At 34.8% G+C, this 207,398-nt stretch overlaps 1 protein-coding gene across 1 annotated transcript; it reads right to left on the reverse strand.

Moving 5' to 3' along the window:
- Positions 1-87,938: 87,938 nt before the first annotated feature.
- Positions 87,939-202,375, reverse strand: PRRG1 (proline rich and Gla domain 1). Its single transcript, XM_003763473.4, has 4 exons — positions 202,213-202,375; positions 154,616-154,670; positions 119,753-119,913; positions 87,939-90,586 (listed from the first exon to the last, which is right to left on the reverse strand). Exons 2-4 carry the CDS (start codon positions 154,623-154,625, stop codon positions 90,065-90,067), a joined length of 693 nt encoding a protein of 230 aa, XP_003763521.1. The 5' UTR covers positions 154,626-154,670; positions 202,213-202,375; the 3' UTR covers positions 87,939-90,064.
- Between the last annotated feature and the right edge of the window lie 5,023 nt (positions 202,376-207,398).

A 207,398-nucleotide genomic window follows, 5' to 3' on the forward strand; every position in this document is an offset into this window, starting at 1 on the left:
AATCTAGCTTAATTCATTTCCTTTAAGTCAAAAGGAACTGAGATCCAGAAAGATTCAGTGACTTGGCCAGCTCATGCAAGAAATAAATAGCAGAGCTTCGATTTGTATTTGGAGTCTTTTGACTACAAATCCTGTCCTACAACATATAATTTGAATTCAGTCTTGATCAACTGCATAACCACTTTGGAAAATGTCAGTGGGTCGATGTAAAAGAAAATAAAGAAGAGGAGATTTAACAGTGTAACTTTGACCCTTGCTTTATATAATCCAGAGGTGAAACTCAATTTATGATAATTGCTGGCGACATAACTTCCTTCCTTCCACCTGGCATGAATCCTAGTGCACTTACTCTCACAGTGCCCTTCCTCAGTAGATTTTCCCTTTATCTACAATCATATAAAGTGGGTATTTGAGTCAAAGTGGGAAAATAGCAATTAGAATAGAATTTCTTCTCTCTCTACAATGGAAGAAAGGATTGTGTAGAAAGGACAGTGGAAAGGAGAAAAAGGCCACTGAACATTCAGGAGAGATTTTCATCACTCAAAATCAATATGCATTCAAAAGCCTTTTTGAGAAAGAATGCCTCATTCTACTCAATACCACTTCCCAAATCCTGGGTGTTGTGTCATTGCATTTTTCTTTTTTAAAAAAATATTATTTATTGCTTTGTATTTTGCATTTTCTCTTAATCTGCATCTTTTATCTATTTTTTATCTTGTCCAATTAGAAGTTTAGTTCCCTGGCATTAAGGATTGTTTAACTTTTTTCCTTTGCAAAATATTGGACAGTGACTAGGTAGGCATTTAATAAATGTTTGCTGATAGATCTTCTACTCTCAAATTCTATAGGAAAGATTATCAAAAGGGTTTGGTGTTAAAGGTCCCTCCTGGAACCTTTAACTTAACTCCTGCCTCTCTACTTGCTACTTGTGCAGACATGAATAAATTGCTTTTCTTTTCTGGAGCTCAGTTTCCTCAACTGCAAAATGAAAGTGATGGACCAGATGGCCACAAAGACACCTTTCCTCTTATATATACTCTATATGGCAGTGATGGAAAAAACAACAGACATGCAGACATTGGAGCTCAGCAAGGTTTTGAATTCCTAATGGAATTGAAGAAGGAAGGTCTTTGGAATGTAACACACTCTCCAAAGATTCAGGATATAAGCAGCTTCCACAAAGGATATAAGGAGGTGTGGGGACAGGAAATCTGGAGAGCAAAAGAAAGAAAAAGTTCCTCTGAACTTAGGGATCAAAATATTATCAAGGAAATGTTTTATGTATGCTTTATTATTATTTTTGCAACCAACTTTATGTGGTTAGAAATTGTCTAACCCCTTACATGAACTGATGCCAAGTGAAGTGAGCAAAACCAAGAGAACACTCTATCCAGCAAAAGCAAGGTTATATATTGATCAACTGTGATGGACTTGGCTCTTTTCAATAAATAGGTGATTCAAGGCAATTCTAATAGACTTTTGATGGAAAGTGCCATCTGCCTCTAGAGAGAGACTGAATGTGGATCAAAGCAAATTATTTTCATCTTTTGTTGTTGTTTGATTGGATTTCTTTTCTTTCTCTTTTTTCTTGTTTCTATTTCCCTTTTTGATCTAATTTTTCTTGTGCAGCATGATAAACATGGAAATATATTTAGAAGAATTGCACAGGTTTAACCTATCTTGGATTGCTTGTTGCCTGGGGGGAAAGAGGGAAGAGAAGGAGAAAATTTTGGAATACAAGTTTTACAAAGATGAATGTTTGGAAACTTATCTTTGCCATTTGGAAAAATAAAATACTATTGTATTTTACTTTACTTACTGTAAAAGTCAGACAGATTCAGTGATGGTCTAAGGAGTCTGCATGGCTATAAAGAATCCTCAAATTCTACCCAATATTTGTTTGGGATCTCCTTGAGTTTTGTTTAAGTCCACTCGAAGCTTGTGTTTTGGCTTCCCCGAATTTTAATGTGAATGATTATTTATTGATATACATCTCCAATTGCCTTTCTCTGAAGACACTTTGGAGACATTCTACAACTGGTTCCAAACTACCAGGTAGTAAACAATCTTCACGTTGGCAGAAGTTCTGAAATTGGAACTAAAGGTACCTTCAAAAAGCCAGCATCAGCTTCATCATCTGGCTCGCTCTTTATATAGATCTTTTCTCATTGTTGGACTCTGTGGTGCAGTGGTCATTGATGACTAGTGAGAGACAATGCTTTGTCCCTCTCTCTCCAAAGTCTAACATGTGCCCTTGTAAAAACAGAATTTCACTTCTTTTCCTCAGATTTTCTTTTGTTTTATGTGAAGAAAATTAATCAGGAGGGTCTAATCCTGTGTGAAAGAAGGTAACAAGCATTTATTAAGCGCCAAAGTCCCAAGCACTGTGTTGAGCCTTTTACAAATATTCTCTTATTTTGCCTTACAACAACTCCATTTTGTTATTATTATTTCCGTTTTGCAGTTGAGGAAACTGAGGCAGTCATTCAGTGATTTATCCAAAGTCATATAGCTTCTAAGTGTCTGAGGCCAGATTTTTAACTCAGGTCTTCCTCACTCCACGTATATGTAAGACCTGAGGAAGAAAAGTTTAATATCTAATAAAATCATCTGATGAAATTTTATTATATAAATAGCATGCTACCTATTAGGTCAGTTGAATGAGTCTATATAAACCCACGAGTCTGGGGGTCTGATGAGTTAGGAAACTGAGTCCATCCTCATTTTTGCAGCCAACCCAACATCAATGTCATTGAGGGATGATTTTTAGGATCCCACACAGTAGCAGCTGAGGCAAGAATTCACCTGTGAACTTGATAGGGTCAACCTATGTTATTTGAAATTGTGCTCATTCTGAGATCATTCTTCTTATGGACAGAGGTAATACAGGAAAGAATATGCCCCCATGGAATTGGGAAAAAATGTTTTTACTTTTGTTCTCTTTACCTTCAAAGTAAATGTTACTTTGTAAAAGATAATTGATGTTCAATGAAATGAAAACGGGCCACTACTTACTATTGATTAACAATGGAAGGAACAAAATTGAGGAAGTTCAAGATGATAGCATTAGAAAAAGATCCCTTATATGTAGCAGCTTGAGTATAGGATAGGGAGCCCAAGGGATTTTCCTACATTAAAAATGAAAAATATATATATCATTCACAAGATTTGCCTTGACATTTGCTGTTTCTAACAGAATCTGCTGATGTGTGATTCTGAACACATAGTTTCCATACCTAGGCTGAATTGTTTAGTCGCATTCTCTTCCCAAAGCTGTTGTATTATGCAGATTATGCAAAACTATGGTCAGAAAAGAAAATAACTTTGGTAGGTTCATCAAGGAGCTCGAGCCAAATTATGCAAAACTGTCCAGGAATAAAATATTAAAAATCAAATGGGGTTTGTTTATGCAAATTGTGAATATCTGTGCAGATAATTGTAGGTGATTATGCAAAAAAAAATGTAACTCTCAAATTTCAAGATCTATGCTCTGACACATTTTATTAAATCAAGTTATTTGAAATATTTTCTAAAAGTTGATCATATAAAAGTTTGCCTTATCTGTGTACCTACATAGTGATGCTACATAGTTATTGAACCCAAGTGTGCTTAATAATCAGTGCTTAATATATGCAATGATTGAATTATATAGACTCTCTTCAAAATATAACTAAAGATGAAGGTGCAGATGGAACCTGTATCACATTAACATAAAGGTACTATAAACATAAAAACTTTCTTTTGGTTAAAAGAACATATTTCACTGAAAAAATTAGAAATAACTTACATTTGCCAATATGGAAAGAAGACCAGATTTGTAATCAAAAGATTTGGATTGAATCCTAAATCTCAATCCCATGGAGCTCTGGACAGATCATTTAAGTACTGTTACTTCAGTTTTCTCATTTATGGAATGAGGGTTTGGAATTTGAAGATTTCTAGATCCTGTTCTAATTCTAAATCTGTGATTCTGTGATCTTATTTCCTTTAATTCAATTAAAATAATCATTATTTTCTATGTGCCAGGCATTGTATTAGATTCTTACAATACAAAGATAGTAATGAAAATAACATTACATAGTTCCCAACATTTAGTTCCTCAAGTGAAAGGAACTACTCAAAACAGCTCAGTATTATGGTATTATACATTGGGTCTTAGAGAAAAACTGCATGGTGATGTGAATATGTCAAAAGAACAATTATTAGGCATTAATTCAATTTAACAAATTTTTGCAATTTTTTCTACATGCAAAAATACTTTTAGGTCTACAGTCTACAGTCCAACAGTAGGAGGATATGACATGCCCACAATTTTACAATTCTGCAGGAAATGTGATTCAGATGTATCTTAGACATAGTGTAGACCAGTGGTGTCAAATTCAAATAAAAAGGAGGGGGCACTAAACTGTACATCAGATTCCTGAAGCAGCATTTTGATTTAGAAAACCACACATTAAGATTATCTGCGTTCCATTGTATTCTCATTTATTTTGTTCAATATTATATTTTAATCTGGTTCCCGCTGTACTCACCAAAATATTGCAAATGAACAGCATTTTGATATGTCTAGTGTGGACTCCTACTTTTATTCTTTGCACTTATACGTAGAAGTCTAAGATTCCCACAGAGGGATAGACCCACAGTGATACAATTTGAAATTCTCAGAGTTTTTTGGAGATAACTCTGATATGGAGAGATACACTCCTTTATTGTGTTAAAACTCTGAAAATAAATAATCAAAGAGTCACAGAGTTTTTACATTCATTGTTAACTCTTTAAAAAAATAAAACTAGAGAGTTAACAATAATTATAAGCAAAAACAGACAAAAAAATAATTTCTTTATTTCATTGAAGGAGAGAAGAAGAGACCCAAGGAAGCAAAGTCAAGTACTGGCACATAAAGTTGTGGCTAGACAAAGAGCCAGGCAGTAAGGGGTAACAGGAACAACTAGGCAAGTTTGTCTATTTTTTAAAAAGTCTATTCATAACAGGGTTTCATGATAGGAACATGGTTTCTGCAGGTTCTTGAGCTCAGAGACCCTTTGGCTGACTTGAGCCAATTCTGTGATTTAACTGCATCAGAATTCATCCTGAAGGTGAGCACAAATTATTGTTATTATTCCAAGCTCAGGGCATGGCTGAACTGTTGAGCCTTAGCTCTGGAAAACAAGATGTCTCCTAATAGTAAAAAGAGAGGAGTGAAGAGATAGGGGTGGTCGGCGTAATGTATGTAATAAAAACCATTGTGAAAAAAGCAAGACAACACAAGTGGCTCCTGAGAGCTATTCCCATCTATATAGATGGCATTAGAGAGCAATAAGCATTTCCCATAGCACCAATATTTTACTTCTGTCAATAAAGAGCCTTTCTTGGGGTAATCAGAAAAACCTTGCCTTTCTTCCAATCAAAAAGTTCTCATCAAAAGAGCTGAAAAGTTAGTTGTCTCAGCTGAAACTCTGTTATGTCATCTGTTCCTGGTCTCTTTCATTCCTCTTGTATTAGCTTACTCCATTACTCATCAATCTATCTCTTATAACTTCTTTTCAGACTTTTTTTGGCTTCTTAACAACATCACAGATTAGAGTTCCCAATGGTCAATGATTTATATTTACCTTATGAGGTAAAACTTAAGTATAATTACCAAGTATAAACTCAATAGTCCTTACATAATTTCCCCATAGTCCCCCAAGTTATTTATTTGATGAAATTTCAACATCATGATATTAATTCAGCTTTAGACACCTAATACCTTCTCAACTCCCTCTGCCTCCACTCAGCTATAATTAGAAAGCTGGCAGGTGGAGGTAGAACACTAAATTTTCAAGGCTTTCCTTCATAGAGAACAGGGAACTGGACTTTCCAACTAATTCTCCATTTTCCAGCTGTAACTCTACTTGATTTGAATTCCACAGATCATGATCTTCCTGTACCTTGGCAAGACTCCTACCCCAAATTCCAATTTGTGTGTGTGTGTGTGTGTGTGTGTTGTTCTCCCTTATATTTTAAGCTTCTTAAGAGCAGGGCCTGTCTTTCTTTCTCTTATTTGTATTCTAAGCACCTAGCATAGTGTCTGATATATAGTAGGTGTTTTTTAAATGTTTATTATATTGTGTTGTATATTGACTTGAAGAAAAAGGAAGAATCAATGAAGGATTTGGAGGCTAGGGGAAAGTACAGTACTTGAGTCAGGTTTTAAAGAATAGAAAAGACATGTCAAAAGACACATGATTTCCAGAATAAGGGAAGTAAATTTTTTCCTACTGTACTATAGTTTGTCTTAGGCTAACTAAATCTGGAGCATCATATTCAATTCTAGGAGTCAGAAGAGAAATAATATTGGCCAACTGGAGCAGTTCCAAAAGAGAGCAATGAGAATAGTTGAGATGATGCTGTCTTGATATGTGTTGAAGAAAATACAAGTGTTAGTTCAACATAAAACTTATCAGCTTCACAATTACTTTTTGTTATTGTGAAGAGAGTTTATACAAAAGACAGATAAAGGCTTGTATCTGCAAGATACCAGAGACCAAGACTATGGCAATGAGTTGAAGCAACTTCTGGGACTAGAAGTTGCTGATCCATTTAGAAAATTGAGGAAAGGGGAATTTGAGGGGCTAATAAAACAGGTTTGAAAAGAACTATAGAAGTCATTTAGTTGAACCTCACACTAAGAAGATTTAAAGGAGTGAAGTTTAATACCCAAGCTTACCAGCAAAACAAATACAGAGCTTGAACTCAGACCCAGGTCAATCAATCAATCAACATTTTTAAAGTGCCTACTATATGCCAGATCCCTGCTTTCTAGCCCAAAGCATTTTCTGCTCCACAGCTGTCTCTCATGGTTTTTGCTTCATTTCAGTTGGGGAATGGGGAGGACTGAGATGTTTATTCATAGGCACAGCTCTATGGATAAAACATGAATTTTAAATCTCCAGAGAGGGGAGAAAAAAAAAGTTTCCTTGTACCACACAAGGCATGCCTTTTAGTGTCAGAAAACATTATCCTCACTAGATATGCTTTGAGCTGTCCCAAACTGAGCACGAAAATTATTTAGGATGAATAAATACAACACGGTGATTTATATCAGCTTTCATAAATAAATACATTTTATTTGCAATAAAATCGAGGATGTTATATTCCTGGATATATTGCTTTTGTGCATATTTCAATTATTTAGCTTCTGGACCAATTTTAATCTGTGTGAAACTGAATATTATGTATCCTGAGAATTTTGAATCTATTTCTAGTAAATCATTTTTATTTCTTTTTTTGTGTATCTTTTATCCCTAATTAGATTTTAAGCCCCTATAGGGCAGGAATCATGTCTTCTATTTCTTTGCATTTCCCACAATGTTTCTCAATCAATGTTTATAATAATTGATTAAATGATACAACATGGAAGAGTTTTTCTCTTTCTCTCTCCTTTTCTCCCTGCCTTTTTTTTCATTCTTTCTCACTCCCTCTCCTATTTCCTTCAAGCATTTTTGAGCACCTGGTTTAGGAGATTTTAATATGATGAATTTAGATTTATTTTTTCAATCAATCAGTCAATAAACATTTATTAAGTACATACTATGTGCCAAGCACTATGCTAAGCATTATTTTAAAGAAAATAATGTGATGTCTGTATTTCAATATAATTGGTTTCCTTTGTAATCCCATGTATTTTATACATTTAAAAACATTGTTCTGAAGTGGGTCTGTAAGTTTCACCAGTTTGCCAGAAGGGAAATCAACACAAAAAAATTTAAGAATATGTCCATATTCAGGTTGTACTATTTTTCAAGGTATCCAACAAATACAAGACATATTCCTTACCATAAGAGGGAATATAATTGGGATGGAAAGAAGGTAGCATATGCATAAATCTAGAACTGGCAATGACCTCAAGGATCATCTAATTTTATATTTAGAGAAACAGTTTCATGTAGTAGAAGATGTGGAGTTTGTGAAGGTTTTCTTGGAGGCAGCCTTAGTCTCAGTTGAAATAAATAATTACTCCAAAATCACAGCCAGCTGGTTTATTTCTCCTTCCAAATTAGCCCGGTTAGTAACTCCTCAAGTAACTAACTCAAGTAAGTACCTCAAGTAAGTACCTCCAGTCAGTTCCCATGCTCCAAGAGCTCCCTCTATTTATGTGATCTCCCAAAGGTTAACTCTACCTTCTGGAGGGAGAGGGATTCTGGGTTATCTCCCAGAGTGCTCTCTGGTCCTAAGAACTTCAAGGGAGGTGTGAACTCAGACTAAGCCAGCCCTGAATTCTTGTGTGAACTCCATTGAGTACTTAGATACTTATGAGCTCTCTAAACACAAGCATTGTTCTATCAGTTCCACTTAGTACTTTGTTTCAAGTTCTGGCCCAAAATATCTCTTTCTAAGATCAAATCAACTCCAGTGGCTTAACACTTTGTAAAGATTTCAACAGGAGTTAGCAAATTTGGTTTGAAATTTCAGCTCTGCCTCTTACGACCTGTATGATTTTGGGCAAGTTACTTAACTTGACCTCAGTTTTCTCATCTGTAAAATGAGAGGACTATCTTCCAACTCTAAAGCTATGATCCTATAAAAATGAGAACTAGAGAAAGAAATTAACTTGCTTAAACTTACAGAAGTACGATTTTAACCCAAGGCCTTTGACTCCTCTGTACTGGTTTGGTTTGATTTTTGTTTGTTTTTTCATTCTACCACTCTGCTTACAAAACAATTAGAGAATAATGATTTTTTTTTTTGGATCAGACCTGTAATTTCCTTCAATTCCTGATGAAGAAACTAACAATACAAATAAACATCCACTATGCTACTAACTGCCTCAAAGTTGCCTTAGGTTGCTGCCAGTTTGTGTTAGAAATAGTTTTGGAGCCCAGGTTTAGGAAGTGGGACAGGAGGAGGGCAGCTCTCTACAGTGAGAACTGAGAAACTGAGGCAATAGAATCACACAGCTAGTAAAATGTTTGAAACCATATTTCAGCTCAGATTTTTCTCATTCAAAGTTTAGGATTCTGCCCACTGAGCCACCTAGCTGCCTAGTTGATTGCATAATCAATAAAGAGATGATTGATGTGTTTCTTCCACGCTCCCATACCCTGTGATGGCTGGGTTTGGTTAAAAAAATTGGTAAAAATAAAGATACAGGGTTTTGGTTAAAGGTTTTGGTAAAAAAAAAAAAAAAAAAAAAAAAAAGTATATTGTATGTAATATACATACCCTACCCAGTAGACTTTAATAAGCACATTTTCTGTCTCTTCCTCTTCTCTGAAACACTCTGGATTTTCTGTGAGAAAGGAAAAAGGATTTCTTCTTCTCCACCCTCTGATTACTCACACTAACAGCAAGAGAGTATATTTGCCCATGAACCTAAGAATGGATCTTAAGGATGTGATTTCTTCCCAGCCTTAGGCAATCTAAACAAAGATTCTACATCTCCCACCCAAGCCTGAGCAAAAGACTGTAAACCAGGCATTTCCCCTTAGATTTGAAGTCAGATCTAGTTGGGTAGAGTAAAATATCCAGAATGAGGAAAATGTTAATCTTATACTTCATTAATCCAGTCCTAGAGAGATTGGACAAGGAAATAGGACAGGGAAAAAAGCTTGGATTTCCCAAATTTTAATAATTGGCCATTAAAATGAGAAAGAAATAATCATTTCTCTTAGAGAAGATGAAAAGCCTTTTTTTTACCAGTTCTGCAAAATATTACATATTTTAATATCTTAGACATACAATTCCATAGAAAATGTAATAGAAATTATGCATGATTATATCATGCTTTAAGTATTTACCTGTGCATATTTCAGAAGCTTTTGAGATTTAAGAATTTCTGTTGTGGTAGAGAAAATACATCACCCTGATCAGCTTTGCATACTGACTACTTTGCTAGATAAAATTAGACCATATTTGTAAAGGACTTTGCAAACTTTGGAGTGCTATATAAAAACTAACTATTATTGTGAATATTATTACTAGAAGGGAAAACCCAAGTCATGGATGCCTAAAAATAAAGAGAACACAGCTGCTTGGTGGCTCAGGAGAATGGCAGGGGAAAGAGATACCCATAAACCTCTTGGGACACCCAGAATCATGAAAGTCATAAAATTTCCCTAAACATGCTACAATTTTATCCCCATAAGTAAGCATAGTTCCAGGCATATAATAAACATTTAATAGATGCTTCTTGGTTGATTGATTGGTACAATGCTTAAATTCTAACGAGGGAGAAGAAATAATGAGTCTCTTTAGAACCTTAATGTAGTATAGTAAAGAACAAGAAAAATATAAACATGCCCATTAATTGGAGAATAAATACCTAAAATATGGAATATGAATATAATGGATAGTATTGCCCCAGAAGAAATGACAAAAGGATATATTAAGAGAAACAAAAGGAGATTTGTATAAAATGTCATAGAGTGAAATGAACATAGCTAGAATAACAATTTATACATGACACTATATACAATTACAACATTGTAGGAGAAAGCAGAGTGGATAGAAAACAGCCACCCTCAGAGCCTGGAACATCTGGATTCCAATATTACCTTAGATAATTATTAATATTGTGATTCTGGGAAAATCCCTTAATCTCTATGCTGTGTAGTTAAGTCTCTAAATCTGTAAATTGAACAGAAAGTTCCATTGTGGACTAATAGAAGTTTTCTCAGTGAGAGTTTTCCATACTAATAAAATCATGGGTCATAGTCCCTATCCCTATATCTCTTCAGTATTGTTTTAAAAAAATCTATTGTTAAAGTCTTAAGTCTTATCCAAGTACTAAATAATCATAACATTAGAGATTTCATTATAAAACATGTTATTTACCTCCTGACACAGAGAGTGAAGTCAACATACTAATAAGATACACATTTTTCAGATATTGTCAATATATGATTGTTTTGCTTGACTATCTGACACAAAGAGGAGTTGTTTAATTTTTTTTGGGGGGGAGAGGATTTATGTAGGAGAGAAGGAGGAATACTTCTGACATTAAAAAAAGAAAGAAAACAAAATCATTAAAGCTTTTTTAAAACACATAGAAGAGTAGGGGAAAATACCCACACATGCATAAATGTTTGTAGTGGCTCTTTCTGTGGTGGCAAAGAATTGTAAAGTGAGTAGATACTCATCAGTTGGGAATGGCTGAATAAGTTATGGCATATGAAAGTAATAGAATATTATTGTTCTATTAAAAATGATGAACAAAGCTAATTTTAGAAAGGCCTGGAAAGATTTATATAAGGTGATACTGAGCGAAACAAGCAGAACCAAGAATATATTGTACACAGTAGCAGCAAGATTGTGTGGTAATCAGCTATAAAAGACTTTGTTCTTCTCAATAGTTCTCTAGTAGTAATAGTAGTATCCCAATAAACTTTGGATAGAAAACATCATCTGCATCCAAAGAGAGAATTATGGAGACTGAATATAAATCAACATATGCTATGTTCATTTTTCCCCACTTTTTCTTCTGATGTTTTTTCTTTCTCATGTTTTTTTCTTTTTTGTTCTGATTTTTCTCTCCCAACATAATTCATAAAGAAATGTGTATTTTTTAAAAAGCATAATGTACATGCATAACCAAAAAAAAGAAAACAATAAAAAATATTAAAAAAAGAGAAATATCAGGTGGGTCTTCAGGTGTGATAAACAGGACAACTTTGAAATTAAAATGTTTTGCTTTCCTTAACCTTAAACAAAGCATGTTATTCATGGGTTCATATAAAATATTTTTTTCCTATCCTTTGTATACATACATGTTTCTGTACTTAGTGTTTGTCAAATGCAAAGCAACAACAAAAAAATTATTAAAAAAAAAAACCTTGAAAAGTTACAGAGTAAGGGCAGCTAAAGTTTCAGAGTAAGGGGCAGCTAGGTAGCTTGTTCATAGAGTTCAAATTTGACCTCAGACACTTGACACTTACTAGCTGTGTGACTCTAGGTAAGTCACTTAACTCTGCTTGGCAAAAATAAACAAAAAGGGAGAAAAAGAAGTTAGAGAGTAGTTTAGATTTTATGTAAACATATATTAATAATAGGCAATAATTAATATAAATAATTATAATTATTAATACATTATGAAATTATATGAAAAAGAAGTCATTGTATTGAGCATTATTGTGGTGTGATAAATAAAGCTAGGTCCTGATTGGTACAAATAAGAAATCCTATCAAGTGGTCACATTATTTGGATTGGCACTGCATATTTTTATTGCATTACATATACAATTCCATAAATTACCACATTTTACATATTTATAAGTTTGAATACTATGAACTTAAATATAAGTGATCTCTTCACCAGATTCACTAATTGGGACCTAGTTTAAACCAAATGAAACTGAAATTGGTAGACGAAATTAAAGTGATGAGAAGTGAAGAAACCAGGTGAGCTATTGCAATAGTCTAAAAGTAGGGCAGTCAAGATGTGAGGATGTGCAAAAAGAAATAACTGACCAAAGGATGGTAAGAAAGAGCCACAGTGTAGATTTCAGTTATCCAAACATAAATCCTAAGTGCAGTTGAATTTCATTTTCACAGTAGCCATCTCTTTTGCAGTGAACTGAACTCAATTCAGTTTCATTCAACAAACATCTACTAAGCATCTACTGTGAGCAAGTTATTGAATAAGGTGCTGGATAAACAAAAAAAATAATCCTTGTCCTTAAAGGACATATCCCTTAAAGGGATATAAGTAGAAAAATATAAAGAATATAAATATAAAGTAATAGACATATATAGTAAATAGGTAAATATAAAGTATTAGAGTAATTTTTTCTGTAGCAATAAAGTACTTAAAACTGAGGTGAGCCTTGAAAAGAATGAGATTCCAGAAAAGAGACTGATTGTGCCAGATATAAGTCTAATCTATGCAAAAGATCTCCCGAACCTTTCTGCTCCTCCCCTCCCTGCTTTTCACTACTGTTTGCTGTAGATAATTATTATATCCTGAACTTCTTGTTCTTTCTCAATAATACCAAGTCATTTTCATCACTGTTTTGCTGTAGTTATTATATCCTGAACTTCTTGTTCTTTCTCAATAATCCCAAGTCATATGTAATACATTTATAAGCTTAAACTATTTTAAACTTATATCAAGCGTGATGAATCTAACTTCTAATGTGAAAAAAAAAAAGAATCGAGCTTTATTTTCCTGATAAATATTCCTAAAGCTCCAAGTTGAGTTTTCCTGCTGATGCATGAGACAGAGTTAGAATTCATCATTTTTTTTCAAGGCTATGTGGTGCTACAATTGTCACAGAAGGCAGTCAAGTCAGAAGACATAATGAACGGGAAACCATGTGGAGAAAGAAATCCAGGTCAGTGATTTTCAATCCCTTTAAAAACTGAAAGACCTTCCACAATTTCTTCTGACCTTGCAGAGCTCCTACTGAACTTTGGAAATTCCAAGCTGTGCAATTGCAATTTTTAGCTAATACTTTTATTAAGATCTAAGCCATTTTTAATAGACAACAATCAAAACTTATCAAGATTAAATTTAGAAAAGATGTCAGTGTCTTGAGTATCCAATTATATTTAATTTTTAAAGTTTTAATAACCAAAAAGCCTTTGATATAGTACTATTTTTGACATACAAGTGGGTGGTTCATTCATTTACTTGAAATTAATAACTGTGAGCTTTCCCCAGTTACAACTGCAAGCCAGTACTAGCTGTCAGTGAGATGGAGTATGGTAATATTTAGATTGGGTGCAAGGAGGTCATGTTGTGCATTTGGATTTGGGAAAGAGCAGACAAGCATATGAAATCAGAATTTAGTCACCTAATGATAGTGGACATAGGGAAGATGTGTATGTGAGAACTTGGAAATGGTGAGGAAACAAATATGCAAAACATTGGGGCCATCTAAAAAGAGGATAGCAAAGATAAGTCAATGGAACAGAACATTATGACAGTCTAATGCTCTCCTGCTGCCAGATAAATGTCAAGGAAAACAGTGATGGTATTTATCTCATCTCAATATTTATTTTTAAAGCTAGAGCCCATTATCCTGTGGTAACAGACTCCTCTAATAGATTTATTTCACTTTGCCAAGTGATTAGAAATAAATAAAATGAGGCCATCATTTTGATACTAGCTCATTCCAAATTCCAACAAGGTGATAATATCCCTATTAAGCAAGGACGTTGATGGTATTGTGAGCCAAAGGGGCAATAAGCTTTTTTTCTGAAATGACCCCAAAACTGCTCAAGAGCTTTATTTTTGCCACATAATGAAAAGATTCACTCAAAAAAGAAGGCTTTCCTTTTCTAAAAATAAAAAATAAAAATTCAGACAGATCCTTTCATTCGTATTCTAAAACTTTTGCTCCTATAATTTTGAAAAATAAATATTGTAAATTCATAAAATTCCCAAAGGGGAAATACCTTAAAGGTCATCAGATCCAGTTTACTTCCCAAAGTAAGCATCTCTTCTGTCTCTTTGACCAATAATCATCCAAATTATGCTTGAAGACATTCAGTGACAGAAACCTGTGCAAGGCATTAAAGTTCACTTTAAAATGGTGCCTTTTTTTTTAAGTTAATTACTAATTTGAAAATAAAATCTGTTTCCCCTTTCTGTCTACCAATGGATTAAGTTCTTCTTCCTTTTGAAACCATAAAGAATAAGTTTGTGGAAAGTGAAGAGAGCCCATCATTTAGGAAATGGATGACCAAATTGTGGTTTGGGATATTACTGTGATGTAAGAAATGATAAAGAAATGATTTCTGGGAAACCTGAAAATTGTTTGAACTGATGAAGAGTAAAGCAAGTAAAACTATAAGAACAACTTGCATCATAGCAATTATTGTTCTTGTCCTTTTTTGAAGAGAACCAAAATGACATCTCTATGTTAGAGCCAAGTTACAGTGCATCCATCTGTGGGTGATCAGAGCAATACAAACTTGCAGTGCTCTGCCTCAGGTTGGACATAAACAGCCCTTATGTACATTTGGGATATCTTTTCTAATTTTGTGCATTTCATGTTTTCTTTACCAATAATTTTACGAAGATAAATAATTCTGAAATTCTTATTGATCCTAATCAAAACACTGACCAAGAGAAGTAATGATAAAACATGCTATCTCTTTTTTGCAGTTTTTTTTTATTAAAGCTTTTTATTTTCAAAACATTTGCATGGATAATTTAAAAACATTAACCCTTGCAAAATCTTGTGCTCCAGTTTTTCTCCCACTTCTCCCCATTATCTCCCCTAGATGACAAGTAACTCAACATATGTTAAATATAGTAAAAAATATATGTTGAATCCATTATGGATATACATATTTCTACAAATATCTTGCTGCATTAGAAAAATCACAAAGGAAAAAAATTAAAGAAAACAAAATGTAAGGAAACAATAACAAAAAGAATGAAAATGTTATGTTGTGACCCACACTCAGTTCCCCCATTCTTCTCTCTGGGTGTAGATGGCTCTCTTCATCACAAGACCATTGGAACTAGTCTGAATCATCTCATTGTTGACAAGAGTCATGCCCATCAGAATTGATCATTGTATAATCTTGTTGCCATGTACAATGATCTCCTGTTCTGTTCATTTCACTTAGCATCAGATCATGTAAATCTCTCCAGGTCTTTCTGAAATCATCCTGTTGGACATTTCTTACAGAACAATAATATTCCATAATACTCACATACCATACCTTATTTAGCCATTTTCCAACTGATAATCAGCCATTCAGTTTCCAGGTAGTTGCCACTACAAAAAAGGGCTGCCACAAACATTTTTGCACATGTGGGTCCCTTTCCCCTTCTTTATGATCTCTTTGGGATATAATCCCAGTTGAAACACTGCTGGATCAAAGGGTATGCACAATTTGACAGCCCTTTGGGCATTCCAAATTGTTCTCCAGAATAGTTGGATCAGTTCACAACTCCACCAACAATGAATTAGTGTCCCACTTTTCCCGCATCCCTTCCAACATTGCTCATTATATTTTCCTGTCATCTTAGCTAGTCTGAGAGGTGTGTAGTGGTACCTCAGAGATGACTTAATTTGCATTTCTCTGATCAATATAACTAAAGGCAGTTATTGGAACAACCTATCATTTATCTCTTCATCAAACTATACATCTATAATTTATTCAACTCTTCCTCATTAAAAAAAAATAGTTTTCAAATGCTTTTTTCCATCTTAGTCATTCTCTGAATGTGGTTCTGTTTGTCAATATCCCAATTAAGATATAGGTAATGACCCAATTAAATTGAACACAATGCTTTTTGAGTCAGTTTGGCAAAATTTGATCCCTTTTCCCTAGGTGGGTTGATGAACAGAAGTAACTGACAGTGGACACATAAAATAGAGTGATTGCTGAATGCCAAGAATTGTATCAATTTAAATGTCCATCTTTCTCTGCCTTCTTTGTGCTAGACAAGTGGGGTTAAGTGACTTGCCCAAAGTCACAAAGCAAAAAAAAAAAAAAAAGTTAAATGTTTGGGACCCAATTTGAACTCAGGTCCTCCTGATTCCAAGGCCAGTGCTCTATCCACTAAACCATCTAGCTGCCCCTGTACTTGGTTATTCATAAGTATATGAGATTTACTTATACTAGATGAGCATTCATAAAATGCTCCTGAATAGTTTGTTTTCTCTTTAGCACATAAGGCACAAACTACCACAATGATATTTCAGGTACAAGATTGGAATCAACTGTGACACTGGGGCAGCTTAACAGTCAACAAAACGAGGGAAGGAGCAGAGAAAGAATATTCAGCAAGGATACAGCTTTGCTATAATTGAGTGCAGCTTCCCTCCTCGGGGTTGTCCGTGATAACTCATCAGTCAAGTTTGAGAAACTAACTGGAGTTCCTTGTATTCCGTCTTTTTCATGTTTAGGCAATCAGAAAACTACACCGAAGGCCTGAACCCTTAGTCCTCCAAATCAATTAAATCCTCAAAGTGGTTTAAAAACCTTTTATGGAAAAGAACTAATTTAATCAATATGATAGAGAACTATAGTAAATATTTTCCCTACTACCCACTCTTCATGGTACCACAGCCTTGGTAGGTATTCCTCCTACCACAGCCTTCAGATATCCAGTTCATGGAACATACATTGAGCTAACCTGAGGGTCCAGGTCCCCTAGTCATTTCTGGTAACATATGTGACTCATTGTTGAAGAACTCATACTTTTATAGGACAAAAATTCTTACAGATGCCTTGGTCTCTATCCAATGAGTATGGGAATAGCAGTTTATTTAGTAGGTTTAAAATGAGAGACAACTTTTAATATCATCCTCTTTTTTCTCTTTTCTAAATATGTGAACTTCCCTCCTCTCCACAACTCCCCACGCTATAGCTATGTGCTATTCTGAATGAGTCTGGGATTGGACAGCAAATCTTTAGCCAGAGCAGAGCAACAGGGAACTTCTTCATTGTCATTCCTCTCTCCTATAACAATAATGAAGAGAAATTAATTTTTAGGTCTTGATGAGTCTTTGATAGTTAATATCACTCTACTTTAGATTTCAAAGGAGAGGCAAAGGGAACTCTCTTTTTCCACTCTTTCTTCCTAGAAGCCTTGGATGCTATCCAGGTAGTAAGAAGCACCTCACAGTGGGGATAAGACCCAATTTAAGACCTTTAGAGCCCTCAGATTCAAACCTAGCCATCACTCACAGAGACCAATAATAATTGCTGTGTTATCTCAAAGCTCAAGTCTTTCAGCACCGGGTTAGAGCAGATGAGAAACCCATGGAGGCAGAGGGCATATGGCCAGATCCATGAGAGGTGCCCCAGCACTCCCATGAGTGCCCCTGTTTTGCATATTCAAGAATTTTAGAATTTTGATAGGAATCAATAATAAACTTTCTGATGTCTAATTTCCAGAAACTATCTCTTTTAGAAATTAAAACAATCTTCTCCTCTCAGATCTTCTGGAATCTCTCCCAACTTATGTGAATCCTTGAAGATGATTGACAAGCATTCTTTGATCACATCTACACATTATCTTGGTCCTTTAGGGTGGAATTTTCCTGGGCTTAAAGCAAGAGTTCTTTTCTGTGTCATGGAATCTTTTGGCAATCTGGTGATGTAAATGAATTTTTCAGAAAAATATTGTTTTTTTATTCATAATTGAAGAAAATGTTAAATTTCAGTTAGAGGTTAGTGAAAATTAATATGAAATTTTTCTCATCCAATTTAACAACTTCCTAAAATCTGTTTACAGCCTTGGGGTATGTGGATCTTGGGTGAAGAACTTCTGGCTTAGGTACTTGAACTCTGGGCCACTGAGTACTATCTTTTTTGCCTTTTGTCTCTTTTTTTAAATACCATTTTATCCTTGCTTATCCTACCCTCTCCAGTTTGAAGATTATTTCCCTTGACATAGAACACAAGAAGCAAAACAGGTGAATTTGCTTTAGCTCTTTAATCTTTCTGTTGATATTATACTATGATGAAGCATTATTAAACTCTATGAACCAAATACTGCATAAAGTGCTGAGGATATAAAAACAAGCAAGAAGATAGTCTCTGTACTCCAGAAGCTTACAATCTAATGGGGGGAAAGACATAAAGAGAAAATGGAAAAAGGAAAGAAAGGAAGAGATGCATGCAGTTACATGGTATGGAAATTGTCAGAAAGTGACTTGGAATCTTGGTTTTGGGAAATATAAGATGAAAGATAGCTTTCATATAAGATGAAAGCTTATCTATCAAAGCAGAATATCCCAAGAACAATGTCCCTAAGCACTAGGACTATTCCATCTTTGGTCTTCTTGGTTTAAGCAAAATTTTGAAACTCCTTTATGTTCTCTGAATGTTTTACAAGCCCCAGCTGTTTCTAGCTTTTAGTCTTTACCCTATTATCAATCAGTGCAAATATTATATTTGCCCTTGGTTCTCTCCATATCTAAAAACATGCAAGTGCATGTACGCATGCACACACGCACACACACAACTTTCCATCATTCCCATGTGTTCTTTTGGCTAATTGCTAATTTTCCCATGCTGCTTGATGAGTTGCTTTGGAGGCCTGCATCTTCTCACTTTAATTGGGAACAGTTGTAATTATATCATGGGAACTTTTTTTCTTAGAAACTTGTGAGCATTTCTTTTTTTAGAATATCACTGTGGATGATATTTTCTTTTTTTTATTTTATAAAATCTGTTTTCATGAAATCGAGGATTCTGTTCAGAGTTCCCTTTTCTTTTGCTGTTACAAAATCTAAGACGACAAGGTTATTTATTCCCAAGGTTGCCGTCACTTCCACATCCCAACCAACTTTTCCATTTGGGCCCAAATTATTCCAGGGTATGCTAGCCTCATTATTTCTTCTACCTTCTGAGAGATGAGGTTGTAAAGAAGACAGTTTAAGAATTTATCTTATGCTTTGCTTTTATCAAAATGAAACTCCTGGCTGAGACCCAGATAGCTGAAGGACCCTATCACTACTGCTTTTGTCTTTGTGCCAGTTTTATAGTCCTTGTGAGCTACTTTGAAGGTCTCATGATTACAAACATGATGAAGTCACTAACTTCAAACTGTACCCTTTTATCCTCTTCCACTTGGGGGCCAGAGGGTCATGAGGCTGGGAAGTGTTATGAATTCTAGTCTCAATTCTTCCAGTTAATTGTTTGACTTTGGGAAAGGCATTTTATCTCTCTCTGTCTCTGGTTCTCTGTTTAAAATTAATAATATTACCTAGTCGACCTACTTCACAGGTTGTAATGGGCTTAAGATTATTTTTGAGATACCAAGGGAAAAAAGGGGCACCATAGTACATAGAGCACTAAACCTGGAATCAGGAAGACTCATCTTCTTGAATTCAAATTTGACCCTGGACAAGTCACTTAACCTTATTTACCTCAATTCCTTATAGGTAAACTGAACTAGAGAATGAAATGGCAAACCATTCTAGTATATTTGCCAAGAAAACCCCAAATGGGCTCATGAAAAGTTGGATATTACTGAAACAAATAAACAATAACAAAAAAGGGGAGGGGAGCAGCATGGGGGGTAATCATCTGAGAATCCCCAGGATTTCTGAGAACTTTTCAGGGAAATATGAGCTCAAAATTATTTTCATAATTTTACTAAGACATTTTTTACTATTAAAATATTCATTTTTTCCAGTTATTTGTCTGTTTTCAGTTGGATTTTCTGCACACATTTCCAACAAAACAACATATTGCCACAAATTGAATGCCAACTAGATATGAGAATCCAGCTGTCTTCAATTAAGCTGGATTAAAGGGATTTACAAAAAATATATAATATAATGCTACTCTTCTCACTAATTTTTTTTGCTTTGGAACATGGTTTCATAAAAATGTTAATTTTATTAATAGTAGCAGATTTGTTATTGTTATTTTAATGAATTAATTAAATATTTGAAAATTATCCTTTAAACATTTTAATATGATAAATAGCATATATCAATAACATGATAAATATCAAGATATCAAGGTATAGCCCCCATAAAAATTTGAGGGGGTCTTCAATAATTTTAACAGTATAAAGTTGTCTAGAGCCCAAAAAATCCGAGAAGTTCTAGTTCAGAAGACAAAGACTATCAGTCAGAGTATCAGGAAGATCTGAGTTCTCAAGTCTCACTTCTGGCACACATTCAACCTAGGCAAACCTCTGATAGTATAAACTGCTGATCTACATGGAAAATGGGGGTTTCTTAATAAGAATTCCTTAAGTCAATGGAATCACAGGTCCAGATGACATATGTATTCAATGTATTGATTAAGGCAAACTAGCCCTGCTCTCAAGAAACTCACACTATCATTACCATTGGTGGACCACTCCTGGTATTATGATAATTTCTTTCTTCAGTAGGAAAGTGGTCAAAAGCAATGCATGGAACTATACAATTGAAACTATAAATGACCACCATTTCAGTCAGTCAAATTCACAAACTTTATTTCATCTTCAACTCTTTGCTAGGACTCCACACAATATATCCCATCTATTGCTTAGTTGTTTCTACCTTCATAACATACCTTATTTATATTCCTCTCCTTTGGCCCTGCTACTGCCCTGTTCCAGGCTCTCATAACATCATATCTGGACTATTTTCATAGCTTTCTAGTTGGTCTCTCTGCCATAAGTCTCTCCTCATTCTAGTACATCCTTTATTTAGTTCAGGTCTGACCATGTCTCTCCTATTCATCAAACTTTAATGGCTCCCTTTACACTCAAGATCAAATATAAAATCTCTGTTGTGCTTTTAAAACTTTTTATAACCAGTCTCTTTCTAACTTCCCAGTCTTGTATTATGTTATTGAAATGCTTAATTCCACAAATTAAAAATAAAACAAAAAAATTAAGAAATTAAGTAGAAATATATAGACAGAAATTAAACAGATTTAGAAATTCCCCACAGAGTCAAACACAGGGATCATTTTCAATGTAGTGATTAAAGCAAACTATCCCTACTCTCAAGAAATTCACACTGTCATTATCATTGGTGGACCATTCCTGGTACTATGATAATTTTTAAAAATTTCCCTTACATTTTCACAAATTACCTAATAGAGTGTTTAGGACTCAGTTATCCAGTTTGAATGATTCACTACTTTATGCTTCTTTTAAAGAGTTAATTTCCATGCATGGATGTCCTTCAATTGGAGAATGGTTGGGTAAATTGTGGTATATGAATTTTATGGAATATTATTGTTCTGTGAGAAATGACCAGCAGGATGAATACAGAGAGGCTTGGAGAGACTTACATGAATTGATGCTAAGTAAAATGAGCAGAAGCAGGAGATCATTATATATGTCAACAACGAGACTATATGAAGATGTATTCTGATGGATGTGGATTTCTTTGACAAAGAGAAGACCTAACTCAGTTTCAATTGATCAATGATGGACAGAAGCAGTTACACTCAAAGAAAGAACACTGGGAAATGAATGTAAACTGTTTGTATTTTTGTTTTTCATCACAGGTTATTTTTACCTTCTGAATCCAATTCTCCCTGTGCAACAAGAGAACTGTTCAGTTCTGCACACATATATTGTATCTAGGATATACCGCGACCTATTTTACATGTATAGGACTGCTTGCCATCTGGGGGAGGGGGTGGAGGAAGAGAGGGGAAAAATCGGAACAGAAGTGAGTGCAAGGGATAATGTTGTAAAAAATTACCCTGGCATGGGTTCTGTCAATAAAAAGTTATTATAATAAAAAAATAAAATTAAAAAAAGAGTTAATTTCCAATCCCTAATAGACATATAATACCACTCCAGATGAGAAAATTGAGACAAAAGTACAGAGCTAGGATAATAGTACAGTATAAAGAGATAAATGTATATAGAGACAGACAGACAAAAAGGCTAACAGATAGATAACTCTATGTGTATGATGTGTAACTACTGATTCTCTTAATACATTTATATGTATACATGATAAATTTTAAATTTAATGGGCATTATCAATGTTTTTTTAATTATTTTCTTAAAGTTAGACAATAAATAAGATAATAATTGTAGCTTTTGTCAATTTCAGAAATATAAATGTTCAAACTGAAAATTTTAACAATTGGCTCCAGTATATCCTTATATAGATAGATAAAGATAGAAATATATACATTCATACATATCTAATTAATTAATTATATAATTAGATTATATTAATTATACTATATTTATTGATATTATTATAAATAATAATAAAATTATTGCAAGAAATGTCAAAAAATAAGGAAACATAACCAGTGCAAATTACCTGGCACAACAAAAGATGAAAAGAGTCTAGAACGATGGTTATTTAGTCAACACTTGGCAATACACAATGTGATAGATGCTGGATTTAGAGGCAGATGAAGTGGACTCAAATTTACATTCTGCTGCTTAGTACTGTGTGACCTTGAAGCAAGTCACTTAGCTTCTTGGGCCTCAGTTTCCTCTCTGTAAAATCATAATAATCATAAAATCATAAAAATTTGGGTTGTATTAAATGACTACTAAGTTCCCTTCTCTCTCTAAATCTATGATCCTATGATCATTATCAAATGGAAAATTATATCACTCAAGGGCAACACTAGTTTTGAATATAATATCAGGCTATAAAAATATTACAGAGCAATATAATAGAAGATAATGAGCATTGTCATTTCATAAAACAACAAGAAGCAATGGAAAAATAAGTTTGCAGTCAGTTTGGTATGAGACTCAATTCAGTCTTTAAAGCATTTAAAGATGAACAATTTAAAGACAACAAATATGGTTAACACACATTAAAAAATAGAGTTCTGGACATGAGTTCAAAAGCAGCCTTAGATGGTTACTAGCTATATGATTTTGGCAAGTCATTTAACCTATCTGCCTCATCCTCCTAATCTGTAAAATGGGGATAACATCTACCAATCTTTATAGATAGGTAGGATCAAGAGACAATTATAAAGTGCTTTGTAAATCTTGTTTAAAATGGGAAAAGATCAGTCAAGACTATAATATTCCTCCAATCATAAGAGTGGGGCCACCTTCTTTTTCAATTTTCTGTATGAAGAAAGAGAATTGGCTTTAAAGAAAATTAAAATGGACAGAGCAGTAAAACTAGATGAATTATAGGAAAAGCAAGTATGTTCTAGAGACAATACAATATTGAAGACATTGAGAAATTGATAAGATAAAAATATTAAAAATAATATTATTTTGCTTAAGGATAAAAATACATTATAAAAAGATAAAATGTCAAAGAATTTGAAAAGCTCTATAGATCTATTATCATAATCACATATTGGCATACTGATATATATATGCTTATGATATATTTATAATTATTATGAATAATAAAATTATTAAACAAATACAGAAATTGCTATTCACACATTTATTTAGCATGGTTTTCTACACAAAAATCAAACCACCAACTGACTACCACAGACAGACCAAAATTACATCCCCGTACAGGGATCAGTTCTATGATCTTGAGAATTTTAGAATCATGTATTAACCAAGCAAGCTAATCATATTTGTATGCAAATTAATGAGTTAGAGGAATGGCCAGCTAGGGAAATGATGATTTGGGATGATGGAGAGGATGTAATTTACTAAATGGAATATCATACTTACAGAAAAACAGTCTTCCACAAAATGCACATTGTTTCTATGGCAATATCTAAAATGCTTATTAAGGTAGAAATGATGGCTGTAGGTCCTTTAGGGGCAGGGAAACTGTTTGACTTTCTTAATGCCCGAGGCATAAAAGGGCCAGCCTAGATAATAGAGGTTTTACCCAAACCCCAACTACCCTGAGGGCAATGCCTTCTTGACTACAGTTACCATGGTGACTATGGAAGAAAAGGAACTAGTGTTTTTATCTGAGTCAATATTATTTTTAACTTGATAAACTGTATTATTTAAAACTCTTGTTATCAACAAAATTGTTTTTATTGCATTTTATGGTCCATGAGGGGCTCATTCTATTTTAACCCCTAAATCTGATTCATCAAATTGTTTCAGATTAGACTCAGCTCAGAAGAGCAATTAAAAACACAACTATACCCAGTAGCAACATTAAGCTATTAGTAGTGTGGGTTTAAAAGGTTTGCATGCACTTTTACAAAAGCTAGCATTGAATTGGTTGTAGTCCTCCCCATGTTCCCATTTCCATGTCTCAAATATTGTAAGGAAATCCTCCCTAACTCTCCCTCTAACCAGAAAATCTAGAATATGTCAGAAATGGTGTTCTCTAAATATCCGTGTATGAATTATTATAATGCTTAAGTAGTTACCAAATGAAATAAATTTCTGTAGACTGTCAGACTCACTCCATTTCTAAAAGCAAAAACCTACAAGGAAGATTGATTATGGAAAATTGAGAACTCTTTTAAAAAGGACACTAAACATAGTATTGGCCACTCTAAAGTATTTTAGCCTTGTTATTTTTGTTAGTCGAACAAACGCAATTAGGTTTCAAAGCATACTTAGTAATTCTATATCTTTGGTTACTATTCATAAAGTTGCTAATTTGGTCATTGGGCCTTAAGCCAAAAAGAATATATAGAAATTGTCTTAAACCTGACAGTTTCTTAAAATACTTGGAGAGGATGATATAAATAGCATTAGACAGGAAAGTTGCAATCTATCCTGACATAAGGATGATTTAGAAGGGTGTTGCAAATATATACTTCTCAGTCATGCCCATTATAGTGGCTAGAAATAATTAAGCATTAATTCCATTTAGTTTGACAACGTTCCAAAGGTGACCTTTTCAAGTTTGCAGAAGATAAGTTATTGGCTTTCTAACTTCATAAAAATGCCCTGAATACTAAAGCAAAGAGAAAAAAAATTGAAAATCACTCTTGGGAACCAGTTTCCTTTCTGATACTGATCACTTAATGTACCTTACACTGAGGCCTTCCTGTCACCAATTCTAGCTCCTTACCCTCCATGTTATTCTGCTTCTTCTTGATGCACATGAAACATGTTTAGAGCTGGCAATGTAATGACCTTGCAGAAGGAAATGGCAAACCACTTTAGTATCTTTGTCAAGAAAACCCCCAAATAGGGTCATAGTCAGACATGACTCAACAACAACAGCAATAATAACAATAAAAGTGTTTTATATATATTCTCTCATTTGAATGTCATGACAACCCTTGAAGTAGATATTACAGGTGCTGTTATTATATTTTCAGACATGAAGACTAAACTCAGAGAATTTGTGTGAATTTCTACATATAGCTGTTCATTGTGAATGACTGAATTTGAACTTAGATTTTCTTGAATTTTAATCCAATAGTTTATTATACTATTCTCTCTCTCTCTCTCTCTCTCTCTCTCTCTCTCTCTCTCTCTCTCTGTCTCTGTCTCTCTCTGTCTCTGTCTTTCTGTTTCTCTCTGTCTCCTCTCTGTCTCCTCTCTCTCTCTCTCTCTCTGTCTCTCTCTGTCTCTGTTTCTCTTTCTTGCTCTCTGTCTCTCTCTCTGTCTCTGTTTCTCTCTGTCTCTCTCTCTTTCTCTCTCTTTCTCCCTCCTCTCTCTCACTCTCTCTCTCTCTCTCTTTTTCTCTCTATTGGAACACAGCTTGGAGTATTAGATAATTGGTTAGACTGTGAGTCAAGAAGTCCTGGTTTCACATCCGTCTTTAGATATTTAATAATTGCATGACTTGTCCATTGGTTGTGACTTGCTCTTGCTATCTATCCTTTTTTTTTCAAGACATACATTTCATCGACAACATTCTTTTCAACACTCTTGAATAATTCCTTATTTGAAATGTGTTGCAGCCACTTCACATTCACCAGTTGTGTCTCCAATGTTCTAAACATCAGATTTTCCACAGATGGTAGCATTTGATAACTCATAGCCATACAATATTACTGGTATTGGAATGATTTATCTTTTTTGTTTTTTAATGGGGAAGCTCATGTTAATTAAAAAAAAACCTGAACAATATCCCAAAGGCAGTTATAGCATATTCTCTTCTACATATCTAGTTTGAAACTCAGCACAATATTGATTCACATTGTCTCTCAGTTCTATAGGTTGCTTATCCAACAGTGTATCATACTTTGTACAATGTGCATTTTTCATCCACTTGGAGTTTCCTTCTTGGATATTAGGTCAAATTCATTTGATTGAGTATGAATCTTATTTTGGAGGCTCTGCAGCTTTCTAGGGCTTAACACAATCAACACAATGTTATCTTCAATCAGAAACATGTTCAGAACTTCATCCCTTATAAGGAATCCCTTTAAGTAATTTTTGACTTGGATTCTGTATCAAGGGGTGGATAACATGGATAAATGGGAAGAAGGAGGGAGTAGATATTGGGGGAAGGAGAAAATTTTAGAACTAAGAATTCTTTAAAATTCTAGAAGGAATGCATATATGATAGAGAAAAAAAATTTAAGATTAATTCAATAAAACATCACCAATGTACCTTCAAAATAAAACAAATGCAATCTTTCCTTTATTATTATTATTTATCTACAAAACATATACTTGGGTAATTTTTCAACAGTGACCTTGCAAAACCTTCTGTTCCAACTTTTCCCCTCCTTCCCCCCACCCACTCCCCTAGATGGCAGGTAGACCAATACATGTTAAATATGTTAAAGTATATGTTAAATCCAATATATCTGTGCATATTTATACAGTTATCTTGCCACACAAGAAAAATCAGACCTAGAAAGAAAGAAAAAAAAAAAAAGCCTGAGAAGGAAAACAAAAATGCAAGCAAACCACAACAGAGTGGAAATGCTATGTTGTGGTCCACACTCATTTCCCATAGTTCTCTCGCTGGATTTAGCTGATTTTCTTCATCACTGAACAATTGGAACAGGTTTGAATCATTTTATTGTTGAAGAGAGCCATGCCCATCAGAGTTGATTATCATATAATCTTTGTTGCCCTGTATAATGATTTCCTGGTTCTGCTCATTTCACTTAGCATCAGTTCATGTCTCTCCAAGCCTCTCTGTATTCATCCTGTTGGTCATTTCTTACCAAACAATAATATTCCATAATATTCATATACCACAATTTATTCAGCAAATCTCCAATTGATGGGCATCCACTCAGTTTCCACTTTGTGGCCACTACAAACAGGGCTGCCACAAACATTTTTACACATACAGGTCCCTTTCCCTTCTTTAGTATCTCTTTGGGATATAAGCCCAATAGAGATTACTGCTGGATCAATACAATTTGACAGTCCTTTGGACATAGTTCCAAATTGCTCTCCAGAATGATTGGATCGGTTCATAGTTCCATCAACAATATATCAGGGTCCCAGTTTTCCCAAATCTCCTCCAACATTCGTCATTATCTTTTCCTGTCTTGTTAGCCAATCTGAGAAGTGAATGGTATCTCAGAGTTATATTAATTTGTAAATGCAATCATTTCTATAAGTCACCATTCAGTGTTATAATATGATTGGGAAATTTCTACAATCCATGTTTTCTCTTGCTTTGCTTGTTACCTCAGACAATATCACTAACTGCAATCAGTTGTTGAATGTAAAAAGACTTGCCTAAACATATATATGTTACCTTCTCTCCAAAAATAGGATCATGTAACTCTGATTCAAAAAATAGAATTGTTCTTTGTGATTGTTTTTAATTAGCAACCTGGGTCAGATGAGTCCTAGGATTTGTCATTTACATTATGAATGACAGAGAATATCAGATTTATAAGATAGAAACCTGAAAAACCTGAAAAAAAGGTACCTGAGAGAAAAGGAGAGACAAAGCTAAGGTCATCCAAAATATAATTGCATATCTGAAACTAGATCTTAGAAATGAAAATTATCATTTAGATTTTAGAAAACCAATCTTTTGGATTCTTATGCAACTCATAGAATTTGTAGGGAGTAGATTTCTCTTAGGAAATAAATTTGGGTCATAGCCAAGAATGTTTCTCCATCATTTTTTGCTTGCATTCAGTGCTCTTGCAGTAAGAAAGCTGTCAGTCTCCAGATGTATCAGACTGTTATGGCTAGTAGATATTGCCAAAGATTATTGATGGAATCAATCATATTTTGTATAATTGTTCTCTTCACTTATCTGAAAATTGTGTTTTAAAAACTAGGAAAATGGTGGGTACATATCTCTATGCATGTCAATTTATAAGTTATTTATCCTTTCATGGAAATGAAGCGAGGCTGTTTGTTTACAATTAATCTAAAAGAAGGTCACCTAATGAATTAAATCCTGTGAGTTTTTTTTCTTCAAAATGCATCAAATTACATTCCTAGACATTTGAAATAAAACTGATCAATGTGCAGTTCTGCAACTTAGCTCTTAGGAAGAAGAAAGGCTACTATAAATAAATTAATCAATAAATAATAAAAATATAAAAAAATAACTGATATTTTGTTACCACTCAAAGTGAGTATCTGAAAGGCAAATTGATTTTTTCAGTATAAGACATGAAGTACAATAGTCTGATGAGAAGAGAAAGTCTCTTTGCTCTTGTGCAAAGTAAATAATATAACAACAACAAAGGTAAATAATGCTGAAATGATAATGACTCATACCTTTAAAGATTCTACAAAATCTTTCCTTGGCAACATCCCTTTAAGGTAAGTAATATGCACATATTGTCCCAGCAAAGGCAACTTATAGTTTATAGTGGAAGAAACAGGCTTAAAGCATGATCCCAGAGAAGATTTCAAGCAACGCACTCCTTCCTTTCACTGAAGAGATGGGGAATATGGATGCAAGGTGCTATGTGTATTGTCAATTATGTCACAAAATTTTACTTACCTATTTTTCTTAACTATTTTTAATTTTTTTTTGAGAAGAAAAGTCTAATTTGGGTGGGATTGGAAATATACTTGGCAATAACTATGCTATAAAACAATAAAACATTAAATTAATATGAAAATAGGTAAAATGTACTAATAAAAATTCAAGCGAAATTTGAAAAATAAGAAGCAATTTGTATTAGAGAGATTAAAAGATGTGAGCAAGGCAATTTAGTTATCAAGTGACAAATCCCACACTTAGATCATAGGTTTTGTTTTATTCCAAGTATTTTATTTTTAATCTAATATAATACCTTTTTGAATTAATTGAGTGAAAATACTCTCATGTGAATATAGCCTTAAACTATACCTTAATTGTGACTTGAGACTTTATAATAACAAATAGAGCTATAGCTAAAAAAAAAAGTTACAGATGTTGTCCCCTCCCATTTCCCAACACCTCTTAATTAGCATTTCAGTACCTCTTTTATTCTCTTATTTCTGGGTTAGATTTTTTTTTCCTGAGGCAATTGGGGTTAAGTGACTTGTCCAGGGTCGCACAACTAGGAAGTGGTAAATGTCTGAGTTCAGATTTGAACTCATATCCTCCTGACTTCAGGGGCTGGTGCTCTATCCATTGCACCACTTAGATGCTGCCCCCCTTCCCCCCTCCCAAGAGTTAGATTTTCACAATAAGAATGTAAGCCTAGATTCCCCCAAACAATGGAAGAAAAAGTCCAGGGGCTTTAGAAGCTTCTGCATTCAGGCTATTTAATCTTGTGTTTTACAGATTTTACTTTGCACTCTTTTTACTGACAAACACCTTGTCAGTTGGGAGATGCCCCTTCTCCTAAATCGTAACAATCTCCTTTTTGCTTCTTCTGAGAGTCTCTGATTATTTTTATGATCGACACTGTCCCACACAATACCGATTGTGAATAAAACAAAAACATGCTATAGCACTATAAGATTTTCCCCATCCCTGCCAAAAACTTTCACATGGAAGTTTGCCCCTGCAATCTAATTTTGGAGCTATTCACCCCATCCTTCCCTTTCTTCTTCCCTTTTACCCAGTCTAAGGCATGAATGAACATGTAGGTTTCCTCCAAAGTTGAATGGAAGACTATGCGTCCCTTCTTTTCTGGGGGTGCCCAGCTATGATTAGAGATATTTCTGACTATACAAAAATTCACATGATAAATCTCAAAATTAATAAGCTTGAAAATTTTTTCTGGGTTGCCTGAACATTTCGGTCCATGGACATTTGGGGTAATTCATAGTATTAGAGAAAGACTAGCTTCCTACTGCTATGATTGATATATATCAGTTGAATCTTCTATGTCTCTGCCATCCTTTTGATGTCACAAAGCATAACAACCTTCTCTGGCCAATGACGGGGTTGGGCTGGCAGTACCTAATTCAAAATAAACATGTGACAAATTCACAATGGCCGTTCTCTTTGGCAAAAGGTAAATTTATTTAAGGGAAGAGATTACAGACAAAATGAAGGGATACAATAGACACCAGGAATGGTAAATATGAAATAGAGTGGGAGAGCACATAGTTAGACTAACCAGACTTAGTCAGTAAAGGAGAAAAATGTCATTAGAGGGAAGGTACGTGAGGAGGGAGAGAGAATAGTTTATAGTGGGCTTAGTCCTGAAAAGGATTTAGCAAAGATTTTCATTGTAAGCAAATCCCATAGGGAAAATAATAACCCTGGGGTTTCCCAGGGAAATCAGAGAAGTAAAAGTGAGAGTTCAAAGGGAGAGTCAAAGAGAAAGGAAATACTAGGGAACTCAAAGGTAATAGGGATTCAAGGAGCCAGATGGAGTGGACCTGGCAGACTAGGTCCCAAACCTGCCTAAAGATATGCTAATCAATATCTCAAAAGGTTGTTTAAAGATACCCAGAGGTTGGGGGATGGACAACGGGGTTGATAAAGAGTTCCCTACAATCAAAATAGTCTAGGAATTATCAGATAATAGAATTAGCTTTCTTTCTGTCATCTCTCACTACTAAAATGTAAGCTCCTAAAGGACAAGAACTAATTTGCTTTTATTTTTGAATTCCTAGTTCTTATCTGAGTTTAAATATTTAATAAACCCTTCATTCATTCATTCCCTTACTTAGACTAAAATGTGTTACATTGTAATTTCGAAGAAACTGAGGCAAGATAGAAATTAGAGAGTATTTAATAATTTATTTAAAAGGGAGAGATTTACTGGGACCAAATGGATCCATGGTTTGGTCCCAGGGCTGAATGAGACTCTTGTCTCCAAGAATACAGCAAACAATGTGAGTTCTCAATGACATATATACATGTGGCTCAGATGCAGAAGAGTGGACTGAGGCAAAGGCAGAGTCAGGGTGCTGGGAACGGGAACGGGACTCTGACAGGGTAGGGGGAACCTCTGGAGAAGGAGATGACATAATCAGGGGGAGGCATCCCAGAGATGGGGAGAGAGACATCTTGATAAGGAGGTATCTGACATTCTGATAGCTTGGGATGGGGAGAAGCATTCTGATATTTTAAAACATAAGATCTTTTATCCTTATCAAATATTCTGATTAAGAGGAAGGGGTGGTTTCCACAGGACTGAGCATTGAGCTGGTAATTATAAATGGAAGCAGAACAATTAGGGAAACTTGGTCAGGATAATTAGGGAAACGGAGTCAGGCCAATAAAAGAGAACTGTGGCATAACAACATAAAGGGCTGTCAGCATTAACTAACATCTAATTTTCATATGAAATACCTTTAAATTCTAGCAATAGACTCAATAGGGATTAATGAGAAATAACAGAAAACTGCTACTTAACCTATTGTATTTTGGACAAATCTTTGGACAAATCATACTTCCTGTCTTTGGGGCCAAATTGTCTCATCTGTAAAACAAAGTAGTTGTTCTAGATTATCTCCAAAGTCCCTTCCAGTTCTAATATTCCAGGTTCAAAAATATTTATCAAGTACTGTCCAGGGGAAGGAAAAGGCACTCTGATTCTGGGGAGTTAATCTCATTTATGGTTTAGTGGGGGAGAGGTAACCCCAAACATCAGACTTGAAGTCAGTTCAAACCCCAACTTTGTTTATTAACAAATTATTATTATTGTAAGGAATTAGTTCAAACCTCACTTAATCACTGAAAACCAGGGAGGTTAAGTGCACTACATACTGATGTAGTGCATCCCATAGGAAGAATGTAGCAATAACCCCAAGGCCATTTGGTTTGGGAATGATATAAGTTAGAAATCATATATTTCTTCTCTTAGGCTATTCTGCCCCAGTTTATTCTGTTTGACTAGAATGCTTAGACCACAAACGTTGCTGGCTGTTGGATAACAGACTGTTGGTCAGTGATAATGGGTCTTGAAAACTAATGAGCAACAATAATGAAGTAGTTGAAGTTAATGCAGCTGCCAAACAAAATTGGGTATCTGTCACTTGACCTAGTGACATTTCAAGCCAGAAAACACTTCTGGGAGGTTCCCCTTCCCAACTCCTCCATGAGCTCTGTCCAAAGAATTATCAGTACTGCACCTGCACAAAAGTCAGAACCAGAGAATTCCACCTTTAAGCCATAAAATTAGCATATCAGTGACATGAAGCATCTGGTCTCTAATTTTTCTCTATAAATTTACCTTCCTGCTGCTGATTCTTTGCTAACTTCTTCTGGAATTTAGCTCCTTTAGTTGGCAATACAACTACAATAAACTTTGCCCCTTGAATTGGAGATGGGTCCAAACCTGCACTTCACTACATTGGTCTGGAAGCTCAATATTTTGGGGGAACCTCTTAAAACCCAATTATATTAAATATTGTAACTATGGCCAAAACACACAACCAATTTGAATTTCATTTTCATTTGAATTATGGAATTTTTATAACTACCTATTTACATAGTACTTATAAGACAAGCATTATATGATTGCAAATTATTGTTGTTTATACATATATTCCTATAATGGAGTCCATAATAGCTTCCAATAGATAAATCTTAGGATTTTCCCTTTTTCTGTTTTTTTTTGAACAATAAATAATGTTGTTTTGCTGAGGCAATTGGGGTCAAGTGACTTGCCAGGGCACACAGCTAGGAAGTGTCAAGTGCCTCAGGGCAGATTTGAACTCAAGTTGTCCTGACTTCAGGGCTGGTGCTCTAAATAAATAATATTTTAATCTATGATAAGGTCAACTGAGGGTTCACCAGAGCAATGTGCCTTGTGCAGATAACCAATCTTTATTTCCATACCACTAGAAACAAGTGATAAATTGCCTTAATGTGTATTAATAATAATCTCAGTACTGGGATTTGATCACCCCCTGGTAAAAATGTTCAGAACATAGTTTCTAAACCTGCAAAGCAGATGGCCAGACCCCAGATCCATGGCTGCCCCAACTGAAATGCAGCTGCACACATAAGCAACTGAAAAAGAAAAGTCACATATTTTGGGATGATGCTGCTTTCATCTTAAGAACATAATGGAGAAAATTGGTAGGATCTGAGAAGGGAAAGTTGATTAAATGTTTTTTTTAAAAAAGGTCTCCTTGAAAAAGGGAAGATCATCATCATAGATGCTCATCTCCTAAAAGTCTTCTTGCCTTGATTAATCCCACGGGGTACTGATCACCCGTTCTACTCTGTACTCTTTCCACATTTATATGCTTAGTTTGTTCTAATTAATCTGTAATTGTTGTATGGTTTTGTTAAGTGTTAGAATTCCCCCCCCCCACACACACACACACATATGTGACTTTTCTTTCCCCAGTTCATTCATGAAATGCTTCACTTAGAGTTGAAGGAGAATTTACAGATTCTCTCTCTTAATGCCTTGGATTTACAAATGAGGAAACCGTTAAAAAACAAACAAACAAACAAACAAAAAAAAAAAAACAGAAGAATTATGTGAGTTGCCTAAAGTACACAGGTTGTAAATGGCAGAGTCAGAATTTGAATTAAAGGCTTTTGTTTCCAAGTTTGGGGTTTTGCTGTCTCTAAAGTTCCTGCCTCTGTGTTCAGAGTTCATGCTATACTGTCCTTGTCACAGAGGCAATTTTCAATCAACATTTGGCTAAGTGACTTGTGTCATGCATACATATACTCAAACCTATAATTTTATTTTAAAAAGAAATTCAAAATACAGAACATTAGAAATAATTGTCATAGTTTATCAGTGACATATTAAACTGAAGCAGCATTGGTGGATAGAAATTGACCTCACAATCATAAAGACACAGGTTGAAGTCCTTCCACTGATGTATACTGGCTCTGTGATTCTGGGCAAGTCATTTAATTTCTCAAAGCCCTGGGCAACTTTTAACACTCTTAAGTTGTAGAGTAGGAGTTTGTCTGCATTTTCAAGGTAATTCTCTATATCCAGACTTCTTAAACTTTTTCCACTTGTGACTGATCTCATTGTACCTGAGAAATTTTTATACAGCCCCAGGTATATAGGTTTATAAGATTGCCTATAAGCTTATTACTGATGATAAATCATAAAGAAATTTATTTTAAAACAATTCTTTGGTATATATATAATTTTACTATTTATGAAAGCAAATTTGCATACTGATAGATATACTTGTTTATTTTTACACAAAGAATTAAATTTAAGCAGAATATTTGACACATTTTCTTGTTGCTAAATTTTTTGCAACCCCCACATTCAGTTAGGTGGCCCCATACCGAGTTGCATTCCATAGTTTAAGATGTTTGGTCCATAGTAGTGGTGTCCAAATGCAAATAGAAATGGTCCCTGCCAGCTGCATATTGACTTAGAAAACTATGAGTTAATATTATGGGTGTAGTATTTTGCTTTTAAGTATTTCCAAATTATGTTTTATTCTGGTTTTGACCAAAATCTGGAGTTTTTCAGACTAGTGGGCTGGTTGGTTGATACCTCTAGGGTTAAATCAGAGGTCCAGAACAAAATGATCATAATAATGATGAATTATTACAATGTTGTTGTTCAATTGTTTTCCAGCCACATCCAAATCTTTGTGACCTCATTTGGGGTTTTCTTGGCAGAGAAACTGAAAGTGGTTGGTATTTCTTTCTCCAGCTCATTTTACTGGATGAGGAAACTGATGCAAAGAGGATTAAATGGCTTGTTTCAGGATCAAAAAGTAGCAAATGTCTGGGCCCTGATTTAAACTCAGAAATATGAGTCTTCCTGATTTCAGGCCTGGTACTCTGTCCACTGTACCACCTAGCTGCCCTTTATTGCAATGCTCTTTTTATAATAATATGGGATATCTGAAATGAATGAGCAAAAGAAGAAAGGGAATTTGCTTTGAAAATTATGGCAGTCTTCAATAGCACCAAATTTTCCCCTCAGGTGACACAATTGTGTCTATTGATTTTTAGGTAGACAAAACTCTAAAACTGAATACCTTCTTAGTAGGGAATTTCCCAGTGAATGTAGGAAATAAGAAAAAAGTCTGTTGGAAAGACTAGACTGCCGGAGGTTCAGATCTAGTAAGAAACCTTTCTTAGGCAAAATTTTCCAGTTTATCTGTATTATTTCTACAATGAAAGATCTTTTTAATCTTTTAAAAAAATTTAAGGGAAGTTAAAGGAAGACCAATCTCTAGAGGATTCTAATACAGGTTTTTATCTTTAAATATTCAAAATTAAATCATATTTAAATTAGTTTTTAAATGTAATTTAATTGGAGCCTTGAGCTTTCAGTAAATTAATTTTACCAAACAGGTTTTTGAAAAAGAATAGGAGCTATGTAGTCCTCAAAATACCCCATGGAATATTCCATAGGAAGAGAAAATAGAGCACATTTCCTGTTTGCAGGTGGCATAGTTAATGTCATTTGCAATAAATTTTAAGCCAAAAGCAATATTACTGAAAATATGCAATGGAATATGGTTAAAATGGATGGAATCAATTCTTTTATACAAGATAATGGCTTTGCATATTAATGAAATGGAAGTTCCTAGCAGCAAGAAATATGATTGGAATAGATTATAACAACTGAAAAAGGAGAATAATATCTTCTTTGGTAAATCTGGCATTTCAACCAGAGAGTTAGTATGCTCTTATTATTTCACCCTGGTGAATAGGGAAGAGAAGAATAAATGATGGATAATATTTAATTAGTGAAAGAACATTGACAGGCTTCTGTAAAGCAATGAGGGCCATGGAGGTAGAGACAGATGACCTGGATTTGAATCTTTCTTTTTCCATTTGTTGATATAATCTTGATAAATCACTTGACTTTTCTGGACCTCATATTCCCCAACTATAAATGAGCAGTTTGAACTCTTTCAGTTTTAAATCATTATCCTGTGATCCTAAGTAAATGAGGAAAAATGTAATAGCAAAAAGCTCTCTGAAATCTTTGTATTGAGAGAAAGAATTTTCTGAGGTGTCAATCCAGAAAATAAAAAGCACATTTTTGATGGATAGCAAGATTAAGGTCAGGTATAAAGCTTATATGTACTCAGACAATTCTAGATTAAAGCTGATAGTGAGATCAAAATGGAAGAAAATTGCATTTTGAAAGACAAGTTCAATGCATTTGGAGGCTTTGGCTGTCTCTCTGTCTTATCAATTCTGGCAACAACTATTTTTCAATAGCCAAATTCACAAAAATCTGATATTTTCATGTATGACAAGAGAGGATTGAGAGCATAGTCTTCAGTATGAGATACAGCCCAAAAGAATTTGGAGGAAGTCTATCAAAGACTTCAACACTTCACCTTTAAGGCAAGTTCCTTTAATTAAAATAAGTAGCTGTTCTTTTCCTTTTGGAGATATTTCAAGAAGTAGGCAAGGCCAGTTAACATAACCAGATCCAGTTCCTGGGGCAGGAAAATTTTAAAATTAAGAGGAGAAAGAGGTTCTACAAACCTCAAGAGTTGGTGAGAATATGCTGAGGCTGGTGGTGTGCTCATGTGAACTCCTAGAGAGGCTGAGACTAGTGGATTAATTGAGTTTAGAAGCTCTGGGCTATTTTGTTGGTGGAATTGTGAAAAGATCCAACTATTCTGGAGATTAGTTTGAAACTATGCCCAAAATTAAGCTGTGCATACCCTTTGGTCCAGACCCATCTGTGCAAAAATGTTTGTGGCAGCGCTTTTTGTAGTGGCTAGAAACTGGAAATGGAATGGATACCCATCAATTGGAGAATGGCTGAATAATTTATGGTATATGAATGTTATGGAAAATTATTGTTCTGTTAAAAAAAAAAGATGAACAGCTTGACTTCAGAAACAACTTGCATGGACTGATGCTAAGTGAAGTGAACAGAACCAAGAGAACATTGTACACAGTAACAAGATAACAAGATTATGTAATGATCAACTGTGATGAACTTTTTCAACAATGAAAAAGTGCTTCAAGGCAATTCAATAGATTTGGGATGGAAAATGCCATCCACATTCAGAGAATTCAAAACTGAATGTGAATCAAATCATAGTATTTTCAATTTTTTGTTGTTGTTTGTTTGCTTGCTTGTTTGTTTTTCTTTCTCATGTTTTTTCCCTGTTGATTTGATTTTTTTGTGCAGCATAACAAATATAGAATCATGTTTAGAAGAATTGCACATCTTTAGCCTATATCAGATTGTTTGCTCTCTTGGGAAAGCAGATGGGGAGAAAATTTTGGATCACAAGGTTTTACAAAGGTGAATGTTGAAAACTATCTTTGCATTCATTGGTAAAAGTACTATTAAAATAAAAATAATAAAAAAAAGAAGCTCTGAGCTGCAGTAGAGCTCAGGATAATTAGGCATTTCAGCTAAGCTGACTGCCAAAATGGTGAGCCACTAGGAGTAGGAAGGAGGAAGGGGAGGAGGATATTACCAAGCTGCCTAAGGGAGGATGAATCAGTCCAGGTTTGCACCATTAGATCCATGGGACACCACGATACTTCCAAATGGGGCAAGATAAGGAGACCCTGTCTCAAAAAAACAAAATAAGACAAAGGCTAAGTGGGAATTACTGACGTGAGTATACAGAAATATATGAAATAGACCTCAGACTATAAATAAATATCCATATGTATTGGCTGAAAGAGGGGGGAAAAGAGACTATTGAACATAAACTAAAAATAGTTTGTTCTTAGAGCCGGAACAAGAATCAAAAGCTATTTGTTTAAAAGTTGTTAAGGGTCAAGTCCCACATCAGGGGATCCTTAAGCTTATATATTATGTCTTCTCCCATTTAACACTACAAAGGATACTTGAGTTTGCATTCTTAAAATAATCTTGTCTTAGAATGTACCATTTCTAAAATAGGTCAAATGTTCCCCAACTTTCTCCATTCATGGAACCCTTGGTGTCAGTTATTTTTTCCCACAGATTCTCTGTTCATTGTTCAGCTATTACAATTGTATCTACTTCTTCATTTGGGGATTTCTTAGCAGAGATATTGGAATGGTTTACCATTTCCTTCTCCAGTCATTTTATAGACGAGGGGAATTAGGCAAATAAAATTAAGTGACTTGTCCTGAATTATACAGTGAGTAAGCATCTGATGCCAGATTTGAACTGCAGATCTGGCACCCTATCCATTGTGCCATGTATCTTTGCTGCACTTCCTAGGTCAAAAGAAATAACAAATGGTTCTATTTATTTAGTAGTTGGATCCAAACATCTTAACAAGCAAAAATGCCAACTTGGTAGCCTTTTGAAAAAATAATCACTGTAATTTTAAAGAAAAAAATAGTATTTTAATTTAATTCTTAACTAAAATTAATTAATAATGGACACATGTACCTTTTAGACATTGTACAGCTTCTCTCACCTTGGAATCAGATTGGATACCACCACCGTCATTTTCCTGTTACACATTGATTTTTGCTAGGTACTCATATCACAAGTAGAAAAAACCTAATTTTGGCAAAAATATGATTTCTCAAAAGAAAAAATTCAAAAAGTTAGCAATTTAGCAGAAAGTATGAGAAAAAATGCCTTGAACATTTCAAGAATGCCATCAAAAAGGAAGGAACAGCAATATAATATTGAAACTGTGAATTACCTCAAACTGGTAACATCCTGGGTTTCACTATGTTTCCATCAAAAATTTTAAATATCCTGTGGTGCCTTTGTGAGTTTGATGGGAAACTGCATGCTTTAGGAACCAAGCAGTTTGTGCAAGTTTTGAAACTGTATAGAAACTAACTGATTCTATTACTAAGAGTTCTTGTAAATGCAGAGTATCTAGTGGTTTAAGAAACTTTCCTTACAGTTGTATGAAATAATAAAATGTGATGCTAATAAATTTGATAGAGAACACAGCATGGAGTAGGTTTCTGTACAAGAGGAAGGCATATCATCTGAGCACTGAAGGAGCAAAGGAGCTAGGCTGAATCACTATAAAACAGCCATTAAAAAAAGAGAGAAACTCCTTTGAATGATTCCACCACACTCTGAGAAACTTCTTGAATGGGGTCAGTATGAGTTGTGGTATTTCTATGTATAAAAATGAAATTTCACAAGAACAGAAAGACTGATCCAGAGCTGGATTTTGAGCTGGAATATGTTTAGTGGAGACTCCAGAGTGACCACTTTACACTGGACAGAGGCTAGAATGTTTGTCCCTTAGTGAAGGTCACATGTACCATCTGCCAGAAAGCAGCACAATCATATAGAATGAGGCAGCCAAGTGGCACCATGGTACACAGAGCACTGGATCTGGAGTCAAGAAGACTCACCTTCCTGAGTTCAAATCTAACTTGATACTACTTACTACTACTACTTACTAGATACTTACTAGCTGTTTAACCCAGAACAAGTCACTTCATTCTGGTTATCTCAGTTTCCTCATCTATAAACTGAGCTGGAGAAGGAAATGTCAAGCCACTTCAGTATCTTTGCCAAGAAAACCCCAAATAGGGTCATGAAGTGCCTAAAAATGGAGATATGCTACAGGGGGCTGATTTGCAGAGCTAAGGTGAGTTAATACAGGTAGCAAATGGAAAACAATAGGGAATGGTGACACTGTTGCTGACAAAGAAGTCTTAAATCTAATGTGAACATAAAAACTCAAGCTTTCTTACTATCAAGTTGAGGAATCTCTTTTTTGGGGGGGAAGAAATTATAGAGCAACTAGGTGGTGAAGCATTGGTCCTGTAGTCAGGAAGACTGAAGTTGACATCTAGCTTCAGACCCTTATTAGCGCTATCTCTGGACAAGTCACTCTGCTTGCCTTAGTTTTTTCTTCTTTATAACGGGATTAATAGAGATTAATAACAAAATCTACAATGTAGGGTTACTGTGGAGATTGAATGAGATACTTATAAATGTTTTGTGCACTTGCCTGGCATATAGTAGGTATTTAATAAAAAGCTGTTTTATTTTCTTTTTGTTTTTCTATCTTTCCTCTTGAGGAAAGGGTGTCCTATTTGGGGATCTCTATTTTTCTCATAAACTTGGATACAACACCTTTAATTCATAGACAAAGCTGTTTTATGTTTTTTGTCTTGTGGTGTTGAATAGTTACACAGAGAGCTAGAAACCACACATGGGAGGGTGCTAAATATTTTCAAGTTTGCCTGGATAGTTTAAGAAATGAGAGATCACCACAGCGTTTCTAGGGTGGTCTTCTTTCCCTAGGTGGTTTCTGCCACAGGCATCCTCATTCAATAAAAGGGTAACTGGAATGGGAGAAAAATGTATATTCCCTTTGGGCACTTACCTGATTGTTAGCGTATGGTGTGTTCAGGGAATACTAGTACCTTTGTAGTGAGGGCTGCTTTGGTGTCCACCTGATCCACATAACTCTTACCTATGGCTCCAAGAAGCTATAGCATGCAAAGTGGCCACACTCTGGTAAACCATTTCAGCAGACAGGTTAAACCAGGCTGAGGGTAACCAAGGGTTCCCAAATCTCATGGTGAGTTAGGAGGGTGTCTACCCTAAACAAGTAAAGACTTCCCTTATTGGAATGAATAGATGAGAACAATTTGTTCTAATGGCCCTGAAAGCAGGTGAAGCAGGTGTTGTGGATTGCATAAAGCTTGGTCAGATATTGAATATACCAAGGTCATCCATTGCATCTTGACATCTTGACTCTGTTCTGCTACTGGACAGTGATGGCTCTTGAAGTGAGGCTGATGACTTTGTGCAACTTAAATCCAATTTACACTTGAATCAAAAGACATCATTCATACCATTTTACCATTTCTACCCTCAATGCCCTGTGATGATGAGCAAGTGATGAAGAAGCAGGTATAGATACACTGGGAGCTAGAACAGATGATCCAGGCCATAGGGTTGTCTTCTCCCTGGAGCAGCAATGGGATTCAGTAGCCTTCTGGGTATCTGAGCAGCCTTTTAAAAAGATCATTAAAAAACAGCTTTTTAAAAGTACCAATAAATAAATTTGTCATTTGTTTGGTTCAATACTTGAATTGAGGTATAAAGATTAAGTTTATCCTGGCTCTTTTTAGTATCCAAAAGGTCTAATTTTCTGTTGTTTTCACTCAATTCTCCTTTCTGCATCCATATCAAAATGATAGTGACCAGGGTTACCACCCCTTTTACTTCCTGCTCTGCATACTTTCCTTCCTAAGTTTCTGTTACCAATGAAATCACACATCTTCTCTCTCTCTCTCTCTCTCTCTCTCTCTCTCTCTCTCTCTCTCTCTCTCTCTCTTTTCCCTTCTGTCTATCTGTCTCTTCAACAATGAAGTTACTGTACTGTGTCAGGTGGAGTTTTATGAAAATTATGCTTAGGAAAGAAAAGAGAAAAAGATTTTGAGAAGCAACTGCAAATGATTTATTATGGCACGGTGTAAAACATCTCAATTAACTCTGACTATTGAAAGAACATTTGTTCTTTCAATATGAATGAAAATTTGTTCTTTCAAAATGAAGCTCCAGATACTTTGACTATATAATGAAAAGACAGGATTCATTGGAAAAGAGTGATACTCAGAAAGATTGAAGGTGAAAGGAGAAAGGGATGGCAGAGATGGATAGTATTGTGAAAGCAACAAATGTGTGAACTTGTTCAGACTTTTGGGAAGTGAAGAACAAAAGGATTTGATAAGCTTTCATCCACGTGGTTACAAAGAATTGGACACAACGGAACAACAACATATTCAAGAAAAATAGCTCCTCTACTATCTGGCTCATTGAGTTTTCTTTTTGTTGGGACCCATGGTTTCATTGGCACAGGGAACTACTGATCAGAAAGTTCTACCAATGTGAAGCCACCACTGTTCTATAATAGTGTCTGGGGTGCTGGAAGGTAAAAGTGTCTTGCTTAGGATTACATGATCAGAGTGAGTAAGAGATGAAACTTGAACTTGCTATCTTCTAATCATCATTTCCCTACCTCCTTCCCACCCAACTCTCCTACACCAAATAACATCATCTTTTTTGGACTCACTTTTCCCATTTGTTAAATAATTGGATTGAACTAGATAATTTCTTAGTTTCTTTTCAGTTTCTTTGTATCTTTCAATCTTTTCCCCTCTTCCTTTATCCAAATGCAATTCAATAAGACAATGTATCTCTTTCTGTCCTTTTGAATCTTTGTTCATAAGCCAAGGCAACAATCTAAAAGGAAAGGAGGAAATGACTGACACAGGGTTAGCTATTAATTCATCTACGTCAACTTTCTTTTATAAGGCAGTGGACAGATTTCTGGGTCTGGAGTCAAGAAGATCTGATTTCAAATCCAACCTCAGACACACTATCTGTATGACTCTGGGCAACATGGCCTCCATTTACTTCAGTTTCCCCAAATGTAAAATAATAATAGCACCCACTTCTCCAGGTTATAAAGGAAATAAAATAGTTTTTGTAAAGCTGTCAACAAAGTAACTGACACTTAGATATAAATCATTTCCTTCTTTATGTAGTAAAAACTCAATAGTCCTATGGAGACTCTCACATAGTCATTGGGTACTCTGATTTACCTTGTTGACTAAATATGGCTTTGGGGCCTACTTTTGGCAATGTGAGAATCTGGGCATAATGGGCCAGACTTTGAAATGAAAGAGTCCCCAAATTGTTCAGAAGAGCTGGTGACTCAGTGGATTACAAAAGGGATTACTAACTCTTAGCCTTATTCTTTCTTTCTCATTGCAAATTTGTATCAGGACTTCAGGGGTGCTTTCCCAAAAGAAAACCCAAACCTTGACCTGGGCAAGCCTGAATCTGGGTTTGGGCTGCCTTTTGTGTTTGTTGTTTCCTGATATGAGACAAATGAGTTCTTATCCCACAATGAATATCTCTAGACTTAGAGGCAACTTTAGTAGTTCAAGAAGATCCAAAATCACATTTGTGGATTGGAGTTGAATGGCAGCCAGAGAGCAATCTTTAGCCACTGATCCAATGTCAGTAAAGAAGATGGCCATCATGAAGAGGATTAGCCCAAGTTTGGTTTTACCATCAGACTTGTCCTGTAGGACACACTGCCAAGTTGAGATGAAATATAAAATGTCTAATTAGCAGCCCTCAAAACTATTTTATGTTCTGATAAAGTTTAAGTTTCAGTCTTTCAGGAGATTGTAAAAGTAATTCTAAGTTGAGTGACTGAATTCTTTTTAGTCATTCTGTAAATGAATGAATAAATGACAAAAATGATATTTATTAAGCACTTACTATTAAACTTTGCAAAGCTGTACGCTAACAGCTAGAAATGCAAATAGAAAAGAAATATTTGTTCTCATGGACTTCACATACAAAGAGAGGCAAAATACACATATAGGAGCTTTTATCTGCAAGTCAAATGGAAAGGCTCCACACTCCTTAGGGTATAATCACAAAGCAGATAATGCATCTTCTTTAATGTTATGTCTACTGACAAAATGACATCTGTTCCTGATATTAAACTATTTGCAGGGCTAAGAATTTTGACAATAAAAAAATAAATTTTGTTTTCAGTTTAGTAAATTTTCAGATATTCAGTACCTGTAGACTATTGCAGAGAAAAGGATCAAAAAAATGTACTGAAGCAGTTGCCTATTCTCATCTCCACAGGGGCTGATTCCCTGGATGATGAGGTGGATGGCTGGGCTTAGAATCAGGGATGGTGGTCTGGACTGGGATGTTGCTGTTTAAAGAACTCATGGGCTCAAGGTTTTGGCTGCTTTCATTTTGTTCTGTGGAAAGATGATAGTTGAGGTGGGTGGTTCGACTCATGTGGTACATACTGCCTCTTATCTATCTCTCTCAGGTCATCTTCAGTTAGGCTAGCTTTCCTGTGGCAATTTCTTGTGGGTGACAGTTAGTGTCTGGCCACTCTTTCATAAGGTTTCTTCTGAATAATCTCCAAAGAGACTGGGCTGGAAATAGAGCCATTGTTCACTGCTATTCCAGGGGCTCCTGGGCTTACTTGACACTTGGGGTCTATTGGTCAGTAGTTGGTGGTGGTGGCAAGGATAGTAAGTTCATTCCCCACAAATATATGATGGCTTCATAGGCCAGGCAGCTATTTTGGTTTTAAGTACATTGTTTTTCTAGAGATACTTGGGTTTAAGGTTCTAGACTGTATTCATTACAATCTAAGGGGAAGTATCATAATGGTTTGACTCTTTTGAAACATGCTGTATTATATTTGACACTTCTTTTGTACACAGAAATACATTACCTGTCCTATATCTAATTCATATTATATGTTGAGTAGTTTTTTTGTTAGTTTATCTTTACTCCTGCTCCCTAACCTAACCTAAATTTTAAGTAAAATTGTCTCTAGAGAGTTGGGTTAGATTTTAATGAGACAAAGAATGTGAAAATGGGGATCCCCTCCTCATCCTAAGGATGCTTAGTTACAGAACAGGAATGGATGGTACCATATTACCCCTACCATGGGCCCAGTAAGTGATTACTTAAGTTTAGACTTTCTTTTTGCCAATTTCTTATTTTTCCTTCTGTTTTTCAGACATTTCTGTTATGTCTGATTCTTTAGGGCCTTCTGTACCAAAGCTGGCATCTGGACCTTTATCTTCCTAAATGGATACAGACATGGTTCATTGAAATACAAGAGAGACTCCCAGTGGCAAAATTTTAAAATGCACTCTATCCCATGAAACAAAAATAGAATCAAGGTGGAGGGACTAGAATGTCCTTCTAAAGACAATAAATTCAAAGTATTCTCCCTTCCCCCCTATTAAAAATGTTTTTTTTAAATACAATCATTTGATATGCATGTAGTCCTTTTTTTTTCTTTTATAGAAGTGATCATAGAGTTACAGAGACACCTGATTAAATGCAGAGGTTGCCAACCAAGGCCAATGGGTAGCATAGATTTCACTCCATTTTCTAAGAGATCCTGAAAAGATTAAAATATAACTGGGAAATATTTAACAAAATAAATTAGAACATAGATAATATTAACATGTGGTTATTTAGGTTAGTAGGTTGCCCACAGGGTCCACATATGTAGTGGGCTTGTTCCTATGAGTTTAATACCACTGGCTTAGTGGATAGAGAAAAGTTTTTTAAACTGTGGGGGGTGATTCCATATGGGCTTTTATAACTGAAGGTAGCGGTCAAAAATTATGGTTTATTATCAGCAAATGTTTGATGTGTATACCTATTTTATATATCTATATACTTAGGGTCATATAAAAATTTCTCAGGCAGAGAAGCCGTAAATGGAAAAAAATGTTTAAGAAGCTCCAGGATATAGCACCTGCTGAAATCAGGAAACCTTAATGCAAATCCACTGCAGACATTTACTAGCTGGATGATCAGCTAGCAGAACAAACCTTCCTAGACCTCAGTTTTTGTTGTTCAATCATTTTTCAGTCATGTCTGATTCTTCATGATTTCTTTAGGGTTTTGTTGGCAAAGATACTGGAATGGTTTGCAATTTCCTTCTCCAGCTCATTTTACAGATGAAAAAACTGAGGCAAACAGGGTTAAGTGATTTGCCCAAAGTCATAGTTAGTGTCTGAGGCCACAGTTAAACTCAAGAAAGATGAGTTTTCCTGACTCCAGAATTGGTATTCTATTCATTGAATCAACTAGCTATCCAGAACTCAGTTCAATATGTATAAAATAGATAACAGTATTTACCTTGTCAGATTATTGTGATGATTGAATGAAATAGCAATCAATAAATCAACCAATTACATATTAAGTACTTACCATATGTCAGGCATGTTTTAGGGATACAAAGAAAAAAATATATATATGTGCTTGTATATTTTCATAGATATATATAGATACACACATAAGGCAGAGTGCTTTACCAATAAAATGTTATATGTGTCAGTTTTTTTATAATATAATAAAAAGATAATTAATCAACAGTAGAGGAGTTGGACTAGATACCCTTTAAGTCTCTTGAAGCTCTAAGTCTTTGGTACTACAAACAAGTATTTATTAAGTTCCTTATATTATTATATGCCAGTCATTTGGTAGGTATTAGGGATAATAGAGATAAACAAAAAACAGTATGTTAAATGAAAATTAAAAAGGTTGAATCTTAATGGAAAGGAAATAACATTTCAAGGGAGTTAGAGTCTTGTAAACAGTGCTATTAGGCAACTAGGTGATGCAGGCTTCAAACTATAAACTTGGAGTCATGAAGATCTGAGTTTAAATTTAACCTCAGACATTCATGAGTTTTGTGACACTGGACAAGTCAGTTAACTCTCTTTGCCTTAATTTCTCATCTGTGAATTGGAAAAGGAAATAGCAAATCACTCCCCATGAAAGCCAAGTAAACCGCAAATGGAATTGTCAAAAGTCATACATGACTCAAATGCCTCATTAACAACAACATACATATTTTTTATATTTGAGACAAAAATGTGATCCTAGAATGTTGAGAGCTGATAGGTACCTTAGAATCTATCTTGTCTAACCTCTTATTTATGGGGAAACTGAGATTTTAAGAAGTGAAGGGGCCTGGTCATGCTTTTGTTAAATGATTTATAAAGGGATTATTCCAGGCAGATGGATGGTGCAGTGGATAGTCTGAAATGAGGAAGACTTTGAGTTCAAATCTATCCTTAGACACTGGCTGTGTGACCTTGGGCAAGGCACTTTGTTTCTCTGTCTCAGTTTCCCCAACTGTAAAATGGCGATAATAATAGCCTTTCTCATGAGGTTTTATGGGAATAAAATGAGGTAATATTTGTAAATCATCTTGTGAATCATAAAATGTCATAGTTATTATTATGGTCACTATCAGATAATCTTAATTTTCCAAAAGCTAAACAAATGATAGTGGAATTATCTAAGACTAACTTTGTTTCTCATCATGACTTTTGGAAATCATTTCCAAGGTCAATATTCCAGTCTTATGGCTCCATATATTATATAGCATGATGGTACATAAAATGCATAGCAATAACTAAGACTATTTCTGTGTTTTCTGTCTTTGGGATGACTTGAAGGTCAGTCATTTAGCAGAGTGGAAGGAAGCTGTTTATTGCCGATCTATATTCCTTCTTCCTATTTCATCAAATGATTTATGGGATCTAAAGCTTTATATGAAGATGTCAGCTGGTCTTAAAAAGAATTTAACTAATAATGTGTCTTTGAATACTATATAAGAATATTCAAAAGTCACAATATCTGTATCTGTGAACACAAAATTTAAAGTTTAGAATCACAGGGGCAGAAGGAACTTTAAAGAATCATGTATTTTACCCTACCCTCTTATTTCTAAACCCTGGGATCTCACATTATTTTTAACATTATATTGAAATCCTTCCCACACTTATCTAACTCAAATCCTCCCATCCATGACTTTAAACTCATTCCATTTGATAACATTTTAAAGCGAAAGATAAGCTGATTCTTAATACATGAAATACTGAAAACTTTTTCAGTTATTCTTTATAAAAGACAGTTCCTTGTATGTGAAATTCCGTCTCTGATTTCCATGCAATTTTGCAGGCTTCTCCATGCTTAGAGTGAATGTCCACCTCACTCCTTCTGCTTCAAAACTCAACTCCATTGCCACGCTCTATACCTCTAAACAAAGTCTCTCCTGATCCCTGTGACTGAGTGCTGCCACCCAGTATTTTGTGTTAACTTTGTAGGTGTTTAAATCTATACCCGTAGCACCCCCTCTGGGCTACTTCAACTTGAATATGTTCAGGGTCATCAAAAAGCAGCCAGGAGGCTTGTTATCCCCAAAGCCCCTTGAGACACATGTGTCCAGATGCAGCCCTACACATCCATACCATTGTGCATGAGGCTCATAGTAGGAAGAGGTGTGGGAAATGAGAGAATAAACATTTATTAAATACCTACTATGCAAAAGGCACTATGCTAAGTGCTTTACATATATTTCATTTGATCACTCTAAAAATACTGGGAGATAGATGTTATTATTATCACCATTTTACAGTTGTGGAAACTGAGGCAGATGATAATGAAATGACTTAGAATCATATAGTTAGTTGAATTTAAATCCAAGTCTTCCTGATTTTAGGTTTATCCACTGGCACTTGCATCACTTATTACCCATGATGTAAGTTATTATTCATGTTTCCTGTCCAGAATAAATTTTATTTCCTTTGCACAAAACAAAACAAAAAACACCTCTTATCTGCTTGTTGGCAAACCTCCAACTATGAAACTCCTCTCTTGTTTTATGTTGCTATATGAGCACTAGGCTAGAGGAATAATTAATAATAATAATAATAATAGCAGTAAGTTAGAACTTATATGTGTTTTAGAAAGCTAAGGGGTGCCATAGTGCACAGAGTGCTGGTTCTGCAGTCAGGAAGACTAATCATTCTGAGTTCAAATCTGATCTCAGACATATAACTAATTGTATGACCCTGGCCAAGTCACTTAAACCTATTATTTGCCTCAGTTTCCTCATCTGTAAAGTGAACTGGAGAAGGAAATAGCAAACTATTCCTGTATCTCTGCTAAGAAAAATCCTCCTATGGAGTCACAAAAAGCATAACTGAAAAATGACTGACCAATAATATAGTATTTTAATATTTTCAAAGCATTTTGCTAATGTTATTTCCATTTGACCTTCACAGTAGCCCTCTAAACTGACACTGGGAAAGGTTAACTAATAAATGTTTGAAGAAGGATTAAAATTCGGGTTTTCTGGGAGCAAGTCCAACACTCTATACATTATACCAATTGCCTTGTGAAACAATAATTCACATTTCTATTATTCTTTAAGGTTTATAAAGTAATTTCTTTACAACGACCCTGGGAGCTAGGCTCAACAAATACTCACCCACATTTTACCTATGAAGAAAATGAAATAGCTTAAATGACTTGCCCATGCTTCTGTGTCCAATAAATCCAAGGACCATCTGCCCAGATTTCAGAATTGTTTGCCAGTAAGAAGGCCACTACATAAGGAATTTTTTTTCCACAGCAACTCATCTAGTAAAGAAATGATTTACAATAGTAGAAATAATACTCATACAAATGAATCTAGGGAGTTTTTGACATATTGAAATAAATATAATTAGCCATAAGAATGTCACTATTATTTATACCCTTTTATTAACACCAACCATCTGGAATGTTTCATATCAATAGGAAATCATTTCAAAAGAAAAAACTAAATAGAAAAAAGACTAATAAATATTATTGTTGTAGCCATCAGAAAATTTTCTGTTTAGATCACTCCACCATAATTTCTCTAGCCTAGTGCTCATATAGTAATATAAAACAAGAGAGGAGCTTCTTAGTTGGACGTTTGCCAACGAACAGACAAGAGGTTTTATTTTGTTTTGTTTTGTTTTCTTTTGTGCAGAGGAAATGAGTTGATATTTCTTCTGCACAGGAAAAAAAAATGTTTCTACCAAAAGAATACTCAATAATGTATTTTTTAAAAATATATAGTTTTGTAAAAATATTTTTCAGCATAGCTGTTAATTCAGCTCCTTAAACTGTGATTTATGATCCCATATTCTTGTAACTGAATGTGGGAGTCATGAAATTATGATTTCTTATCAGTAAATGTTTGATTTACATACCTATTTGAATATACCTATATGCCTAGGATCATGTAAAAGTTTCTCAGTTGAAAAGGGGAGCTGAGTGGAAAAAGTTTTAAGAAGCCCTGAAGACAACCCAAAGAAATCTTTTGATATACTAATTTGCTAATTATTCTCTCCCTCTCTCTCTCCCTCACCCTCTTCCTCTCACTTTTCCTTTCCTTCTCCCTCTCCCCCTCTCTCTTTCTTCTTCTCTGTCTCTATAATCTATCTTTTTCTTCTCTCTCTCTCTTTCTTTCTTTCTCTCTCTCTCTGTCTCTTTCTTTCTCTCTCTCTCTCTGTCTCTCTGTCTCTCTGTCTCTCTCTCTCTCTCTCTCTCACATACATACACACACACACACACACACACACACACACACACACACACACACTTTCTGTAATATATATTTAATCAGTTCCATGAAAACTTGCCTTTGTTTTGAGTGACTGTTGTCACCAGAATTTCTTCTCCTTTACTCATTGTCTAACAGGTAGGGAAATTAAGAACAGAAATCAAGAACATGATTTATCTGTGTTGAGATTGCCACAGGGAGGAAAAAGTGAAGATATGTTCCTGGTGTCCCGAGTTAGATTTCTGAACAAATTTCTTCAAAGAAACCATGAACCACAAAGTAGTTTGTAACTCTACATTCGGGTGTCAAATAAGAGTTTGGGAGTTAATGTGGGACAAAACCATCAGGCATATCATTGTTTCCATGGAAAAGATTCCACTTGACTTAAATCAACTTTTGGAGCACAACCTACTAGAAAGTTTGGGATTGGATTGCCTGTACAGTTCTCCCCCTGGTAGATTGCTTTTAAATAATTTCTCCTTTAAAGTCCTCCTCAAATGTTTTGCCAAAGTGTGAAAGTGACCCTGGTCTCTCAAAAGATCTGCCAGGGGAAGACAAGATCTAGTAGGTCTTCTCCAGCCATTAAAAACCTTTGTGTAGGGACTCAGTGATGAACTCCGGTTCTGTTCTCTGAGGATTGCCTTAGATCTCTTTGGAGATGCTCATCACAGTAGTTGTCCAACTACTGGCAAATGGTTTGGCCAAAGCAATTCATGAAGACTATTTGCTTTGGCCTTCAAGGGGCTTCATTTTCCACAAATAATGGAAGTTCCACGGGTATGAAATCAGATACCTGAAACATAGGAAAATTATGAAGGACTTAAAGCAGTATTTCCTCTCCATGTATTTCTCTTCCATCTACACTGAATGACCTGAGCACCATGGGCATGGGACTTCTTGGAAAGTACTCAGTGCTCATACTTAGCTTTGAGCACAATCAAGAAAAGAGGCTTCTTATTCTGTGTTATTCTGTCACAATTTAAAGGTCCATGTTCACCATTCTCATTAACAAGTTGCTAACAAATCTACACAGTCTCATTTTGAGACGTTAATCATATTCCTTTCACCAAAACTTCCAAGGGATGTGAAATATATGGTAAATTCCATCACACTTCTGAGACACTAGAACTCTTTTTAAAGTATAATGAATTGGTAGGAATTATCTGAAGCTGGACTTTGCCCTTTTCCTCCCTTTTTTGTAAACTGGAGGTGGAAGCCATTAAAGGAAGGAGGTGATGGGGAAGACTAACAATTAGCATTTATATTGCACTCATAGGCTTGGCCAGAACATGCAGCAGCATACCAGATAGGCAGCAAGGTGGTACAGTGGTTAGGGTACTGGACCTAGAATCAGCATAAGCCTGAGTTCAAATGTGAATTAAGATATTTACTTGCTATTGTAGACCTGAGGAAATTGCTTAACTACTATAAAATGGGGATAATAAACAATAGCTCCTGTTTATGAGGGTTGTTGTTGCCAGGATCAAATTATATAATATCTGTGAAGTGCTTAATATAATATCTAGTATATAGTAGGTGGTTAATAAATGCTTAGGTCCTCTCTCTCTGTCCAATCTACACTACTCAACAATGAAACAGTTAGTTTATAAAACAATTTGCTTTGCATTATGATTACAATAGTTTCTCTTATGTAGCATTTAAAGATAAGGAAACTAAAGCTTAGAGAGATTAATTGAATTGTCCAGTTATATCTGAGATGGTGGTACAGTGGGTAGAACATCAGACTTGGAGTTAGAAGGACCAAGTTCAGATTCGACCTCAGACACTGACTAGTTGTGTGACCCTATATAAATTATAACCCTTTTTACCTCAGTTTCCTCATCTGCAAAATGAGCTGGAGAAGGAAATGGCAAATCACTCCAGTATCTTTGCTAAGAAAACCTCAAATAGGATCACAAAGAGGCAGATGCAATTTGAAATGACTGAACAACAACACCTGAGTTTCAAAATGAGATCTCCTGATTCTAGGTCCAGAGTTCTTTCTGTCTCTTGAAAAAGTAACTGGCTCATCTAGGTGGTCATTTTAAAAAATAAAGCTATTTGAATCACTATTTAAATTTTTCCTCTTATTCCCTCTTTCCTCATCCTACTCCTGCTGAAGCAATAGGGGAGCACCTTCCCTGAAGTCAGGTGGATCTGAGGTTCAAATCCAATTTCAGACATTTAATACTTAGTAGCTGCGTGACCTTGGATTAAGTGCAAGTCACTTAACCCCAACTGCCTGGCAAAAAAAAAAAAAAAAAAAAAAAAAAAAAAAAAAAAGGGAAAAGAAAAAAGAAAAAAAAGAGAGAAGAAATATGAGAACTCTTGACTTTTCTGCTTTCATAACATCTGAGCCATTAATTCCCCTTCTCTGTAGCAGTACTAAAACAAGTAGTTGGGATATTTCTCTCCATTTTTATTGCATTGGGTTTGTTATTGTTTGGGAGGGGAGGAAGTAAAATAAATCCACTTTAAAAGTGAATTGTAAACATTCTCAGAATAGTAAGAACTGTGATCTTCCCTCTCTCCCCTGCAGTTATTAAGTTCCAAAAGCAAATGGGCTCTGATATGCTGAGGAGAAGGAATTCTTTTCATACATTTGAGGACCTTTTGGCAAGACCACACGATCCATGTTAACAAATCAGTATTTTTTTTTTGTTTCCATCATATTAGTATAGACAGAACAAGATGATGCATGAAACCGTTTTTCCTCTAGATGGCAACAAAACCACACTCATAGTAAAAATACAGCTTGCCAATAAGTTTTATCAATGAATCAATCATTAAGCATTTATTAAGAAGTTGCTCTGTTCCAGGCACTGTGCTAGGCTTTGGCGTCACAAATATAATTTCTAATGACAAAGGAGCTTACATTTCAACAGAGAAGATAACAATGTCATATTTATGCATGCATTTAATTATGTATATTGCTGTTCAATCCTGTCCAACTATTTGTAGGGTTTGGGCTTTGATTACTCAGATTGAGTCTGATTAGCAACTGTTTGTGTTCTGATCAGAAACTCTAAGGGTTATTTCCCTCCCAAATTGATTTTTTGTGAAAGTAAATATTAGTTTGACTTTTGCCTCAGTTCTTATCTAGCCCTTAATTACTGAATGGGTGTGTTGCCTCAGACAAAATGAGACTTAAGAAAGACCTTGGTTTTATTTTATTTTTATTTTTTAATTTTTTAAAACTCTGTCAGGGTTTTTTATCTTTTTTTTTAAAATAACTTTTTATTGACAGAACCCATGCCAGGGTGATTTTTTACAACATTATCCCTTGCACTCACTTCTGTTCAGATTTTTCCCCTCCCTCCCTCCACCTCCTCCCCCAGATGGCAAGCAGTCCTATACATGTAAAATAGGTCACGGTATATCCTAGATACAATATATGTGTGCAGAACTGAACAATTCTTTGTTGCAGGGAGAATTGGATTCAGAAGATATAAATAACCCGGGAAGAAAAACAAAAATGCAAACAGTTTACATTCATTTCCCAGTGTTCTTTCTTTGGGTGTAGCTGCTTCTGTCCATCTTTAATCAACTGAAACTGAGTTAGATCTTCTCTTTGTCGAAGAAATCCACTTCCATCAGAATACATCTTCATACAGTATCGTTGTTGAGGTATATAATGATCTCCTGGTTCTGCTCATTTCACTTAGCATCAGTTCATGTAAGTCTCTCCAAGCCTCTCTGTATTCATCCTGCTGGTCATTTCTTACAGAGCAATAATATTCCATAACATTCATATACCACAATTTACACAACCATTCTCCAATTGATGGGCATCCCTTCCTTTTCCAGTTTCTAGCCACTACAAACAGGGCTGCCACAAACATTTTGGGCACATACACGTCCCTTTCCCTTCTTTAGTATCAGAAAGACCTTGGTTTTAAAAGGCAATATTTCCTATTGCATCTGGGGCCATTGCCAGTCTTTTTGACCTATGCCTTGCCACTGCCAGGACTCTGGAGGAGAGGGTGAGGCTGATAACTTTCTCCCTCTCTGACTCACTTAAATTTACTTTCAAGTTAATAAGTTTCCAGAGGAATTGGTCCTCTTTAAGAATGAAGGAAGAACAACAACAATCTGATTCCTTGTGACCTCTGTTTAAAATGATATTTTCTTGGCAAAAATGTTGGGGTGATTTGCCATTTCCTTCTTCAGTAGTTTAAGGTAAACAGAGATTAATTGTGTTGCTCAGGGTCACACAGCTGTGAGGAAATGGAAATTAGAAGATTGCATTATTACTTATTAAATTGAACATGCTCCCAAAGCATTCCAGAGTAAATTTGTTGTGCTTATCACACAGAGAAAAAGCACCTTCTGATTGATCAAATCACAATTACTAACACTTTCTCTAAGTTATAAGATTACAACAACAATAAAAATAACAATCTGTGGGAGGCACTGTGACAGGCACTTTATAATTGCCTGAGGTAGGATTTGAATTCAGTTCTTTCTTATTCTATGTCCAGGGCTCTAACTCCTGCACTACCTAGCTTTGTTTGGGGGAAATTCTAACCCAGTCCTCTGACTCCAAATCCAGTGTTTTTTCCACTCTAGTACATGTTAGAATTTTACAATGATATTTTTCTTGGGATACATGTCAGAGGAACAACTTGTACATCAAACACATGGAAGTGTTCATTTTGGTTATTTTGATATTTGAGAATTAGTCTATAGGGGACCCATTACTTAAACTGAATTCTACGCTAAAAGCAAAAAAAAAGAGAGAGATTATTTTGAAATATATTTGTTTACATATTGCTTCATAATTGCTCTCCAGTTCTTTTATGCATCTATAATTTTTGGGAAAACTCCAAATTAACATTTAGAGATATCATTCCCAGAATCTGGTGCTACCAGATAGCTCAGTTTCCTCCTAATTACAGACCAACTAGCCATAGTCTACCAATAAGGAAGCTTAAATAGGAACAAATAGAAACTTTAATACCCTAGGAGAACTAATGAATTTCCATTCTCAAAGAGTCCTCATTGTTATGTCACTTGAGGAAAGATTCACCTGCTCAGAAATGGCAAATTAGCTCTGATCCCTGCAGTCTCAGGATCCAGATTGAGTTTAGAATGAATACTTTCTTAACCTGCAGTAACTATTCTGAGAATCATCAACAATATCATGAAAAGTTGAATCCAGTAGCAGTTGTAGTCAAATGGGTTCCCCTTGTCTCTTTCTCTATCCCTTATAGGGAGGTTAATTGTGAGGGACAGTGAAGAATTGAGGATCATTCTGAAATTACAGTTGAATATTGGTTGATGGAGGAAATTCTTTTCAGGAATCAAGTACATATGAAAGATTTATTTTTGGTCTAAATAAAAAGTCAATATAATAGTAACAGCAGCCCACGCAAACGGTCATGGTCTAGCCCTCCTTGAAATTACTTTTATCCTCCAAAACAGGTTGCTGTATCACTCTGGAGAATCACACATTGGAGATCACTCAGGCAACTGTCAAGATAAAGTATAAGGATTTAGGATTAAACTCTGTATTCCTTCCCTAACATATATCAACCTCCCTTTCTCACCCCTCCCCATAGTTTTGTTTCCCTGCTTTTACCAAAATTTTTACTATGGCTACCATCTGTGGGGACAGTTCTTCATTCTACATCTACATACAATTGGGTCTTAGTTGGAGAGTTGCAGTGAGATTTGTTCAGTCTACTAGCAATGAGTAGGTGGATTTCTTCCCAATATGTCTGTCTGTTCATTGTGACAAGGGTGTGAAAGTGATTATTTTCTTGTGGATGAACCTTCTTTTTCCTAGTCTGGTACCTTTTCCAAGGCATCATGAAGTAGATAAATATCTCTATGGAACTGCTTGACATTCATACAAAGACTTAGACTTGCTCTTTAATCTAGCCAGTAATTAACTGCTTCAGGGAAGCAGAGACTTACAAAGTTCCTCTCAGTTCAATCAATGTCTTTTCTCACCTTAAGCCATCAACAAAAGAAGCCCTGCAGAGATAGGAAATAAGAGATATACACAAACACAACAATAATGATCAAGAGCAGAATTTATTAGGACAAAAAAAAGGGTAGTAATCATTGATCTCAAAGTCAAAGTTAAAAAAGATTCAATCAAAAGAGAAAAATCTACATTATATGTTAGACATATTAATATTGTTTTAGTCTATTCAAAACATATCAAGACATATCAAAAAGACAGTATAAGGTTGGGATGTTGCTACAGTATAGGAAATGATAAATTGGTGGATTAAAAAAATATGGAAAGACTGAGATCTAAGAAGGATGATATTATTCACCTTTAGAGAAATAGACAACAAATAAGTTTAATATGATGGTGCATAAATATATATGAATGCATCTATGTATCATTATAGGTATCTATGTATATATGTGTGTATTTTGTGTGTGTGTGCACACACATAAATATATATTTGCTTAACTGTGGCTTGCCTCAGGGAGGAAGAGGAGGAAAAAAGAGTAAGGTAAAAAGTGCAGCATAGAACAAAAGAAAACCTACAAGGAAGCAAAGATGGACAATTCTGAATACAATGTGTTCTATTATTATATACACTTCCTTGAAATGGAAATTTATTGCTAGATATTTTGAATTCTCTCATGTTCTGCTATGCAATTTTTTCTTTTTTCTTTTTTCTATTTTGTATTTTTGATATATATATATATATATATATATATATATATATATATATTTAATTGGGAAAAAAAGAAAAGAAAAGAAAAGGAGGCTCCTTTTCCAGGCAGATTGCATTATTTCTCATTGAACTAGATATGTCCCCAAAATACTGAGAATAGTATAATTTTCTTATTGATCCTATTTTACAATTAATTGATTTTATCCTGAATCTGCTTTTGTCCTATAACTAATTCATGGCTCTCGTCTCTGAACTTAGTTCAGAATTCAGTAGCTATGTAATGAATTAATTTTAGAAATCCAGCTCTTCCTGCTAGGTTATCTATTCTTATATATCTGTTCTTATTTTTATCTATCTATTCCTGCCTCAAGGAATTTAATTGACCTTGGGGGATATGTGATTTTCTGTCCTAAGTCTGGTCTGCCAGATCCTATCTGGACTCAAAGAATAAGTACTTCTTAGTCTCATGAGAATATAAAGTGTGTATGGTGGTGGTGGGGGGGGGGGGGGGGGGGGGAGTATTTCTAACTCCCATTACCAATTTTGTGGTTCCCTGTACTTCAACTTTTTCATCTAACATGTCCCAAATTTCACGAGGTCATCTCCTTTAGTCTGTTCTTTGTTCAATACTCCCCAAAACTTATAAAAGGGGAACTATCTTTTTGCTCAGGGTCTTTGACATAAATAGAGGAAAACCATTGTCCCATTTGTTGACAGATAGCATGCCTGTGCTGATAAATGTTATCTTGCTCAGAGAATTGCTTCAGTTTGCTCTTTTGTGAAATTTCAATCACAATAGCAGCCAAGAGTGAGTTTGTTGTGCCTCTACAGAGAGAGAAGGCACCTTCTGTTTGAGAAAATCACAGTAACTAACACTTTCCTTTAATTGTGATATAACAGGAAGGATATATTATATAGTGCTTACTACATAGCAGTGTTAAATGCCTTACAATCATTATCTAATTTTGATACTTTGCACTTGCTCTAGTGTTTTCAGACTTTTTAGAATGAAGATGGGTCCCTTTCCACTGATAAACTAAATCCTATGGATTTGAAATTCTTCTCTCTGTCTTCTCTCCCCCTTCCCCCCCCTCCCTCTCCTTCTCCCTCTGTGTGTGTGTCTGCCTTTCTCTCTCACTGTGTCTCTGTATCTTTCTCTGTCTTTGCCTCTACCTCTGTCTCTCTCTTTTACTCTTTCTCTAACTTTTTTCCCTTATTATGATTATACTAGATTTTTTTCAAAACAATTTTTTTTTTTACAGAACTTGAATCTTTATAAAATGTCACATTGTAGCTTACTTGAGTGTCACTCACACGATATGACTTTTATTGAATGACCAATAATAGGCCCCAATCCAACCGACTGTTGCTCATTGTTTGGGTTTTGGTGATTTTAGAGTGAGTGTTAATCACTGTTTTCTGTTCTGGCCAAAAACTCTGAGGGTCTTCCTCTCCCAGATCAATACTTCCGTGATGGTAAACTAGCTATCTTTTGTCTCAATTTTCCCCTAACTCTTCATCATTGAAAGAACATACCTCCTACAAACTGAGACCTGGGAAAAGCTTAATTTAAAAAGACCAAGGTCCCCTACTGAATTCTGATCATTGCCAATTATCTTGACTTGGAAGCCAATGATTTTGCACAGTTCTGCCTCAAATCCAATTCATTGCCAAGTCAAGACATCATAATAATGTCTCTGGTCCTCTAAGAATGAAGCAATAATGTATTTTGAAAATAAAAAACTATATATTTTAAAAAAAATATTATCAGCAGGATTATTTCAGAAAGGCCTGGAGAGATTTACATGAACTGATGCTAAGTGAGTAGAACCAAGAGAACATTGTAAATAGCAACAAGATTATGTGATGATCAATTGTGATAGACTTGGTTCTTTTCAACAAGGAGGTGATCCAAGGCAATTCTAATAGACTTGTGATGGAAAGAGCCATCTGCATCCAGAGAGAGAACTGTGGAAATTGAATGTGGGATAAAAGATTGTATTTTCACCTTTGTTGTTGTTGTTGTTTGTTTGCTTGTTTTTTTTTCCTGGTTTTTCTTCCTCTTTTTGATTTGATTTTTTCCTTGTGCAGAAAAAAAATGTGGAAATATGTTTAGAAGAAATGCACATATTTACCTTATATTGGATTACTTGTTGCCTAAAAAATGGGAGGAGGGGGGAAGGAGGGAGAAAAATTTGGAACACAATATTTTGCAAAGGTGAATGTGAAAAACTATCTTTGTATGTATTTAGAAAAATAAAAATCTATCTAAAAAAAAAAAAGAATGAAGCAATAATGTGATTCTTTCCAATTCTTCTTGTGCACAAAGAGAACTAACTGTATGGTTCTGCACACATATATTGTATCTAGGATATACTATAACATATTTAACATGTATAAGACTGCCTGCCATCTAGGGGAGGGTGTAGAGGGAGGGAAAGGAAAAGTCGGAACAGAAGTGAGGGTAAGGGATAATGTTGTAAAAAAAATTACCCATGCATATGTTCTGTCAATAAAAAGTTATAATTATAATAAAAAAAATGATTCTCATGACAATCCTGTCAGGTATTTACAGATGAGGAAACTGAGGCTTAGAAAGTTTAACTGACTTGCTCAGGCCAGGATGCAAACTCTCCCCTTTCTGACTCAGACTTCAGAGTTCTATTCATGTCTTGCCTATCTGCATACTACCTTATGACTTCAATTGAGTAAGCTAATCACCTAATGGTTAATTAGGTGATCACCTAATGACTTGGAGTTAGGAGGTCTTGAAGTTAGGGAATCTTTGACATTTACTAACTGTATGACCAGGAACAAATCAGCTAACTTTTCTGAGCCTTGGGCAAATGTCCACCCCCCCCCCCCCAGTTTTCTTAACTTTATTATTTTTCAATAGTATTTCATTTTCCCAAATAATGCAAAGACAGTTATCAACATGTACCTCTGCAAAACTTTCCTCCAAATTTTTCTCCCTCTCCTTTCCTTCTCCCCTCCCCTAAACAACAAACAATCTGATATAGATTAAACATGTGCAATTCTTCTAATCATGCTGCACAAGAAAAATCAGATTAAAAGGGGAAAAAATCATAAGAAAGGAAAAAACTTCACAAATAACAACAAAAACAAAGGTGAAAATGATGAAATCAAGGTAGCAATTCCTAGTTCAAAATAAGCATATGATAAATTTACAATGGCCACTCTCTTTGCCAAAAGGTAGGTTTATTTAGGAGAAGAGGTTATAGACAAAATAAGAAGGAATAAGGTGCCAGGAGTGGCAAAAATGAAATAGAGTTAAGAGAGCAATAGGATTATCGTTGTTGGATGGAATTAACTGAGTGAAGACACTCTCATGGGAATATAACCTTAAACTCTACTCTAATTGTGACTTGAGACTTTAGAATAAAACATGTGTTTGTCCCTTCCAGTTTCCCACCACCTCTTAATTAGCATTTAAGTGTTTCGCTTAAAGGTCATGATGGCTTTGGATTCTCTTATTTGAGAATATCTGCTTGTATAGCAATTCTCCAGGGAAATTTAAATTAAGAGTTTATAATTATTGACTTATATTCTTTTGTTTAGGGATAGATTTCCAGGTTTAGGGTATAGGCCTAGACCCTCCAAACAGTGGGAGAAAAGGTCAAAGTGGGAGGGCTTCTTTTCTATTTAATCTGGTATTTTGCAGTTTATGCTTTGTACATCTTTGCTGACAAATAAATACCTTGTCAGATAGGAGATGTCCGTTCTCTCAAGATCTTGCTTTTTCTTACTCTGAGAGTCTCTGATTGTTTTTGTGATGGATACTGTCCCACACAATTGTCAAGGAAAATAATTGGAAAGAATCCATTAAAGGAATATGCCATGAAGCCAGGGTTGCCATTAACTGGCTGGTTAAATCCATAGAGGAGTTTAGCAGACTAACCAAAGTTAGCTACATGGTAAAGAGAAAGACACCATTAAAGGAAGACACTATGAGGGGGAGAGAGAATAGCTCATGGAGGGTTTACTCCTGAAAAGTACTTAACATAGGTCTTCATGATGAGCAGATCTTTTGTAGGGGAAATATAGACTTGGGCATTTTTTGGGACGGAGGGGAAGTAAAGGCAGAAACTCAGAGGAAGGATCAAAGAGAAAGGAAATGTTAGAGAGCTCAAAGGTAAGGAGCCAGATGGAATGGACCTGCAGACCAGGTCCCAGACCTGTCTAAAGATATGATAATCAATATCTAAAAAGGTTGTTTAAAGATACCTAGAGGTTAAGGGATAGATAATGGAAGTTGATAAAGAATTCCATCTTCAAAATCACTCTATATAAAAAGGATAGTCTGGGACTCAGTTATTCCTGATAATACCTGTTTGGACTTCTTCCTTGCAAGGGAAGAGGGTATTATACTTTGATCCATATTCAGTCTTCATAGTTCACCTTCTAGATGCAGGTTGCAATTTCCAACCTTAGGCAAATTTCTAAATCTAAAAGTTACAGATTAGTGGTGACTGGGAAACCTCAAGTATTTGAAGTATTTATTTCCTTATTGTACTTGAACTATATAGAACTAGTAGTGCTTACTCAAGTATTGGTCATGCATGTGGGAGAATAGGAAGGAAGACCTTCCTCTTCTTTATCTTGGAATAGAACTGACCTTCAATAAAATTTGAAGATACTTCTCTTTAGCATTATTCCACCTTCCTTTTAGTTCCTTTCTCCTATCTCCTCGGGTATCTTAGTATCACTCCTTCTAATGATTCAATTCTTCCCTCAATTAAAGACAATGTGGTATAGGGCCTTGGTTCAATTCTCCCTTCTGATACCTACTACTTGTATGATTCTGGAATAGTCCCTTAACCTCAATGAACCTCAGTTTCCTCATCTGTAAAATGAAGGGCTTGGATTAGATGAACTCTAAAGTTCCTTCTAGTCCTAGTTCATAGATTTCTATGGTTCCCTCATAGGGGCATCCCACCTATACCTATCCTACCTCCCAAAACATTGCAACATTTTAAACATTTAAACATTTCCCCTCTGTTCAAAGAATCTTAGCTAACTATTGAAAGAAATGCAAACTATGATTATGCCATTTAATTAATTTATATTGTTGTGAATGATCATTGATATCCCCAGAGGTATTTTTTAAAAGTGAGCTTTTTCTCTCAGGTCAATTTCTAATTAATGGGATTTCTTGGGAAAAGACATTTAGGAGCAGGAGAGATACTAAGAAGGTTTTGACTAACAAAGTCAGGCTAAAGAAAAAGAGAGAGTGAATCTTTCTTCCTTTTTTTTTTTTTTTTTTTTTTTTTTAATGTGAGTACTCCACCTTAGAAAATTCTCCATTCCACTCAAATATAAAGCATAAAGCATCTTGAATTCCACTTTACCCTTTTTTTTCTTAAACTGTCTCTAATACTGTTTTTCCTGCTACAAAGATAGACAGATGGTCATGCTAAACAATGATGTAGTTCTGCAGCCAGGATGAAATACAGATAAGCCTCAATTGCAGGACTAAAAATAAATGCAAACTTGCTACTTTTCTTAAGACTTACTTCAAGCTCCCTAAGGAGGTGGAAGGTCTTTTTAAAGAAAACTCTTTGTAGGTTTAACAACCTCTACTGACATAAGTATATGCAACTGTATCTTCTATTTTCTTAAATAAAGCTTCTGTTGATCTGTCTTATAAAGAGTGAGGACTGATTTTTATCTGGGAAAGGTCTGATGTAAATCGGGATGCAGATGTAGATTAATGAGCAGCATTTAACAAGAATGGATTAGTGAACAAAATGAATAATTCCACCAAGGCAGTGGCATTTACTTAATCACATGTTTTATTTTTTTTCTCAATCATATATTTTTCCAAGTACATGTAAAGATCGTTTACAACATTCATTTTTGTAAGATTTGTGGTTCAGTTTTTTTTCCTTCCTGCCTCACCTTCTCCTTCTGCTATACAACAAGCAATCTGATATGGATTATACATCTACAAAACTTTTAAAAATATTTCCATATTTGTCATGTTGTGCAAAAAAAGTCAAACCAAAAGGGAAAAAGAAACATGAGAGAGAAAAAGCAAACAAACACAGAAGCAAGGTAAAAATAGTTTGCTTTGATCCCCATTCAGCTTCTATAGTTCTCTCTCTAGATTAGAATGACATTTTCCATCCCCAAACTATTGGGATTGTCTTGGATCACTGCGTTGCTGAGAAAAGCTAAACCTATCATTGCTAATCATCACATAATCTTGTTACTGTTTACAATGTTCTACTGGTTCTGCTCACTTCACTCAGCATTAGTTCATGTAAGTCTTTCCAGACTTCTCTGAAATCAGCTTGCTCCTCATTTCTTATAGAACAATAATATTTCATTACATTCATGTATCATAACTTATTCAGCCATTCTGATGGGCATCCAATCAATTTCTAATTCCATATCACTTCAAAAAAAAAAAAAAAAAAAGAGCTGCTGGCAGCTAAGTGGCGCTGTGGGTAGGGTACCAGTCCTAAAGTCAGGAGAACCTGAGTTCAAATTTGACCTCAGACACTTGACCCTGGGCAAGTCACTTAACTCCAACTGCCTCAGCAAAAAGGCAAAAAGAACCCCAAAAACTACAAATATTTTTGCACATCTGAATCCTTTTTCCTCTTTTATAATCTCTTTGGAATTCAGTTCCTGTAGTGACACTGCTGAATCAAAGAGTATACTGCCCTTCCCACTTTCCTACTTTAGTTCCCAATACTCATTTTTCTTCATTCTATTAGAATGTAAACTCCTTTCCCCCAACTTAAAAAAAAATCTTTATTGATTTTTATTTTTACATTACAAATATTTCCAGATTTACCCCCCCCCCAAGAAAAAACATTTAAGCAAAATCAACAAATACAGAGACTAATCTGAAAGTGCACACAACATTCCACAGCTGTAGGTCCCCTCTCATCCTTTTTACTTTTTAATTTTATTTTTTTAACTTACAGAAATGCATTTTCTCTTTTTCCCACCTTCACATTAAAAGACTGAAAAAGAAATAAAGAAATTGACAAATGTTGTAAAGGTTATGTAAAAGCAGGCACATTGATTCACTATTGGTGGACCTGTGTATGGATATAACCATTCTGGAATGATATTTAGAATTAAACCCAAAATTCCAACAGAATGAAATAGGAAATGCCTTTTGCCCCAGCTATGCCACTGCTAGTCCTATATCCAAAAGAAATTTTTAAAAAAAATAGCAAAAAGGTCCTCTCTATAAAAAAACAAAACCAAACCCAACACGTATAGCAGCTCTTTTTGAGCTGGAAATTAAAGGATGCTCATCGGTTAAGGAATGGCTGAATAAACTGTGCTATATAAATGTGATGGTGAATACTAATATGCTATAAGAAATAAGGAATTAGATGATTTCGAAGAGAAATGGGAAAAATGCAAGAATTGATACAAAGCAAAATTAGCAGAATAAGAACAGTTCCTACCACACAGCATCAATATTACAAAGATGGACAAGTTTTGTGTAAGATTCTTGAGGGCAGTGATTGTTTTAATTGCTTGTAAGTCTACTTTTGCCACTTAGCACAGTGACTGCTACATAATGTTCAACAAATATTTTTTCATTGGCTTAATCTTCATATTCTTTTTAAATACAGTAGTTAGCAATCCTGGTTGACAAATAATTATATTAGACAAATAAACAGAAACACATCTTTGAGTTAACTGTACTTCTAATAAGTATTAAGACAAGACCTAAGATTAAGACCTATTAAGACAAGAGCTGTAGTAAAGATGTCACCATCCTTCATGTGGACATGCCATGTGTGGTGTATGACCATACCTATGAGTTTATTGATATGAACAACTCAGAGAGGGGAATCCCAGGGCTAAAGCAGGTTGGTAATCACTCTGCAACCTACCCAGAGTACATTGAGAACTTGAATGACTTGAAGAGAGGCAATGTAGAGAAGCTGAGAGAGTGATAGTCCTGGAATCAGGACAACTTGGGTTCAAATACTGTCTCAGGTACTTACTCGTTATGATTTTTGATCTCTCTGTGCTTTAGTTGCCCTCTCTGTAAATATGAGGGAATTGGACTAAATACTTCTAAAGTCCCTTCCAGTTCCAAATCTATGAGACCATAATTTCCCCAGGGTCACTGAGTAAGTATGTTAGCAATAGTGCTTGAATGTAGTAATTCAGAATCTCTGCAGAATTTGTCTATCCCTTAGGTTTCTTCTTCTTGCTGTTACTGTTTAGCCATTTCAGTCATATTATTTAGGATTTTCTTAATAAAGATGCTAGAGTGGTGTGTAATTTCCTTCTCCAGCTCATTTACAGATGAGAAAATTAAGGCAAACAATGCTAACTGATTTGTCCAGACTCCCACGGCTGGCTAGTAAGTGTAAAATCTAAATTCAAATCAGGTCTTAGGTCTTCTTGACTCCAAGGCAGGTATTCTGTTCATTGCACCATCTGACTTCCCCTATCTGAACAAATGGTCACAAACTGAGGGGGCCAGATTGGCTTGTAACCTGATTTTGTAGGCCAGCAACTAAGAATGGATTTTGAATTTTTAAATATAACTTATTTAAACATGTATTTTATATTTTTAATGGATTTTACATTTTACATTTAGGGATTTTACATTTTAAATAAGTTATATCTTAAAACATAAAATCCACTCTTAGCCCCTTGGCTATACAGAAACAGACCGAGGGCTGGATCACTCTATAGTTTGCCAACACTTATACTAAGTCAAGCTGATTCTCATGCTGCACATAAATATCTACCAGAAATTAACTTTTTGAGGCTTAATTATCCCATACTTATGAAGTGATGGCATAATTTAGAATCACACTATTATGCAGCAAAATTGGACTTCAGTCCTCCTCAAAAGAATTCTTTGAGAACAGATAAAGGGGAAATTTCTTAGTTGCCCTCTGAGACATGAGCATATTCCAGATTTGCCAATTTGGAATCAATTCAGTCTCAGCTGCTCACTTTAAGCAATTAGATTAAATCAGCCTGTGCCTGACATATCCCCCATAGCTATGATTCACATTCACAATTACTTTGACTGTGATTTAGACAATGAACTATGGGAAACCTCCTTCCCTTTCTTGGAGAAAGGTCATAATTTAGGAACTGAAGATGAATATAAACCAGTATTTCCCAGAAACTCCCAAATCCAAGAAAGTTAGATTTAGAATAAGGAGCTTTTTTTCTTATCACTGAGGTTTTTGGCTTTGAAATATTTTACCTTCCTCTCTCTTGGAAGATTAGAATCATATTTACCACTTGTCTAAGGAATTGAATTGTTTTGTGATGGGAAAGAACTGAACTCTGTGGTTTTCTTCTATTCTGCCTTCTTGGTTTAGCTTAGAAAACAAATACCAGAGTAGAAACTTCAGATCTTGGCTTGAATCTGCAAGGAATCAGAAACTTCATACTGGACAATTCAATTTCACAGGGATTTATCCAGTGCTTGCCCTGTTCTAAGTATTAAGTGACATCCTACGTGATGGGAATACAAACACAAATGAAGCAATCCCTTCCTCAAAGAACTTATATTCTACTTGAAACCTGGGGGAAGGGGAGAACAATGTGTATACACCTAAGTAAATACAAAACATATAGAAAATAGTTTCTAGGAGAAGAGCACAGGTGTAATAGGAAGGTCAGTTTGTTACTGATAGAACACAAATTCTAGAGGGCATAATAGAAGGCAATAGGATACTGACACCAAAAGGATGGGGTTGATATAGTTGGATATGAAAGAGCAGGGAATAGTGGTCAGGAATTTTCAAACTAGGTAACCTGTAACTCTGAATCATAAGGATTTACTAAAGTCACAAAGGGAGTAGATAGATTACTTTGTCCCTTAGAATAACAATGGTAATATTGCTTTATCAACCCCTTACTATCAGATAAATAATTATTGGTTTGATGAAATCTGCTTCTCTACATATCTTTTATTTATAATTTTGGCTGTCCTTCCTCCACTTCCCATCACCATGTTCTGACATATCAACTCAAACACAGTCTGGATTCATTATGCCTTCTCCTGAATCAGTCACCCCACTGAGATTGTTGGTTTAGATGGACATTCTCCAGGTTCTAACCTATAGAGAAAACTCTACAAGTTCTCCTATTAAATCAAGACTACAAAGACTTGTCACCACTTCCTGAGATTGAACTGAGGACAAATCTTGGGAAGATAAGGAACAGAATTCCCACATTAGTATAGCCAGAGTTCTCCACCTGGGGCTTAACCTTTGCATGAGCTTTCTTTACTTGCCCTAGCTGTTTTAGTCAGTGATTAGCCTTTGCATAGGCTACTCTCCATGCCTAGCATGCACTTCTTCCTCATCCTCATCTCTTAGAATTTTTAGCTCTCTCCAAAGCTTAGCTTGGACACTACCTCTATGGGAATTATTTTTTGATTCCCCTGGTTTTAAGTATCCTTTTCCTGTCCATACAATCTTGCATTTGCTTAATATTTTAAAAAATCACATCCATTAGTAGAATGTAAGTCATTTTTTGTAACCTCAGCATCCAGCCTAATGTCCTACACACATTTAGGTACTTAATGTTTGCAAAATTGAGTTGGCCCTCTTCCACTGTGTTCCTACATATTTTATCTTCTCTTCAAGCCAGCATACTTTGCAAATATCGTTACTATTTGTCCTATCAAAGGAGCTTAGATGTTGCCAAAATCTACACTACTGTTGTTCATCTGATTAAAGTTTATTGATTGAATATGTATAGTTTTCATTCATTACCTATTAGTGATCCATTATATACCATATCTGTGAAGGAGGTAGTGGTGTAACTTACCTTCCACTCTCAATCTTATCAGGTTTTTAGGGATAAAGGTCATCTAGTCTAATCCCACTATTTTGCATATGAGGAAACAGAGGTGCAGAGAAATTGTCAAAACCTGCATTAGTACCCTATTACCTCCAAGATTTTATACCTTTCCAGTTTCTTCCCTCTTTCATCCAATTATGCAGACCTACTTGTTACCTCCTCTTATCCCTCTCCCCTTCTCTTTAATGTAATATTTCATCTCTTTAATAGACTCTGGACTCTGTGTCCTTACTCTTCATTCCTATCTTCTACAGAAGGCTTATGAGAATTCCTTCCTTTTGACTTTTTCTTCCTTATTTTATATCCTGTGAATATATGATCATTTAATAACATTTGCTCCTCCATTTGAATGAGTTTCTTTAAGGCCAGGGTTGTTTTTGCCTTTTTCCCTAAGGGTTTAGGGTGGTACCTGGCATATAGTAAATCATATTAAATATAAGTATAATGGTGACTTAGAGTCTGATTAATCCAAAGATACCAGGTATAAGGAAAAGAACTCACTATTTGCTAAAAAATTGTTGGGAAAACTGAAAAGCAATCTGGCAGAAATGAGGCATAGACCAACATCTCACACTGTTTCCTAAAATAAACTCAAAATGGATAACATAATTTAGACATAAATGGAGATATTGCAAGTAAATTGGTAGAATGTGGTAAAAAAAAATTACTTGTCAGTTTTATGGATAGGGGAAGAAAGAGTTAATGACCAAAGGAGAGATAGAGATTCATAGGAGGCAAAGTGGATGATTTAAATTACATAAAATTAAAAAGGATTTGCACAAACAAAACCAATATAGCTAAAATTAGAAGACAGAAAACTGCAAGCAAAAGGACTCATATCTAAAATATATAGGGAATAAATAATTTCCCAAATGATAAATGGTCAAAGGATATGAATAGGTAATTTTCTGAGAAAGATATTAAAGCTATCAATAGCCATCTGAAAAAATGCGTTAAATTACTAGAAATAAGAGAAATTTGAATTAAAACATCTCTAAAGTGTCACCTCATACCTCAGATGAAAAAAAAAAAAACCTACTAAATTCTGCCCTAAAAGTTCTGTTCTTTGAACTTCCACTAGGGTCTATAGCCCAAAAATTTCAAAGAAAAAAGAATAGGACCCATATGTGCAAAAATATTTATAGCAGCTCTTTTGTGGTTTCAAAGAACTGGAAACTGATGGGATACCCATCAATTAGGAAATGATCAAACAAGTGGTACTATCAATATGATTAAATACCCTTGAGCAGGGGAAAATGATGCATGAGGTGATTTTAGAAAAACCAGGGAAGACTTGTATGAACTGATGCAAAGAAAATGTTAATAGCAATATTATAAAGACAGTTAATTGTGAAAAAATTGAATAACACTCATCTACACAATGACACAGCACAACTCCAAAGGACTCATGATGAAACATCTTATCCTACTGCAGATAGAGAAATGATCAACTCAGAATAGAGATTAAGGCACATTTTTTGCTTCATTTTTTTTTAAAACAAAGCTAATGTGGAAATTTTGTTTTGGCTGACAATACATATTTATAAAGTTTAATTTTTCTTGTTTTTTCAATAGGAGGAAATTAGGAGCTGAATATAAAATAAAATTGAAAAAAGGTCTTTAAAGAAAAAATGCCAGCAATAACCTGAGACTAGAATGTTGATTGCTATTAGAGTGTTTTTTCTTCTGTAACATGCTACTGACTCTATCCTTGTGACAATGAAATCCCTTGTAAGACTCAGACTTCAAAACAGAGCACTGAAATTCTAAACATTCCTTGTATTTGCACTTGGAAAAGTTTTCTTCAGGGTGCATTGCTTTCTTTAATGAGGGCTAGAGTTAAGTTACTTGATCAAAATTTGATATGTTTCTTTCAAATTCAATGAAATATGAGCAATGAATTCTTTAAGTTTAATGGGAACACACATTTTCCACTGTGCAGTTTCGCTTCTTAACTTTATTGCCTTGCATTTAAAATTCCTTACTCATAAAACAGAACTAATAGGCACTGGAATATTTCTTTAGGATTTTTAAACATTGTGAATTGTTTAGTTTATACTAAATAGCATGAGGATAATTATCAGAATGGAATTATTTTTGTAGATTTCAGTGTAGGCTGAATAAATGTTTCAACCTTCACTCCAACTGATGAAATCATTTCTGTAGTTAGTAGACTTGAGGAGACATAACTACCATCTGTTGTGCTGTGCTGAGATAAATGAACATATGTATATTAGTTTCTAAATGATGAATCTTGCTCTTAATAATGACTGCCATAATTTGAAATTAAAATGAATGTCCTTTTAAAGTTACTAGATTTTTCTGCTCCTTCAGAACCACATCACCATTCACCAAAAATTCATACATAACCAGGGCCTGTCCTGGATCACCTTGTATTGAAATCTTATTTTAACATTTCCACAGAAAACATCATTCTGATTATCAAATAACTAGACTATGATGGATTATTGGAAGGCGACACACACAGAACTCAGCTCAATTCAATAAATATTCATTAACCACATAGTGTTTTCCAGGTGAGTGGCAATGTGGTCTAATAGATACAGGAAATTGGGAAAAACTGAGCTCTTTTCCTGCCTCTGACACATATTGACTATATGACCATGGGCAAGTCACTTAATGTTGCAATATGTCAGCCAAATCTCTAGAACTATGAAATACAGACAAATTGTTAAGCTGCTTTAGCTGAAGAAACTTCCTATGAAGTTGAAATCAGAAGTATAGAGTCCCACCAGAAATGCCCAACACACATCTAGAGATACAAGGGGTAGTAGCCCTGGTCCTCAGGAAACTTACAATATAGTAATAGAAATAAGATTCACATACAAATAATTATAATAAAAGATACATGAAGTGCTTTCTCAGTTGTAAGATTTGAGGTTTGGATTAGATAATTTCTTTAAAAAAAAATTTAAATTTTTATTTTTCCCCAGTTACACATAAAAACCATTTAAAAAAATTGTACATATACATGTACATTCTTTTTTTAAAAATATATTTTCTGACCAACAAGATGATTTCAGAAAGGCCTGGAGAGACTTACACGAACTGATGCTGAGTGAAATGAGCAGGACCAGGAGATCATTATATACTTCAACAACAATACTATATGATGACCAGTTCTGATGGACCTGGCCATCCTCAGCAAGATCAACCAAAGCATTTCCAATGGAGCAGTAATGAACTGAACCAGCTACGCCCAGAGAAAGAACTCTGGGTGATGACTAAAAACCATTACATTGAACTCCCAATCCCTATATTTATGCCCCCCTGCAGTTTTGATTTCCTTCACAAGCTAATTGTACAATATTTCAGAGTCTGATTCTTTTTGTACAGCAAAATAACGGTTTGGTCATGTATACTTATTGTGTATCTAATTTATATTTTAATATATTTAACATCTACTGGTCATCCTGCCATCTGGGGGAGGGGGTGGGGGGTCAGAGGTGAAAAATTGGAACAAGAGGTTTGACAATTGTTAATGCTGTAAAGTTACCCATGCATATAACCTGTAAATAAAAGATTATTAAATAAAATAAAATAAAAAAATAAAAAATATATTTCCTTAATCATGTTGGGACAGAAAAATCAACAAAAGGGGAAAAAACAGAAAAAACAAACAGAAGAAAAAGAAAAAAATAAAAATAAACCGTGTTGATTTACATTGAATCTCCATAGTTCTCTCTTTAGATGTGTAGATAGTGTTTTTCACCCAAAGTTTCTTGGAATTGCCGTGGATCACTGAACTGCTGAGAAGAAACAAGTCTGTCATAGTTGATCATCACACAATCTTGATGTCACTACACATGAGATATTCCTAGTTCTGCTTGTTTTGCTCACATCAGCTCATGTACATCTTTCTAGGTCTTTCTAAAGCTATCTTGTTCAAGATTTTTTATAGAACAATAATACTCCATTACTTTTATATGTCATAATGTATTCTGCCATTCCTATGATGAGCATCTACTTGCTTTCCAATTCTTTGCCATGACAAAAAGTTGCTATAAACATTGTTGCACACATGGGTCCTTTTCCCTTTTTTTGTGATCTCTTTGGAATATAGACCCAGTAATAGCAATGCTGGATGAAAGAATATGCATAGTTTTATAGCTCTTTGGGAATAATTTCAAATTTCTTTCCAGAATTTCATAACTCCACCAACAATGCCATAGTTGGACTAGATAATTTCTAAGATACCTCCTAACCTGAAGTTAATAAATCAACAAGCTTTTACTTTGAATCCATAGTAACTGGGCACTGTGCTAGAAATAGGGATATAAATGCAAAAGTGAAGAAATTTCTTTACTCACAAACTTTTGTGTGCATGTGCACCTGCACACACACACATGTTGCATTCAGCTTATGTGGGGGAGAGTGGTCCACAATTATTAATACCTTTTAAGTAGACACCGATTGAAGAAACCCTATGTACTCTTGGCAAAAATACTAGAGTAGTTTGCCATTTCCTTCTCTACTTCATTTTACAGGTGAAGAAATAGACAAACAGGGTAAAGTGACTTACCTAGGGTTATATAACTACTAAGTATCTAAAAATAGAATTTAAACTCAAGTCCTCGTGATTTCAGGGTCAAAATTCTCTATTGCTCAAGTTTCTTTTGTCCATCTACTGAAGATATCACATATACTCAGGGATTTCAGGCTGAGGAAATAGTTGGCAAGTTCATGTGTCCCCTTCCCCTGCTATTTTTAGAAGTTTATTAATGCAGATTATAAATTTTATAATAATAGTACAAGCCTCCAGTTAAAGAAGCAATTTCTTAACTTTTTTCCCCCTGGAGATAAGAATCTCTGACTCATAAAAATCCTGATTATATAAAAATAAAGGTTTTTTTTTTTCTATTTGTACTTTCGCTATATAAAGACACATATGTACATATCTATATAAAGATATGTATGTACATAATTATATATACATATAGGTACAATGATGCTACATAATTAAAGACACACACATGTATACACATTAAAGACTTTTATCTGTCTTTACAGAGTACAAACAGGAAATGCCTTTGTCTATTTGCATATAGACAGGATTTTATACATAAACACACACACATAATATATATATATCCATCAAAAAATCATATCAATTTTGTCTAGAGAAAAATGGATTTGAAGTATTAATGAAACAATAAAAAACAATTTAACAAAAAGGAAATGAAATCTGAAGATTCAACCTCCTTCTTTAAAGACAGAAAAGGGAGGATGAAGAGAAGACAATTTACCAGACACTGGCATTTCTTCAGGAAAGACCAGACATATTCCCAAATGGGATTTTTTGCTAAATTAAACAGAGCTATGAACAAAGCTTTCAAAAGTTCAATGTTTAAAGTGAGTTCATGTGACAAAAAAATACCTCCATTGCCGCTGCTGCAGTCCGTTACTCTCTATTCTTTTCCCTCTTCTATTTCAAAACTCCTTCCTCCAGCTGTGTCTCATTTCTTTCTAAGAAATGTGATTTTCTAAGCTGTGATTTCTTTCTAAGGGGGAAAACTACAACTACCAGAAGCCCATATAGTTATTGATCCATTGGGAACGAATAAAATCTTTGTTTCCTAACCAGTATTCATTTTATTTCCTGTATTGATCTTACATGTTGAATTGAATTGTGTGACTTACCAACTGAATTGAATTCAGTGTGGCTGATTAAAATGGGTGAAACGAAACATAGTCAAGCAGAATTAGGAAGACCTGAGTTCAAATCTAGCCTTGGACACTTATTAATGGTAACCTTGGGCACATCACTCTGTTTCTTCAGCTATAAAATTAAATAATAATATAATAAATCACCCACCTCTCAGGATTGTTGGAATGATCAAATGAGATAATATTTACCAAAACACTTAGCACTCTGCCTAATATGTAGCAAGTACTTAATAAATTCTTGTTTCCTTCTTTTCAGAAGAGCCACAATGTATTTTGTGCATGCTAGAAAAAGTGTTAAAATTGTTTGGTTTGTTGTATTGAGACTTCTTTGTAAAATATGCAGCTTACCTTATTTCCAAATCAATGCCCTATGGTGCTGCTGAGAGTAGAACTTTTTGGCATTAAATCTGTGCATGTAGCTAAAAAAAATCAAACTATCCTTTATCACAAACTCCTGAATTATATGCTATAAGCAGTTAAGTTTTTTGCCTACTTTTTTTAGCTTTTATGCAAGTATTAAGAACTATAAAAATAATCTTAAAAGCAACTTTCATGCTGGGTAAATTTCTGAGAGAATGATGTCATCTTAGAACATTGTCACTGCAGAGCCTATAGGGGTCTGGAGATATGAGCAACAGTGGCATTATAAAACAGAAAAGGAGTTTTTAAATAGAAAGAGGACTGTGATATGTATGCAGAAAGGAAGTAGAAATCAGAAGATAACAATAACAGATCATGTCTGACCTATGACAAGCATTCTGGAAAAAGAAAAATTTTCATTATCCCCAGTGATAGTACCATGACAATGATAAAGAAGAAAGAACACTGATGGATGTTGCAGCCAGAACCAGAAGGGACACCTATAGTCCCTTGTTCATTAAACTGTTACGAGCTAAGCACAACATGGTCTCTTTAGTTCTATGATAACCACAGGCTGCCTCCTGCATTTAAAGAAGAAAGTCTAACCTAGGGGAAAAATGGAATGTGAACTGGCAGAATAAAGATCTTTTAAAAAGAAATTGCAGGGAGTAATCTAATTTCTCCATCACAAAATCAGAGTTAGTTTGAAAGAATATTCTTCTGTTTAATATTAGTTTTTGTCAGAGATTGACTCCAGTGTATATAGCTTTATATGTCTGTGCTCTATGAATTCAGGAGAATACTAGGGCAGTTAGCATATCTCTGACAAACTTTACTGTTTACTTTTTTTCAGCTATGTGGCACAATAGGCAGAATGCTGAACCTAGAGTCAGGAACACCTAAATTCAAATCTGACCTCAGACACTAACTATTTGATGGGCAAGTCATCCTCTGCCTTAGCTGTCTCATCTGTAAAATGGAAATAAGAATTACCTAACCCCCCACCCCCTCACAAAAGTTGTTGTGAGGATCAAATGAAGTATATATGAAGTGCTCTGCAAATCTTAAACTCCTATATAATTGTTGTTATTCCTAGCTTAAACTGAATGGCAAACACTTTCTGTGAAAATAGGTTCTGAATTGTGTTGGTAAGATTTGAAGTTAGGAACTGATTTTGAGATTTATAAACACACACATACACATTGCATCATTTATTTTCCATAGTGAATGTGAGATAAGCAAAATAAACTATGTCAATATGACTACATACATTATTTATTGCTGTTCAATCATTTCAGTCATGTCTGACTCTTCATGACCCCATTTGGGTTTTTCTTGGCAAAGATATTGGAGTAGTTTGTCATTTCTTCCTCCAGATCATTTGACTGATGAAGAAATGGAGGCAAACAAAGTGAAGTGACTTGCCCAGGGTTACACAGATAATGTTTGAAAATTAGATTTGAATTCAGAAAGATGAGGCTTCCTGCACTGTACCACCTACTACTTCAATAGCATATTTTATAGCAAGTAACTTTTAACAATCAAAATTGTTGTATCATGACAGTACCATTCATCTGGTAAAATTAGAGATTCTTATTAAGTTACCAGCATTGCTAATTTCACATATACAATTGGGGTTTTCAATTTTATTTTGTGGTTTTTGTTCTTTGAAGCATAGAAGGTAAACATAAGGTTTTCCAAGTCTTAGAACAGTTTAAGTTTTAATAACTATACATTTGTTGCTTCCACTTCATCGGTTTTCACTCACTTCACAACATTGCAATCTGGCTACTGACCTCAAGGTTCAACGGAAACTTTTCTCTCTTAGTTGCCAAATCTGATTATACTTTTTCAGATTTTTTATCCTTTTTGACCTCTCCGAAACATTTGAAGCAGTTAATCATCCTATGTTTCTACTTAATACTCTTTCCTTTCTGGGTTTTGGTGACATTACTCTCTCCTGACTTATATGCCTGATCTCTCTTTGCTTTCCTTTGCTCATAATCCATACCCTGTCCCCCACCTCTTTGTTTTCCAGATCTCTATTCTGGGTCCTTTCATCTTCACTTCTTTCTCTATATTTTAGTAACTTAGTAACTTCATACATATATATATATATATATATATATATATATATTTGAAGTGTATGTGTGTGTGTGTATGTATGTGTATATCTCCAGTCCCAGACTCTTAACTAAACTGTAAGTCCATATCATCAGCCATTTCAAACTCAATGTGTTATAGATATCTCAAATTCAAAATTTCCAAAACAGAACTCTTCTGTCCTCCTTCCCACCAATCTCTCTCTTCTAAAATTCCCTGTTTCTGTCAAAGATTCCACCATTTCCCATTCTTTTAGGTTTGTAACTTTGGTATTCTTGACTATTCATTTTTATCATCCCACATATCCAATAGGTTGTCCAACCTTTCCATCAATATTTACTTCAACATTGCTCACATCTGATTCCTTCCTATTCACATAGCCACAATCTTAAGTTTTCATCACCTTTTACCCAAACTATGGCAATAACTGCAATAACTTTCTAATCACTCTCCAGCCTTTAGTCTTTCTTTTTCAGTTCATTTTTTTTCACACAACTACAAATTGATTTTACTTAATACAGATCTGACTCTCCTACTCTATAAATTCTGCCGCCTCTCTAGTGTCTCTAAGGTCAAATATAAAATTGTCTATTTAAAAGTCCTTTTCAACCAGGCCCCATTCTATTTTTCAACTTTGTTGATGATTCCTCTTTTTGCACTGTGATCCAAGCAAAGTAGCTCTCTCAAAGAACACAGTACCCACTCTTATGCCTTTCCATTGACCATCTCCCATACTTGGAATGCACTCTACCCTTATTTCTGCCTACTAGAATCCATATTTCTAAAATAGTGCAAGCCCAATCCTCTCTATATGAAGCCTTTCTTGAACACCCCTAAATACAATTATCCTTCATCCCAAACTATCTGGTAGTTAAATTCCTTATATTTAGGGCTGTAGATAGAGTGCTGGGTCTGAAGTCAGGAAAATTCCTCTTTTGGAGTTGAAATCTGGCTTCAGACTCTTACTATGTGACTCTGGATCAGTCACTTAACCCTGTTTCCTTCAATTATGTGATTTGTAAAATGAGCTGGAGAAGGAAATAGCAACCCCCTCCACTATCTTTGCTTAGAAAAAACCTAAATGGGATCATGATGAGTCTGAAATGATTAAACAACAACAAAGACATATTTATTTGCATGTATTTTCTTTATGTTTATTCTCTATATACTTGTATACATATCACAATTCTCTCAGTAGAACATAAACTTTATGATATTAGAATTGCTTATCTCCAAAGACTGGTAAAATGTCTGGCATAAAGAATATGTTAAATAAATTGTTGATGGATTTATAATAAAATACTTCGCAGTTTTAAGTTTATATTCCCCCAAATTAACATTCATAGACATCACAAAATACTTCCCTCCCATGACAACCCTGTTCATGAAGTACATAGTATGGGTATTACTACCATTTCACAGATGAGGGAGCTGAGCTTGAAGGTTGTGAAGTGATTTTCCCAAAGTCACACAGCTAGAAAGTAATACAGTCCAGAGAATATATCCTAGGTCTCCAAGTCTACCCTCATTTATATCCTTGGAATCTGTGTTCTGTAAGAAACCAAAAGCCAGAGGGTCAAGAAGGAGCACTTTCTGCATTTTTGTTCTTTCTATCCCTAAATTAACCTAGAGGCAATATTTATGAGCATATTCCTCATCTTTACTTAGCAAATATATATTTTGTTAATGCAGTTACTTGATGAATTATAAAGTGATTAGCTTTCTATTCCTTTGTATTACTCTCTTCCACGCAACAATTTTAGACAACTTTGCTTTAGAAAAAAAATCCTGTCATCTTTTAAGTTTAATCCTTGAGCGGTACCACCTTACCAAGTTTTGGTCACCAGAATTTTAAATTTTGGAAGTTTAAAAATATCATCTGTTGTACTTCTCAATACTATAATGCCATGGGGCCCAAGGAGCCCAGACTTTGTCCTACTAAGTAAGAGCTGTGTGCCAAGGTTTCCTCTGAGTGGTGTTATTCCTCTCTGGCAGGAATGTATTTTTTAACTTGAATGTATTTTTTAAAATTAATCTTAAAAGCTTTATAAATACCTTCCAGTTTATCTAATGAATGCTTTATTGATCTCAAGTGTTGTGTTCTTTTCTCCCCGTTAGTTCAATATTTTCCATTGTTCTTTCAGATGAAGAAGTATAAATGACATATTACCCAGTCTTGCTCCCAAACATTGTGTTTTCCCTGGTGACTTCTCATGCTTGAAATGCTCTTTTACTTTCTGCCACCTTGCTTCCCTGGCTTCCTTCAAGTCCCAATCCAGGTCTAATCTTCTGCAAGAAGCCTTCCCCAATCCTTCATTTTGGTGTCTCCCCTCTGAGATTACCACCAATTCCCTCTGTATACATCTTAAAAGTTGTGTGAATGTTGCCTCCACCATTAGACTATGAGCTTTTCAAAAAAAAGAACTGTTTTTGTTTTTATTTGTATCCACAACACTTGGTACAATGCCTGGAACATAGTAGGTGCTTTAAAACAAATATTCTTAAACTATGGGTTGCAACTCTATATGGGGTTGTGTAACTGAATGGGGGGGGGGTAGCAAATAGTAAAAGGTATCAAACATTCCACAAATATTTAATTCTTATAATAATAGACAAGCATATCCATCTCATTTGTATGCAAATTTGCTTTCATTTTTAATAAATAGTAAAATTGTATGCTTACCAAAGGATTGGTTTTTTTTTTTTGTATTTCTTTTTTTTTATCAGTAAATGTTTGATTTATATATTTTATTCTTTAAATACTTATATATCTAGTGTTGCATAAAAATTTCTTAGGGTCTGAAAAAAAATAGGGGTCTAAAATGGAAAAGGTTTAAGAAATTCTTTTTTAAAAAATTGCTTTTTGACCTTTTTCCTGCACTTACATGATCAGATGCTGCAAGTTCACTATCCACCAGCAGATGTCAATGTAACCAAAGATGAAAAAACAGAGCAAGGACCCAGCACTGCAGCACATATGCAAAGAAAGAAATTCCAGAAACCAAAGGGAATGAAAATGACTCTTCTTTGAAATTTCTTTGGGCATTCATTTATTTGCTCAGTTATCAGCTATTAATTTTCAAGGTGACCAGAAAAACAAATAATCCACCTATATCATTCTTCCTTCAATATCTTTAAACTGATCAAACTGAAAAAAAAATTCCTATGTTTAAAATATTAAGTGAAGAAAAACACCCCAAACCAGAAACTGTCAGATGTTCACTTTGTGTCTACTTAGTAGGTAGATGCCATTAGTATCTGTGTGCTGTGGCAATAAACCAAAAGCCAGAGTGCCCAGGAGCAAAACTTCCTGAACGTTTGTTCCTTATGTCTCTAAGTTTAACTTACAGACAATTTTTATTGGCATATTTTCTCTCTGGCTTGTTCCCTTTCTCCCTCAACTTTAAGTAGTAACATTTTTTTTTTCAGAATTATTTCATCATTTGGTAAAAGTCTTACCAATAACTTACATTTATCTTGTACTTTAATCCTTGCAAAGTAATATGAAATGTACATATGTGTATAATTATTACATATCTTTATGCATATGTGCTAAGGAAAGAGTAGTCAAGATGAGTCAAAAAGATTGGAATCCTGCTTCTAACAAATTACTAGCAATAAGAACTTGAGTTGGGCATTTGAGCCTCAATTTCCTTTTCTATAAAAAAGGGCAAATACCTATAGGATCACAGCATCGTTGTCAAACTCAAATGAGAAAGTGTGTAAAACACTTTTTAAAACTAAAAGCTTAAGTGATAATGTTGAATTGTATTACAAGAGCATAGCCATGCAACATGCTTTTCATTTCTGGTTCTGGTTTACCATGTGGAAAGGCTGCATTTTGGTTTAGGCTAAAGCGGTGACTTCTACTTTGAATTTTACTATGTTAAACTCTGAGGGTTTCAGGTACTGCCCTGACACAGGATGGGCAGCTGGGTGAGGCAAGATGCTGTATCTTTTAAAAGAAGAGATCTCTTCTGTTTGGGTCTCCATGAAAACTCCTTGTCTACTTTTCCCATATAAAAAACACTCAACAGAAGCTAAGCTTGAAAGGAGATAAGTCTCTCAACAGTGCTCTCCCTAGGACATCATTTTTATCCTTCATTTTTAGCCCTATCTCTCTAATCCAGTCTTCTCTGAACCAGGCCTAAGAGACCATATCTGTGAGGAATAAGGCCATTTGTCCCGTACTTTCTGCTACCATATGGCTTCCTCTTGATCCTTTATAGTCGAAGGAAAAAGGGAACAAGCCAGAAAAAAAAATATGCTAATAAATGTTGTCTGTAAGTTAAATTTAGAGGAATAAGGAACAAACATGTACAGGAAGTTCTGCTCTTGGACTCTGGTTTTTGGTTTATTGCTATAGCTCACACCAACAGCATCTACTTAGCAAGCATCTCCTAATCCTTTTTCTTCAGGAGCTGGAATGAAATCACCAATACCATGACCACATCCAGAAGGACTCATCTTCTGTTCAGCATCTTTGCTGTTTCTTAGGGCATAATTCCCTTCCTTGGCTATCACTCCACTTTATAATCAGTCTCATTCAATAGAATGGAAACTCTGAAAACAAAAAATATCTTGGTTTTGTATTTGTGTCCTCAGGTGCATGATTAGATGGTCAGTGAATAGAGTACCAAGTCTGGAGTTACAAAGACTCATTTCTTTGATTTAGAATTTGACCTCAGACACTGTTATTAGCTGTGTGACCCTATCAGTCAATTCCATTTGCCTCAGTTTATCTGTTGTCAAATGAACTGGAGAAGGAAATGGTAACCCATTCCAATATCTTTGCCATGAAAAACCCAAATAGAGTCATGAAATAAGACATGACTGAAAACAACTGAACGCCAGTGTTTAGCACTTAGTAAACAATTTTTAAATGTTTTTTCTTTATTTCATTCCTTTGCTGACTCATTCACTCATAGGTGAGCTTGTATCTGAAACCACAGAGTGTGTCTTTATTTTTCCTTTTATGAGTAGATAAGTAAAACAAGATTCTTGAGGTAAATGTCTAAGATTAGAAGTAACCTTGAGACAAAAAATATATCCAAAGGCCTTTAAGTCTCATCAGTTAGGATCTGACTAGAAGGAAGGAAACTTTTTGCATTGCAGAGGATGGTTATTGTTGAAAGGCATTCCATTTTATGAATAAATATTTCCTGGGAGTTGTTTGGATAGTGCAGACCAAGATGAAATGCAAAATGCCTAATCAGTGATCCCACCAACTGCTTTATGTTCTGATGAAGCTTAAGTATGAGCTCTTAGCTGATTGTAACAATAATCCTAAATTGCTGAATCCTACTCTGTTAGGGCATGTTTTTGAGTCTTTTATGCTTATAATTTCTTGTGTGGTTGAAAAGTTTTATGAGTAGAAGAGTGTGAGAAAATGGAGCTCTCATTAGGGGGCAGGCTTCCTAATGTTGAACACGAGCCAAAACATGCCTGCCTATAGAAAGGAAATGGAACAGTACCTCTGGGAGCCCAATACTGGTTCTTCAAGATTAAACATATCAATCTTAAGCTATTACCTCATTTTAGCAGTTGAATGTGACATGAGTCATCCCCTTGGTTGAAAATAAAAGGAATCATGCTTAACTTGTTGAATCCATCTCTTCAAAGATTTTTCAAACTTTCAGTACCAATTTAAGGGACAATATTTGGTGTCCACAACCTGAAGACTGCTAAAATTTCTCGTGTTAGAAAGCAGGAGAAATTTTAGCAGTAAAAATATTTGCTACATTTGATAAATAAACATTGTACTACTGTAACGTTGGATGGAAGTAAATCCTCTTTCCCTTTGCCTGTACTGTATAGTAATATCTGGAAATTATGGTAATTGAGGGAGTTAAGACTTTCACCACTAATCTAACTGATAATTATCTCCTAATTTATTCCAAAAAGACACAGTGCTGGACAAAACAATTGAACTTAACTTGGGAGGGCATGCTAAACGGAATGGGGAATTAGAAGAAGCTACATCACAGTATCATAGATTGAGAGCTGAAGAAACATCTGACATCACCTAAATCTAACTCTCCTATTTTGCAGACCAGAAAACCTAGACTGAGAAAGATAGCAAAACTTAGATTCCGATAAATATTATCTGCCTAAAAGGCTAGCCTTCTTTTTATATCCTGTCTCTGGATTGGGGATGTTGCAGAGATGTCTCGGAAGAATTCAGTGGGGAATACCTATAAATGAAAAGATGTTCCATAGCATCATATTTCAGTAAGATGGGTTTTGAGTTGAAATGGACTATACAAAGCCCCCAATCATCATTTTTAATGTAAATAACATTCTGGGGAAAAATATGCCTTTTGAAATGTTTCTGAAAGACAAGTGTGGGGGCAAGAAATATAAACAGGGGGAGATCATGAAGGAGGGATAAGTCATTTAGATGCCATTTACAGCTCTGAACAAGCATGCCATGAGGTAAATGATTCATGGCCAAGGTCACTCTAGAGAAAGAAGGAATACAGGAACATGTCAGAATAGATTTACCAAACTAGTAGTTATTTCATTTCCCCCATGCACTGGTAGATTTTAAATAAAATCACGTGTATTCAGCAAGATGCTGGCTTTCTGATCTTGTTTAGGTCCTATATCCATGGTAATTACTTAGGGAGAAATCTACTAAAGCAGATTTTAAGACTCATATCAAACCATCTGGAGAAATCTCTCAACCACTGTTTACAAATATCATTGGAAAACAGTGCAGGTCTAATTCAAAGAAATTCAGCTGAGTTTTCAAAAGAGTAAGTTTTAGAAAACAAAAAAACGTACATATTTATTTCTCACAGTGATTAAAACGAGCAGATTTAGGGGATCATTGATTATTTTAGGAGCAATTGTTGGGGATGAAGGAGCAGACTTGGTCAGCTCTTGTCACTTTGGGTGATTTTAAATCCAAGGCAAGGTTTGAAACTCACTGCTTATTCCTACTTGTGTGGCCTTAGGTAAAGCATATAAATTCTCTGGATCTCAGTTTCCTAATTTGTAAGGTAAGGGAATTGGAAATACAGGAATGGTTTGCCATTTCACTTTCTAGCTCATTTTACACGAGGTAACTGAAATCAACAAGATCAAGTGACTTGAACAGGATCATACAGTTAATTGGTGTCTTAGATTTGATTTGAACTCAGGTCATTTTGATTCCTGGCCTGGCACTTTATCTACTGTACCACCTAGCTGTTCCCAAAATTAAATGGTGGTTTCTTTGTTTGACAAATTTGTTCCTTCCTACCTCTCCAGTTTTCTTACCATTTCTTCCCCTTTACAAACTCTGTGATCCAATAACACTAGAATTTAATTGAATATAACAGGTTATTTATCATCTCCACACCTTTGGCTAGCTCTCGCTCCTGTTTTTAGAATATGCTGTCTCCTTACTTCTACCTCTTAGAATCCCAGACTTCCTCCAAGACACAGTTTAAAAGATAACTTTTATAGGTTATTCCAATTCTCACAGATTGTCCATCTAAGGTAACCTTCCATTTATTCTGTATATATCTTTTTTTTTTTTTTTTTATTTACAAGTTGTCTGTTCCATTTGAAACTAAGCTTTTTTAGGGCAAGAATTTTTTCACCTTTCACTATGTCCTGGTGCTTATTAGCAAGGGTACACATACTTCTGACCCGACATATTGACTGACAAAGTACTTTACATATACTCTCTCATTTGCTTTTCTGTAAGGTAGATTTTCAAATTGCAAAAATAAATGATGGCAATAATAACAGCAATTGTTATTTTACTGTTGTTATTATTATCTTTTGGAAGTCAAACTTTTGGTTAACCTCCAAACTTGGCCCAGTTTAGTTCAATATAACATTTATTAAGGTTTTACTATATGAAAACTATTTTTAATCATAAGGAATCCACAGAAAGATACAAGTCTTTGCCCCCAAGGAGTTTACCTTCATCTTAGAGCTCCAGTGGTTTCTGACAATAAGGATATAGTCTGGTCCATCTTAAAGGCTTGACAGGATCTGCCATATTTTGCAAGAACCTAGGTCATTTGTCTGTATCTTGATGAAGTATCAGAAAGGTACTTGAGTGGAATGACCAAATTTCTATTTGGGGTTTCTTAAAAATAACAATTAATATTGTTTTGTGGCTGAATTTGTAGCAATTGGTTATTGTAAAGACAACTGGAAAAGTACATTTTGAAGTTATCCAGAAATGTATTTTCATTCAATTAGATGGCCTAACTCCATTTTCTCCTCCAATTTCCAAATAATTTTTGAAGATCATGGTACTTCATAAGTGCATTTCCTAATTTGGGTGGGAAAGGGCATGCAGAGTATTTTGCTTTGTTTAAAACTTAAAAGAATCATGCCAAGAAAATAATTTTAGACCTGGCAGTAGTAAAAATTAAGATAAGAAATGATCCTATGTAATATTTATAAGATTTAGTTGGATGAGCAGATATAACTAAGAATAAACTCACATGTAGTCTGGATAAATGTACAATAGATGATTCAAACTTTGTTTACCTCTATAACTGGTCTTTTTTTTTTTTTTTTTTTTTTGGATAATAACGACTTCTAACTTCATAAATCCTGTCATATAACACAAAACAGGTTCATTGCTCACTAGTCTGCTTCAATTTTATTATCTTGGAAAAAGGATTTCAAAATTCAAAGAACAGAATATCTAATGATTGAAGAGAAATGGAACTTTGGCAAAGAATAGCAACAACAAAACTCAATTTCATCACCAGATGGAGAAGTATAACTTTGACAGAAGGGCAATGGATTTAAATCTGACATTGTCTCAAAATCTCTGAAAGTTTACAAAAGGCCTTGAATAAAACACATCTAGTTTGCATCAAGGATAGGGAAAATACATGGATAAATTTGAGAGGCTTAATTTTAAAATTGAAAACACAAATTAAAATAAAATTTCTCCTGAAATGATAATTAAAATTTTAAGACAAGGCAAAAGTCCCAGAAAAGTGATTTATTTAAGGGGAGGGATTGTTTTCAGGCTCAAAGTTCATCATTTATTATTGATGTGATAGAATATTAAAGAAAGCAAAGTTGCTTCTGCCTTCAAGAAACTTATAGTTCACTTGAAGACAAAATATGTACAAGAAATACAGCACTTAAATGGTAACAAAAATAAATATAACATTGATGGAATGCAAATAGAAGATGTAAGTGGAGGTGAAATGAATTGGCATTAATTCCTCTTTGATTAAATAATTTGACAAAAATAAACAGATAATTACAACATTTATAATTGCTACTCTTATTTATAATGGCTTCTACTCTCAGGAAAATAATAGGGGAAAGAAGATGAACAAAAAAATCTACATAGAAATATAGATGTGTTAAATTAAATTATATGGACCGCAAATTTCATAGAAGTTCAAAAAAAAAAAGGGAGATATCCACATAGGCTGAAGAAGGACTCATCTACAAGTCCTGGTTATCAAAGAAATATGACAGAGCTTAGAATTGATAGAGTTCATAGATAGCCATAAGTTCTGGGGAAAGGTTTTTAGTTATAGCAAGGGGAGAGAATTACATATGTAATCAAGACTGGTAAACTTAGTCTAGTAATATGCAATGTGATTATGGAGAAGAAACCAGAAAGAAGGTGTTGATTTGATATATTCAGAGATATGGAAATAATCCCACTTCTGTTGCATAATTTTTGTTTTAAGAACCAATATTTACTGCCCGCTTATGTGTTAACATATGGTCTCTGCCTTCTGGATGTTTTGAATGATACATATGAATTGATGACTTGGAGAGCACTCTCTGGATAGCAGAAGGATGGACAAAAAGCTTTGTTGCTTTGCAAGCTTATGCTGCTTATTCTAGGTTATTTTAGAGCTATAAGTTAAAATCCACTGTTCTTTTGCTTGCCTTTAACTCTTTCATGATTATGTACGCAAGCAGGAATGAATCTAAGCTTAGGTTAAGGAAATCTTGAGGTGGGCCTACTCTCAGTTGGGGAGAGTGAAGATTCCTACTTTGGAATTTAGATTAGATGGCCTAAATCTGAAGTTCTTTACCCTTTTTATATCATGGATCCCCATTGGCAGTCTGGTGAATATAGAATCCTTCCCAGAATAATATTTTTAACACAAAATAAAATCTATAGGATTACAAATAAAACATCGTGTCATGTTCTTCAACTATATCCAATACTTCAGTTTGCCATTTCCTTCTCTAGCTCATTTTATAGATGAGGAAACTGAGGCAAATAGGGTTGACTGACTAGGGCAGGATCACCCAGCTAGTAAGTATCTGAGGCTAAATCTGAACTCAGGGAAATGAATCATCCTCATTTCAGGCCTGCTACTCTATCAATACTTAGCTATCCCAATTATGTCATAATAGTTATCAAAATATTTATTAAAAGTTTACAGACCGCAGTTTAAGAACAGTTGGTGTAGAAGATTCCATCTAATTCTACTGTTCTATTAAAAGCAAGCCAGCTTTAAGAGGATCAATTTTACATCTAAATTTAAAGAGGAAGAGATTTAAAATCATTTCATTTCACACCATGAATACTTACCTTTAACTGATTTGTGACACAGTGAACCACTTTTCCATCTTCAGTGGGAATGAACTGCAAAAGTTCTGTGTAGTCACAAAAATTTTCATCCTCAGCTGCTATTTTACATCTGCTATACAGTTAGGAAAACAAAGCCAATCCTTAAGAATCTGTTTTTTGCCATTTTTCAGATTCTGACAAAGTATGTGAAATCAGACAAATGAAATCTTCTCCTATGGAAAAGAGTAGTTCTAGTTGGTATAATGCCAGAACCATTTGACACCAGCTCCCAAAGAAGTGTTTCTCTTTTAGTATTTTACACTCCCCACTTAGAATATGTCAGTGTTACATTTCACCAGTTATTCTCTAATTTCTTTAGGAAGAAAATTTTGGAGGTATACCCCAAGGCTGAAAATGAGATTTACTCTGCTAAAATTCAAAATCCCTAAGGAAAAAAAAAACATTTATTGGAAGGAGATTGTATATAGTATCAATTTTATTGGCTACTATAATGTTGTGATAGTTTTGATACTTGGCATAAAGAACTTCTTGGTTTTAAAAATAGCTTTATTTAGCATACCAAAAAATCACAAAGACAAAGAAAAATCTCATCTATTATGAACATAAACAAAATGTTTAAATATCATAATTTAATGTAAACCAAATGTCTTCAAATATTAAATCTTATAATCAAATATATGTTATTTACACAAAACTAAGTTAGAATGACCTCCACAGGTATCAATCAGGTAACCAATCTTGAAGTTATCTTTCAAGTACTAAATGAACAACCATGCCTTTATCCACATAAGTCATCAGAAAATCAGCAATCACTTTATTGTTTGCATATTATGCAACTCATTGTTACATTCAAAGAAGGCAAGGTTGCTTGTCTTAAAGGTGTACAAACACAGTCACAGCATGTGGGAGGCTTGTAAAACATCCAGGGCTAAGGCTGTAAATTCTACTTCGGTTATTTAATGCAAATACAATTCAATTTAGTTAGTTTAAGAAAGGTAGTAAATATATTCTGCAAAAATAAACCTTTATTAAAAACCATTGAAGGCAAATGCAATATCAGATTGGAAAGGCATAAACATAAAAAATATATTGCTACATTGAATGAGCCCCTTTGTCTTCTGCAAATGTTAAGAAATTGAATCTATAAAACTGGATTTCATTTCAGGATGAGGATGGAAATACCAAATCCTAAATGAATTTTAAACAAAACAGTTAGTATTTTCCCCTTCTGGTCTCTTCACAGACATTTCTGGCTCATTGCCTTTTATCAGTCACATATAGGGTTTTCTCTGATCAACAGATATAATCACTGATTGATATATTTAAGGATTTGGCCTTTATTTCCAAAGGCCAAAATCCATTCAGTATTGCAATTTGGATATTCATAAAAAGCAGCAGTAACATTAAGCCCAGGAACTTAAAATTGCAAATAAACATAATTCAGGCCTGTATTTAATTATGGTATACCCGGCTCTTGTCCTTCAGTTTCTTCTGGTTACTGGTCCAACCCAAGCCCTGCATTCTACTAATTATCTAAGAAGAGCTTTGGGCCAGTTTCTATAGAACATTTAAAAACAAACATTAACAAAAACAAATTTTGAAGTGAAAATTCCTAATGGCTAATTTCTAAAAAATGCCAAAGACTGAGAGTACATAGGCCATAGATTAAGAATGGAAGAAATCTCTGAGGTCATATAAATCTGCCCTTTCATTTTGTAGCAGAAGCAACTATCTACTGTATATTTATAGTCATGTTCATGAGACAAAAACAAAAACAAAAAAACACAAAAATAAAAAAATAAAAACTAATGTACTTAGTGTTGAGGCTGTGGTCCATAATTGAGATGTTTTGTAACTTTTGAATTTAAAGTCATTTATAAAATCTTCCCTTGGGCCTTTGGACATTAATTGCTGACTAAACAATCCAGATGTCAGCACAATAATAAATGGTAGAAGATGTATGAGACCAAGTACTTGGTGGTGGCAAGGTCAAAAGAAGTTTGTATTACCCTCTTGACTGTGTAAAAGCATTATGAATAATGGATTCACAGTTCCTGGGCAATGGACTGTTGTTGCTGGAACCTCTCACTAACGTACAATCCACTTGGTTCAGACCATTGTCTTTTTTGTCTACGAGTATGTCAAATATGGGTTTCTTTTGTCCAGGAGACAATTCCCTTTGACTTTGTGAGGAGTGCGGACTGGTGTGGAGAAGTGGTTGACAATGTAGGAGTGGGACTGCATGAAAACATTCAGGTGGACAGGGTGGATCAACTTCATTTCAGTGCAATACAGAAACTCACACTTAACTGCAGGAAACAGCATAGCTGCCAATAGAGAAGGTTTGCATTCTATTCTCAAACATTTTGCCTGGGGGAGCATGACATCAACTCCCTACTTTGTAAAAGTTATACCTGTACCTCCCCCCACCCAACATAACACAAAAAGAAAAGTGACAATCAAAGAGGCTGTAATTGGATTCCAATTTGCCCCTGGTATTACACAGATTTTGCAATCTTTCTCCATCAATAGAAAACCAATATAAAAATCACAGTGCTTTAATTCTTTTATATTTAACTTTATGGGAAATTGCCTCCCTATAATACTGAGGCAATGACTGTAGCCTAACCTATGACTGTAACAAAATATTTTTCTCTCAGAGTTTTTAATCTTAATCATATTCCTAAAAGGATAGGGAAGAGTCAAGCTGGAAGGGAATAAAAGTTTGGGTGGTATTAATGGACAACAGGGAAGTAAGGAGGGAATTAATCAAATTTGAGCAGTTTGTCACTCTAATATTTGTCTGTATCCACTTTACAAATTATTTCATGGCAAAAGGAAAAAAGAAAGCATGAAATGAATAAATATGATCAAAGTCATCTAAAAATACATAAACACTGTTTGGTTCTTTACCAAATACACCACAAACCCTGAAATGTCATTAATAACCAATTATCTTACTAGTTAAAAGTTGTTAGCACTTTATCACTTATTGTTATCTCTGTCAGAGTGTCTAAATTCAGATTACCACATGCATTTTCCTTTTTAAGGTAAACTGGAAGTTACTGAGGAAAGTTAATCCAATATAATTTCATACTTGCAAAATTCAACATGTTACTGGCTTTCTAATCTGCAAATATAATTAAGTGCTACATTTAGTAGCATCCGGTAAGTCTCCCTCTCTAGGTTACTAAGAAAGAAGGATTTTTTTAAAGGCAGCTTCATATATATATTATATTGGCATTTATATGCACTCCCATATGAACACTGCTGTGGGTATCGGTTCCTATCTCCCCACTAGCCAAAATGAGCACTGATAAAATCTGAAAGAAAAAAAAAAAGAAGAAGAAGAAGAAGGAAAATGATATGGGAGGGGGGGAAGTGGTATGCTTTGAAGGTCCAATAAATTATGTAAATGCATGATTATGCCGTGATAAAGTGCTACAAAATTCTCCCATTAGTAGTTTAAAAAGAATCAGAGTAATGGAGTTGGCTTTTTTTTTTCCTGCTTTACTTGATGGTGGTGACGACAGGTACCATAGCAATGGCATTGGCTGAGCTGGAGTTCATGATGTCATCATACTGGGGGGGTGGATCTAAATGAGGTTCTGTCTCACTTCTTCTTAGGTTTGTCTGACCAGTGGCTTCCTCATAGGTAGGTGGGGGGTCACAGTTAGAGAGACGTGTAGAGACAGAATCTGAGCGCCCACCTACATAACCCAGAAATCCTGGGGACAGCCCACTGCTGTCAAAGAGTTCTTCTTGCGGGGAATGAGTGATGCTGAGATGGGATGGGAGAGGTCCTCGACCGTCTGTCAGGGTGCCATCACTACTGGCTTCCAGTGCTCCCCGTCTCATGTACATGGTTTGTCTGCGAGTTTTCTTTTTTAGGAGATATCTCCAAGTTATGAATATGATGATGAGGATAACAAAAAGGCCAATGATTAATGGAAATGCAAGGTAAAATGGATACCAGTTACTTCCTCTGTTTTCTGCCTGATGTTCCTTTATGTAGGTGTCCCAGAATTCCTTCTAAAAACAGTAAGACAGAATAAATCATAATGGTTAAAAGAGGACAAACAGAAAAAGTGAACAATCAATAACCATAAGGAAAAAAGTTAAACCCGGTTAGAGGATTCAAGTGGACCATACTACCTTTTTTGGGTCTTGCTATCTGCCTCTTAATACTATGCTCTTCCCCACATCCCCATACTCCCTTACAATGAATATTGACTAGATCCGAGTTCTGTAACATTTTCATGTTACTTGTTACTGTTACATGTTACTATATTTTGCTAGAGGAGTTTTTTTTAAAAAAAGGTAACAATGTAGTTAGAGATCTGTATAAAACTAAATTTTAGAAGAAAATCTCTTCTTCAAAATGACTGATTAATCTGATCCTAATCCAAGACCAAAGAATAACCCTGTATGGAACACTATTAAAATTTAAAGATGGCACAAAATAAATTAAGTTTAAAATTTTGCTTCCTCCTCCCTAAGTTAAATACACTCATGTAATTGCAGGAGCTACAAGTAATGTATTTCAATATGGAAGACTTGGAATCAACAGTGTAAAATTAAGGGAGAAAGTGAAAATCATAAAAGGAATAGTGAAATGAGTTGTTGGCTTTCTTCCTTTCTATTTGGTAAAGAAAATATTAGGCAGAGCTTAGATTCAGAAGATCTACTTTTGAGCATGCAGCTATATCACTGCCTAGCCATTTGACTTTAGCCATCTCACTTGCTTCTGCAGTCCTGTTTGTCCTTCTATACAATGAGGGAATCTATAAGATTCCTATAGAAATAATATTTGGGGATTTTGGGTTGGACCAGATGCTATCCAAGGTTCCTTTGAGTTCTAATGTTTTATGATGCTAAGAAACAGACATCCACTTACTGCTGCTATTATGCATATTTCAAATATGTGGATGATGATGAAATATATGGAAAAATGTGCACAGCTTCAACCAGATAATTCTTATGGAACTAAGAAGCAGCAAAAGTATATAGCACAACATACCTCTTTGCATTTTATGATTATTAATGGAGAAAATTTAATCATTTAATAATTTATTTCTTCTCAATTATAAAATCAGCCATAGATGATATTTTATACAGTTGTGTCATGATTTTTTAAAACAAGGTATTTCTGAAGATGTGGATAAGGTTTTTTAAAATGCAGAGAAGTTTTTACTTAAATCAATACAACTGTGAATCCTTTGGAAAAACAAACACTTTTTATAAACCATGTAATTACTCTTAAGAATCAAAAGTATTATAAACGTAGATTTTTACAAAACTTGCCAAAATGATGACAAAATCTGTAATAAAATTTAACTGCACACATGGAATTTTGAGATTATTAATATTCTGTAAACACAAACCAGAAATGATCACTGCAGACATTAACAATATATTTTTAAACATGTTTAGGTTTTCTTTTCCTCCAACAGTAAGAAGATTGAATAAAAGACAAGAACACTAGGCCTTTTTAAACATCTCTAATACTAGCGCCTAACACCAATATAATTTCCACAAAGTTTCATAGACATATTAAACATAAAATCGTGACATTAAATATAAAGCTTAATAGAACAAAGAATATTTTTGGACATGGCAAAATATTTCAAGCATCTGCGGTCCATAATGGGCTCTCAGTAATATAGTCTATTCTATTGTAAGTCTATTCTACTGTACAAGGATCAAACTAGCTAACTTCAGAGAGACACAGAGATTAATCATCATGGGGCTGGCTCTCAGGTGATGAATTTTTTCCAGTCACAGGGCTTGATCATTTCATTCAAGAGTATGTATGAGAAAAAACTAAACATGATCCTTCTGCTCTAAACTATTTATTCTCTTCACAATTTTTCCCTCTCCAAAGCTTTTATTTCATTAAAAATTTCATTTTTGCATCTCTTGCTTCATTTCTTCCAGGTACTTATATAGTTCTTGAATCTAAATTCCTCTTTTTTCCCACCATCTTTGAGTATCACTGTGGAATTACTTTCTTTTGGGTTTACATTTGGGCTTATATGAATCAACTGAGACAAAATATATAAAATCACACTAATAAGCATATACCCAAAAAGATTAAAGGAGAAACAAAAGGAAAGAAATGATAAAACCAGTGCCTGGGTTCTGAGAGAAGCAGAGAGATGGGGGGCATTGTGGTGAAGGCAGTTTGCTTCAGATATAGAGTAGCAGCATTGATCACTTTCTCTATCATTCAATCACCTTCTTTCAAAAGAGGGAAATGCGAAGCAAAGAGAAGAAAAAGTGTAAAAGGGAATAATGGAGAGAAATAAAAAAAATAATAAGCATGAAGTACCTTTAAATTACAATAGAAAATGATAGATCACAAAGATCATTTTGTTTCAGCAAATGTCTGGAAAAAGCACCAAAATGAATACCAACAAGAAGTCCAAAATTAAAATATTAGTTGGCTCTAATTAGCTTTAAAGTTTACAACATTTAGCTTAGGGTTACACAAAGAAATAGTTGAAATCTATGAAAGGTCCTGTCAATATAGATAAGTAGTCTAGAAACTTACAGAAGCACCCCAAAATGAGACATTTGTGGCAGTAATCTGACTAGGGAATCCACAGAAAGAAAAGACCATCATGGAATGCCAGAGGGTAAGAAGAATACACTATATACCTTGTATCAGGGAAAGCCACCCATTGACCTGACAGGAGATGATGGAGCCTGTTAATGCTCTGAGCATGGATACAGTAAGGGAAATGGAAAATAGAAGCAGAAACCCAGGAAAGTGATATTAGGACTTTGACCACATTATCCAAGTGTATGAGAAGGTGAAGAGCTTTGCCCCGGAATAAGGTCACAAATCAAAACCTGAAGCTAAAGATATGACCACATCAGAAAAGAAAACCAAAAGCTACTAAGGAATATTATGGAACAAAAATAACCCAAAGGGAAAATCTGGAAGAAAATGGTAACACAAAAACTTTAAACAGAATTCCAGAGGAAGAAATAAAAAGGCTTGAACACAAGGACTACAAAACTACCTGGAAAAAATAAAGCAATAAATAAATAAAATTATAAATGAAATGAGTTATGTAAGAAAAAATTTAAAGGAGAGTAGCTTAGAATAAAACTACTAAAGATTACTGAAGCAAAAAATACCCTGAAGATTAGACAAAACAGAAATCAGTAACTTCATGAAATAACAAGAACAATTAGAGAGAAATTGAATTGAAAAATCAAGAGTTTAAGAATATAATAAAGTACCTATTATCAAAAAACAACTCATATGGAAAATAGATGTTAAATATATGAATCAGAAAACCATGATTCTTCCATCCTTCTGCCTGGATATTATATTTCATAAAATCACAAATGAAGAATTTCCAGATTTAGTAGCATTTGTGGTCAAAGTGAAAAAAAGAATCTGAAAACCTTTTGAAATAAACTTAATATGAAAACTCTCTGGAATAGCATATCCAAAAGGCAAAGCTTCCTGATCAAAGAAAAAAATATATATTGCAAGTAGCCAAAAGCAAAAAATTCAAGGACAAAGGAAGAACCAGTCTGGATTATACAAGACTTAACAGCCACAACCATATATGAAAAAAGAGCTTGTAATATGATATTACAAAAGGCAAATGATAAGACCTTGAAACTATGAACAACTTATTCTTTAAAAACTAAGTATAATTTTACTGGTGGGAAAAATATAATATTTAGAGTATAATTCAAATTATACAGCATACAGCATTGTCTCTAGAGTCACAGGAACCAACTTTAAATCTTTCCTATGATACTTATTATATGAGTTTGGGCAATAGGCCTCAGTTTCCTCATCTGAAAAATGATAAAGTTGGACTAGACAGCATCTGAGTGAGGTTTCTTCTAGCTCTAGATTTATGAATCTATAAATAAATGGTTTTCAAGCATTCCTGATGAAGATATCAGAATTACTGAGTAGAAACAAGGAAACGCAAACGTAGGAGTTAAGAGAAATCTAGAAAGATAGCTACATTGCAGCAAATAAAAGGGGTTATGCTATGATGGTAGAGTGGCTTGGGAGGTGGGAATGGAATGTGTCTTTTGTTTGCATGCTTATAAATAATTAAAGAAAAGAAAATGAAAAGGAAAACCTAGAGATATATGCTAGAAATACAGTAAACACATAATACTATGTATATACATTTTATTCCAGAAAGATTATGAAGTGTTGATGAGGACCAAGAGAATTTACTGAATAATTGCAGGGTTCTGCAGGGTAAAATCAATGTTAAACATTGGGCATAATTTTTAAAGAACTTGAAGAAAAGAACAGCATATATTGATGGCAAAAGAGAAAAAAATATTTTTATAGATATGAGTCACTTTTAATGTGAGGAAGAAAAAGGTTTCCTGCATCCTCAAAATCTTCTACATATCCCATTTATGTAGCAAGTAAGCATTAAACACTTATATATAAAAGTCTCTGGGTTAAGTGCATAACATGTATTCTCATTTCCCTGTGGAGTTTTCAGTTCTGAGTCTACTAAACTAAATATCTACCTCTTTAGCTCATCTGCTTCCATACTCTTCTCCTACCCAAAGAAAAATTCAGTATTTTTTCTTAAAATATAAAGCTCTAAAAAAAAGTTACTGTATATAGTAGAGAGTTCTGAATTCATCTACCATTTTCCTGGAAAACTTAACCTTCATATCATTTAATTATAATGAATACTCAGGAGAAAAAGTCTGTTGGCTCATTTCATGGGAGATTATATCATCTTTAATTACAGTAACCAAACCTCAGAGCTTTAGCTATCCTTACATATCTACCTGGATAAAAAAAAAATGTGGTGACAGACTAATTTCTTCCATAATTAGACTCTTTCTTCTAGACCAGACTGCAGATCAAATTAAAGCTTACTTGAATTTAAAGAGCCAATTATATTTTATTTAAATGAATAAGAATTCCTATAAGCAATTTATGTGCCATTGTAACCCATATGGTGAAAACAAAAAAGCAGTACTAAAAAACTTTGAGAAAAGTTCATATCCATGAATGTGACATTCAAATAGGACAACATTTTGAAAAAGATGAAAACCAGCTGAAATGCTGCTGGTGCAACTTCTGAGTATGAAATTTAATCACATGTTACAGCATTTTAAAGTACTATATAAAATATTTATTTAAAGGAGAGAAGACTCATTAAAAGTCTCGGAAGGTTTAGATAAAGTTAAAATTATATAAATGATAAAATTAAATTCATTTGAAGCCATAAGAACTTGACAACCACTTTTTTTAGGGAAAGAAATTTTGTTGGGTGCAGGCTTTGTGTGAGGCTTTCTAGAATCAAATGAAATACTACAAGTCTATCAAAATATTTTGTTTAGTTTTGTTACAAGAATTGGCTCTCTGAGAGGCAGAGCAGGGAATGGGGGTATATTTAGAAATAAAGGTCATAAAACGAACAAAATATATCAATAATTCCTAGAGAAAAAAAGGGATGGGAAGGAAAGACTATCAGAGAATGATCAGTAAGATTTTAGGTATTTCTATTTTGTATTTTCTACCTTCAATCTAAGGAAAGGAAATAAATTATCACTGGGAAAATGAATCAAGACCAGAAGGATTCACAAATACATAGTTTTAAAATCACAGCGCGCGCATTTTGCCCTAACATTCCAACAAGTAGGTTTCATCACAACTCCATCAGCTCAGACCTAGCTAGCAAATAGGATGGATTTTTTATTGATTTTTTTCATGCTGAGAACAGATATGCTGAAAGTATTCTGCTGCAGAGCCAATATTAGATTTGTTTTCTCCCTTCTGAACTCCATGAAAGGCCCTGAAAAAGGATCATTCTACCCTTCTATAATAATTACTTGCATAGACCTTAGGTAAAATATTTTTAACCTCTCTAGGCCTCAGTTTTGTAATCTGCCAAATGAAACAGTTGAATCTGATGATTCTTTTTTTTTTTTTTGTCATTATTCAGCTTTTATTTTTATTTATTTATTTATTTATTATAGCTTTTTATTTACAAGTTATATGCATGAGTAATTTTTCAGCATTGACAATTGCAAAACCTTTTGTTCCAACTTTTCCCCTCCTTCTTCCCCACTCCCTCCCCCAGATGGCAGGTTGACCAATACATGTTAAATATGTTAAATACAATATATGTATACATGTCCATACAGTTATTTTGCTGTACAAAAAGAATCAGACTTTGAAATAGTATACAATTAGCCTGTGAAGGAAATCTAAAATGCAGGCAGACAAAAATAGAGGGATTGGGAATTCTATGTAGTGGTTCATAGTCATCTCCCAGAGTTCTTTCACTGGGTATAGCTGGTTCAATTCTTTACTGCTCTATTGGAACTGATTTGGTTTATCTCATTGTTGAAGAGGGCCACAGAATCTGATGACTCTTGATGAACTTATGGCTTGATGAACTACTGGGCATTGCAATTGCTAATTAATTTAATTTGTTTTACCTCTAAATACCATCTTGGGATTTAAAAATATGAAGCCCTTGAAGTTAACAAAATAATAATTCTTTAAGAACCTTTTACAATTCAATCAACAAGCATAAGCATAGGATTTGTCCTTCTCTCAACATTCCTAGTTCATTTTGCTTAGGTAAATTCCCTGCTGCCTTACAAATATTCTTACCACCTAACCAAATATATTGAATGGCTATAAATCATTTACAATATTTTAGATTGCAGCAAAGAAAATTCCATCCTACTAGATGAACTCTTCCTAGCTTAGACCCAGAGGATCTTGGAATCACCTAGGCAGGATGTGGCCTTCAGGAATGAGAATATTATTATTTCATCTGTTCCCCATCCTCCAAACCAAATACATCAAGGAGAGTTTTAATATGATTTCAGCATCCTTTAGAGATTGGACCAGTGATTTAGGTTTGAGAATGGAATGAAATGGGATTCTTACAATCCATATAACAGTTAATTTTAAAAATTGCCTAGTTTCCATAACATGAAAAAGATATTATTCAGTAATGTGCAGTATAGATTTGGTCCAGTCCAGTTTTTCTGTTTCTGTGCAGGCTATGTTAGCATACCAGTCAAAAAATCATGTGTCAATTCTGAAGAAGAAGGTCCTGATTACTTTTGTACTGTTTCTGTGTGGGGTTTTTTTCATTTATTTCATTTATTAGGAAGCTCTATCTGTGATTTGAACCTTAGATGCTTAAGCCACTTAAGTTTTAAGGTCAGTTCTAGTTCCCTGGCCAATAAATACTGTTTCTATAATATACCATGCTTTGAAATCTTCCAAAGGGTCTTCCAAAAGCTAAGAAGAAGCTAGCAAAAAGATGGCACCATTAACAGACCCCTGAAGGAGTGAAAGAATAGGGAGAACAAAGACCTTAAATTCCTATTTTGCCTCCTTTCTTCAGAAGAATCCAGCAAGGTCTCCTGATGTAAAGTAAGAATAACTGAAACATCAAATCTTCGTCACCTTTCTTTTTCGAGGATATTTGATATATAGTTTCTTTTTCTTTTCTTTTCTTTTTTTTTTTTGAGGTAATCAGGGTCCACAAGCAGTAAGTGTTAAGTGTCTGAGGCTGGATTTGAACTTGAATCCTCCTGAGGCTGGTATTCTATCCACTGAACCACCTACGCACTTCTGGCACATAATTTCAATTGTTTCCTATAACCACAAAGCAAAATACCTCCTCAAAGTTCCACCCCAGAGGTTCTCCAAGCTGTTCCTGAAAGGCCATTGTCTAATGACCATGAGGTACTATACTGGAAGCAAACTGAAATACCCTTACCACCTGAAAATTAAAGTAAGCAACGGAATACAATGGGCCTGTCTCATCTGTTGCCCATGCCAGTACTGAGTGCCAAATGCTGTAGCCAGGTCTGATCTAGGGTTTCTTGGAGATTCAGAGTGGAATAAAATGAAACACTACTAGACCATCTAATAGTTAAGAAAAGGAAATTTGTCTAGACATAGGTTGAAAAGAATGTTCAGTAAAGGTACAGCACTGATTTCTTGACTGTACTGGCCTTGCTAATACTAGTCAAAGTGTCTATCATATGGAGAATTAATTCCTTGGTTCACAGGCTTTTGCACCCATACCACCAGAAGCTTCAGGAAAAGTTCTGAAATAATGAAAGCTTTATTTTTTATAAGAAATTTTATAAAGAAAAAAAAGCTTTAGTTTCTTGAAGGGTTTTTCCCAAAACAATAGAAAAAACAATAACAACAACAACAACACACACACACAACTCCAGCCCTAAAATACTCTCTCTGGTAATAATGCTTATGATAATGCTTCCGCAACACTTCAACAAGCTGGACTTGTCACAAATTTTCCTTTTCAGTTTTCAGAGGTGGAGAGTGGTGTGTGAAAACTTGCAATAATGCCTTAATGAGATGTCTACCTATAAGCCCTGAAGCATGTATTAAATTAATACAGCCTGTTCACCCTGAAATATCTCTCCACAAACCCCATCCTCACTTTTCCCACTGGTGAGCTCCTCCTGGAGCCTGCATTTTGTGAAGGATCCTAGACTGGGGTCTGCCTTCATGGTCCTCCTCTTGTACTTGACTTTCTAGATTTCAAAATCACACCTTCATTTCTTTCCTGCTTTTCAGCTCCCATAAAAAGAAAAAATTCTCCAGTGAAGGAGTCATTTATTTATTGCTTATATTTGTATGCCTAATGCTTGGCCCAGTGCCTAGCACATAGTAATGTAACAGCCTAATAAATTTATGTCTACCTCCTTCCCTTCCTTGCTCCTTTCTTTCCTTCCTTGCTTTCTTCTTTCCTTCCTCCTTTCCTCCCTTCCAGTAACCATATTTAATTAAATAAGTGCTGTGTGACACAGTAGGAAGACAAACATAAGGAAAATTAGTACATAATGATTCTAAATACCATGGGCTTGTGTTGACATCCATAAAATTAGGAGGTTGGATTAGATGGGTTCCAAGATAGCATGGTAGAAATTCTTTGTCTCAATTGCTACCTAGCCTTAATCACTAAATGAATGGCCTCAAACTGAGACCTTTTGATGACCTAAGGTTAGATATCCCATTATAACCAGGGCCAAAGCCAGTTGTCTTTAAATCTTGCCAATGGATCCAGGTTGTCTGGAGGGAAAAGTGAGGTAGGTAACCTTACACAGCCCACCCCATTTAAAACCAATTCACTTGCATGTTATGCAAGCCATAGTCCTCTTCGAGAACGAAGGACCAACAATGAGGCACTGAAAATGGATATCCCAGAGACACCTGGAGCTCAAAAAAATTCAAAACTGAACTCATTATGTACCTCCCCCTCCAAATCCTCTCTCCTTCCAAAGTTCTCTGTGATGTCTATCAAAGAAATCCCTATCCTTCCAGTCTCCAAGGTTCACAACCTCAGCATTATTCATAACTGTTCACTGTGTGTCACCCTAGATATTCCTTAACTGACAAATCTGGCTGTTTCTATCTCTATAACAACTCTTGAATATGACCCCTTCTCTCCACACATAGATAAGACATTAGTTCAAGCCACAATCACCCCTCTTTCAGATTATCCTAATAGTCTTCTAATTAGTTTTCCTGCCCCAAGTTTCCCTCTATGACAATCCATCCTAAACATTACAACCAAGACCATCCATCTCTCTTAATTAATAAACTTCAAAGATTCCTGACTGATTCTAGGATCAAATATAAAAACTCAGTCTAGTTCAATTTGTTACTGAGTAACAAAGGCTCGGTTTAAAACACTGAAATTCAGCTTGATAAGCACTGGCTAATTATTATGTGATGCCTCTCACATAATAGACATATCGTCGACTACAAGCCAAGCGTATTGAGAATAGACTCTCACATAGTCACATAGAAAAGCATATTACATAAAGGACCAGGCTTTGCATCAAAAATATCTGGGTTCAGGTTCTGTCTCTGATACAGATGAGCTGTATAACCTTGGACAAATAACTTGACCTCTAAATATTCTCAGGAAATTCTAAGATTTTAGGTTCTAGAGCAAGCAATGAATTTGGATGACAGTGGGAATTCTTCCAATGAGAAATCATAGCTCCAGTCCCCTCCCTCTCTTTCTCATCTCCCACAAATATTTTCCCAAAACTTTCCCATTATTCTGTAGACAAAAATAGTCCCTTCCCTCAAGGAGTTTACATTCTATTTGAAGGAGATAGGGTGGGATACAAGTATATAGGTAAGTACAAAATATACTAGCAGTTAGGTAGTACGGAGAGCCCAGGGCGGGATCAGGAAGATACATTTTCCTGAGTTCAAATAGGGTTTCAGACATTTTGTGACCCTAGACAAGTCCTGTAATTCTATTTGCCTCCATTATCTCATCTATAAAATAAGCTGAAGGAAATGGGAAAGCACTCCAGTATCTTTGCCAAGAAAACCTCAAATGGCATCATAAAGTCATACACAATTATACAACACTAAAAAGTGGAAGCCAATCAGGAAAGGGAGTGGCACTTGAGTTGGGTCTTGAAAGGAATTATTGGTTCCAATAAGGAGAGATGAGTAGGGAGAGCAATCCAGATGTAAGGAACATTTTGAGCAAAGGAAGAGAAGTAGGAAATGTCACATGGAGTACAGAGAATGTCCATCAGGCCAGTTATCTAGGATGTAGATTATATTAAAAGCCATACATATAGAGGATCATGGGAACATCAAGAGGTCGAACATGAAGATGAAGAAGCAGTGAAGCATTTGGCAAATTAATGGTCTTAAAAATCTATCTTCTTGGTCCATGATTTCAGATCTACCAACTGAATTGATCTGAATCCTAACTAATATCCAAAGAGTATATATACTAAGCCACCCTACAAGTGGGTTAAAAAAAGAAAAGATTGGGGGAAAAGTTCAGCATTACTGGCAATCCTTATCATGTCCATATGTTGTTAGATAATTAGAGGTAGCTAGGTGGTACAATGGACAGAGCGATTAATCTGGGATTTAGGAGACTTTTCAGCTGTGTGCCTGGGCAAGTCATTTCACCTCTGTCTCAGGTTTTTAAACTGTAATAGAGGAATAATAGTACTTATCTCCCAGGGTTGTTAGGAAAATCATGAAATAATATTTGTAAAACACTTAAAACAATCCCTCACATACAGCATAAATACTTGTTAAAAAGTATTTATACATTTCTCATATATAAAAGTATTTCTACTTTCCCCATATATAAAAGTTAAAGATAACACATTTCGAGTCCTTCATATTACAGACAAGAAAAGTAAGTCCCCAAAAGATGAAGTGTGTTATTTATCAAAGGTCATACAATTAGCAAGTGGCAGAATGAAGCCTCCAGGAATGTAAGTCAGCAGACTCTCTATTGGATCATCTGTCCCTAGCCAGCATGAATTCTTCTGCCTGGATGAACCGCTATTTCCAACATGCTATTAAAACAACATGTGATGAAGTCATCTTTCAACTAAGACAAAAACCAGATTTGTTCAACACCTAGAATCATTAAAATCTCATGGCACATTCCTCCCTCCCCGCCAAGTAGGCAGATTGTTTTAGTGTCCTGCCTGAATCCTAATTATACATTGTTCACATAAAATTCCCCTAAAAGGTCTAGCTGATCATTCATGTTGTTCTTCACTTCTTCATCATGATAAAATTGTTATTTCCTGCTTGACACATATCATATCCTACCTCTGGAGCTGCATTCCAAATGAAGAAGATAAAGAAGAGGTGGGTAAAAATATACTTGTAAATAAACTTTAAAGGTTTAAAACAGAATACCAGTAACTACGTAATGTAGTCTTGTAGCTAGATTTTCAAATTGTGCCTGCCTGAGTTTTCATAATTAGCCTATGAAAGTTCAAGTAGCTTGCCAAATTCTTTCTTGTATTTATAATACTTGTAATCAATGACACTCTATTAACATCATCTTGCAAATCTTCCCTTTCTGGAAATGGGAGTGTTTTATGTAAGCTCTAGGGTAGCTAGTAGAAATGACTGCCAAATATCTCTTAACCAAAATGGATATGGCATCCTAGAATGCCCTTCCAATTTCAGTACTTTGTGGTTCATAAAACATTTCCATATATCTTGCTGGACCTCAATCACCCTACATTATACACAATGTGTACATTAAAATCCCTACTTTAAAAGTGAGCAAACAGAAACTATGATAACTATCTTGAATCTTGACAAGTAGGTGAGCACTTATCTGCAAGGCTGATACAAAGTAGGACTAAATAATCACATTATTAAAAAAGTTTAAGTGGCATAGAAAAGCCATACATCTACACTGAAAGATTATACTTAGCAAGTCATCTAATCATAGAGGAAAAAAATTACTTTTAACAAAATGATCTTAGTCCTAACAACAGGAGTAATTTTTTTGCTAGCTACAATGAAATTTAAGGTTTATGTATAACACTACACCAAATCAATAAAAACCAACTTAGTAGCTCTTCAAAATCGACTGCAGAAGTAAATTCAGCTCAGTGAAAGCCAAAGTAAAGCTATGAATTCGTAAAAATCTGATTAATTGGCACCACAGGGTAATTCAATTCAATAAACATTTATTAGAGCACCTAACTAAAATAAGGTATTACTGAAGATATAAAAACAAAAAGAAAAATAAATTTCTCCTTCAGGGAGCTTATATGCTCCCATTATACCCTGAAATACAACTCGTATAAACAATAACAATAGAGAAATTACATATAAATTAACAAGGATGGCGAGAGCACTGCAACTGAGGGAGAGAGCTCCCTGTAAAATAGCAGAAGTAAGGATCAGCCTTCCGATCCAGAAAGCCTAGGTCCAAGACCTGTCTCTAATTCATAATATCAGGGTGACTGTGAGTAAAAGTCATATAAACCTTCAATGCTTCAGCTAAAATGAAATTGCAGACTAACTTTGTGAAGGTTAAGTAGCGATGGATAACAACCATTTCTCAGAAGAAAAATTTAATTTACAGAGCTAACATTTTCTCCAATTTTTCTTAAATCTAGAAAATCAATAAAAGAAAAAAAAAACTGACATTGTTACATTTTTTCTCATTTTTCCCTTTTTGATTTGATTTTTCTTGTGTAGCAAGATAATTGTATAACTATGCATTCATATATTGCATGTAATATATTTTTTACCATGTTTAACATAAAAAAAGAAAAAACAACAACAAAATAAAAACAAAAACAAAAACAAGTTCCTATTTTTTAGTGTTTGCCAATTCAAGAAATAAACTCTCACTGAAAATTTAACAGCTTCCTAATCAGCAGGGGTCCAAGTTTCAGAATTCCAAAATACTGAGTAAGGAAACAGCACAAAAAGGCAATCAACAGAAAGAAAGGCAAGGAAGTCAATTTTACTCATGGGAATTAAAAATAAAACAAACAAACTGAGAAGAGTTGCACTTTGGTTCAGAGGAAAGTAACACCAAAAACCCATGTTTGGTTTTGTTCTTCTGGGTGAAGCAAAACCAGGTATAGGTCAGAGAAGAAAGAGGGAGCCCAAACTTGGGGAATGGTGCTGCTGATTCATGGTAGGACTAAACACCTGGAGGCCAGTTGATAGTCAAAGTCTCTGCAGAAGGGAAACTGGCTTTCAGCTTTATAGTGGCCAAGTGATTGAGAATATGTCTCGGAGGAGGTTCTTTCATTTGGCCCAGAAAGTTTGCCGAGTTCTTTACACTAATAAATAACATATCTGCAAAAGTAGAGGGAGTTATTGCAACCAAGAGTACACCACACCAATGAAATCACAAGTTTGGAGACCTACCTTCTTCCATTCCTCCCTCAAATGGTCACAAAAAAACTATGTTGTTCTATATTACACACACACACACACACACACACACACACGCACACACACATTTATATACATATATATTCACTGTGTTATGTTATTATACATGCCCAAGAATATCTACATTTTTGATGTAATATCACATAAAATTCATCATAAAAGAATCATTGATTATTAATTAAATGCCTAGGAATTTTGTGGTGTTCTTTAGCTCCTGTTTCTACCATGTGACTAAATTATCTTGCATTACAAATTTAAATATGCAAAAATCAGCAGGGAAAAGGAAGAACATTTTCTGGCATAATTTCAAAATCCCCAAGCAAATAAATGAATATAAACACAACCTGAGCACTCAGGATTTACAAGAATGATGTTCAACTTCTGGTGCTTGAGCCCCAATAGAGTATATCTAACACCCAATCTTCCAACATCTGCCAGTTTCTCATCACAGAGAGAAGTCTGAGAGCTCAGGGGTAGTCTCTCACCACCTAGGCTGCTGTTTGTATACCCTATACTGACAAATATAACATATCCCCTACCAGTATGTTACTAAAGTGAGAAATTCAACTGGAACAGGCTAAGGTACCACAAAAAATATTCTTGTTGAATGCAAATGTCTTTTCAGACCCTGGCACTTGTCATGTTAATTTAACTTAGTTGGTAATAAACACCTCAAACACTTAAAAAGGGCAATGATATCTTTTCTTGGCTTTCCAATGCAACAATTATGTATGGCTGTTCTGAGAAAATTATTTCTTTCATAAGAGGAACATTTAATTTTAAAGTATAGGTTCATCTTACTTTAACCATTCATAAGAAGCATTATTTTAGAGATTAAATAGGCTATCATTTACCAGATACAGAAGTCTCCAGTTTGTAAACATAATTATATCTTATAGAGTTAATCTTTAGAAATAATTATAAATAAATGTAACAATTTATGTGAACAGAATTTTATTCTGTGAGAGCAGGTTTAAAATGAGTTATAATAATGCAAAGATGAAACTGACTTATTTCTTCAGGTCAAGAATAATACTATAATATTTTGATAGATACATGATTTCAAAGAACCACAAAATTTGAGGGATAGAAGGGACTTAGATAGAAGCGGTCATTCATTAGATCCAGAAAATAACATCATAATGACACATTTGAGAAGTGATCATCCAACCTCTTCTTGAACACTTGAAAGGAAGGGAGACCTACCATCTCCTGCTGAGCCCAGGGCACTTCTGAATAAGTCTCCAAGTCAGGAAGTTTGTCCAAGGTAAAATTAAAATTGGCCTGAGCAATTTCCACCCATTGTTTCTGATTCTGTTCCCTGTGGCCAAAGAGAACAAAATCTAATCCCTCCTCCAGCCCTTCAAATACTTGTAATAGTTATCACATCCCAATATCTTCTCAGACTAACCATGCCTATTTCTTACACAAATGATTCTCCAGTGATGTAAATTCAAGGCTCTTTACTATCCTGGCTGCCCTCCTTTAAACATTCTCCAATTTACTAATATCCTCCCTAAAGAGTGGTGCTCAAAACTAAACAATACTGTAGATGAGTTGGGATGAGAGCAGAATACAAAACACTGTCACCCAGTTCCTAGAAACTATGCATTTCTTATTGCAGCCCAACACTGCATTAATATTTCTTAATGGAAGCCATATCATACTACTGGCTCATTTTGATTCTGTGGTGATTTAAAACTCTCAGATCTTTTTTAAAACAATCGCTGCCTAATCATGTGTCCCTCATTTGGTACAAGTGAAATCTATTTTTCTTTTTTTTTTTTTTTGCATTTTAAATTTACTTTTATCCCTACTGAATTATCTTTGGTCCAAAGCTGAATTCTAACTATCCTCCAATGTATCACTTCCGACTTTGTGCCATGTGCAAACCTGAAAAGCATGCTATCAATTTTATTCAAAGCATTGATTGAAACATTACAGGGCCCAAGATTTGATAATAGAACCTGAGGGCACTTCATTGGAGACATCCACTCTAGCCATATTGACCAGGAATTATTCATTACACATAGAGGCAGCTTTTCTGAATCTGGTCAGTTCTGAATTTATTTAACTATATTTCTATCTTTTCTATAGTCTCTTCATGTTCTCTATAAGAATAGCAGAGATTCGCTACCAAAACCTTTGCTGAAATCTAGGTAACAGCACTCCATTCATCTGTGAGCTGGTAGCAATGTGATGCAATGAATAAAGCAATCTGCCAAGAGTCAGGAAGAGCTACTACTTAACCTCTAGTTTCAGGTTTCCTTATTTGTAAAATGGGGGTGATAAAAGCACCTACTTCAAAGCGTCATTGTAAGGAACAAATCAATTATCTGTAAAGACCTTAACATAGTACCTTATTTATAACAGGAGTTGTAAAAAGGTTAACTATTATTATTATCAGTTTAGTAATCTTGTCCAAAAAAGGAAATTATTTTTCTTGACATGACTTCTCTCAAAACAAATGACATTTAAATAGGAGAAACAAGTATGAAATAAGGAATTGCCTGGCCATCATCTACCTGGGCTATATCCCTTCCCTGCTTATCCTGTCACCAGTGGCAGAAGGAACAGACTGGAAATGTGTTTAGTCAAGGCCACTTATGCTCCTTGAATCATTTCTCAACTGGAAATCCTCTCTGTCTCCAAAGCTGCCCCTGCTGATATTACATACAAAATTGCTGATGTCATTTGCTGGGCTAAATTCTCCAGGATTGGAAAATCCTGGTTCCATTTTCTCTTTCTTTTCCTTCCCATACTCTGTCTCTCTCAATAAGCATTTATTAAATGCTTACCATGTACCAGGCCCATTGTTAAATGCTAAGTTACAAAATAAAAAGCAATAAAAAAAAAAAAAATCAGCCTCTACCTTTGAGGAACTCACATTCTAATGGGAGGAGTCAACATACAAACGTTTAACCATGGACAAATATGATATAGATAGCAAAATACAGGGAATTTTCAGAGTAGACACTAAACAACAAAGGGATCAGGGAAGGTGAGATTCCACCTGAGATTTAAAGGAAGTCAGAATTTAAAGACAGAAAGGGAAAACATTCCAGGTATTGGGGGGTGGCCAGTGGAAACCTTGACTGAGTAAGAAGATGGAATGTTTTGTGGGAGATAAAGCAAGGAGGCCCATATTACTGTACCACAAAGTGGGGGTGAGGGTAGGGAAATAAAGTGAGAAAACTGGGAAGAAAACAATTATCATATCATTCTGTATTCAAAGAAGAGAAAATGACTCTGAAACTGTAAATCTCTAAAACAAATAGCTTGCTTTTAAAAAAGCATAATAAATTCAAACTGTGGCTTTCATAGATAGCCTGTTGCCTGTGTCTCCCTCTGAATTTTTATTCTCTCCTCTCTTGTATTTAAAAATCATTTTAAAGTGCTTCAATGACCCTTTTCACAGTTTTTCTGATATCTTTACCTCCCAAATTTAATAAATAAATAAATAATTCCAAGCAAATGCACAAATTTAGGCCATGTCTAAAAAAGTATAACTCATTTTGCACCTTCCATCCATCACCTTTCTATCTTCATTGGGAATCTATCCTTGATGACTCCATACTGTTTTTTGTTTTTGTTTTTTTTTTTTGGCTACTACTGCCAACTATTTCTTTAATGATCTCTTAAAAAATCTTCCTAGGAATGAAACTAAATGGTTTACAGTGTGCAGAGTGTTCTTTTCCCTTTATGAAAAATCAAGACAGATGATCAATCATTAAAGATTCAGCTACTCTGATCAAGACAATGATCGAAGACGACTCTAAAGGACTCATAAAGAAACATGCTTTTCACCTCTGGAGAAAATTGATGAACTGAACTCTCAGTGCAGTATAAGGCACTCTTGTGCCTTTAATTTTTTTTTTTTTTTTTTTTTGCAATATAAGCTAACATAAAATGTTTTATATGACCTCACAAGGATAACTGATATCTTATTGCTTGCTTTCTAAAGTGGAAGAGGTACAGGAAGGAGAGAATTTGGAACTGAATTTTTTGGAGAGAATTTTTTTAAATGAATATTAAAATTAAATTAAAAAGAAAAGAAAAATAAAGAAAATATTGCATATCTTTAACCTTATGGCAATCTCTCTTATTTTATATGATTTTTCAAATCTCATTGGCAGGGGCTCAGCAATCACATCTGCCTATTCTTTCAAGACCTGAGGACCTAATTCATTAGGGCCATGTTGCATTGAACAAAGGAAACTAAGTAATGTCTTACTATCTCCTTGACTGAGTAACAATTCCTTTTAAGTCATTTCTATTCTGTCACTTCCAGTTCAAAAATTGTTTTCCTTGTCATGGAAAATGAAGCAAAAACAAAAAAGCTGAAGTTCTACTTTCTCACAACTGTCAATTATGATCCTCTCATGTATCCCATGAAATGATCCTATACTCTTTTCTCTCAAAATATCCTGAATCCAAAACAACAACAAAGAACCCAAAGACTCCTTTTTTTAAATGTCTTTAAGTTTCCTTCAGAAGATTCAGTTCACTCTGAGTTTTGGTTCTTTTTAAATTCTGAACTGGTTGGTGAGTTCACTATGCTTTAAACAAATTCCATTTTAATTCCTTATTGGAATTGTTTTCCTTTATGTTTGTAGAAGTAAATAATTTTTAAGCACTTCCCAGGCCCCATGAACTGACTTTCCATTAATATTTTAATTCATAAAATTCTACTAATCTTTCCTCTAAATAATTCTGAAATCTACTTGCCCTTTATCTAGGGTGCAAGTCAGACTATGCCAAGACACTTTTATTTGCTGTGTTACCCCATCACTTAACCCTATTTACCTCAGTTTCCTTATCTGTAAAATGAGCTGGAGAAGGAAATGGCAAACCATTTTAGTATCTCTGCCAAGAAATGGGGTCATGAAGAATCAGACATAATTGAAACAAATGAATAAACAAAAAACCAAACTTGCTGAAATCAGGCCTGGTACTCCATTCATTAAACCACTTAGACCAATATTTCTTAAACTGGCTTAACTGAATTGAGGGCTGTGAAATTATGATTTACTATCAGTAAATCATTGATCTGTATACCTATTTTGTATACCTATATACCTGGAGTCGCGCAAAAATTTCTTGGGCAAAAGGGAATTGTGACTAGAAAAAGTTTAAGAAACCCTGACTAGATGATATAATACTTATGCATATGGTTAATTTGATGATGGAGTAAAGATACAAGAAGATCTGGACAGGCTGAAAAACTGAGTTAAATCAAATAAGACAAAATATGATAAGGATAAATGTCTAGTCTTACACTTGGGGCAAAAAAAATCAAGAGCACAAAAACAAAATGCTTGGGGTAATGTAGACATGAGTTCAACTGAATAAAATCAAACTGTTTTAGTGGACTGAAGGCTTAATGAGTCAACAGCATGATATGGAAGCCAAAAGTTAATGTGACCATAAGCGATATTGAGGGAGGCCAGTATCCAGGACTAAGGAGGTGAAGTTTCACTGTTTTCTCTCCTGACGGGACACATTTAAATATTGTGTTCTGTTCCGTTCTATTCTCATAGAACACTGGAAAACTAGAAAACATTGAGGGAAAAGTCATAATAATAGAAGTTCATGACATATGAAAATAATTTGTACAAAGTAAATTTTAGTTGGAATTACAGATGAATATAAATGAACTATTATCATTCCAAAGTAAATCCTCTAGTAACCTTAAATGATACCGATTAGCAAAAAGAAATCTGATTTCTATATAAAAACTTAAGGACTAGACTTTGTGAACATTTGAAGTAACATTTTCATTCTATCACATGCAGATCAGCAAAAGATATTTTACAATATGTTATGAGGGTTCTAATAAATAATTTGTGAGAGATGCAAAAATATACATCCTCCTAGAGATATCTTTGCTGAGATGCCCTTACATCCTAATAAGAAATCCAGACCAATTTTGAAAAAAAGTGTCTATGCATTTTAAAACTAGATTTTGCTCTGGAAGTTTCCTGAGTCCCTAATTTTAAAAAAAGTTTTATTTGAATATGAAAGTCCATCTTGCAGAATATAAGAGCATGTTCAGAAGGGATAAGACTTGTACCATTGGGTTCCTGAGAGTAAAACTAGAAACACAGGGTAGAGGTTGTAAAGAGAAACTTACACTTCATGTAAAGAAAATGAGAGCTGACCCCAAGTAGATTGAGTTTTCCTTCCTTATCATAGGTCTTCAACTGAAGATTAGGTGACCACTTCTCAGGCAGCTCTATTCATAGAAGAATTTTGTTTGGGCAAGGATTAGACTAAAGGTTCATTCCAATTTCAATTCTATGATAACAATCTGCAGTTGGGGGAGGAAGGCATAACAGACACGTCATAGAACACACACGTACACACCCACCCACCACTGTTTTTCAGTTGATATGGATACCAGCAATTGATGCACATTCATAATCATGTTGAAAGTTTAAAGAATTGTTTCATGCACTGAATATTTCAGCCTCAAAGTTATTTAAAAACCAAGGAGTAAGAAAATTTCCAATATGCATTCTCCTTCCCTGGACTTGTTTTCAGTGTCCCTCTCACACACATTCAGCTTTTAAACAGGCATAAATCACCCACCAGCTTGAGTTCAAGGTTGTCTAAAATTTAGTTAAGTTTCAAAATTTAACCAGCACTGGATAATTAAGCACCATCAACCCCAACATTTGCATTAAGTGGATACAAAGTTTGTTAGAGGAAAATCATGATATAAAAGCCCAAATACAGACTATGTTAAGCAATAAGAAGTTTTAGGTATTTCTACATATTCTAATTATATAGACCATAGATTACAAGTCAGAAGAGCGCAAAACTTCAACTCTTAAGAGAAGGTGTGGTGTGTCTAGTGTAAAATGTTACTTCTTTATGTGGAGACAGACACTTCCAATTAACACATCCTTGGAGCAGAAAGTTTTGTTACTTAAAATAACAATTCATTTATATAGCACTTTAAGATTTGCCTAACATTTAAAACCAAACCTTATGCAAATATTATTGTTTCCACTTAAAAATTAAGAAACTGAGCTATAGAGAGGGTTCAGTGAGGTGCCGATAGTTATCCAGCTAAGTGTCAGAGCTGGGATTCAGGATTCCTAGCATTTAGTTCAGTATTTTTACGCAACATCATGTTTTAAATGACCTTCATAAATCATAGAGAGAGATATGTTGAAATATGACATATGGCATAAAAGCAATGTGTTTGTAAACATCCTGGAGACTCAAAAATAAAATCAGTGTATAACTGAGCACAGAATTATATGTTAATAGAAGCATGCAATTTCAACTCTACCTCTCTCCATCTTCTCAACTACATACAATGAGATGGGTGAGTTGAGCTTTTAGTTCTTACACTATGATTCCAGACTTCAATGTACTTATAATTTCATCAATGTGAGCTCTTCCCCTAAAGCACAAATAGCAATCCCTCCATCTACACCTCATCTTGTGGGATTTTTGTCCAAATCCTCCCATAAATCACAGTATCACTGAATTTAAGGAACCTCAGCAGTTACCTGGTCCAACTCATAAACAAAAGAAATCCCCATTATTAAAATATCCAAAAAGAGAAGAAAAAGCTTCTTTCTCAAGATTTTCAAAAAGGGGAACCAACCAACCACCTTTCTAGGTCTGCTTCATGTTAAGACATCTCAATTTTTAGGAAAAAAAAAATTTTTAACATCAAATACAAATTGGAATTTCTATGATTCTGCCCACAGAAGTCAAATGAACTACAGCTCTCTCTTCTACTTTAGGAGGGTTTGGGGTACAGCATCCCCATGATGTGGAAAATCTACATTTTGCCCTCCCTCTGTACCAGAGAAGAAAGAAGTCTAAAGTTTTTCTTTTTCTTTTATGTTTACAATACCTTATTGTAAAATTTGGTTAAATATTTGGTCATAAGCTCTGTGTCACTGTTTGGTCTTTGTGTGTCATGTGCACCTTCCATAAAACTCCCCCTAAATTCCCAATTTCTCATGCTGACCTGTGATAGGGAAAGTTGTGATGTGGAAGAGATAACTGTAATCTAATTCCTCCTCCATGTGACAGTCCTTCAAATTCTTGATGATAGCTACTACATCCATGTAGAGAATGCTGAAGTCTTCTCATCCAAAAAAGTTCTACCATGACAAAAATCCTAATTTTCCATCTCTAATTTGTGGTAGAGGCTACTCATAGGCATTGAAGAAAATGCTAGCAAAATGTAAGTTCTAATAGATCCTATCCAAACTGGAAAGACTCTGAGAACAGTCCTAAGCACAGATAGTTACCTAGCATCTCCCAATCTGGTCCACTTGCCCCTCAACCCTTTACAATCTGGTTTTTGACTTTATCCCTAAACCTAAACTGTTTTCTCCCAAAATAACAACCTCTTTTTTCCCAGTTCTAATCCTTCTTAATCTATCTATTGCAATTGACACTATTGACCATATTTTTCTCTTGAAAATTCTTCTTTTCTTCCTGATACTACTCTGTACTATTGTGACCATTCTTTCTTAGGCTCCTTTGCTGGATCAGCATTTATTTCAGGCTGCCAACATGGATGCTCCCAAAGGCTTTTTTCTAACCCTTCTTTTCTCCTGGTGATTCATCAGCTTTCATGGTGTTGTCACATCTATGAAGATGATGTCAAAACCTTTATATTTGGCCCAAATCTTTCTCCTGGCTCTGGCTGTGCATAACAAATTGCCAATTAGACATTTAAAATGGAATGTCCCAGATATGTCTCAGATTGAACACATCCAAAGCAGGCCACATCTTTCTATTCAAGCCCAAATACTTGTGTTTCTGTTAAAAGTCTCATCAATCTTCCAGTTCCCCAAAATTTGTAATCTGAACAATAATTATTCTCAATTCTCCTCCCCCTCTCTCTGCTCTCCATATATCCAATGAAATTTGAGATATTTTTGCTGTGTCTAGCATAAGTGTGAGAAAACAACAACAAAAAAAACCCCATCAAATAGCCTCTATATACAAATAATCTTTTTTTCAAAGTTGCCATTTAGAAATGAGTATATTAAATATTCAGTAGAATATCTAACCCAAAATTAAGCCTATGTCGCCAAAATCACTATAGCTAATGGCTAGAGTTTATATAGTGTTATGAGGTTTTTAAAGTACTTTATAAATATTACCCCTTTTATTCTCATTACCACCCCAAGATATAGGTACTATTTGTATTCCCATTCTACAGATGAGGAAACTGAGCCAAGTATAAATTAAATAGCTTGGATAACTAGTAAGGATCATGTTAATTTTGAACATAAATCTTCCTGATTCTAGATCTGGAGCTCTAGTCATGATGCTGGTACATCATAGAAAATAAAAACTTAGTTTTATAATGATAACTAAAGTGTCCTGAGGCTTTAGAACATTTGTGTTGGGACAGTTTTTGTAGCTATTTTCTAACAAACAGCAGAAAATAAAAGATAATCATACATTGCCAATCTCTTCCAAAGTTATTTGTTGCTCCATTTAAAATGAAAATTTAAGCTTTCCACTCCTCACTGCAGTCTGCAAGTGTAATTTTTATTCATAAAGAAAACTTTAAGACCAAAGATACTGTGGTCAAAGAAATGTTAAACTAAAAGCACTCTGTTCTATTTATTTTTAGAATAAATAAATAATCTTGGGAACTCATTAATAAGCAGTGAATAAAATAAACAGTGAATAATAAATACTCCCATCTTCCCTGAGAAGATAAACATTACATATAATAAACATTACAATCTTATAATTCATACTTAACATTACTAAATGAGCTACAACAGAGGCCAAAAGTTTATATTTTATTTATTCCTCAAACTATTATAGCTACATTTAAAGTAGAAGTGTGCTCTCTTGAGATCTAAGCCAGTTTCTGAGACTTCCCTTTTGCTTTTGCATCCTAGACCTCAGTAAGTTTTTCTTTATATTCACAGAGAAGCTTCACTGATTTAAAATGACTAGAGAAAAATTCAAAACTCTTTTGATCTTTAGAAGTTAAACAGTAATTTGGGGAAGTTAGATTTATCCCCACATTTCTGAATTTGTGGTTTTAACTAATTCTAAAAGCTTAATGATTCTTGGTCAAGAGTTCAGCTTCACTTTTAGAAGCTTCTGCCTATAAATAGAAAGCATATTCCTTAAGAGAAAGGGAATAAGAATTTATATACCATGACACTATATGCTTGGCATTTTACAAATGTTATCTCATCTGATCTTCCCAACAAGTCTGGGAGGTAGGTGCCACTCTTCCCATTTTTGCAGTTGAAGAACCTGAGGCACATAGAAGTTAAATGACTGTTCCAGGGTCACACAACTAGGAAATATGTGAAGCACTTTTGACCTCAGGTCCTTCTTGACTTTAAACTCAGCACTTTATCCACTAGAGGTTCCTAGTTGCTTCTTCCTTAACAGGAGCAAGAGTTTACTAAAACAAAACCTTATTATCTATTGGATTCTAACTCAAGGGAATGAATAATGAACAATTTTATTGAGATTTTAAAAATAAATTCCATAAAGGGAAATGTAATTTTGGATCATAGCAGATATGAAATACCATTTATTGAAGAACCTCCAGTTTTAAGATCTTTTTTACCTGAGCCCTAAATCCTGAGTTTGTTTCTTGGAATCCTTTTGATTTCTATTTACTGAAGACCTTGAATGATGTTCTTTTTAGAGTCTGGAACTTAATTCCTAGCCTAGTTATCCAAACAGATCCGTTCTCAGTTTTCCTTATTTTATCCTAGTTCAAAACTTTACCAAATCTTATTTCATTGATGAGGTTTTTCCAGTAGGGAATTTGGGTGAAAGATCAGGGCATTTAGTTAGCATCAGAGTTCTAGTACTCAAGTTTGTTTAGTTTCAATATATAGATAATGGGTCCTCATAGGTTCCAATTACAAGAGATCATAAGTAGTCCCAGTTGGCTAACCATTTACCAGTTCTTCAAGTGACAAACCTGATCAGGAAAACTGATATTCAAAGGGCTAATAGTACTACCTTTTATATTAAGGGTTAAACTTATTGCCTATTAGAATAATGGTATATAAGGGTTAATCTTATTCCTATTATACTCTAGGTAAGGACTGAGGCAAGCAATTTTCCTTCCATAGCAGAGAAGTATTTTACCCTGATCTACAGCTAATAATAGTTCATCCTGAGAAAGATGAGAAAACTAGACCAAAGAGGGTACTGCTATTCAAATTACTAAAATCCCTCTGAACAGGTTACCATGCATTTTAAACTGGATGTCCTATAGGCATGAAAAAACACCAAAACAGAACATATGATCTTCTCCCCCAATTCACCTCTTTCCCTAACTTCCATGTTAGGGTTGAGAATACCACTATCTACCCAAGTCCTCAACCTTCATGTTTTCTTCAATTTCTCTTTTTAAAAAATTAAATTAATTTTTTAAATTACAAAAGTATTTACTCCTCCCACATCTCACCCTCCAACTGAACAAAAAAAGAGAGAAGGAAGGCTCTTCTAACAAATATGCACCATGATCAAACAAATAATTTATTCCCATATTGATGGTATCTGAAAAAAATCTCGTTCTGCACATTAAGTCCCTCACCTTTCTGTATCTTCATCATTAATCCTATGGCATGATGGTTTGTCATGATACTGATGATGATGCTTAAAACTTACAAATTTGATTTTTTTTTAAACAATATTATTGTTTAGATTATTATCGTGGTTCTGCACCTGTCCTCTAGAAATTTTTATTAAAACAGAAAGGAAGAGTGCTTATGCTGGTAACTTCCTCTCAAAGTGAGAATGGAATCAAAACAATATGCTCCCAACTACCTCTGAAAGTTAGCTATATTGACAAGTTTCTTTTTGCATTTAAGTGAGCCTTAGTATTCTTTGTGAAATCTCACAATGACATCATTCTAATTGACTGTTAATTTGTTCCAATGTACCAATGTAAAATGTACCAATGATGCCAGATTTGAAATAGGAAAGGAAAAAAGGAAATGAAAGAGAAAGGGATAATGAAGCAGGAGGATAACAAGGAAAGAGTGCAGGATGATTTTAGAACTTTTTTGTATGAATAAACTGGATTCAAGAATGTATATTTTCAATGAATGGCATGTTACAGATGCAAAACTACTCCAGTATTTTCTAATATTGGGTAAAAGGGAACAAGCATTTGTAAAGCATTGTGCTGATATTATTGTTCAGTCGTATCTAACTCTTAATGACCCCTTTTGGGTCACTGCAGTGGTTAGCCACTTACTTTTCCAACGCATTTTACAGATGAGGAAACTGATGCAAACCAGGTTAAATCACTTACTTATCCAAAGTCACACAGTTGGTAAGTGTCTAAGGCCAGATTTGAACTCAGGAAAATGAGTTTGCTTGATTCCCAGCCTGGCACTCTATTCTTTGCACCACATACATGTCCTCAGTAGTGGGCTAAGAACTTTACAAACATCATTAGATCCTCATAATTCTGTAGGACAAGTGTTATTATTATCTCCACTTTATAGACAATGAAACTGAGGCAAACAGAAGTTAAATGACTAGTTCAATATCACACAGTTAGTAGTGTTGGAGGCCAGATTTGGACTCAAGATATTTATGACTCCAGATCCAAAGTTCTAAATATTCACTATGTCATCCCATCTGCTCCATACTACTAATGTTAATAGTAACAACACCCTGTACCAAACTGTAGACAATGGAATTACTGGGAAGTGGAACTTTGTGGGATTGTAATTTGATTTTATCACATCTTGAATCATGGTAATTGATAATCCATTATAGCCCCCAAATGACCACAGTGGTGGTCAGTTTTAGTTGGCTATGTAGTGTTGGGATCAGCTTTATGGAGGTAATGAAAGGATCCTTCTCCTCCCCCTTTATCAATTGCATTATTTCTATTTCCCTATCTTGGAGATTAAAGAACTGGATGTTATATCCTTAAATACAAATTATAAACTGGCTGTTCCACATCATTTGCTGACCTTTATTCAAACAGCTGATGTTTTTAACATTGCCATGAGAAGTCAGTCTGGATTTCTCAAATCCAGATCTAGCAGGAAATATGTCAGAAGGATAACCCACATTCCTTTTTATATTTAATTGTTCCTGGCCAACAAATTCTTTGTGACAAGCTTTATTGTCACTATAAATCTCAGACCAACAACAATGGAAGACAAGTTTGGCTCAACACTGCTGATCAACCACATTGATGAAAAGGCTCATTAAAAGGAGGCAATAATTGTGCAGAAGGTTGTGGATTAGCTTAAGGATCCATGACAAGTCCAGCACACTCTATTTGATCCTCCCTTTAAAACTATATTCATATGCATTATAATTGAAGGGGGTAAGAGGATGATAAAACTGAAGGAACTGGAAAATAATAGTTGCTTTCAACAATTGCTATGTACTCATGAGTCTTTCATTTCTTACTTCAGGTTTTCTTTCCAAATAGTCCCATGGGAATATGCCCCCAAAGGAAATTGTGTCCTAAAAGTCCATTACTAAGAACAAGGAACATGAGCCAACCATTGTGAAAGGGCCCTTCTCTTCAAAACTTAATTAGCTCACTGTCAATGCTGGGGAATTACCTATGCATATATCTGCAAATAAAAAATTATAATTAAAAAAACTTAATTAGCTCAGTGATATAATAAATAATCTACTCTTTAGCTAAAGACCAGGATATAAGTCCCAAGCTGCTAACTAACATTGGACCTAGAGCTCCTGCAGAAGGCATCATGGATATAGTTGGACTTGGACTCAAGAAGACCTTAAGTTTGATTCCTAATTTAGATACTAGATATGTGATATTAGGCAAGTCACAGAGTTTCTTCATCAATAAAATGGAGATAATAACAACACCTGTCATAAATAGCTTTGCAAACCTTGAAATGCTATATAGATGCTACCATTATAGAGAGACAGATTATCTGGTATGAAATACATATCTCCACAAAGACTCAAGAACTGCATGGAAAGGCAGGACCAAAAAATACCCATAAATATCAGGCAGGAAGAACTATCACACATGGGGTAATGTGAGTGGTTCCTGTTGTTTATAAGACAATACATATTTCAACTCTGTCTAGGGTTCCTAGTGTTATTCTCTGGGCAAAAGTCAGGGTGGATTTGTAATAGTGCCAGAGCCTAATTCAATGTATCCCATTACCTTTCCCTTTGGTTCACTCTCTGCAAAGGCCTGCAAGATGAGGACAATGGCTTCTACAAGTGATTTTTCAGAATCAAGAGTAGGAGAAGGAACTGTACAGTTATTAATTTTTGCATGTGCTGACCTCCTTTTAGACTTCCCTCACAGCACTCAAGAAAAGTTTCATATTATTTAGGACTTTTGGTTCTATATTACACCCATCCAGTAGAGAAATTCCTCTTCCCTAGGGACTTTCCTTCAGGTCCTCCTATCTAGAGGCTGCAAGCTCTTCATACTTTCCTGATGATCCAAGAAGAATGAAAGTGGAGAAGTCCTTGAAAATAGTCTTGGACTAATGCTTCTCCAAGGACCATTTGGACCTCTGTCTCTTATTTAGAATGAGAAAATACATCATCCTTGAAAAAACAAAAAGGAGATTGTAGAAGCCTATTTAGCTACCTCCATTTAAAAACTACTCTTTGTTTTTGGTTTTTTATTCCTGGAAAGCAATACCCTAATTCTACTTCCTCTTTTTCTAAAGTAATATGCTTCTGTGCCAAGGAAGATGCTGACCAGCCAAGAAAAGCCAGCCTATTGTAAGTGAATCCTACATAACCCTTAAACTTATATCCTCCCTCAATATCTATATTTAATAGTAGTATTCCTCAATGGAGATGCTGAAGAAAAAGCCCAGTTATAGTAACCTCTCACAAAAGGAATTTTTTCCCATTTGCTAATGTCTCTAACATATTTTGATTCCATAAAGATCGAGAATCACAAAGTTTTGCAAGGGTGAATGTTAAAAACTATCTATGCATGTGCTTTGAAAATAAAAAGAATTTAAAAACAGTTAAAGAAAGAAAGAAAAAGACTAGGAATCACTTCTGAAAGAAATAGAGGCCCTCAGCTTAACTACATATCTTTTAATAAAACTGATCAATCTTATCTTTATAAAACATAAAAAGTTTTCCTATATAATAGTTTACAGGAACAAAGCATGAGAATAAAGGCTTCCTTCCAAGCTGCAGAGGTCATACACCACCTTATGAGAGATTCTGAAAAAATACTGGGAAAAGATTTCTAATCCTTTACACAGGACTACCACACAAATTCTTTCAGAACTATCTTTAGAGTTCCTCAGAAATGCTCAGGTCACAGGCTTTTATTTGAAAAGAAAAAGTGAAATAGGCTGAGGAAATCCAGGTTAAGTCTGTATTTCAGCTAGGTATATACATTTTTGAAATGCAGGATTTCCATATTCAGTAATACAGAGAGGAAAGACGAATCTACTAGGGAGTATATTTAGTTATTCCTCCCTAATACTTACAGTCTTCACATCATTTTCAAAGGCTTCTCTTGCCTCTTCATAAGTACACACTTCTTCTTTGCATTCACGTTCAATATTTCCTTGTCTTATCTCTTCCAAAAAACCATTTGCTCTTGGATAACGCTTTAATACTGAATTGGCTTTCTCTTCAGTGAGGAAAACTGAAAAATATAGGATAATAAAAAAACATTTCAAAAATAAATTAGTTTTAAACATTCAAAAAGAAAACTAATGGTTGAGAATTAGCACTCAATGGTCCAAATCACTAAATATCAGGATTTTTTCTCTTCCTGTATATGAAAAAAAAAAAAAAATCCCATGTCACTGGCAGCTTACTGAATATGGACAATGGTATAACTAATTGTTTTTATTTTATTTATTTATTTGCAAGGCAGTTTAGATTATGTGATTTGCCCAGGGTCACATGGCTAGTTAGTGTTAAATGTCTGGGACCAGAATTGAATCAGATTCTCCTGACCCCAAGGCCAGTGCTCTAGCCACTGAGCCATCTAGCTGTCCCTAATTAATAATTTTTAGCACACTTTGTACTTTATTACTATGTGAATGCAGAAACAATAATGACAATATGAAAGATGAAAACCGGGAGGCTAAATCTGGATAAATAAATATGAATATAATGGTTCTCTGTCATTATACCCATTCATGCAGCTAATAGAAAATCAAATTTTCCTGTAATTTAAGTTTTGTCCCTAAAATTAATCATCACTAATCAAAAATTTTCAGTGAAATTCTAGAAGTCTTAAAAATGTAAATCCAGAAAACAAGTCAAATAAATTCAATCAATCAATAAACATTTATTAAGCATCTACTCTGCACCAGGCATTGTTTTTAGAGCTGTGGATATGAAATGAGTTAAAAGAGAGCTTGCCTTTCAGGAGCTCATAATTCACAAGCATTTTTACCATGTTGAAGCACTGTTTGAAGCACTGTACTAAACCAGGGCAACCAAGAAAGGCAAAAACAGACCTTATCCTAATGGAGCTCACAATATAATAGAGGAAGGAGGAAAGAAATAAGCATTTATACAGCACCAATTATGAGCCAACACTGTACTAAGCTCTTTACAAATACTATCATTTGATGCTGACAATAATCTTGTAAAGAGCTTGCAATTGCCAATATCAGTTGAGGAAACAAAATGATTAAATGACTTGCTCTTATCTAAAGGCAGGACTTGGATTTAGGTCTTCCTGCGGGAGACATGTTAAAAAAAAAAAAAAGTACATACAAACAAGACACAAATGCGGCTCATTGTAGGTAATCTCAGAGGGAAGATTGTAGCATTGAGAAGGGCAAAGAAGGCTTCTTGCAGAAAGTAAGAGGTTACTTGATAGTCAAGTAATCCAGGAAGCAGAAACAAGGAGAAAACCAATGAAAATACATGGATTTTAGGCAAATCGGTACTTTTTCTGAAAATACACAACTTCTCAAACCTGTACAAAAGAGAAATCATGCAACAGACATAAAACAATTTTTAGCTATTTCCACGTATAAAGACACCAAGAACCCAAACAAAGCAAAAACTAAGAGCAGAAAAGGCTAATCTCTAACCCCATAAACTCTCAAAAAAAAAAAAAAACCCTCTATCTCTCACCACCTCCCTCCATCTAGTCAAGGCTACAAAATTTGGTTCATACATCTGTAACAAAATGCAACTCTATATGCCAATCTCTATCTCTACTTTGAGCCATTAAGTTCCAAACAGAAGAATTTGCTTGGCTTGTGACAATAGTAAAATATAGAACCACTAAATGATGTAGATTCCACAGAGATCTATAGAGAATTGTGGAAAAGAAGAAACTGGAGCAGGAAATATATGTGGTGCTCTGTGGTTTTCCAAAAAGTCTGCCTCCAGGAATCATTTGGAGCAGAAATCTAGAGTAGTTAACCATGAATTAGCTAGCAGGAAAAGAAGCTGACATAGCTTTGAAATTTAGTCATGGGGAAAATGTCCTCAAATGAAAAAGACTATGATAAAGGGGAAAATAAAGAAAACTAACAAATACTTCAGGTACAAAACTCAATTAAAAACCATTATTAGCATTAGCAGGCAAACCAACAAGGAAGATAGTAATAATGGGAAAGGAAATGAACTCCAGATTAGGAAAAAGAGACCAGGGATCTCTGAATAAGTACTGCAAAATTTAAAGAAATGAATCAACATTTGATGAGAAAGACTATGGATTTTGAAAAAAAGATGGAACCCCCAAGATCAGAATATTTTTGAATGATTTAAAAAAGAAAAACTGAGAAATCAGAATTTATGGTTCACCCAGCAGAAATAACTGGCATAATAGAAAAATGTGAATCCATGGAAGCAAGTCTCATAAAAGTAACAACAGAAAAGATAACTGATTGGGAACAAAAATAAATGAAAGTATAAGACAAAGTAGATGAGAAGCAAAAAAAAAAATTTTTTTTAATACAATATTCATTCAAGCAAAAACAAAGTGATCTTCAAGAAAGGTTATGTATATATAATTTAAGAATTACAAGTCTTCCAGAAGAATAATTTTAAAAACCTGAATACTACAATCCAAATATAATACAAGAAAACAGTCCAGAATTCCTAAATGTGGAAGACGAAAGAATCCATAGATTGTATCTAGGGAAAAAAAATTCCATTCTGCAAACTGCAAGACACATAATAGTTAAATTTACAATTATACTGGCAAACAATAAATACTGAAAGTAGCCAGGGAAAAGACCTTTAAATATAAAGGAAGGGAATTTTGAAATACACAAGACTATTCTGTACTCTCTCACTGAAGTTAGAGGAGGAAATTGAGTTATGGATTCCAATGAGCAAGATGTAATTCAAAGTGACCCATTCCACAAATCTAAATCTAACCATAAATGAAAATAAATGGATATTCAATAAAAAGAGCTATTTGAAACATTGCTGGAAAGAAAGGAATTATTTGTATCTCACATACACTAAACAACAGGAATACAAGAGGAGCAAATAAACTGAGTAAGCAAAGAAAACCAACAAAATAACTGAGAGCCCGTTTTAAAAAATTTCTTCTAAATGTGCACAAAGAAACAGGTGAAAATAGAAGTAAAATAGAAGTGATAGTGAAGAATTAGGTCTACAAAAAAAAAACAAAACCCTTTTTTTCAGTTCCTCCCATACTCATTCTACCATTAATTTCTTCCTGAGCAACTACATAAGTTATTTTCTCTTTATTTTTAGTTTTTGATTTGATTAGGATATAATTTATATTCTCCTCTATTTTTTCTCTTTCGTTCATTTCATATGCCCTCTCATTTTGTGATTTGGGTAACTTTGCTTTAGGAAAATCATCTTGAGGTAGCTGAGGAAAGACCGAGGTAGGGAGAACTCAGAAGACTACTCAAAAGTCCAGAAGGGATATAATGAGGCCCTACATTAGTGTGGTTAGTAGCAATATCAGAAAAAAGAAGATGAAATATTTTAGCTATGTTACAAAGGTAGAATCAACAGTAGCATCAGATTAGATCCAAAGAGGATGAGAGATATCATACAGATAATTTCCCAGTTTATATACCCTGCTCTTTCCTTTCTCCCAAGTACTGGAAATATCTACCTCTTATAGGGAAAAGAATCCATATGCACAAAAATGGTTGTAGCAGCTATTTTTGTGGTGGCAAAGAACTGGGAATTAAGTGGGTGCTCATCAATTAGGGAATAACTGAATAAGTTATGTTATAGGAACATAATGAAATATTATTCTCTAAGAAATGATGAGCAGGCTGATTTCAGACAAGCCTGGAAATACTTAACATGATCTGATGCTGAGTGAAGTAATAAGCAGAACCAGAAGAATACTACATAGTAACAAGATTGTATGATCATCAACTATGATAGATTTTATCTTAATATAGTGATTCAAGACAATTCCAATAGACTTGGGATGGAAAATGCCATACACAAAAAGAGAACTATGAAGCCTAACTATGGATTGAAGCATAGTATTTTCACCTTTTTTGTTGTTGTTTGCTTTTTCTTTCTCATAGTTTTTTCCCTTTTGTTCTGATTTTTCTTTCACAACATGACAAATGTTGAAATATGTTTAAAATGATTACACATGTGTAATCTATATTAGATAATTTGCTATCTTGGGTAGGAGGAAGGGAGAAAGAAAAATATGGAACTCAAAATATTACAGAAATGAATGTTGAAAACCATCTTTCCATGTAATTGGAAAAATAAAATTCTACTGGGGAGGGAGTGAAAAAATATCTACTTCTTATGAACCAAGTTGTCAAATTCAACATTTTTGCCTCCTATTCTCCTGATTTTCTAATTTCTATTCATGGTACAATTACTCTGCAAATCACTGCTTTTGTACAGTTTATACAGTTATATTTGGTGATTTGTACAGTAGTCAAGAAATAAACAAAAAGTAATGAACAGTGTAAAGGGTCATTTATTTGTTCCATATAATAGCATTACTAAGAACTTGAAAATAAAGTTCATGGTACATAATTTTGAATTCGAATGTATCCATGAAACTTGATCATAGATATAACAGGATCCTAAACTAATCATCTCCATAATTACCAGAATATAATTTTAGAAGAAACAGTTTGGAATACTTAAATTCTAGTTAATTTCTCCTCAGAAATCTTTTGATTTCTGCTTTACTCCTAGAGCAGAAAATTTATGAAATGTAATTAGAATGAAAACCTCTATTTTCTAACCCCAGCTACCACGGCAAATTTTGACTTGTTTTTCAAGATGTGGTATCAAAGGCTCTTACTTTTAAAGGTTCCAAACTTTTAAATAGGAGAATCTAACTACTCTCCTCTTCCTTGCCTGTGGCTCATTGCACCCCTGGTTTCCTATTCCTATTTCCTGAGTCATCAAGAGCTGATGTACAGAGAATACAGTCATCTGAGAGAGTGAATTTTGCTGGTCTACAACATAAGCCGAGAGCTTCCTTCATATTCTGGACCGAATACTTCAGATAACTCATTATAATAACAACTGACATTTATATAATGTTTGCAAAGCTTTTCACAAATCTGATGTGATGCTCAGAAAGTGCTTGTGACATAGAAGTGGTAGATGTTACCTCTGCTTTGCAAATGAAGACACAGACTCAGGGGATAAGTGATTTTACCATAGTGACAGCTGATCACAGGAAATTTCTATTCCAAATTTCTGATAACGCTACGTTAAATACGTTTTTCAAATATCTCAAGCTAAAAGATAATTTCATCACAAACACCCTCTTAAAAAGATATCTTAGTAGAGGAGTTTCTTAGCCTTTTTTTTAACATCATAACCTCCCTTTAGTAGCCTGGTGAATCCTATGGACTCTTTTACAGAATAATGTTATTAAATGCATAAGAAAAATACATAAAACTATGAAAAATGAAATCAAATATAAAGATAAAAAACAAGTTAAATCCCTCAGGTTTTAGAACTCATGCTAAACTAAGATTAGAAGGAAAGCAGAAAGTTGAGAAATAATGTTTAGCAAGTGCCTCTGATAAAGGCCTCATTTCTCAAATAGAGAACTGAATCAAATTTATAAGATATAAGTCATTTTCCAATTGATAAATGGTTGCAGTTTTCAAAGAAATCAAAGCTATCTCTGGTCATATGAAAAAAATGCTCTAAATCACAATTAATTAGAAAAATGCAAATCAAAATGGCTCTCAGGCATTACCTCATGTCTATCAGATTGGCTAATATGACAGAAAAGAAAAATGATAAATGTTGGAGAGGATGTAGGAAAATTGAGATATTAACACAGTACCTGTGGAGGTGTGAACTGATTTAACCATTCTGGAGAACAATTTAAAACTATGCCCAAAGGCATACTACCACAAAAACTACATACTACAAAACTACTATCAGCGCTGTATCCCTAAAATAGATTAGATATAGATGGACAGATAGAAGGATGGATGGAAGAATGGGTAGATAAACATATCTATATCTACATAAAAGGAAAGAAAGAAAAAGGGAAAAGGATCTGTGCAAAAAAAAAATAGCAGTTCTTTTTGTAGTGGCAAAGAATCAAAAAATTAAGTGGATGAACAGTTGTGATATGACTTTTATTGATTACTATTGTACTACAAGAAATGATGAGCAGGATAATTTCAGAAAAATCTGGAAAGACTTACATGAACTGATATAAAGTGAAGTAAGCAAAACCAGGAGAAAACTACATAGTAATAGCAATATTACACAATGATGAAACATGAATGACAGCTATTCTCAGCAATACAATGATCCAAAGGATTCAAGATGAAAAATATTATCCCCCTCCAGAGAAAGAACAATGTAGCCTGAGTGCTATTTTTCATTTTATTAATTTTTTGTGGGTTTTTTGGTCTGTGTTTTCTTTCACAAAATGACTAATATAGAAATAGTATGTATGACTGCACATGTATGATTTATACCAAATTACTTACTATCTCAGAGAAGGGAGAGAATTTGGAACAGAAACTTTTTTTTTTAAATGATCTTAAAAGACGTTTGGGTATGTAATTGGGAGGGAGGAGAACCCTTGCTATAGAAGAACCCTATGTATAATGAGCAAAATGAATAACCATCTATGAAAAGACTATGAAGATCTGAAATTTGATTCTTCCAAAGGGGAAAAATAAACACTGGGCCTTCTGGTTTTCATTCTCCTAAATATTGTGTCACTCAATGGGCTGTTACATTGTTATTGTTTTTAGATACTTGTTTTACTTTCTTCATTTTCTCCTCAATGTATCTATTTTAATTTTTCTCTATCTCCTCCATACATAGATGAAAAGAAGCCAAGATTAATCAATTCAAGTCTATATTCATGCTGACTATCCTACTATCTTTTCCTAGTGATCCCCACTCTTCCTACCCCACTTTTGCCAATTGATCAGTGTTCTTAATCACATTCTGTTCAATCTTGACCTAGAACAATTAGGATCAGGCTAACAATGACATGAAAGCAATAGTTCTCAGTCAGCTTGTGTAACAGGGATCCATAAAAAAGCCTGAAGCCAACTCATGGAACTCTAAAACTAGGTTAGCCTGAGCCAAAGCTATATACTGTGACATGATAAACAATGAAACCTGACAGGGCTATACATAGCAGGGAGAAAGAATCAACTACTGATTGATGGAAGGAAAAGGAGACAGAGAAAGACCAAGACCAAAATTCACTTTGGGCCACCAAGAGATACTCATAAACTAGGAATTCTAGTACAGAATCTACTCTTAAGCACCCAATTCATCCTATGGCAGCAGCAGTATGAAAGCTACAAAGGGAATAGAGCCAAGTATCTCATCAGAATTCCATTATTTTTTAGGATCACAGAGATAAAAATAAAAGAAATGAAGGGGCTGGAGATGGATTTACTCCACACTATATATTTTTAAGAAAAGAAAAAAGAGGGAGGGGAAAAAGAAAGACTAGGGGAGAAATGAAGTAGGAGAAATTTCTTCCCTCTCCCTCTCTCTCTCCCTGTCTCTCTCCCTCTCCCTCTCCTTCTCCCTCTCCCTCTCCTCCCTTCCCCATTGTGGGTTAAGGAAGGAATAATGTATAAATATGGTGAAGGGAAAAGGGAGACAAGCACTCTTATCTGAACCAGGAAAAGAAAGTTTAAACACACATACACAAAGAGTGTGGTATACAAATAAATCCAATTAATCAGGAAAACAGCTGGAGACAGGGAGAGAGAAGATGGTGGTTTAAGAAGGAAATAAGAGAAGGAAAGCAAATAGAAGTAAAACTTTACCTTCTAAGGATGTTTCAAAAAGGGAGATCCAAAAAAGAAAAAACAAAGTTTAAGAACTAATAATCAGACAATAAATTAACTGAAGAGGGGAAGGGCAAAGGAGTAGGATTGAACTATTTTGGTTATAGATTATGAAAGTCAATGATATTCCTTCTCTTTTACCACTCTGTCATTTGTTATGGCAGATGAGAGGGCAAAGGTGGTAGGGGGTGAAAAAAAGTATTTGGATATGACGAAGGAAAATGAAGACTTAACAAGTATAATTATGAATCTGAATGGGATGAATTCACCCTTAAAACAGAAGAGCATAGCAGAATGGATTAAAAAACACCATCCAACAATATGCTTTTTACAAGAAACATTTGAGAAATATAAAGATTCACCTGGATGCCTCAGGTGAACTCAAAATAGTAGGGAGTGAGAGAGAATCATGAAATCGGATAAGGGAACACTAAAAACAGACATGGCTAAATGAGATTAACAAGAAAACTATATTATACTTAATAAGTTTTTAATTTTTTGGGGGGAAAAGTTATCAAACTATGCATACCCTTTGATCCAGCAGTGTCTCTACTGGGCTTATACCCCAAAGAGATACTAAAAAACGGAAAGGGACCTGTATGTGCCAAAATGTTTGTGGCAGCCCTGTTTGTAGTGGCCAGAAGATGGAAAATGAAGGGATGACCATCAATTGGAGAATGGTTGAGTAAATTGTGGTATATGAATGTTATGGAATATTATTGTTCTGTAAGAAATGACCAGCAGGACGAATACAGAGAGGATTGGGGAGACCTACATGAACTGATGCTGAGCGAAATGAGCAGAACCAGGAAATCATTATATACCTCAACAACGATACTGTATGAGGATGTATTCTGATGGAAATGGATTTCTTCAACAAAGACAAGATCTATCTTAGTTTCAATTGATCAAGGATGGACAGAAGCAGCTACACCCAAAGAAAGAACACTAGGAAATAAATGTAAACTGCTTGCATTTTTGTTCTTCGTCCCAGGTTATTTATACCTTCTAAATCCAATTCTCCCTGAGCAACAAGAGAATTGTTCGGTTCTGCACACATATATTGTATCCAAGATCTACTGTAATCTATTTAACATGTATAGGACTGCTTGCTATCTTGGGGAGAGGGGGAAGGGAGGGAGGGGAAAAATCGGAACAGAAGTGAGTGCAAAGGATAATGTTGTAAAAAATTACCCTGGCATGGGTTCTGTCAATAAAAAGTTATTTAAAAAATAAATAAATAAATAAAAATAATTTTTTGGGGGGAGGTAATCATGATTCTTTGGCCATCTTGTAAAACCTTTATATCTCTCCTTAGAATATTTTTTCAAAAATTCAAAACTGAAAGAAATGTTTTCAGTTTTGTTAGTTAAAAAAAATAAAGAAAAAGAAATGTTTTCCCACCCAAATTAATATACTCTACTGAAATCTATGCACATGGAGACTCTATGGATCCCAGATTGAGAACCTCTGGCTTAAATATAGCACAGGTAATGAAATAATTCTATCTACCTGTCTATCTAATTTAACTTTATCCCAAATGACATGCCAAGTAAGTAGTTAAAGGAAGCTAATCAAATCAATAGGGAAAACAGAAATACCGAGAATTTTAAGAATATAATTACAGAACATTTTTTTATAGCAATAAAGAATGAAATTTTGGAAGAGATATCATGGCTTTATTTAACTAGACAAATTATAACAAAATTTACTTGGAGGACCAAAGAGTCAAGAATTTCAAGGAGAAAAAGTTTTAAGGAAGAAGGCCTAGTAGTACTATACTATGTATCAAAAAACATCAAAAATTTAGAACTACTTAAAAAAAAAAGTTTATCAAGGTTGATCAGTTGAATGTACTGAGTATACAAGATCCAGGAAAAAAAAAAAAACTAACTATAAGTAGCATAGGTTCCAATAACCTGAGGACACCAACTATTACCTATATTTGCGATTTAACAAGAATTGGGCAAACAAAAAAATAGTAATGTGGGAAAAATTAGGCTTATATTAGCATCTTATAAAATAAAATAAAGCAGCAGGGAAGGAGATATCCTATGAATAGGAGAAAAGTTCTTGATAAAAGAAAGGATGGAGAAGATACAAGTGATTAAAATAACATACAAAAAGTTAATGGAGTTAAAGAGAAATAGGTACAAGACAAAAAAATCTCTATGGCAACTGATCTTACTATGTCACATTTCATATATGTGTATGTCTGTGTGAGTGTGTGTACATATACATATTATCTCCTTTTTCTGGACTTTATATATAGAAATGCTTGTGTTTGTTAATGATTTCCTATTTGTAAATATTATTTTAAGATAGCAAAATTAACATTAGTAGTTAGCTATCTGTAATTAGCCCTTTTGACCCTTCCCAATAAAGTGGTTTAAAAAAAAAAAGAGGTTCATTACTCTTAATCAAAGATTATCTCTAACTTGACAAAGTCTTCACTTGTGTTTCATCAGTCTCATTCTATAGCTTTTTTGGTTCAATAATTTGCTATTTTAATAATTTTTTCTCAGCAGAGTTTGGAATGAGAGCATAACCAAACAAAACCTTAAGAGTTTCTGCAACAGCTACTTGAAGCCTTCCTTATAATAATAATATTACTGAAATTTTCAGAGTGCTTCAGTATTTACAAAGTATTTTACATATGCCATGTCATCTAATTCCTACATAAATTCTATAAGTAATTACTTACAGGAGGAAGTACTATATTATCCTCATTTTACAAATGGAAAAATTGATCTTCAATCATTTTAAATAGAGTTTCTACTAAGAAAAATACTTTTATAATGATATGGTCACATTGTGTACAATTAGCCAGATACATTCCATTCTGTAACTTTTCTAGAGAACCAACAATTCCTCTCTGTTTTCAAGGATGCTTTAACTGAATGGAATGGACTTTTTACTTGTGACATTACTGAGACTGTTGATGGTGTTACAAAACGTGCACACATTTAAACTATGTTTAAAGCCACCGGTTTAAATTATTCTAAGATTTTCCCTGAAGTGTTTAAGAATCTTAAAAATTAAAATAAAATTAAAAAATGAAAATAAAATGAAATTTTTAAATATCAGAATTTTTATTCTGAGCAGATCTTTAATATAATCTTTCATATAACCAATTTAGCAACTCGGGCATTTTTCTCCTGTTACGTTACTTCACATAAATTGTTCTCTACTATAATTACATTTGGCCATATTACACTTCATAAAAAGTAATAGTAAAGAGGTAGCACTAGGTGGCCAAGTGGATAGTGCTCTGGGCTTAAGTCAAGAAGGCCCAAATTCAAATGCAGACTCGGACACTTTCAGTTTTCTCCTCTATAAAATGGGGATTATGTAAACAATTACCTCCCAGGTTTATTGTAAGGATTAAAGCAGATAATAGTTGTTAATATGGGGGCAACTAGGTGGTCCAGTGGATAGAGCACCAGCCCTGAAGTCAGGAGGCCCTGAGTTCAAATATGGCCTCAGACACTTAATATTTCCTAGCTGTGTAACCCTGGGCAAGTCACTTAATTCCAATTGCCCCAGCAAAAAAAAATTAGTTATTAATATGTGCCTGGCACATAGTAATACATATATACATGCATATATGTATGTGTAGACATATCTATCATATCATATTTTTGTTATCATATCAGTCATGTTCAACTCTTTCACCCCATTTGGGATTTTCTTAACAAAAATATGGAGAAGTTTGCCATTTTGTTCTCCTGAAGAAACCGAGGCAAACAGGGTTAAGTGACTTACCCAGGATCACATAACTTAGTAAGTGTTTGAGGCTGGATTTGAATTGAGGAAGTTGAACCTTCCTGAGCCTCAGGAAATACCTATTGCAGATATAATATTAATGTCCAAGTATAGTGAGTGATTCCACTACTTTTAATGAAGAGGAAAAAACTATTAAAATGATTTCTTGCAAAACTTTTCCAATTTTCTTCTGTTTAGAATTTTCCATTTTTGCTCTTAAATATGGTGCTCATTGATTAGAATTTGATAAGCTTCCCTCTGCTCTTGCAGAATGTAGGGACATCTCCATGTAAGCTGGAAAGCTTAAGTCTTGCTTAGATACATCTGTACCTTTTCATTTTTTAAACTATAATTTCTATTTAGGTTTTCTAATTATTATCTTATATTTTGCTGGAATTTATGTTTGAGAACTGGGATTCTTTGCACCCATTTCACACAGTCCATTTAAGGCTTAACTCTACTTACTGTAATAACCAATTTCAGTTCCAAAGAAATGACAATGAAACACCTCTCTGAACTCTCAGAAAGAATGCAGGGAGGTTTACATATTGGAGGATACTATCAGGTATAGTTAATGTCTCTACTGGTTTTGTTAAATCATTTTCTTTATTACAAGATATTTTTAATGGATTCAGTGTGAGGGAGCATCAATAAAATTAAAACATAATACCAGGACTGAGGCAGGGAACATCTATTCCTTACTTTTGCAAGCACTGTACCATGAGAAAGAAAATTACTGAATATTGGAGACATAACTACAATAGAAAAAACATCTGAAAGAATCAGGAAATTACTAGCTAGATAGTCTTGGATATAAATTAATTTATAATTAAGAATGAGGAATAAGTTACTTGGCTAAATCTGGTTATATGTGAGGTAATCATTTAGCAAGATTTGGTTTTTTTGTTTATTTGCCAAAACAGAACAAGAAGGGAAGAATACCAGCATTTATTAAGTATCTATTATGTGCCAAGTATTTTTGCTAAGTACTCTACAAATATTAACTTTTTTAATCTTTAGAAAAATCCTGTGAGAGAAGACTGTGGGGATTATGTGTATCTTTTCACTTTTTCTGTTATGGTTTGTTTGCATTGTGTTTTCTTTCTCATTTTTTTTCTTTTTGATCTGATTTTTCTTGTGCAACATAATTATGGAAATTTGTATAGGAGAACTGCCTTTTTAACATATATTGGATTACTTTTATTTTAGTGGAGGAAGATTTAAGGGAGGGGAGAAAAAACTGAAAGGTACTTGTTGAAAACTAGATATTTATGCATATGTTTTTAAAATAAAAAGCTTTACAAAAAAAATCCTGTGAAGTAGGTCCTGTTATTATCACCACGTTCTAGTTGAAGATATTGAAATGGACACAGGTTAAACGACTTGACTATAATCATACAACTAGTAAGTCTCTAAAGCCAGATTTAAACTGAGGTCTTTTTGACCCCAGGCCCATTGTTCTATCCACTATACCACATAAGTGTCTCTAAGAAGAAAGCCTTAAATATTGCAGTTCTCTAATATACAGAAACTTTATGGAATGGGCTTTCTCAAAAGTTATCTTTTTCTGACCCTGAACATAATCTGAGCTCCTCTTTTAAAATCTGCCAAGCTCTGGTCTGCTTCCTTTGAGTCACATTCTCAGTTTCATTGTAGGGTATTTCTGTTTTGTTTGGCAGCTAAGCATTCTGTGATCACATATAGACATAATTCATTTGCAAAGTGAAGACAAAGATTCAAATACAATTCGCATTCTTTCTTACTAAAAAATAAAGGAAGGAGAAAAATCACAATTCCAAATTTTATTTAGGAAGCTGGGTAGGATGGAATGGTGGAAATAGTACTGGAAGCACAAAATAAAAAAATTTTGGTTCAAATCTCAACATTTACAAACTGACAAAAGGCAAATTTTTGAATCTCTCTGAATTTCAGGGTCCTTAGACTGTGAGCTGCTATGGATTCTGCATTGTTTTTTGACTTTTTTTTTTAACATCCTTAAAGATTAGCCCAGAGCTAATAGTAGGAATATGGTAGGAATGTTTAATATATGTGTGTTGACTTGATTTGCCCTGGAAATTGAAGATGACAATACCTGTACCAATACTTGTGCCTGTCAAAAGCAGTTCTATGTGGCTAAATTCCAAGGAATCTTTCTCAGGATGAGATTTACTGAAATCTCATCACCAGGAAGACTGACTCGGGTTTTGATCTTCTCAATTCACATTCAGCTGCTTCTCTTCTCTAATTGGAGGGTTAAAGAATGGAGCACCAACTCTTCCCAAAATCTTTCCTTATTAAGGGCTTATAACCTTTCTGTTAATTACATTTTTCAACATCAACAACTCAAGTTTGAATCCAAGGAACGTCATGTCTTCTGGTGCCTCTCTTCTTTTCAGATTTCTTTTGTGTACGGTCTTCCCCAAAGCAGGCAATGTCTCTTTTTCTTATTTATCCTCACTATACTTAGCACAGTACCTGGTACACAGTAGGCACTTTATTTATTGAATGGCCTACTTTGTGTAGGTACAATTTAAATTGCAGAGGGAGCTGAGAAATCTAACATAGCTATGTAAACCAAAAGCTGAAACTAAGTGGGGGCAGGAAAAGTGAATTAAGTATAATTAAAAGTGAAGGCCTAAATGATTTTAAAGGTTAACTTTTCTTACTTAGGACATTGAGGACTGAGGGTGAACACAGTAATAATTACCAAAGCTAACCCCTCTATTTGTTCATTCTACCCGTCTCCTCCAACAGATTGCTCCCTCAGTCATTTCCATTCATCACTTTTTTTCAGTCTCTCTATTAACTCCTTTCTTATTGCCTATAAACATACCTGTATCTTCCCTAGCCTGAAAAAAAAATCCTTACTTTATCCTTCCATCTCATTTAACTTTCATCTTATTTCTTTTCTATTTATTCCTTCCTATCCTTGATAGCTAAATTTCTTGAAAGATTATCTACAATACTTTGTCTCCTCCCATTCTTTTTTAAAATTCCGTACAATCTGCCCTCTAACCTTATCATTCTATGGAAACTGCTCTTTCCAAAGTCACTAATATCTTAACTGCTAAATCCAAAGACCTTTTCACTACACTCATTCCCCAGGATTTCTTTGGCTGCCTTTATCAGTCTTTCCTCATTGATAATCTTTTCTTTAGGTTTTCAGGATCCAACTTGCTCTTACTTTTCCTTCTACCTATTCGATAGCTCCTTCTCTCTTTCTTTTGCTGGATACTCCTCCAGATCACATAATCATAAGTGTCCCTCACAGTTCCTTCACCCTATACTAAGGCTTCTTAAATGTTTTCTATTTGCAATGCCTTTCCACCTGAAAATTTTTTACATAAAATAGGGATACAAATCAAACAATTAATGATAATAAATTATAATTTCATAACCACCACATTAGGTTATAGGATCCCATATGGGATTGCAAATCAATTTAAGAAGTTTTGCTATATATAATTACATGGATTTAATTATTCAGATCAATCTCAAATCTACCTTTGTCTCTAGAACTGGATATTCAGTAGACATCTTAAATTTAACATGTCCAAAATAGAATTTACTGTTTTTCCCTTACCCCCACTGCTCACCTTCCCTATTACTATAGAGAGTAATATTATTCTCCCAGTTCCTCAAGCTCACAATTGCAAAAATAATTTAGATTCCTCTTTAGTGCTTAGCACTCCTCATACCCTATCCTCATATCCACCAAAATTGTGGGTTTCATCTTTGCAACATATGCCACCTTCTCTGTTGATCCTATCACCACTCTAATACAGCTCAAGGCTTGATTATTGCAATAACCTGCAGTTGAGTCAGCCTGCCCCAATCCATCCTCCATTCAGCCACTAAGGTGATTTTTTTTTCCAAAACTCCAGTTTGAGCATATCACCCCCAATTCAATAAACTCCAGTGTCTTCCTATTGCCTCCAGGAGCAAGACAAAATACCCTGCTTGGCATTCAAAGCCCTTTATAACCTACCTCTAAGATCTTTCTATTTTTCTTACAACAACCTGTACTTGTTCCAATACAGTGGTACTGACTTCCTAAATGTACCAGGAACAATACTCCAACTCTTGAATCCTGGCTTTTTCTCTGATTATTCCCTCCTGCCTGACATGCTTTGCCTCCTTCACTCCACTACTTACTCCTCTGGCTTCCTTTAAGTCCCATTTAAAATCTTATTTACTGCAGGAAGCTTTACTCCTTTAAAGTCCAGTGCTACAAACATATTTATGTATGTGTTTATACATATTGTGGATGTATATGTGCGCACACACACACACACACACACATACACATTTCATATTATGTCCCCACTGTGGCGTAAGATTCTTGAGGGAAGGAACTGTCTTTTGCTTCTTCTGTATTCCTAGCTCTTAACTATCAGGACAAAGTCTGGCAAAGTAGGTGCTTATTCTGATTTACTGATCCTAAGAAAAACAATAGATCAAAAAGAGAAAACAGAGTCCCTCTGAAAACTATTACTAAACAACAGAACCTTGATACAATAATATTAGAAATAATTAAAGAAAATTATTCTGAAGTAATAGAATAAGAGAAAAAAGCAGAAACTGATTATCAATCACTTCAAAGAGATCCCACAAAGAAAACATACAGGAAACATCATTGCTAAATTTCAAAACCCTCAAATGGAAAAGAAAATTTTACAAGCACAACAACAAATAATAATAATTCAAATGTCCTGGAGCTACAATTATAATTGCAAAAGACCTATCAACTGTTACAATAGAAGAGAGCAGATGCTGGAATACTATATATAGACAATCAAAAGAACTAGGGCAGCAACTGAAAACATTATATCCAGTGAAATTAAGTATAATATTGAATGAAAAAAAAAGGGAGCATTCTTTGAACTGTTCAGATTTTTAGAATTTTTTCTTGAACAATCCTGAACTCAATAGAAAATTTCACATATAAGAGTTAACATCAAAGACTGTTATGGGCCAGAACTCTGAACTTGAAACAGAGTTCTTACAAATTAAGTCAGTGGAATTGATAGAGACTATAGTTATCTAATTTAGCATGGTTCAGTATGATTGATTTAATCCTACAAGGAGATGTTATGGGCCAGAACTTGAAACAAGGTACTAAGTGGAATTGAGGAGATAGTGGTTAAATATAGTTTAGCAATGATTTAATCCTACAACAAATAAGGGGTTTCCTAGAGAGATAATGATTGCTTTGTACTCAGTGTAGAGTATATAAACTAGCATCCTCAGCCAGAAAGATTGAGAGACATTCAGAGAGAAGGCAAAGGACTAGTGGTAGGAACTTAAACTCTCACAACCAAGGGGAGAAATTCAATTTGATCTTTGATCTTCCTGGTGGCTGGCCTGGGCTCTTGCGCTTTCCCCACTAAGATCAAGGCCAGACTGAAAGGTTCTCCAGAAAGCTGCCCAGCCCCAGGAAGGAGATAATAAAGGATCTGGACTATAAGAAAGCTAACCAGGCCCCAGGAAAGGAGACAAGTCTTGGAAAGAGACAATAAAGAATTTGGACTTTAATCCCTGGCTGCACTTGCAGTGATTACTGAAACGAAGGCTGCTTCCAGAGACCCCAAGAACCTCAACAGAAAACATTACATTTAAGAGAGAACATTACAAAAGACTAATTTCAAAGGGCTCAGTAAGGACAAACTGATTATGTTTTACATGTGGAAATATAAACCAAATGTCTAAGATTGACATTCTTAACTGAGTAGTCCAAAAGAAAGACTGAGGAAAAGTCGAATATGATAGGACTTTAAAAAAGCAAAACTGTGTAGGAAATAAATGGTAAAAACAGCAATTGTACTGTACAAAAGAGGTTTGAGAACAAGAACTAATGCAGAGGATTTAGATGGGGGATGTGGGTTAATAGTTCTGAAATCCAACTCATATCAGGAATGAGTATAGCACCCTCCAAAATCTATAAAGAAATTCAGGGCAAGGGAATGAGATAAGGTGGGAAATAGGATATAGAAAGGTGTGTAGATTAACAGGAATGGGATAAGGTGTGTACACAAATGAGAATGGGATAAAATGGGAGTGAAATAGTAGGGAAAAAGATAAGGGAGGGAACTATGGGGTAGGGTGGGAATAGGGATGGAATAAGTAACAGCAAGGTCAGTTAACAGGAAGAAACAAAGTAGAAGAGTGAGCAGGGATAGAAAATAAAATTTTCATTAACATTAAATATGATTAGGAGCAGAATTAATTAGGAAAAAAAAAGCTAATAATCATTGATCTCAAAGTGAAACTAAAATTCAATCACGAGAGAAATATACATCATATGTCAGCCTTATTAATATTGTTTTTAGATGTGTGTGTATGTATGTAGAGAAAAGGGTGTGTGTGTGTGTGTGTGTGTGTGTGTATCTAGGCCTATAGCCTACTTGGGAAAGGTGAGGCAAGGAAACAGGGAAAAGCACTAAACAGCACAGCAGAGAACAACAAAAAAAAAAAAACCTATAAGGAAGCAAAGAAAAAAGCACAATTATGAATGCAATGTCTTCTATTATCATATATTCTTTATTAAAATGGAAATTTACTATTACATATTTTGAATCCCCCCCTTATGTTCTGCTGGGCATGACAGTGGACTTTTTCCTGTCTTTTTCTATTTTCTTTTTTCTTATTTTGCATTTGTTTTAAATAAATACATTTAAAAATAAATATTTACTGAATTGAATTAAATCTACATAAATATACATGCAAGGATCCTCTATGCTGATAAAAGATGACAGAGATTCATTATTTAGCTCTCAGTTTAGAAAGATTTCTGAGACAGAGCTTGATTGTCACTCAAAAGGCTGAATTCCACTAAAGAAGTCTTTAAATAAGTCCTTTTTTAAAAAAAATTGCCCCCTAGAGTTTGTTTGTCTTGAAAAAAAAAAAAAAAAAAAAAAGACAAGTGGCTATTTTCCTTTGTGTCTTTAGAACACAAAAACTGATGCCTAGGGAAATTTTTATAAACCAGCATCTGAAACGTCCTTGAGCTTGGGGAGAGGAGGTTCCATGAAATGAAAACAAGAATAATAATAGGGTTTCCAGTAATAAAGTTAGATAACATGCCAGAAATGGATTTATATAATAGAAGAGGCTCAAAGGAAGTACTAAGGGTCTGAAAAGTCAATATTTTTTTCCTGAGCACTACTATGTCTTTTCCCCAACTTATTATCTTACTAAAAAACACATTGTTTTGTATATTTAGAAGTTTCTAGTCTCATGATTCCTCATTTAACTTCATAGACTAAAATATAAGAGAAATGATCTGAGTTTCTCTTTTATTAGCATCAGTTTAGGGTAATGTATAGAAAAGAGAGCTTGTCTTGAAACCAAAAAGACTTGAGTTCCAGTCTCACCTTGGACACATACTGCTTGGGTGACCCCAGACAGGCCAGAAACACTCCCTGGTTGACTTTCTAAGACTGCACATAGCACAGAAGGTAACAATCTGCATTGATAAAAACTCCATTTCTCCATACTAATGAATAGATTTAGTCCCTCCCTATTCCTTCTCTGCAATTGACTGGGCAAATGACTAAAGGCCAATTATCCCATCTAAAAAGCAAAATTATCTTATTGAGTTTTAGACCCCAAACAGAAGACCCAAATAATATAGTAAAAATATAGTTATTACTTATTAACAGATCTACTTTTCCAATATAACTTTTTTCCATTTTCCAATTTCCAATTAATGAGCACTTGCTTTCCCTTCCACCAATTGAAAAAAAAAATTAAAAAGGAAAAAAAATCTTATAAACAAATACGGATTGTCAAACAAAATCAATCATTGATAATAGAGCAAAACTAATTTCTGCATTGTTCATATCCAAAATGTATTCTCATTCTACATTCTGAACTATTATCATCATGTTCTATCAGAACATAGGTCGCATGGTTCATTATCAGGCTACCCAGAATTCCTTCCAGCTCCAGCAGAAATCCCACTCTTTTTTTAGGAAGTCTTTCCCAATCCCTGTTAATTCTAGTGCTTTTTCTCTGCTGATTATCCCTAATTTATTCTGTATATAGTAGCTTGTCTGAAGGTAGTAATATGTATGTTTTCTCCCCCCTAAGCACTATGAGCTCCTCAAGGACAGATACTATCTTTTACTTTTCTTGGTATCCCCAGCACTTAGCACAATGCCTGGAAAGTGGTAAATACTTAATGACCATTTAGCATTCTTATTTTCCTTGGAATGGGAATGCATGGCCTACAACAAGCTACATGTACACAATGTAATTTAACCAAAACAAAGTACATATTTCCCTATTTGTATACTAGAAAGAGCAATGGATTAAAAACATAAAAATCAGGATTCAATTTTAGACTCTGCCATTTGTCAGTCAAGACACCATCACCTAATCTCATTAAAGTCTCAACTTCCTCACTTATGAAACAGAATGCCTATTCAGGGTATTTTTTAAAATTACAATGTACTTTTGCTTTTTTTAACCATAAAACACCACATAAGCCATCATTATTTTTTATAATATATTTTTCATAAGTATAAATCCCATTTCTAATTTAAGAACAATAAGTCATTCAATAACAGTGACAAAAAGGCATAAGGGATATTATCTAGGAAATGTATGGCTAGGGAAAAAAAAAAACAAAAAACAAGAGAATACAAACAGGGAAATGTTAGAATTGCCTTATTTGAATTCAAATTATACAGAGAAGGGAAAAAACACCCATATTGTTGGAAGCAAAGAAATAAATCTACGGTTCATGTATAATTTGCATTTTATTTTATTTTACATATTAAAACACATTCATTTTTGCTGATGTTTTTGCATTTTAATTTATGCACTTCCCTAGTTTTTAAACTCACCTGAAGGGTAGTGACAACTTACATACACATTTATAGGTGATTAATTATTTCATTTTACTTATTATCTGTGTTACAGCTTTGCCCTTTCTGAATTTATTGTGGTGACATATTCGTGCTTCTGTGGTTAAGATAATGGTAACAACTCAGTGTCAACCCTTATCTTCTCAAAATTTATATCAAGAGATCTCAAGCCTGTGTAGTTTCTACTCAACTACAGAGAAACATAAGCTCATACATCTAACAATGGAAAAGATTTACTGGAGTTATTCTGCCATATCACCTGTACTCCACCTTGCTATTTTACAGAAAAGAAATTTGAAATTGGGTCCACCAATGTGCTACAAAACAATAGAATTCTGAAACATCACTTAAGTCTAAATTAGTTCACTAATAATAACAGTTAGTTGGGGGCAACTAGATGGTCCAGTGGATAAAAGTATTTAGACCCTATGTTTTCTTTTATAACATGACTAACATGGAAATATATTTTGCATGACTACGGGGTGGGGCAGTGGCTAAGACACTGGGTCTGGAAGTCAGTAAGACTCATCCTCTTGAGTTCAAATGTGACCTCAGACACTTAGTACCTGTGTAACCCTGACCAAGCCACTTAACCCCATTTGCCCGTTTCATCATTTGTAAAATGAGCAGAAAAAGGAATGACAAACCACTCCTATATCTTTAACAAGAAAACTCCATTTGGGTCATGAAGAGTCCTATAAAAAAGGTTATATATTTCAAAAAAAGGTTCTCTTTCATTTCTATTGTCCAGAATTATCTAGGAAATAGCCAAATGTATATGGAATTAATTTTACATGTGAATACTTATAGGTAAAACACACACACACACACACACACACACACACCAGGAAGCACAGCAGCTTTAAAAAATTGCCTGTCATTAAAGAAGGCAGGCAATTTTTCTAAAAGGAAAATCCTGCTAAGGAAAAAATGATGGCAGTTGTCAACATGAACTAGATTGTATTAGTTTTAAAATTCTGGAGATAAGAGTTCACAATGAATTGCTGACATCATCCTAACTACAAAAGCATATTTGACTATGACACCATAATAAATCAAGATAGGGCAGGGCTTTAATGGAGCAAGTAAAATGAAATAATTAATTGCCTATAAATGTAAATTGTCACTAGTCTTCACATGAGTTATAAACCAGGGAACTGCCAAATAAAATTAGGTACTACGTTATAAGATAATCACTTTCTAGGACTTGTGGGTTTTAAAAGTTCATTATAGCATAGGAAATATAGAATGAGACATCCAGGTTTAAAATTTTGATTTGGCCTCAAATGAGCAATAATTCAATGATAAATTAAAGATGTATAATTACTCTAGAATCCACTAAATATTGACTTTCTCATAAATATTTGTGCTCCAGTGATACTAAAGACATGCAAATTAACAAAATCTAGGAACTAAAAGTCTCATTTTATTCAAGCCCAAATAAAAATGGAAAATACAACTGATAGCACTTTAACATAAGGTTAGCTGCTAATTGAATCAGGGATTAAAAAAAAATATTCCTGGTAGAGACCAGATCCCCTCCTTTAAGATCTACCCAACATTGTTATCTTCTCACCATTAATATACCCCCAATAAAAGGAAGCTCATTACACTCAAAAAGCAGTTCATTCATGGAGAGCAAGTCTGAATTGTGAAGTGAAAAGAATGTTTGTTTTGGTATCAAAAACTTGAGTTCAAATCCCAGTTGCCATATATGGTTTGTAAGATCTTGGGGAAATCACAATGTTCTATTTCCATTTCTAAATCCACATTTCCAGTGAGCTCAAAATATAATAGAATGTTCACTGTGGGGTAAGCTAGGTGGCTCAGTGAATACAGCAATGGAAGAAGTAGAGTTTAGGAAAACCTGAGCTCAAATTTGACCTTCAACATTTACAAGTTGTATGACCCTGGGCAGTTGCATAACCTTGTCTACCTGTATTTCCTCATCTGTAAAATGTGCGAAGGAAATGGCAAACTACTTTATCTCTTTGCCAAGAAAACTCCATAACATAATAACGTTCATTTGTTACCATCCTGATATTATTGATAAATTTTATTAAAAACTGTTCTTGTTAGAAAAGAACCAGCACTGCTGGAAATAACATTAGAAATCATCCAATCTAATCTTCTTATTTCATATACAAAGAAACAGAGGCATAGGAAAAGTTACCAACTTAACATTATTTTTTTTTTTTTAAAGTGCAATAGCACTACCCTTCAACAGTTTATAAATAAACTATTGTTTTTCCCTATTATTCTAACAGAAATATAACCATTTTATTACCACTGCCAAGCAAATTGACTGTCCTGGAAGGAAAGCTTTATGACACTACTTGTTAAAACATGCAGTTCTTGTTCAATCATTGCAGTCGTGTCTAATTCTTTGTGACCCTCATTTGGAATTTTCTTGACAAAGATACTAGAGGGGTTTGCCATTTCCTTCTCCAGCTCATTTTACAAATGAGGAAACTAAGGCAAACAGGATTAGGTGATTTACCCAGGATCACACAGCTAGGAAGTGTCTGAAGCCACATTTGAACTCAAAGATAAGAGAGTCTTTCTAACTCCAGACCTGGCACTCTATGTATCACATAGCTGCCCTTCAAATTTTTGCCTTCCTACTAAGGTGGATGTTGTTATTCAGACATGTCTGAGTGTCACACTGTGGATCACAGCAAGTCAATACTGTCCATTAGATTATCATGGGAAAGATATTAGAATGTTTTTGCCATTTCTTTCTCCAGTAGATAAGAGGCAGAGATAAAGTGAATTGCTTCGGGTTACACAACTATTGAGTTTCCAGGGACAGTCTTGAACTTGTGAGAAATGGATGGGCATTTGTTTTCCATAGTTATGAAAATTAAATTGGAGAAATGAAACTTAGAAGTTAGAAAACTGAAACTCCCAAGGACATCAAAGAATAATCAAAGGTAGAGTTTATTTTCTCCCAAAAGAATGTAAGCTCCTTGGGAGCAGGGACTGGCTATGTAAAGAGAAGTGAAGATTCATGTCCTGTAACTTCTGTAACATCCAAGTAATGGAGAATCAGAGGTAGGAGATCACAAGTCAGGAAACTGGGGAAAGCCCTGAGACCAAGGTGGATGTAGGTGGTTGAGGAACTATATTAGGATTGATGTGAGAAGTCCTCAAATGGACACAAAAAAAGGAGGAATTAAGTGGTATGGACGTGAGGCCTTCTCAGAAAACTGACTCCCTACCACAGTTTAGGGCTACAATTTCAGGAAAACCCCCTTATACTCTTGTTTAATTTTGTATAGTTCTTCTGTTCTTATACCCCGAGGGTGGAGTGGATTCCTGTGACAGACTGTGAGCCCTGATACTAAGTCAGGGACAGCTGGGCCCAATGTCAGGGTATAAAACAGGCTCTGTTGCTTGTCCTGTCTCACTGCACCAGACTATGCTAGTGGAGGTGATGCCCCTTTCCTGCAGGGATTAAATAATGCTTTCTGCTTTGGCTCTGAGAAATATCCATTTGAATCATTTTGAGTTAATGGTGGCTGTCCCACACAAACTTCATCCACTGCACCACTGAGCAGCTCCTACTTTTTCACTTCCCAACAGATCCCAAAATACCCCAATATACCCCAACACAGCTAGCTCTCTCCTCAAAACTTCTTCAGCATTTTCTATGTCTATTTATGCCATTTACCAAACATAAACAGATTGAGGTCATATTCTTTCATCTGTATTACCTACCTCCCCAACCAGGGCAAGAACTCCTGTAGAACGGGGTATATGTGTCTTATATATTTCTCTATCTACCCCTGAAGGGTTAAATAAGTGTTGCTATTGTAGGATAATGATAATTCTGATTCTTCAAAATCTTCTCCCTCTCCTCTCCCCACACCTCACATGCTTTTTACTTCTCATAACAGAAGTACTCTTCCTAAAGCATAGGTCTTACTGTGTCACTCACTTCTTATTACCACTAGAATCAAATATAAAATTCTCTGGCTGGCTTTCAAAGCTCTCCATAACTTGGCTTATTCCTATTTTTCCTGTTCCCTTGTACCCAGCTCTTTGCTGGGGCTTACACAATCCACCTCCCAGCTTTGTATACTTTCACTGACTGGTTCTTCCTGTAGACTGGAAGTTTTTCCTTTCTCCTAATTTTCCTTTCATTGGCTTCCTTTAAATAAGAGAATAAAATTCCATTTCTGCAAAAAGTTTTTAATGGTTCTCTTCTAACACTAATGTCTTCCTTCTGAATCTATCTCCACTGTTTGTTCTACATGAATCTTCTTTTTATACAGTTGTTTTTGACTGCAAACTTTTTGAGGGCAGGTGTTTTTTTGTGTGTTCTTCCCCCCTGTCCTCCCTTGGTCTTCAACATTTATCACAATGCTTGGCACTAACAATAAAAACTTTGACTTGATTTGACTAAGAACCTAATAAAGTCCTTAAAGAAAGCACAAATTGTTTCATTTTTATCTCTTTTCATAGTGAGATTAAAAAAAAGAAGATAGAAACATAAAGAGCCTTCTTTGGGATCTCTTGTGCCAGAAGGACAGAAGGCTCAGAAGAGGTTACTCGTGCTACTTTGTAAGAAGCAGGATATATGCCAAAATTTAAGCAGAATATTCCTTTATGAAAAAAAAAATATTGTTTCCATTTATCTTTGGGCAATGACAGAGATTATGAAATCCAAGTTGGAAGAATTTCTCAGTGGTGTCTGTAGATCAGAGGTGATTCCATGTTAAGTAGGTCAGGAGAACAAATCCCAAGTGAGTCATTCCCAGGACAGTTAAAGAAGTACTAGTTTAGTTTTGTTTCTCTAAAGGAGAGAAAAGATGCCTAAAGGATAGAGCACAAGTCTTTAGGGGTAATGTGAGCTGCTTCTAGAGATAGAAGACAGGAAATTCAAATCACCTCTGTGTCTTTAATGTGGAAAGGAAGGGAGATAAAGAGAGAGACATAAAAGGAAAGGAGCTCCAAATATGGACAAAAGATTAAAAGTCATAATGGTCCAGAAAAGGTCATGCAGAATTTAAAGATATGATAGTCATGAAACTTTAAAGCTAGAAGGGCTTAATCCAATCTCCTTAATTTACAGAAAAAGAAAAAAGAGGACTAGAGAGAGCCAACTTATTCAAAATCACAAAAGTTACTAATAGAATTATGATTAAAGAAAGGAGACAATAGAGAAAAGGAAAATATATATTTTCATCAGATTTTGAAATGGATTTTTGTGGCTCTCCTCAGATGTTTTATTGTTTCCCTACACACCAAATTAAAATTAAACTAAATTAAGCCTATAATTGGTACAATTTATTGCCACTTTGCAAATGCTAAAGTAAAATAGGTGGAATAGTGAATAGACTAGAGCTGGAAAAACCTGAGTTCAAACCTTTAGACATTTTAGCTATCAGACTCCATGGCAAGTCATTTAATCTGTTTGCTTCAGTTTCCTCATCTATAAAATGAAGATATAATAGCACTTACCTCTTAGGGTTGTTGTGAAGATAAACGAGATCATACTTATAAAGGGCTTTGCACAATACCTGACACAGTAAGCACTATACCAATTTTAGCAGTTATTAGCTTCTACTTGTACTACTACTACTACTACTACTACTACTACTACTACTGAAATAATATTGGAAGTATAGTTTAAAAAGCTTTCACTTTGTTGGCCCAGGAGTATTCACTGAAAACATGATTATGATTTTCTATTAAGATAATAAGATGAGAACAGTTACATGGTGCAGTGGAGAGAACACCAGAACCTGAGTTCAATCTAACCTCAGACATTTTATACTTAGTATGTGACCCTGGGCAATGCCTCAGTGGGAAAAAATGACAAAAACATGAAAAGTTGTAAAGAAGCCAAGCTTTCCCAGAGCTGCCCTAGACTAGGAACAATCTTCTAAATTGCTAACCCACCAAGACTAGGTTAGTTCTTGCTTTAAAAAGTTGAGAAACCATCCTTCAAACTTAAATGGCTAAAATGTATAAAGCCATTACTACAGCTTTGTGAGTTCCTAAGAACAAAAAAAGACAAGATTTGAGAAGTCACCACTTCTTCCTCAAACTTCTGATTTGTACATCAGTGTGACCCATCCCAAGGTAAGGATGCCCAGTGGAATCAATGGTATGTTTTTGCTGAGTGATTTCTCTCTCTCTCTCTCCCCCAAAAGTTATGTGAAATTTTTTTTAACTATTAAGTGATACACTTCTTTATTTGATCTAATCTTAAACTACCCAATGGGTCTCAACAAGCCCAGCATTTGAAAGATGTGGAAGGACTGGAGCAGACTGGTATTGCTAAAGCTGGGGAAGAGAGATTCAAAGAAAGGTGAGTCACAATAGTGTACAAGTTCCTATGAATACTAAATGCTTACAAGAAAGGAGAGTAGAAAGGAAATTGTTTTGAGTGTAGCCACTAGAATTCACTTCAAAATCAGATGAAAATTTAAAAAATAATAATTTTTCTTTTTTTTCCTTTCTTTAAGCTAGTTAAGGCACATGTAAATATTCTTTTAAGAACCATCTTCCGGAGTGAAGTCAGGATGAAAAAGTAGAGGCAGCAATCCATCTAAACTCTCCCAAGATTACCCTTCTAAGAGAAGGTTACCCATCTAAACGTTTTAGAATAATAACATACTGAACTCTGGAGAGACTTAGCCAATAAAAGGTCAAGGTGATATATTTTGCAACTCAATACAATTTAGGAGGAAAGGACTGTGTCACTGAGATGGGGGTCATCCCAGAGAGCAAGAAGAAGCAACACCAGCCATGGGTCTCAAAGGGGGCTACAACAGTAGCAGAAGCATCAGGAGCCCACATCCCGAGACAGTAAAGGGATGGGACAAATTATCTGAAAGAGATTATAGGAATCCTGAACTCACACTCAGCACAGAACCAGGTATTTTTTGGCAACTCTATTGCCCATGAATGGGCTCTATTGCCCATGAATTGCCCTGGAATGACAAACTTGCACAGTTGGATGGCACAGTGAATATAGGGTATTAGATCTAAAATCTGCAAGTTCCAAGTTCAAATATGACTTCAAATACTTAATTAGCTATTTAACCCTAGACAAGTCACCATTTGCCTCAGTTTCCTACACCTGTAAAATAAATTAGAGAAAGAAATAGCAAACCACAACAGCATCTTTGCTAAGAAAATCAAGAAGGAAGGGAGGAAGGAAGGGAAAGAGGGAGGGAGAGAGAGAAAGAGAAAGGAGAGGGGGAAGAAAATCTCAAGCAGAGTTATGGAGTTATAAAAATAATCACACTTGGAGAGGATTAAGAATGACCAGAGAAAGTTTTCATCTTTGAAAAAAGGCAGACATTTATCAGCAATGGCTTCAAGCTATATTTCAAAGTTTTCTTTTTCATGCTAGATATTGTGGGAAACTGTCATCTTAAAAAAAAAATAAATAAAATGGTTTACAATTCAACAACAAATGTAAGGTGCATAACAAATTCAAAATAAAACTATTTAGGATTTCAACCATAGCCTCCCAGAGTTAGGGTTAAAATTAGCTCTAAAAATAGTTTGACCTTGACATTGGCATAAGAAGCTATCACCATTTTAGTCTGCTGGAATGCAATATAATATGCCAATATTTAACTAATGAATTGTTTTTCAAGTTGTTCCAACAATTTTTGGTGATGCTTTACAGAAAATCTGATTTTTATATATGTTCAATTAAAATGGAATCTCTCACTATCAAAAAAAATTACAGTTATAGCTAAGAAAATGAAGAGTTTTGCTTTTTGACAAAAACATTTTGGGTCAGAAAACCATCATGCAAAAACAATATCTTTTACTCAACTAGAATAAAAAGAAAATAAAATAACAAGTCGCTTTCTGAATTTTGACACAATGTTTATTTTAGGTTTTCTACCAGAAGATGACCAGTAGATTTTTCCTATTTCTACTTTGCCCTGGTTTGAAGAAATCTGGATAGTTTTCTTTTAAAAATGTCTTAATATCCTATATATATTCTTTCAATGGTTGTGGCATTAAGGTAGTTTAATAACGTTAAATTTTTTTTCTTCTTAAACTGTTTATGAAATTAGTTATTTTGCTATGAAATACTTTCAATTTTTTTCCCTTCTTTTGACTTTGTTTTTAATATTTATTGTTGCCTCATAGAGCCACAGGTTTCAATTTGGGTTATGATTTTCTGGAATTTGTTGCTTGGGCAAGGTTTGATTCCTTCTGTGCCAAGCTACTTAATTACCTTTCCAATTCTTTCTTCCATAGCTCTCATTTCTTTTCCAATTTTTTCCCCTCTAGTGCTCTTATTTAATTGAAAAATACCATTTTGAACTCTTAAAAAAAACAACAACTTCTTGCTTCATCTGCTAATATAGTTTTCTTTTAAGGCAGTAAGTGTAGATATTTTGGAATAGTTTTAAGTCATCCTAAGTTCAAACCATAAAAGTTTTTTATGGTAAGACTAATTGTTTTTGTTTCCTTTTTTCTTACAGACTACTTCCTGACTTCAAGCTTGATATAGGCCCTGGCCTCTGTGCATTTCTGGAGGGAAACTTTGGGCTGATCCTGATGCTTCCTTGGAAGTACTGAGTGTTGTGTTATTCCAAGATCTCAGGAAATATTCAGACTGGGGAATCTGTAAACTTTCAGTTTTCCCAAAGTAGTTTGATCTAGGGCAAACTCTCATTACTTACTGCTCCCTGGATCTGAACTCTGCAAATTCCTGACCTGGTTTTGGTTCTAAGCAACAGCAGACCAACAGCTGCTTGACAATCACTATTAGACAGTTGGAAAATTGGTGGTTCTAAGTGACAAAATTGTAGGCTTTCCTTTGTTTTAGGATTATTGCCCTGGTTTTTGCTTTGTAGACTTCAGACTGGACTAGAAGTCAGAACTGAAATACAGCTCTACTCCTGGTATTGGACTTACTGTGTTGCTACTTACTATTGAAATTCCTCCTCTTAAGCCTAGAACCTGTGGTACTTTCTTACCTTAGAATGCCACAACTGGGTAGAGGTAACTTTCTTTCTGAAGCTCATCCCTGAAATCTGGAGCTTAGGACTGAATAGTACATGACAAAGCTACCAATTACATGGAACCCCAGTATAAGTCTGAAATCTACTGCTGCCCTGATACCCAACAGAGTGCTTGTATTCCTAGCCATACCTCATCCCCAGTGTCAGTTTTCTTTTTGACTCTATGACTTCTTTTTGGATTTCTCTATCAGGATTCAGTCTAGTACATGTTTGGAAGAGTTTTGGGGATGAGAGATGCTGAGCTGTATTGCTTTCTGCTACTATATCATCTTGGGTCTAGAATATGATTTTGAAACAGAATTTATTAGATATCTTTCTCAGGAAAAGAAAGCCATTATACTCTCGTTGACTTCATACATGACTATTTTATACAACTGTTATAATATGATGCCTCTCAAGGAATAATGACTTGCCCATGCTTAGAAGTCTTAAGGCTTCTCTTGTTCTAGATCACTTGTTCTAGATAAGGTTCATTCATGATTTAAGTATGGGTTGGAGTATTTGACCTCTAAGGTTGTTTCCAGGTCTAAAGCTATAATTCTATGATTCATTAGATAAGCAAAAAATATACAGTGAAATCGATTTCAGTCCTAAAGAGTAGATAGGTACTAGTTGATCAGGGGCAACAATGACAGCTTGATGAGAAATTCCAGATTCTTACTCTACCTCTAATATGTTTTCTTTTGGTTGGTTTTTATGGACTTAATTTACAATCTCTTCCATGACCATAAAAAATATAGAATGATTTTTATAGCATATTTCTTCAAACCAAATGTCCCATGAAATGCTTCTCATTGCCTTTAAACACACAATAAAAGCAACTGTGTTAGCTCTTTTACTTGTCTCAAACCCGTGAGCAAACCTTCCACATGGCTATCTATGCCTTCTAATATCATTTGGAGGAAAAGAATTGAAATTTATATAATTAAGTAGCATGTGTACTTGTTGGTCACTGGATAGGGATCTCACATTTGGGATGCTAACAGTAAAGTTCATATTTAAGAAGTAATTTACAAATAGTGGTTCTTAACCTTCTGTTCCACTATTATTGATGAAACAGAAAGTGGTCATGTAAAAACTAAGGGTCCTTCTGAGTTTTTGTTCCATAATTTGCCACAATGCAAGGACACTTCACCAAATGGCCTGTTTACCAGTAATGAGCCTCTATGTGTTTACTTTACTGACCATCACATAGTCTTGTGCTCCAAACAAAGTCTTTTAAGTAAGACAGATCCTGCTGGGGATTGCTCCCTGGTAGCAAAACCCATCACCATGACTTTGAACTGCCTGCCCTTCATGCCAGAGATGCTCTCTCTTCTTATCTCCAACTGTTTAATCCCTAGATTTCCTTTTAGACTAAGATCAATTACATGAGGGTTCCAGTTTCTTATTCATTCTCTAAAAGTAGTTATACAGCATCTACTATGTACCAGGCACTGGGCTAGTTACTTTACAAATATTTCATCATTTGATCCTTAACTATCCTGAGAGATTGGTGCTATTATTATCCCCATTTTACAATTAATGAAACCTAGAGATGACATGCCCGGGATCATACAGTAAGCACTTAGCAGAGTGTCTGAAACAAAGTAGCCCAAATAAATATTTATTCTCCTTCCTTCCCCCACTCTAGTATTCATATCATTATTCTATTAGCTAGGAACAGGGAAGATAACCTCATCAAAAACCCAAAATTTAAATAACAACTAAAACTCCCAGCAAAGGTGACCAAAAAAACTGGTCCAACTTCACCAAAATCGTGGATTCAGGAATTCCTAAAATTAAATCAGAATCCCAAGAACTTCTGCCAATAAGTGTCCCCACCCCGAATGGCATAAACCCAACATTAGAGTAATTTGTTTTCTACTACTAGAAGAAACAGAGAAAATGTGGGTCTTGAGCACATAAGTAATGAATTCATGTTGGCAGCTTCCCAAAGAATACTTTTTTTCACAGAAGAATTTAAAGTAACTCAATCTCTTATTTTTTTCATTGAACAGCCTAAAATTACTTAATATGTTTTGGAGTCAGACTAATATAGAAACTACTGCATTCTTTTTAGTCAAAGGAGTCCTACAAAATAGTTGTTTTGTTATTACTTTGCTACCAGATGTCAACCAAACCAAACAAGTATGTTTTAAGCTGCTAGAGATACAGAGACAAAAATGGAACAAGTCACTGCTCCCAAAAGTGTTGCCTCTATAAGATACACATATAGGAAGGAATATTGTGCAAAATAAATACAAGAAGCAGAAGACTTTACAAATGGAAGTAGTAGAGAGCAAGCATAACATGAACTTCCCTTTTATCTGAACCAGATAAAGGAAGATTAAACACACACACACACACACACACACACACACACACAGAGAGAGAAAGAGACAGAGAGAGAGAGAGACAGAGAGACAGAGACACTACATTTGGTGTTACAAAAACTCATTCAACTCAACAGGGAAAATAGGAATGGAGAGAAAAGAGTTTCAGAGGAAGGAAGAATTAAGAAGGGAAGAATCAAAAGCAAAACAGACTGGGTTGGGCTGGGTGGGAAGGAAAAGAATAGGATCACACAACTAATTATAGATTACTAGCATGAATTCTATTCAGTTTCTTAAATATCTTTTATTTTGTAGAGGGATGAAGGACAAAGAGAGGAAAATTAAAAGGGGTAATAAAAATAGGGAAAACACAATTAGCAATCATAACCATGAATGTAAATAGGATCAACTCATCCATAAAATAGGAAGGTAGTGAGAGGCATAGTGTTGAGCTGTTGGAACAAATAAAATTTTTTACATTTCAGATGAATTTTTAAAAAAGTAGAGGTGATAATCATGATTTCAAATAAGACAATAAAAACAGTTAAGAGAAACAAAAAAGAAAACTACATTATGCTTAATGGGTCAATGAATAAGGAAATAAAAATACTAATGCTAAATATATATACCAAAAGACACTATATAAAAAGCAAAAAAGTTCATTAAAATACAGGGAACAACAAACAACAAAAATAAATAAATAATTTAAAAAGATCCCCCTTTCAAGAAAAACAGTTTTAAAGAACTTGAACAGAATTTTGGAAATGTTAGCTATATTCTACCTCTGGTATTTACTAAATGGGAATTATAAGCAGTATACATATGGTACCGTTAGCCACAAAACTATGAAGGTACAAAAAACTTAAACAAGTATAGAAAAGCAAATATGTTAAACATATCTTTTACTATTCAGAAGAGAATAAAAACTATTATCAGTATTTTTTAGGAAACAATTCAAATTTAAATATGCACTAAATAATACAATCCTAAAAAAGTATGGATCAAAGAACAAATTGTAGAAATAATAACGGGTTCTGTCGAAGAAAAGTATAGCAATAAGACAATAAATAAAACTTTACAACTACAATCACTTTCATCAACCAAAGAGAAAATTAATACCAAATTTTTTCAAAAACCCAAATAAATACAAAATACACACTATGGGGAAAAATTAATGACAAATGAAGAAAAATGTTAGAAAACTTTTACTTAAATGCATGAAACAAAAATGATAATTTAAATGAAATGATAAATACTTAAAAATAAAATACTAATTAATGGAACACATATTGTAAATTTTAAATTCTTCAGCCTCAGAAAAGAAAATTGACTAAACTATAAATAAATTCTCAAAGAGAAAAATCTGAGATGATATTACAGTTGAATTCTATGAAACATTCCAAGAAAAAAAATAGGGTGTTATAATATTTGACCCCTCCAAAAGAGTATTAAGTAATTCTCTCATATTTCTTCAAGAAGTAAATGTGATATTGATACTCAAACAAGAGAGAAAGCAGAAAAATAAAATTACAAACCAATATAGCTATTTAACATTGATTCAAACTACTAAATAAAATGTTAGAAAAGATATCACACAAGCAACATATTTAAAAGTTATTTATACTATATCCTCATTGAAATTATACTAGGAATTCAGGATTACATTAACAGTAAGTATACTGTAAAGATAGCAAGATTAAACAGGGGCAGTGAAAGTACATTCTCAAATGGATTTGTGAAGGTCATCAATATTGAGAGTTCTTCTCATAAAGCTCATTCAGTGCAACTTTTGTCTGTGTCCTCCTAAAAGTTTTTTGTGGAAGCTTTCTTCCCTTTGTTCTGAGTACTCAATAGTACTAATGTAGCACTAATCCTATACCTATCATCCTTAGATCTTAATATATGATCAGTCCTTTTTCCTCTTCCTATCATTCCTTGATGACATTCTTTATTCTTGTTCTTCCCCAGACTTCTTCCTTGTGTTTATATGCTGCAGCCCATTTCATACCATTTCCATTGCTCTCTGGCTAGTACATACATGCCCTTAATGCAGTGGTTCTCAAAGTATGGTCTAGAGAATCCTGGGGATCTTTGAAACCCTTTTAGAAGGTCTACAAATTCAAAAATAGTTTTTATTTCCAAAATGGTAAATGTCTATAAATATAATCCAGATAAACAAAAACGCTTTGGAGAGATCCTCAATAATTTTTAATAGGATAAAGATACTGAAAACAAAAGTTTGAGAACCACTGCCTTAATGTATGTTTTCTTGGTTTTTGGATTTTTTTTCACATCAATAGAAACAAAAACATTTCCATCTAACAACCTGAAATACAGACTTCCTTACATATTTCAGTGGTTCTTCCTAAATAGTTCCCACAGTGAAACAACAATTTAAGGCTTATTTTAAATTCAATTCAACTCTATAGGCTACTGGAAATTCATTAAGTTCATACTGATATATGAACAACAATGAAAACAATAAATGAACTTGGCTTCTGCATAATTCTTGGCAAATATTTAAGTATCTATGTGCAAAGCACAGGAGAAAGGGAAATTTTTGATAAAACAATGTTCCCTGTCCCCAAGGAGCTTATTGTCTGGTAAATGAATAATTAAAAATTACAATAATTTGTATAATTATTATTACAATTATAATAATTACAACATCATTATATCATAACTATTACAGAGTTGCAAAAAAGAAAAAAAATTGAGAATCAGGAGCTATTCAAAATCTAAGGGGGGAAGTTGTTACCAAGAGGACCAGGATTAATTTAGAATTCTCTTTCCTCCTTCATCCATGGTAACATCAATGGATGGTAGTTCTCCAAAGGAGAAAAAAATGAAAGAAGAAAGAAGGAGGGCAGCATATTTCTATCTTTGCTAATAGGAGGCCATAGGCAGGAGTTTATTATTAGCTGCATGTGGTTTGCTCCAGATCACTTACTTCACATACCTGAGTTGGGCAGAGGTTGAATTTACCTACCCAGGTAAAAACCTTGTGACACAAACAACAAGAACACAAAAAATTCCCTCAAAAGAACTTCACATTAAAAATAGAATTGTCTGCCCTGGAGGTAGGCTAATCCTAAAATAACTTGCAACATTAACATCACCCAAAAGTAAAAAGTAACTTACCCCTCTCCATGACTTTTCTCTTTGGTTTTAAGTAGGCCCCTGGATGATAATGACCCTGTATAAAACATGATATAAACACATCAGTTTTGAATAGGTTAATTTGTGAATTAGGATGAGTTTTCTGAAATCCAGATTTTTATATAGTAAATGTGAGCTTTTCCTTTTGGTTAATGTAAACTATTTCCTTTAATAGTAATATTTTCTTTGTGACATAAGTACATGAGACACGAAGCCTAACCTCAACGCAAAATGGATAGTTGTGCTCTGTATATATTTCTTCTCCTGCCTCCTCTCCTTACTACCTACCCCTAATTTGAAGTTTGTATAGCAGACTACTCTACTTACCTCTCAGCTGCAGAAAATGCTTAGAGATCCCAGTTACAGTTTAAATTCTAGCACATTCTCCTAATCAACTTGTTTGTTCTCCATCCCTTAGTCAAATATAGTTTAATTCTCTATTAATTTCAACATATTTTCTGCACATTAATTGAAAGCATCAGCCTTTGAGATGCTAATGAAATTGACAGAGCCATGATTAAGCACAGCATCCCAGGCTATGTTATCATTATTAAACTATATAATTTAATGATTAGATAGGCAATATGGTATACTGGATAAAGTCCATCTGGGAATCAGGAAGACCTGGGTTGACATCCTTAACTCTGACACATACTGGTTGTGTGGCTCTTGTCAACAAAGACCATAAATTATAGATTACTATAGATTGCATTATTAAAACTAGTTTTTTTCTGTACACCAATGAAATCACAACAAAACTCCTTAATGAATAGAGAATTAACAGAACATAGAATAGAAACTTAGGAGAAAAAAATACACCTACACAAATGCACGTGCTCTCAAACACACACAGACACACATACACACACGTATAAAAGGTAAGAAAAATCTTGCTGTGTCATTTTTCCCAAAGGCATGAACAAAACATACAAAGGCTGGAAAAAAAACTCAACAGTGGTCTTACTCATCTGAACAGCACTGAACCCTTAATGAAGAGAGGAAACAATCAATTAACTAGCAATTTTTTGGTGAGGTACCAGCCATTACCTAACACTTCAAGGGCAATAAAAGAAGCATAAGACACGGTCTCTGCCCAGAAGTTTATGACTTACATGAGGATAAGTAACATTCCTATAGGAAGCAATTAGAGGCTAAAACAATATAAATTGTACTAAATTGTATAGTAGGTGCTGTCAAATAAAAAATGGACTAAAAGCATGCATTCTAAGTCTTGGTCTTGCAACTGGCTATTTGACCTATGGCAAATAAAACTCTTTGGATCTCAGTTTATTTACGTGTAAAATCAATGAACTAATCTATTTCCTTTTCCCCAGAACATAATACTAAACCTTCAGTAAAGGCTCTAACATCAAATATAAACTCTTTGGTAAGGCTTTAAATTAAGCCCTTCCCAACCTAGTCAGTTATTTTTCCAACCTCACTGTATATTATTACTTCAGTTCCCACCTTTCCCCCTTAACTCTGTGATGTCACCAAGAAGACTTTCTCTCTGATGCTCACACACGATATTTCATCTACCATATCCATATCTTTGCACTGGCTCCTTCCCAAGTTTGCAATGCACTCTGCTCTCACTTCCACCTCAGTGAGTTCCTTCTCTTCCTTTTAGACACAACTCAAATACCACTGTTTACATGAAGCCTCTCCTGAAGTGTCCAAATGCTAGTGCCCTTGAACAGGACTTCTTAAACTTTTTTCACTTCTGATCCCTTTTCACCCAAGCGTATATGGTACATAAAATAAGTATACAAATCAACCATTTGCTGATGGTAAATCATAATTTCATGATTCCCACATTCAATTATGTGACTAATTTTAAAAGATTTGCCCTTGATCACAAACTAATTTGTAATAAACTATATAGTTTTGATTTATATTGAGAGATGCAGCATAGTATACAGCAGATAGAGCAATGTCTTTAGTGTCAGAAGGAACTTAATTCAAATGCCATCCTAGATATTTAATTAGCTGTTATCTTAGCCAACTCTTTGGGCTTCTCTTTCTTCATATAAGAAATGAAGGAGATGGACTCAATAATATCTAAGGTCCAGTCCAACTTTAAATCTATAAACCTATTATCTAAATACTTACCTCTCTACATACTCCCATTAGAAAGTATGCTCCATGTATACATAAATTGTTTTATTCATTATTTCTAAATGTTCAGGAGGCCTAGCATTTCTGGTGTGAGGGCTTGCTGAGCCCTTCTCAGGGTTGTTCATCCACCTTTGGAGTCCACTGGATTCACCCAACTCTCATGCAGTAGCAGGTACAGCAGCCACATTCTGGTAAACTGGCTCAGCAGATAAAATAAACCAGGCTTAGGGGAATTGACAAGCCTTAAAACCATTGGTGAGTTAGGGGTATAATCTACCCCAAGCATGTGAAGACTTCCCTGACAGAAGGGATGGATGAGAACAGTTTGTTCCAGTGGCTATGAAGATGACTAAAATAGCACTGTGAAGTTGGGCAAGGGTTAGAATAGATTAGGGATATGTAGTGTCAGACACTGACTTGTGTCAGACACTGCCTCAATGTTGACTCAGAATGAGATAGTGAGTCTGATAATTTTGTGTAACTCCATTTTGCTTAAATCCAATTCAAGTAAAGTACCCAAGTAAAGACATCATCCCAATATGTCAGTGATCCTCTCATAAATGACAAAAACATCTCAAATCTAATAAAGTACCAAGTATACAGCAAATGCTTAATATATTGATTAACTGATATTACATTCTCATTAAAATGCAAATTTCTTTTGCCTAGCAGTGTCTTATATGTATAGGTATTGCTGAACTGAATTGCACTCTAACAGTCAGTAAATAACACAATTATATACTAACTATACATCTAACATTTTTATATTCCTATGTGCCAGGAATCATGCTAAATATTTTATAATACTATCTCATTTTATCCTTGTAACAACCCTTGCAAGCAGGTGTTATTGTTATCCCTATTTCACAGATGAAAAAACTGAGGCAAACAGAAGATAAGTGAAGGACTAAATAATTAGTGAGTATGAAAGGCTGAATTTAAATTCAGGTCCTCCTAATTCGAACTTAATTACAGAAATTAGTGGAAAAGAAGTTAGAAGAGAGATAGGTTAGGTAAATATGGGCTGTAGTTATCAGAGACCAATTCAAAGAGATTAACCTGTGGAATTTTATCTTTTTAGATTTATTTAAATTTATTTCACATCTTACTATCAATTTGTGCCTGCAAGTTTTAGGTGTTTTGTTGTTGTTATGGAATCATTTTCAGTAATGTCCAACTCTGTGTGATCCTATTTGAGGTCTTCTTGGCCAAGATACTAGGGTGGTTTGCCATTTTCTTCTCCAGCTCATTTTACAGAGTTAATTGACTTGCTCAGGGTCACAGGGCTAGTAAGTACCTGAAGGTGGATTTGAATTTAGGTCTTTTTGACTCCAGACCCAGCACTCTCTTTACTGAGCCACTTAACAGCTGTGTTTTACCAAGGGAAAAAAAAAAAGTATATCCTATAGAGTTCAGCTTCTTTAAAAATGTGTTTTATGTAACTGAATCTAGGGGTAGCAAAATCATGATTTATTATCAGTAAACATACCTATATACCTGGGGTCATATAAAAATTTCTTGGGTGAAAAAGGGTTGCAAGTGGAAAAAGTTTAAGAAGCCCTGTTATAGAGCATACATTGGATATCTTAGTGATTCCCTCTTCTGGGAAATATTCTGTAGATGAGCCAAAGGTGTTAAAGAATAGAAGTCAAAAGAGCTGAGCTCCTCCATCATGAATCAGAGGCCAGTCCCACAGGATTCAATCTAGTCCAACCACATGCATAGGTCTAGAACAGTGGAGCCTCTTAATGTACAAGGAATGGTTTCTTAGAATTGAAAAGGCTTTTTTCCCACCCATAATTAATAGTATCTTATTTTTTACAATCACATGTAAACATAATTTTCAACATTCACTTTTATAAGATTTTGAGTTCCAAATTTTTCTCTCTTTCCCTCCTCTCACCTCAAGATAGCAATCTGTTAAGTTATACATATCCAATCACATTAAACATATTTACACAACACATTAGACATGTTGTGCAAGAAGAATCTGAAAAAGAAAAAGAAAAGTGAAAATAGAAAGCTTTATATTTTAGACTTTTAAGTTCTTTTTCTGGATGCAGTTGGTATTTTCCACACTGAGTCTTTTTTTTGTCTTAAATCATCCTATTGTTGAGAGGAGTTAAGTCTATCAAAGTAGATCATCATACAATGTTGCTGTTACTGTGTATAATGTTCTGGCTCCATTCACTTCATTTGGCTTCAGCTCATGTCAGTCTTTCCAGGTTTTTCTGAAATCTGCCTGCTAATCATTTCTGATAGCACAAAAGTATTCCATTATGTTCATACCCCACAATTTATTCAGACATTCCCCTCAACTTCCAATTTCCCTACCATCATAAAAAGAGTTGCTAAAAACATTTTTGCACATGTGGGTCCTTTTCCCTCACAATCTCTTTGGGATAGAGACTTAGTAGTGGTATTGCTGGATCAAAGAGTCCTCTTTTATAGACGTAGAGCCCTTTGGGTACAGTTCCAAACTGCTTTCCAGAATGGTTGAATCAGTTCACAACTCCACTAACAATGCATTAATTTTCTAATCTTTCCACATCTTCTCCAACAATTCCTTTGAACATTTATCAACTGGGGAATGACTTGTGCTCTTGCAAGTTGGACTCAGTTCTCTATATATTTTAGAAACGAGCCTTGTATCAGAAATAGTGACAGTAAAAATTGTTTCCCAGTTTTCTACTTTCCTTCTAATCTTGGTTGTATTAACTTTGTGCAAAAACTTTTTAAGGTGCTAACTTTTAAGTGTTAACTATGAGCCAAGTAGGCAACCAAATGATGTAGTGGATAAGGTGACCTGCCTAGAGTCAAGGAAGATATCTTCCTGAATTCAAATTTGTCTTCAAATATTTACTTGCTATGTGGTTTGGGAAAATTACTTAACTCTCTATGTCTCAGTTTCCTCATCTGTAAAATGAGCTAGAGAAGAAAATGGCAAACCAGTATAGTAAAAGCAAAACTCCAAAGTCAGACGTGATTCAACAGCAACCAAAAATGCTTAGCACTTTAGAGTTATCTTGTTATTTGATCCTCACAACAGATGAAGAAAGGTTTATTAGCAGCCCCATTTTAATAATTCAGGGGTCCTCAAACTTTTTAAATAGGAGGCCAGTTCACTGTCCCTCAGGCTGTTGGAGGGCCGGAATATAATAAAAACAAAAACTTTTCTTGGGCCTTTAAATAAAGAAACTTCATAGCCCTGGGTGAGGGGGATAAACGTCCTCAGCTGGCGCATCTGGCCCACGGGCCATAGTTTGAGGACCCCTGTAATATAGATGATAGAAGTGAGGGAAACACAGGTGAAATGACTTACTCGCAGTCAATGTTTGATGTCAAATCTGAACACAATTTTTCTAACTGCAGGCTCTGGTTTCTTTCCTCTGTGTCAATTTTTTGATGTACTGTGTAATGAAGTTAATACCGGCCACCTTGCTGTCTTAGTATAAGATACTATCTTCTTTGACTATGAATTTTCACTGACTGTCCCTCATTCTCTCCTTCCTCATCTTCAACTTCTGGCTTCCTGCCTTCTTTCAAGTCTCAGTCAGTCAACAATTTGCCTTCTACAAGAAACCTTTTCTTCATCTTAATGTCTTCCTGTCCCTCTTCTAATTATTTTCAGAGTATCTTGTATATATTTTGTTTGTATAAAATTGTTTGCAGGTTCCCTATTAGAGAGAAAGCTTCTTGAGAACATGAACTATTTTTTGTCTTTCTTTGTATCCCCAGCACTTAGCAAGCCTGGCACTTTGTAGGACTTTTATTAAATGCTTATTGATTTTCTTTGTTGCTTTGACTTAATTTTAGTTTTGCTTTGTTTTTTAAATACATCTCATGTTTTTCTAGCACTTAAAATTTCCTTTGTATATTTTTCTCTTTCCCAAAGAATCATCTCAAACAAAGATTAAAAAGAAAAAAAATAATAAACTTATCAATATATTAAAAAAAATCTGAAAATATAAGCAATGTTGATCAATGTTATACTGAAATAGCCCTGAACAAAAGTACACTGTACACAAATGGATCAGAAGTGATGAAGGGTGAGAAAGGAGGAGGAAAAAAAAGATATAACTCAAATCCTTCACATAAGATTAGAAAACTTCCAGAATCACAACTTCTGCTAAAATTTCTTTTGGCTGTCTGCAATATCAACTCTTTTATTACTCTAAAATCAATGAGTTTTTTTCCCTTAGTGGCATATCTAATGCACCCTCAAGCTTTTCTGCCTGTATTTGTAAAGCCAAGAATGAATCATTACCAGCTGATGAGTCAGCCTCTACTGAGACTCATGTACCCAGCCAAGGTGGAAACTGATCTTTTTCCCAATGAATGTGAAAAACAGAATAAGTCATAATGGGAGAACAATGGAAAACTAAGACACTTACAAAGCCGATATAGGATGTGGTGTGATAGGAGGAGGGAGGAAAAAGGCTTAGCCCAAAGAGAAGCTGAAGTGTTCAGACAAGTTCTCTACAGAAGATGCTTGCATTTTGATCTCCCTCCTAATGTCATGGTCCCCTTCTAGAAAAAGGGCAAACAATAAGCTGCGAGCAATAGTAGCTGTCCCATATTATGGGACTTATGGAAAAGTTATTTTGGAAGTCATTTTTCTGAACTAATCTGCCATAACTTTTTTGTAATAATTAACATATATAAAATGTATAAGATTATGGAGAAAACCAAAAATAAAATACCTTTACCAAATTTTTTTTAAAAACAAGATCACTTTCAAGGCTAGCCCTTTGCTCTACACAGTGGCTAAAGGCAAATTAATTTCATCATAGACTATGATTTCTCAACTGTTTATTTCTCAACTATTTGTATTTAATACAACCTATTTTCAATTAACTTAAAAACTTTCCAGAGTTCCTCAATATTACTAACCAAACTGACTAGAAGCATAAATTAATAGCATAAGTATTTCATCTTCACGTGAAAGAGCATACAGGGAAAGACAATGCATTTTAGAGTGAAAATAGGGACAAATGAATGGAAGCAATTATAATACTCAAGCCTCCAATTTATCTACAAATTGAATAATAGCAAAATTAAAACTCAGAGAATATTATTTCATTAACATGACAAAACTGATCGCCATCTCTGGCATTTTTGCTAGGGCCAATCAGGAATGGAAATGTCACAGAACATAACAGAGCATTTTTGTGACTATCGAAAACTGGCAGGTTCCAGAATTCCTCATGTTTGTTCTGCTGGACCACAATTTTTAATCTTGCACATATTTTGTTTATATGTACTTGTTTGCATTTTTTATCCCTCATTAAATTTTGAGTTTTTTAGAGCAGAGAATATTTTGGGTTTTTTGTATCTTTAGCACTTAGTATAATGCCTGCCACATACTAAGCACTTAATAAATGCATAGGGACTGATTGACTAACTTGAGTGTTTAGAGAACAAGAAAAAGAACTGGCACACTCTGAGCAATGATGTCCAAACCAACCAAGATTTACAACAGTATCATGAGAATCAAATGACACAGTAAGGTTGTTTGCAAATTTCTGTTATAGTTTGCTTTTGCCTGCCTCCAAAATGCAAATTGGGTGGTTGGCAAAGACCAAGCTAACACTTGAATCTAGTCAGTAACCTCTGAACATTACAATATTTATTTACTGCATGGAATAATAATAAAGCATTCTATAAATGAGAATAAAGGTGTGCAAAATGCTTTCCTCACAATGCTTTAATATAGTTAGATAAGAATATTATCACCATTTTACAAGTAAAGAAATTGAGCTTAAAACAACTTGGTTCATAGTGACACTGAAATGCACATTTCCCTTACCAAAATTCTTGTCACTAAAAATTTGCTCTTGCACTATATAGTGCCTTTTTATTTTTTTAATAGTGCTTTGCTTAATGCCATGTTATATTATTTTGTATGGAAAAAGTCACAATATATATGAGAAGATTTGGTGTCTTTGAAGATACAAGGACAATGCATTTGATGAGCAAGCTATCATAGATAACTTAGAAGCAATAAATGAAGAGAAGAAAAGGAAACATTTTGTCATTTCAGAAACATAAAACTTCCTTTATAGTTTCTCTAAAAATATTAAGAAATAACAAAGGTATTTTTTAAAAAATGAATTAACTATAGTAATCAAAATTTAGACAAGTAGGTATTGACCCATCTAAGAGAAATCTTTTATTTGTTCACTCCAGAAAGGAGTTGGTATGACTGTTCTTTAGTCATGTTTGACTCTTCATGATCCCATTTGGGCTTTTCTTGACAAACATACTGGAGAGGTTTGCTAATTCTTTCTCCCAGCTCATTATATAGATAAGGAACCTGAGGCAAATAGAGTTAAGTGACTTACCCAGGATCATATAACAAGTAAATGTCTAAGACTGGATTAGAATTTAGAAAAGTCTTCTTGACTTCAGGCCCAGAACTATATCCACTAAACTACATAGGGGGGCATAGTAATGACTCACCCGAATCCAATTTCTCCAACAGTAAAATATTAAGATATTTATCAAGAAATGAGTTCCTTTGCTTACTTCAGTAAATCAACTTGAGGAGAGTAGCCAAGTAAGGAACAAAGTAGTTACCATAATTTTGTAATATTAATTCCAATTTGTGATTTTTCTTCTTCAAGATTCCTATAACTCAAAGGTTTTCAAAATTATTATTCTAATACTACTAAAACTTTTCCAATTACATATCTCTGTGAGGCTGAATTTTCTTCATATACTTCAACTGAAATAACATTGCAACAGAGTGAAAGCAGAAGCAGATGTGAAAATCCAGCTGTCTTGCATTAAAGACATTAAAGAGACTTGCAAAAATATATAAAACAATGCCAGTCTTTTTCCTATTTTTTTTAATTTTGGAAAATATGGCTATTCCATAAAAATGTTATTTATGTTAACATGTACTAGGTTAACAAAATAAAAACACTGTAAATTAATTAACAAATACATTATCATTTTTATTTTTTAATATGCTAAGCTACATAAACAAAAGCTTTTTGGGGTTTTAATTTTTTAAGAGTATATAAAAGATCTTGGAACCTGAAAGCTAGATAACCATTGATAAAAAATGTTATTTAAAATCATCTTTGATGAAGAGATATGTCTGAATTCATAGGAGAAATTATGTCAATCTGGAACTCTCTCTCTGAGCCAGAATATAAAAATGGGAGGAAAGAAAAAGAAAGAAAGAAGTTAGTCTTCTTATTAATCCTTACTCAGGACCTTCCTATTTCCATTTCTTTTGCATTTGGCATCTTTCCAATTCATTCCCTCATTCCATCTCTTAGAATTCTGTCCACCTAAATATGATATAAGAAAGTTCAGAACAAATTAATTTAATTATAATGAAGTTACTTGAAAAAGGATACTTCTGTTCTTAAAGTATTGATTTCATTATTTTACCATTGAAAAGGTGAGTTTTTGCAAAATATTTTATTGACTTTTTATTTAAAAAAATACACTTGCCAGAAAAAGTACACTATATATAAAACAAATTGAAGGACAAATATTAAATATAATTAATAATATCATGTATAAAGCCATCATTTCACTAATAATTACCGAGTCATAGATATTAATTTTATATGACAATGGAGTATATATCAAATACTCAATAAAATATTAAAGATAATGGAATAACAATCTAAATAAATTATAATAATTCTACAAAAGAGCATTTCAATGAATAAACTGTGGAAATTATCATAAATTATAACTACAAATTGACAGAAACCCAACTCTTCCCAACATGGGAAGGTTCTGGGAAAGCACATCCAATTAGGAGAGACACCAGGTAGAGGCAATTTCAATGTGCGAATTCAATGTATGGAGTGAAGCTTGGAGATGAACAACTTGTACCAAGCTGTTCCAAACCAAGAGAAGATCTCTTGTTATAACTTCTTCCCACTTCAATCTATGTGCCTATTGTTATCACATTAATCTTCCTAAACCAGTATTTTATCAAGTCACTCTTGTCCTCAAAATCCTGTAATAGTTCCCTGCTACTCACCAAATCCAACAAACTCCTTACTTTGGCATTCAAGGCCTTCTATAATAAGACTTTAACTCCAATTGGGATTGAGTGGCTTCCCCAAGGACACACAGCTAATAATTGTCTGAGACCAAATTTGAATTCAGGTCCTCCTGACTCAAAGATGATGCTCTATCTACTGTGTCACCTAGCTACCCCTACACAAATTATTCTACTCACTATTCCTTCAAAATGCCTTGAACTATTCAATGCAATAATAATTATTCATCAAATTGCTTAAGTTCTAAAAATTAATTTATGATTATCTTTTCCACATTATGACTTTCTCCATGATTTTGATATATTACAGGTTAGCATAAGAAATTTAATTGCAATTTGGGAGGAGTTTTCATATGAAGACCAACATATGACAGAAAAAGTTTAGAAAATCAGAAATGCATAAAAATATATCTATATATGGTATTGTATAATATCAACATATTTTATCTTTCAATATGATAAAAATTTAAATTTCTTCTCTGGTACAGATGGAGATTTTTACAGATTTGCTAAATCATGGAGATATGATGCCCATAATGTGGAAGGGAGAAATATATTCAAACCAGCAAATTTGGCTTTACAATATTATCCTAATTTTAAAGCTGAGGAAATTGGTTATAAAACTAGAAAGTGTTGGAACAGGATTCAAATTCATATCTCCTAATTTCAGATCCAGCACTTTTGAAACTATATCATACCATCTCAACAGAGAATATATAACTTTGTTCCTACTGTTCCATTGTTTGAAATTTCCTGACTAAATATTCCCTAAACCGTATTCCACAGGTAAAAAGGGATTTCAAAATAAAATGTTTATAAATGATAACTAATTCCTTGAAAATAGCAAACGAAAGACAATGTAGCAGAGTAGAGAGAAGGCCATTCTTGAAGATAGGAAGACCTATAGTCAGTAAAGGGTTAGTTTTAGAATCAAGAAGGTAGGGGTTCAAGTCCACTTTGTTACATATTCTTCCAGTATAAGCCATTGGGCTAGTGAGTTAAACTTTCAGTATGCCAGATGATTAGGACTCTAAATTGTCAATTGCAATGGAAAGCTCCCAGAATTGATGAAATCTTAAGTCTAAACAAAAAATAAAACAAAATAAGAAATTGTGTCAAAAATGAAATCATGAATGAACTTAATTCCCTTTATTTTAAACCCCAAATTTCCCTTAATCGATACTCCTAGGTTTTCAAACCAGCATTGTTAGGTTCCATAATAATATTTCTATTTCCTAATAACCCAAAAAGATCAAAGAAAGAATATAGATACCCAAGATAGACAGACAGATAGATACACACAAAAAATATTTCCAGCTAACTTTAAACAAAAAACTAGAAACAAAGTAGATAAGTATCATTCAGGGGGAATAGCTAAACAAATTTTGACACATGCACATAATGGAACATTACTGAACTGTGAAAAAAATGACACAGTGATAACCTGGGAGAATTTGTATGAACAGACACAAAGTGAACAAAATTAGGAGAACAATTAATGAAATGACTACAGTATTAAGAAAAATAACTGTGAAAGACTTCAAAACTATGATAATAATTAACATCAGATAATGCTTTATTTTTTAAAGTGTTTTTATCATTGGGTTATTTCATTTGATCTTCATACTCTAGTGAAATAGATAATATTATTATCACATTTTACAGCTGAGGAAACTGAGGCAAACTACTACTTGCCTGGGTTACCAGTAAGTAATAATCTGAGAGAGGATTCTAACTCAGACTTCCTGATATCAAGTCCAATGTTCTAGCCACTGTACCATCTACTGGCTTCTTTAATTCCTTATTGTAATAACTATGATCACACAGTGGCCAATGATGATTCCATTAATCTGACAATAAATTGAGGTTCACACAAGAGGCAACAAACCAGAAGTAACAGGAAGTTTTGAATATGAGTCTGTCAGTCAAGACCCAGAACTCAGGTTCCTAATGCCAGGCTGAACTCATAACTGGGATCAATTCCATATTCTCATGCTAAGATGAAAGGAAATGAGACACTCTCAGGAGCCATTCCATTAGTAGGGCACACGTTCAACTGCTGATCTGAGTCCCCAGCAGCATCTACTTTCCAAAGACTTATGTTGTCCAGAGAAAGGCTCAGAATTTCTTGTGGATTTGAGTCCCATTGAACAAAGATCCTATTATGTCTTAAGTTCATTTTTTAAAGATTTATTTTCTGCCATGTTGTGCTCTCTCAACTATGCCTCCAGAGACATACTTTGGAGGAGCTAAACTCCTGCTTAGCTTTGGAACCCATCCTGATAACTCTGCCATTTAGCCTGGTGAGTCACCTATGTTAAGCTAGCCTGCCCCAATTGTACTTTCTTCCCTCCCATTCTTTCATCTAGGACACCTCTATCTTCATTTTCCACCTCTTACTCTGCAATAGTAACTAATTACTTCTATTTTCTGTCTTATAATTGCACTGACAAAGACTCCCCAGAACATATCTCTCATGTCTTTTCCCATTTTTTCTTCTATGTCTTTTATAAGACTTATAATTCTTTATAAGCTCTTCCAAGATGGCTCTTTGGGCTTAAAGTTACTTCACATCCCCCTTTTAAGTTTTGCATGTAGGCATTTTGTCGTCTTCTGAGTTGGTGTTTTGATCTTCCCTGTCACCATAGTAGCTTTTTGTGGTCAAGGTTCTTTTTCTGTTCATCTTTCTTCTTTCCTTCCTTCATTTCTTCCTTTTTCTTTTTTTTTTCTTTTTCATGTAACTGTTTGCCTCAATTTCCTCATTTGTAAAATGAGCTGGAGAAGGAAACTGAAAACCAGTATCTTTAGCAAGAAAATCCCAAATGGAGTCACAAAAAGTCAGACTGAAATGACTGAACAACAAACAACAAAGATTAAGGAATTGGATATGGAATCTTTCAGCTCTAAGTCAGGTAATTTTTAACTTTTTTGTAGCATAGCAATCTGGTGAAATATATAGAAGCCTTCTTGTACAAGATTTTCAAATAACAGCAGAAATTGAAGGAAAAAATTCCTAGATGTTAGTGAAAATAAACATGTAATTTTTTTTTCTATCCAAGTTCAAAGACTTTCTGAATTCTCTACAAGGGTGTGTGATCCTAAAATAGAGGAAACCTCTCTTACAGGAAGAATCTGTGAATTTCTAAGCTATGAAAAGTAGAACTGAGAGGAATTAAGAAAGGGGAGAAGAATACAAAGGAGAAAAGAAAATGGGAGTTTCATTTTATAACAATTTAAAATCCCAAACCTCTTAGGAGGAACTTAATTGGTATGAGAAGAATTATAGCTTCTTCCTTCTCCTTTTAAAAATATTTTTAAGCATCAGAAAATACTCTTTTGCGGTTTGCGACTTTTAATTTATGATGAGACAATTAAACTATACAAGAAACAAACTATGAAGACTTAATGATTAGCTTTAGTGTTATAATAAAATAATACAAAATAAAATATGCAACAAATTTAATCTGGAATGTGATAATATGCATACTGTTATAGTGAAAGGTAACTAGGCAAAAATTAGATAACAATTCATATAAAAAAGAGTAACTAGTATTGATTCTGGCCTTTCTGGAGCAGCTGAGAAAAGAGGAAGAAGGTAGAAGAGAACAAGACCAATGAGAAAGATACTCTGAAGTACTCTCTGAAAATATCTGCAACTATATAGCCCAGGAAGCTGGATTTTTTCTTTAATTTCTTTAATGTTTTTCTAAACTCCTATTTGACAAATTAGTCCCCCTTCCTCCCTTAAGAAATTTAGAATTATTGTCAGGATTGGCCCTGCAGAACTGTGGTCCCTAGTTGGGTGTGCCTTACATTCACTGTGAAATGACAGCTGACCCCCTTTATATACTGGCAAAGCTAAAAATGGACTAACTATACAGGAAGCTGATGGGAAGAGAAACTGAGCTATGGATCACCCTTGCAATCAAGAAAGTAAAAACATTTTTTTTTTTTTTTTATGAGAAAGGATCTTTGAGGAAATAGGAGAAAGTAAACTTTACAAATACCCAGACTCTTTCCCTTTTATCTCCCTAAGATGATCTTATTTAGAGAAGTATGCTGAGATATAAGATATATAAAAAGGCACAATCATCCTAGCCCGTCTCTCTACCCAATCCAAAATCCTGTCAGTGCTTGATTACTGTCACAAAGGAAATATGCTCTAGAATAAGTAAAAGGATGGGCTAAGAGGACTATATATTTCACCCATTATTATTTATCATACAATTTTAGAGCTTAGAAATCAGATTCTAGACTTGAAGAAACTGAAGGAAAGCATTGGTCCAAAAGAATGAATTATGACTTGTCTAATGTCAAATACCTAGTTATTAGTCTTTTGACATTCAGTTCATTATACTTTCCTTAAATTAGATCTGTAAAGATGGGTACTAGGGACACCAAGGGAGTTGTGGTAATGCACATATTTATGAGATGACCCAATTAGAAAGTGAGAAAATAAGTCACATTTTTTTTGGTGACAATATAAGCTTTTCTTTAACATAACCAAAGCATTCCTTTCACCAATTATAGCTTACGATTGCCACATTCTACTTCTTTCCACCATTGGCTATCCAGATTGTGCTCAATTTTGGCCTCTTAGGGAAATTATAAGTTATTTTGTCAGAGACACCCTCAGCAGTCATGTAAAAGCAAAATTTTTGGCCCTCCCTGCCTTTCTCCCACCATCTCATAGCTACTGCAAGACCCATCACTGGGGTAGCTCTGTGTTCTGGGATAGTAGCTGGAAGATCTTACTGACTTTCATTGTAGTTTCCCCTCAATTGAGGATGAATAAAGATCTCACTAGCATGATCCTTTCCCCCAAATTCCCCAAGAGCTAGATGAAGTACATTAGTCAAGATGATATTTTTAGTGAATCAGAGTATATATGGAACCTGGAAAAAAGAAGCTGACAAGAACCAATTAAAGCATGGACGTCAAAATGACATAGACGATAAAACAGTGTTGGAAAGACCCTGTGGAAACACAGGGAAAACACAGTAAGTGGTGGAGCTGTGAATTGGTCCAACAATTTGCAATTATATGAGAGAAGTTACTAAACTAGTCACATTCTTTGATTCAGAAATTCCACTAAAAGACATATGTCCTTAAAAGAAGTCATACCAAAAGAGTCATAATCAGTACTTTTGGCAGTAGCAAACACATGCCAGATTTTTTACGGTAATTCAGAAAAACTTTAAAAATATATGAAAACAGCAGAACCAGAAGAGTAATATGAACAAAGATCTTAATAATGTAAATAAAGATAACACTGTAACAGAGGACAATTTAGATTATATGTCAGGAAAAATATTACTTCCAGAGAACCTCTCTTCCAAAGAGAATAGTAAACATTATTTAATCATTTCAGTCATGTTCAACTCTCTGTAACCCCATTTGGAGATTTCTTTGACAAAGATACCAGAGTGGTTTGCCATTTCCTTCTCTAGCTCCTTTTACAGATGAGGAAACTGAGGCAAACAGGGTTAAGTAATTTTCCAGGCCACTTAGCTAGTGTTTATGGACAGATTTGAACTCAGAAGACAAATCTTCCTGACATTGAATGCTGCAATCTAGTACTTCCTAGTGATCCAAATAGCAAACTCTGGGTGTAGAAGGTTCCTTAAGTCATGTAATTTTTTTGGGGGGGCAACGGGGGCCAGTGGTGAGAGGTGGGAAAGGAGAAGAGGATCAGGATTATGTGAAAAATTTGAGAAATAACAGCAATATGAAATAAAAAAGCATCAATTTTTAAAAGAACCAAAGTTGCCACTTAATTCTTATTTCCCCCAATAATCATTTAGTACTACTACTGCCAGTATCATTAACTGGTCTGAAAATTGAGGGAAGATCAAATCATTTTCTCTCTTCCCCAAAACAATAACTTCTCTCCTAAATCCCAGCTACTAAATCAGGCAAACTATCCTAATCCTCTCTTTTCTGCTTGCTTCCATTTGACCTCTCTCCTCAGGATCTTATGCAAATAGAAACTGGTTTAGTGGAGACAGAAAAAAAATTTGGATTATATTCCAAACCTAGTTTGAACACAAAGGGTGTACCAATAGAGTGTTCAGCAATCCCACTCAAAACTTAACAGCCATTCAAGTATCATCCATGTGGCAATTAAATGGTATTACTTTTAACTATTAAAATAGATTTTGCTTAATGTATTTGTAAAGAATTCTTTGGAATGCAAGAGTTGAGGGAAGAATAGTCTTGAGATATATAGCATACTTCAGGACAAAATGGAAGAAATTACGCCTTTAACTTATTTCCAAAACCGTATCACTCAGGGGGAAGCATGGTAAGCAGAAGATTGATTACCAGCATATTTGGCTATGACTTCTAGTCATTAGTATTAGTTTAACAAGAGAGACAAGGCTTACCTAATCAATACTCAAAATAGGCAATTTATTCAATCTTTTTTCTCTTAGGCTTCTTATTAAGAGAACTAAGAAGCTAAAGCTGAAAGAAGAGGCAATTATACATCCATTCCCAGAAATCAACAGTTCTTATCAAAAAATGAGGGGCTAGGAAATCATTTAGGATCATTGTTGAGGAAAAATATCAGAGAAAGTTTCCTTATGTTTACAAAACAAATATAACACTAAAAACAAGAAAAAAAAAATGTAAAAGGGTAACTGGAGATGGATGAAATGAGCAGATGAACTGAAGCCTGCAATCTTAAACTGAAACATTCAGATTTCTAGTTTTTACATGAGTTCTAGGCAGCACATTAGTCAATAGTTTGGTGCTCCCATTCTTGAATAGTTTTAATTCTTCTGTTCTTCTGATTGGTTCCAAATCAATCCAGATCCTTCTCTCCTCATCTTCATAGCAAAAGAAGATAAGTTGGAATAGAAGAGATAATTAAATTAGGCTCAAATGCTACTACGGCTTATCTGTGTGAGAATTCGTTAGTCATTTGACTTCTCTAAGGACAACATTACTCGTAAAATCTATTCACTTTTCTAACTAACATGGCATCCTTCTCAAGCTGACAATCCTTTATCCTATTTTCTCTTCTTCCAAAGGATGAATCTCCATTTAAAGAAATACATATGTCAGTCATGCTCATTTAAAACATAACTCAGTGCTTGACTCTCAAGACTTTCCTGGGTACATTCTCCCTGCCCCTTCCCTTCCCACTTTTCACTCCTTTCCCTACATACACCTCATCAGCTCCAGGCTTTCTCCATAAAGGCTACCTTGTACTTTACTAGGTGTTTTATATATACCTAAATATGTATGTTGTCTTTCCCAATAGCTATCATTCTATTTCTCTCCTTCCTACTATGGCTGATATTTGAGAAAGCCATCTAATACCTACAACTCTATTCCCTTTCCTCTCATTTTCTTTTTAAATGCAACTCATTTGCACATCATGGAATTACCTCTTGAAGAACAAAGAACAAGCAACATCATTTTCTTTCTAATTCAATTTTTTGGTTTTCAGTGTTATAGCTGAATTGAAACTGCTCTTTCCAAAATAACAGTAATATGATAATTACAAAATCTAATGGCCTTTTCCCAATCATCATCCCTCTCGACTTCTTGGCAGTCTTTGACACTGTAGATCACCCTTTTGGTCCCTTGATGTACTTTTCTCTCTAAGTTTTGTTTAACACACTGTTTTCTCTTAATTTTCCTTCTAACCATCAAAACACATATCTTCATCTTTTGCTGCATCTTCATCCAGGTCACAGTCCCTAAATGTGCATGTCAGCTAAGACAGTCCTGGGGCTTTTTCTCTTCTATTTTATTTAGTTGGTTATCTCATTAGTTCCCAAAGATTTCATTAGTATTTATATGTTGCCATTTGTAATTCTGAATTTAATTATTCAGACCTAAATTCTTTCCTAACTTCTAATTTGTCATATTCAATTACCTTTAGGATATTTAAAATGGGATATCCAATAGACATCTATAATTCTACATGTAAAAAGCTGAATTAATAGCTTTCCCTCCAAGCCCTTCTTATTAATGTAGAAGATGCTGTCATCTCTTCTAGTCACTCAAGTTTACAACCAAGGTGTCATTTTTGATTCTTCCCTCTCTTATCAACCTATATCCAATTTGTTGCCAAGCTCTCTGTTTTAATTTGTAAAATATCGTAAATATGCCCTCTTTTCTGGTACTAATATCATGGTAGTGGCTTTCCTCCTCATTTCATCCCTAGAATATTGCAATGTCCTTCTAGAAGGTTCATCTCCCTTGTCACAAGCCTCTTTTTACTCCAATCTTATCTTTCTCTCAGTTGCCAAGGTACTTTGCTAAAGAGCCCAAATAACACACTCACTCATTCTCTCTCTCTCTCTCTCTCTTTCTCTCTCTCTCTCTCTCTGTTTGTGTGTGTGTGTGTGTGTGTGTGTGTATCTCTGTCTCTGTCTCTCATACACACACACACACACACAATCTAGTGGTTCCCTATTATCCCTGTATCAAACATAAAACATTCTGTTTAACTTTCAAAGCCCTTCTTTCAAAGCCCTCACACAAGTCCTCTTACAATTTACTACCTTTCACATACTCTTCAGTTTAGTGACTTCCTGTTCCTTTACATAAAACACTCCATCCATCCCCAGATTTTATACATTTTCAATGATAGCCATATTTCTGTCCTTCCTTATTTCTATCACTTAGCTTCCTTGGGCTTCCTTCCAAGTCCCAGGTATAATCACACCCAAATGCTAACACCTTCCCTCGGTTGATTATCTCCAATTCATCCAGTATATATCTTATTTGTACCTTGTCTTATGCATGTTATTCCCCCCCATTAGAATTGAGAATTCCTGGCCTTTCTCTGTGTCCTCAGGCCTCACAATGCCAGAAAGGCCTTTAATAAACACTTGTTGGCTTCTCCTTTTCCTTTATTCGTTTTTGGGAGTGACTGGGGAAACAAGCAGAAGAGCAAACTCAGTCTTGTTTTTAGCCTTTAATTAACCATGATATTGAACTCAAGCATCTCTTAAATTATACAATGGATATTTTTTTTTCCTGTTGCCTGGTCTTAATTTAAAAGACAGAAAGAATTACAAATAAGTAAAGACTTTCATTATTCTTTATACTCTCTGTGTTTATGTACCTAAAGATATGTTTTTTATAAATTAAAATGGATTTCTGCCTACTGTTCCACATGGCTTAAAGTTGATGTAATTCACCTAAATAACTGTACTCTTTTACCTTCTATTCTTCTCCTCTAGAGGAGACATTTAACAGGTAAAATTTCTACTATCAATTTATCAGTTATATTATAGTCTAATCTAAAGAATCAAGATGACAGCTAAATAAAGACTTCTATTCTCAACTTTACTCTACCACGAAAAAATAGGGCCGGACACCCAAACATTAGCAAATGAGTTAATATATATGTAAAGTGCTGTTAATCACAAAGCTATAAAATGGTTAGTTATTATGCTAATAAGATAACTGAAAAAAAAAAAACTTAAAATAACTAAAGATTTCCAACTATTTCACTAGGCTTTCTTTATATTTTTTCTTCCTCCTCTCCCTGGGAACTTAGGACTTAGATTCCAGATCCCAGGTTCTGTTACCTGAGGTTTGTGCTCCATCTTGCCATCCATTTACACACTAAGACTCTTAAGAGTACCCCCCACCCTTTCTGGGACTTTTTCCATTATGCAAATATAAAACTCTTAAGGGCCCGACTGTCTGGCTAAGCTTTTACTTGTTTTCCTTTAGGAAACAGCCAAGCTAGCAGATAACATTATTGAAAGCTTTATTTCTCAAGTACAAATAAAAAATGAACAGTGACCACTCAAAGTTCCTCTTAGAAAATGTGTTTCATGACTTTCAACAGTTAATCTACTTAAAACAAGTAGACCATTTCTGAAACATTAAAAATGAAATATAATTGCATTAGTACATTCTAGGCAGATATAAACAATTCAATCAGAAGACTCTGGCTTCATGTAGTGATGCAAATGAAACTGATGGTATCAATCATTTTACACATTTTGTTGTTCAGTCACGTCTAATTCATGATCCCATTTGGGATTTTCTTGGCAAAGATACTAAAGTGGTTTGCCATTTGCTACTCCAGCTCATTTTACAGAAGAGAAACCTGGATTAAGTGACACTTACACTGCTTATAAGTGTCTAAGGCCAGATGTGAACTCAAAGATAAGTCTAACTACATGTTCAGCTCTCTGTCCACTATGCCACCTAATTGCCCCTTTACACAGTTAAATCATCTCAAAACTATCAGGACCAAGAATGGCATTCTTCTTCACATCTGCTCCTTTCTACTCATGCTCAAGTAAGAAGGATTTTATATTGGATCTTGGAAGATCCAATTCAGCTTAATCCAACACCCAGCTTAATCAGAAATTGTAACCAGAACCACACTTTTCTAGGAAAGGAGATTTACAGAAGTGGCTAGTTAGCTTTAATTTCAATTTCTGAAAGTCTCCTGGTACTGAACATACCACCATGACCTAAAATTTTTCAATGTAAAATACTTGTGAACTTATCAGTACACACTGCAGAAGTTGCCCTCCTCAAAGCTTACTCCCATTCTAATTCCTTTAAAACAGTCAAATGAAACTTTCTGGTTTTCGATATTACTCACCTTCCATCTCTACACATATCTAGTTGTTACACACACACACACACACACACACACACACACACACAGTGTCCTTTGTCCACTAAAGTCAGTGCTACCTCCACTCCTCAGTCCAAAAGTGGCAAAGGGAACAAATATGAAAATATGTTTTAAAAATTGTACATATTTAAGCTATATCAGATTAATTGTTGTCTTGGGGAGTGGAGTGATAAAGGAAGGAGGAAGAGAAATCTGGAACATTAAAGCCTTACAAAAATCAATGTTGAAAACTATCTTTGCATATATTTGGAAAATAAAATACTATTGGAAAAAAATAATCAAAGTAAATTTTTAAAACTAAAAAAAAGTATTATTTAAAAACAATGCCAAAGGGAGAATCAGAAAGCTAGGATAGTTCATTGTAAAACGGGCATAGTGACAGCATCTAATTTGCAGGATTGTTTTAAGGATCAAATGAGATAAGATTTATAAAAAGCACTTAGCACAGTGCCTAACATATAGTGATACTATATAAATTTTTATTCTCTTGCCCTTCCCTTCTACACCAAGAACATCATCTGATAAAATCTAGATTGTAGTGTGGATAGAGCACCGGGTCAAGGAAATCAGAGACTTACTAACTTTATGACCTTGTACAAGTAATTTATTTTCTGTCTTAATTTCCTCAACTGTATTCTGAGGATAATAATAGCAGCTACTTTTCAGAGTTGAGACGATATGAGAATACTTTGAAACACCTAACAGTGTCTGGCATATAGTAGGTCCTAAACAAATGCTAGCTATTAATTAACCAAAGCCTCAAAATTTAATTTAATTCAATAAACATTTATTAAGCACCAACTATGGGCCATTGTGCTAAGTGCTAAGATTAAAAAAAAAAAAAAAGGCAAAATATAGTCCCTGCACTCAGGGGGCTTACATTCTAACAGGGAAGCCAACATATTAACAAACATATAAAACAAGCTATATATAGAATAATCAGAAATAATTAACAGAGAAAAGACATTGGAATTAATTAGGGAAGATTTTCTGTAGGAGGCAGGATTTTAGTTGGGACTCAAGGGAAGCAAGGGAGATTTGGGCTGGGACCTATTATTGGCAGATCACTGAGACCCAGAGTAATGTGGGTGTAAAGGGACAGTTTAATAACTCTGTTTGAATCCCTATGGGCTCTATAAAAGACAGAGCTATATTTTAAGAAATTATGAATGAAAACTATATGAGAGAAAAGAGTTAATTGTCACCTGGAAGCAATAGGGAGCCATTGAAGTTTATTGAGTACATGGATGGCATGAAATACACTTGGGTTCAAAGATTCAAAACTAAAGGAAAGCTTCTTACCCATCTGGTCCAACCCATTATTTTTTATGATGAGGACACAGGTCCTGAGAGTTTGAAGTGACCTTCCAAAGATGACAAAGAACAGGTGGCAGCAGGAAGAAACATGAACCAGGCTTCTGAATGCCAATCCAATGTCCCAGATTCACTGTCATTTCTAGATAACAAAAAATGCATTCTTCTACATCCTCCAAACTAAAAGCGATTCTTCGAGTTCTTTAGTATCCAGGAATAGGATTCCTGTTTAAAGGGGCAATACCAATTTACTACCAATCAGGATAAACACAGCAAAATTTGGAAAGAGCCAAAGAGATCAATCACATCACATCTTGCAGCTTATGGGACAATGAGGAAAAAATAGGATTAAGGTAAAATACTAACTCATCTCCTTCCTTATATCTATGTAACTAGGCAACATTCACTTTACATACATGCAGTTTAATCTAGCAACAGGGAACATCCATAAATAATGATGATAATGTACTAACATTTACAATAGTATTTTAAAGTAAAGTCTTTGGGATAAGAGGCACTCTCTAACCTCCACAAGGACTAGCTCAACTCTTAGAGACATTGAGAAAACAATTACTTCTTTGTAAGAATATTTATTCATCTAAACCTTTTTTAAATTAAAAGAATTCACTTCAGAGGGGTTATCCATCTTGAAAAACCTTCCTGCCAGCAAAAGGCAAGGCTTTCTACCTTTCCAATTACACTTATTCTGAAAGATAAAGAAAGGAACTAAGATCCAGATTTCCCCATTTCTTCTCCTCAGGGCATTTCTCTACTTTTCAGGCTTAGATATGGAATCAAAAGGTAGTCCAGAAAAAGATTGTTGTTTGCCTCAATGGCTACCTAGCCTTAATCACTGAATGAGAGCCTCAGTCAAACTGACACTAGTTGAAGACTTTAGCTTAAAAAGGGCAAGGTCTCCCATTCATTCAAGACCATCTTCAGTCCTTCTGATCTATATTTGGCCCCTGGACCCAGATGGCTCTGGAGGGGAAAGTGAGTCTCCTGACTGCACTGTCCTTCCTCATTTAAATCCAATTCACTTGCAAGTCAAGGCATAACCTCTCTGAACTCATGATCCTCCAAAAAAAAAGAACAAACAACAACAATTTATCTCCCAATTGGAAATCATTAGAAAGTGTCCATACAACCTCCCCACAAACAAAATTTACAACAACAAAAACTGCTCGGGATTCTTCTTTTTTATTATGGAATTGTTCAAAGATAAACCAAGAAAGAATCTTAAGAGATCATCTAGGTCAATTCCTTTGTTTTACAGTAGGGAAATTAGGGAAGAAAACAGATTTATTAAACACCTACTAAGTGCCAGAAGCTGTGCTAACTGCTTTGCAAATATCAAGTAATTTTATCTTCACATTACCGTATCCTTTAATATTGGCAACAACCCTAGGAGGTAAATGCTGTTATTAATCTCCATTTATAGTGCCTGAGGGCGAATATAAACTCAAAGCTTCCAACTTCAGGTTTAGCACTTTTATCTACAGTACAGGAGGTCACACAGATTAGTAATAAAGCCTGTTTTTACCTTCTGAATCCAATTCTCCCTGTGCAACAAGAAAACTGATTCTGCACACATACATTGAATCTAGGATATACTACATATTCAACATATATAGGACTGCTTGCCATCTAGGGGAAGGGGGGTAGGGTGGGAGGGAAAAATCTGAACAGAAATGAGTACAAGGGATAATGTTGTAAAAAAATTACCCTGGCATGGGTTCTGTCAATAAAAAGTTATAAAAATAAAAAAGAAATATAAAAAAAAAAGAAAGTGAATTTGAATTTAAGTGAAAAAAAAAAAAAGATAGTAATAAAACCATAGTTCTCCCTTCTGTTGGAGAGGGCTGAACAGTTGAGGGTAGGAAGGAGGTAAGGAGAAGCACAGAATTCTACAAACCTTCTACAAAAGTCATTAAAAAAAACACAGCAATTTTTAGTGCTTTAAGCTTTGCGGAGAGTTTTGCAAATATTAATACATCTGATACTCATAATGACCCTGAGAAATAGATGCTATTACAATCCCTCTGTCATAAATAGGGAAACTGAGGTAAATAAAAATTAAAGCCTTGGGTCATATGACTAGTAAATGTTTATGGGTGGATTTGAACTCAAGATTTTTTTAGTCTCCAGGCCCAGAGGTTATCTACCTATTGATCATTTTGAACTTTTTTCCCCAAGACAATTAAATATGCAATATGACTCAGTATAACAAATTAACAAACACATTTTCCCCACTTATGCCCTAAATATACATTCATATTTCTTTTCTTCCAAAAATATACAGTTGCTAATGGCTAATGTGAAACATTTTACATGACTCATATGAATGAGTCTTTAAATTTTTTGCCTTCACAATAAGTAGAAGAGGGTTGATCGGGAGATAATTTGGAACTGAAAATATTAAAAAAAAAAAAAAAAAGACCACCTCTACTAGGGCCAGTTAGATGGCTAGAGCACTAGCCCCAGAGTGAGAATGATGTGAAATCCAATTTCAGACACTTACTAAGAGAGACTCTAGGCAAGTAACTTAATCCCAATTGCTTCAAAAAAGAAAAAGAAAAAAAAACTAATGGATATAGTTGCAATTTAAATTTTGTTTTGTTTTGTTTTAAGTATAATTCCATTGGTATAAGTAACTGCCAGTATGAAACCTGTCTACTGGTACAAGACCAGTAACACATCTGCAACATAATTATAGTCATACTGAGAGGTTAAATGCCTTGCCCTGCAGTCATAAGATTAATTTGTCTTGGGTAGAATTTGAATTCGGATCTTCCTTTCTCCAAGGCTAGCTCTCTATATACATCTCACAGATTTTATTAATTTTAAAGTGTCCCTTCATTTATACAACAAAAACTACTGTATTTCTCAATCAAGAGATATTAACTACATACAGCAACAATCCTGGGGCTATCAGCAAAATTTTTGCTTCAAAAAGTTAAATATGGCTGGATTTCAAGTTTCAATTCAAAACACCTACTTCTGGGGTAAGGCAATGCCAAACCTCTCATCTCAATGGTGTACCACCATGCTATTTGCATCTCATTGCCATTCATGAGCACACAGCAATTGGAATGGGATCAGTAATTCATTCTAATGATGTAGCTTGCACTATAAATGAGTAGAAATTGTGAATACCCTAGTTGTAGTGGAGGGAGGAATGGAAGGCGAGAATAAGGGAAAAATCAAAGTTTAGCAAAGTATATTTTGATTAATTTTAGGCTCTTTGTTATACTTCTGGCTATAAAAATAATATAATAAAACATTTTACTTGTCATTGTTTGCAATCATAACAGCAAAGGTCTGGGCTCCTAAATTTTTAATAAAAAGTGGTCTAAGTAACCTCTGTACAAATTGTGAACTTTTTTATGTAAATAATCTGTTTTAATTTGGCTGTCTTTGAAAGCAATAAACATAAGATGGACTGTAATTACCTAATTCACTATTCCCAATAGCCTTCACACAAAGTAGGCAAGAATAAGTAAAAAATAATATTTGTCCAAGCTTTTTCCAATGTTGTTATTCATGCTGTACTATTCAATCTATTATGAATATTAAATTTTGAGTATTTATTTAAAAAAAACACTTGGAATTTATTATGTACCTTCTACATAAAGAGTTGCATATCTGTATCTTTACTTTTCTTGATCAATTTGTTTACTGAATAATTTTTTTTTCTTTAACCCTCATTTTAAGATGAGGGGAAGAGAAGGGAATAAGCATTTATAATTGCCACTATGTGCCAGACACTGTGCTAAGTATTTACAAATATTTTCTTATTTGATCCACATAATAATTCTTGAAGGTAGGTGCTGTTATTATTGCTATTTTACAGGTGAGCAAACAAGCAAATGGAGGTTCAGGGTCACATAGCTAAGAAATGAGTGGTGTCCCATTTTAACTTTGGTCTTCCTGCCTCTAGGCTGAACTCTCCATCAATTGTGCCACTTAATTGTCTAATTTGAAATTTCTTATGCAATAAAAGGACATATCAATAATTCACATTCAGCTAACTGATTAGTGTAGGACTGAGCTCCAAGTCAGACATTCTAGGTTTATCACTCTTCAACATTAGATGATTTCTTCATCAATAAAATAAGTGACTTCCAATCTAGTTCTGATGTTTTATAAATTACTACTTATAAGATCATTAAAAAAAAAAAAAAGAATCCAGTTTAAAACAGTCCCACTATTTTTTTTTATTCCAGATTCATGGAAAGATTTGATTTTCTACAACAAGAAAAATGAAATACTTTGTAGTTCAAAGCCTATAGCATATTACTTGCCCATGAAAGAATACCCCCTAACTTCATGCTCTCCTACATAGTTATTTAAGCTAAGAATCTGTCATTAAAAAACATTCTATTCATCACAGGTATTGTATGACATAGTTTTATGAAGTTATATGCTATTTCACTGAACAAATAGGTACAAGATAAAATCACATAACTAGCAAGGAAATAGCACTTTAAGGTTTACAAAGCATTTTACATGTTTTCTCACACGATCCCCACACCTGTAAAAGGCAAGTGTTATCATCATTCCCACTTCACAGATGAGGAAACTGAAGCTAAAAGAGATTAAGTCACTTGCCTAGTTCACAGAGCTAAGTACCTGAAGCTGAATTTGAAATCTGGTCTTCTTAACTACAAATCTACAATTCTTTCCACTGTACCACCTCAGTAGTTTCCACAACTCACTTTGAAATCTGAAGAATTTGCTTTCCATTTGTTAAAAAGACTCACACAGTTACAATATCTAAAAAGATGTGCTTTGCTTCTTCTGTTACAGTAATTCTTTGTTTAGAGCTAAACAGTCCAAAGATTGGCTGCGTCTACCATGTAGAGAGCATGGAAACCTGCTCATCTCCAACTCCAGCCATGTATGTCAAAGAGCCCATATGGACTCAAGAGTTAATATCCTGCCTGCTTCTCTACAAAGTCCAGATGTGTGAAAAAGTAGTTTGGATTTCTGCTCATGAATACTTCCAGGTGGTACAAATACTACACCAGAGGAACATTAAACTCTTCATGACCCGCTGCTTGCCTAATATACAAGAAGCTACAATCTGCAGGCAATGTTGCTAACATTTGATCTTGTCAAAACTCTCCACAAACCATTCCATCACAAGCTAGACACATAACTCAAGGGTAAGTAACCCTACCAGCTAGGTAGCTAGAGCAATACAGGTTCTATTGTACCAGGAGAAGAAGCACTTGCTTTCTTGAGACTTAAAGCAGTGATAGCAGCTAGGATTCCAAACACTTCCCATCACTGCTGATGGTCAAATCAACTTTCAGGGAAAGGAGATAGGAAAGTCTCCAGCTAAGAGTCTGAAATGGTTGGTACAAAAAAGTAACCAACGAGAACTATTGCAGGCAGCTGAAAGCATCTCTGTCTCTAGAGACATCTAGGTGAATGCTGAACCTGTAGTAATGAAAACAAGAGTCCAAATCCAACTTCAAATAGTTACTACCTGTAAGACTCTGGACTAATGATTTAATCTCAGTTTTCTTTTAGTGCCTGCCTTTCAGGGCTATTTTACAGATCCAGTGAAAAAATATTTGTAAAGTTCTTTGCAAATCTTAAAGCATTAATTAAATGTTGGCTTATTGACTATCTTAGAAACAATACCAAGCCTAGAGTCAGGAAGATCTAAATTCTCTCTCGTGGGCAAGTCACTTGAGTTCTATTTGCCTCACCAACCTCATCTACAATATGGGGATATTAATACCTACCTCCCAAATTAGTTATTAAGATTAAATGAAATAATCAAGTGTTTAGCATAGTGGAATATAAATGTTAGATATTTGTTTTTAATTATTATTAGGCAACATCAGAGCCCTCCAGTCCATAACACCAACCCAAGATATCAGGGACAACCAAAAACTGGTTTTAAATCTGTTCCATAGGAACAGAGAATTGCATCTGCCAAAATTAAGTCTTGACAGTTCCAATAGACTTAGGATGGAAAATGTCATTCACATCCAGAGAGAGAAGTAAAGGATACTGTTTTTAGCTTTTTTTTTTTCTGTTTGCTTCTTCTTTCTCTTGGCTTTTGTTCGGAATTTTTTTTTTTTTACAACATGACTAATAAGGGAATATATATATATAATGATTGTATATGCGTGATCTACACAGGTCTGCTTGCTGGGAGGAGATGAGAGGGAGACAGAAACAATTTGAAAGACAAAATCTCACAAAAACAAATGTTGAAAATCTTTACATGTAATTGGAAAAACTGAAATATTATTATAAAAAAGAATTTGAACGACAGAAATAAATCTTGAAAGATTTTGGTTTTCTATCTTATTAAAAAGCTTCCATTCACTGGGGATCCCAAACATTGTCTTCCTTTTCAACATCCTTTGCAAATTTATCATTAACACTCCTAAATGTAGTAACATTATGTCAACATTATGTAAAAGCAACTTAAACTTATAAAATACTGTTTGGTGATGATTAATAAATTAATAAATTCTTTTAAGGTTATTGTGGTATAAAATGGTGAAATGCATTTTTATAGCAGAAATATACGCATAAGACTTGGGAGACCACGCAACATGTCTAGGACTGCATCCTCTGGATCTCTATTTTCCCTACACAATATAAAGAAAAGAATATGGGAAAGATCTCAAGAACCAAGAGCTCACTGGAGTCCCTAATGATGACTCATTTAGCTCAAGGAAATAGATACCATTTCCAAATGAGCTATCTTCTAGGGTTTCATGCTTCAGAAGGGAATCAAGAATTTCAAAGTTAAGGATTTGAAAATATGGCCAAACTGAAGATATGTAGCAAACTCAAGATGAGAGCAACTAACTATATTGTGTTCAGTTGTGTCCAAATCTTCATAATGAGAGCTTGAACAAAATTATGAGAAAAACACATTTATGAAAAATTGTTAGCTGTCTCCCATATCCCAATTGTCTTTTGATAAAAAGTAAAAATATGATGTATATAAAATTATGCTTTACTAAGTATGCTTTAAAGGAGAAAAGAAAAATGGTGTTCCTCATTCTTACTTGGCTCTGTTAAGTAAAGGGCTTCATGAGGAGAGAAGGCTCAGATCTTTATTTCCCACTGAGGTTATAGAGCCTGAGTCCTGGAGTCCACTTTCCTATGTTACATCTTTTTATGGCGGCTTTGTCCTGTTTATTTGCTATGTGAGAGAGAGAGAGAGAGAGAGAGAGAGAGAAAGGGGGGGAGGGGGGAGAGAACTCTGTAAGTGAAGTGGCCTCAGATCTTCCCCATCCAAAGTCAAAGTTAGGCTGAGAATACAAACCTATGTTCTTTTTTTTTTTTTTTCTTTTCTATTTTAAGTGAAGGAGATTGGAGATAGCTATGACCTTGTAAGCTTTGGGAAACTGGGAGAGAAAGCCACCAGGCTTAGGAGTGAGTTCATGCCAGAATTTTCTAGGATCTGGATGGTAAGGGAGAGGGGTAGCAAAGAGGAAGGGGAGGAAAGAAGGAGGGAAGAAAGAGGAAAGAGGGAAGCTAGAGGGGAAGGAGGGAAGGAATCCTCAAAGTAGAGCAATCATTACTTTGAAGTAAAATAGGTCAGGTATCATTACAATCATAAAACTACCTTTTATCATGTAATTATAATGGGTTCTTTCCTAAAGGAAAATGTAGTCAATAAATTGGTTATTATGTCAGTTGGTGAATAAATTAAGGTTCTTCTAAATATACAAATAGAAGACAGTGACTGTACCCAGCTATCTCGCCCATCTTTTATTTCTTATCATTACTTATCAATATTTTATTTTCATCTAACTTTGATAATTGAAATGAGAGTTAGATTAAGTAAAAAAAAAAATTCTGGCTCTATAATAACATATAGAGTCCATCTCCTCACCTAGAAGGTTAATCCTTCAAAAATGTAACAACTGTGTCAGTCTCCTTCCTGACATAGGACTTCTCACTGACCTGGTTCTCTGCACCACTCAGATGAAAGCTGGGAAATTTAGCATCTGGCATTTTTCCAAGAAGAACCATGAATTTCCCCATAGGCCCTTAAGCTCACAAGCCTTCAAAACCTGTAATAGTTTTGTTTACACAATAAAACACGCAAAAAAGAGGCTCACAACCAGGCCTCAGAGATTAAAGAGACATCCTCCTACATTAGTTCATCCTCTCCCCAAGAACCTAATGGGTCCTCATTAAGTACAGTATTGCCTATAGAATTCCCATAACATTTACAGGGTGTCACAAAAGTCTTGGTGCAATTTTAAGCTGTAAAAACCTCAGAAGTACAAAAACCACAGACTTTTAAAAAATCAATTGAAAGTTTCAATCTTTATTTGGATAATTTTAAGGCTAGGATTACAAAGGCAAGCCTTTCAGTCATTGAGCTATGGCTAATGGCTTTCAGCAACTTCAAAAATTGCCTAGAGCAATGTTTAACACAAGCCAGTGGTTATTTTTAATAAGAAATATATTTATTTTTTTTAAAAGTGAAATAATTTATTTTTCAAAAATTTTTGTAAGTCTACAGCAATTATGAGTTTGAAGCAGCTAGGTAGTTCAGTGGGTAGAGCTCTAGGGTTGGAGTCAGAAAGAACTGAGTGAGTTCAAATATGGATTCAGACACTTATTAGTGTTCTCTCCCTTTCTGGACAGGTCATTTAACTTCCGTCTGCCTTAATTAATAGAAGAAGGAAATGGCAACCTACTTCAGTAGTATCTTTTGCCAAGAAAACCCCATAGCCAGTACAGACCTGCTATATAGTCCATGAATTCATGAAGAGTTAAATATAACTGAACAAGAAGCAATTATACTTATTAGGTTCCTGAAGCTTAAAACTGTATTAAAATTTCTGGGACAACCTGTTGTAATACTGAATGAAATCCATGCAAGAGGGATAAAATTTTCCCAATAAAGAACTATTTTTTCTTGATTATTAAAAATTCTGATTTTATCTCTGATTAATATATGAACAGAATCTGTAAACAGACAGCTGAGGAATGAATTTTTAATTATGTAAAATATAATGTAATAATATATACATATTTTATTAATAGATATGCTCTATTAACATGTTATATTAATCATGATTATAAATATGACCATTTTTATATGAATGTTATAGGATCTTATTATTCTATAAGAAACGATCAGCAGGATGATTTCAGAAAGACCTGAAGAGACTTACATGAACTGATGTTAAATAAAGTAAGTAGAATCAAGAGAACATTGTACACAATAACAAAAAGATTATGTGATGATCAACTCTGATGGACATAGCTCTTTTCAACAGTAAGGTTTTTCAGGCTAATTCCAAAAGACTTGTGATGGAGAGTGTCATCTGCATCCATAAAGAGATCTGTGGGGACTGAATAATGTGGATCACAACATAGTGTTTTCACATTTTTTGTTGCTGTTTGCTTGCTTTTTTTCCTTCTCATTTTTTCCTTTTTGATCTGATTTTTTAACATGATAAATGTGGAAATATGTTTAGAAGAATTGCACATGTTTAACCTTATTGGATTACTTGCTGTCTAGGGAAAAGGGTAGAGGGAAGAGAGGGAGAAAATGTTGGAACACAAGATTTTGCAAGGGTATGTGTAAAAACTGTCTCTGCATATATTTTGAAAATAAAAAGGTATTATTTAAATTTATACACACACACACACACACACACACATATAAATAACACCTTTGTAATACAAATATACATCAAATGCTCCTAGATATTCCTTCCTTTTTCTCCTCCTAGCCATCTGGCTACTCCTGTTTTTTTTCCAAGATCATCACCCTTGTCTTTGACTACTTCCACTTACAGGAGGAAACTAGATGACACAGTGGATACAAATTTGGAGAAAATCCAAATTCAAATCCAGCCCCAGATATTACTTGTAAGACCATGGGCAAGTCATTTAACTCTGTCAGTTTCTTCATCTGTAAAATGAGCTGAAAAAAGGAAAGGGCAAACCAATATCTCTGCCAAAAAAATGGTTCAACCTCCCACCTACATCCAGGACTTCTGGGTGCTGGTTACCCTAATTCCCCAGGGCTGCTTCTTGAAAGATCTTCCAGTGAGAGAAATGGCATCAGACTTCCAGGTATCAAGGGAAATAAGATTCATTTTAAGTTTTATTCCAAATCCTTTCTATCCATCCAGGTTCAGAATATCAAAGTCATCCTAGACATATTCTTTTTTTTCCTTGAAAAAGACAATTCATCCACTGCCTGTCTGGCACACTTAGACTTCTCTACTTTCTTACCTCCTGGAATTCCTGGCTTCCTTAAAGTCATAACTACAATCTCATCTCCTTAATGAAGCCTACCTTTAACCCCACTGTCTTGTCTCATGATTATTTTAAATTTATATGTTGCCTCCCCCACTAAATTGTGTGTTCCAGAATAGGGTTATATTTTGGTGCTTAGCACAGTATCTGGCACACAGTAGGTACTTCCTGATCAATGCTTTGTTTTATCTGTATATATATATTTTCTCCCTCCTTAGGGTGTAAATTCATTGACAGCAAGGATTTTTTATTTGGCACATAACAGGTATTTCATAAATCACTGGTAAATAAATAAATAAATCTGTCTCCTGACCTTTTCTCTCTTCCAGATACTCAAGTGGCCAGCACTGGAAAAGGATCTTAAATTAAGCTCCTTCATTTTAAAAGTGAGGAAATAGTTTGGGTGCAGTTATTAGCCCAATATTATACATTAGACAAATAGAGACAGAAAGAGAAACAAAACTAGAACCCAGGATTCATGACTTCCTACCAAGTGCATTTCTTATTCCATGGGATTTCTTATTTTCCAGCTGTGTCTTAATTAACTATGGACACCCAACTGCAAAATCACCTCAACTTCAAAATATCTTATACTTAAAATACCTTCTAAATAGAACTAGACTTTACCATCTTTTTTTTTTTTTGAATGACTAAGTTGCCAATTATCCAAACTTTAAACATTAGTTATTTTTTTTTTTATTCTTTTTCTCTGCTGCCACCTAAAATTAATCAGTTAACATTGAAGAATAAGTGGCGTTTGGAAAGAAAAGACTAGGTCTCCCTATCTCTCTTAGGCTGGACTAAATCAGTCACTGTCTGGTCTGATGCTACAAGGGACTGACATGGAATATATGAGAGGCTGTATTTGGTCGCCCATGTTCCAGAGGCTCATCATCTTGGTATCAGACAACACAGATACCTGATTATCTTTAGCCCCATTAGCCCCACAATAGCTAGTTTCAGATATTACAGGCATGGACCACCCATATCTGGCTCCATTTATCATGTATTAAGTATCTTCCATATCTTAAAAACAGGCCTGATGAAACAATATGTAAATAACAAATAAAAAACAATAAGTAAATACAGAGAAATCTGAGGAGAAGGAATAGTAATACTGATGATATCAAAAAGGCTCTGCTTAAGGGAAGCACTTGGGCTGACCTTTAAAGATTTCTGGGAGGTCACAGTGAGGAGGGAGTATTTACTCCTGATATGGGGTACACAGTACTCCCACCTTTTCTGTCATTACAATCTCTCCCATGCAAAGTATGTCACATTTCTTTCTATTCCCACTATAATAGCCCTAGTTCTTATCCAATTATAATAAATTCCATTTTTTTTCTCATAGCCATTATATAACTCATAAACACCCCTCACTCTCACCCCTACACAATCATATATTTCCTACATACCATTAAGATAGCAAGATAGCACAGTGGATGGAATGTCAGGCCTGGAGTCAAGAAAACTGGTTTTAGCCACATCCTACCCTTCATAACCCCATTTGGGGTTTTCTTGGCAAATACACTGGAGTGGTTTGCCATTTACTTCTCTGACTCATTTTACAAATGAGGAAAGTGAGACAAACAGAATTATGTGTCTTGCTCAGGATCTCACAGTTAATAAGTGTCTGATGACATATATGAACTCAAAATTTTAAGATGATTCTTGCTGACTTCAGGTGTGCAGTTCTATTTAACTATATCACCTAACTGCCATACTAAAGGAGGCCCCTCAGACAAACATCAAAAAAGTTAACTCCTGCTCTCCAGCTTCCTAGCAAGAATACTCTGGCCCCACTTTTTCTCACATTCTGCCAGTCCAAACCTATCGCTTGCTCTCAAAGTACTTATTCAATATCAGCTTCTCCTTGATCCTCTGTTTAGAAGTCATTTTATCCTCCCAATTTCCTTAGTCCCTTTTTAACGGTTCTTTCACATTCTCTCCTTGTATTTATTTCTGTCCAACACTCCCTGGTTAAACTCTTAAATTCCACTGGGAGAGAGATAGCGTTCATCTAGGGATGTTACTGAACACCAGACATCACCAAATGGAGATCCTATAGGGCTCTCAAATTCAAATCATTAAGAAATGAACCCAACCTCATTTCCACCAAACTTCCCTATTTCTGGGCAACAACATCCTTCTAGTCACCCCTCACATCCATCTAGTTACCAACTCCTGTCAAGTCTGACATCCCATACTTTTCTCATACACGACACACTAGGTTTAAGTCCTTTTTACCTCTCACCTAGACTAGTATAATTACCCCCTAATTTGTCTTTAAAATTCTTTACTATGAATGCTATGTTTCAGCAAAAACCACGTTACTTGCTATGTCCTATTCATCATAATTGGTCCTTCCCCACACCCATCCTCCATAACTTTTGCACAACATATCCTGCATTCCTCCTCACAGTTTTATCTCCTTTCATATTTAGTTCAAGTGCCACCAACCTGGGCCACCTAATTAAAATAGCAAAGCCTATTCAGATTTCCCAGTACCTGTCTTCTCTCCATCCTCCCCCATTATTTTGTACATGTTTTGTATTTAATTTTCTATAGGCTGATGTTTCTTTCCCCATCATCCAAACTAATGTAAACTCCTTAAAGGAAGGGACTAGTATTTCTTTCACTTTTCTCAGAATCTTACATATAGGAATTTAATAAATGTTTACTGAACAAATGCATCTTCCATACAAATTTGCAAATCTGTTTAATAAACATTTGTTGAATCCATGAAATTTTCAGATATTAACTGACAGGCAAAGTTAATGTGAATCCATCTAACTTTGTTAACTTTTTAATTGCAAAGAAAAAAATCATCCACAACAACATCAGAAAGCAAGTTCAAAATTCTTTTACATAGATCAAAATGTAAATGTTTCCAAGTATTTAGTTTTTAAAGCCCTGAAGGAGTCTAAGTTTCCAAACAGAATAATCCCACACAGAAAATTATAATTTAATACAACACTTCATAAAACTAAAGTATTTGGGTCTTCAATTTATTTTGCCTATTGACAAAAAATCTATTTCAAATTTCATATGCAATAAAGTTTTATTAATAAAAATTTAAAAATTCTATTGGGATACTAAGTATAGGGAAATTACATAGAAAGAAACTAAAAAAAAATTTTTTTCTGGACTTATGAGTAACAGTAATAAAAAAAATTAAACTTTCCATTAACTTTTTCTTGCAGAGACAGCAAATTCAAATTTCCTTCATATGTTTCTGACTTGCTGACTTCTTCCCAGCAAAATGGTTTTAAAATATAAATATATAATTTTACCCTATTACATGTAAAAAACAATTTTTAACATTTGGTTTTTCAAAATTTCAACAAATTGCTACTTACAGGATGACTGGAGTAAATTACTCATGAAGATTAATCACAAAAAAAGGAATCCATAATGTTAGTTGTCAGACCACAAAGCCCAACCACAAATAGAAAAGGATTTTAACAGCTCTACAATCTAACATTTTGCATAACAACACTTTCTTTGTTACTACTAGTTTTATTTCTTTAATGCTTGAATTTGAAGAACTAGTCTACATTCAACTTAATTCAAGTTTTGGATTCAGAAAAAGACCAACATGCCTTCCCACAGCAGTCATAGGTTCTATGTTACATTCATGTTGAACACTTGCCAGAAGAAAGTCTAATTCTCTTTTAAATTCAATCCCCCCTCCCACTTCAAGTGCCACACCTTTTAAAGATCTAATAATAGGTTCTTTCACAAGTTCATTATCATTGTTTGAATAGGCTTTACAATAACTACACCAGTAATTACCAAGACAGGAAGAGAGCGCTAAGCAACAACAGGGATAAAATCTACTCTATTAAGCATTTCTAGAATTCCTTAAGTACTAGGCCACATTATCTAACTTTACATTTATCTTAGACCATTCCTGGAAGATAATGTACCTCTACTTTTGCACAAGATGAATCTAAGGCACACAGTAATCATGCAATTTGCTTATGACACAAATACAAACTATATAATTCACTATGGCTCCTATTTTAGGAATACTTGAGCTACTGTGTCATGTGTCTGTAAAACACCCCAAAATATTACTGCCATTATGTCACTATCATAGGCAACTCTACCTTAGCAAGAAGCATTAGCTATAGGATTTGAATCCAGGGCTTCTGACTCTATTGTGAGATTTTTTTTCTACTTTGTTATACTTAGATAAATCTTAAGTTGTCTGAAACTAATAGTAGTAAAGTGATTTACTAATGATCATAAACCCCACTAAGTTTCGCAGGCATGATTTGAACTGTTACCAAAGTTTCCAGGTCAGTCGGTCAATATTTATTAAGTGCCTATTAGGTGCTAGGTCTTAGTAAATATGTTCTCTGCAGTAAGATAGTCCCTGCTCTCAAGGACTGCACAATAATTAAGAGGGAGGTGACACAGTCAGACCTGAATTTTGGAAAGCTGTGTCAGAATGACAGCTGAGTTGAGGATGGATTGCAGAAGGAAGATACTTGAGGTGGGAAGAATAAGTTAAAGACTAATAATTAAAGAATCTTGATGTGTCATGAGGGCCTTCCACCATGGTGGTGGCAAGGAGCAGAGAACAGACAATAAACTCTTTAACATATGTCCTTAAGTTAAAATAAACAGATTTAACAGATTTGAGATGGAGAATAAGTGAGGAGTCAAGGTCCCAGTACAATATCTGCTGTCCCAAGCTGCCAAAGTGCATGATTTATTTAAATAAAATTTTCTAAAAAGGAAAAATAAATAAATATCACCATCATTACCATATACATTACCAGTCACAGAAGAATCTACATACATCCATATATATATATACATATACAATATAATATTACATACATGCAAATATACACACACACAATTTTCAGTTTTGCCACTCCTTAAAGATAGACCTTAAAAAACCTTCAGAATGGGTTTAAGCAAAAAGTCCTCATGAACATAAAGATAGACCTCTCTAGACTGGACCTTAAATAAAATGGTATCAATTAAATACCAGGTAGGTAACAGAAACAATTGGCAATCTTTAAAAAGGATAAACTTCCTGCTTCTAATTCCAGAAAACTGCTAAAAGGCACTTCTCACTTTTTCCATGCCATTAGTTATTGCTTCATTTAAGGCTCTTCCTAAAAAGGAGAAAACATATGTAATAAATTACTGAAAATATGCAGTCCATGAGCAAACAGTAAAGGAAATAAATGGACCACTCTAGCAATTAACAACAAAACTGTCTTATAACACTTTTTTTCCACTTTAGCAGAATTCTGTGTAAGGCATATCTGTCCCACAGTCCATCTAAGGACCATTACAAAGGTACTAAAGAAAATCAATGTAGAAGTCTCAGGTTCCAAACTTACGATATAACTGAATTTAACACAATTCCAAATAAATCTTAATGAAGAATGGAATTGTAACACACTAGAAATATAACAGACTCTAGAGTTGTTTAAATCATTCCTGTAGTTATGTCATGTGTAAGCATCATTAAATTTGAAAAATCCATGCTAATTAGAGTTAACAGCATAGAAGAAAGCTTCATGCAAGAGTAAAAGGTTTCCAAATCATGCAAGAGTAAAAGGTTTCCAAATCAACCAAACTATCCTTTCTTTCCCTTGTCAGATTATACTGTAGAACAGAAACTCAAAAATAAAAAGTATATCAAATTTAATTTCTATGGAAAGGTTAAAGTTCTAAGAAATGAAGCCCCCCCCCAAAAAAAAACTGAAGAAGAGACTATATTAATTACTACTACAATAAATTAGCTTTGAATGTGAATTAGTAATTTAAATCATTTGAATTTTCAAAGTTTATTAGAATTAAAGCATTAATTCCTATCACAATTATGCAGCATATTCATAGAAATGGTTCAAAATTCAATATGAAATTGTATACCAAGATAAGGTCGAAATGAGTTCATGATTTAGACATAAAGGGTGATATTATGAGCAAATTAAGAGAACAAGGGATAATCTACCTCTCATATCTGTGGAGGAAGCAGGAATGTATGGTCAAAGAAGAACTAGAGAACATTATGAAATACAAAATGGGTAATTTTGATTACATTAAATTAAAAAGGGTTTGCACAAACAAAACCAATTAGAAGGGAAGCAGAATGCTGGAGGAAAAATATTTATAGTCAGTGTTTCTAATAAAAACCTCATTTCTAAAATATATAGTGAAATGACTCAAATTTATGAGTACAAACCATTCCCCAACTGCCAAAATAGTCAAAGAATATGAACAATTTTCAGACAAAGAAAATTTAGTAATTTCTAGTTACATGAAAAAATGCTGTAAATCACCACTGAATACAGAAATGCAAATTAAGATAAGAGGTAACACTTGACATTTCTCAGATCTGATGATAGGTAGTCATCTTTTTTTTTTTTTGAGGGGGTGGGGGGGGGGGGGGAGGTTTGCTTGCTTGCTTTCCCTGCCCTTTTCATTTTTTCCTCCTTTTGATCTGATTTATTTATTTATTTTTTTTTTGCTCAGCATGAGGAATATTTAAATATCTTTACAAGAATTACACACGTTTAACCTTGCTTACTGTCTTGGGGAGGGGGTGGGAAGAGAAAAGGGAGAAAAATGTGAAAAATAAGGTGAATGTTGAAAACTATCTTTGCATGTATTTGGAAAAATAAAATACCATAAAAATTCAATACTGACATAGCATGAGTATATGACAAAAACATTTATTTATACAATACATATTTACAAGATGCTTGGTCTAAGCCATGATGTGTTATGGCATAAATCTACTAATGACTTTTGCCATAAAACCCCAAAGGATTTTCATAAATTTACATTTAACACCTTCAAACTAAGAGACAGCTACTTATTCACTTGTAATACTAATTTCGGGTATATAAATTGTTTACTACAGTTAGCCTGAGGACTACACCAAAAGATGTCATATTGTCTTCTGGAGTTTTTATTCAAATATGACAAAAAAATTAGTGGATACATTGATGGATTTTGTCAGTAGATATGAATTAAAATCCTGCCTCAGGCCCTTATTAGCTTTTGGAACATGGACAAATCATAAGATCTCATTTCTTCCATATGTAAAATGGGAATAATACCTACCTCTTAATAGCTGTAAGGAAAGCACTTTGCTAACTAAAAAGAGATAGGAATAAATTTGATGTCCTTAGACCAGTCAATAGTGTGATGGGGTGACTAGCCAATGAAGGCACAGGCTTTAGAGCCTGTGCAATATCCAGATGGAGGTTTGATAAGCCCGTTTCTGCAAATTCATGATGAAGGCTTTCTATCATTGCTTTGGAGATACAGCTGGTTTTTTCTCACTGTTGCCCATCTATTTCATGGTGATGAAAAGCCTTTTAACTGTTTGCTGCACCCAAACTTGGGGGACATAAAAAAAGACTAGAACAGGTGGGAGCCTATTTCTTTCCTGTTGATAAGCAAGGGAAGAACTATTGTGAGCTTCCAGGTAAGACAAGGAGTGTAGGATGTCTCTAGCCCTGAATGCCTCTGTTTCTTTCTGCAGTCTCTGTTGTAGTTATCTCCTCCTGATCTTAGGTAATTAATATTAGAGAAAGGATTGGTCTGTTCTAATGTAGAGTTTCAAAGTTCCCCTCTGCCAAGGGAATGCACAGCAGCAGGAGCCAGAGTACCACAAAAATGATGCTGTCTAGCAGTCAGGTCAGTAGCTCATCTATCAGTTATGAGAACTTGTGTAAAGTGCTCTGCAAATTTTAAAAGCCTATATAAATGCTAGCTACTGTTACTGTACCAAACACCCAGAAGTAACCTTGGTAAGGGTGATGTTTTATAGCTACCTACTTTCCATCTGAGATCACGCTTTTCAAGGACCAAGGTGTATAGAGTGGAGGTGTTTCCAATTTGGGTATATTTTGTAGGGTTTTTTTTCCTTCTTTGTAAAGAAAAGTAAATTGTTTTTAATTGGTTAATTGATGTTTGGGAGACCGAAACTTGGTAGATTGATACTGAAGGAACACACTGTAGGAAGACTTATAAAACAACAGTATTAGAAAACAAACTAACTCAGATCTTCAAGATGGTCTCTTAAGATCCTAAGGAGAGACAGCATAGCCATTTGCTAAAAATGGCAAGTTGGCCTGCCAATAGAATGGAAGGGTTATGAGAATAAGGTCAGAGAATATGTTCTATGTAAGGAACTCCCAGAAAGGAAGCTCTCTTCTGTTAATGCATATCAGCACCTTCTGGGAAGTTAATGATCCTATACGCTTGCCAGAGCTTTGAAAAGTTAAGTGATCCTAGGGTACTATAGAATCACTATGTGAAAAGGATAGAAATTGAACATAAGCCTTCCAGGCTTTGAGATGGACTATCCCATATCCCACTATGCCACAATATCTCTCATCTTGAGATGAGAAACTAAAAAGAAAGAAAGAAAGAAAGAAAGAAAGAAAGAAAGAAAGAAAGAAATTTGAAAAACTGGGGAGAAAAAAAGAAGTGCCTAAAAAGACTAATAATATGAATGCACAGGAAATTAATGCATAAACTCAAACTTTTAAAAATACAAGTTCTAGAGGCAGTGAGGTGGTACAGTAGATGGGCTCTAGCCCTGAAGTCAGGAGGACTTGAGTTCAAATCTGATCTCAGACACAAAACACATCCTAGCTGTGTGATCCTGGGTGCCTCAGGGGGAAAAAAATACAAGTTCTGAATGATTCTTTTGAAATTTTTAGAGAAAGGGAGACATGGTCTAGGAGTCAGAGAAGACAAACACTCCAATTTTCTGTCTTTTTTCAACAGTATTTTATTTTTTTCAAATACATATAAAGATAGGTTTTCAACACTGATTTTTGTAAGAATTTGTGTTCCAGATTTTTTTCCCCTCCCTTCCTTACCTTAGCCCTTGTGCTAAAACTGCAAGCAATCCGAGTTGTCATGTTATACAAGGAAAAAAATCAGACCAAAAGGAAAAACAAAAACACAAGAAAGAAAAAGCAAAATACTATGCTCCTTTCCATATTCACTCTCCATAGTTTTTTCTTTAGATATGGATGGCTATTTTCTACCTCAAGACTACTGCAATTGTTTTGGATCACCATGTTGCTGAGAAGATCTAAATCTATCCCAGGTGATCCTCACATAATCTTGCACCTCAATTTTTAAAGAAGGAAGAGATTATAATCTACACATACAAGTCTCCCTATTACAATCCATCCACTACTTAGTCATTTAAATAATCTTCATAAAACTCAGGTTTGTCATCCTTCTCTATTCCAGTGTTCTCAAACTTTTGTTCTTAGTAACCCTTTATACTATTAAAAGTTATTGAAGGTATTATGTCCAGAGTTTTTGTTTATGCAGATTGTATTTATAGATATTTACTATAATAGAAATAAAAACTAATTTTGAATTTGTAGATCCTCTGAGAGGGTTTTTAAGACCCCAGGATTCTCTGGGCCACACTTTTGAAAACTTACTACTAAATCAATTAAGTGCAAAGACCTCTGATGGTTCCGACATCAAATATTAAATTCTTTCTTTGGCATTCAAATTCTTCATCACCTACTCCCACACACATACTTGTCTAGCCTTCTTACATCTTACTTAACCCATAAGTATTCTTCTACTTAACAATACAGGCCTCATTACTGTTACTTACACAAAACAATGAATTTTCACTGGCAGTCTCCCATGAAGAACTTTCTCCCTCCTCTCTCTACTCTAGTTTGCCTTACTTCTTTCAGGTCTCAGATAAAATCTTATAGGGCAATCAGGTGGTATAGTGCTGGGCCTGGAGTCATCTTCCTGCATTCAAATCTGGCCTCTTGCTAGCTCTGTGAGCCTGAATAAGTCACATCACTCTCACTGCCTCAGTTTTCTCTCTAGCAAAATGAACTGGAGAAGGAAATGGCAAAACACTCCCTAAATGGGGTCACAAAGTGTCAGACCTGATTTAAAAGACTAAAGAACGACAAAGTCCCACTTTCAGCAAAAAGCCTCTCAATTCTTCTTAATCTATTGCCCTTCCTGCCTTAGATTATCTCCACTTTATCCTGCATATATCTTGTTTGTATAATTGTTTTAATTTTATCTTCCCTATTAGACTAGAGTTTCTTAACAGTTGGAACTGTCTTTACATCCCCAGTCTTGATACACAAGAAGTACTTAATAAATGTTTACTTACTGACTATAAACTATAGGGAAATATTGTATTGCTTGGAAAATCTTGTTTATTAATATTGTTTGAACCCAGCTTAACATGGCTGCAAATTGGATCCAACCCAAGTCTAAGGTCCTTACATTTAGGATATCCCATATTTGAATGTTTATGTTCACATCTCAATCAACCTTAATATTAATGTTTATGCTTATTTATATACATATCAATGGACTTTGACAGATCTCAACAAAACAGCTTAACATCAACCAAAGGTGCCAGGACTGGTATTTTATAGAATTTAAACCTCATAGAGATAGAAAAGCAAAACCAGAAAAAAAGCTTTCTCCATCAAATAAGCAAATAAATTTATTTCATATTTTGGGGTTCATTCACATCACTAACAAGCCTGATCAACTTGGCTTTGATTAGCAAAATTCCAAAATACTTGTTAAAAAATGTGTTGATGTCTTTTAAAGAAAATTCATTTTTGGATATAACTCATACTCTCTCACACTAAGTCCTCCCTTATAATTAAGACAATAAAGGACCATTAAGACAATAAAGGACCATTGGTTATGTCTGACAATATGTAACATCCTGCACCCAAGATCTTCCACTGCTTTCTGGAAAAGGAAGAAAGTATCTTCCATCATCTGTAGAACACACTATTAAAGTAATGAAGAGCTTGTGAGCATTCAGGAAAGAAAGTAAAGTTATCACTTCCAAACTACAGAGATTAGGAGCAAGGTACCTCTGAGATGTAAAATTTTTTGGTTCTCCCTTCATACTCGAGAAAACAACCAATTTTTTTTTTCATTTTTGAGGTATTTACAATACATTTGGATTAAGTATTTGGTCATAGACTCTTTTGTCACTTGCTGGATTTTACACATTTGTGGTTACCATAAAACTCCTCAGACACTGCTCTAGAAAGCTTTCTAAGGCTAGAAATGCAAAACATGTCTATGTATCTTGTTAAAGAAAGTGTTCTTACCTAGGTTTACTATATCAATGAGATCATAGGTCCAGTGCCTTTCCCTACTTCTCCAATGTTTTGCAGTGTATTTCTTAAAACAGTCTCAAGAGGTTAAATAGTGAAGAGTATTATCCCCATTTAATAGACAGATTTGGAGCTCTGGTTTTATGTCTTGCTCAAGATCACATAGTGGATATGTGTCAGTGGGAACACAGATTTAGGCTTTCCTGACTATTTTTCATTAGGACTATTGAAATTACTTCCTAAATTATCTTCCTGCCTCTAAGAGCTTTCCCTACCTAACGTCCTTCTTGAAAACCTACAAAATCCTGAACACACAGGTTTGACTATGATACTCCCTCCATCAAGAACCTTCAGTCACTCCCTCTTGCTGCTAAGATAAAAACTTCTCTAACTTAGCATCTAAAGCTTTAATAATCTGGCTCCAATAGGCTCTTTGTATATTCCTTGCAAACTTCATTTCTAGCCACAATGCCCTACTTGCTGTTTCCCTCATACAATATTCCATCTCGATCTTTGCACCTTTGCACAACTGTCCTCTGTTCCTAGAACACACTCCTTTTCTCATTTCTGACTTCCTTCAAAGTTTGCCTCAAGTACACAAGGACTATCCAGATCTCCCTGACAGCTTCTGCAATCCTATGCAACTTCCACTAAATTACTTTGCTTACATTATAGTTTTACTTTGTTGCAGCTTCAGATAAGCTCCTTGAGACTAGCACAAGAACCTGACACTCAACAAGTATTTAAATATTGTTAGATGAATTAATGAAAAGCTAGGTTATCTGTCTCAAGCGCCTGCTTTTTTGCTTGCTATTTCAAAAACCCTCCAGGTTATCCACTGTTCTCTCCTCTTAGTGATAGGACAAAATCTCTGATACTCTCTGGGATAATTAATTAACTTCTAGATGTCCTGGTTTCCTCAGCTGCAAAATAGAGATACTAATAGTCCCTATAATGTCTAACATTTATATAGGATTTATGATCCAATGATTCCAAATCAAAGTCTTTATTTCACAATCTCCTAGAAAGAATTGCCATCACCATCATCTTTTATGAGCCACTACTCAATTAACACTCTCAGAACCTCATCTAATTTCAAGGAATCCTTTCCTGATTTTCTCCTACTTCTTCTCTATCCTTTTCTCCTTCTTCTTCCTCAAATTAACTTGAATATACCTACATGTACACATGTTATTTCTCATCCATCCCTTCTACTATGTTCTATTTTTTGCCTTTGTATTCCTAGAGGATAATATAGTATTTGGCACATAAAATTAGGCACTTCGGTGAATCTATGAGCACATATGTGTGGAAAAAGGAAATTCATCCATAGTTTCTCATCCTGAGAAACTTCTGTTCATAGGAGAAATTTAAGAAATATTTGTGGTACTGATTTGAAAGACAGGTCAAGAAGCTGAATAGGATATTGAGAGTCCTGGGTAATATGCCATACCTGGATTGATTCCAGGAACTAGGAATATATGGCCTAGAAAAGAAAAGGTATAGGAGTGATATGATAGACATTTTCAAGTATTTGTTGAGCGCAAAAATTAGAGGAAATAGTGGGACGGATTTGGGTTTCATGTACAAAGGAAAATATGAGACCCAAAATTGGAAACTCACTCCAAATTCAGCCCTCTTCACATCGCTTCCTAATCCTTTTTCCATCTCTCAGGTGTGTGGATTTTTGAACAATTTTTTCTTCCAACTAATTCAAGGCTTTAATGTAGTTACACAGGTTAGTGTTTCCATTTTTAATACCTGTTCCCAACATCATGAACTTAGTAATATTTTTAATTTTCCAGTACTTGAAAATGACTGCCATTTTTAATTTCTAGCTTTTTTTTTAAACCCAAAATGAAATTAATGTAATAACTTCCCATCCTTAATGTGATTATGTCCCATTACTAAGGCCAATTATTGGAATTTATCACACACTAGATATTCTGATTATCTGCATTGGAAATTTTAATATTGAAAAGGTTTACATTTCATTGAAACATGCCCTTTGGTACTGTTAAATGCAAAGTATTTTTATTTGTTTATTTTTTAAGGACTATGAGCCTCCTAAATCAGTATTAAGCAAAAATCCAGTCTATTGCATACTTGGAAGAAGATGTGACTTTCTCTTAAACAGAACAAAGATCTGAAAATCAGTGTTTGTAAAACATAATTCAACAATGAAGGGAAAGGGGTGGAGGAGGAAGAAGTCCAGAATGTTTTTGTTGTATTAACCCAGAACAAAGGAGTAAAAATATCTACATCAGAACTGAACAATATTTTCATATGCACATACCATGTGTGCAATTGAGAACAGAAATTAGGAAATGAAAGTCTAAGAATCTTTAGCCCATCAAGGATTCCATGTTAGGTTGTTTTTCCCCCATGGCTGGATCATTTTCAGGGTCCTAATATAATGAAACATAAGTTTTTGTTTTTACCCCTAACCAACTTGTTTACTAAATTTAATCAGTCCCATTCATTCCTTTGGTAACACCTGGATTTCTTCTTTCTCCAATTTTTTTTTTTTTTTTTAGCTTTGAGAATTTACTTCTTCCCTAAAACTCCAAACATAATTTCTCTTTAAATTTGACATTTAACCCATTTGTCCAACCAAGTTCACTCAAATCCCCTTCCTTTATCTATTATGAATCTGACGTCCTTTCAACTAAAGGTGGGGAGCATCCACAGCAGAATCACACTATCAGACAGATTGGCCCCAAATCATCCCAAATCTGTACTATGGTTCATTTTTTAAAAAGTTGATTCCCGTCACAGCTCCTACAAAAATGGTATCATATCAGGGGGAGGGACAATTTTTTTTTTTCATTTTCTTTACTCCTCCAGAGGTAGACAACTTGGGAAAGTGGAGAGCTCATTGGTTTTGGTGCCAGAAGACCTATTACAAATATCACCTCTGATATTACTTACCTGTATGATTTGTTTGAACAAGTCACTTCTCCTGGGATCTCACTCTCCACATCTGTAAAATGGACCCGGAGTAAAAGAGGTAGGGTGGAGAGAAGGGAAGAACTAGATGGCCCCACAGGGTCCCTTCTAGCTCTGCTGCCAAAATCCTGAAGAAAGTTCTCCAATTCCCGAGAGCCAAGTCTAAGTCAACAGTCAAACACCAGCTCCAATTCCCTCCTCCTCCCCGGCGGCTGTCACACATAGCTGCTTAGAAAACAGTCATTCCCTTTGTTAAATTTCCACCAACACAATGAAACAGAAAAATGGTCCATGCTCACGTGGAGAGAGTGGGGGAGACACAAAATGTCGGAGGGTGGGGGCAGAAGTCATAAATCGTCAAGCCTTCCCCGGCACCAACCGGGGACCAGATTGTACCCTAAACTACCAGCCCTCCTTTCCCCAAGACCTTTGCTACTCACAACGAAGAACTTTTCCACAGTCCCGAAGGGAAAGACAAGAGATATAAAACTCGGCACAATCGCGCACCTCCCCAGAAAAAGGACTCCAGCTCTGCCTTTTCTGGGAAAAAGGGAAAATCACTCGCTGGGACCCAGCTATTCCGCGACCCATCCCCCCAACCTCAAGCCAAATTCAAAAGTCCCTCTCCCCAAACTGTCTGCCCCAAGTCCTCAGGCCCATGAGTCCGACAAAAACCGAGAACCGGTGGATGCAATTAAACTTCAAGTCCGCTCCCCTTCCCGGAGGCAAGTCACCCACTTACTTCCCGGACTCCAGGGCAGTAGCTCACTACTCCCTTTCCCTCCCGCCCAAAACCCAAGGAAACCCTAATAATTCCCCAACTCCTTCCTGTGAGAGCTCGGGGGACACTGGTGCCGCACAGCTGGATCCTGTCACCTAAGCAGCTGTGGCAGACGCCCCCACTGCTTCATTTCTCCCCCGGCTTCTCTAGTCCTGCCCGGACTACCTCAGTCGGGGCAGGACAGGGAGGCGGAGAAATGCAAGCACGGCTACCCTTCCCGCTTGGGAATGCTCTTCCAGCCCCTACTGAGAGTACCTGGAGCTTTCCCAAAGGAAGAGAAAAAAAAAAAGATGAGAGGAGGAGGGCGTAAGGGGCGGCGGGAAGGTAGAACCACTAGGTAGGAGTCCCACTCACCCGTGCAGAACAGTGACCGCTACTCGCGCTCTGAGCCCGGCCAGCTGCTACTACGACCACCGCTTATTGCAGCCGCTGCCTCCCTCCCAGCCAGCTGCGGCCTCGGCGCCTGCGCGTTCCTCCAGCTGCGACCGCCGCTGCCAGAGCCCAAGCGAAAGGGCCAGTGGATCTGGGCGGGGATGGAGGAGGCGGAGGCGGAGGTGCAGGCGCCGGCGCCGCCACAGCCACAGGGGACCCGGAGCTCCACCAGCACTGCCAGCCCTAGGGAGCTTTGCCTTGTGTGGAAGTGCTTCCAGGAGTTCCCTCACCAACCCTGCTGTGACTACAGAATCCCGCCGGTGCAATCCACATTTAGCGCTCCCTTGGATATTACTAGAGTGCATGACTTAGGGGTTGTTTAGGGAGTCAGTTTGAATTCCTAGAATCCGACTCTCCTTCTTTCCCTCGACCCAAACAGCCTGCTTTCACCAATTCTTGCTTTCCAGAGCCTCGGAAGGAGCTGTGTTCTGGAGAAGGAGCAATCTGGCTAAAGGGAAACTGTCCCTGATACTGTCCTGAGATTTTTATCTTTCAGAGAAGCTAACATAGCCAAGGCCAGAGCCAGCAGGCCCAGAGTTGGGGCCGCAACACAACCAGCTCTACAGAATTACCCGCCCCTTCCCCCTCCACTACCTCATTCAGCAGATGACTCTTGGTGTCTTGTTTCACCATCAATCAGTAGCCTAGTCTTGAGCCCTTCCTGAGGAAGAAAGCACAAGGTGATACACATATAGCACACCTATAATTAGGATTTCTTGTAAACACTTGTATTTGTATATATTGTTTGTCCATCACTGCCTTTGAGTACACACAATTGCCCTTTCTCTGAGGATAAATTCTCTTGTCACTTACTTTTTCTGCTTTTTCTTTAAAAGAATTGAAAACTCCTCCCAAATCACCTCAGAAAGAAAAATCAGAGAAAATGACAAATCACAGAAAGAAAGATCTGTTTGGAAATATATAATCTTAAATTTTGATTTTTTGAAGGAATTCATTAAACTTCTTGTTCCCTAGATCTTTCTTAGTTGGACACTTTCTGTTCTGCATACCTTGATCCTTTGGTCTACATCATTATTGTTCTGAAGGTCATGAGGGTACAGCATTTTCCTAATTTCCAAATTAAATTAGTTCCCTATAAGTTGCATTCAAAGAAAATTCAACTTAGGTGCTTAAAATGACATTCAGATTATGTCTTTTTTCTTGTTACTTAATTTGGTTTGACTGGTGTAGCATATGCTCTAGACCCCAGCTTCTTAAATTGTGGGTTTCGGTCCCTCATGGAATCCCATACCTGAATGTGGAAGTCATGAAATTATGATGTATTATCAGCAATTGTTTGACTTGTATTCCTGTCTTATATACCTATATACCAGAGGTCATATAAAAATTTCTCAGGTGAAAAGGTGTAAAGATTGGAAAAAATTGTATAAGTCCTACTCTAGACTATATTTCCAACCCCTGCTTACATTTACCCCAGTTTGATTGCCAGAGGAAAGGTACTACTCCTTCCTTCAGAGTCCTAGGTGTAATCTTGAAAAGTTGGGTTGTCTTTTTAAAATAAGCTTCTAACACCATAACTCATGAATCTCGATTAGTTTGTTACAGTGCTGGGGGGAAATGGGTTCAAGTTTAGAAAACATATGACAAAGGAGTAACTCAGCAACTGATTGGAAGTTCTTTTCTCCTTTTGTGAAATATTCATAACATTCCCCTTTTAAGTATGGTGTAGTTTTCCATGGGGATCCTCTTAGAATACTGAAGCTGCCTTTCCTCAGAATTTCTAATTGTTTTTGACATGTATGTCATGATGTAGAAACTGCCATTAGCTGTTCTAAAGACCCTGCTGGAATACCCATGTTATTGTTGAGTCATGTCTGATTCTTTGTCACACCATTTAGGGTTTCTTGGCAAAGATATTGTAATAGTTTACTATTTCCTTTCCCAACATCTTTTTACAAATGAGGAAACTGAGACAGTGTTAAGTGACTTCCTCAGGATCATACAGCCAATAAGTGTTTAAGTTTAGATTTGAACTCATGAAGATGAGACTCCCTGACTCCAGACTTGACACTATACACAGTACCCCCTAGCTGTCCCTTAAGGTACCCATGGAAAATCACAAATGTTCTGATTTTCTTTTCAAGATAGGGTAGAAGATTGATTCATTGTTGGTGGAGTTGTGAACGAATCCAACCATTTTGGAGAGTAGTTTGGAACTATGCTCAAAAAGTTATCAAACTGTGCATACCCTTTGATCCAGCAGTGTTACTACTGGGATTATATCCCAAAGAGATTATAAAGAAGGGAAAGGGACCTGTATGTGCACGAATGTTTGTGGCAGCCCTTTTTGTAGTGGCTAGAAACTGGAAACTGAATGGATGTCCATCAGTTGGAGAATGGCTGAATAAATTGTGGTATATGAAAATTATGGAATATTACTGTTCTGTAAGAAATGACCAACAGGATGATTTCAGAAAGGCCTGGAGAGACTTACACGAACTGATGCTAAGTGAAATGAGCAGGACCAGGAGATCATTATATACTTCAACAACAATACTAGATGATGACTAGTCCTGATGGATCAGGCCATCCTCAGCAACAAGATCAACCAAATCATTTCTAATGGAGCAGTAATGAACTGAACTAACTATACCCAGAAAAAGAACTCTGGGAGATGACTAAAAACCATTACATTGAATTCCCAGTCCCTATATTTATGCACACCTGCATCTTTGATTTCCTTCACAAGCTAATTGTACAATAATTCAGAGTCTGATTCTTTTTGTACAGCAAAATAATGTTTTGGTCATGTATACTTATTGTGTATCTAAGTTATATTTTAATATATTTAACATCTACTGGTCATCCTGCCATTTAGGAGGGGGTGGGGGGGGGTAAGAGGTGAAAAATTGGAACAAGAGGTTTGGCAATTGTTAATGCTGTAAAGTTACCCATGTATATATCCTGTAAATTAAAGGCTATTAAATAAAAAAAAAAAAATTGTTAAAAAAAAAAAAAAAAAAAAAAACAAGATAGGGTAGAAGGAAAAAATCAGAGGCTCTTCTTTTCCTTCTTTTATCCAACCTATTTTTTCTCAGGAGCTTAGCTTATATTTCTTTCAGTGATTTTGTCAGAGACTCTTGTATTAAGGTTCCAAAATGGCTTTCTATTTTATATAAAAGTAAGAACTCCAAAGGTCATAAATTGTCTCTTCAGTCAATACCGTAGATCATCATTTTATTTCATCCAATGGTTTTTATTCCTATCAAACTATATATTAAAGAGTGGGCAGCTAGGTGGCACAGTAGATAGAGCACCAGGCCTGACCTCAGGAAGACCTGAGTTCAAATGTTACCTGAGACACTTAGCACTTCCTAGCTGTGTGACTCTAGGCAAGTCATTTAACCCCAATTGTCTCAGGGAAAAAAAAAAAGATTAAAGACTTTTTGTACCTAATTTATTGATTCAATTTACAATCCCCTCATATTTATACTGCTGACTGATATAAATGGAAAAATTCAGCAGTTTTTTCAAGAGCATACTAATTTTTTCATCATTTGAATCATGGGTTTCATTGCTCTAGAGCAAAAAAGGACCTGAGAATACCATTGTAACTTGAGTTATATAGAAATACTCGGCAGATTCCAACCGATTTGGGGCTGGTTTCTACTTGTAATGGTATAAAGTCTTAAACTTTACGGGCTTTATAGTTCAGAGGAACAGTAATCCCTCCCAGCCCAGAGAAAGATGGAATTATGTAAAGTCCATTTAGGAGATACAGTTCCCCTTGATTAGTAATTTTGTAGTCCTTCTTTGAGTGAGTAAAGACCAGAGCAGAGAGTACTATGGTGAATGTAGAATCTTGCGGGGATCTTGGGGTGTGTGATCTAGATTAAGTACTAACTTAAGACCTCTTTGAAAATCACCAGCCTCCTAATGTGAAGAGGAGTGGGTGGGTAGGGATGTGATCCAAAAGGAAAGTCATGTCTTCTTGGCAGTAGGGGGAGAAAACGTAAATCCTGCTCTATTTCATGCAGAAGGAAGGAGTAAATGAAGTAAATGTCCTGCCACCTTTGCTCCATGATTGCAATATTAATGATTACACTCTGCTTTTACAAATGAGGAAACTGAGGTTCAAGGATGTTAACTGACTTCCCCAAAGTCATGAAAACATTTTGCATCAAAAATGAGATTTGAAATCAGGTTCTCTAACTTAAAACTGGACTGAACTTGTCTCTTACCTCTGGAGGGCATTGAAAAGAATAGATTCAAAGTAGGAGAGTCAGGAATCAAACAGAAATTTAATTTCAAAATGAAGGAAATGGCTTGCAAACAAGGAGGCAAATTAGACATATGTACCTGGGATCCTACTCCCAGTAGGTTGGACTTGCTTATACCACTGGCTATGCAGTGAATTGTAATCTTAACAATGAGGGATAGCAGCAACAATGAAACAAGTTTGATTCATAGCCCTGCCTGACTGGAACAGGGTTATAGCAGGTTCTTGACTAAGCTCAGGGAACACCTAGTGCTGGTCAAAGCAAAGCAATAATTATATACAACAATCGTGGAATTTTGCTCTGGCTGAGATCACCCAAAGGCTGGAGCAAAGGCCTGCTTGCTGGGCTTTAGCTCTGGAAAAGGGTCTCCTAATATCTCAACAAAGCCAAGGCTCATTCCATCATAACATACTGCCTCCTCAAACAAATTATTTAATCTCTTTGGACCTCTGTTTCCTCTAAAATCAAATTATTGGATCAATGATCTTTAAAGTTCTATCTAAAGCTAAAAATGTTCTATGACTGTGGCCAGTGCCAGCATTCTGACAGGTTGACAGAGGATATTGGTTTATTATGCCTCTGTAAATCTGAATATCCCTAATATGCTTTTTAATAATCCCTTATGGACTTGTTATCAATAAAACTACAATTTTTTCACTTGTGTTTCTCAAGATAACACAGTTTATATAGATTCTTCACCATATCTGTGCATAATGATAAGAAACAAAACAAAATCAGACAAGGAACAGAGATAGCTATGGATGATATTGGTAAATGTAGATAAAGTTAACATAGGTCTTTCAGATTGAATAATTTTGTGTCTGTTGATTTTTTTAAACCAATATTTTAACCATAAAATATTGCTAT

This window comes from Sarcophilus harrisii, chromosome 3 (genome assembly GCF_902635505.1).
Source record: "Sarcophilus harrisii chromosome 3, mSarHar1.11, whole genome shotgun sequence".
NCBI lineage: Eukaryota > Metazoa > Chordata > Mammalia > Dasyuromorphia > Dasyuridae > Sarcophilus > Sarcophilus harrisii.

Coding starts and splice junctions, on each gene's coding strand:
- PRRG1 (XM_003763473.4), bottom strand. Junction 90,587..119,752: donor TTGAAAATGATGTGAAGACT/GTAAGTATTAGG, acceptor TACTGTTTTTAG/AAGGAATTCTGGGACACCTA.